The 288,358-nt window shown below is 37.9% G+C and overlaps 1 protein-coding gene, 4 long non-coding RNA genes and 1 pseudogene across 7 annotated transcripts; 3 read left to right on the top strand and 3 right to left on the bottom strand.

Moving 5' to 3' along the window:
- Window positions 1-14,626: 14,626 nt before the first annotated feature.
- Window positions 14,627-31,172, bottom strand: LOC144291536 (uncharacterized). The gene is made up of 2 exons (XR_013358863.1): window positions 30,977-31,172; window positions 14,627-15,134 (listed from the first exon to the last, which is right to left on the bottom strand). It is a non-coding gene; the product is annotated as an uncharacterized LOC144291536 (long non-coding RNA).
- Window positions 30,926-63,622, top strand: LOC144291537 (uncharacterized). 3 transcript variants are annotated; one of them, XR_013358866.1, is made up of 5 exons: window positions 30,926-31,399; window positions 31,536-31,606; window positions 31,769-31,988; window positions 53,208-53,462; window positions 58,105-63,622. It is a non-coding gene; the product is annotated as an uncharacterized LOC144291537 (long non-coding RNA). The 3 variants fall into 3 exon arrangements; XR_013358865.1 differs by having other exon boundaries at window positions 30,926-31,606; window positions 31,769-31,862; XR_013358864.1 differs by having other exon boundaries at window positions 30,926-31,606.
- On the top strand, window positions 33,833-42,037 carry LOC144291535 (uncharacterized). The gene is made up of 3 exons (XR_013358862.1): window positions 33,833-34,289; window positions 34,599-34,669; window positions 41,199-42,037. It is a non-coding gene; the product is annotated as an uncharacterized LOC144291535 (long non-coding RNA).
- Window positions 63,623-67,815: 4,193 nt separating the features above from the next.
- Window positions 67,816-68,333, bottom strand: LOC144291919 (protein CEBPZOS). Its single transcript, XM_077861773.1, has one exon. The coding sequence runs from the start codon at window positions 68,309-68,311 to the stop codon at window positions 68,069-68,071; it is 243 nt and encodes an 80-aa protein (XP_077717899.1). The 5' UTR covers window positions 68,312-68,333; the 3' UTR covers window positions 67,816-68,068.
- An 18,716-nt stretch (window positions 68,334-87,049) lies between these two features.
- On the top strand, window positions 87,050-246,490 carry LOC144291538 (uncharacterized). The gene is made up of 8 exons (XR_013358867.1): window positions 87,050-87,356; window positions 89,552-89,677; window positions 100,902-101,098; window positions 153,549-153,722; window positions 173,505-173,620; window positions 244,387-244,463; window positions 245,303-245,443; window positions 246,361-246,490. It is a non-coding gene; the product is annotated as an uncharacterized LOC144291538 (long non-coding RNA).
- LOC144291918 (dihydrofolate reductase pseudogene) lies at window positions 149,858-150,358 on the bottom strand (annotated as a pseudogene).
- Window positions 246,491-288,358: the final 41,868 nt, after the last annotated feature.

Genomic DNA, 288,358 nt, shown 5'->3' with positions numbered 1-288,358 from the left:
GGCTCGCGCGGCCATTGTCTGGCCGGCCGGGCTTAAGCCGCCGAGGGACTATGTAATCTGAAAGGTGCACTTGAATCCCTCGCAAATCCGCTCGGCGTGGAGCAGGGGGCGCCCAGACGGGGACAGATGGTGCAGAACCCCTTTTGTCTGAAAATATGGAAATGCGCCGTTCCCTTTACTCAAGGTGCTGCGCGCTCCTAACTGTTGCCATTTCCCCCTTTCGCGGCGCCGTCCGTGGGGGACCCGGAGCTGCCGCGGGGCTCAGCCCTGCCTCTGCGCCCCCCACACCCGCCTTTACAGGTCAGCCCTGGAAGGGAGCCTGCCTCGCTTGGTAAGCCCCTTCCAGGGCGCACCCCTTGTGCCCTTGTGTCCTCTGAGCTTAGGCAGAGAGCAGCCGCAGGAGACCTGTTCAAGGGTAGTAGTTGTTGTTGTTTTAAAGATTTTATTTATTCATGAGAGAGAGACACACACACACAGGGGAGACACAGGCGGAGGGAGAAGCAGGCGCCATGCAGGGAGCCCGACGTGGGACTCGATCCCAGGACTCCTCCAGGATCACGCCCTGGGCTGCAGGCAGATGCTCAGCCACCGAGCGTCCCTGTACAAGAGGGTTTTTTTTTTTTTTTTTAAGATTTTATTTATTCACGACACACACACACACACACACACACACACACACACAGCCACACAGGCAGGCAGAGGGAGAAGCAGGCACCATGCAGGGAACCCGACATGGGACTCGATCCTGGGACTCCAGGGTCACGCCCTGGGCCGAAGGCAGGTGCTCAACCACCGAGCTCCCCTGTTCAAGAGTTTTTTTTTTTTTTTTTTAAGATTTTATTTATTCATGAGAGACACACACACACAGAGACACAGGCAGAGGGAGAAGCAGGCTCCATGCGAGGAGCCCGACGTGGGACTCGATCCCGGCACCCCTGGGTCACGCCCTGGGCCGAAGGCAGGAGCTCAACGACTGAGCTCCCCTGTTGAACAGTTTGTGCAAGACCTCGTTTTCAGAGGCCCCTGGCTTTTCCTTTTCCCCCGCTGAAGGTCAGATTCCGGGGGGGTCAGGACGCCTCGCCTTCAGCGCGGTTTCCCTGGGGAGGGGGGACGATTGACGGTCTGCGGGGGCTCCTGACGCTTTGCGGAGACCTCTAGGCCCCGGGAGCCCGGGCAAGGACGGCCCCTCGGCTTCCCGGGGCTGTAAGGCCGCTGCCGCCGCACGAGGCCGCGCACGTGTTTGTGCTTCCACAGCTGTGGCTTAGAGTGTGCGCAACGCCGGGCTGTGCAGATGTGCACGTACACTTGCAGAGTTTCAGAGGCGCGGACGACTCTGCCCCATAGAGCCTCTGCGCGTGTTGACATTTCACGGGATGGATTTTTCTGATTATCCTGTTGGGCTTGAGGCCTGCATATATTCGGGGGGGCCAGGGGTGCATTTAGTAACTTCTGAACACCCCCCCCCACCCCAAGCCGGTCTGGAATGAGGTCAACCAGCTGTCCACCCACATGACCTTATTATTATTATTTTTTTAATTGTCCCAGCTTTTGTTTAAAACATGGCAGTCAAGGGTCCTGCTGGACTGTTCTAGCTACAGTAATTAATACAAGGCAGTTAGAGGAAAAAGCTGAATGGATACCTGCGCGGTGAAAAGCAGACGATTTCCCATTTTGAACACAGATTACACAGGAAACAGTTGATTGTGGTTTTGAAGGTATAAAGCTGACACATTGGAAAAGAGATTGTTGAGGTATTATCATCTTGAGGTGTTTAAATCTTGGGCATGTTAATACATTTATGCGAAGAGACGGATGTCTGGTCTCTAATTCTCATGCAAACATTTGGGTGAAATGCTCATAGTCCACTTCTAGTTTTCTTAGAAGACACTCATCCCTGCCATGTGGGTGCAGACTCCTGCTCTTAGGTTGTCCTGACATGCTCTAAGAACATACATAACATACATGAAACACCTGGATGTGAATTAATTACTCTGTAGGCTACCGCTGAGAAGCTTTCGGAGCAACTGCAAGGATCTTCTGTTTCTTATCCAAGTAGTTTCTTCCATCTCAGCCCTGAGTCCATGAGTTGACCCTTAACTATGAATTCTTGCTACATTTCCCTTTAAGTCAGCCATTTCAGGGCAGGGAAGAGCCAGGAGCAGGTGTCAGCCAGCAGGTCTGGCTTATAATTCATATTTTTTGCAGATAAATCTCTCTAAGCGGTTTTCAAGTTATCTTGTTAGAAATTAAAAATGTGGGAGTGGGAGGATCAGTATTTTTACATGCTTAAGCATTGTTCTGTAAACAAATTTGTTCAGAAATTCAAAAGTTAAGGGAAAGAGAGCTTTGCTTGCAGTTCTAAAATTTTATGGGGTTTTCTTCCAAATGATAAATGGAATACAGTATTATTATTATCATATTCCATGGGCAGGTGTGAGCTTGGGGATATTAAAGTTCTTGGCTTTCTTTTGATTTTATATAATGAGCCTTTTCTATGGCTATGGTCTCCCTTTCTGATTCTAATTAAGCGTGAAAACCCACACACTCACTGATATTTGTCATTTGGTTTTGGTTGGTAAGTGGATTTTGATGATGTAACTGTAAAGCCACAACTTCCCTAAAGCATTGGAGTGCAGTAAAAGGTGCACAACACCTAGCAGAGTATTGATGTTAGTTGACTCTGCAGCTTCATGCTCACTCATAGTTAACAAATGATGGTCATTTATCTAACCCAGGGGGATAAGATTGGGGTTGGGGAAAGCATTCTCAGGATGCTTCTAAAGCCAGTGTGTTACAAGAGACCCACCTGGGCCTCTACTAAAGATCAGGAAATAAGACTATGGATTCCCATAGGGAAAGGCGACTTTGACAACTGACCCCGCTTATGGGAGAGGATTTTGGCTAGTTGGGACATGAATTTAGATCCTTTGGTTTTGAATCAGTTCCTATAATACTATCACATCTGGGTTGAAGTTACTCAGATTGAACAGTTATTATTAATTTGGCATTGCTTGGATTTGTCCAAAATGAAAATAATTATGGTGACCTTCAAAACCAGAAAGTGGTTATTTAGAAGTGTGTACCGTAATTTCTCTTCTGGTGTGGACTTGGTTTAGGAAAGTTCTGCGAGTCAGTCAGCAATTGCTTTCCTCAAAGGCAGGACAAATTCCTTGTTGCCAACAGTAAAATATTTTTGTTGCTTCTTAGCTGATCTCTGAAGTGTTAGGGCACATTCCTGTTTTTTCTTTCACTGCTCTGGCCTCTCCTTAGTTTTTTTTTTTTTTTTTTTTTTACACAGGCTTTTTGCCTCCCTTATCTTTGCTTACCCCTTATTGTGCTCTTTTAGGGCTTCTATCTTTGGTTCTCATCTCCTCTGTACATTGTCCCATAGTGAGATTTCTGGGAGATCTTTCTCGAACATACTAGGTACCCTCTTGCATCAAGACCTTTGCACACACCATTTTCTCTGCTTAGAATGTTCTTTCCCCAGGTATGGGGATACCTGGCTTGTTTCTTTTCTTAGTTATGTAGCCAGATGTCACATTTTGAATAAATATTTTTGTGGTTATCCATAAAAAAAAGCAGACAGATATCCAATTAGGGCTGGGACTAGGGTGAGGCAAGCAAGATATGCAGGACAGAAAATTTAAGAAGGCAAGTTCAGAGTCAGTACCCTAAGCACCTCACTTGCCTTACCTGTCGTAGTCCAACCTGTCCTAGCCCAGTACCTGTATTCAGTCACTCCCTAGTCTCTTAATTTATTTTTCTTTACAGATATTATCACAACTAACATATATAACTGATTATTGTGTGTCTCCCCATCGTTGACCCCCTCACACCATTAGAATGTGGGACCTGTGGGAGCAGGGCTCTTGCCTGTTTAGGTTTTTGCTGTACCCCTGGAGTCTAGACCAGAGCTCAGAACATAGTAGGTATTCATTATAATACTTATATTTAAATGAATAGAGTGTATTCATCTACCACTCATATTACTGATGACTCTCAAATGCACAAAAATAAGCTTTGTAAATGGACCCTTCACCTTGGATGTCTGTCCCACAAGCTTTCCAACCTCAGCATGCCCCAAATTGCATTTATCACTTTTCACTCCACCAAACTACCTCCCACGTGAATTCTCCTTTCTGATGAATTGTACCACCATCTAGCTCAGACCAAAATGCGAGAGATGTGGTAATTCAGGCTTATCAAGTTTACTCCCTAAATAACTTTGGGCTTCTCTTTCTCCCTCCCTGCTGCCTGGCCTTAATTCACACTCTCCTCTTTTCCCCCTTTACCATCACCTTCCAACTGACCTTGTGGCAAATAGCTTGTCCTCTGCTGCAAATTTCTGCCATGAGCCGCGAAGTGAGCTCTCTAAACCACGTATCTGATCGCGCCACTTTCTTTTGTTTTTTTGTTTGTTTGTTTGTTTTTTGATTTTTTAAAGACTTTATTTATTTGACAGAGAGACAGCACAAGCTGGAGGAGCTGCAGGCAGAGGGAGAGGGAGGAGCCGGCTCCCCGTGGAGCAGAGAGCCCCATAGCAGGCCCCAGCCCAGGACCTTGGGATCAGCCAAAGGCAGATGTTAAACCGACTGAGCCACCCAGGCGCCCCTTTCATGCCACTTTGTTATCTTAAAATCCTTACATGCAGCCCCATACGTTTGAAGATATAATTAAAGACCCATGGTGATCTGTCTGTGGATTCCCTCCTTGGCTTCAGTTTCCTGCTGTGCCCCCTCCTCTCTTCCTGCTCCTCTTATCTATCCTTCTCAACTTGCAGAGGACTTGGAATTTTGGAATCATCTAGCTTCTTGAATGTTGCTTTACTATTGCCTGGCTAATCGCTATTTATCCTTCCAATCTCAGCAGAATGGGCAATTTGAACTTTCCTCTACCTACCATGCTATTTTGTAATGTTCTGTTTATAGTTATCTGTCTCCATTATACTGTGAGCACCTTAAGAATAGGAACTGGATGTTTCCTTTTTGCATATCCACTATAGAGTTGGGCCTCCAAGTTTGTTGAATGAATGTATAAATTCATTTTTTTTTTTTAAATGTTGGCTAAGGTATGGATCTAAATGACTTTTTTAAGGTACCTGGGTGGCTCAGTCAGTTGAGCATCTGCTTTCAGCTCAGGTCATAATCCCAGGGTCCTGGGATCAAGGCCTGCATCAGGCTCTCTGCTCAGCCTGTTTCTCCGTGCCACTCTGCCTACTTGTGCTCTCTCTGTCAAATAAATAAATAATTAAATAAATAAACAAACAAATAAGTAAATAAATAAAAAATAAAGTCTTTTTTAAAAATGACTTTTTTCTTGGGTGCCTGGATGGCTCAGTTGGTTAAGCCTCTGCCTTTAGCTCAGGTCATGATCCCAGGGTTCTGGGATTTAGCTCTGCAGCAGGGCTTTCTGTTCAGAGGGGAGTCTGTTTCTCTCCCCTCTGCCTGCCACTTCCTCTGCTTGCGGGCTCTATAAAAAAAAAAAAAAAAAAGACCTTTTCCTTACTTGCTATCTATTTATCTATTTATTACAACGCTATTTAAAAAAATCCTTCCTTTCTCCCTTCTGTGAGTTTACTTTGCCATATATTAGATTCTTACAGATAGTTGGGTATAGTTATAGTTTTTCATTTGTCATCTTGGTTTATATATCCATTCCTGTATCAGTAATATACCAATCTAGTCTCCCACAGCTGCTTTCTTCCCAAAGCATTTTTTGGGCTGTGCGTATGTTTATTTCCTAAATGTATTTAGTATTAAATGTACTTGGTATCAAATGTTTTATCAGTTTTAATAGAAAAAAAATAGAGTTTTAATTGGAGTAATTATCTGAAAATTAACTTGAAACGAAAAAGCAGAGCTCTAATTTTTGTTTTCTCCTGAAGTTGTTTGGTTGCCAGTTTAAGAGTAACCAGATAATAGAAAACCACATCAAAAACTGGCATCGGGCAGCCCGGGTGGCTCAGCGGTTTAGCACTGCCTTCAGCCCGGGGTGTAATCCTGGAGACATGAGATCGAGTCCCATGTCGGGCTCCCTGCATGGAGCCTGCTTCTCCCTCTGCCTGTGTCTCTGCCTTTCTCTCTCTCTGTATCTCTCATGAATAAATAAATAAAATCTTAAAAAAAGAAACTGGCATCAAGTGATAGCCACTTTTCAGTGAATCACTACTTTATACACTCTTCCTTTCTGAGATGATCCACCCAGCAACCTAAGGTATTTGTCTTTTTAAGACTTTTTAATGGAAAGAGGCAATGTCTTTTATGGATGTACCCTTTTGGTGTTAGATGGCGTATTATGGATGGAAAGTTCTTCTTCTTCTTCTTCTTTTTTTTTTTTTTGGTCAAATCCTAGTATTTAAAAACAAATTCAGCCTATTTTCTTGGTGGAGATGAAAAACAGCTGGCCGCCATCCCCTATCCACACACTCTTCTTATACTTTCAACTGGTAACAAGGAAATGCGTCTTTAGCTCAGTTTGTCTGAAAATTTATTTTGTGGACCTTCCAAACATCCATAAATTTTACACAAACCATTCGAGCATCTTACATGATTAATCCTCTATTGTTTATCTAATGCAAGATGCTGCATACTATCTGAAACTGCAGTTATAAGAGAGGGCCATGACCTTGGGGGAGTCTGGGCTTCATGTTCACTGCATCATCGGTCTATCCCATCCCCTTGTTTGTATTTTGGGATTAAAATCACAGTTGTTTTGTTTTTTACCCTCCTTATTTTAACTCCCAACATGTAATTTTTTTTTTTTCTTCTGGGAATAGAGTCTAAACTTTCTAATTTAGGCAAATGAGTTTATGAGCCCCTGGGGCAAAGATTTCATTCCATAGCCCTGGAGGTTGGAAGCCGGGAGATGATTTGGTTCACTGGTTTTTCTTTTGAGTCCATTTCTTTCCAGTTCTCTAGACCCTGATCCCTATCTACCATGGGAGTAGTTAATAATTTTTTTTCTCATATCCTCTGGTTTTCAATTAATACGTGCTCAGATGATTTGATGTAATGTATGCCTTAAGTTTGTACAAGCCACATTCATGAGCCCATAGATAAAATTTATTTAAGGTAAAGTTATTGATACTGGGTAAGGATGACAAACATGGTTTACTGGATAAGGTTTTCAAAACATGAAATCATTTAATTTTTAAGCCTGGTTTTACAACAATATAGTTTTAAATATTATCTAGAACCATAGCAAAGGACATCCACTCCCACTCCATGTTTACTTCCATGCAGTATGTTTTTTTGAAATTGCTTGCTTGAGACAGCTGAGTTATAAGCCACTGCCAATCAAAAACAAAAAGAAATCCAGCTTACCCACTGGACCACTGTTTACTGGCTTTTCCTCCTCTTTTCTGACTTTGCAGATACTATGAACGAGGCAGGTCAGATTTTAAAGCAACTTCATAAAGCAGTGGGTACATTCAGGATGTACTGCATAGGTCTGGCCCACCATATATGCAGGGCTCGTAGGAAACAAAGCAGAACAGAATGTGTTCTTCCACAGTAATAACTTTGGAAAGCTCTGTACTTATTTCAGGGATGCTGCTATTACTGAAGATTCTTTTTTGTGTGTGTTTTGTTTTTGGAACTCTCCTGTAGGAAATGCCTTTAGACTTTCTAACCCAAAATATTTCCTAAATCTGTCCATTTATTGTCATCCCTACAGCCCATGTCCTAATTTAGCTGCTTACCATCTCTTAATCTTGGCTGTGGAAACATCTTCTCACTAGTTTTATGCCCAGTTTTTATATTCCCTCAGTTAATTCTCCATGCTGTTGCCAGAGTTGTCTTTTTTCCCCTGACGATATCCCTTAGCATGACTTTCAGAGTTTTCCACAATCAGACCTTGTATTACTTTTCTAGCCTTCCTTCTCTTTATCCCCTTCGTATATTCTGTTTTCAGGCAGTTATTAAAAGCTAGACAGAGCCTACATCCCCATTTTGTCTGTACAGTCTAGGTTAACACCTGTTATCCTGAGGCCCTGGCTGGTTCAACATATTTAGCACTTTCAAAAGTGTACTTGTTTGGATGGTAAGTTATAGGGTCATTCCTTTGTATTTTTTAAAAGCTTTATTGTGACATACTTACGCATCATTAAGTTCATCCATTGAATGTGGAGAATTCAGTGATTTATAGAATATGTAGAGTTGTGAAACCATCACCATAATGCAATTTTAGAACATTTCCATCACTCCCAAGAGAAACTTTGTACCCATTAGCAGTTACTTCCCGTCTCCCTCCTACTTCCTTCCATCCTAATTCTTAGCCTTAGGCAACCACTAATTTACTTTTTTTTCTCTACAAACTTGCCTATTCTGAACGTTTAAAATAAAAGATAGTGGGCAGCCCCAGTGGCGCAGTGATTTAGCACCGCCTGCAGCCCAGGGCGTGATCCTGGAGACCCCAGATGGAGTCCCGCGTCGGGCTCCCTGCATGGAGCCTGCTTCTCCCTCTGCCTGTGTCTCTGCCTCTCTCTCTCTCTCTGAATGAATAAATAAATACATCTTTGAAAAAAATAAAAAATAAAAGATATTATATAACATGTGGTATTGTGCGTATGTTTCTGGCTTCCTTCACTCTGTATGATGTTTTTTGATACAACATGTATCGTGCATCCTTACTTCATTCCTTTCTATGACCAAATAATGTTCCCCTGTATGGAGATATCAATTTTATTTATCCATTCATCAACTGAAGAACATTTGGATTATTTCCATTTTTTGGCTGTTATGAAAAATACTGCTATGAACATTAGTGTACAAGTCTTTTGTGGATATATGTTTTGATATATGGATATATGTTTTGATTTCTCTTGATTATATACTTGGGGGTAGAATTGCTTGGTCATATAGTAACTCTGTGTATAACATTCTGAGGAATTGCCAAACTGTTTTCCAAAGCAGTTGTACCATTTTATATTCATACTAGTAACATATAAGAGTTCCAATTTTTCCATGTCTTCACCAACACTTGTTATTGTCTGTTTTTTTAAAAATTATAGCCATCTTACATGTAAAGTCATATCTCACTATGGTTTTGATTTGCATTTTCCCAATAAGTATTGATGTTGAGCATCTTTTCACATGCTCATTAGTCATTCACTTATCTCCTTTAGAGAAATGCTATTTAAATCCTTTGCTTATTTTTAAATTGGTTGTCTTGTCTTTAAATTGTTGAGTTGTAAGAGTTCTTTATATATTCCAAGTGTAAGTCCTTTATCAGGTATAGGAGTTGCAAATATTTTTCTCCCTTGTCTGTGGGTTGCCTTCTCTCTTTCTTCATGGTGTCCTTTGAAAAACAAATGTTTTTCATTTTGACTTAGTCTGACTTGCTAGTCTTCTATTTGATGGCTTATGCTTCTTGGTCATATGTAAGAAATCATTGCCTAACCTGAGATCACAAAGATTTGCTTATGAATTTTCTTCTAAGAGTTTTATGATTTTAGATCTTTCATTTAGGTATTTAATCCACTTTGAGTTAGTTTTTGTGTGCAGTGTGGAGTTTGAGGCTGAAGTCATATTTTGCTTGTGAATTTTCAGTTCTAACACCGTATGTTGAAAAGACTATTCTTCCCCCATGAAATTTTCTTGGACTCTTCCTACCTCTGTACATTTTTATGGTTTAATTATTTATATTATTACTTCAACCTCGAATTGTTTTGTTATCATTCTTTTCTTCCTGTTGAATCTCACAAATTAATTCCTTCAAGATTATACTCAGATTTACCATCTCAGTGAATGGTCCCTAACCACCCAAGCTGAATTATTGCTCCCTCTTTTGTGTTACTGTAAATAACATTCATTTTATATCTTGAATATGGCACGTATCTTCCTTTTTTAAAATTTTTATTTATTTATGATAGTCACAGAGAGAGAGAGAGGCAGAGACATAGGCAGAGGGAGAAGCAGGCTCCATGCACCGGGAGCCCGACGTGGGATTCGATCCCGGGTCTCCAGGATCGTGACCTGGGCCAAAGGCAGGCGCTAAACTGCTGCGCCACCCAGGGATCCCTGGCACGTATCTTCCTATATTTTAATTCACTGCATGTACTTCTGTCTTTCCTACTGCACTGTGTGCTTGTTATGGGAGGACTTTCTCGTGTATGCGTGGTCAGTACAATGTGTGGTGACTGGTAGACACTCAGTACATAGTTGCTGATTAAAGAAATGAATGAACAAATAATTCAGTGAAGGAACGAATATCCTAAATGAGAATACATTTCTATCCTATGTTAATGGATTTTGTTTTTAAAAACAACAAAGAATATTCAGTAAGTGAGGGTTGTCTGGTTGGATAATACTATTTTGGCCAAAGACAAACTTGAAAGGCCGTTCTAAAGGAGGAGACCCACAATGTTTTGACAGTGGTAGCGTTGGTGAAATAACTTCTCCAGATATGGAGAAGTCTACGAAGGAGGACAGCATTTGAACTTGTAAATAAGGGCTAGTATGTTTACTTAAAAGCCTTGTTATTTAGTTGTTACATTTTCCCCCAAAGACATCTATCCTTGGCCAGGGTAATGTGAGGTATAACCCCAGGGTAGGAATTATGACTGAGGGTTATTACAAACCTCTGCTTAATTCATATTTTCCTCATTCCCTTACTGACTTGTCACTGTGCTTCTCTTTCTTCTCTTTGGCTCAGGAGCCCAATTTTCGTGTCAGTATTCCATAGAAGACACCAGAAACTGAAGCATCATTTCTAGAAGGTCACATTTGGAAAGCCAAGTCACTACTAAGGGAAAGCAAATTCTCTTTGGGCTTTTCCTTGGCTATTAGCAGAGCTAAGTTGATCATACCTGGCTGTCATTAGGTAGGTTATTACATTGGAGGGCAGGAGATAGGTTGACAGAGGCAAGACTTGGTTGTGGCAGAAATCTGAGGTAGCTGGGCTAATAAATAGACTTTGTGTCCTTGGATTTTAGAAAAAAAATACATTGCTCTTTTGCAGGCATCTAGGATCTCCTGGTCCACAGCTGAAAAGGCAAGCCCAAAGAGCTAATGGTCAGGAAAATCAGTTTCAGCTTTAAGCCTGTGCTTAACCAGGACTTGTAGTGTTAAGGCGATTAGTGCTGAGATAGTGAAATCTCATTGTAACCCATTGTCCAGAGATGAGAAAACACCCATATTATTGGCTTCTAGTGTCACAATGAGAGAGCTCACTTTACACCATCACATACTTGGGGGATGTGATTTGATCTGCAATATAACTGAGTCCCTGGAAAGGCCAGGTATGGATCTCATGTGGATTTTTACTGCATTTATTCCAAATTAAAGCAACAAAAATTAATAAGAACCTTTTATTGATTGTCAAAAGACGAGTTAGTTGAGTGTCAGCACTGTATAAGCATGATCTCCTCAATTTATGTATGTGGCTTCTGAACAAAGCAGCATTACAACTAGTGTGTATGGGGGTGGGGAGAGGGGTGCTCCTGTTTTAGAATTAGTGAATGGCAGCCAGAGTGCATAAATGGCAATGAAAACTTTCGGCTAATAGATTCACAGATGGGCTTTCTGCTGAAATGACTAACAACTGTTGTCAGATCAACAAGTAATAACTACAAAACACCTGCACATGTTTCATATGTTTAAATTCACATTCATTAAAATAAATGATTGCTCATTTATATAACAGAAATTTAATTTTCATAATTTTCAAGATTCATACAAGGCTCGCATAGCCAAAGACTATAGTTGAATAACGTAAATCTGTATCAGAATAAAAAATCAAATGCTAACCATTATCCACAGGTGGGAAGGATAATTGAAAAATTATCAAACTGTTTAGCCTTCTATTGGTAGAGTAATTTACATAAGTTGGAATACTCAAATTGATTAAAAGCATATGGCAAATAGAAACCTAAGTGATTTCTTTCTCTTAAGATTTTATTTATTTACTTATTTATTTATTTATTCATGAGAGACACAGAGAGAGAGAGAGGGAGAGAGAGGGGCAGAGACATAGGCAGAGAGAGAAGCAGGCTCCATGCAGGGAGCCCAACGTGGGACACGATCCCGGGACTCCAGGATCACGCCCTGAGCCAAAGGCAGGTACTCAACCACTGAGCCAACTAGGCGTCCCCACAGGCAGACGTCCTGAAACCTAAGTGATTTCATAAACCATGTTATTTATCCAAGTATGGCATGCTTAGCAAATTTAATCAGGAAAGAAGTTATATAACAACAGATTTGCTTTGAAAATAAAAAACTGAAAACAATTTGTACATTTCCTATTTAAGTAACAATTTTCTATTTGTTTAGTCATCACGAAGGGCATATACTGACATTTGGTAGATATATAGCAAGAAAGGCATATTCTGGAGCACCTGGGTGGGTTAGTGGTTGAGTGACTGCCTTTTGCTCAGGTTGTGATCCTGGGGTCCTGGGATTGAGTCCCACATCAGGGTCCCCAAAGGGAGTCTGCTTCTCCCTCTGCCTATGTCTCTGCCTCTGTCTGTGTGTCTCTCATGAATGAATAAATAAAATATTTTTTAAAAATGCATATTCTGCAAAGTAGGGTATTTTGTACACTTCTAGTCTTTACCAGCTGTCTGATTTATTGCACATTATTTGAAGTTGTTTGGTAGAGCCAATGACGAATGGTCTGTCAGTAACTTTATGAAAATGCCTGCAGGAGATAGGAACTGAGACTAGATTCGGTGAATCTCAGATGTTGGGGTGCCACAAAAATTACCTGGGAAGCTTGTTCAAAATACAGATTTCCTGGCCCTGGAGCATCTGTATTTTGACCCATCTCATTGAGGCGATTCTGGTGTGCACCAGAACTTATGAAATACTTAGGTGACCTATAAGATTTGTTTCAACTCTAAAGTTACATGAGCTTAAAACAGGCATATTTGTGTCTTGAAATATCTTAAGATACGGAAGCTCGATCAAAAAAAAACCCACCAAACTTATTTTGAAAGTCTCTTATAAAGGAAACCAATGTTTTTGTCACTTTTCTTTGTTCCCGGTCGTCTGCCCACTGACTTTGTGTCACCCTTCACAGCCTGCGTTTGTCCTGCTTACTTGGGATTCCCAGGCATTACACAAAGTTTGAGGGCATATGAGATAAGCTTTATAGAATGGTTCAGTGTTTGAGGGCTCAACCCCTCTCCCCTCTGTTGTGTCAGCCCACCACCTACAAAGGGATGAGGCTAATCCACTGGCAGCTAATCAGAAAGTTTTTTTTATGAAACAAAGAAAGTCCTCCTTGCTTTTGAAAGCATTGGTTCCCCCTTGCTTAGACCTAGTTACAGACTGCTGGGGATTCGAATCCTAGAGACCTCAGGAGGCTGAGGGGCCAAGTCTGAGCAAATCCAGACTGTCCTGCCAAAGCCCACATGGAATGAGATACAGTCCCTCCATTCGCTCTTTTCCAGAGGGCGAGGGCCAGTTTTCTGTATTAGTGGAACTCAAATCTGTAAGACATGGCAGTGAAAAATCAGATTCCAGGAAGAAGGGTCAAATGCTATTTAAGAAAATGAGCTTTTTCTAGTTTCACCTTCTATTGCCCAGGCAATAAGGATACCACCCCGAGGAAGCTAACCGTGTCAGGAATGAAATTCTTTCATGACTCTTGGAGAGGAGAATATTCCATTTTGTCATGTTGAATGCGTCTTTGCCACACAAGTAAGTTATACAGATTTGCCAGTAAGGAACAATGTTGCTGTTAGTTTTTAAAATTGTTGGTGTACAGTAACTTATGTAGAGTTGGTGGCTTAAAAAGACAAATAGCCAATTCCGAACAGACTCAGCTTTAACATTAAATCGCTCACACTATGTCATCTTCTTTCCTCATTTCCATCACAGTATACTGTTCACCTTTTATGGCCTTTCTCTTAAAGCATTAGGCAATGTCATATGGTGGAAATCTTTTATGCAGAAAGTCAGGTTCCCAGAAAGCAAAATCATGCCTGTCTATGTGTATGCATACATTTCAGAGGGAAGGAGGAAAACAAGGCTGAAGTTTGTTTGCTAAGAGAGGATTATGTTAGCTAAGTTTATTATCTTAATTTCAGCACCTGACTATGTCATCAACGAGTTGGACTGATTAAACTTATAAGAACACTCATTATAGAAAGGAAATAAGTCTAGCCTGTGGTTGCTCAGCTAATGAATAGGGAAAACGGGATAATTTTAAACTGGGGAAAGAAGAATGTATATAACAAGTATGCTAGACTATATAAAAGATCTGAAGTCCCTACCACGGTCAGCCCACGTACCTAAAACATTATTTTATTCTTTAATTGACTTTTGTGGGACATGAAGCCTTAGACTGAATGTGCTAGGATATTAAATGGAGTAAAATTTCATAAATTTAAACTAAGAAAGAATATGAGATAGTAAAATGTATTTTAGAAAAATATTTTAGGGTATATTTAAAAAATAGATAAACCTGGCTGTAAAAAAAAATGTTTTAATGATTCTTAGACGGGAGCCAAAACACGTTGGACTGATTTTATTAACCTGGGAGTCCTCCATCCTCTGCACCTTGTTTAGAATCATTGCCAGGTGAATGGTGGTTCCTAACCGAGGGGGAGCCGACTTACTTACAGTTGGGTGGGGCAGGAAACAAGACTGGGAAACACTGAGCCAGATTGTAAGGCCTTAAGCATCTTCCAGACAATTTTATTTATATCATTCAATTTCTTTATATTTGATACAAAGGTAGGCTTCACTCTGCTGCTGAACTCAAAACAGTTAACGAATGATTGGAATTATAGATAATGAAGTTTTAGTTACAATTTTTTTTTTCTGTTTTAGAAGCACATGTCGATATGAAATAATGTACAAAATGTAGAAAAGTAAAATAGTGGAAGGGACATTTCATCCATAATCCTACCACCGAGAGTCACTGCTGTCATTTTGGGTGTACATTTATTTATGGCAGCTAGTTTGAGATGAAGCACCTGAATTTTCCTGGGCTTCAGGGGAGTTTCCTGGATATGGGACTGTCAGTGCTAAAACCGATGACAAGAAAAAAAAAAAAAAAAAGACAAAAAAAAAAAAAAACCGACGACAAGGTTCTGGGCAAAGTGGGATGAGTTGATCACCCCAAAGTAGTCTCCAAAATGAGATTAACGCAGGAACTGTTTCTTAGCCAGTCATCTCAGGCAACTCCTGGAAAAGAGAGAACAAGCTACTTGTTGTTTGAAGCTGCTAAATTTTGGCATGGTTTGGTTCTATCTATCCATTTATCTGTCTGTATTAAATTATACATAGAATTTTGTGACTAGATTTTAAAAATAACAGTATATTATGGGCATACTGTCATGCTTTAAAATAGTTCTCCACAACACCAGTTTTAATGGCTGCATGGAGTTCACTGAAGGGAGGCAGGGACCACAGTCTAACAACTCTCATATCGTTGGACATTTATGTTGCTTCTCTCTCTCTCTCTCTTTTTTTTTTTTTGGCTTTTCCAAGGAAAGCTACCCCAAATACCCTTATGGCATAATCTTTGCATTCAAACTCGGTGACTATTCTTTAAGACTAATTCTTATAAGTGAGTCAAAAGGTATTATTTTGAAGGCTTTTGCGGAGTATTACCAAATTGTCCTTCTTAAATATTGTGCTAATTTACAGATCCACTGACTCTGTAAGAATGCGCATTTTGCAAACGCTGGTTTTGCCACAATAAAACAAGCTCCCAAACTCTGTCAACTTGACAAGTTAATGACACTTTCTTTTATTGTACAGTTAGTCTCATATACCATAGTGAGATCCCTCTGGTCAATTTAAATTGTGCCATGAGAATATGTTCTGTGCAACAGCTCCTGATGTTTACATAAGTTATTACTTGAGCCTCAACATCATCAAATATTTATTTAACATCCACTATAGGTTAAGAATTGCAACCAGAGGCCCCAGTGCAACTTAGAATCTAAAGGGGAGAACAGAGGCAGCATTCTTTATCTTTGCCTTGGGAGTAATTTTAGTAACTTCCTTCTTTTCTTTCCTCTATATAATCAAATTACAGGAAAACTGTCCTGCAATTTAGAAAACTAAACATTTTACATCATGAAATATAAAATACTTTCGTAAAAGAGAACCATACATATGTAGGTGTGAATAAATGGTTAAAAATGGAATTTCTGTGTAACTACCAACCGATTCAAGAAATAGAACATTACCGACACCTGAAAAGCATCCCCCAGCCCCTTCTCATGTGTCTTTATGGAATTCCGATCCTCTTCCTGCTGCAGAATTGTAACTGTTATAACTCTATGGTAATAATTTTCTTTCTTTTCTCTCTTGTTCTACCATTGTTTAGTTTTGCCGGTTTTTAGCTTTAGCTCAAGAAAGTCATAATGACTTACTCTACTAACTTGCTGTTTTTGTGCAACATATGTAAGATTCATCCATTTTATTGTGGGTAGTTGTATAGTATTCTACACTATAAATATACCATAAATTTTAATGCATTCTACTATTGATAGATTTGGGTTGTTACCAATTTTTGGTCTTCAGGCCAGTTTAAAATTCATGATGTAAGGTAATAGGCTTCAGATGAGATGCACAAACAAATCTACTCTTTAAAAGATTTAGTTCTTTTGTGATGAGTTTTTCCCTTCCAGTGCTTTCAGCTTTGATGATTTGTTTAAATTATAGTTTTGATTGTGAATCTTATTATCTTGAATCTTCTTTAGTTATAGCTGTTTAATGAAGGTTTTTTCCTTCCTACATATGGAATTTTGTAGGAACAGGAAACACTCATAATGATGGCCACCCTGCAACTGCTCGAGCTCTTTCCTCCTGCCACAGTTATTGTTCTCAGTGAAAAACTTGGAGTTTCTGAGAAATTGGTGGGTTCAGAAGTGGGTGGGGTTAAAGGAACTGACCTGGGAGAGAAAGTAGATCCACCAAGTTGGAGATTTATTTAGATTAGAGAACATCATATTTTAAGAAAGCAGTTGTCTTGTGGAAAGTTGGGGAGTCATCACTATGTAGAAAAATGGAATTTTTACCTGATTCAAACTGGGTTCAAATCTGTTTCCACCACTTTATAGTTACATGATGATGAGTGATTTACTCACTCAAGAATCTTTCATCTTTAGCAAAATCAGGATGATAAAACCTTTCCTAAAAAATTAGGGAGTGAATGCAAGTGGTTTAGAGGTATTTATGATTTGCAGTATAGCATGTTGATAATATTCAGCTGTTGGCCTTTAAAAATAACTTAAAGTTTAAGGAATTATAAATATAAAAATGGCATATAAGAAATGATATAAAATATAGATGAAAATAATTTAATTTGGGCTTAAATTCTGATTAAGAATGTGAAAGTATTTTTAAAATCTCTCATGTTGGGGCACCTGCGTGGCTCAGTGGTTGAACATCTGCCTTTGGCTCAGGTCATGATCCTGGGATCCTGGAATTGAGTCCTGCATCAGGCTTCCCTAGGAACATGCTTCTCCTCTGCCTGTGTCTCTGCCTCTCTCTCTCTGTCTCTCATGAATATATAAATAAGATATTTTAAAAAATAAAATCTCTCATGTTGAGAAGACTATTGCTCTGTGTCCTTTTATTTTTGTCTCTTTGGGTTGAATATTGTATTTATCCTGATGTAACTTAATAATTCAGTGGGCAGATTCTTCACGAAATGGTTAAAATGGAAGATTAAAATATAGCATTGAATACAAAATTAGAACTTTGTATATAAAAGATAATATAATCTATCTTGTTATATTTGTTTCTTTCCCTCTCTTGAAAATATACATATTTCAAGATAGCCTTAAAACTTACGTAAAGTTATGATGGTAAGGGAAAAATAATGTGAAATGTCTCAGATGTAAGTAGTTACATACAAGCAAAATCTTTATCCTTCTAATATGTTGGAAGATTACATGTAAGTTGATTATATTTATTTTATATCTTAATCTTTCATGAATGGAGGCAAACTGGAGGTAATATTTATACTTAGAAATTCTTAACAGTTGGAATAAAAGAACCAGTTCCACGCTTAACTTAACAAATATATGCTTTTTGGTAAAAAAAAAAAAAAAAGTGAGAGATAAATATCAATGAGACAATGTAATATCTGGGATTTTGCTTTTGTTTAAGATTTTATTTGGTTATTTTAGGGAGACAGAGCATACATTAGGGGGAAGTGGGGAAGATGGGAGGAGGCGAGAGGGGCAAAGTGGAATCTGCTTGGGATTCTCTCTCTCCCTCTCCCTCTGTCCTTTCCCCTGCTCGTGTATGTGCTCATGCATTCTCTCTCTCTCTCCCAAATGAATAAATAAGTCTTTAAAAATTTTTTCCATAATAAAATGTGAAAATAAGAGGATCAAACAAGATAATGAATTTATAGTATTACTTCCATTTCTAGTACAAAATGGATTTAATAAGTTTAACCTCCTCACTTGAGTGTATCTAGGCGAATGACACATCGGTGTTGAAGAAATGGCAGTTTTGATGGCTGGAGAGTAGAAATAGAAATACATCTTCTTATATGCCAATGACTGTGGTAGGTTTTAGGGATGCCAAGGTGGATAAGACTCGGTTCCTGTTTTTGAGGAGCTCTGGGCTAGTGGGAGAGAGAATGCATCACTGGGAGAGCATGGTAGCTTCAGGCCAGTAATGGGGTGAGGAGGCTTACTGTGGTATTCAGGAAGTGGAACAGGGTTGTGGAAAGAATGATGTATGGCTGTCAAAGCAAGCTTTGCCTGTTTTAGAATTTGCCTTTGAACCAGCTTCGTGTCCAGCAAAGAGGGTGGGGAGATCTCTTTCCCCTTTAAAATTTGTTTTTTCTTGAGTCATGCAGCTTTAATTCTACAAATCAAGAATTCATGCTATTACTCTCAGTTTCCTTGGACAGCTACACTGTGGATTGAGCAGAAATTTTGGAGCTAGACCCCACATCACCCATGTCACTGAAGAGGTTCTTATCTCTGTATGAACTCCCCCCTCCCCAAAAAAAAAAAATCCAGTAAGGGCTAAAAAGAACCAGCCAAACTTCAGAGTAGGTGTCATATCTGGGCAGCATACCACATGCGTGGAGAAGCACAGTGGCTGACTTGATGTGCCACAAATGGACCACACTTTCGAGATGCTGAGTGCTGTTCAGATGCATGGCAAATACAATTGAACGTTGATGTGTTTTTGAGAGGACAAACAATAGAAACTGGGAGACTCAGCGGGTGTTCATTCTGATCCACAAACTACTGGTCTTAGGGCCGTTTTCAAACTGTATGAGCAGGCTCAATAGCTGGGTTGTGGCCCTGTGTTTAATTTAGTTTCCTTTGACTTCTGTTCACCTTTAGCCAGCTGCTTAGGTTCCCAACAGGGGAGTTAGAGGAGGATGGGCCTTTAAATCATGAAGCAGACTGCATCTTCACCACATGGGGTACATTTTTGTGGTTAAGTAGTTTTTTTTTTAACTGTCCCTTCCAAAGTTAGGGATAACAAAGAACAAAGAACAATTTCTAAATTTTATCGGGTTCAGTTTCTAATGGATTCTTGATGGAAAAATCTGTCACGTGGGATCTATGTCCAATGAACTTGGCAGGAAGATTGACTTGAATCAGAGACCATTCCCATGAGACTCACTAAACTTATTTCAGATGGTCTCCATTATGCAGGGTATGCCACTAAGAGGCTTCGTAAACTGAGGATGACAACGTCTGTCTTATTGGAGGCTTACAGGACATATATAGAGAGAACATTCAACACAATGCCTTATGCAAAAGCAACATTTGTTACTAATATATTAGGAAACTGATGTGGTCTTCACTATTGGTAAGGATAGGCAAGGCTTATGAATACCTCTCGGATAAACACCTGATAAAACTAGCCAAAAGGCTAGGGAGAAGGTGTACAGCTGGGCAATTGTGCTGATACTTAGTTGGCTTTCTGATTGAGTTGAATGGACTCAGTCTCGTTGGTGGGTCTCCCAAAATGTGAACCAAAGACTTGGTTTCTGTTCCTTTTTTATCTCTCTCTTTTGGTGCTGTTGCGTGGTGCTGTAGTCCAGTAGGAGTCCTTGATGATTTCAGCTGTTGATGAATATCCGGTGTATGACAGTGTTCATATATGAACTTGGTCTTTGGTGGGTCCTTGTCTCCTCAATAGAGAGCATTGTGCTGATTCTAAAAAAAGTCCAATAATACCTCAACACAGATACCGAGCTTCCACAGGATCCATAATATTTTGGATTTTGCAGGCTACAGTCTCTGTCACATTTTCTTTCTTTCTTTCTTTTTCTTTCTTTCTTTCTTTCTTTCTTTCTTTCTTTCTTTCTTTCTTTCTTTCTTCTTTCTTTCTTTCTTTCTTTCTTTCTTTCTTTCTTTCTTTCTTTTTTCTCTTTCTTTCTTTCTTCTTTCTTTCTTTCTTTCTTTCTTTCTTTCTTTCTTTCTTTCTTTCTTCTGTTTTTAAAGAATGCTTTAAAAATGTAAAAATCATTCTCTGGGGGGTAGGGAGTGGGGAGATACTAGGAAGGAGGTAGTGTATAAAATTGAGGCCAGAGACCCTAGGGCTGTAATTTGCCTACCCCTGTATGACATCACATTGGTACATAATAAAAAAAACATGATCTTGTGATGTGAGCCTTGAGGAATCAGAATGGGCTGACTGATTTCCCATTCCTGAGTCATTCTTTTGGTGATGGGGAGTTGAATTGGTCAAGACACTACCCAATCCCCCTTTGTAGCCATATTATTATGGAGTAAACTTAAGGTGATTATAAATTTCTCTACTAGACTGAACTTCATTAGTAAGTGTCATGAGCCCTGTGGTAACAATTTGTGAAGTCCTTCGAGGTGAAAGGCAAAATCATAAATATTAATTATAGCCATTGTTTTGATGAAAGAAGGATTACGGAGGCACAGAAGCCTCTAAGTCTACCTATTAAACTGTACTCCAGCTCTTAAGTTCTTGAATGTAGGGGCTAAATTATATTAGAAAAAAACTCCATGGGATTCTTCTGTGGTCTGCAGTCTAATAAAAGGCCAACTTTTCATATGACATTATTTTAAAACACTTTCCAAAGCTTTCAGAGTCATTTTCATGAGAAAAAAAAATTCAAGAAAGACACATTTTAAGCTATTAGTGCTTTTCATCAGGAATGCAGTAATAGAGTCAGGTTATTGGTGTAAAGCCACAGACTTCAGTATTAAAATGAACCCTATCTATAAGGTAAAGTTTTAAAGAGGTATAAAATACACTTGAGGCTCTTTGAACTAGTTATGAAAAAGAAGAAAAAAAACCTTCAATAAACATATTTTTCATATTTTATATGTGTTACTATGGAGAAAAATAATTAGAAAGTTACTGAGTGACTTCATTTAGATCAAAATGTTTCTTTTATGCGCTGCTACACTAGCCAAAAAGCCATGAACCCCTGGGGAAGGTGCTGATTATTTACCATCCTTATAAATGTCATCTTTTAAAGTGCCAAGTGCTTGAAAAAGAAAAGGGATGATGTGTCAAGGAAACTTATTTTGAAATAAAGGGTCATGACAAAATTAGAAGTATATCGGTGGGTGATTATGTTTTAATTTGTACATAGACTTGTAAAAAGAGTGGGCCAAAGGTTTGGTTCTCTAGTATTGTTTTCGTATAAAAGTAAAATTATGAAATATGGAAAATTATTTTTAAAAATCACATGTCCCAACACCCAGAAAAAAAGCCATCATTGCAATGTTTTCTCTATACATCTCTTTTTAACACAATTAGTTAGTACATGAATATTGTATTGTAACTAGGTTTTTTTTTTTTCTGCTTAATGTATCAGATCCTCTTTGTGTGCTATCCATTCATTTAATTTTTATTGAAAGTTATACTTTGGTAAGATCATTTTAATGACCACACAATTTTGAGTTTATGAATATACTATAGTTTGCTTAACCAGTATATTTGGCTGTAGTGAAAGAAACCGATTCCAAAAATATTATCCAAAAAAGGGAATTTGGTGGCTCTTGATATACAGAAAGAAGAAGTCCCCGGGATCCAGTATCAGGACTGTCTTTCCATTTCTCTGTCTTAAGTCTTGGCTTCTTTGGTTGTCACTCACTCTCTGTCACTTCAGATGGCTTCTTGAATGCAGATGGCCACAGGCAGCTCCAGAGTTTTAAGGGCAATCCCTAGGGAAAGCTTAGCAATGGCAAAGGAAAGGAGCTCTTTCTTCTACCTTCAGTTTGGGGAATCTCTGAAAAGAGAAGTCTAGAAAGGCTCACCTTTGGGCAGTTACTCATTCCTGGGCCAATTTCTAGAGCCAGCAGGCATTACTCCAATTGCGTGGGTTTTGGTCATGGACCTCCCTGTGGTCAAGGGGACAGCCAGAGACATGAGATGTATAGGAAGGATTCAAATTGGGAGGAGGCACAGTTTTTCTTCTTAGGGACAGAGGGGAGGCTGGTCCCAGAGGATTGGAAAATACGGTGTTAGGCAGTTAAATATAAGCTTGTCCATTATGTGAACTGTTACCAGTTTATGCAATTAAATGTTTATGTTTATAGCTAAATCTTGAGCAAAAGTTTAGAAATAAAGTTAAGTTGGTTTTTCCAGATATCTTTTGCATCTGTTCTAAACTTCAGAGGATTAAAACAAAGTCTTAGAAGGATGGTACAACGTAAAAACTGAAGAGTTATAGCTTCCATGCTATGTAACTCCAAACCTTAAAAACTGAGTGTTCTAGCTTCTAAGTACTTGGCTGTATCTGCTTTTCCTTTTATTTAATAAATTGGTTTCAATTTCACCAGCTCCTATTTCCTGAATTAGGAACTTCCTGCATTAAGAAGTTCATTATCTAAATTACAACTTGCTATAATCATTCCATATACAAGCCAGCAAAACTTTAAGTTGTCCTAGGGTCTGAGAAAAACTCCTTTCATCTGTTCTCTCAATGGAATCAGGTTTGTACGTTGATGAAATGGATAGCCCATTATTGCTCTCATCTTCCCCATATTATTAAGTGAAACGTCTTTTAAGTAGTGGAAAAGCCTAGGAGGAAATTGGGTGAGTCCAAGAAGTCTAGAAGAAGGGTGCTTTAGGAGAAAAGCATCACGTGATAAAGCATGCATTCCTTCCTACTTTCTCTCACCTCCAAAAAGCAACAGTGACCACAGACCAACTACTGCTTTTTGCCACCAAACCTCCCTCAGGCAATTCTTCAAGGAGTAGCCATTCAAAAATAATCATCTTGTTTATTTTATTTTGCTGAGCCTTTTTTTGAACTTTTATGTATCTTTAACATATCACTTCATTGTTTATTTAGGCTAGAGTGAATGTTTATGGCAGTGCAGAAGGAAAAACATAATTCATATCTGATTCTGTACATTATCAAGTACTGCATACAAAGATGCCCACTAATGAGTTCATTAAGTGTTAAATAATTAGGTAATTGGTGTTTTAAGTGTTTTGTAGTATGCAGGAATCCTTGATGCATTGTTATATAGACACCTAAGAGTGTTTCAGTGATGTTTGGGGAAATTGGTTGGGATTTTCAGCCACACAGGGAATACTTTATTATTCCTTCCATCAAAAATAATGGATTTATAGTTCCTGTCATCCAAAAATTAGCCAACCTGTTTTTGGAAAAGGATTAAACTTACTATGCAACATATTTTTTCAGGATGGGATAATGAAGCATTCCTGTATAAACTAAATTTGGATATTATTCTGATTAAACCACAGTGAATGCCTCATAACTGAAATATAGTGCATTTTGGTTACACAACCCTTCCTCCCCTGCCAAGTACCACCATTCTTTCCCCTAGATAATAAAATCTAGGAGAATTTAATGACTTCATTTTGCATAAATTCTTTGAGAGTAAAGTCAGCATGCTATTCACCTTTGCATATGAAGGGGATCACAATATGCCACCCCAAAAATGCCATGTTGGTATAAGGATTATTTTGAGCTAAAGGCAATTAAGAAACAGCAAACATAGGAGGAGCTCCTGCCCTCCCCCTATCTGCCTAAAAGCGGGGTCTAAATTTCTCTCTCTCTCTTTTTTTAAGATTTTATTTACTTATTTGTCAGAGAGAGCACAAACGGAGAGCAGTAGGAAGAGGGAGAAGCAGGCTCCTTACTGAGCAAGGAGCCCAATGTGGGACTCAATCTCAGGACCTTGACAAGAGGCGAAGGCAGATGTTATTAACTTACTGAGCCACCCAGGCATCTCTAAATTTCTCTTTTGTAAAGGAAATTTCCCCTTGTAAAGTTAGTCTTCTCTTCTGTGAGTCTCTTGAGATAGTTCTTATTAACTTGAGACATAGCACACCCTACTAAACAACCCTTATTTACCATGTACTTCCTAATCATCTTCCTAAAATATATCCCCATCCTCACCAGGGCTCCTTTTTTTCTTTGGTCTCTTCATCACCCTTTTTTAAAGTGGTATATAAGAACCGGGGTCTCTCTGGGGTTTTTTCATTTCTCTTCTGTGAAGCCTTGCCCCCTGTCCCATGTACAGAAAAAAAAAATAAAAAAACAACAACAACAACAAAAAAAAAAAACAAAACAAAACAACAAAAAAGCACCTTTCCTATTAATCTGTCTTTTGTCAGTTTAATTCACAGATTCCAGTCACTGAACCTAAATAAAACACTAGAGGAAAGGTTTTTTTTTTTTCTCCCCTACACATAGATTGTGCTCAATGTATTATTTTTAAAGAGATAAAAATTGTTTTATTTAGTTGATCTTGATACCAGTTATGTATGCACTATCCTAAATGGAAATCTGGAAATTTTTATGCTAATTTTATCAAACGAATGGTCAAATTAGATAATTCAAATACTACAAATGGATTAGGTTTTATTTTTATTTATTTATTTATTTTTGCTATATCTGGATTACTACCTCAAACTACAGATACCAATTGGAAATTCAGGAATTAGGCTTTGTTTAAAAATTATGAGGAAATAGAGAGTTACTCCATCCTTGATGAGTAATAAAATGTGATTGATTTTAGAAATGCTACTGTTGGTACTTGGGAGAAGTATAGGGCTTAAAAGAGGTGATTTCCCAAAAGTCAGAAAAAAATGTGAGATTAAAACCTTAGTAAGGTTTTGGAGGGGATTTATGATGGGAAGATAGATGGGGAACAGAGTTGGGTGGGGACTTGGAGCTTGATAGAACATGGTGGGTTTAGAGATGGCATGAGGAAGCCATGGAACAGGGGATTGCTTATGGGGGCTGAGCTGGAGCTCTATCCTCAGAGAAGGAGATAAAGGGGTGGAACTGAGTGGAATCCAAGGAATCCACAGAGTTGTGATTTTGGTGTCTGCAAGGAAGATGATTTCAGTCAGAATCAACAGGTGGACCTGAACGGAGGAACAGTTTTCCTTCACTCCTTCCCTATTCACCCCCAACCCTGAGGCCATGAGTACTGACTGAACTATCAGTCCTTAGGAAGTAGATTTGAAGGTGAACCAGAGTGGGAATTGAACAAAATCCTTAAAATCCTAATCTGTGTCCATCTAGGTCAAGTTTAATAAGCCCAAATTCCTGGAAATTACCCAATTTGTATTTTTTTTTAAAGAATTTTATTTTTTTTGAGAGAGAGAGAGAGAGAGAGAGAGAGAATATGAGGGGAAAAGGGGCAGAAGGAGAAGCAGACTTCTCGCTGAGCAGGGAGCCGGATGTGGGGCTCAATCCCAGGACCCTGGGATCATGACCTGACCTGAAGACAGACAACCTGCCCAGCCACCTAGATGTCCCTGTAGCCTTTGATATTACCTCAGTATTCAGAGTTTACTCTAAGTCAGTGACCACATGTATGTATTCTAGAGCACAGAGGACAGGAGTAACTACTCTATCAGAATAAGAGTATTTCAGGGACTTGGTCTCTGCAGGAGAAACTCCAATTCTTGGGAAACCCCAATTCTTGAGGTAACTAAAAGTAGACATTCAGAAGATCAGGGCTTCTTCACAGAAGCTTTAAGGACTACAAATAACATGGGTTCTGTTTTTCAGGCAACAAGACTATCAACTCTGAGGTTTAAATAAAGGCTGAATTTATCTCGTTTAGCAAGGAATATTGGAACATGGTTTAACTAAGGATTGCTTGATCGAGATTTATATACTTTTCTGGGTGAGTACAGAGGGCTTGTTCTAACAGAAGGGAGAAAACTTTTTATTAGCTCTAACAGGATTGGGGGATAATGTGAATTGGCCCTTGTACCAAAGCTGGGCTGCTTTAGCCTACTCAACTTAAAGCTGTTTCATTTTGGCGTATAATCCCGGATAGGATTTCAAAAATCCCAGTTCCTCAAGGTCCATGATTTAAACAGTAAGATTTCTTAGGACTGTCCCTGATCCTCACCAGCAGAAGCAGTTTTATAGTTTTGGCCATATTCAATCAGGCAAATCAAGAAATAATTTGAATTATGTGGTCTAGCCATGTTAATTGATCAAATTAACTGGAAAATACTTTAATCTCTTATGTATTTATTTTGTATTGTAAAGACTCAACCTTTAGCAAACTAATACTCTTTTGTTAAGAGTATTAAGAAAGGAGAGTCTAAAGGAGGTTGTGTGTCCCAGGAGTATTAACCATGGGTTATGGTGTCTGAGCCAGGGAGATTCCAAAATATGTTAGAACAGTCTGTTCCATTTCACAAACACTTGTTAAGCACATGATAGTGAAATCATATGTACCATTGTTATGTGCCAGTATGCCCATTATTTTATGTAATCTCTAAATCTCAACAATCCTGCAAGAAGGTAAGGGTGTTACTATTACCATTTTACAAATGAGAAATCTGGGGCTTAGTTAACCTGCCCAAGGTCATCCAAATGGTAAATGACTGAATCAGAAATTTAACAGGGTCTTTCTGATTTCAGATTCTGTGGTCAAACCGCTAGACCTTGCCCCTTACCTTTCTTATTCTCTTTGTGAATCTATTACAAGTTAGTGCCAGGACTGCCATAGATTTATTTCAAGTAGTGCATTTTTGCACAGGACAAATGATTACTAAGAAAATATCACTATCCAGTTTAGGACTCCTATAGGATGCATACTGTGTCCTCCATAACTAGTAGTAGCTCATGGGATGAACTCCTTTCAACAAAATCACCAAGCACTACATCACCATCTATCCTTTGGGTAAGAAGGAATAATACTATTCAGGCTCAACCTGTGGACAAGATGAAATATTGGTAAATGCTTTCCCTCCATGGTTTTTATTCTTTATGCTGACTTTTGTTTCCTCTCCTCTACCCATATTTTCAAATCCAATAGTGCTTCCTATCTGGACAAGAATCACCAATTGTAATAATCCATATTCAGGTTGACTAAGTGCATTAATAAATATGTTGTCTTCTTTTCAAAGGACAAACAAAAGCAAGGGACAACAATGGGTAATATAGAGAAAGCAACTATTAGCAGCACAGAGACCGTTAGGCGCTCATTAGTCATAAGTATTTAACTTTTTAATATACTTGATACTGAAGGATAGTAGAATATGCCTCCTGGAAATATGCTGTTTGGGGATATGGATTATTTTGAGCTAAAGGCACTAAAAACCAGCAAGTGCAAGAAGGGCACTCTGATCTCCCCTTTACTTCCTGAAAGCTGGAGATAAAACTCCCCTGGGAAAGATGCCTTCCTAGGACTAGGAGGAAAGGAATATTCTTATCACCAGAGACAGGGAGTGGAGGCTGGGAGAAATCTGTAAAAACAGATCTTGTTAAAGTAACTCCTATCTGGGCAGCCCGGGTGGCTTAGCAGTTTGGTGCCTCCCTCAGCCCAGGGCATGATCCTGGAGACCCGGGATCGAGTCCCATGTCAGGCTCCCTGCATGGAGCCTTCTTCTCCCTTTGCCTGTGTCTCTGCCTCTCTCTGTCTCTGTGTCTCTCATGAATAAATAAATAAAATCTTAAAAAAAAAAAAAAAACCCACAAACTCCTATCTTCCTTTAGTCTCTCCATGGGTTTTTAGTTACTTTTCCACAATTGTATCTCTTTATTCAACCTCATATATATGCACTTGCTACTTCTTTGAGTTTCCATTTCCTTATGATGGCTCCTGTGTCCGGTAAAACTTATATTAAACACATCTGCTTTTCTCCTGTCAATCTTTCTTATGTCCATTTAATTCTCCATTTAATTCTCAGGCCCAGCCAGAGACTCTAAGAGGGTAGAGGTTAAGTTTCTCTTCCCCTACAGTACCTGGAGTACTATGTTCCACCTTGCAAAGTGAAACAATAGAATCCACTTCCCACCCTCAAGAAGCCTATATTTCAATGCAGGAGCCAGGCAAGTCAACAGTGGCATAGCAGGAGCATCACTGGAGTCATGCATGAGTACCCAGAGCACAGAGGGAGGTGATTGGGAATGAGTGTGCAGCAGTGTCCTGGAAGCAGTAGCTTCCTCTTGCCGAGCCATCATATTCTGTGAGGTCGGCATTATTTAAACTGTGAAGTGTGGGGGTCAAATAGCTCTCACAGCTTTTAACTGTTGGGCAACCTCAGTTGAAGTAGGCTGTTGAATCAGCATGTCCATGTGATCTTGCAGGTGTGTGTATGTCCTTGAGCACAGGAGTGGAGATGAGAGTTATTATTCTCCTAAATGTCAAGGGAGTCAACAGCATCACAGTAGAAGTTTCCAGAGATCCTTGCCAGTGCCAGGGTAAGGATGGAAGGGTAGAGTAGTGATTTTAAAGAAACTTCCAATAAATTAGGATTGGGGTTACGGTGAACCTGCTTCTGGCTTCTGAAGAATCACATTAATGACTCCTATGGAATTTGGGGGAAAAGGAAATGGCTTTCATCAGGTTGTCAATTCCACTTTTTGTAGGGGACTGTTTTTTATGGTTCAGGCTATCCATACATTCTGATGATGTTTATTTTTAATTCCTTTGATGGGTGTGTCTCTTGATTATTTAATGGATGGCTTTTAATTTCTTTGAACATAGTCTTATTAGTATGTAATTCTTTGCATTTTGCATAATTAATGCAAAGATTGTAGTGATTCAGGGATCAATCCATGATTAAGATATTGTCACATTCAGGGCCAGAAACTGAATCCGTCCAATTCATATTCTTACTATTCAAGAGTCATTCCTTTGAATGAAGTCTCACCTCTCACCCAGCCATTTCTTGTAAAGGTATGTTTTTGTTATTGGGCCATTACAATATTAGCTCATTAAGACCCATAACTAAATAATATAGGATTATTATTATCATTTTTATTTTATTTTATTTTTTAAAATTTATTTATGATAGTCATACAGAGAGAGAGAGAGAGAGAGGCAGAGACATAGGCAGAGGGAGAAGCAGGCTTCATGCACTGGGAGCCCGACATGGGACTCGATCCCGGGTCTCCAGGATCACGCCCTGGGCCAAAGGCAGGCGCCAAACCGCTGCGCCACCCAGGGATCCCAATTATTATCATTTTTAAAAAGAGTTTATTTATTTATTTATTTATTTATTTATTTATTTATTTATTTATTTGAGAGACAGAGAAAGAGAGTGCAAGCATGCACGTGAGAGAACAGGGGGAGAAGGAGAGTGAGAGAATCTAAAGCAGACTCTGCACTGAACATGGAGCCCAACTTGGGTCTCACTCTCACGAACCTGAGGTGATGACCTGAGACAAAACTGACAACCACACATTCAACTGACTAAGCCACTGAGGTGCTCCTGTTATTATTTTTAAAGAAATCAGAGAGCCAGTGAGAGAAGTCAGAGAGACCATGTAGTAAATGGAAAATTGGGAAAAGGAAGTCTACTGAGGGCTTCTAGAAGGCATTCACTAGCTCTTGACAAGGAACTATGAAAAATAGCCACAACTAGGGGACAGACTGTTTTGTGGTTTTTGCATTGGTTGAGCCTTTTAAGGCTCCTAGGGCAGATGATTTTCTTTGCCTTCTTAGGAAGACGCTAAATTTATAGTAAGTAACCTCAGATTAAATGATGATACAGTCAGCAAGTCAATTTGTATTTGGCATAACATTCAGTCTTAAAACTTTTTTTAATGCCAAAAAATGAAGCATGGTTGACCAATGCACTTAAAATATGTAGAATATATTTAGTTTTCTTCTAAAACTGTTTAGATCAATTTCTTCTAAAGATTTTTTTTTTGAGGAAGAGAGAAAGAGCACATGCATGAGCTGGGGGTGGGGCAAAGGGAGAGGGAGCTTAGGGCAGGGCAAAAGCAGAGGGAGAGAGAAAGGGAGAGAATCCTCAGTCTCCCCGTTGAGCACAGAGCCCAATATGGGGCTGGATCCCAGGACCCTGAGATCGTGACCTGAGCCAAAATCGAGTCTGCCACTTAACCCACTAAGCCAGCCAGATACCCCCTAAAAAACGACTCCTAGCATGGTTTAGAGCAGTGGTTCCCACATTTGGCTGATGACCAGAACACTAGTAAATTTAGTGCAGATTCCAAGGTTCTAGAGCTTCTATACCAATGTCCAGGGGTGGGGCCCCCAAAATCTGTATTTTTAAAAAGCTATCCAGGTGATGCAGATCTTCTGGCGGAATTTAGAACCACTACCATAAAACCAGCAGGGATTTTAAATTCTTAGTTTTATCTCAGCCTCTCGTTGAGTGTGCTCCTGTAATGGTTTAAGGTAATAATGACCTTGTTGTAGGCTATTTCCTGTTGATTAACGATCAGTTGGAAGAGGTTGTCTCTAGGATCTTTCAGTTCAGACTGCCAATAATTACCCAACGAGAGATTCATTCGCCTGCAGTGCAAATGTGTAAAGTTTTCCTCTACAAGGAACATTGCACTCCTAGGTTGTCTTAATTGCATTCCTTTTATAATTCATCTCTCAAATGCCACAGTTGCTCTAAAACAGAAAAGAAAAAAAAAAAAAAAGCCAAACCCAAGAGGATCAAAGTGTATGTCTCTGCCGGAACAAACAGAAGCAAGAGAGGCTGGGGAGAAGAGAAGATTTAGCCCTTGGGTGGATTTTGCTGAAATGTTCTATTTGTGCAGCGGTGATTTGTACCAGGTAATGTGAACTAGGTTGCCCTCGGTCTCTTTATAGATTACACCCCATTTCCTTTACCTCGCTGCTAAGCAGTTCTCGGGGGGATTACTCTCCCTCAAACGGTCTCTCTGCTAACACAGTCATCTGCCACATATGCTTCCACTTTCTGTGCTGCTGGACGGCCGGTGGCTTCCCAAAGCTTGCCTGCCTTTCAAATTGTTCAGGCCGGAGCTGCAATCCTTCCACCCACCCCTTTCCCGTGAGGTAAAGAGAATGTTCATACCTCAGGTCTTGTTACCAAGCAACAGAGTTCCATTTGCCAATTGCCACCATTTCCTTCTCATAGTATTACAGGCCTTATTATTAACATTTAGTTCAGAGAAATTGCTGTCATTATGTGAAGTAACTTCCTTTAGAGGTTATTCATTAACCTTAGGTATTTTACTGTGTAATTATAATTGCCAAGTGCCGCAGGCTTGGAAAACCTTTGAACTCCTCAAGGTATTAGGGGACGGCAGAAAGGATATTATCTGATTTCTCTTCCTTCTCCAGTTCAGTTTTCAGGTTGAAGGTGCCCCATTTCCCCTCCAGAGGGGTCTGCTTCCTAAAGGTACACCGTGCCCTCCCGTTCTTCCAGGTTGCCCACTGTACACTCCGAAGAGAACCGTGACGAACTTGCCCTCTTGGGTCTTGAGTTGCCCAGATGCGGTAGGCCAGCCTGAAGTTGTTCCTCCTTTGTCTTAAGGAAAAATGGGGGTGGGGGGGTGGGGAGGGGTATTCGGGAGCCCACGTGATTGGCGTGCACACTTGTGCACAGGCGGGGCTCCTTGCAGACCTCACACAATACCTGAAATTGTGTATTGTGCACAGTGTTGCTGTCGCTGCAGCGGAAGACCTTCATCCTACTGCTCACTCCTCGGCTCGACAAAAGCAATTTTTCACTCCCGGGCTTTGCAGGGGCCAGGTGTGCATTCCATAATACGCCTATTATACAGCCCTTCTCGGTAGCCATCGCGTATACAATGACCCTTCTGATTTGTCCTATTGCGTGGTTGCCAAGGACTTTGGTCCCCACCCAGTACAACTTGAGGTATGCCTTTCCCATATATTTTCGGGCAAAAAGAAAAAAAAAGAAAAAAAAAAGAGAGAGAGACAAATGCACCCCTGCCTCTTTGTTTTCAGACAGACAAAAGCAATTGGCATATGCCTTCCCCCCAGACCCAGGTGCCTGCAGCTCGGGCGCCCTAAAAGAGGAAACCTGTTCCCCTCCTCCCAGGTTTCTGGTTTCTCCACCCCACCTCCCCGCAGCCCTCCGCTCCCTGCACCCAGGGCTTCCGGCCTCCACCCCGACATTCCAGGTAACCTGACTCCCCCGACGGCAGAGGCGGGGGCCGGTGCCGGGAGGGCGCGGCCACGTGACCTCCCCGCCCGCCGGGAGCGCGCGCCCCACTCGGGGAACCGGGGGAGCCCAGCGCCCTGCTTAGAGACCGAAGTTGAAAAGCATTAGATTTGCCGAAAGGCCGCTTGCTTCTGCATCAGGCAGCGTCCCCTGTGATCATCGCAAGTGCAAGGGCGAGGCGGGCCGCGGGGTTTTCCTGGCGTGAAGCGACCCGCCGGGCGAAGGCGGCGCGAGTCTGACGGCGGAGGCCGGGCGGGGCGCGGGGGCAGCCTGGGCTGGGAAGGGCGCCCCCCGGCGGCTCCCTCGCTCTGCCCCGGCTCTGCCCTCGCAGCTCTCGCCGCTGACCTGTGAAATGGGAGAAAGTATTATGATGTCATATATAATAAATATATAATAAAATGGGAGAAAACATTATAATATCATATGTATAATAAAATGGGAGAAAATAGATCACATATTAATATATAATAAGTATATAATAAAATGGGAGAAAATATTATATCATGTTAATATATAATATAATAAATATATAATAAAATGGGAGAAAACATTATATATAATATATTATATATAAAATATAAAATGTATAATAAAATGGGAGAAAAAATATATAATATATAAAATATATAAAATGGTAGAAAATATTATATTTTATATTATATATAATAAATGTATAATAAAACGGGAGAAAATATTATAGTATCATATATAATAAATATATAATAAAATGGGAGAAAACAATATCATATATTATATGTAATAAATATATAATAAAATGGGAGAAAATATCACATATAAATATATAATAAATATATATAATAAAATGAAAATATATCATGTTAATATGTAATATAATAAATATATAATAAAATGGGAGAAAATTATATTTTATATATAATAAATATATAATAAAATGGGAAATATATATAATAAATGTATAATAAATGGGAGAAAATATATATAATAAATGTATAATAAAACGGGAGAAAATATATTATATATAATATAATAAATGTATAATAAAACGGGAGAAAATATTATAATATATAATATGTATAATAAATATATGATAAAATAGGAGAAAGTCTCCCCCAAGGAGCCGGGCCTCCTCTCCAGCGCCCGCTAGCCAATGAGCCAAGCAGCCTGGAGGCCCGTGGCGTGGGCGCCGGGTGCTGGGCGCTGGGTGCTGGGTGCTGGGCGCTGGGTGCTGGGTGCCGGGCGCCGCGCACACGGGGCCGAGGGAAGCGTGCGCTCCCCGCTCCCAGGGGTTGGGGCCCAGCGAGGAGGGGGCGGGGTGGGAGGCGGGCGTAAGGCGGCCGGACGATCGCTGCTGCGGGCGAGCACTTCCCGCGCCCGGGCACGTGCCACGTTCCTTCGCGCCTCGCGAGGGCCCGTCCAGCGGCCACGGTACCGTCCTCGCCTCCCGCCGGGTGTGGGGCCGCTTGCCCCGGGGCACACGGGGCGGGGCCGGGAGGCTGCGCAGGCGCGAGGCGGCCCGCGGGGTCCGGCCCCAACCTGTGCGCGCCGCAGGCCGGCGAGGGCCCGGTTGCTGTGGGCGCGGGGACGGCCCGGCCCTCTGTCCCGAGGGCAGGGAGGCTGCCCGGGGCGCCCCCGAGGACGCGTCAGCCACCGCTGCCCTTTGATTCCTCGGGGCCCGCCCCCTGGACCCCAGTCCTGACGGTGCCGCGACCCCCCCCCGACCCCCGAGGCAGCGGCACCGCACCGTCAGGGAGAGGGGAAACCGCGCTCCCAGCGGTTAACTGCAGGGAGCCTGTGAAGCAGAACTTGGCCTCAGCCGAGTGGGGCTGGATGGCCTCGAAGTCCTCTCCTCCATTTAATGGTTCGTTTGCCCCCCGCTGACGCCGAGCGCTGACCTTTCTGAAACCTAGTCCGGGGCAGGCAGGGTTTCTCCGGGACCCCAAGGGCAGCACTGACGGTGGACTATCCTCAGCTCGGTTTGCCACCCAGGACGGCAAAAGGACCAAACGGAAGGTGGTTTCCCACAGAAGCCAACATCTTGATATATGTTTTTTAATAACTTGAAATGCCAGCCACTAGGGTTTTCTGAGGATCATGGGGAGATACATCCTCTGACCTGGTGTATAATCCTTTATCTCCGGATGCTGGGCTAATTACTGCAGCTCCCTTGGGCATGGGTCTGAATAGGAAATATTCTGGTGTTTAGCAAATGCCAGATTGATGGGAATTAACCCTGGGTCCACTGTTTTTGGTTTTGTTTTGTTTTTATTTTTTTTGATTTATTTTTATTTTTTATTTTTGTTTTTAATTTTCTATCCCTAGGTGATGGGGATTGAGAAGTCTTGGAAATCCTTGTGTAGTATAATCCCCTCTTCTCTACACTAGAAATACAGGTATCTGAAAGTTTGCTACACTTGGTTTTGATTTTATTGAGTACTAATATTGGCCTCACTCATTGGTAAAAATATTGGGAAGTGTAGGTGTAGGAAAACCTAAGTTCTAGTTTTGGACCTGCTACTAGCCAGCCTTGGGGCAGTTCATACTGATTCTCACCCATAGGGCCTTGGTTTCCTCATCTTTAAGGAACATTAAATAAAAATTGGGGCCAGGCCGGTGGTTTTCAAATCAGAGCAGCTGTGCTTTTGTCTTTTCCATATTGGAGTTATCTGAGTTTTGTATAAGATGTTTAAGAAATGGAAGAGAGAGAGAGAAAAAAAAAAAAAAAGAAACGGAAGAGAGATTCACTGCTAACAACTGTTATAAACCCCCTGTTCCAGGGGCCCACTGAGTTGGTTAGCTCTAACGTTTTACAATTCTTTTTTTTTTTTTTTTAAGTAGGCTCTGTGCCCAATGTGGGGTCATGACCCTGAGATCAAGAGTCACATGCTCTGCTGACTGAGCCAGCCAGGCACCCCTTTACAATTCTCTTAAAGGCACTTGGTGATGGCCGTGCTTCTTGGGAATCACATTTGTTTCCTTTGGCTGGATTATAAATTGCACAAAGCAAAGGAGCAGAAGACAAGGCCAGAAGTGAGGTTTCAGTCCAGATTTGGGCTTGCCATGGATGCTGGGCCAAGGAGCGTGGGCACTGCGTAGTTGGAATTCGGGAGCCATCAGTGGTTTTTGAGAGCAAAATGTTGTCAGTTATGATTTGCAAGGCAGCTGTGAGTAACGGAGACCTGACCAAGAGTGGCCCAAGCCACTCGGTGAGGAAGCAACCGTATTTCCCTATATAAAAAGCCTCCGGAGATGGACAATGTAGGATGGGCTCCAAGCAGTCATTAGGGATCCAGGCCCCCTTCTGGTTTTCTGCTCTTCTGTTCTAGTGAAGCAAGCTTTCGTCCTCCTAGTTCTTTCAGGGTCCCAGTTGGCTCCCGGACCCCACCTGCCACGCTTGCCTTGCTGGCTAGAAGGAGGAAGGGGGAACCGTGCCGGGGTGTGCATCCCAGCTGAGTCAGCTTGCTTTCATCAGCCTTCTCAGCAGTCCCTCACGACCCAGTTTTTTACATCTCTTTGGCCAGAACTTAGTCTCATTGCCACACCTCATTTCGGAGGAGGCTGGGAAGTGTACAATTTGCTCTAGTCAGCAACGTGACTGGCTGAAAGGCCTCTGATACTAAGAGAGAAGGGAGGATGGATGTTGGGAGGCAGCTGGTGTGTAGTCTCTGCTACAGAAAATGATCCAAATTCTGCCCTGGATTCATTTATTTGGTGGCAATAGATGGGAAAGTAGGGCCTGGGGAGAGGAAGTGAGGACCTGATACTAAAGATGGGGAGGGGGATAGGAGGGGCACTAATCAGACAAGGGCCTACAGGGATTTTGTTGGCTGGGCATGAGGGAGTAGGGGGATGTAAAGAAAAGGCCCAGTTTTGGAACCCTGTGAAAGGGACGCTGGTTTTGCCAGGGCCTCAAATAAAAAAGTTGGAGGAGAAGGAGTTTTAGGAAAGGAGGTCATGAATGAGATTTTGGACACCTTGAGTTTCTGGTGCTGGTGGCACACCAGGATTGGAGCTTGGGGAATTTGTGTCAGATATTTCCAAGTCAGTATCAAGTTTACCTAAATTTTTAAATCCTCATATCTAGGATGGCCTAATGTCTGAGATACTCTTCTGGGCTTCATAAGTTGTTACTTAAGGACATTCTGTTACTCTTGATGGAGTAGGACAATGGGGTTGCCTCTTGTCTGCTGAACCTAAGAGCCACAGAGGTTCTCTCCCACCATTGGGCTTAAGGATCCTGATAGTTATGACAGGGATAATGTTTCAGGCAAATAAAGGCACACTTCTTAAAAGGCTTCTGCTCAGATTCCCTATGTGTTTTTCTACCCTAGATAGCTCAAATATGGGCACAATACAAAACCCTTCAATTCTGGTCCAGAGGCATTTCTTAGCAGCAGACTTCCTTATTTCCATTTTGCTCTCAGCTTCCACCTGGCCTCACTTGACCTTCCTTGCCTGAGGCTCATTGTCAGGGTGGCACAGACTAAGGGGTGCTGCCTCTGTATTCAGGAGGGATGTATGTGAGGAGCCATGTCCAACATCTCGAGTCCAGGAGAAAAACTTACAATGAAAATGTGGAGCTGAGATCCCAAGTTGGATGGGGAGTGGCAGCAGTTAAGGAGGTTAACAGTAAAGGTGGTCAAGAGACTAAGGGTTAAGGCAAGGTGTTGTGAGCCAAGGCAGCAGAATTTAAATCCGCTGAGCACAGGGTGTGGCATGGAAAGCCCTAAGCGCATCTTACCTGGATAAAAGCAGCTCCTTAAAGACAACCGAGGTTGAGACAGTCCCAAGTGTGGGGCCTTAAAAAAGACATGCTCAAAAAAAAAAAAAAAAAAAAAAAGACATGCTCAGTGAGAGAAGAAAGAGTAGTCTTCCCCCAGCTTGCCTGTAGTGACTAGTAAGCCTAGTTATATAAACCTAGATTGGACATCTTTTCCTTCAGAATTTTGGAGGCATTGATCCTTTGTCACCTAGCCCAGGATATTGCAGTTGAGGATAGTAATTCTGACTACCAGTCCTCTATTTGTGACCTTTTTTCTCTTTCCAGAAGCTCTTAGTAGCTTTTCAATTTGACATCCAAGTGCTTTGCTGTAAATCTTTTATTATTCAGTGTGTTGTTCCCTTAATGGGCCCTCCCTCAAGCATGAGGAGTTTTCTCATATTATCTCTTTGATAATTTCTTCCATGATTATTATTTCCTGTTTTTTTTTTTTTTTGATTCTTTGTGGAAATCCTATTAGTCACATATGAGATCTCCTAAACATCTTTTTCTCTCTTATTTTTCATCCCTTTGTATTATATTCTGTGGCTCTCAATATTGCCTTCTTTATAGGGCAATGAAAACATTTTTTTTTTTTTCCTATTATCATCCAAAGGGTGGTCATGGGATAGGGCCAGGGAAGGCTTTTTGTCACTGGCACTTTGGTAGGCAGGTGATCTGAAGTTTCCCCTCATTTGTAGCTGGTCACCATCCACATGGCTCTAGTCTTTCCTGTGATTTGACCCAACTGAAGCTCATTGGTCCCTTGGATTTCTAAATGGAAAAGGAGGCCTTCTTTGCAACCTCAGTCCTAGCTTTCTGTGTCTCTTTGTCTTAGAACATATGTTCAGACTTCAGGTTAGTAATATAATTAAGGAATTGAAGAAGTGGATGATTATGAATGAATAACCTATTGTTATTAGTATACATAGAGTGATTTTAGTTCTACACAGATCCTGATGATTTGGTTGTATGGCTTCAAGCAGCCAACCACCTGTATTGCCTGAAGAAGCTGCTTTTTCTGGCAGAACTTGGGATTAACCTTCATTTTAGAATATTTTCTTTTGAACATCATATTGGCATAATACAAATTTAAGAATGCTTGCTTGTTTATTGTTTTTTAATAGAATTTGAGGATTTTAACAAATAGCAAAAATAATCTTTTACTCTACCCTCTATTGAGCCTACCTTTTTTTTTTTTTTTAAGATTTTATTCATTTATTCATGAGAGACACAGAGGAAGAGAGAGAGAGACACAGAGGCAGAGACACAGGCAGAGGGAGAAGCAGGCTCCATGCAAGGAGCCCGATGTGGGATTCGATCCTGGAACTCCAGGATCACACCCGCTGAGCCACCCAGGGATCCCCGAGCCTACCTGTCTTATAGGAAGTCGAGGCCTTGCCAGAGTACTCCCATGTCCTGCCCTGCCCCCCTGCCCCCAGACCTTTAGCAAACTCTCTTCTTTTTTAAAGATTTTTTTTAAATTCCCTTATTCATGAGAGACACACAGAGAGAGGCAGAGACATAGCAGAGAGATAAGCAGGCTCCGAGTGGGAAGGCCAATGTGGAACTCGATCCTGGGACCCTGGGATCATGACCTGAGCCCAAGGCAGATGCTCAACCACTGAGCCACCCAGGCGCCCCAGCAAACTGTCTTCTGTTTACATTCTATGGTGCTGCTACACTATCTTGGCTCTTCCATTTTGGGGCCATCTCTTGCTATCTTGCATGCTTCTCTGCTCTTCCCTTCTTGATTCCTCTTCCTCTCATTCTAAGTTGGTGTTTTTGAGTAGGCGATTTGTGGATGTCCAGCATTAGAATCTCCTGGGGCGGGACCAGATCTCTTGGATCAGCACCTCTGGGGGTCAGATGGGGGTGGCTGAGGGGTCTGCTTGCTGGTCAGGCAATCCTGGGGATTCTCTTGCACATTGGAGTTCAAAATATTCAAATTCCCAATATCTGCCTAGCTCAGTTCCTGACCCTGTGTCATATCTTCAGTCCTTCCTCTTGGGGAGTTCATACACTGGCTGACTTGACTCTCCTCAAAGCACCAGAGGCTCCCCTCCAGCTCTGACTATTTATTTAGCATTGAATCTCCTAATTCCAACTATTCACAGGGACTCTCCTCAATGCTAGATATGACCGCTCATGCTTGCCATCAATTGGCACAACATCCCCAAGAGTTAGGTAATTTTCTCCTAGGTTATTTTATGGATGAGACCACAGAGCCTGGGAGGGATATATATGGTAGGACTTGTTTTGTTAGAATCATAATAAGCATGTATTGAATACATGGATGAGACAATGATTTACCCTGTACACACTATCTTTGTAGACTTTATGTAAAGTCTAGATTTGTTGTTCTTTTTTTGTGATACTTCTGCTAGGGCCGCTGGGAGGTAGCAGAGGGGGAAACTAAGTTAGGTGCAAGAATTCACCATCAAAGTGCAAAAGCCACGGGACCCTCCCGCGAATATGACAGGGTTAGCTAGGAGTGATCTAAAATGAGGCTTTACCCAGTTGTATTTTTTTTTTCTTTTTGGTGGAATTGTGTGGTGCTTGTTGACTGTTGATTATTGCAGAGCTGGGTCAGTCAGAGGTCAGGAAGGCAGGGAAGGGGGAAGCTGTGGCTTACAGATGGAACAAGCAGTTCCACCATCCTGTGCAAGATCTCTGGAAAAAAACGCAGGGTTTAAAAACCCCATTTTGGCACTTTTCTTTGTAAAATTATCTGAAGAACAGATCACTGCACTGTTCACACTCTGCATATGAAACAATACAAATGTCATAGGGAAGAAAATCCCATTGTGAGAAAGCAGTTAGAATAATTGCACGTTAGAAGAATTAGGTCACCGCTGGCCAGATCTGGTGGCGACTGGACTCCGTCTTAGTGCTTGAGAGAGGAATGTTTGATCCAACAGGGAGTGGCCATTGAGTGCACCCCCTCAGCTTCACAGGTTGCTGTTAGATCCCAGGGGGTTGACTGCTTCCTCCGCGGAGCTCCCCCCTACAGCTGGAATTGAGGCTTGTTTCTCCAGCTGTCTAACCTTCAGTTTTATCTGTCTCTCGTTGACCTCTTAGTTTTATAACGAGTCGGTTTATTTGCTTGTGCAAATTGAGTTTTCTTAGAAATAGAACAGAGCTAGAAAGAGGCCAAGGTTTTGATTGTTTCCTCTTACGAAGGAGAAACAGCCATGGGACCAGGCATTGCAGAGACTCTTCCTGCTAGGACAGTCCCTGTTGTTGGTTTATTTTAAGTCTGCCTAGTTAAATCTGGTGGGCTGAGAAATACCGTCTCTCTGGTTGGAGGTGGAACTATCTGCAGGGTTTACAAGCTAATTACTTCTCAATTCCCTGGGAGTTCAGAGAATTTGCTTAGCAACTGGCCTGACCAGTCCCCTTCCCCCACCTGCCCCCCAACGTCACTGTACTCACTGGTGGGGCTGATGGAGCAGTTTTTGAACTAAACCACGATTAGACATTTTGTGAAAATGGTGCCAGTCTTTTCCTCGATGGGACCCGAGCCTGTAACCCAGTCCAACAAAATGACGGAGAACAAGCCAAAAAAAACCTTTTTAAGAAACAACACAGGCAGTAGGAAATCCTACTGGTCAGGGCTTGTTTTCCTGGCTCAGGGCCTCATTCCAACCTGTTGCAATCAGCTCGAGAGTGTCTATAGGGACACCCTGGTGCAGGGGCCCCTCAGAGGAAAGGAGCTTTCACATTTCTGTTTGACTGGGCTCCTTGCCAGAGGCTAGGTTCAAAGTGCAGTTTCCAGTAATTTGCTGGGACTTCTCTGTGGGTTTGATAGGCCAGGACAGAAGCCTGCAAGCCGAAGTAATATTTCCTGATTTCTGTCATTTCTTAAGACAGGAGGGAAGGCTGCAGAGGGACTGGGGGTTGGAGGGCTTTTGTTGGCTCTGAGATCAGAGGGGGCCTTCCCTGCCTCCTGGCTTCCCTGGCCCTTTCTCCTTGTCTCGTCGAGGGCCCTGGGCAGCCTGGCACTGGGCTGGAATGGCGTGAGCTGCCCTCCAGGGCAAAGGTGGGGTGCCCATTCCGTGCGGCCAGCAAAGCCCTCTGTTGATTTACTGCACGCTAGTGCTGTTTGGAGCTATAAAGTTGTCGAGTAATGGCAATATGTTCTTGTTTTCTCCTATCTGTAGGATGAAAGCGAACATTTTTATAATCCTCCCCTCCTCACCACATTTAGTTCCCTGGTGTTGAACATGTGGGCTTGATTAAAGGAGAGAAAGAGCCACGGAGAGGAGTTAGATTCTCCATCCCCTCCTTCCCCTCAGCCACCAAGGCCCCAAGCGTGGAGGGCAGGGCCCGGGCCTCGTCGTCTCATCGTGGTGTGTCTATCAGAGGACTCAACACGTCATGATTCATCGTCGTGATTCTGAATGAATGGTTTACTCAGTGAAGGGGTGGGCAGTCGCAGTGGAATCTCAAGTCAAAGAAGTATTCGGTGGAACAGTGTAACTCCTGTGTGGAGTACAGGCTCCTGGGAGTGGTGCTTTATTGATTTTATTACAACTTATTTGCAACGAGGAGGAACTGTCTTCCAAAAAGGTTTGCTCCAGTGCCTGTATCAGCCACTCACCACTTCAGAGGACCCAGCTGAGCATGGAAGGCAGCGGGGGACAGAGGAGAGAGAAGTGGCAGGAGCCAGGGTTGAATTCATCGAAGTTTTTAGCCACATGCATCAAGTGGCGATCACCTTTCCAGCATCCTTTCACTGCCTCCAACACCCTGAAATCCAGGAAAACAAGACTGGACAAAAACCCAGGAATGTACAAAGGGGAGTTACTTCCTTCTCCCCCCCCCCCCAAGTTCCTTCCTTACATCCTTAGTTCTCCTACAATGCACTTCTTTTCATTTGCTAATTCGCCTCAGAGAGACTGACTATATGTGCTGCTTTTCCTCTAGCTTGGAAACTTGGATTATAGCAATTTAACATTATAACATAATTCCACTGCAATAAAGCAATTTGGGGCTGGCAGTGTGATGGAGTGGATGTCGGTGGAAGTGGGGAGTTTACTACAATGGATTTTTTTTTCTGTGTTCGTTTAAGAAAAGCTAGCATAAAGCCATGTGGGTACGAAATCCGATTTAAATACATTTCAGCAGTCTTTAGTTACCATTAAAGAAACCCCAGAAACCTTGTGGCAAATTGCGGATAGGACCAGGCACCAGGTGGCTCCGAAGGTAAGTCTCAGGGAGGTGGAGAGCAAAGAAGAGATGAACTGAGAAACTCTCCTTGCTCAGTGACTTCTCATACCGTGGTGTAATGAGATTGGGTAATGTATTCTTGAGTGAAGCAAGGACCGCTTTCTCAGCATCCAACAGCTCCCATAAGGAGGGCCAGGGATTTCCCAACATGTACCTGACTATGACACATCTCTGTTTAAAAGAAGACAGGCACCTGCAGGAGACACTAGCTTTAAAGTTGATTTAAAGCACGTGTTCTGCTTCCTCTCAGTTCCTGCATGTGCTAGTGATCGGGGCATGTGATAAACCGCTTCGTGCCTCCTCTATCTGTAATGTTAGGCCTTTGGCATTTATGGAGATAACATCACCAGTTTCATCTACTCATGAGACATCCTAAAAGCCCTCAATATGTATAATTTGTATCTCCGTCAGGCCGAAAGCTCTGAAATTTTATCTTGTGCGTGGAAGCAGGCCTCTTGCCAGGGAATGAAGTGCCCAACTACATCACTAAGATTCTGTTGTTCTTCACATATCTCAGGTGATACGGCCCATAAGTCCTGTCGAGTGGTCTTTTGGTTCCTTGTGAGGAAATGCTGTACAGGAGTCAGTTTGATGGAAATGACCAGTGACGATCTAAGAAAATGAAAGCTCTTAGCCAAGAAAACATTGTATATAGAATTTGTAATCGTTTATTTTTATCCTCATTAACTTATGAAGAAGCTGAAAGAGTTCCTTAGGCTTCTCGAAGGTGCTTTCCTACATGCCACGGTGGATGTTACATGCTACAGTGATTTTTAAGAATTTGAGAATTTGTTTAAAACTTCCAGGGTCATTGATTTCATTTTTTTTTCTTTTTTTCCAAAGAGTTTTTATTTATTTATTCATGAGAGACACAGTGAGAGAGAGAGAGAGGCACAGACAGGAGCCTTGCAAGGAGCCTGATATGGGATTCGATCCCAGATCCTAGGATCATGCCTTGGGCCAAAGGCAGATGCTCAACCGCTGAACCACCCAGGCAGGCATCCCTGATTTGATTTTTCATTTTCACTGTGCTTGGGATATCCTGGAAAAGATTGCCTAGGTTATCAGGCTGTTAAAATTATTTTTATTACTCATTTTGGGACAAGCACTGTCAGAGGCCCTGTGGCAATTAGATGACCAGTATTGAAATGAATGGCATAAACAGTATATTTATAGCATCTCTAAGCTACGGAATGGCTACATAAGTAAATGGGAAAAAAAAAAAAAAAAAGTAAATGGGAATGCCTTGATTAGAAAACCTTAGAAATTAAATGCATTAGGAGGCAATTACTCGTATTGCACAAGAATTCCTCACTGCAAGAGAAGGTTGGCTATAGGTTATGCGTCAGGTATGGGTGGTGTTTCTTTGGTTCTTTAATTGAGGTTGTTCTGCCAATTAAGTACAGACCACTCCCAAGCAGCTCTTCCTTTCCACCCCCATACCCGCCTCCTCTTTTCTTTTGGAATCCTTTCTTCCAATTCAATTATTCCGAAGCCAGCATAACAACTGGGTGGGAAGGAGGAAGGAACTAAAACGTAATGAGTGTCTTCTCTGTTTTACAGACATTATTTCATTTAATTCTCCCAACACCCTCTGAAGTGAGGTACTGATAACACCCCATTTTGCAGATGATGTTCAGAAATGTTATGTAACTTGCTCTAAGGGTACCGCCATCCGGATTTGTGCAGCTGTGAGGACGGAGCTCCTGCAGTGCCTCCCTCCTCATCCTCCACCGGGAGAATGTGGCCTGTTTGTGGGGCCTGTTTGTGGTTGGGTGAAGGGCATTTCTTGGATTTCCTCCTTCTCCCCTCAAGGGCTGATCACTTCATCTCATTTATACTGGGTCTCCCTGATACACTGAAAAATGTAGTTCAGTTAAGGAACACATCTATTGTAGAAAGCAAGGAACATCTGATCCCTTTTTTCCCGTGTCTATGAATGTTAGAGTTCAAGGGTCATGCATGTAGTAAATGCTCTTCCAGAAAAGCCACTCTTTAAACGCATGTCACCTTATTCTTTATTTTCAAAATAATCCCAGACATCTCAGCCGGAAAGCTACACATCTAGGCTGTAATTTTAAATTTATCACTATGCTATCCTTGTGAAAACTTTCGACTCAACTCTTCCCCCCCCCCTCAAATATGTCTAATACCACCATTACCTACTAACCGTGGATTGAAATAGCAAGTCATTATGATGTCTGAATTAACATCCAAAACACACTGGTTTTCTTCCAGGGTTCTCATATCTATTATTGTTAAAACATATAACTTATAAAACTCAAATGGTTTTCCCAAGCCAATTCTCTAATCACAGACATAAATTTCACTCCATTAAGGAAAGGAAACCGGGCAGTATGGCTAAAGTTAGGAATATGATCAAATTTCAAGGGAAGGAAAAAAAAAAAAGATTAGGCGTGGAATTCTTTCCATTGCTTTTGCTTGTGAAACATGGTTAAAATAAAACCCTGCTTTCCTGCACACATAAAGTGTGCAGTCCTTTAAAGTGAGAGGTTAGATCTGGGTAGCGCTCTGATTTGGCGGGGCGCTTTGCAGTATCTGAGTGCTGCCCACTTTTCCTTGGAACGGTAGAAGGGGTCCTGGGACTCGTGAGAGAGCCAGTAAGACAGGTTCTCCTCCTTTCTGGATCTTAGGGTGGTTGGGAATTACTCAGTTGCATTTTCTCCCATGAAATACCTGTTGCATATGTATGAGTCCTCTAAATAATGATGGTCCCCAGCACTTGTGATAACTAGGCAGGCCTATAAATAAGGAACAGGGATGTGGGGGTGGGGGGCAAAGTCCAGCTCCATGTGCTATGGATGGTAGATTTAGTGGTATTCTTTTGATTGCTACTCCTGAAAATACCTCAGCCCCTCAAGGATTGCTTTTTAATGTTAATCAAGATTTTTCTTAATAGAAGTCTCTTTTCAGTCTGTTAGGCCTGCTTTCTTGTGATCTTTAAAAACTCGGTTGTGTTTAACTCTTTCCTAAAAATGTTAACTCTTCTGCTATCTGTATTAAGAACGCTAGTAGGCAAGATAGTCTCTATCTACACCCACCTCACCAACATGCGCATGTTTCCTTTGCATGTTGAGATGCAGATTATCAATTCCATTGGATTAATTTATATATGTTTAAACAATACCCAAGGTGATATAATTTTTTATGTTTACAACTGATAGACATTTATATAGTCTGAATTTGAAATAGCTCAATATAGTTAGCAGAGAAAGAAAACATTTTTAAAGTTCTTCTAGTGAGTTAAAAAGGAAGATAAGAAAAGTTTATTTTTAAAAGCTGCATTATTGGGCAGCCCGGGTGGCTCAGCGGTTGAGTGCCGCCTTCAGCCCAGGGTGAGATCCTGAAGACCCTGGATCGAGTCCCGCGTCGGGCTCCCTGCATGGAGCCTGCTTCTCCCTCTGCCTGTGTCTCTGCCTCTCTCATGAATAAATGAATCTTTAAAAAAATTAATAAAATATGCACTATTGGCAGAAATTAGAATTATTGAAAGTATACCTTTTGGGAAGCGAAGCAGCAACATGTATTAAAATTTAAAGAGAATGACAACGTATCCTTCAACCCAGCAGTCTCACGCTTGGAGATCTGTATCATATTAAAAAAAAAAACTATCTAGGGCAGCCCCAGTGGCTCAGCAGTTTAGCGCCGCCTTCAGCCCAGGGTGTGACCCTGGAATCCCAGGATCCAGTCCCACATCAGGCTCCCTGCATGGAGCCTGCTTCTCCCTCTGCCTGTATCTCTGCCTCTCTCTCTGTGTCTCTCATGAATAAATAAATAAAATCTTAAAAAAAAAAAAAGTTAATGGCATAGCTGTACCATCAGGCTGCCTGGGCTTTAATCCCTATGTAGATCTTAAATGTATCATGAAGAGCCTTGGGAAAGGTGTTGTTTCTATGACTCAGTTTTCTTATGAATGAAATGAGGACAACAACAACAACAAAAATAAATAAAAAAAATAAAAATAAAATGAGGACAACAGCAATACCAATCTTGTAAGGTTTTTGTGAGAAGTAACACAGGCAACTTACATGGGAACAGTCCCTGGTACCTAGGAAGTACTCCATAAATATGAATTATTCTTATTTCATGAACTATTAAAGAAAATGAATTAGATATCACTTAACTTGGAGGAAGTTCCACCATGCACTGTTTAGTGGACAAATTATGATACAAAGAAGTATGTGTAATGGATACTATGTTTATAAATCTAACAATAATAAAATTCCTATATATGTTTAATATGTTTATAAAAGCATAAAATTACGGAATATATATACTAGGTATATAAAGCTGGGTGTGGGAAGAGCAGGATTAGGGTGTGGGAAAGAGGAGAAGGGAAAGCTGAAAGAAAACAAAATGTCTAAGTAATAAGATATTCACATTACCAAGGCATTACCAATACCATGATTAAAATTACGGAATACATGCGCGTATGAATGTGCACGTGATGAAGTGCTTAAAAAGTGACTCTAAATATTAATGGTGGTTGTCTCAGGGACTTCAGATGATTTCTTCCTTTATACTTGGATATATTTGAATTTTTGATAACAATCATGTCTTGTTTATATAATCAGAAAAAATATTGTTTGTATAATCAGAAAAAATGTTTTTACTGTAAGGGAAAAAGAAATAAAGCAGTATTTCTTTATTTCTTAACTCTCTAGGAAGGAAGAGAGACAGCATTTGGTTGGATGTGTCTCTTCTAGAGGCTTCAGAGCCTGAGGAGCTATGGGTACTCAATTTTAAGGATCACTTGGCCACGTGGTCTGAGTACAAGATGGATTTAGTTTTTGGCAAATTACATGCCTGCTACCTCCATCTTCTCCTCTTTTGAAAAGGTGAACTCAAATCTGAGGGATTATGTGAACCAAAGGTGTTGTAAACACAGGCAAATGGACCACAAAATTCTTGAAAAAGGGAGCGAAGGGAATCACAAACGCCCATATCTGCAAATACTTCATCCATAGCAGGCTCTATGGACCCCAAAGCTAGAAATCTTCTTAAAATTCCACTTTCCTCATATCAAAGCTTTGTTCAAAAACCCTATTACCTTTGTGTCACTTATAAAAGTTGAAATTCTCAAGACTGTTGCAGCATCCGATGTCTTTGCTAACTTTCTCTTCCACTATTTATTTATACGGGTTTCTGCTCTCATCAGTGTCAAAATCTCTCCTTCCTTCGTTCATGCCCTTCTCCTGTTTTGCTCTCTTCTGAATCCTACCCAATGTCTCAGCCATGTCTCAAGCCTATCTTCCTGGAAATAATTTTGATGTATTCTGGTGCCCAGGGACATCTCTGCCTGATCTTACACTGGGTCTGTCTTGTCATTACCTTCACTAGCCTGATCACTTAGCACTCAGGGTGTACTTCCTTAGGCAGTCATCCAACCTCATATGTCATTTTTCTCTTCAACTGGGAAACTCCTCGTGATGAGGCTGGTGCCTTTTCCTTTCTTGTATTTCCACAGTTCCTAGTGCATCGACTTGGTTATAATTGGCATGCAGTCAATTTTTGCTGAACGATAGGTGTAATTTATTTCCATATAAGCTTGTCTATGTAGATCAAAATGTCCACTCAAACGTGGAAAGCAACTTGAAGAGCCTTTCAAATCCTCAGATATATGTATGTGTTCAGGGATAGGAATCGGAGTTTGTGATAAGTGGGATGAATGAAAAACGAAACTAAATGAGAGACATGCAATTTTCGAAAACTGGAACCTTAACTGTTAATAAGGGTGTTAGTAGCTAAAGACTTCTAGATTTTATTATGAGCTACTTTGTCCAAATACCTAACATATATTTACTCATTTAATCCTTAAGACAACCCTATGAGGCAGACACATTGCTGTTAGCCCCATTTTACAGAGGATGAAACACAACTGATCTGGTTCCTGTGCGTATTGAGTTTCTTTAAGTTGTTTAACTGAAAAATGAATTTGATGATTTTTGTCTGCAAACTTACCTCTATGACTAAATCTGCACAAAAGATAAAACTCACACACCCAAGTACTTTGTAGATGTTATGACTATGATTCTGTTTAAGACGAGGTTTAAAAGAAATGAATTTGGTTTAAAGAAATAATTAGCAAACACCCCCCCGCCCCAGGAATGTTTTTTAAGGCAGACGTGAAGAAGCTATTTATCTTTAATCTGAGAATTCTGTCCCTGCCTTTCTGAGAGTGGGGGAGGGGGATTTTTAAAAAGTCAGTGTATAATTCCTAAAAGAAATTTAATAGTTACGTCTGGTTTTTAAGCCAAAGACAGCTTTATTGTCTACCTCATTCAAATGATCTTGTCTGTATATGATTATGATTTTACCCCCAAAGGCTGGAGACTTGCTATTAGCAAGAAAGAGGTGCTCAAAAGAATTTTCTAATAGTTTCCAAAGGGAATTTTAAGACAAGAGTTCCAAAGATGATGGCAGTATTTTGTTACTCAAATTCTGGAAAGATCAAGCCATTATTCCAAGGTGTGACAGCTATTCAGGGGCACAGACAAATGAAGATCCAGGGGTTTTGACTCCACTCCATTTTCTCCGGAACTACACTACCACTAGAGGTCTCAGGGAGGACTTCTGGGCTGGCCCTGGAGGTAGCCCATGGGAGAGAAGAGAGAGCAGTCCCTTGGGGAGTTGACATAAAGATGTGGTGTTAAGCCTCTGCTTTGGGAGCACCAGATGGAGTATCAGAATAGTGAAAACGAGAAAGATTAGTCAATCTTTGTTGTCAACTTAGCTACTGTGTGAGGAGTAAGGAGATTGTTGCATTTATGTTATATTCCTCACTAAGAGTAAAGAATAATAATTTCTTATGAGCCAATCTTAAGGGTTTGAAGACCCAGAAGCTCTAAGCCAAGGCTTCATCCAGTTTTGTGGGCCCATTTAAGCATTTACTGTATATCAAGAATTATTCTAGGTACTTTACACATATTGCCTCATTTAATTCTCCCAACAACCCATTGAGATGGCAACGTTTGTGTGGTTCCTATTTTACAGATAGGGAAGCCAAGTTGCAGAGAGATTACACACCTTGCTCTAGTTTGCCAAAGATTACGTTGCTATTAAGTAGTTGAATTGGGATTCAAACACTGGGAATTTGGCTTCAAAACATCAATTAACAAAATCTTTTTATTGAAAATTTCAAACATTCCAGAAGTAGAGAGAATAATGGAAACTCCCTTTACCATCTCCCAGCTACAACAATCATGAAGTTATCGCCAATTTTGTTCCACATGTATCTCTGCCTACATATCAGTCTCAGCCCCCTTCCTAGATTACTTTTAAGAAAGCATAGAAGTCCTATCATATCATCCATAAATATTTCAGTAAGTATTGCTAAACAAATAATGGCTTAAAAAATACACTTTTTTTTTTTAATAAGGTGAACATAGTACCTGTGGTCTTTTTTTTTTTTTTTTTTTGACATTGGCAGCTTTGAAAACCATTGTCTAGATTTATGATATTCTAATTCTATTATTTCTTATTAGTTTACTTGCCAGGATACTATCCGTATACCAACTATTTGATTATCATGTTGTATAATTTGCATAGGGAAGGCCAGATAGATGCTATATTCACAACCACCTCTAACCCTTTTTTTTTTTTTTTTTTTAAATTAGTTTCAATGGGTTGGTTTCTTAACATCAGCCAGACTTGGTTATTTCATTTGCTGAAAGTATTATAATGAACTTATGGATGCTTAAACATATTTCCTCTTTATTTCATGCATTTTCTTATCAATGCTCAAATTGTCCTATTTTGGCCAGTGGGAGCCTCTTCATGTTTGGCTTATGAGTCCTTCAATCATTATCAATAGCTTTCTTATTTGCTGGATGACAAAATGTTCTAGGTTCATCTTGTGTATTTCTATCCCTAAACCTAGAACTGGGCATTTTTTTCAAGAAACCGACATTCTTCTATGGGAAATGGTATTGTTTGGAGACTACAACCTGGATGTGAGGGGTGCTTATTGCTATTGAATTGATGGTTCCCTCTCTCCCTCCCTTATTTCTTCCTCTCTCCCCTTCCCACCTTTTCTCTTTCCTCTTTTTATTTCTTTTTTAAAGAGAAACTAAATAATGGGTTCTTACTGATCCTTATTTGTTTTGTCTTTATAAATTTATATATAAATCAGAATAACAATATAAATTATTATTAAAGCATGATTATCAAAAATAGTTTAAATTTATTTTCCACCTTTTCATCTTTAGAGTATATATCCCTAGGGTTGTAAAACTATTGACTTTTAGTCAGTAGAAGCCAGCTCTGTACAATCTACCAACTTCCTAGGTAGTTAAATTTGTTTCATTTTGCTTTAGAGTTGTACATATCTTAAATTTTATTTTATTTAATTTTGTTTTATTTTATTATTTTATTTTTATCATTATTTTTTATTTTATTATTTTTAGAGATTTCATTTATTTATTCATGAGAGACACAGAGAGAGAGGCAGAGACACAGGCAGAAGGAGAAGCAGGCTCTGTGCGGGGAGCCCAATATGGGACTCCATCCTGGAGCTCCAGGATCATGACCTGAGCTGAAGGCAGATGCTCAACTGCTGAGCCACCCAGGCGTCCCTTAATTTTGTTTTAAAGTCATGTAAAACAACGTGTATTCAGAGAAGTCAGGTGTCCATTGCTGTCTCCTCCTCCTCTGTAAGTAATTTTTTTTTTAAAAGATTTTATTTATTTATTCATGAGAATGCACAGAGAGGAGAGAGAGAGAGGCAGAGACGCAGGCAGAGGGAGAAGCAGGCTCCATGCAGGGAGCCTGACATGGGACTTGATCCCCGGTCTCCAGGATCAGGCCCTGGGCCAGAGGTGGCACTAAACCACTGAGCCACCTGGGCTGCCCTGTTTTTTTGTTTTTGTTTTTGTTTTTGTTTCTTTTAAGATTTATTTGTTAGAGAGTGCATGTGTGTATGTGTGAGCTTGTGGTGGGGGGAGGGGCGGAAGGTGAGAGAGAATCCTTAAGCAGACTCCCCACTATGTACAGAGCTGGTCATGGGGCTTGATCCCAGGACCTGAAGATCATGACCTGAGCAGAAATCAAGAGTCAGAGGCTTAACTAACTGAACCACCCAAGTGCCCCATCTGTCCCTATTTTTTTTAAAGATTTTATTTATTTATTCATAAGGGATGCACAGAGAGAGGCAGAGACAGAGGCAGAGGGAGAAGCTGGCTTTCTTGTGGGGAGCCTGAGGTGGGACTCGATCCCAAGACCCAGGATCACAAGCTGGGCCAAAGACAGACACTCAACCACTGAGCCATCCAGGTGCCAACTGTCCCTATTTTCAATGATGCACTATTCTTCTAGATTTAAAGCCACTGTGGCATATCTCTGTTTAACCTTTGTACTATCTGATGTGACCAAGTCTCCTAGATCAGGTATTGATTTACCTCAGGTCATATGAAAACTTGGACTTGAGAGTCATATCCAAAAGAGACTTCTTAAGAGAAAACTGTATCAGCAACACTTTGTCCTTGATCCCTTCCTGTGGATCAGTGGGTTTAAGTAAAGACATGAAAGCATACTAGTCAGATGTGACTAAATGGAAGAAACACTGAATGTGTAGAATAAAGCACCAGGAATAATGATTCAAGAAGCTGGAATAAAGGAGTTCCAATTAAACAAAAGACACTGATTAAATGCCTCATGCAGTCTTCTTAGGGGAGTGACCTGAAGTGAGAGGGGTTGAAACTGTGTCCCAGCAGAAACACTGAGGTGCTAGGTATAATAGCCAGAAGGAATGAGGTCTGCAGTGAAAAATCATGGCAACCCTCCAGACATCAGCAGGCTCTCCTGTAGCAGGATTAGAATTGTCAATCGTGGAAGGCTCTGGGAAGCAGAACCAGGTCCAGCAGATGATAAAGCTGTATCATACAGGCTTCCACCAGGAAGCGGTGCCAGTTTGAGTGTGGGCTGAGGTATTTATTATAGGAATTAAACTTTACACAATTGTGGGAGGATCAGGGGAAGGAAGGTCCAGAAAAGGGAGTTGGAGGATCAGAGAAGGAGTCATTCCTTTAAGAAATGAGTGAAGCAGTGACCAAGCTGGGCAAGTCAGAGCTTGCCAGGAGATCTGAGAAGACAAGCCCATGGATCTGCTGAAGCGGGACTGTAAAGGGAGAGCTGGTGGACTGTCTTTGGGAAGCTGTTGCCTCTGGATAGCTGCAGAAGATGTGTGACTGAGTGACTGGTTGTGGGACACTGTTGGCCAATGGGGCTCACAACTGGGAAGAAACGCTAAATGTGTAGTAGAGGAGAGTGAGATCACCAGGGACCTTCTAGGCTCTTCTATGTCTTTCTGCCACCACATCTTGCTGAAGACTTCACTCTGCCTCTCGAAATCTTGCCCATGATCATCCTCTGGCAACTCTAACCCAAAATCTTAGGGGGAAGGGAATTCTGGGAAGTGCAATTGCCAGACTAACCACACTCCCTATGACATGCCTGGCACAAAGAGAGGCAGGCTTTTGCTTAACGAGAAGAAGAAATACAGGGGTGGCTTTAAGTCTTCCCAAATGTGAGATACCTCTAGAGGCAGTGAGGAAATGCCCACATGGCAGAGATGTTTTAGATGGAGCCAAGTGCTGGGCATTTTGTTTGTCCAGAGGTTAAAAAGAACTTCCAAATGCTTTCACCATCAAATCTACACTTATATAGAGCTGGACCTGTGCACTCTATTTTTTGTTCCTTTGTCCCTTTCTGTTTTCTACAAATTGGTAGATTTAGAGATTGGTCTAATTCAGTCTAGATTGTCATTATCAATATATATTTTTTAAAGCAAGAATAACTCAAAAGATTAAGACCAATAACTATTGTATACCTTTTGTGATGTTAGTGGTCACTGATGATCATTCCTTCATTTGGAGAAAGACCAGACCTCTTACCTTCTTTGTTGTTGTCTTTTCTATGAACAGTAACTAAACCATCATGATCCTGGCCAGAATGGGTGTGGTCTAGAGAAAAAGGATTACTCGCACACGTTCTCCTGAGCATGTCTGTCTACGTACACCCGCATCCCCACATGTATACCCTTGTCAAGATGAGTTGTTTCTGTGCGATTGAGAAAAGAAGGCCTAGGTGACCTTAATCAGGACCATTGGATGCTGGCCCGAAGAGGAAGAGCAGGATCTGCAGCAAGTGTGCACTGTAAACATTGACACCCCCAGAGAGTGAGCATGTTATCCTGTATACTTTATTTTCATACGGTGTTTTTGTACTCTGCCTCCTGGGGGATCAAACCAAATCCTTCCATTTACACTTCCCAGCAAGGCGGGGAGGGGCAGCAGAAAGGGGAGACTGGGGAGCCGCCTCAGCCCTGCGAATTAAGGGATCAGGGATTGCTTTCATTGGCCCCAGTGCCAGCCCAGCCTGGGGACCTAGGTGAAGCGTCTTTGAAGCTTTCACTTTATGGAAGTCCATAAAGACAATTGGGTGCAGATCATACAGGACCAAACTAGTTTGGGAGCTAAATCACCTATAATGTCTTCACAGAGATTTTCTTCAGCAGAGATGGAACAAACTTCTTTGCTGAGGTAGAGGAGCAGGTATTATAGTGTCTTAAACTGTTTACACTTTGGAACACGTTTTTATTGCCTTCACAAGTTAAAAGGTCCCATTTTTTTTTCCTCATTATTTCCTATGGTTTTGGCATTATCCCCTGAAAGAAGCCTGGATTTTTCTGCTTTATGGTTTCTCCGAAACAAAACTTCCCATGGCAGTTAGGGGATTGACATGTGATGTCTGTGGGGTTGAAAGGCACCTAGAGGCAGCTTGTAGAGAAACACTGAAAGCCCCTAGAGGAAGGAAAGGTTCTGCTTAGAGATGCCTTAGCACACCAGAAACTTGGAATTTTTCATTATATTCACTTGTTCGTTCATTGGTATCTATGAAATTGTTCTTTTTATATGTAAAAATGGTTAACTAATGGCTACGTCATATGGTTCAACCTCTGTAATTTAAAGATATAGTCAGCAGCCATCCTTAGCATTAATGGATCCAAGCTCTTACCAGTGTGAAACTAAGAGGGAATTGCAATTACATAAAAGTGCTACAGGCAGATAAATGTACTCTATTGGAAAAGAAAATTAGAATATACTGATTTAAATCACAACCTGGGAGTCTGACTGGCTCAGTTGGAGGAGCATGCAACTCTTGATTTCAGGGTTGTGAGTTCGAGGACCATGTTGAGTATAGAGATTACTAAACAAATAAATGAATAAACTTAAAAAAAATAAATCACAACCTTAAGATCTCCTAGTACTTATTCCCTCACTGAGAGTGTTGCAAAGCATATGTATTTCTCAGGTTTCTTAAGATATTAAGTAGAAAATGATTTTTTTCCTTTTGGGTGTTCCTGTAACCAGGAGGAGAATTAGATTCCATGGAGTACCTTGAAAATGCTAAGGGAAGCATGAAAGTCAATGCTGGCCCTTTGTCTGGTGGAGGCAGCTATAGTCCTGAGCCTTGGTGAGGGTCAGTATTGAATAGAATTGGATATTTGATTTTATTACTTCATCCAGAGATGATGGAGCAGGAGCATGAGTCTTTTATAATTTTTAAAGAATCGGACATTACTTTTTTAACAGGCCAATTTATGAATTTACAATGCAAAATCTAACTTTTTGATGAATTAGATGTTTGGGTTTGCTGGCCAGGGCATTCCTCTTTGAGGATGTGACTTAGAAACACAGTGAATGTGGTTTGAATAAATTTCAATGGATTGTTTTAAAAGTCTATTTTCTTCCAGCTATGCTACTTTCTAGAATCATTTTTCTCCACTAAAAAGAATTACTTGCCAAGTAGGCCATCTATTTTAATTAGCCCTGGGTGATGTTTGAGAGGGCCACTCTCTTTGTTGGACAGTGTCAGCAAAACACTACTAATTTCCTTCTTTTTTCTTTTTCTCCTTCCATTATATTTAAGATACCGTTCTTCTGCTTATATCATTTCACCACCAAACTGTTTCATTCTAATACACCTTACGTGTTATGATTCTCAAAGCTTCCAGAGTCACCAGATGACACATTCCTTGAGGGAATAAGTTGGGCTTTTCGGATACCCTGCAGGGGGCACGCACTTTGGGGCAGAGAGGCCCAGGTTCAAACTGCGACATTTATGACCGTAATTTGTGTCTGTGACCTGGCAAACTGCTTAATGGCTCTGACTTCAGTTTCTTCATCTGTAGACATATGAATAATAATACCTAACTCAAGGGTTTCATGGGCACTGAGTGAGGTCGGTGTGAGCATACTTGGGGCTGCGTACCTGGTACGAGGTGCTGAATAAAGCTTGACTTCTTTGCCTTGTCTTGCCTTAATCTTTGTAAGGCACTGTACGTAACAGGTAGTCAGTATGCACTGGGTGATCTTCCATGATGATGTAGGGTGAGACCCCTTAATGTTGGTGGCAGATTATCTGCATATCACATCACAGGATGGCTTGCTTTTGGGAAATCATCTTTCTAACCAGAGCCTGTCAATATTTGGTATGTCATAGCTACCCTAAGAAGGGAAAAAAAAGATTATTTATTTTTCTGAGAAAGGCTGCGGTTGTTGTCTTGTCACTCCTGGCAAGTTTTATGGACATGAAATTGTAGTAGTCCTTGCTGGGACTCCTTTTGCTTCCTCAGCAGTTGAGTGGCTCAGCCTTGGATCACTCATTCCAACCATCTTGTGTGGATTTTTGGCTACTTAATCTCAGAGGATGGCCCTTCCTCATGTAGCCTCTGTTTGAGGGTTACTTTTATGGCCTTGTACTTTACACATTGACTTCACCACTCGGAGCTTGCATACTTTTAAATGGTTAGCGCCAATGAAAGCTTTCTGAAATAAATCTGTCTTGGGCAATATATGGCGATTTCTTTGCGAGTAACAGATGGTTTAAAATCTAATTTAACTTTTCTTTTTCTTGCCTATGGATCCTTTGCCCAAACTTTATGAAACTAGAAGGTTTTAAATTTTTTAAAAAGTCCCCGTGCAGATAAAAAACACAAGATAATATGTGCTTGCAATTGCTTTACCAATGTTTCAGAAGAAATCAAAACAAAACAAAACAACTAAGAAGTTTCTTTGTTAAAGGTCTGGAAAATACAACTTTTGGATAGATTTTTGGGAGACCTGTTTTGCATTAAAATACCAAATAAAACAAAATGATGGATTGTTTTGGCACCATTTAGGTTGAGCTTATGTGATGAGAACTGTACATAAAAGACAGCTCGCTATTGTCATAGTTGACAGATTTTTGGGTACTGTCTACTTGTTCAGTATAGTAATGTTCCAAGGGTGAGGAGTTTTTCCAAAATTCTTATGCCAGGAACGATGCAAACTTCTGCTATAACAGAGGCTGACATTATCTTTCCAGTTCTATAGGTGTCTGTAAGTTGTGGTCTTGCCTGGCACATCACATAAGTTCTTGTGACTTTCTATGCACTGTGCTTTCATTATTGACATGCTTCATTTTATTTTTTGCGAGTTTGAAACTTGTCTTAAAGAATGATTGGATTGGTGCAAAGGTTTTCAAGTGGAGCAGACAGCTCAGGCAAGGAGCAAATGATGCAGAACACATCTTAGGAAAAGCAAAATGATGAATTTCATTAGGGTATAGGTAATATCTAGAGATTTTCTGAGGAATAATGCTGGAAAGGTATTTTGGGGACATATTTGGAAGACTTGGAATGCCAGAATAAGGAACTGGTACTTAATTTTATTAATTTTTGGCAATGTGGATCAATTTTAGTCTGATGAAACACATGTTGGAAAAACTCCTAAGGAGGCCAGTGATCTGGAGGAGAGGTGATGGGGTTTGAATTGGATGGAGGTGATGACAGGAAGCACACTGAGACAGATTGCCTTAATTCTGACATATTACACTTAATGCACTTGTATGACAATGTGATATACATCACTAATGGATCATACTGTAAACGTATTAATAGAAATAACAGAGGCCTGACAGTAAATCCAAGGTTAAATAAGGAAAGTATTTGCTCAACCAATACTCATGGAAGGCCATCAAAACCAAATGACATTTTATTCAGCAATTCCGAATTTTTAACATATATTCTGTTTTTAAGCCTCATTTCATCTTTACAACAGTTCTGGAAGGTACCCCCTAGTGTCCTCATTTTGTAGAAACTGAGCAATAAATAGGGTATCTTGCTCAGAGTGTAAAGGTGGCAGAAAGCAGGCCCTGAAGCAGTTTCTAGGGCCCATCCATTTCCCAACATTTTTTCTCTTGCCTCAGCTATATTCAGAGACCCATTAATTTGCAATTTAATGAATTTGTTTGCTAATGTGGCCTTTTCATAATTTTCGTTGAGGGAATGTTAACACTCCCCTCCCTCAGAACTCTGTTTTCTATTTCCCCTTTTAAGGGACAGTATGAGAATTGCCTCACTTGTTGGTTGTCGCTGGCATTGAGTGAAGGAGAGAGAGAACGTAGACATGTTTCGATTAAACATATTTGAACAATCCCCTATAACAGTTCCAACAGCGGGTCAGAACCTTTAAGTGCTGGGTAAATGTGAGCTGATGAGTGTGTTCCTGGGAATAAGAAGGATGCTCAGGAATGTGCCTTTAATGAAACATGAAATGATCCCCTGGTGGCTTGAGATGCACTGTGCTTTTCTCAGTCCCTCATTCATGACAAGGCCTGGAGAGACCATAGCTCCTTGAGCTTTATTGTTGTAATATTTCATATGTTATTTTAAGTAAATTGAAAGCATTCCTTGAAATGCTTCTTTCTAGTCTCTCCCATCTTCTTACTCAAAATATCATTCTCAGTTTAATTTACGGATTAATTTTTGACTTCCAGCTGAGCTCATGGAAACAAGATTTAAGGTTTATCAATGAGTTGCCTATAGGAAGCCCTTGATAAGGACCAGATTTTGGTGACAGGATCCTGTACTTCTAGCCTGAGCCGAAGCCAGAACCTGATGCCATCACAGAGGGATTTGGGAAGAAGTGAATATGCTTTTTCATGCAGGAGGCATGTTAGCCTCCTAGAGGCTAGAGGGAGAACTATGGCTGTTTAAAAACACAGGTTCAAATTCATTGAGAGGTGGGGGCCTGTACCATCCCCTTTGAATCTGGATGGACTTACAACTACTTTGAAGAATAGAGTGTGTCAGAAATGATGCAGTGTGACTTCCCAGGCTGACTGATATAAGATCAGATGGTCTCCTTTGTTCCCTGCCACACCTGCTCTGGAACTCTGAACTGCCAAGCAAGAGGTGACCACTCTGCGGCCACCATCCTGGAGGGATCTCTCGTCAATGTTCTGGTTGACAATTTTTACTGAGTTCAGCCTTCCAGCCATCCCTGCCAAGGTACTGGACATGGAGTTGAAGTTGTTGTGGACCCTTCAGACAAGACCAGCCCTAGTTAAGCACCAACAATTACCTACGTTGATACCTTGTGAAACAAAAGAAGCACCCAGCAGAGCCCTGCCCAAGTTGTAGATCCATAAAATTGTGACAATGGTTGTTCTGAGTCAGTAAGTTTTGAAGTCATTTGTTATATAGAAATGGATAAGTGGGACAGAATTTGGTGCCAGAAGTGGAAAGAATTGAGAGAATGCCTACTTGCCCAAAGGAGTTTTAAGAATTAAGTGGTTTAGGGTTATATGTATGATACATTTTTTGAAAAAAGGAAAATTTTCTGCTCTTCTGAAAATATGTGAAAGAGTGTGTGTGTATGTGGGTGTGTAGCTATATAGTAAAGACCAGTCATAGAGTGAATCCTTATATAGATGATTTCTCTTCCTTATTCTCTGTCCCGTCGGAGATGGTATCCTAAATTCCTGCTACTCCTAGTGTGGTCTGAGGACCAGCAGCATTGGTATTAGTTGGGAGTTTGTTAGAAAAGCAAAATCTTAGTCTTTACCCCAGATTCTGAATCAGAACCTGTTTTTATTTTATTTTTTTATTTTTAATTTAATTTTATTTTTTTCAGAACCTGTTTTTAACAAGATCCCAGGAGATTTTAATGCATATTAAAGTTGAAGGAATACTGATTTACACATTACTGAACACTATTACTGCCACTGCTTCTGTTGCTGTCACTACCATTCAAACACAGAGGAGGGCATCATTTTTTGAACCATGTGCTAGTAAGATAAATGCATTGTTGCGTGGAATTTCATTCCTAGAGTAATGCTGCAACATAAATATTCTCATTCCCATAAATATATGAAAAAAACTGAGGCTTAGAGAGTTCAAGGAATTTGCCCAAAGCTGCACAGCTAGTGAGCACCAGTGACAGGAGTGGGACCAGGGCCTGGCAGTTTGCAAAGCCTGCATGCAACCTCCCACCCACCAGGATTCAAGGACAGTTTATTTGGAGGGGGATCCCAGGCCACTTCTGTAGGAGGGTAGGGAAGTGAAGTGGAGGGAACGAAACTAGGGAGTACGTTATTGAGCTACTTACCATTTTGGGCAATCGGAACTTAATCCCTGGGGACTCTGGAAGAATGACTTAGAACATAAATCCCAGGGTTATTCCACCTGAGTGATATCTATACAGTCAGGGGAAAGGGCTGCTTCTGGAGGTGTTAATTCCCCAGTATTTCTGGGAGCCAAACATGCAAACAAAGTGGCCTCATGAAGTGATGGGAAGCTCTTAGGCAAAGAAAGGCAGGTGCTGTTAGTTGGCAGTCTGGAGCAGATTAAGGCTATAGGAGATGGCTAGGACACAAACAGTATCTACTGCACTCTACTTACCTTACAGAAAGTTTCCTCAGAAATGCATTTTCCTCTTGATTTTTATTTATTTGACCACCTGCTGTTGTAGAATTAAAGGAAATATACACAAAATCCTTATTTTTAAGGTGCTGCCATGTTTTTTCAGACCTGAAAAGAGTATCTGAATAATGAAAAAGATCCCCTCCAATCATTTTACCTTAAGCTTTCATCTCACTGTGTTCTCTAGCAGTGCTCATCCATATACACACATGCTGTTATATTGTTTTTAAAAAATTGATGTATCTTTACCACTTTCTAAGTGGCTACCTTCTTTTTACAAGGGCAATTATGCATGGCTGCAAAACATCCCATTGTGTGGCTACCACAATGGGTAGAAAATGAGTCTCTATTTTTGTGTATTTAGGCTAAGAAAGGTGTCTGAAGTGGCACAAGTATAAGAATAAATACTTTTTCAGCATGTGAATGCAACTCAGTTTATTCCACAGTGATTGAGGTACTTCCACAGGCTTTATTTCATTCAAGAAATATGTATTGTGTAACGTCTACATGCCCAGCTCTGTGTTGGGGATATTGTAGGATACGAAGATACAGACGGTCTTTGTCCTCTAGGAGACAGGTTTATTTGTGAGGCAGCTGGTGAAAAGTTAAGTAGCAAACAAGAAGTGAAATACCATTAGAAGAAATGCAGTGTGCTAACGAGTGCTAAACCTGGGCCGTATTTTAATGAGCTTAGGAGTATGGGTCATATCGGAGGTCACTGAGTTTGTTCTTTATTATCTTATAGTTCTATAACTCACAGGCAGAAAATCTATATTTGGTCCTAAAGACCCTTATGAATGGGAAAGATCTTGGATCCTTAAATGCATATTCAACAAGCACCTATTTACTGGAAATGTCAAGAAAGGTATGAAAGTGTGTGGTGTGGTCATACAGATTGCTGGGGGCCCCAGATTTCACCATAGGTGTGCTTTCACATGGAGTTAGGGTTTGAGCATAGAGTCATCAGACTCTAGACTCCAGAGCCATGCCCTTGACCCCTGCCCTGTGCTACCTGCTGAAAAAAAATGAGGATAGAATGCTAATTGATGCTTTACATGCTTTTTATATAGGGACATGAGAATTGATAAAGAGGTCCTTACAGTATAATATGCATTACTACTCACAGTTGATTTTAGCTGACTTAAGCATAGAAGGAACTTATGAAAAAGATACTGGATAGCTCATAGAGTTTCCAGAAAGATTTTGGGCTCTGGGGTCACGTACCCAGGAACAGTGCCCCAAATCACACTGTGTAATAGAACTAGCGATGACACTTCTGCACTGCTAACCACAGTACTGGCCTCCACACTCCCCACCCCCCACCTCTCTCTGCCTGACATAGATTCTGCTACTTGAGCTTCTGCTTTGACCACTTCTGGAACAAGGATTTGGCTACGCACAGTCCACATGCATGTCATGCCATCTGCTCCCTGCTTCTCCCCAGCACAGCACCAGCTGGCTGGTCCAAGACCGGGACAGGTGATTCCAGTTGGGAGAGCCTATGCTATGTGGTAGTCAGGAAGGCTTGGAGATCAAATACCTGGCAAATAGGCTTCTATGATGGGCAGGGGCATCAGATGTTGGAGACCAAAAACTGACAAATTCCACAAACTGCCTTTTGGTTCCTTCACACCATTCTTCCCTCTCTCCTGTTAAGCAAAATCTATCCATGGTTCAAGATGCAGTGATGTCCCACTTCCTCTGTGGCATTTTCTCTGACTCCCCTAGTCTTTGGTTTTATTCCTCTCCTGAATCTCTACATCACTTAGAGCCAGAATGTGTTGTGAAAACAGTCTTAAGAAGATGACTTCATGTCATGAGACCTGGACCTCATTGCACCAATGAACTGTTGAAAAGGGCCATCAAATATTATTCTAGTGACAACAATTAATAGAGAAATAGCTAATCTGTAAGGTAGAAATGAGTCTTTATTGCCAGCTCTCTTTCCTTTCACCAACCTACTCCCTTTGTTCTGTCTTTGGTCTTTCCCTAATCATCGATGCTGTTGTTGCTAAAAATTTTGTGATATTTTCTGGTCTCCTTAACTAAAAGGAATTCTGTTCCCATCTCTAGTAGTTCTCTGTGATGTCCATAATATCTGCAAACAGTACATGCTTATTAATTGGTTGAGAATAAATATGCCTGAAAAATGCATCATTTTATGGCCTATGTGGATCTTTTGATCCAGTAGGTATTCACTCAATGTAAGAATACCTCATTCGTAGAAACAGTAATAAAATTCTTCCCCTTCCTGTAAAACCCTCCCTTCAAGTAAGGATTAACAATGAAACATTTCATTACAGAACTGAAGATCTTCTTAGGAACTTCAGGTTCACAGCCCTCACAGTAAAGGATCTCCTATACATGTCCACACACAAAAAGTTGACTGCATAATCCTATAATATGCTTTTTAACAGACTGATTTCAGTGAGAGTGAGGAGTAGGATTTCAGGACTGAGTAGTTTATCCCCCAGACTTGTTTTGGTAGAGAAACATATCTATTGTAATAATTACTGATAACTATGATAAAAATTATTTGAAAGAATAATGTCTGATTGCTTAACAAAAAAACATGTAATATATATTTTCTATTATGGTTTTCTTTCAAAGAAAATAGTATTTAAGTGATAATTTTTTTAAAACTGATTAGGGGATGTGCATATCTCTTAGATCAAATCCCCTGTGTGCTACATTTAAATAGTTTCCAAGTAGAAATTTAGATTTACTACGATCAATTTTTTTCTTTATGTTATTCTAAGATCTCGTTGACTCATCTGAAGAGGTAAAGATATAAATAGCTACATCATTTGTAGATTTAAATTTTGTAAGTTCTTTTTGAAAGAACTGTTGTGGTTGTTGTTATTGCTGTTGTTATTGTTTGTATGTGAGATCTCAATTCATTGACATTTTTCAATTCAATATTAAGGATATTTATTAAACAGACTAGGGGAAAATATTTGCAATTCAAATATTTGATAAGAGACTCATATCCAGAGTATTTAAAAAAACTCAAAATTCCATAATAAGAAAACAAATAACTCTTGAAAAATGAACAAAATATTTGAATAGACCTTTCACCAAAGATGTATAGATGACAAAGAAACACATTAAAAGATGATATTCAACATTAGTAGTCTCTAGGGAAATGCAAATTAAAACCACAGTGAGATGCCATTGTATACTTTATTAGGATGGCTGAGACAGAAAAACTGACAATATCAAGTATTGGTGAGGTTGTGGAGAGACTAGAATTCATAGATAGCTGGTGAGAATGTGAAATGAAATGGTCACTTTGGCAAACAGTTGAGCAGTTTTTTTAATAAAGTTACACAGACATTTAACATATGACCCTGCAATCCCATTTCTAGTTATTTATCTGTATGAAACAAAAACTTGTGTTGACACAGAATGTGAGTTTATAGCCATTTCATTCACAATTGCCCCAGGCTAGAAACAACCCAATGTCCCTCAGCTGGCAAATAGATCAACAAACTGGTATATTCACAAATGCCATGTTCCTTAGGAATGTGTCAGGAATGCACTGCCACAGTAATAACATGGAAGAAACTCAAATGTATTATGCTAAGTGAAATAAACCATACTTAAAAGACTACAAACTGTTTGATTTCATTTCTAGGACACGCAAAACCTATCTACAGGAACAGAAAATAGTGGTTTTCAGGGGCTGAGGGTGAGGGGTTTGGGTTGACTACCTGGGGCTTGGGGTAGTATTTGGGGGAATAGAACTGCTCTGTGCTTGATGGTGATCATGGTTACATGCCTATGCATTTGTCAGAACTCGTGGAACTAAAAAGGGAGATGTTTACATGTGTAAATCATATCTTAATACAAAAATTAAAAAAAAAATCCAAAAACGAGGTTCATCCTAGGACTGATAACAGAATACAGAGACCAGTAAGAGAATCAGTCTTGCGGGAGAAGGAAATTAAAGGGACACGCTAAATAAGAGAGAAGCTAGACCATGATATGTTGTAATAGAAATGTAACAAAGTGCTAGAGTAGCATCCAGAAGGTTTCAATAAACTCTAATTGTGTGTGTGTGTGTGTGTGTGTGTGTGTGTGCGCTTATGTGGGGGTGGGAGGTAAGCAACAAGGGCCTCACAGAAGAAGTAACATTTGATGGAGGAAGAAAAGTTCCCCAGTAAATTGACTTGGATGAGGAAGAGGAAGTAGGTACATCCAAATCACAGTGACTAATGCAAACAGAATAAATGAGGAGTTATCCAAAAGGCAAGTGTGAATTTTTAATACAGAACCAGCTAAAAAAAAAAAAAAAAAAAAAAGAACCAGCTAAAATTTGCTTAATTTTAATTTTAATTAAAGGAGAAGGCAAACAAACATCATTGGAAACATGCAAGCTGTGTTTTTTCTTAGCTGCAGCTGCTAACCATGCAGGCTTCCTGGCAGAGAGCAGGTTATCTATCCTGTGACTCGGAGGGCACACCCTATGGTAGCCCCAAGGCAAAGAGATAATAATAGTATGCAAGCCTTGGCAGCCTACACTCTGGAAGAGTTTATGAGGAGGAAGTCCGCAATTACATATTTCTGGGCAAACATTAACCAAGATTGAAACCCAGATTTGAAGAAAAATAACAGGCTGGAATCTTCAGACATATTCTGTAGCTGTTCTGTGGATTGAAAACGGTAGTCAGGGATACTCTGCTGCTTCTAAAAGTGAAGGTAAAATATTGAGAAGACGGTGCATAAAAGTTGGTGGGAAACCTTTTTCACACCTGCCCACAGCATGTGTTCTGGAACACATAGAGCATTGTCCACATCTGAATGGTGGGAAACTATTTACATTCATTACAACAAAGCCAAAGCCACAACATAGGGTCTATTGTTCACCTCACAGCGATGACCGAATCTATTTATCCATGTGGTTTGAGAGCTCGCCACTGTGCATTGAAAGGCCCCTTCTTGGCAACATCACCAAGAGCATCTCAATCACTGTTCCTACCATCTGAACAATTTGGGTTCTGCGGTGTGGTTTTGTAATTTCCATTTTTAAAACTTCTTAGACTGAACCACGATGTGCCCAGTCTAGGTTGGGCATACTTAAAATGAAACTGTTAAGCTAAAATTAGCTTGACATCAAGATGGTGCATGTTCATTTTCCTTATATTTATAGCTGACCACAGTCATTATACGGAAGGCATCTAGTCTTTACCGTGCACTCTAGGGAACAGGAGGGGCAGCGGCAGTAACCAAAAAATAACTAAAAGTTTTTCCAAAGGCAGAAGGTCAGAACAGCCGCCGGAGCCATGCCTGCAACTTCATGAGGTCAGCCAGTGGGAAGGGGTCGGGGGAAGCAGGGAAGGACTTCGCAGCGCACAGCTGTTTACTCTTCAGTTCTTCTGCAGTTAATCAAGAGTGATGGGACCTTTCCTAAAAGTTTGGCTTGGAGGCCCAGAATTTAACTTACGTCACCACAAAGGAAATGTATGTAACAAAACTTCCTCTTGGAGTGTTTTCACCAAGTGACTTACCTATTGACCTACCCAAGAGGTGAAGATAAATTCACCCGCCATGATGTAGAGAAAAGAATTTTTGACCAGAGTCAGAAGACCTGAATTCTAGTTTCTGTCTCAAGCTCCTCGTGTGGTTTGGGTCTCAATTTCATCTGATAACTTTCAGAGGGTTGAATGAAGATTCTTTGGATTCAGAATTCTGATATTTCCCAGCTTTTCTGAGGCAAGAAAGATCACTGCCATCATTCTCATTATATGTCAGATAGAACAACTGCAGAGGGAAGAAGAAAACCTATTTACTAAAATCTCATAAAATCAATATTTTGTTTCTTTTTTAACTCCAGAATATCATGTGGAAAATTGCTATGCATTAGGGATAAGATTTCCTGTGAGACAATGTACATTATCCTTTACTTTGTTTAGCATTTGACTTTGGAATTCTAAGCAATCCAGTTTTTGGCTTTTTTGTGTTATTCTAGTTCCACTATCATTCATTTGGCTGAGACATGTTAGTTAAGGCAGAAGTGCGAGCTTTTTTGATCATACGCTGTACCACATATCGTATTTCTTCTTCTATTTTATTAGTTCAGTTTTTAAAGTAACAGCCTTTAGGTTCGTCACAGAGGGATGCTTAACAGGCTGTGTCAAGTATCACATCTAAAATGAGAAAAAAAGCTTAATTATGGTCCCCAATGTCTACTTCTAATGCATTATTAGAATCTTTTTACCATTGTCTTTCCCTGAATATTCATTAAATTGTGGTTACTAAGGAAGAAAAATCTATGTGGCATAGGTCCCTATTATTTTGCTCATAATCACGGATATGGAGAGGAATCAGATTAAGAAAGAACTCATCAAGGCTCACACACAACGGGGAGGATGAAGCTGAGACTTAGGGATTTACAAGAAAACACCACATTCTGAACATTTTTATGTTGTGACATCTTATACATGAAAACGACTTGCGACAACGACCACTTATACAATGACTCCTAAGGGATCTTTTAGAACTTTTTCTTTAAAGAACCAGAGTGCAAATATACAAAGTCTTGTGGGCCTTGTGATTTCTGTCCCAAATATTCGACTCTGCTCTTGTAGTGTTGAAGCAGCCATAAACAACATGTGGATGGATGAGTGTTCTGTGTTTCAATAATTTTTTTTTTTACAAAAGCAGGCAGGGGCTGGGTTTGGGGGCCATAGTTTTTTGAACCCTGACCAAATTATTGTGAACATCTACATCATTATCAACACAAACACCAAATATCTATTGTACCTTTGTTAAGCAGTTTGTAGTAGAATTAGGGTTAAAGTTAAGCTAATGCTTAGGTTAAGAAGACCAGGAAGCTGAAGCACTTGAGGCTCACAACTCAGGGTCAACTCCCCTATCAGAAGCAGCTCAATTTTTAAAAGAGGAAACTAATAATATATAGAGATGAAGGTCAAGACAGATTCTCGTTTGATTCTGTAAGTGTACTTCTCAGTTGTACGGAAAAATTTTAAGCATCTACCGGGATTGACTTCTTTTTAATTACTAGTCAATGACAGAAAAAAAAATCCTAAATTAAAATCAAACTCCTGAGTACTTCTGAATATTCAGTTACCTTTTGGGGGCAGTTAGTTGGTCCTATAGGATGTTTTAGAAATCCTATAATGTCAGGTGACAAACACATTCTAAGGTAAACCATGACTCTTTTTTTTATGGTTTATGTATGTTTAAATGATTAAATGCTTTCAAAAGAAAGATATGTTTAAACATTTTTATTTTATAAATTTTTAATTTTATTATATATATGTTATATAATAGAATAGATATAATAGAATGAATAAAATAAAATAAAAATTGTATATATAAATATATCCTCTAGCATCACAAGATTGACCCAACCTAAGGTGAAGTAAGACTAATTTTATCAGATCTATTTTTGGTGTTTCTACTTTCAAGTCTGAACATCCAGTTTACCCTGGTGATCATGGATGAAATAAAAATCTCATTGTTTTAGAAAATTGAAGAGATGGGTGGACTTGTAGTCCTATTAAAACTGCTTATTTTTATCTTTGTTTTTGACTCCAATTACCCTTTATAATAGAAAGCTAAACAGAAGTATCATTCATGAATTTGATTATTGCTCCACATTTTAGCTTCTAGCAAAGCTCTAATTTTAGAAGAGATAGACCCACATATAGAGCAAGATTTTAGGGGTGCTGAAATTGCTACGCAGTATATATTTTTTCTTTAGTGTTTGAAAAACTTGCTTCTTGGCTGAAGACCTACTTTGGTGTAAAATACATGTATTTTGTTTTTTTTTTTTTCCTTTCTTATCCTAGTCTTTTATTTGTTAAAACTAATCTTTAACAATAAATGCCAAAGGAAAACAAAAGTAAGGGATTTGTACAGTGGATGGGAAATGACTGTAAGCCATGGCAGACCAGAAGCTCCTGTTTTGTTCTGTGGGGCCAGGAGTCTACCATGTGGTGTGCTCCTCTTTCTTCTCCCCCACAAAGGTCTCAAACAGCTTAGATGGGAGGCTGAACGTGATGATTGGTCCTAATTTTTGCTATTCAGCCATTTTTCTTGATCTTGCTCTCTGACTCCATACATTCCAGACTGTTCAATGGATTTGTAATAAACTTCCAAGATGAAGGGAAATTTCTTGCTCATTGTTTGCCTGAAATCTTGGCTTGTGTTCATCCTATTAAACAAAAAATAGGCTCCAAAAATGCCCAAGAGCTCAACTACTAAAACTCCTTTAAAGATCTTCTTTGCCAGTGGTTCCGTAGTGCGAGCCATCCTGAGGCGCCCGCACACTGGACTGCGCCTATTTTGTTTTTTTAAAGATGTATTTTTATTTTAGAGAGAGAGCAGAGGGAGGGAGGGAGAGAGAGAGAGAGAGAGAGAAAGAGAATCTCTAGCAGATTCTGTGCTGAGCCCTGAGCCTGACACAGAGCTTGATTTCAAGACCCTGAGATCATGACCTGAACTGAAATCAAGAGTCAGAGGCTTAACTGACTGAGCCACCCAGGTGCACCCTAGAGAGTTACTTTTTTTTTTTTTTAAGATTTTATTTATTTATTCATGAGAGACACACAGAGAGAGGCAGAGACATAGGCAGAGAGAGAAGCAGGCTCCCTGTGGGGAGCCTGATGTGGGACTCAGTCCCAGGACCTCAGGATCACTTATCTGAGCCAAAGGCAGATGCTCAACCACTGAGCCACCAGGTGCCTGATAGATACTACTAAAGAGAAGGAAAGAGTGGTGATTTGCTCTCTCTTTTACTATATCATTTTTTCCCTCTATTTCAATAACACTGAAAATGTAAGCCAACTTGCCGCAAACTCAATGTGAGCTCTCTGGAAGATGCTGATCAATAAAAATAATAATCAACTGCCTCATTTTCTTCAATTTTGTGTTCAGCACATGTTATCTTGATGCTGAAGAAACTTCAGCAATGTGAATGGCCTACTTTGTTTGGACTCATTGGATAAAAGCTGTATTCTGATGGCCAATCAGAACATATCAAAAATGATTGGAAAATTTATATGAATTTAATTTGACCTTCTGATGTAGTGCATTTAAGGGTAAAACAATTTTTACAGTAAGAGACTATTCAGTAGTTTCTAGTTCTGATTCATGTTTTTTCTCAGTTCTTATATTTTTCCATACTGAAGAAATTGGTATGACAACAAAGAGGTAGATACTGAGATTGGTTAACTGGTATACCTTAACGTGTGTATTAAGTGTGCAAATTGATATGTCCTCAGAGAGAATTCTATCTATGAGGAGTCTTTGTGGACCACACTAGCTTTCTCCAGAAATCAAGAGAATGTACTCTGGCTAACACTGCGAATGATCAGCTAAGAAAAAGGATGATTTTTTTCAGAGAGGTAGCTCAGGAATTTGCCTCATGCCAGTCCTATGGAAAAGAGTTTATTATCGATTCTGGGTGAGGGACTATAGGAGGCATCATCAAAATCTTAGGAGACATTTTTTAAAATTCCAAAAATTCTTTAGAATAAAGCAATATGGATAAAGATTCTCAAGGAAAGGGATTCAGAGATACTTTTCTGTTGTCAGGAAGGGTTCCTCCTGGAACAAAGGGAGAAAACTACCGATATCCTGTGGACATTATTAGGAAATTGTAGTATAGGCATAACGAAGTTGTTTCATGGAAACTGTGTTGAGAAGGATTCTGGGAATGTTTGGCCTCAGCAAGAAAGAACACCTTGATGAATATTTGATGTCTGGTATAGGTATGTGAGGAGAAAATAATTGTGCATACAGTAAATTTGCTTAGTTCTGGTTGAGGTAAGTTTTTTGATCTTGCAGAGAAGGAAAAATTTTTTTCTCTATCCTGTTAAGTTTAGTGACTAGGGCCTGTGAATTAAGCAATAGAAGAAAAGATTTATTTTGCAAGCTCATGGAAACTTCAGAGAAAAGAACTGGAAACTCAAATGGTTAGGTGTGAGGGCTTATATGCCATTAAACAAAGAACAATAAATTGTGAAGAAGTGAGAAGACAAAGGAGAAGGGATTTGGGCTTCTAGAAGTGTTAAGTTATGGGAAGGAAAATATATGGGGGAAACGAATGGAAGATAAAGGTAATGTTAGTAAGATTTGTTATACAGACTCAAGGGTACTATCTCCAGTGATAAAAGCCATCTCTGGTGATTAAGGGCCATTCTGTTCCTGGTATGGGAGAAGGGAAGGAAGACACTTTCACAAAGGCTTTGCTTTTAGGAAGTAAGGAGGAGGGCAGAGGGTTTCTCCTGTGTCTGCTGTTTCTTAATTTTCTTCAGTCAAAAATTCTTCAATGACATATTTTGGGGTGGCATATTCCAATCCCATTCGATCTCTAATTTTCAATTTCTTTATCTGTTATGAAGATAATGTCACCTCGGGAACTAGTATGAGAATGAAATGAGATGATGTTTGTGAAAGCACTATGAGAGCGATAAAGCATTCTACAAATGTAAGGGTTGAATTCTTATATTTTAGGTTGCATTTTCTTTGTTCAGATTGAAATCTCAGTTCCTTATAAATTTACGATGAAACTGACCCTGTTGGCAAAATGAAGTGGAGATGAGAAACACAAAAATATCTTTCTGTATCTCTCAGAAAATGCACCTTTTACTGTCAATAAACAGCCAAGAAAGATAGGAATGGAACTAATTATCTGCAAATATCCCCTGACTCCTTCACTTCCCATCTGAATTTAATTCTAAAAAAAGGGACCCTGATGGATTCCTGCCTTCAGGTATAATTACCTCAAAATTGACTGACATTTAGAGCACACACGACACTTTTTAGCTTTAATTAGGCTAAATTGGTGGAATTTATTTGACCGGTAGTTTTGGGAATGGTTGGAGGCATGAGAATACACTTAGCATATCATTTCCTGCTGATGTTAAGATTTCGCCCCTATTAGAGAATTCTATATTTAGGATAAAATCACTTAAGAAATGTAGCCTAGAGATTGTTATGACCATGAAGTAATCAGTACAGTCCAGTGAGGGAAGCTCTGAGGAAAAAAACAAAAAATCACTGACAACAGCGGTAACCAAAAATCCATAGAAGTTTTATTTAAATGATCTTGAAGGTTTTTATTTAAGGATGTTAAAATTCTTTTGCTTTGCTATAACATTTATTTTTTTATATTGATAATATGCACACCATAAAGACGTGCAATACATAAGTGTTTTAGACCAATTCCAAAAAGCATGGATAAAATATATTCATCTGAGTTGTCTCTTATGATTGCTTTAAGCTCCTCTGTATTTGTGGCTATTTCTCCTTGTTTGTAGTTTTGTTAATTTTTTTTTTTCTAGGTTGGGCCAGCTGGTGGTTTGTTATTTCATTAATTATTTCAAAGAATCACTTCTTGAATTTACTTATCACTAATACTCTTATTTATTTTGGTATTCTAAATCATTAACTATTTTTATTTTTCTAGTGCATATTTTTTCTTCCTTTTCGTGCTTCCTTAATTTTATTTTGCTGTTTTATTCTAAGTATTGACTTGAGCGCTCAATTGATTTTCATTCTTTCTTATTTAATAATGTGTTTATGATTTTCGATTTAGCTGTAAGAGTTTAGCTTGACCTATAGTTTTAAAATATATAATGTATTTCATTATTATTTTGCAGATATTTTGAAATTTTAGTTTTAATTTTCTCTTTGATTGCAAGTGTTGATTAAAAGTAAATTTCTTGGGATCCCTGGGTGGCGCAGCGGTTTGGCGCCTGCCTTTGGCCCAGGGCGCGATCCTGGAGACCCGGGATCGAATCCCACATCGGGCTCCCGGTGCATGGAGCCTGCTTCTCCCTCTGCCTATGTCTCTGCCTCTCTCTCTCTCTCTCTCTGTGTGACTATCATAAATAAATAAAAATTAAAAAAAAAGTAAATTTCTTAATATTCAGGAGATTGACTTTCTTCCTCTTCTTGTCCTTCTCTCGTCTTCCTCCTTACTTGAAGTTTAATATCACTGGAGGTCACAGTAAGAAAATATGTGTAGTGCTATTTTTAGATTCTTTTTGTTTGATTTATGTTCAGAATTTTATAGATATCCCATGAATACTTGAAAAGCAGGTGCAGTATTTTTATTAGGATAGCACATTCTACCTATCATGTTCATGCTCATCAGTTGTGTAATTGAAATGCAACATTCTGAATTGTTTTTTGTCTAAATTGATTTTCCCTGGACTAATACTGTGATATTAGGTCTCCTATTATTATGTTTTAGTCTACTTTTCATTTCTTATAGTCTATGTGTTATGAGTTTTAATATGACTATTTTGCACATCAGACCATTATAATCTCATTGTGGATTGTATTCTTATCATAGTTTCCTCTTTGATTTGTTTAACACTTTTGCTTGAATTTAATTTTGCAAATTAATTTTAGTATTAATACTTGATCGACATTCATGATAGTATTTTACATGTAATAATTATAAATTAGATGAACATAAAAGATTGTAGCTTTTAACTTTATTATTATTTTTTTATTGTTGAAGTATAATTGACATACAGTGTTATCTTAGCTTCAGGTGTACAACATATTGATCCAACAATTCTATAGATTACTCAGTGCTCACCACGATAAACAGTTATCATCTGTTACCATACCACATTTTTATAGTGCTGTTGACTATATATCTTATGCTGTACTTTTCATCTCCATAACTTGTCGTATAACTGGAAGTTTGTACCTCTCAATTCCCTTTATTTATTTCCTCCCTTACTTTCTCTCTGTAAACCACCAGATTGTCCCATATAAGTCCGTTTGTTTGTTCATTTGTTTTGTTTTGTTTTGTTTTACTTTCCACATGTAAGTGAAATCCTATGGTATTTGTCTTTCTCTGTTTGACTTGTTTCACTTAGTATAATACACTTTAGCTCTATCCATGTTGTCACAATGGCAAGATCTCATTCGTTTTTATGGCTGAATAATAATGATAATATATATAAATATATCACATCTTCTTTATTCATTTATCAATGGACACTTGGATTGTTTCCGTATCTTGGCTGCAGCAAATATAGGGATGACAATATCTTTTTGCATTAGTGTTTACATTTTCTTTGACTAAACACCTAGTAGTGGAATTACTGGGTCATATGGTATTCTATTTTTAATTTTTTGAGGAACTCCATACTGTTTCCAAAGCAGCTGTACCACCTTGCATTCTTGGCAACATTACACGAGGGTTCCTATTTCTCCACATCTGATATTTCTTGTCTTTCTGATACTAGCCATTATGACTGGTGTGAGGTGATAGCTCATGGTGGTTTTTGTTTGCTTGTCCCTGATGATAAGTGATGTCGATCATCTTTTCATATATCTGTTGGCCATCTGTATGTCTTCTTTGGGAAAATGTCTAATCAGGTTGTAGCTTCTTTGTTTTTCATATTTGAACTAATTTTCTTCATAATCCTTTATTCTGCTAGCAAGGAAGAAAACTGGAACTTCCCCATTAATGGTATCTCAGTTTCCTTAGGGTTACTTATGGTCTTTGGGGGTAAATGCTCAGGTGTGTTGGATGCCCCTCTCTTCTCCCTGCATCTCCCTGAGATGGCATCTTGGAATGTGAGGTGGGATTGCATAACATGGATAATGGTGACATGGATTTGTCACTGTTCTCTGTGTCCTTATTGGTCTCTTTTGCAAGGATCTGTTGAGGTAGGACCAATCCTGTCTGGGCTTTGGGGAGTGTGGGCATTGAACTGGGTAATATTCACATACTGTGGTCTCTGCTTTCTTTGAAATTGGGTCTCTGTTGCTGCAACAGCTTGTCTAGCTCTTCTGGGCCCTTCACTAAGGCCCATGGGACCTTATAGACCTCCCTGTCATTCTACACACAGGTTCACCCACTACCCGAGGTTCAGGAGCCCAGCCCCCTTCTCTATCAATCAGTATTGCCTGTTTTTTCCCCATAATATCGGTAAGATGCTATGCAGTGAGGAAGTTTCCCCAGAGACTTTCAGTCTTCTGCAGGTCATGCTGGGGGAAGAGGACCACCTGCCCTGATGTTTTCAGCTTTCCTCCATACTTACTGGAATGTTCTTATAGCTTTATCTCTTTTTATGTCCACTTTTTTGACTTATCTGAGTTGTTTTGTTCTTTAGAGATAAACCTAAAGCACAGTTTTAGGAAAGTCCAATGTAATCTGAACATCTTGTTCCTTTAATAAGTATATTTACCTTAGTGACCTGTATTGTTGATCCATCAGCACATCCTGTTAATTTTATCTTCAACTCCATCTACTTTTCATCTCCACCACTACCAGCCTAATATAAGCTACCTTCCTTTTGTTGTTTTGTTTTGGTCTGCATTAGGGTAAGAGCCTCCAAACTTTTCCCCCTGATTCGAAATCCACAGAGCAGCCAGAGTGATTATTTAAAAATATGAATGAGATCTTAAGTTTGGAAGACTTGACAAAGGCATCTTGCCACACTTGAGATAAAATTCAAATTCTACACCAACTGTATTCTCTTTTTTTTTTAATTTTTTAAATTTTTATTTATTTATGATAGTCACAGAGAGAGAAAGAGAGAGAGGCAGAGACATAGGCAGAGGGAGAAGCAGGCTCCATGCACCGGGAGCCCGACGTGGGATTCGATCCCGGGTCTCCAGGATCGTGCCCTGGGCCAAAGGCAGGCGCCAAACCTCTGCGCCACCCAGGGATCCCCCGACTGTATTCTCTAGCTCATGCCCACCTCTGTAGCATCATCTCCTATTTCTTTCTTCCTTGCTGACTACACTCTGGCCAAACCACACTGACATTCTTTCTGCTCTGGAACTAGACAAGCTCCTTCCTGCTTACGCTCTGGGGCTCGTCTCTCCTGTCTGTGGAATGTTCTTTCTCCATAGCTCCTTAAACCTGGCTTCTTCCTGATATTACTTTGAATTGTCACATCCTTACAAGAGGTGTTCTCTGACCATCTATTCTAAATAGTTTTCCAATTGTATTTTACACATTTCATTTTTTTGTATTCATCATAGCCCACATGGCTACCTGGTTACTCTTACTGGTGTTTGTTTATCTGTCTCAAGAAATAATATGTGAGCTGTACACAAGTAGGAACATGTCTGTCAGTTATCACTAATAATGATAATAGTAGTAGTGAAAGAGTATAGCATCTACTATGAATCTTTAAACTGCTCCTGTTCTAAACCCTTTCCATGGACTAAGTCTTTAGTCTTCATTGCAATCTCATGAAACTGATACTATTATTACCCTGATTTTATAGTTGTAAGAACTGAGGCACAGAGAATTTCAGTGACTTATACAGGATCACATGGCTATTAAATGGTAAAGTTGGGATTTGAATCCAGGCAAAGTGGCTTCTGGTGCCACACTGCTGTGTGCTAGTCACAGGAGGTGCAGATCCAAATGAGGCAGACACTCATCTCAAATCCTCGATAGGAAGTTTGGGAAAATGAAAGAAATCACAACAAAGCATGATAAATTTTATATTACAGGTATGTAGGGCAACTAGGAAAGCATATAAATGAGGCATCTTATTTATTTTATACATATTTTTTTTGTAGTAAAATGTATCAGAAAAACCTTAAGTGTCTTCATCAGTATCTAGTAGTCCCCTTACCTAACATCCTGCTTTCTGTGGTTTCAGTTACCCACGGTCAGCCAGGTCAGAAGCAGATGACCTTGTTTCAGACCTATCATCAGAAAGTCAGGGGCACCTGGCTGGCTCAGTCGGTGGAGCATGTAACTCTTGATCTCAGGGTTGTGAGGTCGAGCACCACGCTGGTATAAAGGTTACTTAAAAACAAAATCTAAAAAAAAAAAAAAAAAAGTCAATAGTAACCTCACTGGCTACATCAGCACTCCTTTATTCACCTCACTTCATCTTATCACATAGGCATTTTGTCATGTCACATCATCCCAAGAAAGCTGAGTACAGAATAACAAGATATTTTAAGAGAGAGAGATCACATTCACCTAACTTTTATTGCAGTGTATTGTTATAATTGTTCTATTTTGTTAAGAGTTAGTGTTAATCTCTTACTATGCCTAATTTATAAATTAGATTTTATCATAGGTATGTATGTGTAGGAAAAAAACCAGTACATACAGGGTTTGGTATTACCTGTGGTTTCAGGCATCTGCTGGGAGTCTTGGATTATATCCCACTGCAGATAAGGTGGAAAGACTGTATTTACTGAACCATCCACATTGGCATCATGCTTGTGGAAATGTGGAGGTAGCCAGATGAAACCTTTTCAATATCAAACATACTGAGAAACTGAAACCTGTAAGATTCGATTCTTTTCCTAAAATGATTCTGATATTGGTTTTCTATTCCTTTGCTCTGGTTAAGAGAGAGATTGTTTCACAGATGAAAGAGGATATGAGAGAAGTAGACGAAGGTGAACCCAATCATCAAGAGAAAACCATTATTTGCCTACTTTGACGAAATCATTTTGAAATAATGAGGCATAATTAATGTCAGTGCTTAGGATTATATGTGAGTTTGCCAAGATACCCAGTGCAGTTCTAATGGCCAGAAATGGCAGTTTGATCACAGGTATGCCAACTAGGCTATCCCATGCCTCACTGAATTTAGCAGTAAAATGAGATTAACTGTATACATCAAGTAATAAATGAGACTACGATTACCACCAGTAATGGCTAGTCTACTTTTAGTGCCAGAAGCTAATTTAAGGGCACTGCAGTTTATTTAATCTTCACAGCAAACCTGGTGAGGGAGGTATTATCCCTGGTTTACTGATAAGAAAATCAATAAAAAATTAAGTAATTTGCCTAATATCTCACAGCTACAAAGTATGAATTTGAACCCAACTACAGGGTTGTGTAAATTAAACCAATCATTGTCACTCTTGAGTGACTTCTACGTGCCTGGCACTGGGCTAGGCACTTTAATGTGTTGTCTCATTTACTTCCCATAACCATGTGAAGTAAATGCTATACTCATATGACAGGTGAATAACTGAGACTTGGATTATGGAATATTCTCAAGGTTATGTAATGTCAGGCCTGCCTGACTCCAAAGTCTATACAAACTAGTAATTCATTAAACTCTTTAAACTGGCAAGTGGTGTTCTTCTTTCTTCTCTATGATTTCCTCTCCCACTCTTATTCTCCTCTGGCACTTTCCTCATTCTTTGCGCTTTTATGATACATCCATCGCTCAATAATGTACATGACGTAAAACCTGCTAACATTTTCTGAGCCCAGGCTAAGTGCTGGGTATGGTGCTAAATTGTTTGCTATTCATTACCTCATTTAATCCTCCTAGCGATCAAGGATCACAGGTACCCACTATTAGCACTATTTTATATATGAGGTTGATAGTGATACTCTTGGCAGCATTTTGCCGAAGTGTCTGGTGATGCAATATTCCTTCGAGAACATGGAGCATTTTAAAGCCTCGTGGTATTTGCTTGCGTTGAGAATAAATGAGCCAGAATAAAAATTCTTTTACTTTTTGGACATTAAAAAACATGCAATCCTATTTAAAAGAATTTTTTCCCCCCTTGAAGCAGGGTCATGGAGCTGTGTCCTTTGCGGTATGTTTCTTGAGAAGTTTTATTGGGCTCATCTGGCTAATTCTGGATGCTTCCTCGTGCCCTGGTCTTTCTGTGGCTCTCTGCTCCGTTCTCAGGACAGCCACCATTAGCTTCTGTGTCTACTGAAGGAACCAGTGTGTGTGGGGGGCAGGGTGTTGGGTCTCTGGGAAACTCATTTGCATACTTCTTGTTACAAAGGCCGACCACATCCTGGTTAAGACAATGTGCTGTCTGATAAACAGACTGCATCCCCCAGTGTCTGCCTGGAGCTCGGCCAGCCTGTGGTCCGCCTTTGTCACAAGGTGCTGTTTTTTCTGCCTGGAAGTCCAAGGACAGGACAAACCAGCTAAATGAACCTTTTATTTCTCCCATTCTCTGGCAGAGATTCCTTGGGTCAAAAACATTTATTAATATTAGATTAAGGGGGAGGCATCAGAATTCCCCAAAGAAGCTTCCCCAAGTCTGCAGAAAACCTACACAAGGTTTTTACCTTCCTTTCTAGCTATGAATTCTTTGGGGATTGGAGAAACTCAAAAACTTGGAAAATACAGCGTGAGGGCAATATAAAGATCAAGGTTTGCCAAGATTTTGTGTTGATAAATATTTATTTCCACATCTGTTTTCTATGTGTTCCCTTTCTCTTTTCCTCCTCCCTTCCAACCCAACACACAGACAAAAGGAAGTGGAGGCTTAAACAATTAACTGGTGACTGCAGGACAAGTTGTTTAGGAATCAGGATAATTGACTTCTAATTTCTCCATTCTTTCTACAATTGGGTAAATTAAAAAAATAATTTTTGTGATGCAGTCTCTTGATGGCAGTTAAGGTAAGAAATCTGTGCTCTGTGTGTAAGTGTGTGTGTGTGTGTGTGTGTAACTGCTTTTTCTTCTTAACTGCCGTCAAAACAATTCAACATTTCCTGCTCTGCTGCAAGTGTTTTCAAATGTAAATATGGTACCTATTTTAAGATCTATTTTAACCACAGCTTTTATTGGTGACTATAATCATTGAAAGGAAGGCACCTAGCAGTATGGGAGTTGTTTTAATATTTTTAATCAATAATCCCTATAAACAGACTTTGTCTTGAGGGAATAGAGTATACAATGATTTCCTTTCCACATTCACAGAGACCTCTTAAATATATTACAGTCTCTCATCTGTAGCTAATCCCACACGTGTAGGGAAGACTTCCAGTCCAGGACTGACTGGACTCCTCCCGGAGGCATTTGTGGAGGATGGGGGAGAGATGATGTTACAGAACAGTTTGAGAATGATGCCAGTCGGCATTTTGAAGGATTACTAATATTTCCAATGAGGCCTCTGAAGAGATTTCTGGCAGCCGAAGAACAATAATATGATAGAGATTGATTATTTTGAGGTTTTGAAGCTAAATACTAGCACATGGTGAATATTGAGGTTTATTGTGAAAATGAAAATTAGACCACTGCGGAAAACCCTGTGAAGTATACCGTAAGGGGAGAAGTTATCTGAGCAATCTTAGCTTTTTTAGACTAGGAAAGATCACAAATCCTTAGTGACTGTGTTTTCCTTTTTTTTTTTTTTTTTACATCACACCAGCCCTTGAGATTCAGAGTCATCAGCATTTAAGAGCTTACTAAGGAGGTTGAGCCCCACTTCTGTTCCAAAGAGGCAGTTGTAAAAAGAGCAGCCTTGATGAAGGGGGCTGTGAGAGCAATGTGAGGCGTTGAATGAACGTGCTTTCCTCTTTATTAGCTGTGTGGCTTTAGGCAAGTCGCTTAACCTATCTGAGCCTCAATTTCCTATCTGTAAAATAGAGGCAATAATACCTACCTTGCTGCATTTTGCTGTAAGCATTAGAGGCCTATAGCCTAACAATAATGTCTAAAATAATCAGCCCTCAGCAAATAATATTTGTTCCCCTTCCTGTGTCCCTCCTTTGACCTCCTCCTTACTTTGCACTTGATGTATTAATAGGCACTTGGGATTGGGTATGCCACTTTACTTCTCTGAGCCTCATTTCTAAAACAAGGAGTCAAGTTTCTAGGTTCCTCCTGGGTTCTGAAGTAGTATAATATCATGAAGAATGAAAGGAAATAGTTGTAGTCAACCATTATGTTAATCAACAAACCATGGTTTTTGTAACAAACTATAGAAATGATCCCTGAAAGTATAGTCTTCAAACCATGGTTTTTGTATGCTGAGATGTGCCACTGTGTTACGACAGTGCCTCTTCTGTCCCGTTCACAAACATTTTCATATTTGAATTTCACACAATCTTGGAGTTTGGCCATTTTTATATTCTTACTATGTTTCTGGCATAGTTTTGCCCTGGAGGACCTTAATCATCATGGGGCAGTCTTTCTCCCCTTCGGAAAGGCAAGAAATAGGTTAATCCTGGGGTCCAGCAGACTCCCTGGCAGATGGTAGGTTTTCAGTCAGAGTTGTGGGAGGAATAAATCTGGTTGATACCATTTATTGACTGTCTACTTAAGCTAAGGGCTCTGTTAGAGCTTTATTGACATGATTGTATTTATTATGACAGAAGGCAAGTACAAATCAAGCAACAATTTTCTTCGTATATGTTGGAAAAGTAAATGTAAAACATTGTCCATTACTAAATTTCTTTACTGTACTTCTCTAGCCTTCTACTTTCCTGTATCCTCTGCCCCAGGGTACTTTGATAAAATGTGTCCCACCGTGCTTTATGATCTAAAAGGACAATAGGTGTTAAAAAAATAAATACAGGGACGATAGGCATTTAGAATGCATGTATCTTATTGGCCATCCAGTACTACAACCTGATCTCCTCCTCAAAGTGTTTTGCCTCCTGCTATAGCTGTCGCTCAGCTGTTCTTATAGGATCCTATGTGTTTTATGTTTTGGGCTTCCTCCAGGAGCCACAGCTATCTCTTGGTTATCTAAAGGAGATCATCCAGCATGGCTTATGGTTTTCATCTGGCTCCCTGCCTCTTGGAGATTTTACTGTTCATTCACATCTCTACCAGAGGATAGGGAGAGGAAAAGAAAAAAAAAAAAAAAAAAAGCTGGAACTCAAACCAGTGCATTTTGCTACTTGGTTACAGTTCTGGTAAATGACGGGACCAGAAGGGAAGGAAATTGAACTTGTAGGGTTTCCATAGCCATTTGGCCCACTTCCCAAAGGTTTTGCTGGCCAGTGTGTCTGAGGATAGGAAGTGGCTTGGGTGTGGTTTCAGACCTGGGCCTCCACTCTCTCATCAGAAAAGATGGGATAAAGCCTATAGGTCATTCCTCTGTTTGAAAAAGTGGTTGACCGGACTTATACATGTGATTATTGCTGGAACACTGCGTGGAGGGTTGTATGCCAACAGCATGGCTGTGTAAGGTAGAAGGTGGCATGATGGTTACTTGTGGTTGTTTTTATCCCAAGTTCTTTGGCATTCAGGGCATGGGACAAAAGTATATAGTTTTGGTTTGGCATTCTATGACTATCCAGCTGGGTTATTTTCTTTCCTCCTCTTTTATGGGGTAGTTTAAGGTTTAGATTTTCTTTTTACCGCAGAATCTAATTTAGTTGCAGCATTTTAAAAATTATTCTTTTGTATATGTGCCCAGAGCTTTTTAGGTTATTGGTAAACTTTAAAAAATACCACAGTGCTTGTAAACATATATAATTTAAGAACCAGTCAAGACAGAAGTCTATGATATCCCTTGGAAAATTCTTACTTGGAAGTAATTCTAATTAAGAAGATATTTTCTGGTTTCCTTCTTGCATGCCTTATTAGTAATAATGCTATTAGTTGGATAGAATCATTTTTCTCCCTAGGATTTAATTTTTCCCTATTCCTTTTCTTAGTTATTATAGAATAATCAATTTTATTGTAGTTACCTTTTATGAAAAACATGTCACACTTGTGATAACAAACAATTAATATGACAGAGATGAGAACAGCTGGATTCTTGAAAGTCAGCGTTTTACAGATGTTCTTTTATAACAAGCTCAGTGAAAATGAACTACAGGGAAACCTCATTAAACCACAATTGATTTATTCAAAAGAATCTTACAATTTAAAGAACATGTTCTTCCCCCAGTTACTATATACCCTATTTTTTTTAAAAACAAGGATATGGATAACTTGCTTGACTCTTCAGAACTATTTTGTTTTTCCTGTCATTTGAATTCCAAGTTAGGACAGTTTAATTCTTTTTTTTTTTTTTTTTTTTTTTTAGTTTAATTCTTTTAGGTAGTAAAGAGACTAATGTCTACTGAATGAAACACCAAAAGAATATACCACCGATTTCTGACTGTGTGTTGGGCCACAGTGAACAAAAATGGTTAGACTATGAAATTTTGGTATTCAGAAAATACGGTGACCTGATTTTTCCTTCTGGAACATGTCAAGGTCTAGTGAAGACAACATTGTTCTGCTTAGGAAAGATGAGATTGTACCTTAGTTCTACTCTGTAAGATGTACATGATGAATCACTTAAGTAAATGCACCATAGCCACTGATTGCCTTTTTTCACTTCTGGCATGGGGATTTATTTGAGGAATTTATTTAATTTACCCAGCATGGGAATTTATGTTAATAAAATAATGTTTATTTACCCAGTTATTTGCTTCGATGTTAGTCGATGGCTCAAAAATGAATTAAGCTTGTAATATTTCTTGGAGCTACTTTATGCCATTGCCCCAGAAACTGAGAACTTCCCAAGCCTTTAAGGAAGTCATACTTGATACAACAATGCAACATAAAACACCAGCATCACCATACTTTCTGAAATTCCTTCGTACAATGCCAAAGAATTTAAAAATAAGTTTATTTTGTAGGGACTAAAATTAGTCTAAATCTATTTATGATGGTATTATGGGAATTAATAAAATGCACAGGAACACAACATATTTACAATGTGCATTTGCTTAGTATTTGGTATATGTAAACCTGGACATGAGCTTCAGTATCTTTGGCACATGAACTTCAGTATCTGCCAGGGGTATCTTTCTCCTATTAAAAGACTGCTTTTCCCAAGTACTGCTTTCTTGGAAAGAGACTTTGTTGGTGACTATGTGGCTGTTGGATCAGAATGTGAATCATGTTTGATATACTGTGACCACCATTCTTTTAAATGCTTCTCTGCCTAAGCTTATGTATCTAGATTGGGTAAGGAGGTAGCAGTAACAGATTATCATAACTTACAACAGACATTATCTATTTTCCACAATTGACTGTTGTTATCTTGGGCGAATAGCTGAAGGGAGCTGTAGTAGGTCTAGCCTTTTCTCTTTGATCCTCATTCTGCTCATGATGGTTAATATTTGTTATGAGACATCTTCTAAAATGTGCAAAGGCTTGATGACCTTTCATGGTTTTTAATTCAACTCTTTCTATGTTGCTAAGTGGCCAAGGAACAACTTTACTGTGTTGTCTAAAATTTTGAATTTTTATTTTATTATTATTATTTTTTTAATTTTTATTTATTTATGATAGTCACAGAGAGAGAGAGAGAGGCAGAGACACAGGCAGAGGTAGAAGCAGGCTCCATGCACCCGGAGCCCGATGTGGGATTCGATCCTGGGTCTCCAGGATCGTGCCCTGGGTCAAAGGCAGGCACCAAACCGCTGCACCACCCAGGGATCCCCTTGAATTTTTAAAGTACTGCTATTAATACTAAGTTGGTAGTAAGTGATTTTAGAAAAAATACGTTGGGAAAAATGAGTAGAGGTATTTGCAGGTATTTGCAGTAATTTGTATTACTTTCACCAATTCAAGATTTATAAATCTACATTGCACGTTCTTGGGGAGTATTAAACAACATCACATAATAATATGTAGCTCCATCTAGTTTGGAATGCTAATGGAAGAAACTGGTATTAATGGGGTACCTGCTATGAACTAGGTACCTTGTAAGGTCCTTATATATACTAGCATATTGATCCACTGAGGTAGTATTACTAGCTCTGTTTTATTTTTTTTTTATTTATTTTTATTTATTTATTTATTTTACTAGCTCTGTTTTAAAGGTTAAACCAAATGTCCCAAGGTCAATTAAGTAGTAAGTGCAAGCTAATCTTTTATGAAAACACATGCCTTCCTGACTATATCACTAGTCTATTTTTCTAGAATTTCTGGGTCTTTGCTTCTAGTAAAATAGCTAATATTTGTTAAATCTGTAGTATCAGATTTTGCAGATTCTTCATAGGCACAATTATAAAGCAGCCTATACCTAACATAGGTATTTGCATACCCATCACCACCTGCCTGTCTTCTACCAATCAGTTAACCTAATTCTAGAATTCTTCCTTCATGTGATGTATACATGATCTTCTCCTGTCTATTGCAAAGGTTTAAAATGCTATTCAAGCCCTTAAAACTTATCACTGGAATGGCTAATTGGTCCCTGTTGGCTCTGGTCAACACTGAGCGATGTAACTAAGTTAATATACTGAACCACCATTTTCATTAAGTCATTTGATGTCTCCCAGTTGCCTACAGATAAAACTCCTTTATTTATTTATTTATTTATTTTTATTTTATCATTTCATTTATTGGTGTTCAATTTGCCAACATACAGAATAACACCCAGTGCTCATCCCGTCAAGTGCCCCCCTCAGTGCCGATCACCCATTCACCCCCACTGCCCACCCTCCTCCCCTTCCACCACCCCTAGTTCGTTTCCCAGAGTTAGGAGTCTTTATGTTCTGTCTCCCTTTCTGATATTTCCCACACATTTCTTCTCCCTTCCCTTCCATTCCCTTTCACTATTATTTATATTCCCCAAATGAATGAGAACATACAAACATTTATATAAATTGTCCCTAGTCTGACTTTTCTGAATCCCCTCCCACTACCCCTCTAACTGGACCTGGATCCAGTGTTGCCAAATGGTCTTCCTACACCTCCACCTGTGTATAATGCTGTTTTTCCAGCCCTTTCATTCTTAACAAACTTGACCATTCTGAGCCCACGGCAGATCCTGGTTCTTCCCTGAAAGCTTCCACTGTTGGCTCTGAGGGGGACCGATCTTCTCTACTCAGGCCACCCCTTGCTAAACCACTTACTGCAAGGTGTTATGAAAAGAGAGCAGGTTTGACTACTGAGTCTTTTACTTACTCTCTGTGGGCTTAGGAGGTCCTTTCATATAAGGAGGTCACTATCATAAGATTCAGTTTTCTTACATATAAAATGAGTATAGGTGTGACAACCCCCATGTGACCTACCATGGATGAGCTGCTTTTCTTGTGACTCAGTGCCTTTAGTTGTAAAATGGAGATAATAAGAATAATTGATGTAGAATGGAACATGTGAGAATTTCCTGTGTATGAGGATGAGTTAGGTTATGTTGCAGGAAAAGTCAAGCCCAAGTCTTACTGCCTTAAAACCACAACATTTTATTTCTTTATCATACGACACATCCATCTCAGGCCAGCAGAATTCTGTTTCACACTGTTCACAGTCAAGGTTGCCAGAGCCTTCACTAACTTGGAACAACAGTAGGAGGAAGGGGATGTAGTGAATTGTGTGTGTTGGTTCTTTTATCTCTTTTCTCTTCTTTCTTTCTTTGTTTCTTTCTTTCTTTTGAGTGAGATATCACAGTGGAGAGGAGAGGCAGGGGAGAAGGAAAGAGAGAGAGAATATCTTTTCTTTATGGTGAAAAAATTTAAATTTAGATTTATAGCCAGCTGGACTCAGTTTAGATGGTCCCAATTTTGTTGGCAACATCCAAAGCATCATAGTCAGGAGCCAGTCGAACATATACTTTCTTCTCTCCATCAGGCCTGATCAAGGTGTTGACCTTGGCCACATCAATGTCATAGAGCTTCTTCACAGCCTGTTTGATCTGGTGCTTATTGGCCTTGACATCCAGAATGAACACAAATGTGTTGCTGTCTTCTATTTTCTTCATGGCTGACTCAGTAATAAGGGGGAACTTGATGATGGCATAGTGATCAAGCTTGTTTCTCCTGGGGGTGCTCTTTTGAGGATATTTGGCCTGCCTTTGGAGACGCAGGGTCTTGAGTCATCGGAATGTAGGTGACGTGCGGATCTTCTTTTTTTTTGTGACTGTGCATGCCTTTCAGCACCGCTTTCTTAGCTTTCAAAGCCTTTGCCTTGGCTTTGGCTTTGGGAGGGACAGGGGCTTCCTTCTTCTCCTTCGGCACCATCTTTGTGAAGGGGCAAGAGAGAGAGAATCTTAAGCAGCTTCCTCCATCCAGCTCAGGGCCCAACACAGGGCTTGATCCCATGACTCTGAGATCATGACCTGAGCCAAAATCAAGAGTTGGACACTTAACCAACTGAGCCACCCAGGTGCCCTAATTGTGTGTTGGTTCCTAAAGCTTCTATTGGAGGTGATACCCATTACTTCTTCTCACATTTCATTAGCTAAAGCAAATCACATGACCACAGCTAACTTCAAAGGGACAAGGAAGAATAATCCTACCAAATGCTCAGAAGATCATAGCCCAGAAACATTAGGGAATGGCACCAATGATGGCCATACCAGGCTTGTGTCATTGAACTATTTTCTTATGGTAAGGTGTGTTTCAAGATTTATCTGTCCTTCTATGGCTTAAGCTCTTTGGAGTCACAGTGGGGATCTATTCTCTGCCTTCCTTTCTCCACAGTGATCAGGATAGATCTTCAGTAATGTTTTACTGAGTAGGTGATTAGAATACTACTCCAAGTGGCTTTTCCTCTGATCTTAGGGAGCAACATAGGTTTCAAATCCCCAGATTTGCTTTGTGCTAAGGAAAATCTTAGGTAGAATTTATGTAACACAAAACCAAGGTAAGGTCTCTGAAAGGACCTGCTGTCTTTTTAGCTGATCTCTTATGGGACTATGAACTTGGTGGCATTTAGAAAAGTGCTCCTTTAAAGCTTCACCTTTCCTTTTCTGAAGGACCAGAGTCAAAGGTTGGGATTAATTTCTGATTAGTCTCAAGCAGCAATATGCTAAATGGATCAGAAAGAGGTGAGTGTATCATATCAGAACTTGGGCTTGCTCAGCTTCAGGAACACACCGGAAATCACCTTTCTAGATCTGTGGGAAAGGCTAGAAAAGACCTGTGGTGTTGAGAGATGAAGTTTTCAGCTGAAAATCACTTACTCAATGGTCTGAAGTCATATAATTTGATTTTTCATTTATAGTCATAGAAGACATTTATATTTGTTACTGTAAAGTTAGTAAATATAGATGGATAAAACAGAAAAAAACCACCATAAAAGGGAAAATTACCCAAATGAAAAACATCTTATTTCTCATCTTGAATTAATGTATTTTAAACAAAACACCATATACTCTTTCATTGCTGTAGTGAATGTTTCTTACAACACTGGTCAATTAACATACTGTGTTATAGTTTCTGTCACTACACTGTAAATTTACAGACAGTAAATTTACATCATAAACTTGGCCTGATGTTTTCAAAGAAATTCCTTTTTATTAAACAAATTTTAAACAATACATAACAACTGTCTTTCTCTGACTTAGAATTACAAATCCCAGATGCAAGCATGGCTTTCTAAAAGTCACGAAAACAATCTTTAAGTAAACAAAATGAAGTGGGTCACAAGTAAGCGGTTCCATGAGTCTATGGCTTGATGTGCAACAGAGATGAGAGAGGCATTACTAAAAAATCGGGATGCTCTGAAAGAAATGGGCAAAGGGACTCTTCTGTATTGTGGAGCTTTTGACAGTGTGCCAAAGTTGGAAAGTGAGTCACTTCTGCTGCTGCCAAAACTATTCTAGAAGCCTGTGAAACTGGAGTCCATGTTCCAGGCACTCCACTACCTTTGATGCATTTGATTGGGAACCTCAAACAGTAAGTCAGAGGGCTGTCTGACTGTGGGGGGAAGAAGGTGCTGGTGGGCGTACCCTCTAATCTGACCCCATGACCCTTTTCTCTTCTTGGCCACCCTTGGATGAGAACATCAGTGGAAAATTGTGTGATCTCTTCAGGAGACTGACTCAATTTGGACATAGCCCTATGTCCAAAGAGGCAGGGCCTCTTCCTTCCTACTAGGCAGTGGGAGAATTTATTGGCTTCCACTTCTCAGTTGATTTTTCCCCTCTTCCTCTTAGTTATCTTTTAAAAAGAATGTGGCTATGACTGGTTTGGCGGTATCTGGTCTTACCAAATGAATGTCACAACTTGAGACTGAATAAATCATCACAGAAATGGAATTAATAGAATTAATTAGAATTCTAGAACTAATTAATTCCAGAATTCTGATTAATAGAATTAATCATCATATTAAATGAAATTAAATTATAAACTGGGGCCCTGGATAACATGACAACTTATATCCATTTAATGCATTGTATGTTGGTGTCATTATTACTATATTATCATCTTCATTTTATAGGCAAGAAAATTGAGACAAGCAGAGGTTGAATCTTGCCCCAGATCACATGAAAATTATGCTTAGGTTTCTTTGTATCTCCCCATTGCACGCTGAATGTTTATATTTTCTTTCCTATAAATCTAAACAATACCATTTCCTGCCTTTCTCTCCTCCAGCCTTTCTCTCCTTCAAGCCTGCTGTGTTCACCTCCAAACACTTCATTTACCCACAGCACTATGAACATGCTGTGGGTGATAGCATCTGAACCCTTTTGGTTTTGGCATCTCCCTTCTCAATCTCCTTTCTCTCTATTTGCTTAAATTCTATCTGTTTTCTCAGGATAGTCTCCATTCCTGCTCCTCTGTGAAGCCTTCCCTGGACTGTCCAGCCCACAGAGATCTCTTTTATCCAAAAAATTCCCTTGGCCTTTGTTACCTGTAGTACTTCTTCACTGCTTCCGGAGTCCCTAGTAGTAGTAGTTCTCTTTGTAGAAGTTTATGTGTTAAACCCTAGTCTAGACTGTGAGTTCCTTCAAGGAGGAACAGCAAGCTTCAGTGAGTACTGGTACTTTATCTCATACCTTGTTGTGTACTGTTCCTCCTGTAGAAATATACATAGCATACTGTCTATTTTGTAACCTCTAAATTGAAGAGGTGTATGATTACCATCATTATTCATATTGACATAGTTCATGCAGGAAGCAGTTAGAGGAGATGCTAAATTGAGAACTTGAAGCTTGGGAAGTATTTATCCTAGCTTGATTTTATTCAGTATTTTTTTAATAACTGAAAAGGATTTGTAGATTTAATGACACATACCAAGCTTTATAACTCCCGTATACTTCATTTTGTGCCGTGTACTTAAGCATCAGTAAATTGAAATCACAGACCAGAAAACCAAGCAAGATACACTGTTTCTTTTTTTATTTTATTTTATTTTATTTTATTTATGATAGTCACAGAGAGAGAGAGAGAGAGAGAGGCAGAGACACAGGCAGAGGGAGAAGCAGGCTCCATGCACCGGGAGCCCGACGTGGGACTCGATCTGGGGTCTCCAGGATCGCGCCCTGGGCCAAAGGCAGGCGCCAAACCGCTGCGCCACCCAGGGATCCCAGATACACTGTTTCTTGAAGACAGGCTTCTCCCCTGGAGTTGAGCTCCTATTGAATGCTAACACTATGTCCATTTCATCAAAGACTTCTTCAATCCTGGGGATCCCTGGGTGGCGCAGCGGTTTGGCGCCTGCCTTTGGCCCAGGGCGTGATCCTGGAGACCCGGGATCGAATCCCACATCGGGCTCCCGGTGCATGGAGCCTGCTTCTCCCTCTGCCTGTGTCTCTGCCTCTCTCTCTCTCTGTGACTATCATAAATAAATAAAAATTAAAAAAAAAAAAAGACTTCTTCAATTCTTTTTTAGAGTCAAAATAAAGATCCGGATAAGACCAACTATCTGCAACTTAATCCTGTTGATTTCAAAACCCTTAGTACAAAAGGAAAATAAGGCTGACTAACTTTAAGGCCCATGCATTCTGGGTATGTTTTCTCCGAAGATACAGGGTACTAGGTCTTAAAGGACTTAAGCCTGAAGTCTGTAACTTTGATAATAAAAGATGTTTTGTGTTTCAATGGCATCTGATGTTTAAGGATTAATCTATCTCTAAATCCATCTGCAGGAGACCCAGATGTGGTATATAGAGATGATTTGACCGACTTTATGGCGGAGGACTGGAATTTTGCCTTAAATGGTACTCTGCAGAGATAAGAATCTTGAGTTTGGCAACATACATTGATAAAAATAAGTGAGTAATTTCTAAATCTCCACTCTCCTTCGGTCTGTGAAGACAGCCTTAATATTAGAGAATTGCCAAGCAGGCACATGATTAAAAGATGCTGTGAGGATTTGAATTAACTGATGAGGGCAGCAAGAAGTAGGAACAGAGCCCGAAGAGACAGGACGGATAGAAGACATTTTTCTGAAGAATACAGAGTTAACTTTTTTTGGCTTTCTTTCTTCAAACATACCAGTTCACAGGATAATCATAATCCCAGCAGTTTACATTTACATAATGCTTTACCACTTGCTTTCACAGATTTTATTCCCACTTGATCAGAGGGAGCCTGCTTTGTGCAGAGCACCTAATCTTGAAATAAATCATTTACTATATGAGGATTTAAACAGGTCTTTTGGATAAAAAGTGCATTACATATTTATGAGCACTGATTTCAAGAATCACTTTGAAAGAACTATTGATGTTGCTCTATATTAGAGATCCCAACTAAATTCCATTTGATTCATCCTTGTTTTTTTTTTTTTTTCTTTTTTCCGGAGGTTCCAAATCACGTTTTTAAATGCTTGAGGGCCCATTTATTTCCTCCTATAAGAAGGAAAACATTTAGGTGCAAGTCAGGAACTTATGAACCTTCTGCCTCTGTTCTCAGTACATCGGGAAGACCAGTTTTCTGAAATTAAAATGGCAGTCTATTTTGTGAGGCAATAATAATGGTGATGGTAATGATGATAATAAAATGTAGGGATTCTAATTCAGGACAGCAGGAGAGAGGAGATTATAGTCTATTAAAACAAAGTCCTTTGATGTCTGCTCTGAGGAGGGATCCCCAAAATGGTTATTATTCGCTTTTAAAATGAGTTATTGCTTGAGTGTCCCTGCTTTATTTTGTTATTTAGAGGTTGTTTATAAAGGTTATTGCCATTAAACCAGTTGCTTCCTGCGTAATCAGATCCCGAACATACTAGGAGAAAACAAAAGACAATCGCATGTAACTGAAATTATTTTGGGGGCTCCTGAGAAGAGAAAGAAAAAAATAGAATAAACATTGTTTACCGATTGCCACAGTTCAACTCCCATCAAAGATATTGCTTTCTTTAAATTAAAAATGAAATTCCTAGGGGAAGAGCTTTCTTCCCCTCTCTTTAAAAAAACAAAAGGGGGTAAAAACCGAAAGCAGGGGCAGCTTTGCAGGGCTACTGGTGCCTGAGTAGAATTGCTAACTGGTTCCTCTCTCTTTGCTGGGCTGTCTGTATTCACTGTATCACAAGCTTGAAGCCAGACCTCATTTGACTGAGCCAAAAAATGGTCCTTTTGTTGCTGTTTTTTTCCCTAGTGTCATCTCTCATGGTTGCCCGGGCAACCAGTGTGTATCCTTTCAGCATAGGTTACTGGGCCCCAGGAAGGAAGTGCTCCCGCGCTGGCCTGCTATTTTTATAGAACCGTTACATAATACAATCTATTAAAGCTTCCTCTTGGTGTTTTATTGCACAAAGGGGAAATTAAGTTTGATGACTCCTAAATGTTGGATGGAGGATGTCAGGTGACTCGGATTGTTTGGCTCAGGCCACATAGCAACAATATTCCTATATGCAATTCAAGGAGAACCGATATACAATCGTGCCCTTGGCAGTGTTCGCCTGCCTGCAGATCACTGGAGGAAACTGAGCTCTCGGCTGCTCTGCTCAAGGGTGCAAGTTTTGTCCAACTGTGCAAAGCTCCCTCTCTGGTAGGATGACAGCAGACAATGAAACACACTATTCACAGTTGAGGGCAGAGGGAATTTTAAAGGTGTAGCACATATGCTTTTAATAGGTGGCATGATCTCTAAAAAAGAGAATTGGATTGAAAGGCAGGGGACCAGGATTCTATTCCCAGGACGGCCCCTGAAGCATTACACGAATGCTGTGCACTCTGCTTTCCCACTGTGGTCAGTGGTCAGGGAACTGGACCTGGGTAACTCTGCAGCGGTGGGGGAAGGGGAGCATCGGGAGAGAGAGGGCATCATAGCTAAAAGGCTTTTTAGTGGAGACCACTAGAGGCCACAGAGTCTTTTCACACTTGCCACATGACTCCAGTGATTCTCTGCTTGCTGCAGGAACCAACAGGGAATGCCAGTTCTTAGCACCTTTTATTCTCACCTTGCTCACCAGTTACAATTTGCCACCCATCTGACTGAAAGAAGGTGCAAATGTACAATGGGGTCAGAAGCCCTGTCCTGGAACAGAAATGAATCCTTCTACCCTCAGGGGAGATTTACTGCCACAAGTGACCTGAGGTCGGCGTTCCCTGGACTGGAGAGGATCTGAGCTGGCCACTCTCTCCTGTCTGTTCACAATCTCCCTCTGCTATTTTATCAACTCCCATCACTTCAACTACACCTTGAGGCCCCTGACTCTCTCAAATCTGCTTTTCTTTGAGGTTCAGCTGTTCTGTATGCTCAGTGCCTGCCGGAGATCTTTCTCTGGTTGTCTGACTTTATCTCCAACTCAATATACTCAACAGGAAACACATTCTTTTGTTTGCCAAACCCATGACCCTTGCTGATTCCCTGGTTTCCGTGAATAGCCGAATTCAGAGAATGCTAGATGTTGCTGGTCATCTGGTCCAATCTTTCCGTTTTGTAGATGAAGATGAGACTGAAAAGGTTAAGTGATCTGTTCAAGGTCATCCAGAAGGTTGAGAACAGAGGGAAGCCCTCTTGACGATGGACCCCACTCCATTACACCTGGGCTTGATTATCTCTAAGAATTTTGAACCCTTTTCCCTACCCAGTCTTATCAAATCTTCTTTCTTGATCTCATAATCTAGTCTTTCCTGTTTCCACTCCTGTTGTAATAATTGAGATCTTACTTGCATCAAAACTAGACAATTTTAGTTTCTGGATTGGATGCTGCCTTTCTACCCTTTGAATCAATATTGCATTTTACCTCTGGAATAATCTCACAACTTCATCATGTCACTTTATTATGCAAATGATTTTGACTGTTTATAATATATTAAAGTCTGAATTTAACTTTTCCTAATTTGGCCCTCTCACCCCCAGTTGGCCTTTCTAGCTTTATCATCCATCCCAATCAATGACCTCTATTTGGCAAGGTTTACTTTGCTTGCCATTCTTTCTTGGTAGGTCAGAGATTCATGGACTGGTTGCCTTTTTTTAATGTGATGGCTTCGGATAGGATGACTTCTCATGAAATATTCCCAGTCCCATTCTCTAGGGTTCCCGGAAAATAAAAAATGATATGGATAGAATAGTAAGGAATATTTCGTGCCAACCTTTAGTCACTCATTCAGAACAGTTCATTGAGTATTTACATTATGCACAAGCAGTGAGAAAGATATGGCCCCTGCTGTGTCAGAGTTTATTAACTGCAGAAGACAGGCATTACATAAAAATTACATAGCCATTAAATATATGATTACACAGAGAACTAATTTATCACAAATGTCTTAAGGGCTATGAAACATAAGGGTATGAGAGCAAATAATGGTGAGGAGCGGGGGCGAGGGCAGCAAGAGGATGAGATTTAATGCGGACTGGGAATTCAGAGAAGAATTTCCTGAGGAAGTGACATTTACACCAAAACAAGAAAAACAAGATAGGGTTGGAGAAGCAAAGGGAATGGGTAAGGGAGGAGGAAAGGCCTATCCCAGCTGAGGGAAGAGAGTGATGAAAGCCTCCAGGAAGCAAGGATCTGGAAGTTTTGCAGCAATTCAGGGAAGGCTGAGACTGGGGGCAGGGCATGGCAAGCGAGTTCAAGTGTGTATACAAAAGGTTAAAAAAAACAACAACCCTATGACAGCACGTCATCTCTTTGCAGGCTTTACAGGCTGTAATTCAGGTTCTTTTGATTTTAGGGGAACCCTTATATCTGGTAAAATTCCTTCTCAGAGAAGTACACAAATAATTGTGCACCAAAAACAGTGTTTACTTTCTTTGTTTTAAAAAGATGTAATGATTTAGGAGACTGGGGATTGGGTTTGAGCTTTCCTCAAACCACTGGCTTCTGCAGTTAAGTTAAATTTATTATGGTTTCTTATCCTAGGAATTTGACCTTATTTTCCCTGTGGGAAGAAGGTTTTTTTTTTTTTTTTTTTTTTTTTTTTTTTTTTTTTAATGTGTAAACTGAATCTCAATAAATAGCTGATTCACTCTGGAATATCAGGCTAAGGGAACTTCCAGTTGTTTAACTTCTGTCCATTAAAATAAGAAAACATGCCTCTTAGATAAGATGATTGAAACAGTCTTTTATTTCCATAAATTAAGTAATAGAAGAAAGTATAAGATATATAAAAGATAGGAGTATAAAACTTGAAGATACAATTTAAAATTCTTTTTCTTAGAAACTTTGACCTAAAAAAAACTACTCTATGTAAAAGGGGAAAATAATAGAGTTGGAATGATGTACGTGACTGTGTTCTATTAATGTAAACAGGAAGGATGGAGAACATTTTTATTTTTTCTTTCCCTTTGGCAAGCTCTCAGCCCAGCTTCCTATGGGTGGAAATGGGCAATAAATAGTAGGGTATCCAGTGGCCTCTTTCTAGGCCTCCTGGCTACTAGCATTGGCAAGGACATTACTCCCCTTTTCTTCTTATTTTTAGTGTTGATTTTTTTTTCTTTCTCAGGGTTGAGGTTAAGGCAGGGGCCTGTCATTATCAGGCGGTGAGGTGAACCACAGAGACTGGTTTCCCAAGAATCTGCACCCAACTGCCAACCTGGTGGGTCAGAGTCATCATCTTTACTACCGCGGGTGGTTTTCCTGTGAAAGTGAGACTTCCTTTAAATTAACACACACACACACACACATACACACACCCCACACACCACACAGAGGAGTAGTGTGCGCCCTCCCTGCCTCCCATCTGTTAACTTGAGATAATATATCCTTGTTCTTATTCTCTTCTGCAAATAATTCCCTATATGTTGAACTGTAAGCAAAGTGCTAAGTAATTTCTGAGGATGAGAAGTCATTACATATTTTCTGGTGTTTTATGGTGATTCACCAAATACTTTTCTGTGGCTTTGACTAAAGGACAAGATTTCCTTCTATTAATGAGCAGAAAAAGTAATCTATATTTTAAAAAGGCTTTGCAATTCCTGAAAGAGAAATTTTTGCAATCCTGGAGGTTTGGGCCAGACTAGGTTCTTTGTGGGGAGCCAAAAAGAGAAACAAGGATAATAGTTTCTTAGTTGATGACAACTTACCTTAATACACTTTAGATATAATCAGTATATAGGGAGTTGCTATAAAAAAACACCAAATCCATGGTAGAGTTAAAATTTTTGATTCTCGTTAGGAGCAAAGAACTTTGTCTTTGTCTTTGTTTTCTCATTCAGGTATAAACAAGATCATTGTATATTTAGGGGATAGCATATTGTGCTTCTGCCTTCTAATGGCTGGGGGAATGTTGTTGAATGGGTGTTTGGTGTTATGGCTTAGAATACCATTGTTGGAGCAGCTGGGTGGCTCGTTTGGTTAAGCATCAGACTCTTGGTTTCGGCTCAGGTCATGACCTCAGGGTCCTGGGATCAAGCCCTACGTCAGGCTCCATGCTGAGCACAGAGTCTGCTTGGGATTCTCTCTCTCCCTCTACTGTTACCCTGCTCACATGCTCTCTCTCTTTAAAATAAGAAAATAAATAAATATTTAAAAATAATATGAATAAAATACCCTTGTTATTTGAGTCCCTCATATTTAAAAAATATATGTGTTCTTGTAAATGAAACTGTAAAGTTGGATCACTGAATCCATAGAGTGATTGGGGGAGAAGGTGCTCATACTTTCTATCAGAACACTCAGTTTTATTCAATTTGTGATTGCCTCATTCTTGAGAGTATGGTAATAATGACATCATATGCTATCTTACCTGGCTACTTCTATTGTATGTTGCTAGTTAAGACAAATGAAAAAAAAAGAAAATGTTATAGAGTTTTTGCTTTATTGTCTCTTGGTAACATAAATAGTTGCCCGAGATTGAAGACAAATTCCAAGACCAGCAATTAACTTTCCAAATCCTTTTACACTTTTATAAACCCCTTTCAGTTTTACAAATACTATGATTATCAGTCCTTTCAGGTATTAGCCAACTAAAAGGATGCACCTTTAATTCTAAGCACCTTTAATTCAGTTACTAAGAATAATTCTAAAGCTATAGATGACCAGACCTGGAAGGTACTTTAAGGATCTTGTCCAATTTCTTATTACTTAGTTAATGAAGTAGAAAGGTGGTGTCTCAGAGAAAGCCATGTGGTTGTTACATATGCCAGGTTGCAGGCTGGCTGTTATATACCCTATAGTGTCTGCTTCCATGTACAATCTCACAGAAGCCTGGCATTAGGGCAGGCATTTTATATACATGATGGTTTTGAGAAAACATCAAGTTTAGACCCTTATACTACTGTGAATCTCTTGAAGCCTTGTTTCTCTCATCTGTAAAATGGCAATAATGGTAGTCTCTAGCTTTTACGATTATTATGGAAATTAAATTAGATAATATGTGTAAAAATAGAGCCCATAGTAAGTACTCTATAAATGTTAGCTTTTATTATTCTCATTTTCAAAAGTCATTTACAGTATCTTTAAACTATTATGTTCTAAATTCTAACTCTCAAAGATAGTAATCTATTAGAAGCTCACCCCATTCCGCTAACATGCTTATTAAATGTCTACCATGTGCAAGACACTGTACTGGGTCTTTTGAGAAACAGGAGTATGAATAAGAAATCCTTGCCCTATATGGGTCTGTGTGTGTGTGTGCGTGTGTGTATGTGCACACATGTGTGTGTGTGTATGTATGTATGTATGATAGAGTGTAAGTAGCATGGGGTAGGGATAAGAAATGGTAGAAATAAAGTTTGGTGATATGATACATTATCTTCTTCAGTGTCTGTCTTTCCGGGTCCTGGCACATCATTTACTCTCTGACCTTTATGAGGTTCTCTTGAAGCAACTTCATTGAATTTTTACAACTTCCAAAGGCTTCTTAAACTCTAGATCTTCTCCTAACAGAGGCTAATCCCACTACATTCAGGAAGACTGTTAAGACTTTATTCCCTCCGCCCTGCATCTGAACAGCTTGCAGTTGTTCACATGCACACAGGAGCAAGACTTCCTAGTGGACATTAACAAATTCATGTTTCTGAGAACATGATTGCCTGCAGATAAGGGCAGATTTTTCTTACTAAATACTTCTCTCAGAATTTTTCCTTAAAGTTTCTGAAACATGAAGCTACAGTGAGCAGAAATTGTCCACTTCCTGTGGAACCTTAGTCATATATTACTATTTCCACCCATTGCAGGGCTGTGATTTCTCATTAGGTGAGGCTCTCTTGTCTCATGTAAATAGATCCTGTTGTCTCACCCTTTGCTCTTGGGTGCTCTTGGGTGCTGTTATCTATTTGATTTTCTTGCTGGTAAAATACCTGGGTCTCTTTTGGAAAACACCCAGGGGTGCTTTTTATTTTGATGTCATTGTATTAAGAAAGAAAAAAAGCATCTTTATCTTTCTCTCTCATGAGTATGCTGATGGAATGTGTATATACATTTTATAGCCATATTTCTTTACTATCCATCCTCTGTAGTCTCAGCCCCTGCAATCTGCCATTTCACAGAAATCATTTATACTATGGTCATCTTTTGTCTGTACCCACAGTTTTTGCTTCTGATTTTGACTCCAAAAACATAAATTATTTCTGGTGTAACATTTTCAATGTAACATATTGTTATCAGAAGCCCCACTACCTGAATATCTCAAAACTTTAGGCTGCACCAATGACCAAGTTAATAGATAAAAAAAAGGTCGAAAACTATTTTATTTTACTTTTTAAAGATTTATTTGCTTGTTTATTTATTTATTTATTTATTTATTTATTTATTTGGAGGGATGGAAAAGGCAGAGGGGGAGAGACAGAATCTTAAGCTCTGGGAGTGGAGCCCAACCCAGGGCTCAATCTCATGACCCTGAGCTCATGACCAGAGCCAAAACCAAGAGTTAACCACTTAACCAACTGAGCCACCCAAACACCACTCAAAAACTGTTTTTGTATGATTCAACCTAAAAGTTGCCTCCTCAAACTGAAGTTATTGCTTTCTCCAAACCTTCATTTTTCCTACCATCGACAGTTCTGACCATTTGGTTGCCAGGTTTGTTAGATTGGGGTCATCTGCAATAGATCCCTCTCCCATCCACTTCTCCATTTCTCCTCCATTTCCTCTGCAAGTGGGAAGGCTTATAGCCATTTTCTTTTTTTTTTCTTCTTCCTAACCGTGTTATCCCTGGAGTGCCATAATGAAGCTTGAATCCCCCCTTTATAATCTGGTTTATGCCCAGGATTCTTAGGTGCTATGGGCTTGTTTATTGTTCTTTCTCTGGAGGGTCCTTTGTATCTCTTGTTTGAAGTTAAAGATGCTTGTGATTAGAAACAAGGTTCTTAGCTCAATTTTCCAGCATGTATCTATACTCTCCCCTGGGTCTATTATTCTAGTTTAATAAACCACAGTTTAATTTCAGTAAGCTTCGGTTTTCTAATCTGTAAATTGGGACTAATAATATTAGCAGTCTTATAAGGTTGTGGTTGGAATTAATTTAATACGTACAAATCACTTAGAACAGTGACTGGGACATAGTAAGCCCTTATTATGTTAATTATCTGAAAAAAAATCAGAGGATTCATTATCGTGTTGTGATGAGGTCAAATTTCTTTTGTTGTTTTCTCTATTTTTGCAAAAACAAAACCACACCATACTCAAAATCCACAACTTTTAAAAGGTTCATGTTTAATTCCAGGTCTGAAAGAGCTTTTGGTTAATTCTTACTTGTCTTGATTCAATTTCATCCTCCTTAATTATGGAGCTCTTTAATGATGATTTAAAAAAAAAAAAAAACCAGCATCTAAAAACCACGTAGTCTTTAGCAGGTATTTAATATCAACTCTTCTAATAAAGGGTTGCTATGAAGAAAATCTTTTGGTAAAGGTGATTCTCAAACTTTAGTTTGCTGAAATGGCCCAAGAAATATAGTAAGGGATTTGCGCTGCGGTAATGTCTTTGAAGTCTAGTCGCCTGCCTTTAATTTTGCAGTAAGCGCCTAATCTCATTAGATTTCATACACTCAGTGTTTGCACTTGCACAAAAGCTGTCCAAACAAAGCCAAAATGTTGACACCACCGTCCTCTGATGGCATTTAGAATGAATATATTAAACACACTTGCACTAGCATTGCATTAAGCTAAGAAATAAATTTTGAACTTTGAACTCAGCAGGATAAAAAAGCTTTACTTGATAGCCGAGCAATTGTGTTGTGGTATGGTAGAGGGAATCCATTGTGTTGTTCAGAGGATCCAAACTTGCAAACGTTCTCTGCATACAGTAGGCATTGCACTACTAAAGAATTGGAGTGAGGAACAGTCCTCAAATCCTGTTGTTAGGGACCTAAATGGAAGGTAAAGTGAGCTGGTGGCTTTGCTTTGAAATTCACTGAATAAACTTTGATTAAATTCACTTCAGAGAAGGCTCATAATGAAAGAGTATCTCCAAGTTAGTGTGTGAATTAGAGTAGGTCTTTATTCAATTCACTTTGCTAATTTACAGATTTAGAAATTTCCGTTAAAAATGAGGCAATCTTATCTTTTTATTGAAGGTTTGAAAGCTGAAGATTATAAAGAGCGCACAAATGATAAGATTTCTTTGTCTTTTCTCATAAAATAATGATAGCAACTAGGTCAGAATGGAGAACTAACTAAATCTAATGACCAGCAGCATATAATGGTTTCTAAAGAGGTAGTCCCTAAAAGAAATAGATTTCCCCAGAAAGTATGTAGAAATGCTTGTAAACCTACATATATGGAACATGTCCAACAGTGAGGAAGTATGCGCCAGCAACCTATGGTCAAGGAAAATAGTTATCACAAACTTCATATATTAAAGTGTTTGTATGTGACTAACTCAGAGTTGCTCAGTCCTATTGCTTTCACTCTTCCTTTACATATTTATTTTACTTAGATATTTGTTTTTGGCTTCTACTAAGGGATTTTTAAAGAAAGTATTTGACATGTAGTACACTGGCTATTGTCAGAATTCCACAGAAGCTGCTATGTATTCAATCTTGTATCATTCTTTTTCTTTTTTTAAAGATTTTATTTATTCATAGGAGACACAGAGAGAGAGGCAGAGACACAGGTAGAGGAAGAAGCAGGCTCCCTGTGGGGAGCCCAAAGAGGGACTGGATCCCAGGACCCAGGGATCATGCCCTGAGCCAAAGACAGATGCTCAATCACTGAGCCACCCAGGCATCCCTTGTATCATCCTTTTCATGAACATCACATACACACACACACACAATTCAATTCTCTTTGGTCTTCATGTTGGAGGTAGTAGTGATTTTTCTGAGTAGCTGGCCTGTTTTTACTTTCTGAGCATCGTGAACTGGTAATTCACTGATCACCTTTTCATCTTTGTTATGACTTCCAAGAAGCTTATAGCTCTATCTGTTTCCTAGTTCAGTGATTATGCAGGGCTACATGGAATGTAGTCTGTATGTGTTACTACTCCTGGCTTTGTTATTTACTTATTCTTATTTTCCTTTTATTCCAATTCTCTGAAAAATCATTATCTTTTAAATTGTATGATTTAAAAAAGCTGTCAGAAATCTTTTGTGGAAAGGGGTATGTATATGTACATTCATAAATTCATAAATTCATACATTCATAGAGAGACTCATGTATCATAGATTCATTGTGGCATGAACGGTTACATGGTTTCCAAAACCACAGCAGATTTGAAACTGAAAATTACAAGGAGTTGAATGATTGCTAGAGAAAGACAGTAAGAATAGCAACTGATAGGACAACTGATAAACTCCATCCAGGATGCCAGAAAACCATCATCAGAGATAGGCGTGAGAATTTAAAAAGTACAGCTGCCCAAGAGCATGCAATGTAGAACTGAAGGACCTGCCTGTCTCATAACCTAAGGGCTCATAAAATGCTGTAGTTCCACACAGGCTGTTACAAGATGACCTTTACAGTGAGATAAGTTTGTGTTCTATTCCATATACTTCGTCTGACACGGCAGTTTCTGCTTATTATTGGTTAGACAGATGTACTTAAAAAATAACGTCTTTTTAGAAGACTAAACTTCAGGGATTGGGAAAATTAGCAGGAAAAAAACTCTTACTTTTCAGTGACACTGAATTAAGGCACCACATGTAAAAATAGTTATTGCTTGACCAGGTGTAAAATTGATACTTCGTTTCTGAACAAACCCCGGCAACCAGCATTTTTGAGAAGACGGTCTGCTTGCTGCATCATGTGAACTGACTGCCATCAGTGACAATTTAGGCTCATCGAGGTTGAGAATATGAGGACGACTCATCGTCTGTGAAGAGGAGGTTTCATTCCCAAGGATTGAGTGGGAATTCGGTTTGGATGTAAGTTAGAGAATAGCAAGCTAATGTCCCTTTCTTTGACTCAGCTACCTTTTCTTTTCATAAGGTGCTGGAAGGTCCTTAGCTCCCTGGGCTGCAGGAGGAGGGGTGCGTTTTTCAGTGAGAGACAAAGATATTTGATTCTCACTTGTCAATGAACAAAGGCAATAGAGATTATTACCTAAGCTAGCATGTCAGAGTGCTTAAAGGATGGATGGACTTGGGAGCAGAATTCCTGGGTTTAAAATCTTGGCTCCACTATTTACCAGCTATGCGGTCTTAAAGTTACTTCACTTCTCTTTGTCTTAATTTTACCAGCTTCAAAATGGGGACAGTAGTATCTCAAACCACTTACTGTAAGGAAAGTGCTTAAAACAGTGCCTGACTATATTAAATATGTGTTGTATAAATGGCAAATATTCAACATTAGCACCAATCAATTATAAATATTAACCATTGCCATTGAAATAAGAAGAAAAGAGAGATTTATTTACCTTCTAAGGTAATATAAATTACCCCCTTTTCTACATGTTACATTAAAGTTTCTCTTCACATTACATTTGCAAATTTGTGAATATCCTTATTCAATTCTACCCACGTGCCTCTGAAAACCTTGAAAGCCAGTAGTATGTGCAGAAATAGATTTGTGTCTTGGCAATAAAAGTTGTTGGGGTCTATTAAGAATGATTCTAATATACCAAACCTTGTCTCACATTTTAAAAAGTTTATTTTAAATGTGATTTTAAGGGGTGCCTGGGTGGCTCAGTCAGTTAAGCATCTGCCTTTGGCTTGGATCATGAGCTTGAGGTTGGGGGATGGAGCCCCAGGTCGGGGAGTCTGCTTCTCCTTCTCCCTCTACATCTCCCCTTGCTTGTGCACATGTGCTCTCTCTCTCAAATAAATAAATAAATAAATAAATAAATAAATAAATAAATAAACAAACAAATCTTTGAAAAAAAGTGTGTTTTTTTAAAATGTGGTTTTAATCTCAATTTAAAAGTAACATAACCAAATTACAAAAAATTTTCTATTCTTTTTTAGTTTAACCATATGAACAAAATCATCATTATGGAATAAATTCTCTGGTATGTTCCCATCCAGTATCTTTGTATATGGACATGGAGGGTATGTGCATGTGTTAGTTAATAACAGTGATTCTCAAACTATTTGTTTTGCTTCCAAACTTCATGGATATTTACTTAAACGTGCTGAAAATGTTCCTATAAGCATTTCTTAGCATGTTGACTGTGTTCTATATCTTCACGGAAGTGTAAGTAAAATCATTTGCAAATGTGAACATCTTACTAGATTACTTATAACTCAGTATCAAACTTTAGCTTATTACTAGTTCAATGGTGTAGTACTGAACTCTACCTTTGAAACTAATAATACATTATCTGCTAATTTTTTTTTAAGATTTTTTTAAAATATTTTTTTATTCATGAGAGAGAGAGAGAGAGAGAGAGAGAGAGAGAGAGAGAGGCAGAGACACAGGCAGAGAGAGAAGCAGGCTCTTCGCAGGACCCCGATGTGGGACTCAATCCCGGATCCTGGGATCATGACCTGAGCCGAAGGCAGACTGCTGAGCCACCCGGGGCATCCCTAAAGATTTTATTTATTTATTCATGAGGGACACACAGAGAGAGGCAGAGACATAAGCAGAGGGAGAAGCAGGCTCCCTATGGGAAGCCTAATGCTGGACTTGGTCCCAGAATCCCAGGATCATGCCCTGAGCAGCGGAAGGCAGATGCTCAACCACTGAGCCACCCAGACATCCCACATTATATGTTAATTAATTAAATTTAAATAAAAAAAAAGAAATCCCCAATACAAAAAAAAAAAAAAAAAAAAAAAGAAAGAAAAGACAAAGAGCAATTTCTTCCTCCCTTTTAGTAACAAGCAATAAAAACACAGGGAGGTATCTTAAATGTGTATTACTAAGTGAAGGTAGGCAGTCTGTACACACTGCATACTACATGCATACTACATGGTTCCAACTATAGGACATTCTGGGAGAGGGAAAACTATGGAGACAGTTAAAAGATCATGAGCTGCCAGGGGTTGGGGGCAGGGAGGAATAAATAGGTGGAGAACAGAGGATTTTTAGGGCAGAGCAACTCCTTGGTATGACACTGTAATAGCAGATACATGTTTTTCTGCATTTATCTAAACCCACAGACTGTCCAAGTGTGAACCCTAATGTAAGCTATGGACTTTGGCTGATGATGTGTCAGTGTAGGTTCATTGATTGTAACAAGGGTATCATTCGGGTGCAGATACTGATAATGGGGAAATCATGCAAGTGTAGGGGCAAAGGGTATATTGGAACTCTGCCTTCTGCTCAATTTTTGCTGTGAACGTAACTGATTTTAAAAAATAAAATCTAGGAGATCCCTGGGTGGCTCAGGGTTTAGCGCCACCTTCAGCCCGGAGCACGATCCTGGAGTTCTGGGATGGAGTCCCACTTCCGGCTCCCTGCGTGGAGCCTGCTTCTGCCTCTGCCTGTGTCTCTGCCTCCCTCTCTCTCTCTCTCTGTGTCTGTCATAAATAAATAAATAAAATCTTAAAAAAAAAAGAAACAAAATAAGATCTATTCAAAAAGTTAAAAAAAAAAAGGTAACGCTGAAGGTGAAGGGGCAAGTTTATATTCTGCATTTCTGTTTAATATTATTTACAAGCATTTTCTATGTAATTATGAATTTAGAAATTGTTACTATGAAAATCTTTCAAGCAGAACACACACACGTATACACACAGAAAAGAGGAAAATGTAATGAACCCTACTTACGCCTCACCCAGATTAAGCAATTATCCACATGCTGTCACCCTTGCTTCATCTCTCTTTCTCTTCTTTGCTGGAAGTATTTATTTATTTATTTATTTATTTATTTATTTATTTATTTATCTATTCATGAGAGACACAGAGACGCAGGCAGAGGGAGAAGCAGGCTCCATGCAGGGAGCCCGAGGTGGGACTCCATCCTGGGTCTCCAGGGTTACGCCCTGGGCTGAAGGCATTGCTAAACCTCTGAGCCACTGGGGATCCCTGCTGGAAGCCTTTAAAGCAAATCCCACATTGTAACATTCCGCCATTTCACCCTTAAACACTTCAGCATGGGTCTCTAAAATAAGTAAGTTTTCACATGACCACTATACCTTTATCACAATTAACAAAATTAACATCTAACTCAGGAAATATTCTCATTTCCCCCAAAGACCCAGGTCATCTTATATCCGTTTGTTTGCTTTAGGATCCAACAAGATCTACACATTGGCTATGATTGTGTGTCTCTTACATCTTTTTGATCTAAAACGGTGTTATCCAACATGGTATCCACTAGCCACAAGAGACTTTTTAAATTTAAGTTAGGGATGCCTGGGTGGCTCAGCGATTTAGCACTGCCTTCAGCCTAGGGCCTGATCTTGGAGACCTGGGATCGAGTCCGTCGGGCTCCCTGCATGGAGCCTGCTTCTCCCTCTGCCTGTGTCTCTGCCTCTCTTTCTCTCTCTCTGTGTGTGTCTCTCATGAACAAATAAATAAAGTCTTTAAAATAGTAAGTAAATTTAAGTTAAAGTTAAGTGAGGTCAAGAAATTGATATGAGAAGTCACACTAGCCACATTTCAAGTGCTCAACAGTTCACATGTCTAATGATGACCATGCTGGACAGTGTAGATACAGAACATTTCCATCATTTCAAAAAGTTCTATTAGATAGCAGGCTAGACTGTTAACATCTTCCCTGCTTGCTCCCAAGTCATTGAATCATTGAAGAAATTAGGTCAATTGTCCATAATTCTGTACTGCTTATTTATGAAGAATTTAACTTGTTCATCTTAACCTGGTATTTCCTATAAATTGAAAGTTTTATCTAAAAGCTTCATTAGATTCCAGTTTAACTATATTTGTATATATTTGACAGGAATACTTCATAGATGGTGCTGTGTACTCAATAATCATTTCAATAATCATGATTCCTATGATTTTTATTTCATTGAGTGTATAGACAGTATTGAATTTAAATTGTCTTTTATTCTTGGGTATTATTTCTTGTTTTTTTCCCCTTATGTATAGTACTATCTTGAGTATTTCTGTGGATAGAGATTTTTCTATATTTTCTATATTTTATTTCTGTATTTTTGTATCCCAAGGTATTTCTTTAGGATAAATGACCTAAAAAGAAAATTCTTTATTAAAGCTAACAGCAGTTTTATGGCTCTCAATACATATTATTTAGCTATTTTTCAAAGGGATTATATCAACTGATGCTGCCCCCAGTAATATGTGGATACTAGTTTTACCACATGTTCACCAGCATTGAGTATTATCATGAAAATGATCACAATTTTTTTTTAATTTAATAGTGCCCTGCAATTTGAATACATATTTCTCTAGTCCTTTCTTATTCTCTCATGTCTTGGGCAGGCTCACACCAATGAGGCCCTTCCTCCAAAGGAGTACAGTTTTCCACATCTTAGACGCAAAGGCAGGATGCACCAGGAGGCTTTGCCCTGGGCCCTTCCTGCCTAGATTCTTTGGGCTAATAATCCCTTTTCTCTCTTTATGATTCATTCTGAGCAGGCTTAGTGGTTAATCTTCTATTTCCAGTTTTATGCTCTGTTCCTCCCCCTTGCCTAGATCTGAAACATCCTTTCCTTCAACAATTCAAATGTCTTGGCTATTCATTTTCCCCTTTGGTTCAGAAAGCTTTAGTTGTCAATTCTATTCCCTTGTCAGCAACAATTTTTATTCTTACTGGCTTAGTCAGGCTGTCTGCCCTGGCTTTCTTTATAAGTGTTTTTGTGTAGAATTTTTGCCTCCTAGGAAGCCCACTGTAGCATAACATAATTAAGTGACAATATATGAGGTGCCAGGGCTTTACAAGCAGTTAATGACTGGTCGGAAGATTTATAAGCAAGAGGTGAAATCAAAGAGAACCAAACGCTCTAGTTCTATGTAAATAAAAAAAATAAATAAATAAATTAATGTGGTTCAAACTGTTGTTTAACAGATATTTGAAAAGAAGTACACGAAAACTTGCATATTAAGAAATCCTGAAATACAATTGCACATTCACTAACAGAAGTCCATCTGCGCTTGTGTTTCCTTTCCAGTCTCCATATTTGCGTGCGTCCCATAACCTTGTCCCTCAGCATTTGCTTTCCAGCCTACTGACCTCTGGCCCTACTTTGATTCTTCATTGCTCCCTCTTACATTTTCAGTAAAAATAAAGCTAGTGTGACTGAGGTCAGAATCTGGCTCTTCCTACAAAGCTACACGTGCTAGATGCTAACTAGTACAGAAAATGTGTATCATGGGAAAGTTAAAATTACAATGAGAAGCTTAAGTCTGGAATTTCCTGTCCGATCTGTCTCTTCAGTTAATGTTTCAATCTGATGTCCTTATTTGGCTTTAAATGAAAAGTTGGAGCTGAGGTAGAAAAGAACAAATCAACAAACAAACAAAAATACCTATGTGCAACTTAGAACAGCTGTGATGAAGTAAGACCACACAACAGCACATAACTCTCAGATGGTTGTACAGAATGTGTTTACAGAACCTCATGACATCCAGCAGACTATATGACTGGATACTTACAAGGATGGTGCTACTTAAGTATAGAGTACTGTTTGGATTCCTGATAGCTGTATCAGAGCTCCAAATCTTATTTTCTATTTTTTCAGGAGCTCAGACATAAGCATATGGGAAGTTATATATGTATTTTTAATGTTCAGCCAAATTGGTACTCTATTCACAGAACTCTCTCAAGAAAATGTCAATCTAAGTAAATATCCCCACCCCACCCCACCCCAAATAAGCTGAAAGGGGTTGAATATCTTATACTAGGTTAGAAAAAGAGTTTAGCGATTGCATATGAACTCTTTCCTTAAAGGCATCATCTGACACAAAATTATTAATTGTAAATATGAGGTGAGTGAAAATGCAATCAGGGTCACCAGGAGATGTGTAACTCTTGGCTACTATTCTTGCATTCGTCCTTTTTTGTTTTTGACAGCGAGATTTTAGAGTAATCAACTGTTATTCTTCAGAAATGAAACTAAAATTTTGAGAACTTTTCCTCTTTTCTTTCAGAAGGTTATGAGAGCCAAGTCTTTGAATTGCTGGGTGAGGGAATTAGGGTCCATGGCTTTCGAACTTGTAATTGTGTTTAGTCTTTAGGCCTGTTATTGGCATAACTTCCAGGGCTTTTACTGCTCTAAAGCTGTTTTCAAGATGGTGTTCCAGAAGGCTCCATTTACCTTTCCTTTCCTTTCCAAAAACTTCTAAAGAAAAAAGATCCGTTGTGAAGTACCAGTAAGCTTGACTGCTGAGACAGATGTGGATCGTTCGGGTATTCATCTTTGCAGATGTTTCTGACTCTAGGGGATTTGTTCATAGTCACTAACTTTATTAGGGATTTACTATAAAATCAAAATCCCACTTTTCTAATGTATAAGTGGAGACGCATCTGACCTTGGGGTAAGGGCTTGCCTCATACTATGTTAGCATTGAGCCAAAGCCAACACGTTTGTGTCTCTTTAGGGGAAATTTCTGTTAACCCATAATAGCTTAAAGATTATGCTTTTCACCATGGACATTCCATATAGAGAAGTAGGAAAAATTCTCTAGAAGCAGAAGAACTTTTTAGTGTTGAGGATGTTGACACTTTCTATACTAAGAATCAATTTATTTTTTTCAAATGTTGAGTCTGGAAAATTTCCTTCTATTAAAATATTGCCTTACCAATAGCACATGTACAGTTGAGCGCTGACACTGCCCTCCTGAGAGTAGATTGGATGGGTCAAGCAAGGGCAAGGGGAGGGGAGGGCAGTATGGTGACAGTAGCAGCCATGGCCCAGGCCTCTACTTGTGAAGTCCGAAAGACTCAGCATGGACATGGGCTCAAATTTTACCATCCAGAATCACAACTATTGATCCAGAAGAATTAGAGGGTTATTTATTTATTATTTTGCCTCCACTCACCAGCTTTATTGAGGTATAGATGACAAATGGAATTATAAGATATTTAAAGTGTACAATGTGATGCTTTGATATATGTATGCATTGTGAAAGGAGTCCCCTCCACTGAGTTAACGAACACATTTATCAACTCATATATTTCCCTCCCTCCACTTTTTTTGTTTTTATGTGAACATTTAAGTTCTTAACAAATTTCAGTTTACAATACAGTGTTATCAACTATGGTCACCACATTCTATATTAGATCCTCAGACCTTATCTTAAAACTTAAAATTTGTGGCCTTTTACTAATCTCTTCCTATTTCCCTCACCTGGCAGCCCCTGGCAACCACTTTTCTACTCTCTGTTTCTATGAGAAACATATAAAGATTTCACATATAAATGAGGCCATGCAGTATTTTCTTTCTCAGTCTGCCTTATTTCACTTATAATGGCCTCCAGGTTTATCCATGTTGTTAAATTTCCTTCCTTTTTTAAGATTTTTTTAAATTAAATATTTTTTTTAGTTTTATTTATTTGAGAGAGACAGAGATAGTGACAATGATTGCAAGAGAGCAAATAGAAGGCAACGCAGGCTCCTTGCTGAGCGAGAACCCGACTTAGGGCTCCATCCCAGGACCCCAGGATCATGACCTGTGTCAAAACCACGAGTTGGATCTTTACCTGACTGAGTCACCCCTGCACTGCTAATTTCCTTCTTTTTAAAGATTGAATAATATTCCATTGTGTGTGTGTGTATAAATATATGTTATATATATACATTTTTTGGGTCTGATTCAACTCTTGATGGACATTTAGGTTGTTTCCATACCATGGGATTCGTGAATAATGCTGTAATAAACATGGGAGTACAGATACTTGAGGTAATGGTTTCATTTCCTATGGATATATACTCAGAAGTGGGATTGCTGGATCACATGGTAGCTTTATTTTTAATTTCTTGAAGAGCCTTCATACTGTTTTCCATAGAGGAAACATTCCCACCAACAGTGCACAAGGATTCTCCTTTCTCCACATCCTCGCCAATATTCGTTATCTCTTGTTGTTAGCAGTGAATCCTGTTCCCCAGCTTTGGTTCTTGAGTTTGGCCAAGAAAGAATTCAGAGCCAAACTCTTAAGCAAGCGAGCATTTAATAGTGGCCCAAGCGAAAAATACACCCCCAGGGTGGGAGAGCGGGCAGGTGCAGAGGTGACGACTGCACAGGGGTCAGGGCTGTCTTTTCACGTTTGTGTAGGTTACGCGTCACGGCTGAGGCAGTTTCTGACTGAGCTTGCTTCCAGTAATCTAAGGAGGAGGAGTTTTTGGCGCTATATGGTCTTTGTAGGAACTGTCATGGTAAACTTCCCCCACAGTGGCGGGAGGGGCTCAAAACCACAATGTAAACGTGTTATAATGAAGCTGTAGGTTACTGTAGGGCAGCAGTTATAGGAAGAACACATGCATATCCTCTGGGGTCTTTCCCAGCTGTTTAAAACTCGGTTTCTACCCTTTTCATTGGTGGGAAAGCACCTGTTCCATGCTCATATCTAGCTAACTGCCTACTCTACCATTATCTTAGGGGCTAATTGTTAAACAGGTCTCTTTTGGGATCCACAAGCTAGAGCATCTAGAGGATATTTGGATTCTATATCTTGGCTATGGATTTATCAGCCTCAAACTCAGGCATGCGAAAAAAAGAAAGAAAGGAAAGAAGGAAGGAAGGGAAGAAGGAAAAGGAGTAATATTAATTTTCTATAACTCAACCTAGACTCTTGGGCTTTTGTTTTGAATGGTAGATCTGGTTTATTTCTGGTAAACTGTCAATTCAGTAATATTCAAGCATTCCCGGGGTGAACACAGTTCAGGTTTCCTCCTATCTATCTTTATTTTTGTGTTGAATCCTGAGGTGCTGGGAGGGCTTACACTTATGCCATGACACTAGTGAGGAGCAGACTTCTGGTCTACAGCCTTCCTTGTTGGTGCCTGCTGGCCTCTACTGCACTCTTTTCCATTTTTGTTTCATGACTCTCCAGCCATGGTGCCCAATCATCAGGCCCTCCTAAGTTACTGTATCCCTCTTTTATCCACCTCCAGATGCCTTTGGGTCCCTTGCTCATCCCCAGGCACTCATCTCTGGTGGCACTTGGACTTGAGCATGGTCTTGGAGTGGATACTTTTACTCCCATCCCCTGATTACACAGGCCTGCTGCCTTTCTCTGGTGCTGGCAGGGTTCCTTATGAGCTTTTTTCTTCTGGCTCCAATGGGGAGTTAGGTACATATTTCCTCTTTCTTTAGACCTCCTCAGACTTGTCTAGGTTTTTTTTTTATTGCCTCTCATCTCCTGGGCACACAGCACAGGGTGGGACAAAGTGATATTTTCTGACTTAGAGACTCACTAGTACTACTCACTCAGTTGTTCAGGCCAAAACTATTTGATTTACCCTTTAATCCTTTCCTACATTTCAAATCAGTTGCATCAACCCTTTTGCTTTCTTTATAAATTATATAGTGTTAATAATTGTTTTCCGGACTTAAACGTAAGCTCCATGAAAGGAAATTACTTTAAAAAAAATTCACTACTATACACCCACAAGAATGACAAATATGCAAAAAAAAATTATCAAATGAATGCCCGAACAAATCTCCTATTGTTGAACTTATAAATTGTTTCCTTCTTCTTTTTTTTAAGTAAGCTCTATGCCCAACATGGGGCTTGAACTCACAACCCTGAGATCAAGAATCACATGTTCTACTGACTGAGCCAACCAGGTGCCCTCTAAGTTGTTTCCTTTTATTGTTGTAAACTATTTTGTATGACCATCTTTGCAACTATTTCACAGTAATAACTCAATTTTGCTAAGTGTAAATCCCTAGAAATAGAATGTCTAGATTAAATTGTGCTTATTTGAAACAGTTTGATGTATATTGACAAATTTCTTCCAAAAATTTTATATCTAATCACACTTCTGTTAATAGTACATGGGATTGCTGATCTTTCTGGTTCTTCAGCAACACTGGGCATGATACTTCAAAAATCTTTATTTGTTAGTTGAGAAAAAGAGAATCTGATTATTTTAATTCAGGTTTACTTTTTTTTTTTTTTTGTAAATTCTACCTACAATGTGGCTCAAATTCATGACTCCAAGATCAAGAGTTGCATGCTCTTCTGACTGAACCAGCCAGGTGCACCAGGTTTACACATTTTTGACGTTCTGTTTTTTTTTTTTTTTTTCTTGTGGTGAAGATTTTCAGGATTTACTCCTTTGGCAACTTTCAAGTATGTACTGCAGTATTATTGATTATAGTCACTGTGCTATGTGGACATTTTTAATTTAGAGTAAAATGTCCTCTTTCTGGTGTTAGATTCTGGGTGGATAGGAATCATACCACTTACTACAGAATATAAGGAAGACCTCATTATTGCCTGATATTTAAAAATTTAAAAAAAGTGAAACAATTATTCCTCCCCAAATTAAGCTTCATCACAATCATTTTTTGGAGACTGCCTCCAAATGCCTCCATACTTCTGTACATCTGTTAGTTTTAGGAAAACTTTTGTAGAAGTAACTGAGCTTTACTCACTCCCTAGTGCTTTTTTTAAAAAACTGCCAATAAATAATAAAGATGTATGTATTTCATTGTAAGAAAGTTCCATATGAGAGTCTAAGTGGTTAAATATTGGAGAAAGGGAATAATTAACTTACATAGAATTCTTGCACATAGTATCATACATTTTAGGGAAAAAAATAGACCCTTTCCATTCTCTGCTCCTTGTTACTCCTGAAGAGATGACCTCTGTCTCTAGCTCTACAAGCCCTAAAACCTTTGAAGCTAATGATGATATACCACTTTCTTCTGAGTGCCTTATTTCTCTCTCTAAAAATATGAAAAGTAGCAACTTAAGCTAGAAGGTATGTGTGTGTATATGCATGTGTTTGTAAGCTTTCGGTTGGAAAGGCTAAAGATCTCAAGCAAAAAAAATATAGCATTTCAATTACATTATATGGATTATAAGCCTTCTATTATTTAGAGTACTAGAAATATCTAATCTTTATCATTTTGATTGCCTACATTCACATATTTTCCTGGTTATATTTGACCACAGAATATTTCAGCATTAAACTAAGTTGCACCAGCACCTGTTCATATATTGTCAAATTAATAGTTCTTGAAAGAAAGATCAGGTCATATAGCTCCCATTTACCTTTTTTGGCTTGTACATGGATTTTCATAGACTGCAATGGAAATACTGTGAACAAGGATTATCTCTCCAGGCTTAGGTGTAAACACTAGAGCTTACTATAATAACTTGGATCATGCACCATTCTAGGAGCTAGGGTTATTTCCTTGAGACACTTGAGTGGATGGATCAGTTGCCAAGCAACTTGCATTCTTACGGGGCCAGGCTGGGGAACAAAAGGGCGCCAGGTGGTAATACATAGAAGGAAAATGACAAAGACACATGGAAAAATAAAGCCTCCATCTGGGAACTCTAATGCATAATTGTTCAGAAATTTGGAATATGTTCTCCCTTAATAATTCATTTCAACAGCTAACAGTCCATGATTATACCTCCAATATCTATGCTATCTGTCCATTCATCTACCACCCATTCATTCATTTACCCTGGCAGACTGACTTTGAGGTTAGAAATCAAAAGTAGCAAGCTAGAACTGTATATCTTATATTAACTACTCTGCCAATAATTATTGTTCACCAGTTTCTAATCCAGTCACATAATTCCTCTGTTCCTACCCCACCCCCCCGCCCCCTCTTTATGTCTTCTACATTTTTACTTATCTTCTCCTCATCATATGCGCTCTCTCTTTTTTCTCTCAGGACTAATTTTATAGAAGGGACCATTGCTCCAATGCTAACCGTTGCTTAGCAACTCAACTTAGGTGGACATATAATGATTCCTATGTAAGAGTGTCAGAGCAAGCCTCATGTCTCTATACTGCATGAGAACTCTCTCCTGGACACCTATGTGATGAAAGTTAGCATCCTGATGTCCAAGTGGTAAACCATGGTGATAGCCCAAAGTTAGAAGTCACAGTACCCAATCATACATAAAATCAACTTCATATATTATACAACAGAAATCAATTCTATTTTTCAAATACACTATGAATATAAACTTTTTCTCACTACAGAAACTAAAGCTAAAGGAAAACTATGAATTCCTTCTTTTTGAAAGATATGCTGACATTACATCAGATTGCACTCCTCAGGCTTCCGGTTTTTTAATAGGCTGCCCGAGGACCATGTAACTACAGGAATCCAGTTGGGTCTCAAGAATTTCAGGAAAAAAAAAAAAGAAGTACAGTCTCATTTAGAGACCTGTCTAAAAGAACAAGGAAAGTATTATTTAGTACTTACTACATGCCTGACACTGTGCCAGTCTTTTTGACAGATTTTATTTTATTTTTTCTTCATAGATTTTTAAAACATAATCTTCAAAAGTCCTTGTACTGTAGGTATTATTATTCACATTTAAAAATATGAAACTAAAGCTAGAAGAAGTTAAATAACTTGCACAAGGCCACTCAGCTTCTGAAAACCAGGGTTTTTGCCCCTCATATATTTAATTCTACTAAGCTATTGTATTGAGGAAGTATTTCTTCTTGAGATGCAAGTAAACCAATAAAAAACAAGTTTAATAGAATGATACAATGTGGGTGTCTGTTTTATTCATAATTTTTCTGAGAGTGTGTGCGTAGGAGAAAGGTGGGAGGGGCATATCAGCAAACATTGGAAAGAGGGAAGAGGGGAGAGGGGAGAGGGGAGAGGTGAATGCTTGCACTATTGGGATCCTATCTTACTTCTTTGATCTCAGACCATCCAGTTATACTGACCTTTGCTCTCCCTATTTAAATGTCCCTCTTTGCCTGTTTTTTTTTTTTTTTTTTTTGTCCTTTTATGCATTCTACTTTTGTCACCTTTTGGCCATTGTCTGCCCATTTAACTACTCTAGTGGATATAGTTGATGCTTCACCAGAATCCCTTGGGTCCCTTTTTTCTTTTTAATCTTCATTCCTGACCTCCATGTGCTTTTGCTGCTAACAACCCATACCTGTGACTCCTCTTCAGAGACTTCCACTGGTCTCCTACTTCAAGAGAGACAGAAGCACCTAAAAGTTGACATTGACCTTCCTACTCCTGCCCCCCAGTGGCATTTAACCAATGACTGACTTCATAGAAGTATGAAAGACCAGTTCCCTTGTCTCTGATCTGGACAACTCATTCTTAGTTTTAATTTTCCACTTGAGAGTTCACTTGCTAGATTACTCCAAGCCTGGGATTTGGCCCGAAATTACACACTTCTTCCACTTATTCTCCTTCTTTGTTCAGCTCCTTCCAGTTCCTTTGCAATTCTGCTGAGGACACTTTCTTAACAGATCATTTGCTTATGAATTCTTGTATTGGATTCTGGGGATTTTAAAAGAGTGATAGAAGACCTGAGAGGACAGTACTACTTGGGAACCCAAAGCACTCTCATGGCTCCTCTGTTAGAATGAAGGAGAATGGAAGTTGGATGATATATGAAGTTCTGGCTTAGGACCATCTCAAATTGGGTCCAGTTGGTCTCTGGACCCATCTGGTAGTCATTTTCCAATTTCCTGACTGAATAATCAGGTGAACATATTTAGCATCTGGAAGCATACTCATGTTCATTCCCTAACCTGTGGAATAAGAGCTATTTTATAGGAGAGACCAAGTGGAAATTACCCAGGCCAAGATGGTAAATAAAAAATAATCTGTCCCCCAACCCCTGTGTAGATGGCAGAGATTAGTACCATCCTCAACACAGATGGTTGACTTGATTTTATTCTCATTTAATACATCATTCTATTTCCGGCAGAAATGAGATGAATCTTAGCAGGTGACAGTAGACTACCAGAAACTTTAGTGGACTACCAGAAGCTTAACCAAGCAGTAGCCCTAATGCAGCTGCTGTGCTGCATGTAGTATCTTTATAAGAACAGATTAACACTCCTTCTCATTCGGCTATTGAGTTGGCATATGCGTTCTTTTCAATATCTGTTATGAGTGAAGATCAGAAGCAGTTCACCAGGGTTAATAACAGTATGCATTTATAGACTTTTCCTAGGCCTTGGTTAACTCTCCTGCTCCCTGTCACAGTATATTTTGAAGGAATCTTTATCATCTGGATGTTCTACAAAATATCACTTCAGTTCATTGTTTTGGTGGTAGCATGTTCGTCACACATAAGCAGGAAATGGCAAGTACTTTGGACGGCCTGGTAAGATACATGTACTCCAGAGATTGAGAGAAACTCTATAAGGAGTTAGGAGTCTACCATATTAGTAAAGCTCTTAAAGCTCTATTAGTTTGGGACCATGCTAGGACTTCACAGCAAAAGAAGTGCATGCAGCAATGGGCCCATGTTCATGGAACTCACTGTCTTACCATATTCTCTACAGTCCTGTAGCAGCTGGTTTGATAGAGTGATGAAATGGCCTTTTGAAGACAAACACCAGCTGGGTGGCAATATCTTTCAAGGTTAAGGCAAGATTCTCCAGAAGCCTATGTATACTTTGAGTCAGTGCCCAATATATGATGCTATTTCTCTAATAGCCAGGATTCATGGGTTCAGGAATAAAGGGGTGGAAATGGGAGTGGCACCACTTAACTTAACTATTACACCTAGTGATCCACTAGGAAAATTTTTGCTTCCTCTTTTTGCAATTTTATGCTTTTCTGACCTAGAGGTTTTAGTTCCAGAGGGAAGAATGCTTCCACCAGGAGACGCAACAATGATTTCACTGAACTGTAAGTTAAGACTCCTGCCCAGGCACTTCGGGCTTTTGATGCCTTTGAATCAACAGACAAAGAAGGGAGTTAGTATGCTGGCTAGGATGAATGATCCTTACTATGAAGGGGAAATTGGACTGCTACTCCATAATGGAAGTAAGGAAGAATAGTATGTCTGGGATATAGGAGATCCCTAAGGGCATCCCTTAATATTACCATGTTTTGTGATTAAGGTTAATAGAAAACTACAAAAACCCAATCTATGCAGGGCTATACTAATAGTTCAGAACCTTCAGGTCTACCCCACCAGGTGAAGAACCATGATCAACTGACATGTTTGCAGAAGGCAAAGGGAATACAGAATGAGTAGTGGAAGAAGGTAATTATAAATATCAGCTATAACTTTTTTCTTTCTTTTCTTATTTCCTTATTATATAATATAAAATTATTGATGTTATATCATAGTATTTAAGTATTGTTAATTTTACATCATGGTATTTAAGTTATAAGACATCAAGGGAAGAGTAAATATCAAAGAATTACCTCCTCTTCTAGGGAAAAGGTTAGTGTGTTTTTCTTTGCATGTACAATAGTTTATGACCTTGTTAGTGTCTTTATTTGGAGATTAGGTATGGTTTAAGGAGATGTATATGGGTGCCAAGCTGACAAGGGATAGACTTGTGATGGTTAATTTTATGTGTTGATTGGCCATGAGGTGCCTACATTAAACATTGTTTCTGAGTGTTTTTGTGAGAATGTTTCCAGATGAGATTAGCATTAGAATCAGTGGGCTCACTAAAGTAGATTGTCCTCCTCACTGTAGGAGCGCATCATCTAATCCTTTGAGGGCCTAAATAGAACAAAAGTTTTAAGAAATTTGTCCCTTTTTTCCCCTGCCTCATTTACTTGAGCTGGGCCATCTCACCTCCTTTCTGGCCCTTGGACTGGGATTTGCACCATCAGCTCACCTGGTTCTCAGGTCTTCAGACTAGGAGTGCATTACATCATCAGCTTTCCTAGATTTCCAGTTTGTAGCCAAAAGAACATGGGACTTCTCAGCCTCCATAATCATATGAGCCAATTCTTCATAATAAGTATTCTTTCTATAAAAAATATACTTTTAACAAGTGTCATATATATATATGTGTGTGTCATATATGTATGTCACATATATATATGTCATATATATATATGAAGAACCTTTGACTAATATCCTCTAAATACATCCTAAATAACATGTTTTGGCACCTTCAATTTCCTACCACTTAAAAAATAGGCACAATATTTGTTAAACCTCTTTGTATTTTAGTAGCAGCATATACCACACTTGGAAATATTTCTCTGATTCATTTATTGGATAGCATGGAAGACTTCCAATTTTGAGTGGGGCACAGAAAAATTAAGGGCTGTAGAGTAGTTTCAGGCTATAGTAGAAGTCCTTAATTTTTTTTAAGACTTCATTTATTTATTCTACAGCCCTTACAGCCCTTAATTTTTTTTTAAGACTTCATTTATTTATTCATGAGAGACACATACAGAGAGAGGCAGAGACATAGGCAGAGGGAGACGCAGGCTCCCTGCAGGGAAGCCTGATGTGGGACTCAATCCCTGGACCCCAAGATCATGACTGAGCCAAAGGCAGACACTCAACCACTGAGCCACCCAGGTGCCCCGGTGCCAAAAGACCCTGCTTCCTGGGTCTTTTGACTGAGTAGATCCCATTGTTCTAGAGGAATAGGTGGTAAGATACTACATGGCATCTCTGGCAGATCAAAAGGAGAATCCTAGATTAGTGTAGAACCCAAGTTTCTGGAACAGCCATATACAGCTGAGTACTGCATCATTTACAAAGCAGCTCCTGATCTGCTACTGGTTCTGGTAGATGTTGGTCATATGAAGATGGAACACCAAGTGATTACATGACCAGAGCTGCCCAACATGAGGTGGGTGTTTTCAGATCCACTAGGTGATAAGTTTTGGTGGGCCCAGCAGCAATCCATAAATACAGTGGAAGTGGTAGGTCCAGAAGCAGTTACCAGCAGGTTCTAAGGGCACATATAATTCTGACAAATAGGTGACTCAAATCCTCATGTCACCTATCTCTATGGTATTAATGCTTCTTCCTCAGTTTACACCTAGAGCTTTATGACTAGCTGCTGGAGGAAGAAAAAGTCCTGAGCTTAGTTCACAGATAGGTCTGCTTAGTAGGTTGTTTTGGTAAAGATCATTCATGAGTGGCCCAGAAGAACAGTGGTAGAAAGAAATTCTTTCAGTAGGCAAGGCTTTGGGCAGTGTAGTTGGTTATCTACTTTGTCTGGAGAGAAAGGTGGACCAATGTTAAGGGTATATACCAACTCCAGGGTGGTGGAGACTGGCTTATCTGTTTAGTCAGAGATGTGAAAGCAGCACGATTGGAAGATTGAGGTTAAGAGGATGGGTTAGAGGCAGCTGGATGGACTTATAGGAGTGGGCAAAAGGTGTTGGAATTTTTCTTTTTCTTTTTTTTTTTTTGTTTTTGAATTTTTCTGTTGCATGTTAATGCCCACCAGATATCAGCTAGTCGTAGATCAGGTGAACAGGATGACTTAACCAGTAGATGCCAGCCATCCTTTGTTTTTGGCTACCCTAGTATGTTGTCTTTGGTTCCCCAAATGAACTGGGTATAACATCGTGGCAGAGACAAAAGGCATATGTTCTTCTAGCTATTGTTGCTGAATGTGCAACTTGTCAGCAGCATAGCCCCCTGCTACAGTGTGATGCTGAACACCTAATGTACTACTATTTCTCAAAGAGACCAACAAATCACTTAGTGACAAATTATTTACGTTGGACACCTTCTGTAGTGGAGAGAGCAGTGATTTATCATGACTAGGATTTACATGTATTTCTTGAGATGGATTTTCTTTCCTTCCTGACTGCAGTTCTCAGCTTCCCTGCTATCCAAGGGCTCATGGAGTATCTGATTTATCTGCATGAGATCTGACATAACATTTCTTTGAACCAAGCAACCTACCTAACTGCAAAGGAGGTATAGTAGTGGGTAAATGATCATGGGATCCTAGTGTATCACAAGTTCCAGAAGCTGTGGCCTGATAAAACTTTGTAATAGTCTTTTGTAAGCAGAGCTAAGGCATCAGCTTGGAAATTATACCCTGTGAGTCTGGCCACTGTCCTTCAGGATGCAGTATATACTTTGTGATGGTTAATATTATATGTCAGTTTGTTTAGGCCATGGTGTCCAGATATTTGGTCAAACATTATTTTGGGATGTTTCTGTGAGGGTATTATTATGAGATTAAAATTTAAATTGGTGAATTTTGAGTAAAAACAGATTGTCCTCCATAATGTAGGTGAGCCTCATCCAATCAATTGAAGGCCTGAATAGAACAAGTCAGCTCTTTGAAAGATTTTAGAGCAAAAAACCATGTTGACTATTCTGTCTGAGTGGTTGTACCCTTTTTTGGGGTCACAGAGCCCTTTAAAAATCTGATAAAAGAAAAAAAAACTGATAAAAGTGCTAGATGTTCTCACTAGTAAATTGTATATATGAATCATACACAGTTTATTTTGCGTATAAATTCAGGATGGATACTACGAGAAATCCCTTATTAATCTGCCAGGTTAAGAACTCTTTTCTGTATCTTCAGTGAAGGAAGGTCCTAGTTTTGTTATGAAAGCCAAGATATCCACAAGAAGTCAACAGATGGAATCAGTTAACACTGTAGTATCAAGGTTTGGACTAAGACATAAGTCTCCCTCCCAGATCATCCTACTTAATCTTCCAGAAGACAGAGATTTAAAAGGTGTAAAAAATATTTTATTTGACTTTATAAGTAGTCACTAAGAGGCCTAAACAGCATTGGGTTTACCATCAGTGGAATGCTTCCAGTCTGTTTAGTTTCAGAGCTCTTTTCTTCTCCTTCTCCTTCTCCTTCTCCTTCTCCTTCTCCTTCTCCTTCTTCCTCTTCTTCTTCTTCTTCTTCTTTTCTTCTTCTTCTTTTCTTCTTCTTTTCTTTTTCTTTTCTTTTCTTTTCTTTTTTTTTCTTTTCTTCTTTTCTTTTCTTTTTTTCTTTTCTTTTCTTTTTTTTCTTTTCTTTCTTTTTTTTTTAAGAGAGGGAAAAAGGGAGAAAGAGAGCATGAGCAGGAAGGGGCAGAGGAAGAGAGAATCTTAAGTGGAGCTCGAACCCATGACCCTGAGATCATGACCTGAACTGAAATCAAGAGTGGGTCGCTTAATCAACTGAGCTACCTAGGAACCCCTCAGAACTGTTTTCTTACCCAACAAGTTTCTTCCTAAATGTTCTTCAGGGAAGAAGTGCTTATGCATCCAACATCTGAAGATATTCCATATTGGCTATTATAATATTCTCTTAATTTTCTTTTTACCATATTTGACACTAGCAATTATATTACTTGTTGATTCACCTGTGTCTGTTGACTGTCTTGCCATAGAATTTAAGCTCGATCAACAGGAAGACCTTGTTTACCTTACATAATCGTGCATCCCTAGAGTATTGTACAGTGCCATACATAAGTTAGAAGCTAAAAATATGTGTCGAATGAGTAACACATTTGCAGAGTTCACGGTAAGATTCAAGGTTATATAATTTTCTTGAATGAGTACTTAGGAAAGCTCTCTGGGTCATTAATTGTGTTTGAAATAAATTCTTTTCTTGATGATGATGAAGATGTTAATGTCAGCTGCCTCGGCAGCTGCTGGGTAGTAAGCTGAAGTGAGTTGACCAGAAGAAAGAAAAGGACACACTAAAGCACAGCTTCAAACAGTATCCTTTAATCTCTGACTATTGGGAAGACCTGCCACGGATAAATTAGTCTATGTGCCAGGATCCCAAGGGAGCTGGTGAACTATGAGCAAAGTTAGCTTTGGCAGAAAGAAAGGCAAAGTCATGGATAGCAACAGATACTGAAAACCCTGGTCATAGTTGCTATTGAGAGGATGGGCTGATGTGGATATAGAACACAAAGCTCTATTCTTTTCTCACAGGTTTCCAACTAGTCTTTCCAACTAGTCTTTCCAACTAGTCTTGGGAAACAGCCATGTCAACACTATTAACTTCCAAAGGGAAAGACCATGATGTCATACTTACTCATTTCTATCTATTTTTTATACAACTCTAATTTATCCAGAAATACGTGGAGGTACATTTATTGCAATTATTATTAATACCTTTCCCCCTAATACTTTAACATTTATTTTATATGAGTGGAAAGTCCATACCATGTAAACAAAACTTTTTTTCACATGTCTTATGTTACATGGTAAGTCACAGTTTATTATTTGTTGGAATGTTCATCTTAAGCATTAGGACACATGCATATTTCTTGCTGTTTACAATTTTAAACAGAACAAAACCTCAAATTAAAAAAAAAATTAAACACATGCTTGTAAAGCCCATCCTACACTTTTGTAACCAAATAAATACCCATAATCTTATGAACACACATACACAAAGAAAAGAAAAAGAGAAAGAAAGAGACTTGGCTTAGCATTTCTTGTTCCATTTTGCTCTGACTTGATTGTTTCCCTGGCCCACATCTAGGTCTGGAAAGTGGTGGCTTATTGTATCTGAGGTTAAGCTGATGGTTTTTATTTCCTGCTTCAACCATAAGCAAGATATCCAATGAGTATGTTTGGGAAGACTTGTTTTTTAACTCCATGGCTTGTTTTTAGCCCTATGGCTCAGTCCCATGGAGTATGGAGGAGTCTGAGCAAACTCTAGAAGACAGCTTCAGAGAACCTCTGACCATGAGGTCACATGTACACACAATTATTCTCATGGAATAGGTGGTAAATCCTCAAGATGATCTTGTTTGTGAGATACAAGTATCTCTAGGACATTTTCAAAGCCAGCTTCATACTATAATTAGCCCCAGAGTCGAAGTATACTGGAAATTACTAAGTTATGGGCAAAAGAATTAGTTAGGTGTGAAGGTAAGCTGGGCTGCTCTCTACTGTGTAGTTAAAAACAAAAAAGTGGGCACAGAGAGAGTACTTGTTCAGCCCTTTCTTCACCCACTGCATTTTCATTTCCCCTTCCACCACCCCAGAGGTCTAATAATGGAGTCTAACATCCTATATTCAGTGGAGCTTTAAAAATCCACAGAGTACAAAACTGTAGCAGGAATTTGGGGTTTGCTTTTCTTTCGGGTTTAATGTGACTTCCTAGGCTCAGGATCCATTATAATATATTCCTGAAACCTTGGGATCACGGAGGCAAATTCCCGTGGGGGAGCGTGGCTCTGCGAGTTGATTAGCACCATTTGCATGCTTCCTCCGTCTCTTCTGCTCAGGTATTAGTTGTTCAGACAGCTGCGCTGGTGCTCTGCTCCCCAAGTCCCTCGCTCCATTTTAATGTGAGCCAGTGATGCAAAGTCCCCAGCTTGGCCTGTCAGAACTTGATAGCTCTGTAAACATTGAAATCTTTGTTGCCATAACACCAGGAAAAATAATATGGGATCCTGCATATAAATATAGTGGAGGCCTTGGGAAATGGGAGCATTTCTAAATGACTTGAAGCTCTGTCATAGCATAATCTCTTATAAATAAATGTCAACCCAGTCGCTGAATGCAGACTGGATTTTTGCCTGCCTATGGTGCTCAGCCTTCTAGACAATAGTTATGCTAAGGGATTATCTTTTAACATAGTGCAGTTATCTCCTTTGTTTGTTTTCTTTTTTCATTATTCACATAAGCCAAGGGAAATGAAAAGCATCTTATTTCAGGCAATAGGGCCTGTGAATGATTAACTCTGATTCCATGCGTTGGGACTTTGCATAGCAACCCCTTGGCTTATAACTAGAGAAAGACTCAAGGCAGCAACAGCAGCCCAGGGACCTGAGACTAACATTCTCCAACCAAGGTGGCGAGGAACAGATTAAGTCTAAGGACTGTGTTTATGAGTAGAATTCTCTGTAGCCGGCTCATTTAATTTTGCATTGCTTCTATTGCACTTTTTTTTGGTGAAGGTACATTTTGCTGACCTTTACTCTTATATTTACTCTTGCTTTTGGTGTACACTTGAAGGTCTGAGTGAAACTTGGCTATGATTAGGGCTTAATCTGGTTCATGCCACCATATTGTATGTTTTCTCCCTAATACTATCCAAAACTAGACTAACGCTGGCAAAATTTTACATGAAGAAGTGGAGTTAATGTAATGGCCTTAAGTTTTAATTTTAGCTCAACGAAATTTTTGTTGGTAAATTTTGACAGTCTTGTGATGATCTATATAGTACAAAGCATTATATGAATGGAAGAGAAGCAAATGGTGTGATTATATGGCTTCAATTAAAAAAATATGAGTCTGTAAAGGACCCAGATTATGCAATATGAGAGATGAAATCAAGACCAATTCCATATCTTTTATGGACATTTGGTGCTTAAGCATTTATATAACAAGGTCCATTTTCAAAGAAAACAAGATCTGAGTTAAAAGACTCAAGAAGAAAATGAAATGTAGGGTAAGGACAGAAGAAACAGTGGAGAATTTTGGAAAATGCATACAGTTATAATGGAGCCAAAATATTTAGGACACTTAAATTTAGACTGCAAGTCAATCCAGATGTTTATTTATTAACGTTAATAATGTTTCCAGTCTTGTTATAGAATACCAAATCCCGGGGGGCTCCACTTCTGAGTTTAAAGACAAATGCATGGTCTTTATTCTTTTCCAGTTCTGTTTTAATTTTAGAGGTTTTCTATAGCCATGATTTTCCTGTAAAAGTGTTTGCAAAATCTTGAGCAGCTCCCGATGCCTAGCAGAAATTCTGAGCGAAACATTGGGTCTAGCAAAGCTTTCCCCTCTCTGCATTTCTCTTCTTGCTTCCATGGCAATAAAGAAAGAAACTTGGCATAAGAATATAATCTGTTCCTGCCTGTTTCTCATCTGAAGTTGTAAACCTCTGCCATCCCACCCAAGACTAGAATTTCAGCTGGCATGGAACAGCTGTCTGCTTACAGGTTTATTCCGGTAGTAACCAAAGACAAAACTATTTTAATTGAAGGCCCTAGGCTGTTCTCCAAACCCTCACAATCTTTGGGTCATTCCCAAGAGGAAACCATTGAGGAAAAGGTACACATTACACCCTTTCTTATAGTTTTGACACACTGTATGTTTATGAAGTTCAGAACATTTTACCTTCTAATTTTTCTAGATGGGATGCCATTGAGAAAAGGAAGAAAAGAAAGAGGTGACAAGTACAAGAGCTCAGGCACACCAGCTATGTCAGTGGAAAGTAGGCTGTGGTGTATGGGAGAGGGAGTGTCTTAACCAAAGGAGCATCTGTTGCTCAGCTTCCCTCATAGTTATCATGTGGGAATGTGGAACCCTGGTGTGGCCAGATATGCTGGTTTGCCAGTAGAAGTTCTTGATCCTGATTTTATTTTTTAAAGATTTTATTTCTTTATTCATGAGAGATGCAGAGAGGGGCAGAGACATAGGCAGAGGGAGAAGCAGGCTCCCTGCGGGGAGACCGATGTGGGACTCAACCCTAGGACCCTGGGATCACAACCTGAGCCAAAGGCAGATGCTCAACCACTGAGCCACCCAGGTGCTCCCCTAATCCTGATTTTATGTGAATTCTGTATATTTTTAAATGGTGGAAATTAACTTGAAGTGAAGCCAAACATTGTGAAGGTCAATGGAAACATGGCCCTTAAATGGCTAGGGCTGCCAGTATCTAACTAACCCCCAGGCTTTGCTCCTGATTCACTGCAGGTAGATTTTGCATTTCTCAGCTCCTTAGGTTCTAAAACTGTCAGGTGAAATAATTTATTTACACATTTCACTTTTTATTCTAGGCAGTACAGCATAAAGAAAAGAACACAAGTTTTGGAGTTAGGGAGATGTAGATTTTACTAGTTCCAGATTTTTACCAAATTGTAACCTGCATCACCTTAATCTCTTGAAGCCTCTCTTACAACGTGTGGAAATGAAAATCTAGTTTACAGGGTCTCTGAAGGATTAAATTAACTGCTATCCATATATAAAATGTTTTGGCTGGCCCATAGGTGCTCTTTGCATGGGTGTTACTTTTCTGATCATTACCAGCAGGTGATCCACTTTGGAAAGACACAAGGCCTCCATCCAAATGAGTTTCTCTCAGAATAGGGAGAAGGTTGTCTTTGAAGGTCTACTAGGGTATGCAATACAAATAAAGTATATCAAGAATCACCTCTAAGGCCTTAAAGAATTTGAGAATTTTAGAAGAAGAAAAGACCTTGAGGAAACAGACATGTCAACAGCTGAAAGTGAATGGAATCATCAGTTTTATTGTAGACATTAATATCTGAAACCATGGCAAGTGAATGCTTTTCCTGAATTGCAGTATGACATGTAAAAAAAATGACTTGTTATGAAAATAAAATCAAAGACTGTATCTGGAACTATGTTGTAAAGTAAAAGAATGTAGGTTAATAATTTTCCTCCTAATTTCTGTGGGACTATTTACTCAGAAATGTATGGATAAATGTCACTAGAATATTCCCTTCTTTTGTATCCAGGCGGGTCTACTATTAGGAAGATTTCTTCTCTCTTAGCTATCAGTCCATGATCTATGCACAATGGTGCCACGGGTCTACTCAACCAATTGCGGTGCATAAAAATTGAGTTCAAGAAGATGACTGATATTTTCTCCTCCTTACTTTCTGTTCAAAATTAGGTGCAAGTTAGAACTTCAGCATTCAAAGGAAGAAGCTTCCTTCCTTCCTTTTCTTGGAACAGCTGCAAGTAATAACAAAACAAAACAAAACATTCAGTCTTACACAGTTCAGCGGTAAAAACAAAACAGAGTAGTCATGTATTATGGTTCAATATATCTGGTGTTTTTCACATGACATATCCTCTTGCTTGATAAGGTCTCTTTGGCAGCGTGATAGGGAGTGGTGTGGTTGTGTGATGGATTATTTGAAGTGTTTGTCTATGAGCCCTTGATGTATTTACTGACAAAACTCTCTTATTCCTAAAACTTAATGGCAGGTGGTCCTGGTCATACAGGAATCTCAAAGATTCTCACTGACGTTTAAGAGTTGTAAATAATAATAATAATAATATTGACATCTACCATGAGAGAGGAATTATGCTAGATGCTTAAGTGGACGTTGTTTATAATCCTCATCACTCTTTATATAGATCTTTATCTCCATTTTACAGAGGGATCGGTTGAGTCTCAGGCATAAAGGGCTTCCTCTGGCCACAAAGATGGTTAGATGAAGTTATGATTAAACCGGGTTTGTTGCTTTAGGCTGTCTACTCCGTACTTTCTCAAATATTTTAGGGAATAACTTGCCCCATTTCTGGGAATTCTAAGATACCTAGAAATCGTCAGAAAAGTCAGAACTCTCAACAATCTAACAGCCAAGCCAGAAATAGAACAAGCTCACTTGACATATAGTATAGGCACACTTATTTAAGATCCCTTGCTATTTCTTAGAAAGGAAGGAAATTCTCTTTTACTTCATTAACAACAAAGACAGAAATTGAAAAAAAATGGGGGTAATAAGGAGTAGAATAATGAAAGATTGTGCCTGAGGAAAGTATAAAGAAACTAGCCTTTCTTTCCCCCTTTTTCCTCATAAGCTCCATCTTCTAAAATGAGTGAAGAGCTAGTAAGATAGACTAGAAAATGTCAAGAACTAACAGTATCTGACATTCTATAAACAACAGTGGTTGTTTAGTAAATATTGCATGAGCAAGTGAGGTCTTTGTTAATTTTCTTTGCTTTCATTTTTTCTGGAGACCCTTTTCTCCAAATATTTTTTTCAATCCTGATTCAATCCTAATGAATAATATGTAGGAAGTTTATCACAGAGATATAAGACAGGAGCAGAAGCACAATTTGGACAGTGTTATTACTATAGTTTGAACATACATTTAGATTGGAAAATAGATTGTTACGATGCAGAGTGAACAATTTCTCTCCTGGAAATGACAGCTGACTTACTTAGATTTTAAGTAAGTCCAAGGGCCATTCTGGATGTAGAAAGAAATCCTCACACATCCCAGGAAATAAATTAGCGCGACAAACCACAATGTAAAAATTGAGCATGATGACCCTTTCTTTTCCTTCGGCAAAGAACATTTTGTTTATTCATATGTCCATCAGAAAACAAGTTTACTTTAGAACATTGGGATAGGAATCCTTAGCAGTGGGAAAAAACATGTGAAGTGCAGTTCTTTGGAGAGAGGCAACATGAAGGCAAGGCAAAATCACAGAAGGCCAATCTTATCACTTAACATTGTTTACAGAGATGAGATTCCAGGCTCCTTACCTTCTCTGTGGCTATTGATATCACCATCTCAAAAATCATTTAGATTAGTGGTTCTGAGTTCCCCAAGGAATTTCCGAATCTGAGCCCCTGGAGAGAAGGAAAGGCAGAGGTAGAGCTTTTTCATTTTATATGATCCACAGATAGTTCTGATGTGCAAACTATATTAGATAGCAGGTTTAGACACTTTAGGTAACACTCCAGAGTTGCAGGGTTGGTTTTTTTGTTATTTACTCCAAATGAAAATGTATGACTAACGCTATGTTTACAACAGGTACCCAGTTTACAATAATGAAAGTACAGCAAAGAGATCCCTCCTTCAAAAGTATGAAAATATACTTTCCTTCAACACCCTATGATTTGTGAACTAGGTATGATAATATAGAAATAGAATCTTTAAAAAGCACATGTAATTAAGATAAAAAATATTAGCATAGTGAGATCCCTGATCAGAATCCAGGGGTGGTAGTTGGTTGAAAGTTCACTATGCCAATGTGCCTGGTTTGATCGTGATGATTTTTCATCCAAAAGGCTAGAGACACTGATGGCAGGATTATGAACAAGCCTGAAGCTTTTAGAGAAAATAAAACTTTGAGAGAGAGGGAGGGAGAGAGAAGAGAAGGCGCAGATCCAGTATGAATGGATATAAAGTGAATATACCTCTTTTGAAAATAAGAGGAAAGAAAGTCAGAAGGAACTAGAAATGAACCAGTAAATGTGGGATGCCCCTAAACTCAATGTTGAGGGCATATGATTGGAGAAGGACAATTAGGACCAAGGGTTGAGAAGTGACCTTAAAGACAAAGTAGAAAAGGACCCAATAATTCCAGTGAGGCATGATCTGCAGCAGAAAGTGAAACTGGCAGAAACCAGTGAGGATACGGACCCTCAGAATCAGGAGTGGAAAGGTTGCCTGTGGCAAGAAATGGTGTAAACCACACAGAGGGCTTGGGCAAGACTAATGTTGAAAACCTCTGCCAAGCCAAAGAAGATGGAACTATATATTTGTAACTTCACTCTTGTAGTTATCATTTGTATCCTAACGGTCTTTTTAATTGTAGGAAAAGTAGTTGTACACTTGAAAGGACTGTGTGGGCTAGATCCCGTAGACATGCTGGGTGTGATGAATGGCCAGAGTTGAAGGAAAGGGCAAAGTTCAGAGGCATGGTCTTCAGAAGAGAAAACCACTCCCCTTAAAAAGTTGTCTGATGGCTGTGGGAAGCTATGCAACAGGAGTATCTGGAAACCTGACTAAGAGAACCATGTATTGGAGCAGGCAACCTTGCAGAGCAACAAATTCAAGAGCTTAGAGGAAATAAGAGGGCATATTAGTGAAATTTTGAGAAAGAAGCTTTAGAGAACTTGATGGAGATAATTCATAACAGCAGCTGAATAACTCAAGCGCAAGGGCAGGTTATCAACAGAAGTCAGGAAGAGGAGCATGAAGGAAACAGAGTTCAGAAAGCACTTTGGAGAAGGGAAAGCAGAGTGTGGGACTTAATATCTAGAAACACTCAAAAGGCTACGCAGAGACTTCTTGAAAGGACAACTCAGGGACATGCTGGCTGAGATGGTGATCCTGAGCTCTTCAGACCTGAAGTGAAATGGAAGGCCTGGAGCCAAATGGGTAAAGACCCCATGGTACTCCCTCTGGAATCTCAGAGTGAAATACTGGCTTGGATCTAGGAAAGGAAGGAGGTGAGACAAGATGGAAATCTACAAAGAGGAGCCTTTTGGCGACATAAAAGTAGTGCAAGAGAGCCCCTTGTGGAACTTGCTGAATACTCAAATAGTTGGTATTCAAATATTGTTGGCCAAATAGACTATTCTACAACTCAAATTTAGTAACAAAATAGAAAGGTTATGTGCAGGTTTAGTTATCTGTCTTTGTTGGACTGTGGTAGAGGAGGGGATAATGCTTAGGAATGCCAGAGAGTGGTAAAAGGCTATAACCCAAGGGATGCAATTCTTGGAAGAGAAACCTTCCTACTGAGCATGAGATGATCATGTTAATTAACTAAGTTTAGTGCAGCGGGGGAACCATGATAGAGAAGTCTTCTCTGTGAAGTTATAGTCTTGACAATAAGAATACTTTAAGTGAATTAGGTAAAGAGCATAAGACATTGCATAATCATTAAAGAAAGAGAATCTGTTTAATTTCATAAAAGCATATAACATAAAATCTTTTTAAAAAAAGTTAGTATGAAATACCCAGAAGTAATATTTGAATAACTGGGGTTTTCCAGTGGAAGGAAGAATTTATATTGAAAATGTCAACATCACAAAGTGAAGAAAAATTGTTTAGAACTATTCATTGTTGCAAGCAGGCACAGTCTGGCAAAGATTATATATCCTGAGCAAGAAGAATTTTTGGTGATTTGAATCAAGAGGACACTGTGACTTGTTTATAAGAGGTGCTCAGTATGTATTTGTTGAATGGATAAAATAAAAATATGTTAAGTAACTAAACGAACTGGTGAATAAATGAAAGACATGGTTGTATATTCCATTTGGTAAGTCTTTCTCCAAGATGGATTAGTTGCCTTTCCGCAGGCTCCCATACTATCATGTACATGCACCTATCTTATCTAATGGTATTCTGTGCTCTTCTACTAAACCATAAGCTACTTAAGGGTAGGAACTAATTATTCTTCTTCATGATAACTCCAGTACTGACCATGGAAGCTTGAACATAGTAGACATTCAAGAACTGGTTGTGTAAATGAATGGCATTACTTGAAGGAGTACTAGCTTAACACAAATGTTAACATTATACATGCAAGAGTTAAAGAAGTACTTTTAAAGAAATACTTGAATAACATGTAGGAAGTTTATCACAGAGATATAGGACCGAGCAGAAGCACAATTTGGACACTTTTATTACTATAGTTTGAGCATACATTTAGATCGGAACATAGATTGTTACGATGCAGAGTGAACAATTCCTCTCCTGGAAATGACAGCTAGAGAATTGAGGATGGAGACAGGCTTTTTACTGAAATCACAGTAGGATAGTGTCCTTCCCACCACCCAACTCCCAAATTGTCCAGACTCTCAGATTAAACATGGATTATTTCTTCAAAAATTTTTTTCCCAGAGGAAAGCCAGCATCTATCTCCCCCTACTGGTGTCATGTTAAGAGTGATGTTTGACTTTTTTTTTTTTTTTTCTTTTAACTGAGAAATGTTTTAATTAAGATGAATATTTTCATTTGTTATTTAGAAAAAAAAGTTCTTACGCTTAATGAAGTTTAGGCGTCCTGCAGTGGAGGTTTGTGTTGCAATGAGCTTTACCAAGATCTAGAGTATAAATTGTTTTATCACAGATGAGGAGTAAATATAGTTGCTAGTGCATCTGCAATGAACAGATTTATATGATAGCAGATTATAATTGGCTGACACAATAAAGAGTTAAAAAACTTTTTATTATAGGAAAATTCAAACATGCACAAAAGAGAGAAAAACAGAATGAACTCCCAGGTACCCATTATCTAGTTCCAACAAACAAGTCATAACCAAGCTTGTTTCATTCTTTTACTTCTCCAAGGTCCTACATCCAGATCATTTTGAAGGACAGTCCAAGCAATCACTTCATCTGTAAATACTTTAGTATGTACCTAGAAGGTAAAGATGCATAAAATAGCCTCATATTACCATTTTTATGTCTATCCAAAATAAGCAATAGTTAAACCAGCAAAAATCCAGTGTACAAATTTCCACAATTGTTTTAAAATTGTAATTATTCATTTCATAGTTTTTTTGAAACAGGCTTTTAAAAAAGGCTATAGATTATAATTATTGGATATATTCCTTAAATCTCATGGGATTGATGAGATTTAAGTTTCTTCCTCTATCAATTTTTTTGGGTAATATTTTTGTTAACAAAACTATGTCATTTTTTTTCTGAATAGTGTTCCACAACCTGGAATTTGCTGACTGGATCCCCGTGGTGTTGTGTAACACATTCCTCTGTCCCCTGTATTTCCTGTAAATTGGTAGTTAGATCCAGAGGCTTAATTTTATTCAGGTTTGATTTATTTTTTTTGGTGAGGTGCTGTTGTGTACTTCTATCACACAATGTCTGGCAGCAAACGAAGTTCATTGTCTAGAGTAGACTTTCTAGAGCAGCACTTTCCAATAGAAATTTCTGTGGTGATAGACATGCTCTATGTTAGGACTGTGTATGGTCTATATCTGTACTTAATATCTATTCTATATCTACATATGGTAGCCAGTGGGCACTTGTGGCTCTTAAATGTGGCTAGGGTGATTGAGAAGCTATATTTTTAGTTATTAAACTTTTAATTACTTTACATTTAAATGTAAATAGCCCTGTGTGACCGGTAGCTACCCTATTGGGTAGTATAGCTGTAGACCCATTAGTTCATTAAAGGCTGCCAAATAATAATATGATTATTCTATTATTTTTAAAAGTATATTTGTCGTAATATTTATTTTTATTTTTTTGTTGTAATATTTTTGTAAAGAGAAATTTCCTCTTATGTTGCTATCATGAGGTTTATTTATTTATTTTTTAAAAAAGATTTTATTTATTTATTCATGAGAGACACAGACAGAGAAAGAGTAAGGCAGAGACACAGGCAGAGGGAGAAGCAGACTCCATGCAGAAGCCTGATGTGGGACTAGATCCCGGGACTCCAGGATCATGCCTTGGACCGAAGGCAGGCACTAAACCGCTGAGCCACCCAGGGATCCCCTATCATGAGGTTTAGATCCTACAGAAAAGGTTGAAAAGTTGCTTAATTCTTCTTTTGTGTTTATCAGTTGTGAAAATACTGAGTTTTAATAAGTGAATAGTAATTTGAACTGCTCTCTGTAACCTTGGGCTGTATATTAGGGGAGTTATACCTGTGGTAGAGCTATCAGTTGGGGCCTTGCTTATAGACAGGTGGAGTGAAGAGAGTGTTCTCAAAAGTTTTAAATCTCAAACTCCTTGCAACCCCACACTTCTGCCACCTGCAGTTCAAACCTCTGCTATGTGAGGCCTCAGAGCTCATGCCTGCTGCTTTCTGTGTGGACCAGTTTCACAGGAATGGCCCATGGGGCAGTGCTTCTGCAGGGCAAGAAAAGCTGGCTCTGGACAGAAGCAAAACCAGGTCAGCAAACTCTTCTGAGTCAAGAAAGGACTTGCCTTTTAGAAAGGCTAAAAATTCAACTTAACATGTACTTGAAGCTGTTTTTACTTTTCTAAGCAGGCTACTCTTAGAGTACTAAGCTGTAGGTGGAAACTGAGGTGTCCCAGGCTACACTGTCTAACACTCAAAGATTTGGCTATGAAAAAGAATGGCCAGACTAAACACAGCCCAGTCATACCAAGAGGGCAAGAAGACTAAAAATTAGCTGCTGATTTGTCAGTCTTTTATTAATGAAAGATTTTGCTTTTGTTTTTCGTGTATTACCACCCTACCTAGGGAGGTGGCTTTCTTGCTTTGGGTTTTTATTGTATGAAGTTGCTTGTGAAATTTGTATATTTAAACAAAATGTAATATCTGTTGGATGCTAAAGCCCCTTGCTGGATAATAAGTTGTTTATTATGTAGGCATTACATATTTTCCTAGTGTCTTATTTTTAGTTTTTCTTAGAGTCTTGAAGGGTTGGGTTTAAGATGAGTGAGGCACTCAACTCGGGGACAAAATTTAAGGGGGTTTCAAAAACTTCAGTAATGGACATAAATGCTATTTTAATGCAATGTTAAAAAAATCAAGATTAATGCAAAAAACTTCTGCACGATAAACACTGTATGAAAATTTTATATAAAGGTGGGTGTGATCCCACACTTGAACAACTCTGCCTCACTTGCCTCACCCTAATCCTGGCCCTTCAATAAGACTTTATTTAAAAATCAGGCAGCTAGCCAATGAGGCATAGTTTGTTCATTTCTAAAAATATATTAAACTATTACTGCAATTAAGGCATTTTTTGGCACCCCCTTACATTTTGGCATTCTATTCTTGGCCCTGTTTTGGAGCTAAACTTAGAGATGGTTAAATCCCACTATATCACTTCTCCAGGTAAGGCTTATGTAAAAGCTCATGGTTGAACAGATAAGAAATAATAGGGTTGAGATTTGTAATGGTTTTGTGTCCTCTACCTCCCCAGTTACATTTTTGAGGATAAGACTCTTGACTCATTATTTTTCAGTGATACAATGGTATGTGTAGAGTAGACTCCTTGATACTTCTACTTGCTATTGTCCTGCTATCTGAATTTCATTAGTTATCTGTGTGACCTTAAAGAAGATATTTTTTATTATTTTAATCTGGGTCTACATGACACTCAATTTTGGGTCAATTCAATGAGAACAAGAAGAGAGAGAGGATTGAAATGAAGAGAAAAGAAAACAAAATCCTGAAGCCAAAAACTAGTTGTGTGCCACTACACGGGCAAAAATAGTTGATTAAACATTTGAATTTTTATTTTTATTTATTTTTTATTAACTGGTTTGTGGTGTTGTATAGATAACAGACAGAGATTGCCAATGTTCAAGAAAAAGTAATCTGCCTAGTAGGAGTTTGTAGAATTAATCAACAAAAACTGAATGAGATCTGCAAAGGATATTCTGTTTTGGATTTGGTAATTATTATACCATCTGGTTAATGTTTCCTCATTTTCTTAAGAGGTGGCAAAAGGGGGATGCCTGGGTGGCTCAGCGGTTGAGCATCTGCTTTCCGCCCAGGGTATGATCCTGAAGACCCGGGATCGAGTCCCATATCGGGCTCCCTGCGTGGAGCCTGCTTCTCCCTCTGCCTGTGTCTCTGCCTCTCTCTCTCTCCCTCCTTCTCTCTCTCTCTCTCTCTCCCTGTGTGTCTCTCATGAATAAATAAATAAAATCTTTAAAAAAATTAAAAAAATAAACTTGTAAAAAAAAGAGGTGGCAAAAGGTAAAAACTTTCAGTCTAGTAACATCTACATAAAATAGGAAAAAGGTACGGGTGGAGGTGGTAGGGGACAGGGAAGGGAGGAGCTGGAGGAGAGGAAAGCACAGTCATCTTATATGGTTTTTTGGTTAAAACTGGGAAAGATTTGTGGGTTTCACATCAGTCAACTTTCATTATTCTTGTTCTCATCTTCTTTGATTCACATGGTTTCAGTTTCTTTCCAAACATCTTTGGTTCAAAACTTTATGGTCTTGAAACAGAGCAGTTGAAAAATGTTGACAAAAAGTTTTGGAAGCAAACACTGAATTTTGTACAACTTTACTAGCACTTATTTCTAGTGTGAAAGATGGTGCTACTATGCAATAAATGTGGGTTAGGAATGTTTATGTCATTGTTATGTAGCTACTTAAGCAGAGAAATAAGACCATGATGTTAGTATGTTTGCAGAAGATGAACTTATTGGAGAGCAATGAAATAGAGATTTTCTACATATTCCTTAAGGGACAGAGGCATATTTTATTGTGTGGAAAATAGGATTTCCCTGAACTGGAGGAGAGGTAGCTGTATTGCATACCACTGGCTCGCATTTTATATTGGATTTTAAAAATAGTAACTTAAAAAAGTTTAGGCTATCTTTTGAAGCTCTAGTGAGATGAAATAGGATGAAAGAGGAAAATTACTGAGAGATAGTGTTGGCCTTAAAAAAATAAAAGTGTATTTCCTTGTGGAATCATCATTAGATGGATAGCATCTAATCTAATCATTTGGCTTACTTGTCTACTAACCCTATGATAGAGAATGAACTCATAAGCCAATTCATTGCATGCATTATATATACTAACACACCGAAGGAAAATGAACTATTGTTAACATCCAGAGGTCTTTATGGGGTGACTAAGGCGCTGGCTTTATAATGTCAGTAAGCAGATTTCCTATTTCTAGGAGCTGAGAACTAAAATGAAAAGAAAAGGACATCTGAAAAAGAGTAAGCAGACAAAAAGTAATCATGCTAGGTGCATACAGGATACAATAGAAATGACATCATCACTCATTCAGAGTTCATTAATAAGTGTCTACTGAGGAGAGAGAAAGGAAAGAAAATGTATTTATCCCCAGACACTGTAATAAATACTTTCCCTATATTCTCTCAATTATAGTCAAATGGAGAGCATAACGCCGAGGCATCTGATAGAAATATGTACAGATGAAGGAGGAGACTGGCTTTCATTCAGGAAGGAATGGCACGAGAAATAGGGAATAGGTCAGTGGGACAGAAGTGGAAGATTTTCAAAATGTAATTTTGGAAGGTTGGCTAAGCTGGAACTGTACTGTGAAGGACATCTTAGGGCAAGCAAAGGCATGCTCGCTTTTTAATGTAGATAAAGGAAACCTGAGAAGATTCTGAGCAGACAGCGAGCTACCCAGGAGCTGTGAATGGCAGAGCAGAATGAGTGTGGGACATACTGGGGTCACTTTGCCACACAGGGAGAGGCAGAGCAGGCTCAGCTTGGAGTGTGGCACTCTTTTAAGGCTCTTTTGGAGTAAACTTTCCTAGAATAGGCTTGCCTAGTAGTGATTTATTTTATTGATTTAATTATTAACAATTCAGGTTCACAATCATTTTCTCTGGTTTGCAGTCCATCTAAAAGCATCTGATTATGTGAAATACGTGTTGAATAAATAAGACATTAAGCATTTAGAATATGCTAACATTTAGTGATAGTTTGTGGTGAGGTTTGAGGAAAAGCAAACAGGAGTATTGTTCTCTTCCTCGTATTAAAAACAATTTCTTGAAAGGAATAGGATTTCGGGAGGTCCTTGAAGTGAGGAGGGATGACCTCTATGACACTTTTGAAAGAGCAAAGGTATTTATTTGCTTCCTCCATTTCCAGTCCACTGGAGCCCTGCTGTCCCTTATAGCCAGACCACCCTCCATTCCACTCCAACCACTCTCTTGAAGATTTGTAATAAAATCATCTTTCCCCTTTCCTTGTTCTTCTTAAACCTCTTGCAGCATTTTGAACCACTGTTCACCTCCTCTCTTCTCTCTAGCCACATTTCTCTGTATCTCTGGATCAGATTCCTCATTTTACTTCCTGACAGGCTTCTCAGGCATCAGCCCTCAGCGATTCTCCTATTATTAACATTCTCAAGGGATAAACAGTTCTAGAAGCTTTAGAATCTTCAAATTTGCAAGAACTTCTAAGAGATATCCTTTTCTCCACAAAATATGATTTTTGGACCTGCTGAGGCATTTGCCAAAATAAGTTAAGGGCTCGCTCTTATTTTCACATAAAGTACAGGTGTTGGCTTCAGCGTCCCCCATTCAGGGAAGGTATTCTCTGTGGGACAATGTCAGGCTCCAGGGTGATATGTTCCTGAGGTACCTCATACTCCTCTTTTATGACAGACATCTTGTCTGAAACTGGTTATTTGTAACTCACTGAGGACATGAAGTGTGTCATAGGAATTCACAGCTGTACCCCTAAGACTTAGCCCAGGCATGCATTAGGAACTCGAAGACCATTTTTTTTGTTGGTTAATTGATTGAGTGATTGTATTCAGCGGTATATGTGTTTTACCTAATATTTCATTGAAGAGACATCATTTCCTTAGATATCCTTGCTTTTGTGTTATTTCCTCATTCACACATCTAATTCAGTTTCTCTTCGGGACTATTTTTCTGTATAAGAAATTTTTTTGAAAAATCATTCTATGAGCATTACTTTGTGCAGATAGAGGAGAAACCTGGAACAAAATCTCAAAAAAAAAAAAAAAAATCTCTGCAGAAGTGTGCATGCAAGGCTTGAGGCCAGGCTCACAGACCCGTTAATCTTCCAATTTTAGCAAAATCTCAAATCACTGTGTGTCTTGGGCCTTCAGGTTTACTCCCAAGTGCTCAAAATCACAAATTTTAAGTCTACTCTTTTTTTTTTTTATTAAATATATCCATACAATTCACATTTTCTCTCGGGAAAGTCAATGGCTGCAACCCTCGTTTGTGTATCTCTAACTCAATCCTTTCATGTGAATCCACCATGTATCTGATTACAAAACGATGTATACTTTGGCTTGTGAAGTTCAGCACCTAAGGATTGTAGTTGAATGTTGTCGTGGTGCAGGGAGGCGTGAGAACTGGGTTCTACACTTGGCACTAAAGAAGCAGTGACTGGGTTTCTTTGGGGGAAAGGGAAGGTCAGTCTCCGACGTGCTCAGAGGCTGGGTGAGTTTAGGGGTAGCGAGGGGCTGAAGTAGTCACTTAAGGGATTTTCTTTCAAAATGTGGCTTGAGCTTACTTAAGCATCACATAGAGGAATGAACTACCCAAGAGAGTTTGGAACACAAAGGTGATGATAGTACCACACCAGGCGACGGAATATCTATTTTCTTGGTGAAATACACAAAACAGAGAGATTTATACTCTGGTCAAATTTCTTCCTCTCAAGCTTGGAGGGAAAAATATTCCATATTCATGGTCTCTGATATAACATTTTACTCGGGTGGTCAAAAGGGATTTATATCATTTGTTGCAAAATATCACAGTGTTATTTTTATAAGAACAAGGCAGAGTAGGGATGGGATTCTTAGGTGCCACCTGGTTTTCACACTTTGGCTGAAGTAAAATTTAATTGAGTTTTCAAAGGCAGGAAAATATTCTGTTGCTGGGAAATATAGCATAAAGGATTTCTGCAAGCTTCCTCTGGGTTTTTCTTGCAAGTTTTAAATGAGGATTTTCTGCCAATTTTCTAGCAGAAGCAGAGGAGACATAGCAGTTTTGCTGGTGGTTTTGATTATGGATTGTCTATATGGCATCAATAAAAATAACTAGACCTAGGTCTGATGGGCACTGAACTTGCTTAAAATGCTAATAAAAATTACAAGAGAAGGGAATAAATCTTAAATTTTAAATATTTTTTCTTATAATACATATGGAAAGACTATTTCTCAGTATTTTAGTGTTAAAAGTACAATAACTGGAGAAGAATATGTTCTCTTCAAAGTGCCAATAAAAATGCAAAATGTCATTTTCCAGTGCAATTCGGCCTGAAATCAACCTGTTTTATGGTAATTATGGGCTCTGGCACCAGAACATAGCAGAGCTTTAGAAAGATTGAATGAGTGATTGAGTCCAATCTCCTTAAATGTGAAACATATGAAATGATTTGTGTAAAGTAAAAACCAGAAAGCATTGTCACCCTCCCCACCCCAACCTATGCATAAAACTTCATTAATGCCTGTGGTAGTCATACCAGCATGAGGCAGTGGGTGAGAAAAACATTTTCAGGATAATAGAAGTAGTGTAGGAAAAATCTCTCATGTGGTGGAAGGGAAGTTTCTTATATAGGTAGAAATTGTGAGAAAGAGATAATGATGCTCAAAGTGGGTGAAAAGTGCCTTTCATTGGCAAGATTCTAGTATATCACTATGAAAGGAAAACCATATATATTTCTCATAACCACTATGGTGTCAGGCATAAGGACCTAATAATGTATCATCATATGCCATATGGCAGCTTATCATGAGGTGGCTACTCAAGCCAAGAGAAACGTGGCAACACTTCTCACTTTCCTCCCTGTTTCCAGTGTAACCTGAGCTCCTCATGATCCAGGTGTCCTGGCATAGGCATTGCCTTAGATCGATTTTTGTCTATATAATGGGAGAAATATCAAAATATTTAAATCATTTAAATCATTTAAATCATGGTGTTCAGGTGCCCCATTTTGTAGACCCAAATATAGTAGTGTCCGAATCTTCATAGGTTTCTTTTTAAAATCAAAATTATATATGTTTAAAGAATCAATTTTTCTGTGAATTTTGTTACACAAACCCATCAGCCCCTATACTCCCCTTTGATTTTTCCTCCTTCTCAGAGGTCATTGTTTTCAACAAAGCCAGCCCATCCTCTGTACTAATGTCAACATCTTCAAATGACAGGTTCCTATTACTGCTTCTTAATATTTCATGTTTTGACATTGATTATTACTTGCCTCTGAAAGGAAGGAGAATTTAGCTCTCACAATCCCCTATCACGTGCACACATCCCTTGTGATCCTACATTTTTAGAATATATAATTTTTGCTTGGTTAAGTATTGGGAATTTATATTTTTATGATTAGGTAAATACTATTTAAACTGAGCCATGCAGTTTTTTTTTTTTTCAAGTGATTCCTTTTTCTTTCTTACACAACTTACTATTTTCCTTGGAATTAATAATTGTCTTGGTTTTCTGATTGATTGTGTATTTGTTTTTTTTAAATTTTAATTAAAAAAATTTTTTTTAAACAGTGGGTTTATTTATTTTTTTAATTTTTATTTATTTATGATAGTCACACAGAAAGAGAGAGGCAGAGACACAGGCAGAGGGAGAAGCAGGCTCCATGCACCAGGAGCCCGATGTGGGATTCGATCCCAGGTCTCCAGGATCGCGCCCTGGGCCAAAGGCAGGCGCCAAACCGCTGCGCCACCCAGGGATCCCTAATTTAAATTTTTTAAGTGGAAATTTTGTTAGTTAACTTACAGTGCAATATTGGTTTCTGGAGTAGAGTTCAGTGATTCATCACTTACATATAACATCCGGTGCTTATTACAAGCGCCTTCCTTAATGCCCATCACCCATCTAGCCCATCCCCCACCCATCTGCCTCTATCAACCTTCAGTTTGTTCTCTATCCTTAAGAGTCACTTATGGCTTGTTTCCCTTTCCTTTTTTTCTTTCTCTCCTTCCCATATGTTTATATTTTTTTTCTTAAATTCCACAGGTGAGTGAAGTCATATGGTATTTGTCTTTCTTTGACTGACTTATTTTACTTAGCATAATACACTCTAGCTCCATCCACGGCATTACAAATGCAAAGATTTCATTCTTTTTGATGGCTGAATGGTATATATATATGTATATCACACATATATACCACATCTTTTTTTATCCATTTTGATTGATTGTGTATTTGATTGGTGTTCTGTATTCTTTTTTTTTTTTTTTAAAGATTTGATTGGTGTTCTGTATTCTTACCAACGGCAAACTCTAGGTCATTTTCCTAATTCTCCTTTCAGTACATTGTAACATATGAAATATTCTTGGAGAATCTCTCTGGGCTTGAGACACTGCACTTTTCTTTTGATTATTCACCATCATAATGTGACTTCTCTTTGTTTCTCTTGGATATTAGTCTTCTTGTTTCCTGAAACCACATCTTCCTCTTTTTTGGTTTGTTTTCTTGTTTTGGTTAACACAGTTTCCAGTGCTTGTTTGAAAAAGAGTGCATGAAATATACATATTTTGAGACCTTGTGCAAAAAATATTTGTTTGTATTGAGCTATAGTTGACATACAACATTATATTAATCTCAGATGCGTAACCTAAAGATTCAGTATTTGTATACCTTAAGAAGTGAGTCAAGAAGTCTAGTTAACATCTAGTCACTATACATAGTTATAAGAATTTTTTTCTTGTGACAAAAACTTTCAAGATTTGCTTTCCTAGTAACTTTCAAATATGCAATATAGCATTATTAACTATAGTTGCCATAATATACATTACATCCCTATGAGTTATTTATTTTATAATTGGAAGTTTGTACTTTTTGACTCCTCCTTCACACATTTCACCTACTCTGCAACCACTGCTTTTGGTAACCACCGATCTGTTCTCTGTACCTATGAGCCTTTTTTTCTTCTTTTTTTTAGATTCCACATGTATAAGTGAGATCGTAAATTGTCTTTCTCTGTCTGACTTACTTAGCATAATGCTTACAAGGTCCACCCATATTGTTGCCAATGGCAAGATTTCATTCTTTTTTTATGGCTGAATAATAGTGCATTGTGTACCACATTTTTTTATCCAGTCATCCATCAATGGACTCTTAGGTTGTCATCCATTATGTGCATTATTATTCTGGTAAATAATGCTGCAATGAACATGGGGATGCATTTATCTTTTCAAGTTAATGTTTTTTATTTTCTTCAGATAAATATCTACAAGTGGAATTGCTGGGTCATATAGTAGTTCTATTTTTAAATTTTTTTGAGGAATCTCCATATTGCTTATCATAGCAGCTGAACAAATATAATTCCTACCAGTAGTGCATAAGGGTTCTCTTTTTCCACATCCTTGCCAGCTTGTTGCCACTTGTTATTTTTTGTCTTTTTGATAATAGCCACCCTAACAAGCGTGAGGTGATATCTCATTGTAGTTTTAATCTCCATATCTTTGATGATCAGTGATATGGAGCATCTTTTACATATTGTTGGCCATCTGTATGTCTTAAATATTTTTATTTTATCCTTTTGCTTTCCTGGGAGTTTGACACAGAACTCTTGGTTGAAAATAATGGTCTTTCAGAAATTTAGGTCATTGTTCCATTTTCTTTTTGCTTCTAATGTTTATAGTAGATAATTCTGATGCTATTAAAACTCCCAGTTCTTTGTTTTTGACACATTCCTTTCTCCTCACTGCTCTGAATCTTTGTCCTTAATATGGTAAAACTTTATGAGAATATGCAGTAATGTATACCTGTTTGTGTGTTTGATTTTAATCTGAAAAATCATATCCTTTATTTTTGGTAAATTTTCTTTGTTCTTCATTTCTAAAACTACTATTAGTTGGATGATGGTTCTCTTGGACTACTTCTTTGATTTTCTTATTTTTTTCCCCTTATTCTCTCAGAGTCTATCTCTCGTCTTTATTTTTAAATTTATTATTCTGGGAGTTTTCTTAGCTTTATACTCTAATACATCTATTGATTTTCATTTCTACTAAAAGACTTTTAAAAATTTCCAGAGTTCTTTTAGTTTCTATTGATGTATCTATTTAAACTATTTTTGTTTCAGAGATACAAAACCTTTTCTTATGTTTCTGAGGATATTAATGGTTTTGTAGTTTTCTTTTGCTGCTTGTATGGTTATTTGTTTTTCCAAGCTTCTTGCCCCCCCTCCCAATTGTATCTGTTTCTTTCTTTCTTTCTTTCTTTCTTTCTTTCTTTCTTTCTTTCTTTTTTATTTATTTATTCATGAGAGACACACAGAGAGAGGCAGAGATAGGGGCAGAGGGAGAAGCAGGCTCCATGCAGGGAGCCCGATGTGGGACATGATCCTGGGTCTCTAGGACTATGCCCCAGGCTGAAGGCAGTGCTAAACTGCTGAGGCACCCGGGCTGCCCTGCATCTTTCATAATAGAGATATTCCTCAAAAGTCTGATGATCTCAGGCACCTGGGTGACTCAGTCAGTTAAGCATTCAACTCCTGTTTTTGGCTCAAGTCATGATCTCAGGGTTGTGAGATCGAGCCTCTTGATGAGCTCTGTGCTGGGGTGTGGAGCCTGCTTAGGAGTCTCTCTCCCTCTGCCCCTTCCCACTCCCCCCCCTCCCTCTCTCTCTCAAAAATACAGAACAAGGGCAGTCCGGGTGGCTCAGTGGTTTAGCGCCACCTTCAGTCCAGGGCCTGATTCTGGAGACCTGGGATGGAGTCCCAGGTCAGGCTCCCTGCATAGAGCCTGCTTCTCCCTCTGCCTGTGTCTCTGCCTCTCTCTCTCTTTTTGTGTCTCTCATGAATAAATAAATAAAATCTTTTTTTAAAAAAAGGAAAAGTAAACAAAACAAAACCGATGATCTTTGGTTGTCTGTTCATATTATAAGTGGAGTACTAAAAACTGGAAATAATTTTGTTTTCTCTAACATGATATTCTAGGGACAAGAATAAACCTTTCCTCTGAAAGTAATCTAAAATGTTGGATAAAAATAATCTGGAATGCAATCATGTACTAATACCATAAGAGGGTATTCAGAGTAGGTACTGAGTAAAAGGAGGCACTCAGAGGTAAGCATAGCAGTGAAGATGGCTTTCACCTTGAAGATGATTACTGAACCTGAGCTCAGATGATGAAGGTCAAAGCCCAGGGCCTACCCAAGTTTCCTATGAGGAGGTATCCTTAAAGTTGGGATTATAAGGACTATCCCATCTGAATAAGGTTGGATACAGCCTTCCTTTTTTCTCCACTTCCAAGTGAAAACTTCAAGAAAATCTGTCTCAGACATTGATACTGGTAAAGAGGAAAAAATCTCTAAGAATTTATAATCATAGTCAACTCTTATGTGGATATGCAGCTTGAATAATACTAGCTAGGTGAAATACTATTTTCTGAGAAAATAACTGTCAACCTAGAATTCTCTATCCAGTGAAAATTATCATTCAAAAGTGAAGATAAAATAAAGACATTTTTTAAAGAAAACTGATAAGAATCTCTTTATAAGCAGTATGCAGTTAAATGAAAACATCAAACATTTATAAAAACTAGCTACATATTGAGCTATAAAACAAGTTCCAATAAATTTTAAAACTGGATGTTACACAGATCCCATTCTGTGATAACCAACCAATACTTAGAAAAACTCCCTATTTTTAAAAATAAAGAAAAAAATACTTCTAAATACTTCATGAGTCAAATTAAAAGTCATGATTGATTTTTAATAATTAAAAAGAACTAAACATTATAAAAAATAGAACTAAACATTATAAAAAATACAACATACAAATTTACAGTCTTAAGTGCTTGCATTATAAAAGGAAGGATAAAAATTAATAAAGTTCCATCTTAAGAAATTAGAGAAGTAACCGCAAAATAGCCCCAAAGAAAACAGGAGAAAGGAAGTAATACAACAGAAATATTCATGGAAGAGTAAGTAAAATTCAATGGTAATATTTTTTTAAAATTTTTATTTATTTATGATAGTCACACAGAGAGAGAGAGAGAGAGAGAGGCAGAGACATAGGCAGAGGGAGAAGCAGGCTCCATGCACCGGGAGCCTGACATGGGATTCGATCCCAGGTCTCCAGGATCGTGCCCTGGGCCAAAGGAAGGCGCCAAACCACTGTGCCACCCAGGGATCCCTCAATGGTAATATTAATAAAGTAGTTGTCTTACTTTTTTCAGAGACTAAATTGACAAATATCTGGTTAGGTTAATCAAGGCAAAAAGGACAGAATGCACAAGTATCCAATAATAGGCATAGAAAGGGCAATGGATTTATGGTGCTATAAATAACAACAAATAATAAAAAGCTGTTCTCAAGAACTTTATGCCAAAAATGTTGAAAACTTAGATGAAATGACCAAGTACACTGAAAAAACTGACTCAAGAAGAGATAGAAAACTGGAGTAATATGATAACCTTTAAAGATGTCAAACTAGTAGCTAAAAAAATTTTCCTACAAAGAAATCACAAAGACCAGACACTTTATTTATTTTTAATTTTTTTAAATTTATTTTTTTAAGATTTTATTTATTCATTCATTAGAGACACACAGAGAGAGATGCAGAGATATAGGCAGAGGGAGAAGCAGGCTCCATGCAGGGAGCTAGATGCAGGACTCGATCCCAGGACTCCAGGATCATGCCCTGGGCTGAAGGCAGGTGCCAAACTGCTGAGCCACCTAGACATTTTATATTAAAGAGTTATTGCAATCACTTAAAGCATTAGTAATTCCAATATTGTGCAAATTTTTCCAAGGCACATAAAAATCAGGAAATCAGTTACTTATTTGGTTGGTCTAGCATAACCCTGGCAACAAAAACTCAACAAAGAGAGAATAAAGAATATAAATGATCAGACTCATTCAAAAACATACATACCAGATTCTTAAGCAAAACATTAGTAAAGCCAAATCCAACAATGTATTAGAATTGACCATGAGTATAAATTTGGTTTAGCATTAGAGAATAAATTGATCTTGGGAGTGTCTGGGTGGCTCAGTCGGTTAAGCATCTGACTTTTGATTTTGGCTCAGGTCATGAAATTGAGCCTTGTGTTGGGCTCTGCACTCAGCAGTAAGTCTGCTTCAGATTCTCTCCCTCTCCTTTCCCCTCTCCCTCTACCCTTCCTCCCACTTGTGGTTTCTCTCTAAAATAAATAATAATAAACAAATATAATCTTAAGAAAATAAAACCCATTAATGTCTTACAGTTTGAAGAAAAAAGTCATACAATCATTTCAATAAGAAAGAAAAGGCATTTGATAAAACTCAACATCCAATTATGGTAAAAAACTTAGCAAAGTGGGAATTAAAGGCATACTTCTGGTAAAAGGTGGCAAAACCCCCCTATACTAAATATAATGGTAAATTGTGAAATATTGAATACATCCTCAATACTACTAGGAATAAAACAAGAATGTTTTAACATTGTATTTGTAACCTTAGTTCAATAAGGCAAGAAAAAGAAATACATTTCATAAAGATAGGAAGAAGGAAAGAAAACTATTATTTGAAGATGATCTAATTTGTATGCCTAGACAATTCCCAAGAGTCCACAGTTAAATTGTCAGTTTTATAAGAAAGCATCTCAAAATTGTTTTTCTATAAATGAACAACAAACATTTAACAAATGAAATTTTTAATTGTCACTTACAGTAGTGTGAAAGGATCAAGTACCTAGAAATAAATATAAACTTTATGTGAGAGCTTTATGGAAAAAATGATAAATTGAAAGACAAAAGATCTCAAATAAAAGAGACATTTCATGCTCAAGGGTTGGAAGAATCAAACTTCCAGTAAGTTTCTTTTTTTTGAAAACTGACAAGCTGATTTTAGTATTTTTATACAAGTGTTAAGATCTGGAAAAGCTAAGACATTTTTGATAAGAATAATGTGCAGTGATTTAGTACCAAATGTACTATAGTAGTAAAATTAGTTTGGTATGATCACAGAAATAAGCAGGACAGTGGAACAACAAAAAACCCCTCAGAAATCTATCAATACCTGGATACTTGATTTATGATAGCAGTGGAATACCCTTAGTGGGAAAGGGTATATTTTTCATAATTTTCTGAAATGATTGGCTATCAAAATGAAAATTATAGAATTGGAATATGGCCTCACACCATTCAACGAAAATCAATTCCAGATAGATTAAACATCTCAGTCTTTAAAACTTTTAGAAGAAAATATAGGAAAACTATTTCTCTTTTATTTTTTTTCTCTTCCTCTTCTTTCTGATATGATACTTTCTATGAGTATAGAATTCTGGGTTGGTGGTCTTTTCTTTCATAATTTTGAACATATTCCATTGTTTCTGTTGAGAATTTAGTTTTCATTCTAATTGTTACTTGAAGGTACTGTTTTTTGTTTTTTTTTTCCTTTGCTTTCAAGTTTTCTAGGCTTAGGATAATGCTGTCTTTTTCCTGAAAGTGCTTTGTAGTTTCTTCTAGTTTCTTCTTCTGTGGCCACTAGCATTCTAGATCACCTCGATTCAGTTTTGGAAATTGAAATTGACTACAGGTTAACTTTAGTTCCTATGATACCTTCTTTACTTTTGACCATCTTACTTAAGACACATTCTTTCAGCAATACAATCACCAAGAAGGAGATTCACTGGAATCCATACTCCTTTGATCACCAAGAGTTTGAATATCTGTCTTCTTAGCCCTTCTGTACTTTCAGACATAGTCCTATCTCAATATTCTGATCACTTGAGTGTATCTTAATAAAGCTTTGTTGCTTATTGCTGTATACCTCACACACTAGTTTTTTTTCTTCAAATTTTTATTTAAATTCCAGTTAACACCATAATTAGTCTTTAAAGCATTTCTTTCTGAATTATGACACTTAAGCATATTATTGTGTGATTTTCTTTCTGTCTGCATATTATATCATTTAGTATCTCATTCACTATTCCCTGATAGGCATTTGCAGTTTTGGTTCTTCATTTTTTTTACTAAAATAAAGAATACTACATTAAACTTACAATTAAAGAGATCATATATCTCTTCACTCTTTTTCTTGGGTAGACTCTGAGAAGTATAATTACGGAATATTATGGACATCATGACACACACAGTCAGTTTGCTTTGTAGAAGGCTTTACTAATTGGCAGGTCTGACCAGCAGAAACAAAGTTGTCAGTCCCACCATACACAAACCAGCATTGAAAAAGTTTTGGTCAATCTAAATGGCAAATCTTTTTTAAAAAATATTTTATTAAAAAAATAAAAAATATTGTATTCATTTATTCATGAGAGACACAGAGGTAGACAGAGACAGAGACACAGGCAGAAGGAGAAGCAGGCTCCATGCAGGGAGCCCATCGTGGGACTCGATCCCAGGTCTCCAGGATCATGTCCTGGGCTGGAGGTGGTGCTAAACCACTGAGCCACCAAGGCTGTCCCTAAATGGCAAATCTAAGAGACCCAAAAGCCTCTTATTTCTCTATAATTTTCTTTTCTTTTTTTTAAGGTTTTATTTATTTATTCATGAGAGACACAGAGAAAGAGGCAGAGAAAGAAGCAGGTTCCCTGTGGGGAGTCTGATGTGGGACTCCATCCTAGGACCTGGGGATCACGACCTGGGCCAGAGGCAGACACTCAACCACTGAGCCACCCACGTGGCCCCCAATTTGCTTTTCTTTGATTATTAATGAGATTGAATACCTTTTTATAAGTTTATACACTATTTGAGTTTTCTCTTATGTGAAAATCCTTTTTGTGTCCTTTGCTCTTTTTGTTTTGTTTTGTTTCTATTATGATGTTTGTGTTTTTCATGTTCTGATTTTCTAATGGGGAATATAGCTACCAGATGGTTTCTTAATAGTACACTTTCCTTCCTCTACTGGATAGACATATTTCACTAAGGCAGCACATCAGCTATAGGGGAAAACAAGTGCTTTTTCTACTTCCACTGTGATTGGTCATAGGACAGTTTTTTTGTGTAATTTTCTAATTATGCTTGTGTATTACCTAGGTGACAGTAAGGAGTTTGGATTTCAAGTTTGAGAAGAACTACAGAAATTATTATTTAGACATTAGTTATACCCAGGTTTCCCCATCATTAAAAACCTTCAATTGTTATTCATGTTCTTTGAATATCCTCTAAACCACTTAGTACAACCTGAACAGCCTGATACCAGCCCGCTCTCTCCAACTCCATCTGGAGTCATCCTCTTCTTTGTTTACATGACTCAATAGTATAGGTTTCATTCAGCTCTTAAATCACACTTCTTTTTGGGCTCACAGCCTTTGTACATGCAATTCCTGCCACCTGGTGTGTCCTTTTAACTTACCTTTTGCTGAGCGAACTCCTCATATTAAGTCTCAAATTAAGCATCACTTCCCCTCCTACTTTTTTTCTCCCTCTTGACTCTTTCTTCTTTTTTTCTTTCAAGGATTTTATTTTTTATTTTAGAGAGAGAGAGAGAGAGAGAGAGAGAGAGAGAGCATGAGCAGGTGGAAGGGGCAGAGGGAGAGGGAGAGGGAGAGGGAGAAGCAGGCTCCCTGCTCAGCAGGAAGCTTCATGCAGGGCTTGATTCCAGGATCCTGGGATCATGACCTGAGTCCAAGGCAAACAATCAACTGACTGAACCACCCAGGCACCCCTCAGGGTCTATCTTTTAGCACACCTTTGACATGTGGTCTCCAGGAAGTCTGCTCTGCCTCTGGAATTTTGCTCAATAGAATTCTGGAAGCCAACCAGATTTTGCTAGTTAGATGCACTTTTGTGATATTTGGAAGAGAGGAAGTGAGGCAGAAGTGATTTTGCTACCTCTGATGGTAATCAAGGTCATGGAGACATGAATGCTAGGAGGAATTTTAAGTGGCTGGAATCAGTTTTCCTGGGTCTACTGGTTTCTGAGATTAAAGTAGTTGGTAAGCCTATTGACACTCTACTTGATCTGTGTAATTTAAAGGTTGAAGTTGCAATAGTTGTAGAGCTGCATTCAGTGTCCTAGCGTTTGATCACCCATTTCATGAGTTATTTATTTTTTTATTTTTTAAAAAAGATTGTATTTATTTATTTATGAGAGACAGAGAGAGAGAGGCAGAGACATAGGCAGAGGGAGAAGCAGGCTCCATGTAGGGACTCGATCCCAGGACTCCAGGATCACGCTCTAGGCTGAAGGCAGATGTTCAACCACTGAGCCACCAAGGTGCCCTGGGTCCATCTCTTTATTTAGGATTAATTTCTAGAAGTGGAAGCCCTGGGTCCAAACCCAGAATATTGTGAATTTTAATTGATATTGCTAACTTAAACTCTAAAAAGTTTATATTAATTTACAAGGCAAAAAAGCGCTATTTCTTTGGATACCTAACAATCCACATCTTTGCTAACATGATGGGTAAAATGTGTTTTAATTTTCATTTTTTTTAATTCAGCGAAGTTTAATTTAGTTTCCATCTTCATAATTTTGGTTTCTAGCATTATCCATTTCCAATTCATTACCTTCTTAATTTCTAATTTTAGCCATGTGCTGTTATTACTCTTTTTTATAAGGAACAGCCTATTCTTCTTACATCATAACATCCCATGGAATCTCACTGAAGATCTAAAACAGTTTTTAGAGGTCTCAGACATTTCTTTTTAATCTTTAAAAAGGTAGTGTCCTACCTGCCTTTTTACTATCCCTATGGAATTATTAGAGTTCTCAACTTACTGATTTCCTGAGTGAACAGAACTTTTTCAGAAGTGTGATATAGATAGAGAAATCAAAGTTCCTATTTTGATCTAATTTTCTTTTAGTATTTGAGCCATCGCTTTTCTGTTTTTAACCCATTTCTGAGTTTTGGACAAATCTGTCTAGTCCTATCTTTGTAAGTCCTGGTTTCAATTCATGCTCTCAGGGATTGTCTCTCTTTGGCTCTTGGTAGATATGCTACCCTAGGCAGGTACTGGTCCTTGATGGGCAACACACAGTTATAGCAAGAAATGTTTCACAAATGATGTCTGATATGGTCTAGTTAAGATTAATAAAATCACACTGCTTAGAAAGAATTATCCATTGACTTAGAGTCAACAAAAGTTTTTTTTTTTTCTAATATTAAAATATAGATAGAATTGTTTGGTCGGGGGGAACTAACTTGAAATAAATCAAAAAATATCTTCACATTAATCGTTCTTCTCATATACTTCAAATTTGTACTTAATGCCTTTCTCCTCCTGGACATCAGAAAGAACACCTGGGTATTCTGGCAGAAGTTTATATTTCTCCAAATCAATTTCTGGGAAAAATGTGTCACCTTCAAATTCATGCATAATCCTTGTCACAAATAGTCTAAGATGGCCTGGTTTGTTCATGGCTTCCTTATAAACAGAACTGCCTCCCACTATCCAAACCATGTCCACTTTATTTGCTAATTCTGGTTGCTCAGTAAGTTTTAAAGCATCATCCAGACTTTTGGCAAGAAAATGAGCTCCTTGTGGAGGTTCCTTGAGGTCTCTGCTGAGAACTATATTAATTCTGTCCTTTAAAGGTCGATTCTTCTCAGGAATAGAGAACCATGTCTTCCTACCCATAATCACCAAATTCTGTTTACCTTCCACGGAGGAGTTCGTGGTCATTCTTTGGAAACACTTGAATTCATTCCTGAGCGGGGGCCAGGGCAGGTCCCCGTTCCTGCCAATGCCCAGGTTCTGGGACACAGCGACGATGCAGTTCAGCGTGCACCATGGCTGCGGCCCCATTTCATGTTATTGAGAGGCAGGCAGTTGCTGAGGCTTTCTGATTTCTATAGTACAGCCACTGTGATATGTTTTTGAATTCAATATGTCCAGAGGCAGACTCCTAACTCCTGATGTTCTAGACATTCCAATTATTTCAAAAGCAGTTTATTCCCTGAATTAACTATTTTATTGCTTACAATAGCTAGAACATTTTTGTTTCTTGGGTTGAAACCCCATGGATACAATATTTAATAGTAGGAGTGGGGTTATGGAAATAGGCCTTTAAAGACAGGAAATTGGTATTTGTTGTCTGACCCTTGGATTTGAATGCTGTTACTATCTGGTTACCACTGGAAAACGAAATACTAGTAGTTCATGGCATGTAGTTGCAAAAAAACAAAAAACAAAAAACAAAACAAAAAACAAAACAAAAACAAAAAAAACCTACTTAAAATGTCATTGTGATACCCTCAAATTGGGTATTCTATTAAATGTGCTTTGTTTGACCAATTATCTATTATTATGTGAGACCATTAGAATACTATTGAAAAATTCAAGATGTAGTAGGATAGCTGCTTCTGGCTGTGCTAGAGAATTTTTTTTTTTATTTATGATAGTCACACACAGAGAGAGAGAGAGAGAGAGAGAGAGAGGCAGAGACACAGGCAGAGGGAGAAGCAGGCTCCATGCACCGGGAGCCCGATGTGGGATTCGATCCTGGGTCTCCAGGATCACGCCCCGGGCCAAAGACAGGCGCTAAACCGCTGCGCCACCCAGGGATCCCTGTGCTAGAGAATTTTGAAGAAAATAGTGGCAAGTTCTAGGTTCCAAATTCTTGGCTCAAGAAACTGGGTCCAAGGATCTACATCGACTGCTCTAAATGAATCTGTTATCTTGCAGTTGAAAGGCTAACATAGCTGAGAAAAGGGACATGAGTCTGTGGTTCCAATATGAGATGAGTTCACATTCTTGCCAGATCTCTTATAAGAACATAAAATATTAATAGGGAGAAAGTAAGCCTGAGACTTGAAATACAGCCTTTTGTAGATTTGGGTGAATCTTAATACCTTGAACCACCAAATCAGTCTGTGCTGCCCTAACTAGCAGTGGCATTCCTCCTTATCCTGTCTGGTAAGGTTAGTGGTGCCTCATTTGAGTCAGTTAGCTCACGAAGGGTTGTCTGTTGCCCACGCACTCTACCTCTGTCACCATTTGGTCTCTATATACCTACAAATCCCAATATGCCTTAGGGCGATAAGTACAGATGTGACCAGGTATGAGGTATTTAGGTAACAAAATCATTCCAAGATTTAGGTAACGTCTGTCAGAGGAAATCTGGGGGAAAGACATGTAACAGAATATAATGATGCTAGAGCAGAAAGGAAAGCACATAATTTTCAGGCTTATTGCATTGATATGGGTTCACTTACTAGACGTTCTGAATGCAATACAAGCTTCAGAATTTGAGGGCTGGTTCTCACTGTCTCAGTTAGTTGGCTTGAAACCAGAGTGTCCTTCTAAAGTAAATGAATTCAAGATGCCAGAAATTCCTTGATAAAAATTGATGAAGGGATCCAAAGATTTAGGAGTAGATTTATCATATGTGACCCACTCACTTACTTCTTCACTACATATCCTAAAAAGGTCCAGCATATACTCTCTCTATGAGGCAATTGAGAAGTAGTGTGGTGAGGGCTCATCATTGGAGCAGTGGCAGCAGCAGCTTTGTAGTGGTTGCTGTCCAGGAGGTAAGGTGTGAGATGGTGCTATTGAAACGGTCCACTCAATTTAAAGGCAGAATGCATGAAGGAATAGGGTGGAAGAGGCCATCAGTCACTGTAGTTGGGTGGGAGAGGCCATCAGTCACTGTAGTTACCAAACTTGGCAGCAAGTTTGGAAGAGTTCATGGGATGGTTTGATATGCAAGGATCTTTGGCAGTGGTTTGTTGATCCTGGATCCTACAGTATTGGAACAGATGAGCAGCATACTAAAGACCAGTTTGGTTTATATAACTGTATGTATCTTAGGACTGGTGGACAGTCACTGGTTCACCATACTTCATCATAATTCAAACTCATGGCTCCTTATTCATTTCCATACCTGAAACAACCTGCCCTGAACCACTTTGTCCAGAGTCTTCTTGAATGAAAAGGGGTTAGATATTCCTGAGGAATATTTCTTGTTTTTTTGCATGTGCAGATTTATCTGTTGTCTTTATACTTGATTGATGGTCTGAGTGAAAAATCATAGGCTCACTTTCTCTGTGATGATTTTCTGTATGTAGCTACTCTGTCTTCTAGAGGTGGCATCTTTACTATCTTCTACTATAGATGAGTTTCACTATTGTTTAGCCCTATCTTGCTTTTGCAAAGTATGTCTTTTTCTCTTTTGTAAGTCACTTGGTATTTTTGCCTGAATTTCCAATGCCTACTTTTTTTTTCTTTAGATTTTATTAGTTGCTATCCACTTATTGATACTTTTGAGCCAGTTTTTTTTTTTAAAGATTTTATTTATTTATTCATGATAGTCACAGAGAGAGAGAGAGAGAGAGGCAGAGACACAGGCAGAGGGAGAAGCGGGCTCCAGGACGTGGGATTCGATCCCCGGTCTCCAGGATCGCGCCCTGGGCCAAAGGCAGGCGCCAAACCGCTGCGCCACCCAGGGATCCCTGAGCCAGTTTTTCTTGGGACACATTGTACTCCTTAGCATGGAGATTGAAATTCTCTTTCATTTCAGAAAGAGAATTTTATTTTTATATATTTCTTGAATATATATTTCTTGAATGTATATTTCTTGAATTATATTTAAGAGCCTGCATGGTTCCATGCTTTTAGTTTTCTTCCTTGGGATGTGAAAAAATTTTGTTCACTACTTTCCCTATGTATCATTTTCTTTTCTAATCCTGTCAATCTCTTCATTTCTACGATAATCTCATTTTCCCTCTATTCCTTCCTTGCACTGTATGTTCATGTTTCATTTCCCCACTGCTTTTGAAAATCCTTTCACGTTTTGTGATTTGGGCTTTAGATATCTGCTTGTGGTGCTAAAGTGGATTTTGTATTCAGAATCTCATTTTCTAAAAGTCAGCTTTGTGTCTTTTTATTTTTTTAAAGGTTTTATTTACTTATTTGAGAGAGATGATGAACAGAAGGAAGAGGGAGAGAGAATCTGAAGCTGACTCTATGCTGAGCTCGGAGCCGGATGTGGTGCTCTATCCCATGACTGTCATGAGATCATGACCTGAGCCAAAACCAAGAGTCGGATACTTAACCAACTGAGCCATCCAGGTGCCCCTCATCTTTGAGTCTTAATTTAAGTAGTGATCTCCAAGCATTTGCTATGTGCCAGGGACTGGACATTTAGGAACTCTAAAGACAAATACCTTGCTTTTGAGGGCTTTTTAACATGGTAGGACATGAAAAATAAATAACAACAAGGAAACAAACAAAAAGCCCCAAACACCAAAAAGGACAGAATGTGTTAAGTGTCAAAACATTCAAAGTGGCAGTTTAGAACAAACCTGTGGTTCAGGAAAGTGCGGCAGTTAAGAACACCTTGATGTTGGGAGCATAGTACTCAGAATATGGTAGGAACTCAAGACATAATGAATAGATCCAGAAGAAAACTTATTTTCAGCTGAGAGAAGAGAGATTGATAATAATCTTGCTCCTGGTACAATTTTAGGAAGAAGTCCCTAAGCTTATATTTTTAAGATATTCTAGTTTATGTAATTATTGTTTACTCTTTATCTAGATTTCTTTCTGGATCAGTTTATCTGTCTCAGAGCTTAAATGTTTTTCATATAACTCTGCTGCCTTTGAATAGACTTTGGAGAATGAGTCTAATATTAGCAGATGGATATAGAAGGGAGAGCATTGTGCATAAAACAAAGGACAGAACAAAACCACATGAATGCAAAATCGGGGCACCATAGGAAATAAGTCTGGAAATTCTGTGTAGGGCTACATTATTAAGGGCCAACCCAAAATATCATTTACTTTCTGGATAGAGGATTAAAAAAAACTAGATGAATTTCTGATAAATTCCCCATTTTCTGCATTTATCTTGAAAGATAAAAAGACACCAATTGTATTGATTGATATATTTGTCAAAAAGTTGACAGCACAACATTTAGTTTTATAAAGTGCAAACTTTCTAATTGACGGAGGCAGAATATTTAGTTATTAATTGTTGGTAATTGGTGTCATTTATCCTTTTATTCTTTTAGTTTTCATGATGGCCTATCATTGATTGAATATATTATTTGATTTTGTTATGCTTCGGTAGATAATTTTCCTTTCTTAGTTACTCTCACTTCTTCATCCCTCCCCTTCCCTCTTCTTTACACATCTTCCCTCATTTTTTTTTCTCTACTCAGTTGATTATCAGCCAATTAGTTAGTTATGGAGGCATATACTAGATGAAACATGCATTTTGTTTTTTTCTTAATGAGGTGCCTGGATCTTTACCTTTTTGGACACAACGCAGTATTTTTCATACCATATGGTCTTTGAAGTGTTTATAATGCTATTTTTTTGGTAAAAAGGAATTGTTTATTCATGTCATAAAATCAAACATTACTCTTGACTTATATAATCATAATCACCACCAGTACCACCATAATAACAGTAACCTTTGGGTTGACTAGACCAATCAATTTTATAATGTTACAGTTGTCTTCTGATCGTGGTTTTTATGCATTCATGAAAAAAGCAGAGAATAAAAGCTTAGTAGTTTACATGCTGTAAAAATTAAGAGGACATGACTTAGGATTAAAGGAGGTAATGATTTAATTTTGGAGTTGCTGAGCTGAGCTCTGGTGGTCTGGGAAGCTCTGGGGAGAATCCAGATATTGCAGTGACAGATTTGGGTTGGAATATTTTGTGAATGCAATAGCAGATGCACTTATGGAAGGCTTTTCAAATCAAGATGTTGCCTTACATGACCTTAGGATATGGTGGTTCTCCCAAGGCTCTAGATTTGAGGAGATGCTTTCTGTTTAGCCAAAACCTGAAAATTATTCCCCTTCGCACATTACTTAGTCATTTAAAATTACATGGTTTGCAGAAACCATTAACAGGATGTGTGTGTGTGTGTGTGTGTGTGTGTGTGTATGTCTTTAAGCCAGTAAACTCTGTTTACACTCTTTAGACAGCTTAAATTAAGGTAAATATACTTTATGGCAATTTTCCTGGGCTGTAAATATGACTTATATGTTTCTATATCGTTGCTTCCACTATGAACTTGAAATTGCAGTAATCGGGTCTGTTTGAAACTCTCTGGGACTTTGTGTCTTCTTTCAGTTTCTTAAGAGTATATACCTTGGACATTTTCAAAGATTTACTGAGGGATTAATAGAGTTAATATTAAAACTTTGAAAATCTGTACTTGTGGTCTTTGATCTCTTGAATTCTTGATATTGAGGCACCATTGATTATCTTTGCACACTGAACATTTGTTTGTAATTTTTTTCACTTTTAGGTACTGTTAATAAATAATAATATCTAGCATATTCATGACCAGGTGTTAATTGGCCCAATTCAGAATTAACCTCTAGGAAGTCTGCTATATGATAATCAAATACCATGAAATATCCTGTATAATCTTTAAAAGTATGCAATAAATTATATCACTTGTAGAGATTTTATATCTCATCCTATGATATTGCTTAAATCTCTATGCAAAGATGGATTCAAAAAGCATGAGAACTCTTCAAGTTATAAGCTTAAGTAGAAATTTTGATTATTTGTTGAATAACGGGAGCTGCACATTGACAATAACTATTCAAACTCTGAACCAAGATCTTAATTTGACATGATGGTATGTTTTAGCTTTGTTTGGATTTGCTGTCAAACCCTAAAAACATTAGCAAATGGTACCCGCGCTTTTAAATCATAAAAAGAAACCTAGATTTGTTTGCAGTTTTTTTAATCTGTTGTTAATAAACTTGAAAGAACACAGCCCTGTCTAATAAACACATCAAACTAATGGGTACCAGCGCAGTTCAGAAGAGTGTTTGTTGTTTGGTGTTTAGATTTCAGTCAGAATTAATCAACAATGGATGGGGCCTGCTGTATTTATTAGCAGCTCAAATCCCTGTGATTTAATGCCAGGTCCCTTTGACTCATTCCAGTGAACGCTGGCAAGGTTACAGCACTGATACATACTTACATCCTCGGGTCTTAAAAAGAAAGAGAAAAATAGAGCCTAAAATCAGACCACAGGATTGGCAAGAATTTCCCGAGAGCCATTTTGAATTTAGCCCTATACAGAGAGCCTGTGAATAGGAAGCAATTGATTCAGGAACAGAGGAGCCTTTTTTGCTGGAAGAAGCCTTCAGCTGTGCAGATGGCTCGCTGGCATAATCCAGTCTGCCTTTGTCTTTCATTTTATATATTAGGCTACTTTCTTCTCACACTCTATATTGCTTTTATTTTCTCCTTTTACTCCAAGCCTCCAAATTTTGGGGGCAAGGAGAAGTTGCAGGGGTTTGGCGAGGGCGGCTGCACTCTATATGCACTATCTCCCACAGATTATGAGTCGCTGGTACATTGCTGGAAATGCTGCTTGCTTGTCACAGTCACCGCTAGGCTGTTCTTTGTACAAAAGTGTCAACTTTTGAATGAAGCCTCTGGAAACAGATGTAAAGATTAATCTTGAGAATGCATTTTTCTGAGGCTCCAAAAACGTGCCTTACTTGTGCAATAGCCCCGGTTCTTGACATTTATTTTTTTCAAAGTGATCTCATTTCTCAATTACAAAGACTGACATTCTTTGCTGTTCATGTTCAGAAAATTCCACAGCCTTTACCCATTCTTTCTGCTTCCCATGTCTGGGGGCTGCCTTTCGAGAGCAAATTATTTGTGGAAAGATGTTATTTATCTGGAAACTCTTCAGTGAAAAGTTGATGGAGTCATTTTTACTCCAGGGACCATCTATCTCCCTTCCAAGATAAGATTTGCCCGGGCTCCCCTCCTACACCTTCCTATGGGAAGATAGCCCACTTTGGGCCTGATAAGTAGTTTCACGTTGAATGCCTTGTGGCTGTCTCACAGATCCTTTCACATCCTTCCCAGATTTTTCTTTCTTGCTCTAGGTCATATTGTCTTTTTTTCTCTCATTTGGAGGCAAATTTTGAAGAACAAACATACGCCAAAATGGGCATTTGTTCAAGTATTTCCATGTTAAATATTAGGCTATATCTCAAAATGTTCTGAAGCAAATCTGAATTTAAAAAAGAAAGAAACACTGAGAATGTTAATCACATACCTCTGTTTTTCTTCTGGAGCTCTTTGGTCCAATGACATGTTTCCTTTCAGCAAATAGGCTTTGTGGGAATGATGTGGGCTATCTTTTTTTTTTTAATTTTATTTTTTATTTTTTTTAATTGTAAATGTTCCACACACAGAGAATAAATACCACAGACTCCACCACTTTGGAATGACTTGATTGTGAGTCAATGTCCTTGTTTTCCCTCCTCAAAAATTGTCTTTTCCATTTATATGGGAAACACATGTACATAGTTCCTCCTTTCTTATCGTTAAACAATGTGTGTAATGCATTTCAGCTGGGGATTAAAAAGATCTGGTTCTTTAAACATTTGTATACGATCGGCAAATGTCCTAACATATAGACCTTTTTTCACTGTTGTAATCATTGCCTATATACTCAGCACTTTCTTTTGTGAGGCACATTTATTTTGGTACTGACATACTTAATTTTCTTATGGTACCTCTTTTAGGTTGTGTATCTCAAGGGCATTGCTTATAAAGAGGAACTTGACTCTCAAGTGAAAATGTTTAAGTTTAAAGACCGAATGCAGATTTTTGGCTAAAGATGGCAGAAGAAATGTGTTTGCATCCCAGTTTATTCCTTGAAGTAATAAAAAATAACAATGGTGTAAAACAAATAAGAAAGGCCATCCTCAATGAAACCGGGCACATGCAAGCCATGCCAGCAAAGTGTAGGTGCCAGAAACAGTGACGTTGGGACCAAGCTGAGATGACCTCAGTCTGCTGGCACATATATCTCTGATTCCTGGTAATGACCAGAGAGCGCTTTACAAGTTGGGTGCCCTGTCCTGAAAGGCCCCAACCAAGGATCTTTCTCTGGAATGACAAGAGTCTGAGGGTTTGGATTTGCTACAGGAAGTTATTGAATTCAGGTTTATGTAGCCAAGGAGGAGCAGGGTCAGGGTGTAAACAGAATTACTCAGATATCTCTTTTTATCACAAAAGGCTGACCACTGGGAAGAGGGAAGATGTTAGAAGGCAGATAGATTTGTTAGGGAATCACAGGCTGCTGGAGACTTACATAGTATGTTGGAGCCAGCTCATGGTCTACCGTCTAGAGCTGATTTGTAAATTTTTGATCAAAAAGTTGATCATTAAACACAGTCATTCAAAATTAAATTACAAAATTACAATAATGTTAAAAACAAAGGTAATAAGTACTCGAAACTCAACACTCCATATTTCCATATTTTATTATTACCTAATGTTCTTGAGGCATTTACATCGATTGTATTTGATTGGTGAAAATGTTATATTAAAGTGCCCTTCTGTGCATTTACTCCCAACCCTGTGATCAGTGATGTCACATTGGTAGTTTGAAATTAGCCATGGTGGAAATATTATATTATGAAAATCTGCAAATGCTGTAGATCAGCACTTCGCTTATTGCTTATTATTTGGACTTAGAGTGATAGAGAAAACATTAATGCTTATTAAAACGAACAATGTCACATCCGCAGCACAAAAAGTTGAGGAGGTATCCTTTTAGTGTTTGAATTTATAATTTGGTTCAGTGAGTAAGCTGCTCAAGTCACCAATGAAAGTATGATGTTCCCACATGTGTGTCTTTGCTGTTTCACTTTCATCTTACTTATTAGCTAACTGGAAATATCATCCAGCGTTTGCGTCAGAACCACATTTGCTTGTCAGTTGCAATCATAGGCTGGGTACGAATTTGTTAAAACTCAATAAAGCATTCTGGGAGAATCAATCGGCTGTACAGACTTTACAATTGTCTTTTGTGATTATTTTGTAAATTGTGTGCTATCCATCCTTTATATCAGTAAAGCAGTAAACTTATTATGTACATGTAAAATGCAAATATGTAAAAACATATGTGCATGTAAAAATGCACTGTTTTTAGGATAGTCTGTGAAGGAGTTATACACACCTACAGGTGCTTTGCGATGCTCCAGCAAGATAGCCTTCTCACTCTTTGTTGGGCACGGGAACAGAAAAAATGGAGGTTTAGTAACTTGAATGCAGGGACCATTGTAACTGGTGACATACCTAGGCCTGAAAATTAGTGAAAAGGTATTTTGAGACAATATATTTAAATTCTAGATACTCGCTGTCTTAGTTTTTCTTCCTGGCTCCTCCCACCAATCTCTGCTGGTGGTGAAAGAACTGTCTTCATTCAAGGATGTCATTTTCTGAAAAGAATGAACATGGGATCTATACACAGATACTGAACACAAAAGAAAGAGGAATAAGAGCTAATCCATGCAAACTGGCATGTAGAGAGTCCTTGAGTTATTATTCTTATTTTTATGATGTAAGGCCAATGACTAATTCACATCAGAGTAGGAATTATGCCCACAAGTAGAAAAAAACCATCTCAAACATAGAATTCTCCACATTATCAAATAAATTAAAGACAATATTACTTTTCTGAAATGAGACCTCACAGAAGGGAAACAATGAATCAAAGAAGGAAAAGTTGTGGAGGGATGGAAAGTATTGCCAGACAATCTGAGAAATTTGGACCCAGCTGAGCTGTTTGAGTATATAGGACACAGACAGATCACCTCAGACATGAAAGAATTCAGGGAACAGAATACCCAAGCATCTTTCTTTAAAAAAGGTCCATGATGATGAGATCTAAAGTGTATATATATATATATATATACACACACACACACACACACACTATATATATATATATATATATATTCCTTGACTTGAAATCAGAGAACAGGATCTCATTTCTAATGCTCTTGGAATATTATTATTATTTTTAAAACTTTTACTTATTTATTCATGAGAGACACAGAGAGAGAGGCAGAGACATAGGCAGAGGAAGCAGGCTCCATGCAGGGAACCCGATGTGGGACTTGATCCCGGGACTCCAGAATCATGCCCTGAGCTGAAGGCAGGCGCTCAACCACCCAGGGATCCCTGCTCTTGGAATATTAAAAACAAACAGACAAACTTATGTCTGGGAACTAAGAAAACCTCAGTAAATTGTGCAAACTAGAAAAAGAGGGCATAACGTAGTCACAGATCACAATACACTGAAACTAGAAATTTATTACAGAAAGAAAATAAATCCCAACCATCTAGAATCAAAAGCAACAACAAGAAAGATGATTCTCAAATAAGTTTTAGGCTCAAGAGAAAATTCAGAACTGAAGTTAAAGAGCAGGTAGAGAAAATACCAATGATAAAACACTATATACTAGAATGTACATTCTAGAGCTGAAGCCATGCTCAGGAGAAGATTCATGGCCTTAAGCTCAAATGACATGATCTTTTCACCGAATAAGTTAAGGGGAGAAAAACCCCAGCAAAACTATTTTTAAAGAAAGAGGAAGAAGTTTCATAAAATTACAGCAAATATTAAGAAATTAGAATACAGAAAGTAGAGCTAATACATAAATCAATCTCCTAATAACACAGATAAATCACTAGTTAACCTCAGAGAAAGAAAAAGGAGACAGTGCAAACCCACAAAATTAGAAACCGAAGGAAAAATAACCAGATACAGAGGAAATTACAAGAAATGTTTAAGTTTTTTTTTTTTTACAGATATTGAAAAATCTGGGTACATGGATGATTTTCTAGGCAAGTACATATTACCAAAATTGATATCAGATGACAAGGAAAACTCAAACTGAACAATTGCAAGGAAGAAAATCCGTTAAAAAAATTATTAAAATGTTGTCCCTTTGAAGAAGGTCAAGGCTCATGGTGTTTAAAGCTCCACACACACTTCTCTGAAACTGAGTGGAGAGAGCCTTCCATTTTATTTTTGCAAAACTATACTGAAACCAGATTCTGAAAAAAAGGAAATTTCACACTTAGCTTCCTAAACTGGAAGTAACCCAAGGTAAAGTTAAATGATGGAAGTAATATGTAGCCATTAAAAAGAAAAATATACAGCTGTCCTTAGGTGGATATAGATATATATTGAAATATAATATTCAAATAAAAAGGAAAGGTTCAGAACAATGTATATGTGTCCATTTGAGTAAAAATATGTATAGATTTGTTAATGGAGCATTTTTTAAATTGAAGTATAATTGACATACAGTATCTTACTCATTTCAAGTGTGCGTAATAGTGATTTGATATTTTTGTATTATACAAAATGATCCCCAGATGAGACATTTATTTAACAATGTGTTTTCACAAGATAGCTTATTAAATGAGATTTTTTTCTCTCTCATCCTTTATTATTTGGAATTCCCAAGTGCAATCACAACTCAATATTCCATGGAAAACGTAACCCTTCAATCAGACCGTGAGAAGTGAAGTGCACTGATCCAGCTTTCTCAGAAATCTCCATTAATTTAAAGGGGTAATAGTCAATTCATTTTCATCATATATTTCCAGTTTTCTTTTTAGCTACTTATGGAAAGTAAGTGCCATACTGCAGTTTTGAACAAAATAGCATCAAGAGATCTCACTCTTTTCTCCCCTTAGTAAGTTAGGATTCTTGATCTTTCTTGCACATTCAAATAACATAAAATTTCTTAAAATCTTAGTTCTATCTGGCAAATGTACAGTTTATGTTAGGTTGGTGTGTTTGACTGTTCAGTCTGATGGGCACTATGTGGACTGCATCTGGGAAAATTTATAGAAGGGGGTCCAGTTCTCTTACAGGATGCTGTGGAAGCAGATTCCATGTGCTAATAATAGAATCTTCAGGGAGATGATTTTGCTTTTTGTGAGGAAAGAATGTTTTGAACTGCTGTATGAGAATTTTGGTGTCCGCAATATCCCAGATGTTGTACTATGAATTGTCGAGGCAAATGGTCTACAGGCAGCCAGAATTGGAGTATACAGAAAGCAGGAAAGACCAAGAAGTTATTGTAAAAATCTCAAATACGTTGAAGGCGTATTTCAGTATTAGGTAAAGATTTTGGAGATGCTTGTTGCCAAAGTGTTTCTAGACCTGGTGATTATTTATGGTGTATTTTTAAAGGAATATTTGGATATATGATACTGATTGTTAAAATTTGCCCTACTTTGTCACATATGTCTCGCTGACACCAACTCTAGAACTCAGATATGTATTATTTGAGGGGGATGGATGAGTACCGGATCATTTATAAAAGTGGTAAGAAAAATGGAGGAGTCTCTTAGTTGCAGTCTAGGGATGCTTCCTAGGTCCAGGACTCTTTTCCAGCATTCTTGAGCCCAGGCTAATGAAGTGCTAATGGGGTGTTAGTACTGGCTACTAGACCAAGGCATCCAAGAGACAGGAGGGTAAACACTCTTTGAAGTATGTGCCTAATCCTTTGAAGTGTGCTTCTACTGGGAAGATAAGCACTTTTCCTGTCTCAGAGATCTCTGGTTTGATGTCCTACACCCTATGGCATAGATTCTGGGCCAACACATTTGCTCTTTTCAGGTGCTACTTAGGGAAGTAACTGCATTAGAGGAGTGATTCCAAGGTTTGGCCATCTCATGTTCGATCTGGCTAACAGAGCCTCATATAGGAAACCCTTATGTAATTGCAAACTGGCTTAGGTGACTTTTCTTATACCTCACCCCTAAAAGAAATGAAAAATATAAAATAGGTCAAACCAGGGTATTATTAACCAGATCCCACTCTACACTTTTCTCCTCTTAGACTTCTCTCCTTTTCCCTCTTCAATACCCCAATTAAATAAAGTCAGAACTGTCTTTTACTGGTCTTTTTATCCTCAGTTCCCAGCATAGTCCTTTGTATACCTTGAGCACTGAATCCATTTAATTAATGCACATGAACGAATCGCTTCATTATGTGGACTAAAACCCTGAAGAAAATGCTCTGCTACATGATTCTTATAACTTTTAAAAAGGTTCTCAATGTAGCATAAAACCACATAAATAGGGCAATACAGTACTTTCTAATCTTTAAGTGTTTAGATCTTGTCCATCTTTTGTTAGGTTTATGCCTAAGTGCTTTATTTCTTTTGGGTAAATGGTATTTTTCTTTAAAGATTATATTTATTTATTCATGAGAGACACACACACACAGAGGCAGAGACATAGGCAGAGGGAGAAGCAAGTTCCTCTCAGGGAACCCGATGTGGGACTTGATCCCTGGACCCCAGGCATGTCCTGAGCCAAAGGCAGATGCTCAACCGCTGAGCCACCCAGGCATCCCAGAGAAATAGTATTTTGTCTTAAATTTCAAATATTGTTTACATAAGTATATAAGAAAATGATTGGCTTTACTATATTAACTTTGTATTCTGCAACCTTGCTATGGTGGCTTATTAGTTCCAGTAGATTTTTGCGAATTTTTTAAAACTTTCTACATACACAGTCATATCATCTAATAACAGAGACAGTTTTCTTCTTTCCTAATCAGGATACCTTTAATCCTCTTCTTGTTGTATTGCATTATCTAGACTTCCCTGATGATAATAAAAAGGAGTGGCAAGAGGGGATATCTTTGCCTTGTTCCTGATCATAGTGGGAAAGCTTCTAGTTTCTCTCCATTAAATATCATGTTAGCTGTAGATGTACATGTTCTTTATATCAACTTGAGGATGTGCCCTTCTGTTTCTAGTTCACTGAGAGTTTTATGAGTGATTGCTGCTTTTTGTCACATGCTTTTCTGCTTCTATAGATATGTTTATGTGATTTTTCATATTAAGCCTGTTGATATCATGAATTCCATTACTTGATTTTTGAATGCTGAATCAATGTTGCATACCTGGGGTGAATCCCACTTAATCATAGTCTATAATCCTTTTTATGCATTCTTGGATTTTTTAAAAATTTATTTTTATTTTTTTATTGGAGTTCAATTTGCCAACATATAGCATAACACCCAGTGCTCATCCCATCAAGTGCGCCGCTCAGTGCCCGTCACCCAGTCACCCCCACCCCCTACCCACCTCCCTTTCCACCACCCCTTGTTCGTTTCCCAGAGTTCAGCATAATCCCCTCCAATTCCATCCACGTCGAAGCAAATGGTGGATATTTGTCGTTTCTAATGGCTGAGGAATATTCCATTGTATACATATACCACATCTTCTTTTATTGGATTTTTTAAAAAGATTTTATTTATTTATTCATAAGAGACAGCCATACAGAAGCAGGGACATAGGCAGAGGGAGATGCAGGCTTGCTGCGGGTAGCCTGATGCTGGACTCGATCCCAAGATCCTGGGATCACACCCTGAACCGAAGGCAGATACTCAACCACTGAACTACCCAGATGTCTCCCATTCTTGGATTCTATTTGCTAATATTTTGTTGAGGATTTTGCATCTATGTTCATAAGAGATATTGGTATGTAGTTTTCATGTAATGTCCTTTTTTTTTTTTTTTTTTTTTGGTATTAGGGCAACGATGGCCTCATTGAATGAATTAGAAGTATTCTTTTTGCTTTTAATTTCTAGAAGGGATTGTAGAGAATTTGTGTAATTTCCTCCTTAACTATTTGGTAGAATTCACCGGTGACCCCATCTGGGCCTGGTACTTTCTCTTTTGAATGTTATTTATTTTTTTAAAGATTTTTTATTTATCTGACACAGAGAGAGAGAGAGGACAAGTATGCAGAGTGGCAGGTAGAAGAGGGAGGGAGAGGGAGAAGCAGGCTCCCTGCTAAACAGAGAGCCCAATTTGGGGCTCGATTCCAGGACCCTGAGATCATGACCTGAGCCAAAAGCAGACACTTCGCTGACTGAGCCACCCAGGTACCCTTCTTTTGAAAGTTATTAATTATTGATTCAATTTCTTTAAAAGATAGAGACATCTTTTGATTGTCTATTTCTTATGTGAGTTTTGGCAGATTGTGTCTTTCAAGGATGATCCATTTTATCTAGGCTTTCAGATTTATGGGGATAGGGTTGTTCATACTGTTCTGTTATTCTTTTAATATCCATGACCTGTAGTGATGTCCCCTTTTTCATTTCTGTTATCAGTAATTTCGGTTTTCTCTCCCTTTTTTTAGTTATACTGACTAGAGGCTTATCAATTTTATTGATCTTTTCAAAGAACCAACATTTGGTCTCATTGATTTTCTCTATTTCTTGTTTTCAATTCCATTGATTTCTGTTCTAATTTTTATGATTTCATCTACTTTGGATTTAGTTTTACTTTCTTTTCCTAGTTTTCTTTTTTTTTTTTTTTATTTATTTATGATAGTCACAGAGAGAGAGAGAGAGAGAGAGGCAGAGACACAGGCAGAGGGAGAAGCAGGCTCCATGCACTGGGAGCCTGATGTGGGATTCGATCCCGGGTCTCCAGGATCACGCCCTGGGCCAAAGGCAGGCGCCAAACCGCTGCGCCACCCAGGGATCCTTTTCCTAGTTTTCTAAAGTGGAAGTTTGGTGTATTGATTTTAGATCTTTCTACTGTTCTTCAGCCTCTCTATAAGCACTGTTTTCACTGTATCCCACAACTTTTACTATGTTGTATTTTCATTTTTATTTAGTTTAAAACATTTTTCAACTTCTCTTGAGATTTCTTCTTTGATTCATGTTGTTTAGAAATGTGTTGTTTAATCTCCAAGTATTTTTTAATTCTCTGGCTACTTTTATGTTGAATGTTTATTTTTAGTCCAAGACATAATCAGTCTGGATTCTTTCCTCCATTTTCTCCATGTACCTTTGAATGGAGAGCAGGGTGTTGTCATAAATTTTTCCAGTATCTTCTGGATGAATCCTTTTAAATGACCCATGAGTACCTCATAGTTAACAAGCTTCAATCAACTTCTTTTCTTCTATCCCAAACAGTTCTACTTCTATGATGCTCAATATACCTTACTGGTAATTCTGCACCCACCCTTTCTGCAAGTCAGAAACCTGGAGATCTTCCTAGATTTTTAGTTTCTCAGCCTTACATATGTAGTTGGAAATCAAGATTTACCAGTTATACATTTGAAGCCTTTTTTCTGTTCCCTTCTCACAATTCCCATTTTCATTAAGTTCAAATCCTCATCTCTAACTTGAACTTCTGGAATAGTTTCTTAATTCATCTTCCTGCTTTTAGTTTTATTTCTCCCATCTACCTTGCATCACTTTGCCAGAGTTATTACATATATATGTAATTACACATTAATTGTAACCTTATAACATTAGTATTAGATATAGATAACAAATATGCATTCATTATATTTTGATTTGTTTAAAATTATTTTTATTTAAAATTCTTCAGGACACCTGGGTGGCTCAGTGGTTGAGTGTCTGCCTTTGGCTTGGGTCATGATCCCGGGGGTCCTGGGATCTAGTCCTGCATTGGGCTCCCTGCTGTGAACCTGATTCTCCCTCTGCCTATGTCCCTGCTTCTCTCTGTGTGTCTCTCATGAATAAATAAATAAAATCTTAAAAAAAAATTCTACAATAGCTTAAGATTCTTCCTAATGCCTAGAGAATAAAGTATAAATCCCTTTATAGAGCATATTTAATTATTTTAATTTGACCTTTGACCCTTGACCCTTTATTGGTTCTTGCCTTCATTCTTAGAAATTTGGTTACTGTTCTGTAAGAAAAGGGCAAGCATACTTGTAGCTGCTCCTCAGAGGTCACCTTCCTGTGAGGTCTCTTGGAAATATTTTTTTCCCCTCCTCCATTTAAGTGCTCCTCCTTTGTTTGTCCACAGGTCCTTTCCTTACTCTTTCAATGCCTCGCCCATTTTGTTTCAGGTAACTGTTTACAGGTAGACTCTCCAGCTGTGAGCATCTTAACTGTAAGGACTGTATTTTGTTCATCTTTCTTTACTCTTTTAGCCCAGAGCCTTGCCTGTTGTGCATTCCCAGCAAATGTTTGTTGAATGAGGTTGAATGTGCAGAGCTTTGTAAGATTATGGTGAAGGCCTGGTTGTAGCTTCATTAAACCTGAGCCATTCAGACCACCAAAGGAGCTTTGTCTGAAGGGAGAGTGGCACCAATTAGTGTAGATTGTTGCAAGTAGAATGGAAATAAGCTAGAGAAAAGCTCCAGTCTCATTGAGGTCCTGGGGGAACATACTTGATGCCTTTGAGTGAATATGGCTTAAAACTTGATTCATATGAATTTTTATTGTAATTTTCAGTGATCTTTCCTAGAGCTATAAACACTTAGATATTGTTAGTCAGATCCTTATTCCAAAAAAGAACGCCAATTTGTATTTTAGTTGTCTGGAATTGTAGTCCCTCTTTATTTCAGTCTTTTTTGTGCTTTTTGATCTTCCAGTTAGCTGGATCTCAAAATATCAATGAAATCTTTCCCTGGCAATGTCAACAACTCCTACTCTCTTCCTGACCCTCTCATTCCCTCTGTTTTTTGTTTTTCTTCTGTTCTAGTACTTTAGTAGTGTTTCCTGTAGTAGATCTATGTAGGCTTGCATCAGCCTGTAACCATGAGTTCTGAGAGGATAGTCACAGCATCTGTCATTACATTAAATTTTTTCCTGCAGGGCCTAGTAAAGTTAACTTGCATTATATAGGTGCTCAGTAAGTATTGGGTGAATATATAATTTAATAATGGCAGTGGCCTAATAAAGCCTGTGTAGATGAACAAATAATGACCTCAAAAGCAATTCAGAGATGTTCTTGTTTGAAAAGAATTGAGTAGGTGATATGGTTTAGACATTATATCATCTAAAGACTCGATTTCCTATGGCAACTAATGTGGGGTTAAGAGGACATTCTGTGTAGTTCAGCAATTTGAGGGAAGCCACAGCTGGATAGAGGAAAGAAATGAGTGTTTGGAAGGGCCAGGGGAACAAGATAGGAAATCCTCAAAGGCAGCTGTTCACTTGTACTCCTGGAAAGAGTGGGGGATTGGAGGGAGGAGAAGTCTACTGTTGTAAATAACTCAACTTGCCAACCACTCATTGAGCTAGCCACAGTGTCTGTGTGGGAAGAGTAATTTCTGATAAAAATAGAGGAGAACTTTCTCTTCTTTTTCTTTTCTTTCTCTTTCTTTCTCTCTTTTTTTTAAGTTCAAGTACTTTAAAAGAAATTGTGGGAAGATTTAATCATAGGGTAGTTCTTTCTTTTCTGAAAGAAGGAAAAGACATTTCAATTTTAAATTCAGGGGGTTGAAATGATTATGTCATTTCAGCTAGAGTAGAGCATGTCAACAAGTGGACATGTTTTCATTGTGGAAAGTATGACTTGAAGATGTAACATTTTAAATTAAAAAAAGCAAATGATTTCTGTTGTGGGTTTTCTTTCCTCCACAGGGACACTTAGAACTTAGCTGCATTTAGAAATATAAACTAAAAATATCAGGCATTCATTCCTGTCTTAGAAATAGAAATCTTATTATGTGGGTTGGATTTCTTAATATGGTTAAGATATACTGAAAACAGAACAAAGGTTGTCCCTTCAGAGACAAACTTTGCTTAGAGGTATTCTGAAAGATTAGCCTGCTGATTTATTTAAATATTTATGTTTTAATTATGGGAGTTAGTAAATAAAAAGACGTGTTGACTACTACTAAGGTTCTTGATTTCTTTCTTTCTTTTTTTTTTGGTTCTTGATTTCTAGTTCAGTGCCTTATTTATCATGAAAATATCCTTTATAGTTCTTTATACCTAATAAACATTTGATAGAGATGTGCTGAATAAATGAATTTTAAAATATTTGGAGTGAAAGTGTTCATTAATTACTTAATGATGATATTAGCCACCAATAAGTACTAAATAATGATAATAAAGGTGTTGTTTATTAATTATATTAATATAGAAATTAAAAGTATAAAAATAATGATATATACTGGTCTTTTTAAACCCAACATTATTCCATTGTTTAATTAAACTGTAGTTTGTATAATATAACAATATTCAGAACAGTGTCATCCATAGAGAAATCAGACAGATTAACTCTGCCCAAATATGAATAAACATTCAGAACCATGAAGCTGTAGAGGTTATTAGCTCTGAATAAAAAGTGTTGAATAAACAAACTTCTGGTCAGAGTAATTGGTTGCTTTCTTTATTTAACTAATTAAAAGATACAGCTAAGTAGAAATTTACTTTGCTAACAAGGGACATTTTCCAAAGTGATTTTGCCACTTGCTCCGTCATGACTTTAGGCAAATTCTTTTCTTTTGCAGCCAAGCCTTTCATGCATGTCATTATTATTTTTTTTCTTTAGATGTAAGGACATGTGTATGCACATAAAGTAACATGTTGATTGTAGCTTCCTTCTAGATGTGCAAAGTTATTTTTTCCTATAACAGAATTTTCCTTTATAAACCAAGATGCTTTGTTATTAGTAACAAGTTATTTAGGCCTCATAGCCAATGGTACTTACTACCCTTGCAACATGTTGGAAAACAGCACAGATTTCAATGTTTCTAACATAGACATTTCAGGAGAATTAAAATCAATTTTCTTTCTTTTTTCCATGATATTTGTTTTCAGGGAAGCCATTTTGTTTTTTTGTTGAGGGGTGTGTGTGTCGGATTGCTTCACTTAATACATGGTTTCAATTCAGAGTTGTTCCCTTGAGTAATCTTGATCTTCCCACTCAGGGAGGCTGGATTCTGACCCCCTGGATTCCAATTCCTGTTGTGCCATTTATTACCGGCGTGGCTTCAGGATAGCAGTTCTGTTATTCAACCTCAGTGAGCCTCAGTTTCCTTATGTGTAAAATGGGCAAAACAATAGTAGGGCTATTGTAGGATTGAATGAGATAGCATTAAGGCCCTTCAGATGGTACCTAGAGTAGAACATTGTAAGCATTCACTGAAGGTTGTTGATTATTACAGCTGGACTTTGTATTTCTTCTCCTTTGTTCAGCCTTACTTTTTATGTTTTTCTTCTTCTCAGGTCAACTCTTTCACTTAACTTTTCCCAATGTATTTGTTTTTCCTCTTTTGGTGAATTTATTTTATATACATGAACATAGTTTATAAAATAATGGGACTGGTTCCCAGGAGATATTTTTTGAATAGAACTCAGTATTATTATGTTTCCTACCTTATGTATGGAAATCACTTATTTAAGCATGAAAACAATATTTTACATGTGAAATACACCTAGATATTTTTACAATGATTCCTCTTTTAATGATTCCTGTGTTGCTGTATGTGTTTCTGGATATTCATTACCTTGCCTTTGCAAATTTCATGTATACCCCTACATGTACCTGCTTCTTTGCTCCTGCAGAGTCTTCTTTCTCTGGTTTCTACCTACCCGTATATTCCCCCTTGCCCTGTATTAGAATGCATTTTCTTCTAATATTGCTTCTATGTGACACTCATTAGCTTTCTATTCTGTATCCCAGATATCCTATGTTCAATCCAATGAGGCCGATAAAAGAGCAGAGTTAACATTTATTCAAATATGGCAGCAGAAAGAGAAAGAACAAGTTGATACTTCTCCTCAATGTACCCCCACCCCCCCACCTCCACTTCCCCAGTGTTTTCCGAAGCAATAGATTCACAACTGTCTTGTATGCTGGTGACAAGAGAGGAACAGTGAAGGGACTGGAGAAATTTTGCTTTCTAGGTACTTCCCAGTACTCATTGGATAGCATCCAAGCTCCCAACAGGGTGCACGTGTTTTCGGAGGCTGGGCCCATATAGCCTCTTTGACTTTAGCTTTTAAAATGTATACCCTCATATAATTTAAAATTTATATCCTGGTAATACTAAATGGCTTGCAGTTGCAAAGACACATGTGTCTTTGTTCACACCCTTTTGTAATTTGGAATGTTCCTTTGCCCATCTTCACCCGGCTGACTGCAAGACTCCAACCCATCTTTCAAAGCTCAGGCCAGGGACTGTCTCTGCTGGGAAGCCTTCCAGGACAGCCTTTCCATTCTTCATATGGTACCAAATGCCCTCTTTCCCTCGGATGCCATTGCACGCTGTGAATAGCTCTGTCATTATGTCCTTTCTTAATTTGGAATGATCTGTTTATGGGTCTGTTTTCTCTGCTGAATTAAATTCCATGACAGCAAGGGCCAGATAGTATTCAATTCTGTATCCCCACCATGGAGCATGGTGTGTGGTGCAGTGTATGCAAGCTAGAGTTATTTGTAGAACTCTTAAACTGACCTCACCGGGATCCACAGAGACAGTGATGAAGTAATTCTTACTTCCTTTCATGGGGCTTGCCTAATAATGGCCTCAGCATTGGAATTCCTTCCAGACAACTTAACCAGCCGGATAATCTAACCCGTCTCCGATTTGTGGTCTTATTCCAGAAGTGACTGTGTTTTCTAACTTGGGATTCGTAGCTTTACATTATTTGTAGACTTTTTTCTTATGTTGTAATATAGCTTGTTTGCCAACAGCATGTATTTCCCATTTAGTCATTTGTTCTACAGATCACTTATTAAGATGATGGACTTTCTAAACACATGAGACAAATGCCTATGAAATGCCTGAAACAAAATGGGCCATGTGGCAGATTTTCTCATAGAAGAAACCCGTAGGCACGTAATAGGATGCCTCTCACTACAAAACAAACAAGCAATTACCTGAGCCGCTTCCTGTGAGAAACTCAGCATCCTACCACCCATGGTGATGACTCCTGTGAGTTTTTTGGAGGGGTTGCATCATTCTAAGGAAATTCATTCATATGTTTTTCAACAAGAGCACATTTTATTTTCTTGGACAGAAAACAAACTATATGTCTTTGTTCAAGTTTACTTTCCTCTTTCTATTTTGCCTCTTGTTTTTTAAAAATGAATATTGAAAATGCAATTTTGAAAGGTAGTAGGAAAGACTGAATGGTGGTTGTCATAGGCTGATAAGTTGGGAGCAAACTGGGCTCAAGAAACATCTGGAATGTTTGTGATGTGGTAGTTGCTTACATTGTCTTCTTCTTGGCCTCAACATTAATCAGTGACTTCTAGAATTAAATTGGGGATATATTTAAATCACAGATGCTTATTAAGTCTGATACCAATCATATTTGATGAATCTGCTCTTGGATTTTCTCTCTGCATTACAATGACCTCTTCCTTTCTTATATTAATTTAAAGTTTTCAAAAATACTATGAAAATGGAACCTTAGAATAATTTATATTTGGAAATATTACTGAGAATAGATTTTACAAATACATCAAGTGAGATGATAGGTATATTTAGCTCTAGTAGATAAAAATCTATTGTGTGAAATGATAAGTCAATGTAATTTTTAGAGTGTCAGGAGTTCTGATTTTGCTTTATTTATTTATTTATTTATTTATTTATTTATACTTTATATTAGATGAAATACTAGTCATTTTGTAGTTTGTATCTACTGGAACTTCAGGCTCAACTTTCTAGCATCAGCTTCTTCATGTAAATTTATCAATTCATCTTGAACTCTTTGTAGAAAATCATTTATTTGAATTTAAATGCTCGAGTTTTAGTTTTCACTGAAAACTGATGTGTTTATTATGTTAGCAAGTTTAACTTAAATAGTTTCATGAAATTTGAGGTTGTAAAAGAAATACAGATTAGAGACAAATTGTGGGGTATTATGCACTTTCCATTTGGAAATTACTATAAGATTTTGATAGGAAGTCTTTAAAGTTTCATTTCATAAATAATAGTTTTTCAAGTAGTTATAGAAAACTACCTTATTAATGCTAAGAAGAAAACGCCTTCAGGGGTCTGTGATTATTAGTTATTATTCTCTATTACATGGCTTATTTCTCATAGTCTTGACGTTCAGTGGTAGAAATAAAATGAGATCCCTTAGCTGTGAGGTTAGATACCAACAAAGACTCATTTTCTGCCCACTGCTCATAGAGATTAAGAGGCAAAATTTTACTTCGAAAGCTGTGGTCTGATGGCAATGGGGTGTTTAGAAATCGCAACTTTGAATTTAAAGTTGGAGATGGTTGAGTTGGCATTTCTGTCCGATGTGGTTGAGTATCTGAAAGCAGTTCCACATTTCTTTATCAGGAAGCCAGGCTGACTTGTGATGAAAGATGATGAAGACAAATCCTAAACAGGGCTTCCTGTTTGCTTAAACCTCCAACCCAAGAGAAAATCGCTTCCAGTTTCCCTGGACAATCATGGTAATATATTTTCTTTTCAGATTGTTAACAGACTGTTCGGCTTGTACTTGGCATTTCAATCATAGGGAAAAAGGTGAAGCCCAAAAGACTGAATTTTCATTAGGAATCTGAAATTGGATGACCTTTGAAATTAACCTCTGCTTCTCCTCCTCTTCTCTTTAGTAAATATATTATTCGATAATTCATATTAATTGATTTTCTGCTCCATGGACAGGATTAAGATGGTTACTGTGATGGATATAAAAGAAGAAAATGTAGCTCCTTCCTCAGAGCTCAGAGCTCACTGTTACTAAAAAAAAAAAAAAAAAAAAAAAAAAAAAAAATCAGGTCAGAATACAGATGTTTCAATTGAAAGATGGTAACTACTCTGAAAAAATGATTAGATTGTCCCTTTTAAGATGAATACTGTTCAAAATGGGATTTTTAATTTTGTGAATGATTTTTGGGATATAAAAAGGAGGAAAGAGAAGAAGTGGAGTTGGGGAAGAGAGCAAACTTTGTGGAAAGACTTAGAATTTTCCTAGAATTCTGGGATATCCAAACCATGTTTGGGCAGGGGATGAAAAACATAAGAAATTGATCTCAGCTTTATTTATGCAAGAAAAATTTGTTTTAAAGAGTTTGGCTGCAGATCACTATTATACTTTATGAACTGGTTTGACTGTTACTAATTTCTTCCCGGTATTCCTTATTTTAGAATATTAACCTTATGACCAGTGTTAAACATAAACCTTATGACCAGTTTTAACATTTTTTTTTTAAAAAGGAAGAATGGCAAAATTTGATACTTAGAATAACTGATATTTAGAAAGATGAAATTATGTTAAAATAGTAAAGTAAGTTCTATAAACAATACAAGTAATTATAGTACCTTCCTGTTACACTAACTCATGTTAGCAAACATGGATTGAACATTTACTTCACTGACTGCCTTGCTAATTGCTGTACCTGCATTTCCTCATTTACCTCTGGGAATAGGGGTAAATACGTGGGATACATTTTATAGAAGAAGAAATTGGGACAAAGGTGAAGCAGTTTTTCCATAATCAACCTCAGTGTCCATACTTTACATTTCTACTCAAGTCTTTGCTTCTAAAGAACATTTTGACCTTTTTCTTGCTTTCTAAGCTTTTATCTGCTTTCATTTCTTTTTTCTTTTCTCATTCCTATCGTCTAATTTTCTCCCTTTATGTCTTAATCCCTCTTCCATTTTCTTATAGCATATCCCTGGTCTGTCATGGATTCTTTTTGTTTGACAGCCCACTGAATACCTCTTGTTGCTGTTGTGCTCGAAATCAAATGTGCGGATGATAGCCTTTTTTTTTTTACTTTTACAGTCTGATGTAGATATGAATATGCCAGATACATACATGTGTTTTGTTTGATTAGAAGTTGAAGTACATGCCAACAGAGGCCTGATGTAATTCTTTTTCATGAAAGGGGCAGAAAGGATTAGAAAGAATAAGAGATTTATCGTTTAACACATTCATCTATACACACATATACGCACACAGTTGTTTTTCTTGGGAAGCAAATGATAGAGACTCTGCCCATAAAACATGAGCAGCATGTTTGGTCATCCTGTAAGGAAGCCCAGCAAATTCTTCCTACCACAAGTTAATTGTCTATTAGAATACAAGGGTTTCACGTTCTTTCCATCAACTCGCATCAATCCCTGACATCTACTGTGGCAGAAATCTGAATTCTTAGCCTGTTGAAATGTACAGATAGTCTTTCAGAAAATTCAATTTAGAATATGGCACTATCTTTACAATTTGGAGTGCCAGTGGAATTTGGTCATAATCAATTAGATAGGCCCTTTAACTAAGATGTTCTTGTAGAGTACCCGTTGTCCTGTACGATGCTTGTTATTTTCAGATGGAGCTATGATCAGGATAAAGGCCAGGCTGCCACTGGAGAGAAGCAATTTTATTGGATAGTTATGTTTTGAGTGGCCATACAGGTAATTGAAAGATGGATTGCCCTGATCAGATAAAACCAAAATAATCTCAAATTGCTCTGTCTTCTCAGTGCTTTCAAACCTTGTTATTTCAATGATTACAAAACAGTTTGGCACGCATGAATTCTTTGACAATGTTTGGAATCTCAAATTATAAAAATAAATGTTTTTACATCATGCCTGACCCTTGCTAGTTAGTCATTAATGGTTTTGCCCAATATGGAATTCTGAGTCTCATCTACATAATGAGTTAAAGAGGCTAAAAAATGTATAAGAATATATTTTAATTGAATAGTAAGCAATATGTAATGCCATATATTCATAAGAGATGATGCAACAGAAGTGGTTATTTTTTTTTTTGACTTATGTTCTGTTGTCTTCCCTGAGCAGTTTATGAGTCAAGGGGCAGGGTTAGGGCCCATAGGTGGGGTTATAAGCCATCACCATCATGTTTTTTTAATATAGCTAAGCTTCTATCAATGTTTTTGCATATCAAGGTCCATACACAATTTTACTGAAAAACAAAAAACAAAAAAACAAAAACCCTGGGGCAGCCCAGGTGGCTCAGCGGTTGAGCGCCACCTTTAGCCCAGCGCATGACCCTGGAGACCTGGGATTGAGTCCCGCATCAGGCTCCCTGCATGGAGCCTGCTTCTCCCTCTGCCTGTGTCTCTGCCTCTCTCTCTCTCTCTGTGTCTCATGAATAAATAAATAAAATCTTAAAAAAAAATCCTGCGCTAAAATTGTTTAAAAATTCACGGTAGTAAATTAATATTTGATACTATGAAAAATGTCCACTTTATATGACCTGGAAAAAAAAAAGCTGATTATAAATCTGGAAGATGGAAGCAGTACTGGAAAAAAAAAAAAAGGCAGGGGGTGGCAGCTGGGGGAGTGAAGCAAATCAAAACAAAGAAAACTCAAAAAACCCCCAAAGGCTGAATATATTTACAAGATTGTTTTGTGTAATCTACAAACTGAAAGAAAAAGACACAAAAAATGTGAATAACATGTTTGTACTGCTTCATTTGGCCAAGCTATTAAGGATTACAGGAAGAGAATGTGCTATTGCTTAAGATGATGAGAAATTTATATTAAAAAAGAAATACTGCCCATAGCAGGAAGGGGAAATTGTCCCATTAATTACCTGGTTATCTTATCAGGGCTCTAATTTTGGGGGTTTCTTGGAATGCAGGGCTGACTTCAGGAGAGAGCTCCGAGCTGCTGGGGCAGTGTATCCGAGCTGAGTGGTTTGCGGTATTTGTGTTCACTCTGCGTTCAGGCTTCAGAGAAGGAGCATTGGCCCCCGGGCAGGTTGGGCGCCCTTGAGGGTGAGAGGGCCCTGCTTGTGGCACAGGGGGTGGGAGGGTAAGAGTGGGGATGTGTGTGGGGGGGCAGGGGGTTGAAGGGGTTGGGGAGTGCCCCCAGCACACTCGGGCCAGGGAAGGGGTCCTGTGTCCATCCTCTGGGTCAGGGCGGTGTCTGACTGGACAGCCCTTCAATAGAGCAAGTCCTCAAATCCAGAATCACCCGAAGGCAACAGGGCAGAAATGAGACTGGCTGAAGCCACTTCCTTCGCAGGTAGTTTTGAATGATGCTGGTTCTAAGTGTTTGAGGGCCTTTGCTTCAGTCCGTGAGATTACAGGGTGGTTACCTCTCAGGCGGTAGAGGTTATTCTCTTTATCTTTCTTTTGTAGAAATAAGCATGTAGAAATTTTGTAGTTCTAGTAAAGCATCCATATAGTCTCTGCTCAAAAAGAAAATCAAAGAATGCTAAAATGCAACATGGTATATGTAATTCAAAATATTTATGTTCCTTTGGACCTCCAGAAAACAAATTATTGTGTGGAGAATATTTATCTTCCCAATTTGAGTGCAAGTTTGAACTTTAATCCCATTATTCTTGGCCCTCGAATCGCGGGGCTCAAAATCGAATTTCTATTTCTTTTTTCCCCCCAAACTATGGTATTTGTGGATTTAATTTATACAACTTCTGAATGATGCAACTGGTTGCCCAAATTGATACAATTAATTACAACAATTTTTAAATATCTCATAAACCTTCTGATCTTAGAGGATGAGGCTTTAAGAGTATCTAGGTAAATGGCTAGCAAGGAAATTAACCCATATATCACAATAATAATGAGCATGTAAATAAAAATAGTAATACCAAAATAATAATAAAAATACAATAAATTTTATTTATTTATTTATTTTCTTTCTTTTTTTTTAATAAATTTATTTTTTATTGGTGTTCAATTTGCCAACATATAGAATAACACCCAGTGCTCATCCCGTCAAGTGCCCACCTCAGTGCCCGTCACCCAGTCACCCCCACCCCCTGTCTACCTCCCCTTCCACCACCCCTAGTTCGTTTCCCAGACTTAGGAGTCTTTCATGTTCTGTCTCCCTTTCTGATATTTCCCACTCATTTTTTCTCCTTTCTCCTTTATTCCTTTTCACTATTTTTTATATTCCCTGAATGAATGAGACCATATAATGTTTGTCCTTCTCTGATTGACTTATTTCACTCAACATAATACCCTCCAGGTCCATCCACCTCAAAGCAAATAGTGGGTATTTGTCATTTCTGATAGCTGAGTAATATTCCATTGTATACATAAAACCACATCTTTATCCATTCATCTTTCGATGGACACCGAGGCTCCTCCCACAGTTTGGCTTACAATAAATTTTATAATCTTGCAAATACTACCCCTTTTTGAGTTCACAAAAACATATATATGAAATATGATGCTGACACAGCCTTTCTGTGCCAATATTTCAACACCAATAAAAATTGCAATCAAATTTTCCCCACAACCATTGTACAGGATCACCTGCCTTTTCTTAGATGTTTATGTTTTAGAAAACCGACATAAAATTGGTATCAAGCAATCCTGGTAAGCAGGATTTGTGATCCATTTAACAAAATCTATACTGGAAGAACTGTTTACACTGGATGACTCCTTCATGTTGCTGGCCGCTGAAGTGGGCGTGACTGCCAGCTGATAGTAAATGTGATACATTTTATATGAATTTTATATGATTTCACACACATTCCCTCATTTCAGTCACATGTAAACCCTGTGAGATAGATGGGGCCGAAATTAGACATTTTTACACATGTGAGGAAAATGAGATCTGACCAAGTTAGGCAATTTGACCCCGGTCAACATGTCCAAGAGTCATGTAGAGTTAGGAGAGGACCAGGTTATCGGGCTCGTCTCGCACGCATACTGCCACTCAAGCTTCCTCTTCTCGAGCTCTTGCCCTCCTGTCCTTGCTCTTAGCAGCGATGCTGTGCCCTGCAGCCCAGGGCCAGCTCTGCATCCTTCTCCTTTAGTCCCAAGTCAGGTGGGCAGTAATGCGAACTCCTCTTCATAGACGAAGTTAAGAATCCTTTCTTTCCTGAGCTGCTTGTCTTCAGACAGGGAAGCTGAGTTCCAGGTGCAAAAGCAGAGCTGGGCTGTGGGCTGAGCATTCCTTCTGCTTCACGTTGGTTGACATCAGTGTGGCAAAGGGAAAATGCTACTTAAAAACGCAGCTGATTATTGCTACATCTGCCCCCAAACGAGGGGAACACTAGCTAACTGGAAGTGGTGGCTTTATATTTAGAAAACTCCTTTTTGTGCCCTTTGCATGAAAAGGCCAGCCCTCCGTTCCCCTCCTTGGACTGCGGTGGTGCCATAAGGTCTGAGCAGCAAGAGAGCTGGGATCAGAATGACCTGTGGGCTAAGGTGGCCGAGTGCTTCTAATGGGAGGGTGTGTTGTGATGGCTATTAAAAGTTTTGGGAGACCTCCACCATTTTTAAGTGAAGTTTCACAACTCTGCTAAAGAGATCCTCCCGTGAGGATCTTTGAGTGGTGTCTGTAGTGTCTGCAGGGAGAAGAACTGAAGAGAGGGGTTGGTGGCTCACATCTGAATCTGCATTGGAAAAATGGAAATAACAGCTGCTAGAAGTTAGAGTGAATTCTAGATTTCGGTGGGAACGAGAAAATTGATGTAGTGCATAGGGCATAAGCCACAGCAGATCTGTAGGGATCTTGGGCAGGGCAACAGACTGACCATTTGATGCCAATCTGCCAATTTGATGGGCATCTCAAAGGTTATGCTGACTTCGATTGACTTCTTGCTTACACACAAAAAAAACCTGAAAAGTCATTACTGATTACTCTTGAGAAACCTGAGAAGAGGACATGGCCGGTGAAGTATCCTGAGAAGGTTCTTAGATTTATTTTACTGTGGAAACCAAGAAACTGTAAACATCAGTTGGGTCAGCCTTCCTTTTTTCTTTCTCCTTCCCTCCCTTTTTTGCATTAAGGGAATCTAAGCCTAGATCATTGTCCAATGTAGCCAAGGCCAGATGGCCTGTGAGTGCTCACAGATGTAGGACTAGAATGCCACTGTGGATTCAGAATCAGAAGCCCTGGTTCTGGATTATACTTTTTTCTTGTCTTCCTTACCTTCATGAACTTCAGTGGCCTCTCTGGTAAAATGGGGAAAGCAAAATCATATTTGGGTATGATTTGGGGGTATTTGGGGGACCAGATAAGATTTGAAAACTGTCAAGGAATGTTAAAATGTTTTACTGGTTTATTTAGGAGGTTATTTATGGTGTTATTATATGGAGAGGATTCTTCTGGCTTTTTTGAAAAAGTCTGAAAACTGTAGCAGTGGTATAATGGAAGTGACTTCATTGTTCCTTGTGCGTGCGAGGATGCAGATCGAGGCAATGGGGCAGGTAGTGAACTTTATAGAGTGTCTTCTGGGACAGTGATCTTCTTGTGTTCTTGGTAGGCCTTCTGAATGATATTGCTTTGGCTTTTACACTTTCTTATCTTTCTTTTTTTTTTTTCCTTGAAAGAATTAGAATGAAATGTAAAAATTCTCATTTTCCCTTAAGGAAGTTAAGGGTATTTCTTATAAATCAAGAAGTTCAGACACACCATCCATGGCAGCTTGAGGTAAACTCCTATTGTGTTTAATTGTGCCTTTTGAAAGTCAAATTCCGGAGGATTCTTGGTACAGTGAGTCATGAGGAATGTTAGGGACATTGCATGCTCCTAGGCTGGAAGGGCTGTCATGGCCACTTACTACCTCATCTCCCCTTGTCTCCCATTATGGCTGCACAGTACTCGTGGGAGAAAGTTCTAGGGGTTGGAGGGAAGGAGAAAGAGATTAAGGAATATAAATCGATATGGTATCATTCCTATAAGAAAAATAATCAGCTTCACTTTCATCTTCCTGTAGCACTTTTGTATTTGGTGGGAAAAAATGAGCAAGTGAAAGACATTATTTATAATGAATGGTCTTCAAATTTATCTTCACTTAGATTACTCTTTGTGATAATGTCTTAAAACTTCTAATCTTTTTAAACCTGAGTATTTTAATAGAAGCAAGTTTCTTCTGTGAGAGGAATACTCCATAGACGTGTTTGCCTCTAGGGCCTGGAAAGAAAGGAATCTGTTTTACATCTTGAAGCAGAACTCCTCTGCCTCCCTTCTGTTCAGCCAGTTGTAGGGAAGGATCTACCCCTTTAATCACAGAGGCAAGAAAATACCAGAGCAGATGACTTTGGCAGGTTTGCTAGAGGCTGGCGGCAGGTTGGCCAGGCCAACAATCAGTGGCTTCCAGAGTTCAGCATGACAGGAAGCTGGGGGCTGCCACTCAGTCTGGTCATTAGTTAGGAACTACTGAGACTGTTGATTAGTCCTTGCAGCACTGGAGAATGTGTGCATATCTGGCTCAGGGGACAGCGAGGTCCCAGAACATCCCAGACATTTGGTCGTCAGCCCTTTCATTCCCCCATCACTCAGGAAGTTAGAAAGAAAATGAAAACAAATTAAAAAAATTAAAAAAAAAAAAGCATACAAGTTGTTTCTTTCATTTTCCATTTCCTTTTACAACACGATTTTTCAACATTCTAATGAAATGCTAAGTCATAGATATAAGGATGTCAAGAAGTATAATTGCACATTCCACATAAACTAAGCCTCCTCTGAGCATGAGGAAACTAGGAAATAAATTACATTCTGATTCAACTTTCACAATAAAATTAATACTATTTAAAAAATATCAATGAATTTGTGAACTTCTCTGAAAGGTGAAGAACAGTTGTGACAACATTATCTTGAGAGGATAGGGAGAAAGGTTGGTGGGAGGGCGAGAGATCATTGGGACTGGGGAAGTAACAACAGCACACCAACACAGAAATAAGGGTTGGAAACTGGCCTCCTGCAGTGGCGGCCACTTCCTTCTTCTGTCTACTTAGCTGTACTCTGCAGACACACAATAATCACCCCAGCGGGTCTAGGGATCAAATGACGGCACTGCTGAAGGATTAAGAGCAATTCTATCCTCTTGGCTTGGACTTTGGAATTTTCATTAAAATGACCTTGGGTGTGGTGAGAAAGGAATTCAGGCAACAGGGATCAAGTCTTAAACATCTTACCTGGGAAAACAACCAAAGGGCCCCTTTTAGAAAGAGCCTTCTTTCTGGGCCTCAAGCAGAGCTGTCACACTTGTTTTTCTAAGTGTTTCTCACATGGGATTAGTCTCCAGATATGTGAAAAGTGAGGAGTTTAAGGGTCTTAGGTAGGCAGAATGAGGGGAAAAAATAAACTGCAATAAGCTAGTGGTAGACCAGACCTCTTATATTTTCTAGGCTCTGTAGTCTTGACTTATCTGGAGACTGACCTCCTTCTTCCTCTTCTGATCCTTTTGCCTTCAACAGAAGAGCTGGTACTCCATCTGCTCTTCATATCTGGTTATTGGGAAGAATACTGTCTACATGCAGAGACCATGTTGGTCTTGCAGAGGCAGGAACTTACCTCTACAATTGTGGACAGATTGGTTGCAGGGCTGGAGAATGCAGGCCTTGGAATGGTAAGCTGGAGAAGGCAGTGGCCTCAAGAATTTAATGATTCCCCAAGTGGGGAATCTGGAGGCAGACAATCTGATGATGACTAACAAAAGTTTATAAAAAGAATGGATTTATCAGAGTGGTTCTGTGTCTATGAGCTTGTGGGGTGCAAGATACCATTTTCCTTATAATAATATTTTCTTGAAGCAACTTAAAGTTATGATACTTGCAATAAAGGAGACTGAGCTAACATATATTAAGTCAACTGTTTTGTAAAGGAAGAGCCACAAAGAATAAAGTGATTGTAAAAAGCATTAATAATAAGAGAATATGTAAAAAAAGGGTTCATCATTCCATTCTTGCAGAGCTTCCCAACCTGTTCTGGGTTGAGATAATATTATCACTAATTGCAAACCAAATTAGAAAGACCATATATCACTACCTAAAGGATTATTCCCCAAATGTCTCTGATTAGGAATGTTAAATGGGTATGTATATTTGTATTATAATATATATTATACTATATAATATACTGTACTACACTATGCCATATATTATTATATATTATATTCTTATACCAATATCCAATATTGTAATAGGCCTGCTTGTTTTTCTGGAACTTGTGAATGTCTATACCTATCTTTCTTCTCCATTTTTCTAAGTATAGAAGAGAAAATATTTAGTTTTTTTTTTTGTATTTCACACTGTATTTATGTAGTAATAGAAAATTATAGCTTGATGAAATCACTATATTAATTTACATCCTGGGGGAAGGAGTTCAATATTTCTATTAAGAAGATAGTCAATAGCCATATGAGTCTGTCCTTAGAAACTCTGGGAGAATATGCAAATACACTATCATAAGTCATTTTAGCAAGGTCATTGGATATAATATCAATATGTAAAAATCAATTGTCCTCCTATGTACCAGCCAAAACCAAACAGTAAATAAAATTTTAAAAGACATATGTAGAAAAGAGTTAACACAGAAGACCTGAGAATGCTTATCTCTAGAATGGTCTACTTGCGAGGTAGTCTTTTAGCTGCTGTCTGGGAACCTGAATTTCCGGAGGGGTCCAATGACCCTAACTGATGAGAATTGTCCACTGTGCCTAAACTGTGCAAATAATGTAGTTTATTCTGAACATCTGCTTTCCTTCTGGGAGTCTGGAATTTTGATACAGTGGACACTGAGTATTTAATGAGCTTTCCCAGTAGACAACATTTTGCATGTATTATCAAACTTATTGCCAGAGACAAATATGATAAAAGATATGTAATATCTCTGCATTGAGAACTTAAAAATATTATTGAGGACAATCAAATAAGGTCTAAATAAATGACATGTCCACAGATTAGAAGATCCAATAAACTGTTAATACTTAAATTCTTCCCAAATTAATATATAAAGTCAACGTACTATCAAAAAATTTCAGTAAGTTTTTTAAGGAGGTTAAATTTCATAAGCTAACCCTAAAATTTACATGAAAAGACAAAAGCCTAAGAATAGCTAGGGTAAACTTGAAATGAAATAAAGCTAGAGCATTTATATCATCTGATGTAAGGATATAATAAGTAACTGAGACAGTATGATACTGATATAAGAATAGGCCACCGGAATGGAATAGAGTCCAAAAATAAACCCACACCCATATATGGGCAAATGGTCTATGACAAAGGTAACACTGGAACACAGTGGGGAAAATATGATTTTTTTGATAAAAGGTACTGCATTAATTGGATATCTATTTGACAAAAAATGCATCACATACTATATATATATATATATATATATATATATATATATATATATATATCAATTCCAGATAGACTGCAGATTAAATGTAAAAGATAAAATAACACTTAGAGAAAAATATAGGTGAATATCTTTCTGACTTTGGAGTAGATAAAACAATTGAATGAAACAGGAGTCAAATACCATAATACAGAAGAAAATGGTGCTGCTGCACTAGAATATAGTAATAAAAGCAAGAACTGCTTATATAAAGACATGATTAGAGACTGAAAGAGCACTTTAGTACATGGAGCTGACAAAGGACTTATATTTGTAATATCGAAGGAAATATCACAAATTAGCAAGAAAAATCAGCAACACAATAAGAGAGTGGGCAAAAGTTTTACCAAAGAGAATATGTAAACATGCAGTAAACAGAAGAAAGGATGCTCTATTGTATTAAGTATAGGAAAAGGCAAACAAACCACAAGTGATACCAAGATGGCTAAATGAAAACGATGGAAAATACCAAGAGTTGATGAGGGAATTGAATCCTTCATATGCTTTAAGTTGGAGAATAAATATGGTACAAACTGCTTAGCAGTATCTCTTAAAGGTGAGCATATGCATATTTCATGATCTGGTAATTCTACTCCTACCTGTCTACCCAGAAAATATGCGTTCATATGATCACCACAAGATAATGTGGTAAAATGACATTATAGTCTATTCATCTAGGCAAAAATTAGAAAATAACCAATATCTATCAATAGGAGAAAGGATAAATAACTTTTACTGTTTTTTTTTTCATTTTTATACTTTTACTGTTATTCGACTAATAGGTTATCATATAGCAATAATAATGGATGGTCTACAGGATATGCAGCAATAAAGATGAGTCTCACATTCAGTGTAAAAGAATACATACTTGATGGTGCCTTTTATAAAGTAGGAAAATAGGTAAAACCAGTTTGTGGTGTTAGAAGTCAGGATAGTGGTACTTTGGGGATGAATAGTCACTGTAATAGGCCCTGGAAAGGGAGCAGGGGGAGATTTTGTGATGGAGACTCTTGTGTGGTTGTTTTTAATTTGTGAAAATGTGGCAAGCTGTACACATATGATATATGAACTTTTCCTCCTTTGTTTTTTCTTCAATGAAAAGTTAAAAAACTGGCTTAGGGCTCCTTTTGTTTATCACTAATATATTCATTCTTCATTAACATAATTCTTTCCACATGTAAGGTATGGTACTAGTTGATAGAAATTAAAAAAATAAATACATATGTTCTTTGACATAATGGAGTTTTTAATTCTTTGTCACTGAAGTATACTTACATATAAATCATTACAAACTCCAAGGAGATCTGTTACAAGGGCTTTAGGAGTATTGAAAGTGGAATAATTGTGCAGGGGTGGGAGCAGGGAGTTAGGGAGCACTCATGGAGTATACAGTGTTTAAGAAGAGCTTTGAGGGATGAGAATTTCTTATAACCTAGTACTTTTCTGCTTTGCCCTTTGATATCATGAACTTCTAACCTAGGCTGCACATTAAGATTATCTAGGCAACTTTCCAAAAATCAATAATAGAAATCCGTTCCCAGGAATTCTGATTTTCATTGATCTGGAGTTATAATCTGGCCATCAGTATTTCTTAAGTTTTCAAATAATTTTAATGTGCAACCAAGGATGAGAATTTCTGATATAGGCAGGCAATGTGAGAAAGATATTCCAGAAGAAAAGAGAGGAATGAGACACAGTGGCAGGAAACTAAATGACTTAGCAAGGGTGTACCACTGGGTTCAAATGGAGAGGTAGGAAGAAATAGTTAGGAAGGATCCAAATAAAGGACTTAGGAATCCGTCTATGGAAGCTGGATCTTCTTCAGTAAACACAGGGGACACGTTGGCGTTTTGTAAGCTGATGGCTAAAATGATCAAATTTGCAATGAGTTCTTTGGAAAGATCACAACTGGCTGCAGTCTGGAGAATGAACTGGAAGGGACAAGACAGCTGGCAGGGAGATCAGACTTCAATTAGCCTAACATCATTTTGCAAGTTTTTGCATCCTTATATTTGTCCTTACTTATGAGTCCATTTTCTTTTCCTTTTGTGACTTGGAACATGCATTCCCCTCAGCTTGGAATGCTTCCAGCATGCCCTTTTGTTACAGCAAACTACTAATTTGTCTTCTAATCTCAGTTTAAACATTACCTTCTTTGGGAAACTTTTCTTACCCTCTGTAAGAAAATTGTCCAAAACATAGAAATAAGGCAAAAGAGGGGCAACATCCATCAATGGCATTGTTTAGCTGTTCACCAAAGGACGATTTAATTCTCTAGGATAGTACACTTGTGTCAATTTTGTTATTGTTTGATTAAAGCTTAAGCACTGTGAAATTACATATTAACTTGTATATTTCTGTGTATACATCTTTCTAAATTTATGACAGGATACAGACAAACCCATTATAAGTTGACAATAGGGTAAGTAAAAAATGCACTTAATATACCTAACCTACCAAATATCATAGCTTAGCCTAGCTTGCCATAAATGTGTTCAGAACACTGACATTAGCCTCCAGTTGGCTAAAATCATATAACACAAAGCCTATAATCAGGTGTTGAAGATCTCTTGTGATTTATTGAATACTGTACTACAAGTGAAAAAACAAGAATGGTTGTATGTGTACAGAAAGATTGTAAGTGTGTTGATTGTTCACTCTCAGAATGGGGGGTTGCTCCCTATCACTGCCCAGCATCACGACAGTGTTTGGTACCTCATGTGGCTAGCCTGGGAAAGGATCAAAATCCAAAATTTGAAGTACAGTTTTTACTGGATGTGTATCATTTTCATGCATTGTAAAGTAATAAAATCATAAAGTTGAACCATCATAAGTTGGAGGTGTTCGTAATAGAAATGATAATCCAAAAATTATGGTTTTATTGCCTTCTAGAACATTGACCTGTTTTGTACCTAACTAGTAATCTTATTCTAAATTTTTCTTTTTTTCTTTTCTCTTTCTTCCCCTCCCTTCCTTCCTTCCTCCTGTCCTTCCTCCCTCCCTCCCTTCCATCCATCCTTCCTCCATCCTTCCTTCCCAATATAGTTGACATACAGTGTTATATTAGTTTCAGGTATAAATATAGTGATTCAACAATTCTATACATTACTCAGTGCTTATCATGGTAAGTGTACTCTTAATTCTCCTGTTTCACAGCCTAACCCCCCTCACTGTCTCCCCACCTCCCCTCTGGTAGCCATCAGTTTGTTCTCTATAGTTAAGAGTCCATCTTCTGGTTTGTCTTTTTTTGGTCTTCATTTGTTTTGTTTCTTAAATTCCACAAATGAGTGAAATCATACAGTATTTCTCTCTCTCTGACTGACTTTTTTCACTTAGCATTATACTCTCTAGGTCCACTCATATTGCAAGTGGCAAGATTTCATTCTTTTTTTTATGGCTTTTTCATCTTTTTTATATATACATATATATGTAATGGGATATTACATATTACATTATGTAATATCCACATATATATATGATATATATACATATATATGTAATAGGATATAATATATATATTATATTCCATTATACATACACATATACACATGCATACATTCCACAGCTTTTTAATCCATTCATCTATCAATGGACATTTAGGCTGCTTCCATAATTTGGCTACTATAAATAATGCTGCAATAAACATGGGGGTGCATATTTCTTTTCAAATTGTTTTTTCATATTCTGTGGGTAAATATTCAGTAGTGGAATTCTCTGGGTCATATGGTAATTCTATTTTTAATTTTTTGAGGAATCCTCCATACTGTTTTTTACAGTGACTACACCAGTTTGCATTCCCACCAATAGTGCACAAGTGTTCCTTTTTCTCCACATCCTCCCCACCAGTACTTGTTGTTTCTTGTGATTCTGATTTTAGCCATCTGATAGATCTAAATTTATTTTACAAAATGTTTGTGAATACTTAATTCTTCAAATGCTCTTTGAACCAGCTTTTCTTCTTACTGGTCCCCTTACTAATGAGTTAAAGAAAAATGAATTAACCATAGTTCTGCTACTCAACAAAAACCATTGATTAAAATTTAAATGTTAATTAAATTTTTTTATGCCAAATTTTCAAAAAATATTTGTAAGCATATTTGCAAATATAATTTTATATCAAATATATTTTCCATTTAATATTACATATGACCCTTTCCCATACTATATTGTTATAAATGTGAATATAACTTTTAAATAGCAGAACTCATGACCCTCAATGGAATTAAACAAGGTTCTTACTTATTGTCTTTTCTTGAATTTGTTTTATTTTGATTAATTGTTTGATTTTAGTTACTTATAAAACTAGAAAATTTTCAATCCAAAGCACAGTGAAGGGACGCCTGGGTGGCTCAGCAGTTGAATGTCTGCCTTTGGCTCAGAGCATGATCCCTGGGTCCCAGGATCGAGTCCCACATCCAGCTTCCTGCATGGAGCCTGTGTCTTCCTCTGCTTCTGCCTCTGCCTCTCTCTCTCTGTGTCTCTCATGAATAAATAAATAAAATCTTAAAAAAAAACAGTGAAAAAAGTCTTCAGTCTATGTAAAATATTTAATTGCTTAATTATAAATTCTATGCTACTAAAAAAAAAAGGAAAAAAGAAAAGAAATACTGGGCATCTTCTGCGAAACTTCATTATGATATCCTTACTATTCTGGATGAGTATACTAACTCCTTCCTTTCATCTGGTCTCAGACACTGCAGGGATTAAGGAAGAGTTATAACCATTATAATTCTGAATAGATGGATATTATGTCATATTTCCAATAATTTTCCTCTTCATACTGGTCCCCTTACTAGTGAGTTAAAGAAAAATGAGTGAGTTAAAGAAAAATTTCTTTTTTTTCTTCCTGAAATCTCAATACCCAAATTCATTATGATTCTTGTCTTCACTGTCACCCAGGGTTGGGACTAGAGTTGAGCCAGAGAGGTGCTGAGGGTGCAAAACTTAAGGAGGCATTCACTTTCCTGCGAGTGCAGGGTCAACACCCAAGACTGAGTGCTTCTTTAAAATTTGTGGCCTAGATACCTCTGCTCTAATCTCCTCTATTTAGAGAAGTGAAATCCCTTGGAAGCAGGGCATAATGTTCTACCGAACATGAGTGACTACTCTGTTCTGTTCGGTTCTGACTACCGAACATGAGTGATTGACTGTCTGGACTCTATTGTTTCTGTTCTGTACTCTGTTCGGTTCTGACTACCGAACATGAGTGATTGACTGTCTGGACTCTATAGTTTTCCTACTGTGAGTGTGGATTGTGGACCAGCATTACCATCTGGGAGCTTGTTAGAAATACAAAATCTGGAGCCCCATTTCAAAGTCACCAAATAAATATCTGAATTTTAAGAAGATCTTTGGTCATTCTTATACATGTTACATTTTGAAAAGTATTGCTCTAGACACTTGTCATTGTGATAGATGTTGCTCCTCTGGGAACATCTTGCGTGTGTGACTATCACTGACCCCTTTTGGGAAGTAGCAATTGTGATGGAAGGGAGGTTCGAAGAGTTTAGAGTATTTGTATATTTTACTATGGATTCCTATACGATCTTCATGGCAAAAACTTCACATAGTAGGCAACTCTTCAACATGAAAAAAGTTCTAGCTTTGGAAATGTCTCTGTTGACCAAGATGTTTTCTTTTTCTTTTTCCTGACTTAACTATTGGCTTCAGTAGCTGCAGTGTTAGTTTTCAAATACATTTTAGTTTTCTGCTCCCACATAGTTGACAATGATATGTAATTGTGATTGTCAGCCAAGATGAAGATTGTTAGACTTCCTTCTGTCACCAGAATTGACTATGTATTTTTTTTGCACTTATGTATGAGAATACACACACAGACACACACACACAGACACACACACACACACACACACGAATTCTGGCTTTGTTATGCCTATAAGAGTCACAGCACCAAGGTAAACAGGATGAAGTAATGTTGTTGTTTTCCAAATAACATTTACTAGCGCTAATGCTAATGATTTTATCTTTCGTTTTTCTTGTTCTCAGGAAGATTTCTAATAAAATACATATTATAGCTTTAGTTATAGTAGTAATCTCATCTTTTGCAATGTTGATTATATTGGGTTGGTTGCTTCACCTGTTTTATAGAGGGCAGATGGGAAAACTTTCTCTTCCTTGGATCACTTTTTATTTTGATTTATTTATGATGCAGATGCTTTATTTTTTGGATTTACTGTCCTATAGATAACAACCATAAATTTTGCAAAAAACATAAAAGAAAAAAAAAGTTTCTCACTTGCAAGCACTGGAGAGCAAGCTGAGAATGAAGAGAATTTATCCACTGAAAGATGAGCAATTCTCTCGGTGAGATCTACATTTTTCTGTCTTGTTGTTGTTCCTAAGTATACCACCCAGACTACAGTGTTGTCTAGGCAACTAGTTGCCTAGCAGAAAGTTGCAGTCTTATTGGTTTGAAGTGTAAGAAGGATAGTGTGGGACTGGAAAGTGACTAGAAATTTAGGGGGGAAATCTTAATAAAAGAGGGAGCGCTAAATTCTATGTATAAAGTATATTATCAAATCCTTTTCTGATCCTCGATCTTAATATGCATTGGCTTCAAGGAATCTATTAGAAAGCAACAGCTGAAAGCCCGTAAGGTATGAACAGATATTTCAACAGATGCCCACCAGAAGAGAGACAGTTTGGAGTTTGAGCCCTGTTTAGTTCCTACTGTATTTACCTTTTGATTAAAAACCAGAAAGGGCCACACTTTAGCAGCAAAGACTGAGTTCTTTTACAAATTTGCCTTAGTACAAAGGGCTGACTTTGAAAAGACATGCCCCAGCAAAGTTGCTGCATTTATGGAAATTCCATAAAAGAAGCCTCCTAAAATTTAGGGTGGTCAACCAGTAATTTAACTGCAAGCAAGAACAAAAATCAATACTCTTTGGAGAAATATAATAGAATCCAGTGTCTTTTGAATGTATAATTTACAATGTATCATAAGCAATAAACATTTCTTTTACATGCAAACAAACAGGAAAATATGACCTTTAGTCATAGGAAAAGGCAGCTAATACAAATGGATTGAGTTGACATAACTATTGGAATTAGTAAACAAAGACTTTGAAGCAGCCATATATGTTCAAGGATCTAATGGAAATTATGTTTATAATGAGGGAACAAATGCAGAGGAATGGAACCTATAAAAAAGACCAAATGTAAATTCTAAAATGGAGAAATTCAGTAACTGAAAAGAAGTTTTCAATGATTGGGCTTAACAGCAGATTGGAGACAGCAGAAAAGTGTTGGGCCAATGGCTTGGATATAGATCAATGGAAACAATTAATTTTGAAGAGCACAAGAAAAGGTACTGAAAAATAAATGAATGGAGTTTTACAAAAAATATTTTATTTATTTATCTATTTGAAAGAGAAAGAGAGTGAGAGAGAGATCATGAGCAGAGGAGAGGGACAGAGGGGGAAGCAGGCTTCCTGCAGGGCTCGATCCCAGGACCCCAGAATCATGACTTGAGTAGAAGGCAGACACTTAACCAACTGAGCCACCCAGGTACTCTTAAATGAAGGGACTCCTAATGACTATGGGACAAAGGTCAGGTAGGCTTCCTGCTGATTAGAAAAGATTCCAGTTCTCTAAGTTTGGGGTTTCTCTCCCATATCACAACTTGTCCTATGTTTGGGTATCACCTGACCCTCTTTTTATCACTCTGTGGGAATAAGAGCTCAGGGAACTGGTGTGAATGATGAACTCTGGCTACTGTTATTATTGTGACTAATGAAGTTCTTTTTCTCTGACCTAGGGGTCTTGCATGTTCTGCCAGCAACCATAAATTTGTGGCAGGTTAACTTGTTAGCTTTCAAGTGGGATAAATTCTCAGACTCTTTACAGTCCTTGACCATTCTCTGACCACAGTAGAATTAAATTAGAATCAATAGCAATAATATAACCAGAAGAATTTCTGAACACTTGAAACTTAAAACAGTTCTAAATAACTCATGGGCTGAAGAAGTCACAAGGTAAATTAGACAATGTGATTAGCTAATGAATATATGTCAAAATATTTGGGGGTATAGTCAAAACATTGTAAAGAGGGAAATTGATAGTTCTTATGCTTACATTATGAAATAAAAAAGGTTAAAATCAATGATCCATGTTTCCATGTTAAGCTAAAAAAATAAAATTAAAGCCAAAGTACTTAGAATAAAAGAAACATGGAAGGTAAGACTAGAGACCAGCAAAATATAGAACAAAATAGCAAAGAAACTTGGCAGATGCACTTAAATTAAGGATTTTGAGAAGGGGAGACACTTCTGGATTGTCTGGATGGATCCTAAATATAATCATAAGGATCCTTGTAAGAGGGAGGGTGTTTGACGTCAGGAGACAAGGAGAAAAACTGACAGGGGAAGCAGAAATTGTAGTGATGTGGTCATAAGCTGAAGAATACCAGCACCCAGCAGAAACAGGAAGAGGCAAGGAATGGATCCCCCTTTGGAGCTTCCAGAAACAGCCATCTCCACTGACACACTAATTTTAGGCTTGTACAACTTATTTCAGATTTATGGCTTCCAGAAGTTAGAGGATAAATTTCTGTTGTTTTAAGCCATTGCATTTGTGGTAATTTGTTACAGCAGCAATGGGAACTAACACAACCTCCTAGTAAGCCTGATAAGAAAGAAAGAAGAAAGAAAGAAAAAAGAAAGAAAGAAAGAAGAAAGAAAGAGAGAAAGAAAGAAAGAAAGAAAAGAAAGAGAAAGAACACCTAAGTTACCAGTAGCAGAATTAAAAGAGAGTATATGACTGCAGAATCTGTAGACATTGAAAGAAGGATAAAGGAATATTGGAAATAATGTAAAGTAAAATGAAATGACAAATTCCTTGAAAATTTCAAATATCAAAATTGATTTTAAAAAGAGTAATGGAAAAGCCAAGTAGCTCTTTATTTATTGTAGAAATTGAAATATCCATTTAAAACTTTCTTGCCAATAAAAATAAGGCCAAGATGGCTTCACTGATAAGTTCTATCAGACATGTAAGAAAAAAATAGTACCAATTTTATGAAAATTTTCAGAAAAGAGGGAGAAAGATATTTCAACTCATTTTGTGAGTTTAATATTAGGTTGATAAAGAAAACAGAAAAATACTACAGCAAAACTAAAGGTTAATATCTCTTTTGAATATAAAAATATATTCTCAATAAAATATTGGCAAATTAAATCCAGCAATAGATAAAAAGTTTAAGACATTGTAATCAATTGGGATTTATCTTTGTCATAGAAGGTTGGTTAACATTTGGAAAAAATTAGGGCAACCCACTAAATTGACAAAATAGAAGGTAAAAAAATATGATCACCTCAATAATTATAGCAAAACCATTTGTCAAAATTCAACCTCCATTAATGTTAAAAGCTTTTAACAACTAGCAACAGAAGGGAACTTCCTCAATTTGAAAATGAATATCTAATAAAAAGCCTATAGATAGTATCTCACTTAACATCCTATGAACATTTGGAATGCTTCTTTCCCAAGAGTGAGAATAGGGAAAAAAAAATCACTGCTTGACACTTCTATTTAATATTGCTCTTGAAGTCTAGCTTGCAAAAATGCAAGAAAAAAATGACCAACTGATAAGAAAGGCAGAAGTGCAACTGTGTTTATTTGCAAGTAACAAGTCATTTACACAGGAAATTCAAAGACATCTACAGAATTACCACTAGAAGTAAGATGTGAATTTGTCAAGGTTGCCATATATTTAAAAAAAAATCCATGATATTTCTTTATGGTTGTAGCAAACAAATGGAGAATGATTTTTAAAAAATTATAACATTAAAAACATGTTTTAAAAACTTTGATCCTTAACTTCCATCAAACATAAATAATTCTTCAATATGGATCATAGATTTACATGTAAATGATAAGACTGTAAAACCTAAAGAGAAGAAAAGTACTAGAGAGTTATCTTCAGGAAGTATACATGCACAAAATTGTAGAGTCTTACAATACACTAAACAACACCCTTTGCCAAAATTAAAAACTTCTATTGAGGTTGGTTGGGTATCTGACTCTTAGTTTTGGCTCAGGTCCTGATGTTAGTGTCATGAGATTAAGCCCTACATCAGGCTCCACATTCAGTGTGGAGCCTGCTTAAAGATTCTCTGTCCCTCTCCCTGTGCCCCCTCCAAATAAATAATCTTTAAAAAAAACCCAACTTCTGTTGATTAAAAAAAATCCTAAGACTTAAAAGTCAAGTGATGGACTGACCCTCTCTCTCTATGTATATAAATTACAAAGGATTTATAACCAGTATGTCTGAAATCGTCACAAAAATAATATATTAAATAATAATAATAAACAGACAATTCCATTAAAAATAGACTAAAGACTTGAACAGAAACTTCATAAAAGACACATATATGTCCAAAATGGTGCTCAACATTAGGAATGTGCAAATTAACTCACAATAAGGTTGCAAAATGATATGGCTGGCATTTTACTCTTGGTAAAATGGACAAAATTTAAAACAAAGCCAACTTATTTGCAAGGATGTGGAGTAATTGGAACTCTAACATACTACTGGAAAGTGTGTAAAATTGTACAATAACTTTATAAACTGTCTTGCAATTTCTTATAAAGTTGAACATACATAAACATAACAAAGTTAAACATCTGCTTAAGGTAGCAATTTCACTGCTAGGTATTTATGCACGAGAAATGAAAATATTTGTCCACAAAATATGTCAACATAATGTTTATAGCTGCTTTATATTTTTAATATACGTATTGTGGTATAGTCATACAATGGAATATTATTCAGTAATATCAAATAATAAACTACAGACACATGCAACATATATTTTTATTTATATCCTTAGATTCCATTGATAAGAAGTTTCAGACCAGGCAGATCTAATCTATGGTGATCAGATGAGAAGGATTTGCCTCTAAGAGATGTAGATTGATTAGAAGAGAGCATGAGAATATTTTCTGGGAGTAGAGAAATATTCCTGGGAGTAGAGAAATACACTCCATGTAAATTTTATCTCAATTTAAAAAATAAATGAAGAAATGGAACACTCTTTAAAGACAAAAATATTTTTTAAGTTTATTTTATTTAGTTTTAAATATTTTATTTATTTATTCATAAGGGACACAGACAGAGAGGCAGAGACCTAGGCAGAGGGAGAAGCAGGCTGTCTCCGGGGAGCCTGATGTGGGACTCAATCTCAGGACCCTGGTATAACAACCTGAGCCAAAGGCAGATGCTCAACACTGACCCACCAGATGCCCTCTTTTTAAGTTTAAATTGCATTATTATCATTAAAAAATACATTAAGCTCTAAATGAGCTTTTTTTAAGTGCCACTGTCATATCAAGAAAATAAGTTGTCTTTATTTTAAAAATATGCTCCATCTTCACACTTGAGTATACACACTTGAGTCAAATTTTGACTTGAAGTTAATCACTTTTATAAAACACTAGAAACTAGAAGTAGAAAATATAATCTATTAAGAGTCTAATTTGTATCTGATCTTATAAATCTTATATATTTATAAGTCTTATAAAAATTACTGATATGTAAAGATGTGGTATATATATATATACATATATGTAATATATATATATATACAATGGAATATTACTCAGCCATCAAAAATGAAATATTACCACTTGCAATGACTTGGATGGTACTAAAGGGTATTATGCTAAGTGAAAAAAGTCAATCCTAGAAAGACAATTATTATATGATTTCACTCATATGTGGAATTTAAGAAACAAACAGAGGATTGCAAGGGAAATGAGGAAAAGAATAAAAATAAAGTAAAATCAGAGAGGGAGACAAACTATAAGAGACCCTTAACTATAGGAAACAAACTGAGGGTTGTTGGAAGGGGGCGGCTGGGATGACTGGATGATGGGCATTAAGAAGAGCATGTGATGTAATGAGCACTGGATGTTATTGCAACCAATGAATCACTGAACTCTACCTCTGAAACTAATAATACACTATATGTTAATTAATTGAATTATTTTATTTTATTTTATTTATTCATGAGAGACAGAGAGAGAGAGGCAGAGACACAGGCAGAGGGAGAAGCATGCTGTCTCTGGGGAGCCTGATATGGGACTCAATCCCAGGACCCCAGGATCATGACCTGAGCCAAGGGCAGATAGATGCTCAACCACTGAGCATTATTTTTTAATAATAAAAAAATTATTGATATCTATTCTGTTCTACCCCAGATAACTCTGTCTCAGGTTATATATTTCTTTTCTTGCTGTGTGTTCCTTAATATTTCCAAGACTCTATTTGCTTTAGCATCAGCCTTCATTTCATCTGTTACAATCAGTGTGTTCTGTACATTTGCTAATTCACTAGTTAGAAAATATCTCAGGTTCCTAGGCTAATTTTGGAATATTAGTTCATTGAGTTCATTGAGCCAAATTCAGTGTATAAGAGGTAGGATGTGAAGTTCAGAAGAAGGCAAGAATAAAAACAATCAAATTCAACTATAGAAAGGATTCTCTTTTTTTCAAGTTAGTATTAAGAGAAAACAACCTTTTCTTTTCCTTTACGAGCTTTCCAGGTTTTTTTTTTCTTGTCTTGAAGAAGCCAGATAATGTTGAACAAGTTTCTAAGCCTTTTTCAGCTGCATTCTCATCTCTAAAATCAGTACCAGATTACTACGTATTTAAAAAGTATGGTATGATGATGATGATGAAATAAATCCAAAATATTTGTGAAATCATAGGGTTAATTTTAAAATATTGCAAATTGTGAAAATAATAGGTGATTCTTTGCTCTTATTTTAGGAAGAATTTGGATAGTTAACCCAGTTGAGATTTCTATATCCACCAGGAAAAGGACTGATTTGTTGCATTGGTAATTTTGGGATTTAGAACTCCTGAAGGAATTAATTGTCTTAGTCTCTAAAATTATAAACTTTAGGATAATGTGGGAATCTTGGAAAGGTCTATGATCCTTTGGTCTTATGAGAGAACAGTGGGGCTTGCTATGATAAATAGTTCCTGATGAGTTTATTTAAGCAGCCTTAATTTTATAATGACAGATTTTAATATCAGTTTTGGTCACATTGTCTTCTGGTCACCTTGCATGTAAAAAATAGTAATATATTTGTAGAATTTTTAAAAAGAAAACATTCCGCGAGTATTATTGATTCCAAATTCCTAATACCACACACAGCTCAGAGGTGAAGTTATGGCTGATGTGTACTAATGCTGTGTTGCCCTCCAAGGGTAGTGAGAAGTCACATTGACAATTACAATGAGGAAAGAGGTATTGAAATAAAAGAGAAGCAGAGTTTTAAGGGAGCACATGCAAGTAGTTCAACTCTGCTAAGAGTTTGGGGCATTTTTATCAGAAGCCTTACTATATGTGATGTCTTGAAGTTAACCAGATGAAGGGAAGAGAGGAAGGAGAGTGCTTTAGTTAAAGGAACCAGTGTGGCCTTGGGTGGGCAAAAGTCCTCTCTCTCTCAGGTTTACCGCCCTTCTGTTCTTTATTATTATTATTTTAAAATATGTTTTGTTGTGGCAGGAGCATGTGACGTGAGATCTGTCCTCTACAAAATTTTAAGTGTATGATAGATACAGTATTGTTAATTATAGGGACAATGTTGTGCGACAGATTTTCAGAACTTGTTCAACACACATAATTGAGTATGCTTTCTATTTTTAACCTCAATTCTTCACTCCCCAATATGCCCTAGATTCTATGTGTAGGTACCCATAACCACCTCTTCCATTCTTCGATTCGAAATGCTGGTGGGGAGGTCTCTGACCCTTAACACCTTCTATCTTGGGCTGTGATTTGCAACTTGCCCTCTGGCTCCTTGTACTTGCTAACCATTTCCGTGTAGAGGTGCTGACTCCAAGAGTAGCCTGCCTCTGGAGGGCCAGGGAGTGAGGCTGGAGAAATAGTCACCACATGGTTCATAAAGTCCCTTAGATACTGTGATAAGGTATTCAAAGTTTATCCACAAGGTTCTGGGAGCCACTGAAATATTTTAATTTCAGGAGAAAGATTTTTACATTTATGATAAATATCATTGTAGGAAGGTTGGATTGGAGGGGTCCAGGATGATGGCAGGAAGAACAAGTATGAGTCTGTTCTAATTATCCAGACAAGAGGTATTGAGGGCCTGAACTTAGGTGACACCAGTTGACAATAGAGGGAAGAGGAAGGATATTAGATTATATAGAAAGAATAGAGGAATTCTAGTGACTGATTATTATTAACAAAGGAAACTTGACATTTGATGAGTTCAGAGTGACCATTTTGTTTCTCTTCTTTCATTTTTGGTTAAAGAACGTAAGATTCAGATTCTAAGTCTCTAACAGCAATGTAGTTAAAAGAGCTGCACATACCTTGGTGTACCCTTTTGTAAACGTTAGCTCTGCAGCTGAAGAAGTAAAAGATTCTGGATATTCTTATCACAAACTAGACTTTCTTTGGGAATAATCCCATCTTCAGTCAATTGCAGCAGAAGATTGTCTGGTTTTTAAAATTCCAGAGAACCCAGATTCTGTTTTATGTAGCTCTTTTTATGAGTAAATGAAAGATCAGAATTTCTCTTCGAGAACCACTGAAGCTGGAAGAGCTGTTCTGAATCTTTCTCGTCTATGTTCCTTTCAAAAATAGTGGAGTAGGTTGTTACAATTGCTTCCTAGCCTTTCTGGAGGGTGAAGAGGCAGGATGCTTGATTAGTACAAGGGGAATTTACTCATTTGTCCAAGGTGAACTTGGGAATTGACACAGGGCTCTTACTTCTTAGCTCTTTGTTCTGTTTTATCTGTGTTAAAAATGTTTTGAGGCTCTATTCAGAAATGTTTAGTACATGTTTTATAGGACGCATTTTCATTAGGGAGAGTAGTTTTAAAAATAAAATACTGAGCTCCTGTAGTTGTCCCAATGTAATTTTTATTATGTTATAAGTGGTAAAAAAAAAAAAAAAAAAAAAAGAGGCTAACCCAAATCTTCCTAGTGGTAATGCTAAAAACAATTCTCCTTTATAGACACATTTTTAAAAGAGAAGTATATATTTTAAAAGATGGATTTTAGTTTTATGGTCAGGCACATTGCTGAAAGCAAAGCTGAAAAAATCCCATAGGCATAAAGCCAATTTTGAAAGTGGGAACCTACTGAGTTTCAACCAAACCCACTGACAACGCACCGCAGGTGGACGCCACATGGGAGACTGAAAAAAATGTGATTGTGAGGGTCATGTTGACAGTTCCATATCCATAATCTATTCCTCTTAAATTTGAGCTGTGCATCTGGTACATATTTATGCATGTATTTTTGCTGCGGGAGCTTAGAGTTCTTTAAGTAGGTCAAGAGTGTCTGTGCTACAAAACCTCCTGTGGGGGAGAGATGAGGAGGCGGTGTGAGTGGGCTGGCAAGTACGAGTGGCCGAGGATGCTGCAGGGCTCTAGGAGAGTCTTTGAGGTTGCTTGAGGGCCCTCCCCTTCGAGAATAGGATTATTAGGAACTATACTTCAAAAAAGAGGCATGTCCTGGCTCCTATAAGTTATAGAAGCCAAAGAACATTTCACTGATGTAGACTCAGTTTGGGGCAGGAGTTGAAAACCACAGTTTTAGTACCGGGCCAGTGGTCCTCTGCTTACTGCCATAATGAGCTGAGAATAAACAATTTGATGATGGAGGGTCTGGAGACATGTCAACTGGTTAACTGTTGAGGCTTGTAGCAAAGAATCAGCTCTACTCAAGGGCACATTTCAGGGCTAGTGTCTTAGCCTGTTTAAATCACTTCTCAACAAGTGTCTCGGCATAGTAACTTCCCAGAGCGTGATTAACATCCGTATCTGTTCATGTTTTCATCCTTGTCAACAGAGAAGGAACCCTTTAGGGAGAGCTGCTGCGTGGCTTCTATTTTCCCGTGGAAGGTTTGGGTTAGAGTCTTACATCAAGAGAGGTGGTTTGGGTTTAGAAAGTGGGACTCAAGGCAAGAGGAGTTCAGTGGGGTTCTTCAGCTCAGACAGGAGCACCATCTGAAGTCCAGGGAGCAGCTGACTGGACTGTTTGGGCCACAGCAGAGCCTCTTCCTCAGGCTGCACCTTGCCCGGTCCTGCCGCCACCACTCCCTCACATCCCAGGGTTGGGGGGGGGGGGGGCTGCTTTGTGTTGAAATGCATCATGTGTCTTTTTCTTAGTCTTTTCTTTTTCTATCAGTGATGAGATTTTTGTAAAATTGTAGCATAGCCTTCTTTAGACACTTCTGTCATTTTGTAGTTGTTAACTTTGGGCAATTTATTAACCTCTTTGAGCTTCAGTTTTCTCATCTGAATCACCAGAACAGAAATGCCCCTGCAATGTTGTTTTGAGGATCACATGAGCAAATCTATTTTAGAATAACGCCTAACACATAGCAAGTGCCGTATGGGTATTGGCCCTCATTCCTCCTCATATTGCACTGAAAATCTCTGCTGGAACTTTGTGTCAACAAATCTGTTATGGCACTTCTATAACTTCACCAATGTTTTTGGTTTTACTACCTTGGGACAACCAGGCCCAAGAGCAGATATAATCTTAAGCTATTAATCTATTGATAAGAGATTTTAATAAATAATAGGCTTTTGTTAATCATCTGCAGTCTGTGTTGTAGAATTACGAGCTACTGAGGGCTATCTTGAGATAAAATTTACATCTGTGTTCCCAGTGGTCCCAGGTGGGCATACGAAGAGGAATGTGTTGATGTAGCTGAGTGTCCTGATTTTTGAAACTTGAAAGATACCTGGCAGTAGCGATTGGTGATTTGCTCTGTCTTGCCTTAAGGAGTGTGAGCCTCATTCACACCTGGGATGAATCGGTGCGCTGTGAGCACCACCACAACCAAGCCATGGGGTAGGTGAAATTGGGAGTGGAGAGCATGTATCTGACATTGCGAGATAGACCTACAGCCCTGGTGTCACCCCAGAGGCCAGGAGCAAGCACCTCTACAGAGTCAGCTAGTCCCTGAGATGCCACTAGAGGGCGCAGTATAGACATGACTATGAATTGCATTTAGGATAGGTGACTGATTCTTAGGTATTGGAAAGCTGGATTTTGAAGCTTTCCGAGGAAGTGTGGGAACTACTGAAAAGCAGAATGACTGGGGAACCTAGGATGGAAAACTCTTTGAGAGATATAATAGCGATAGCAGCTACCGTTTATTGAGCACTTACTAAGAGGCGGGAATGATTTAAGTGCATTTATCTCCTTGAATTCTTATAGTCACCCAATAGAGGGCTTTACTGTTGTCTTCGGATGACAGACACAGACACAGAGGACACGAAGTCTTCAGGCTCACGCAGACTCTACATGGAGGAGCTGGTGTTTAGTTCAGGACTATCTGAATCTACAGACCTCTTCACTTGCATTCTTAAGCCTTAACCCTGGTATGCTCAGAGAGGAAGGGCTAAGGTTATCCCTGAAGGAGAGCAGCAAATAATAACAGCCTGGCTGCTGGGAAAGGTTTCAAAAGTCATGCAACTCTGAAATGTGTCTGAGCCCCGCTCTTGGTGGTAATTCAAAGAAAGGCATAAGTTACAAACTCCCATGCTGTGTCTGTGGTCAGAGAATGGGTTTCTTTGCAACCTCATCCATCTGGAGAAGAGATCTTTGCTGGGAGAAAGACTTAAAACAGCATCCTAAGAGAATGTGACTGTGATTAGAAAATCAGAGGGTTCTTATCACAGGGTTTTCTTAGATTCTGGCAGCATGGAGAGTGCGTATGTCAGTGAGTAAACCTCTAGACTTGAAACATTCGAAGTTGTACTATACACATTCACCTGAGGGCCCATCCTGGAGGGCAGCATCTCAGGTCCAGGTCTCAGAAGGCTTCCCCTGTGGTTGTTGAGAGTTCTGTGGTTGGGAACACCAGAGCCGTCTCACTGTGTTACCTACTGTGGAGCCTCTTGATGGCTTGGTGGCTGGAAGAGGGCATCGGTCAGAGACAAAGAATTCCTGGCTCAATTTCTGGGGCAGACAACAGTGTTGTACTGCAGAGGTTTGTTTTCTCCTTTCGGTCAAATTTGTATCAAGACAGTTATCCTTTTTGACTGAAACCACTGGGCTCAGTTAGGACTACTAGCAACCTCTCTCTCAGTTATCACCTCCCCTACCCCCCAATACACACGAATTCGGTAATAACAATATGCTAAAGCAACTTAAGGTAAAACAAAACAAAACAAGACAAAATGAAAAAGACAACTTAAAGTATAAGACCTACAAAGGACATGGATAAACACTTTACAAAGCTAAAATGAAATTTTTCTTTTTTATCAATTAACAGTAACACCCAATGCTTATAGAAGTGTGGGGAAGGGATCCCTGGGTGGCACAGCGGTTTAGCGCCTGCCTTTGGCCCAGGGCGCGATACTGGAGACCCCGGATCGAATCCCACGTCGGGCTCCCAGTGCATGGAGCCTGCTTCTCCCTCTGCCTATGTCTCTGCCTCTCTCTCTCTCTCTCTGTGTGACTATCATAAATAAATAAAAATATAAAAAAAAAAAAGTGTGGGGAAATGGGCATGCGTATATTGACAGAGTTGTAATAGCAAAAACTTTTGGGAGGTCATTTAACAGAATCTATTAAAAATATTCATTTCCTATGGCTCAGTTACTCCTCTTCTAGGAATTAACTCCTTCATTTTTTTTTTTTTTCCTTTACTTGTTCCTGATCTGAGTGGGAATACTTCTAATGTTTCACCGTTAAATATAACTTTTGCTGAAATTTTCTTTTCTTTTTTCTATTCTTTTCTTAATCTTTTTAAAAGATTTTATTTATTTATTAGAGATGGGGAGAGAGAGAGAGGGAGGGAGAGAGAGAGAGAGAGAGAGGCAGAGACACAGGCAGAGGGAGAAGCAGGCTCCATGTAGGGAACCTGACGTGGGACTTGATCCCTAGTCTCAAGGATCACTCCCTGGGCTAAAAGCAGCACTAAACTGCTGAGCCACTAGGGCTGCTCTACTTTTCTATTCTTTTCTTTCCTTTTCTTCTTTCTTCCTTCCTTTCTTTCTTTCTTTCTTTCTTTCTTTCTTTCTTTCTTTCTTTCTTTCTCTTTCTTTCTTTCTTTCTTTCTTTCTTTCTTTCTTTCTTTTCTTTTCTTTCTTTCTTTCTTTCTTTCTTTCTTTCTTTCTTTCTTTCTTTCTTCTTTTCTTCTTTCTATCACCATCTCTTTAAGGAAATATCCTTCTATTCTTGGTTTCTATTATGAATCAAATTTGTGTTTTATTGAATGCTTTTCCTGTATCTATTGTGATGGTCACATCTTTATCTACCTTAAATCTGTTAAAGTAATGAGTTTTATTAATAGAATTTCTAGTGACAAATCATTCTAGAGCTTCTGGGGTAAACTGAAACTTTATTCCAGCTTACTGAATTTGGCTTGCCAATACTTGGTTCAGCATTTTGCATCAATATTTAGACATTAGATTAGCCTATAATGTTCCTTCTTTTTATGTCCCCTCCTTAGTTTTGGAATCAAGAGTGTAACAGTGTCATAAAATGAATTGAAAATTTCTGTTTAGGGCAGTCTGGGTGGCTCAGCGGTTTAGTACTGCCTTCAGCCCAGGGTGTGATACTGGAGTCCTGGGATCGAGTCCCGCATTGGGCTCCCTGCATGGAGCCTGCTTCTCCCTCTGCCTATGTCTCTGCTTCTCTCTCTCTGTGTCTCTTATGAATAAATAAATAAAATCTTAAAAAAAAAGAAAATTTCTGTTTATTTTTTCTGAAAAAGTTTAACATTGGTATACAATATACAATTGATATACAATATACAACAATAACATTGGTATTGTCTGTTTCTTGAATGTTTTAGTAGAGCTTTTAAAACTATTTGATCCCGGTTGTTTTTTTACTTGATAAATTTTTACTTATTCTTTTATTTTTTTGCTCAATTTATCTAATGATAAAGGACTATTTGAGCTTTCTCTTTAAACATACGACAGCTTTGATAAAGTATGATTTTCTATGAAGTTGCCTATTTTGTCTAAGTAACAGACTTTTTTCTTAGTATCTCTTTAATTTCTGTTCTATTTAATAATGTCCACTTTTCATTCTTAATGTTGTTTATTTGTGATTCTTTTTCCTTTTTTTGTTCTTTCATTCTCTCTCTTTTAACTTGTTTAGTCTTACTAAATAATTTGTACATTTCAGGGCTCCCCTAACATGTGGGGCCCAGTATAAAAATATGAATGGAGGTCTACATGTCATATGTTTAAATATTTTAAAATTATATTTTATAAATGAATAAAATGTTAAATTTTGTAAATTATGTTCTGGTCTTCTACTTTCATATATATGTACTTTCATAATAACTAGGAAATTACCTTTGAATTTAGAATTCTTAGAATCCTTAAAATTCCATTCAGGAACATGGCAGTATCAGGAGCTTTGGCCCCTGGCTATGAGCTATTCTACTTCTTTTTCCACCAACTTCTATTAAAAAGTCTCTATAAACTAAAGGTCATCAATAAATAATGTTTAAATTTATAATACATTCATACCATGGAGATTTATTAGTTTTCCTTTAAAAGATGAGTCAAAGGGTGGCTTAGTCCAACTCTTGATTTTTTTGGCTCAGGTCATAACCTCAGGGTAGTGAGATGGAACCCCACCTCTGGCTCTGTGCTCAGTAGGGAGTCTACTTGAAGATATTTTCTCCCTCTGCCTCTTGTCCCCTTTCTTCTCCAAAATCAATCAATCAATCAATCAATCAATCTTAAAAAATTAAAAAAATGAATCGAATCTGTAAATATTGACCTGGTAATATATGCATGGTATGTTAAATGAAAAACCATGTTGAAGTCCTATAGGTATAGCCTAATCCCATTTTTGTGAAAAAAAAAAAAAGAAAAGAAAAATAGAAATCTATATGGGAAGTATGACTATGAAGATTCAAAATAGATGAACACTGGGGAAAACATTGCATTATTAATATTACACTATTAATATTAGTTTTGTTTGGAGAGTAGATTTTAAAGGATAAAAGGGACTTGTATTTCTTTTTTTTTTTTTTTAAATCAAAGAATTCTGGGTGGGGAAAATAGGAGAAATACCAATCTATTAAGTGATTCAAACATTTGGAGTTTTTGCAGTGAGCACACACTACTAATGTAATCATAAGGAAACCCAACATTTTATACATACATTTCATACATACATATATATGTGCATATGTATATATATATGTGTATTTCTGTTGTATGTGCATATATAGTGTATATGTGAATAGTATTAGTATCTTATTTTAGCTAGTTTACTAAACTCCTTCAAAAGAGACAAGATTTACATATCAGGTCCTAGGATTGGTAAAGATGGGAAATGATGTTAGTAACTAAAATACAACTCATATGCACTTGTACAGTAACAAGTGTTTTCTGGTTTATACATCTCCTATGTCCAAGGAAATGCAACATTTCAATTTAGATGAAAAGCAGAGATATTCTAAGTTGATTACAAGAATGTTCTAGAAGGAGTTCTCTCTAGAGAGGCAAGGCTATGTAACACTGGATGCAGATTATTAACAAGATAGGTTCTTTGGGGAAAAAGAATGAAAAGAAGACACCCTAAGGCACTCATGAAAAATGTCCACCTATCAAATGTACAGTTGCTTGTACAAACTTGTATAAGAATAGCAAAGTCCATTGTCTGTCAATTTTCTTCCCTTTTTTATTTTATGATATTTAAATTTGTTTCAAATTTCCAGAAACAATCTTTATTTTGATTTTTTTTTTTACCAAAACAATGTTTGACACATACTGTAGACCATGAGTGTTGCTATGTGTTTCCACGTGTAGACAAATATATGGTGCTGCCTGCAGGGAATTCATCTAGAGAGGTCACAGAAAACCAGCAGGGATGATACAGTGATGTGAGCACTCTGATAGATGTGGGCCCCATGGAAACACTGTTGTGGAAGGTCTACACCATAACTGGGGGTAGGGCTGAATTCCTGCATAGTTCTGAGTGGACACCATTCACCCTGAATTCTCTGCCAGTGGCACCTCCCAGAATCCATGTGAATATTGCTTTCTAGAGTTAGGTAGTTAGATGTCCTGGATGGAAAATAATCTTAGAATGAGTACAAAATGAATACTATAAAATGGTTGAAAAACAATTAGATAAAGGGATTAGAAAGACAATCCACTTGAGAGACCATGCAAACACAAAGATCATTAAGGCCCTTATGTGCCATTTTGAGTGGGTTTAGATTTTGATCTCATGATGAAAGGAAGATATCCAGCAATATTTAGTGTGGGAGTGACAGGGATAAGCTTTACATTTTAGGAGAATGGATGCTGTAATTGGTGAGAGAGAAATATTTATGGGGCATCTGTGAGACTCAGTAGGTTAAGTATCAGGCTCTTGGTTTCCAATCAGATCATGATCCCAGGTCAAGAGATGGAGCTCCACTTGGTGATCCCTGCTTGGTGGGGAGTCTGCTCTCCCTCTCCCTCTGCCCCTGGTCTCACTGACACCCCCTCTCTCCCTCTGAAATAAATAATTAGACCTTCAAAAAAGAGAAATATTTATGCTATTGCTTAACCCAGAAGGAATTGTGAGGATTCAAATGAATATACATGTGTTGTCGAGGAGATGAAATTGATGAGGAGAACCAGGAGGACTTATTCTACTCATCCTTAGACTTAGCTTGAGGTGACTCCCTCAAAGCCCAAAGTAGATTCTTGTGCTTACACTCTTATGGCATACTATACTTTTACTTGATTAAGCATATAATAGTCTGTAACACTAATCCATTTATGTGATAGTTTATTTAACTTGTGTTCTGCCAATAATCTATAAACTCTATAGGGGTAGGGATGTTATTTGATTTGTTCACTATTCTATCCCAAGTATGTTGTACAGTACTGAAGTAGTGGAGATCCAAATATGGAGGGTTGTTGAGTGAATGAATGTGTGCATTCAAAAAGGGGCAAGAATGACTCTTAGATTTCTAGCCTGAGAATCTGGGTAAATGTTGTGCTATTCACTTCATAGATAATAGAGGAGGACTTTACAGGCTTGAGAAGGAGAGGTTTGAACATGTTGAGATTGAAATATTTGCAGGTGCAATTTCTAGCAGGCATTGTGTAAAAGGAACTGGAACTTATGAGAGAGATAGCAAAACTGAAGACATTGGTCTAACACCCACTGGCAAATAGGTGTTACTCAAGTTGTGAGAATGGCCCAGGGACAGCAGGTATGGTGAGAAGAGGCTGTGGTGCCTGGACTAGAATCATGGGGTTAATCAACATTTAAAAGACAAACAAGGGGGAACCTTGAACTTAGGTGCTTCTTGAGAAGTAGAACAAGAAGTGATGCTGCCAAGGCAGAAGAAAGTATGTTGTCAAACACCGCCAAAAGTTTAAAGTATGAACCAAAAAATCGCCATTGGATTTGTCAACTCAGATCCTGGCAAGAACAATTTTAATTGTGTGAGCAAAGTCAGATTATCCTGAGTTTAGGTGTAAGGTAGGGAGAGGAAATTGAGCATGGATGACTTTTCGGGACACTCCTTTGTGTGCTAATAGAAACTGAATGTGTAGTGTGAGGATATATATGTTGAAGACAAAGCATTTTTCAAAAGTTTCACAGCGAAATTGTGGCTCAAATAATCTTGGTTAAGGAAATTATGAAGTGCTTCTCTTGATTATTACATCCAGTTTAGGAGTTCCCAATTTATGAAGAAGAATTTGGAAATGGTTTTGAGGAGCATCACACAGATGGTTATTTGATCATAAAGTAAACCTTGAAGATATTAAGTGGGAGAACTATCTTCAAGAATGAAGAATGCTATTACTCAGAAGAGAGTGACTATTTGTACTTTATCTCCCCCCAAAAGAGAATATGGAAAAGGATTTTGGTTGAAACATGAAGGATTTAATCTAGAAATCAAGATTTCCTGATTGAATGCTCAAGCAGGTTGCAGAAATTGCTATAAAATCCCTTCTTAGAGGTCTCAGAAACTTAACATTAATAGTTTTGAAATAAGACCTTGAGGAGTAAACATTGGTGAATTTGATTAATCCTTTCTGAGAGAGAATAGTTGGCTGATGGCTACGGTAGCTAAGGGACTGTCCGTGTACCTCCCTACAGCTGCATGGTGAGTCTTTTGCCAACTAAATCAAGCTGATTTGACACAAAGTGGTTGTTTGTAAGCCCCTGAGAGCCCTTTCGGCATCTCAACCCCCGAGGCTGCTCACAGTATTTCCTGTGGGCTTCGAGTTTAGACCTCAGTAAACTTGAAAAATCCATCTGGTGTTGGCTGAGTCTAGAATTCAGGAATGTAAGACAAAAGCAGAAGCAAAGTGAAAATCTCAGAGTACTATATGTCCTTGTGAAGTTCGGAGGCCTGAAACCCTCCTTATTTTTCTCTCACATTAAAGTAAATGGATGAACAGCTCATGGGTGGGTGGTTTATGTGGTTTATGTATTATTAGTCACCTTGCAGCATTGTGAGACTCAGGCCACTCCTACCACCAATTATATATATATTTTTCAGTGGGAAAGAATATAAGCCAACTGGACTATCTTCATTCAGTCTCCCTTTTATGCTCTTACAAATTTATCTTCGTGTAGGAAACATTTTGTTACTTTTGAAAGGAATGATATCATGAAATGTATTTACAAGGACATTTGTACCATAAGCTTTCATTGGTATTACAGTTATCGTGATTATAAAGATCTCTGTGAAAATGTACTGACATAGATGTTAAATTCCGAAGAGGAAGAAAGAGAAAATTTTACTTAACATATGCTTTGAGGGTGATGGTCCCTAAGTTTAACCTTGTGGTAAGCTTAGAAAGGATGTTGACTTTTTCTTTTACCTAATATAAATTGTTATTTGACCAGTAATAAACAAGATAAGTAGCTATTTCCATAGCTAATTATGTTTATGTGTTTATCTTTGTATATGTTTTCTATTCCATCTTCCTTTTTAGATGGTTATGTGCCTAAATTTGTTACCTTAGGACCCAAAACAGTGACAATGCACCAGTTATGGTCAGAGTAAAAACATAGGTTGCTTTTAAATAGAGTAATTAGCTATTAGTCTAGATTCATTAATTCATGGTATGCTCACTTAACTCATTCACTGTCTCATTTATTTATTCATCTGGTGGCTACTCTGTACCATGAGTCATGCTTAGCACTGGGGATGAATAACACATGTCCCATGCATTCCAGAGGCTTGCAATCTCTTGAAGGGAAACAGGCATATGAAAAAAAAAGGGGGGGGGGGATATATAGCTAAAACTCTTTGGGTTGCACGTGACAGAGACTCAACTTAAACTATTTTAATAAAAATGGGAAATTTATTAGCCTACAGAATCCAGTGAAGTTAACAACAAACAAAGCATGAAAAGACAGGGATGCAGCCAAGCCTTGGGGACAGTTGGCAGCAGTAATTTATCCTAGGACTGAGTTTCTCTCCTTCGTCTCTGTGGTTTCTCTAGCGTGACACCTTCGTTGTCCCTCATTGAAGGTCAGATTTATTCTCCGTGGTGGTGAACTCCCTTTTGCAACTCTTAGCTATCAAGTCTATGATTTCCACAAAGGAGAGGGATTCATTAACTTTCGAAGTTTCAGTTACCAATGTGGGGCTTGAACTTATAACCCTGAGATTAAGAGCTGAACTGAGATCAAGAGTTGGTCACTCAACCAACTGAGTGACCCAGGTGCCTCTTGAAGCATCAGTTTAAAAAACTCTTGAGATGTTCTCTGCTTATCCTGGTTTAGACCAGGAGTCCAATTCTAGATCAGTCAAGTGTGGCCTTTGGGAGAGGGTCATGTAAGAATTTGGTTTCTCTTAAAATAGCTGCATGGATAGAGATGGGAAGAGTAATTCTGGAAGAGTTCCAGACTGCCATACTATATGTATTCTGCTCTAATAGGTGTCATGATAGAAGTCTGACCAGATATCAGTGAGGGTGAAAAATGGGGCTTACTCCACTTGGGGGAATCAGTTGATTCTACAAGGAAAAGGTGATATTTATGCTTGGCTTTAAAACACAGGGCACTGGGGTGGCTCAGTGGTTGAGTGTCTGCCTTTGGCTCAGGTTGTGATGCCAGTGACCTGGGATTGAGTTCCACACTGGGCTCTTCATGGGGAGCCTGCTTCTCCCTCTGCCTATGTCTCTGCCTCTCTCCTTGTCTTTAATGAACAAATAAATAAAATCTTTAAAAAAAATATAGTTATTCTTCAATTAGATTATGAGGTTGGATTGGGAGAGTGGGAAAGGGTATAGGATTCATGAAAAAGGAAGTCTGGAGAGGCATCTTGGGCCAAAAGACTGAAGATCTTATATTTCATGTGTTGTCCTATAGACAAATACTAAAAAGGTATTTTTTTTTTAAAGCACCTAAAAGTTCCTTTAGAATGTTTTGTTTTGTTTTGTTTTTTTTAATGCCCAGAAATGTTTTATTCATCAATGCAGTATGGATCTAAGGAACCACATGGTTGCTTCCAACAGCTTGAGGAGGGGAAGTAGAGCAAAGTACCAAGCCCTCCCGGGGACCAGGCATGCCAGCTGCCTTTTGGGCTGGGTGCTGAGCCTCAGACCCTATGACCAGCAGACCCAAGGCTGTGTTGAAGAGGTTGATGGGAGTGGAGCCATCTGTGATGAGGGCTATACACTTTTTGTTTTTCTTCTCTAAAAAGTAAAATATGTATCTTTTGTCAAAGTTTCGCATTTTGGAGGGTTTATTCATGAGGCTTTAAAAGAAATATATGTGAATTTGTATAGTTTTTATAAGATATATTTGCAGATAAACTTTGTAATGTTGGTATCTGCTGTTAAAGATGTTAGAAATGTGGCCTTGAGGGACACCTGGGTGGGTCAGATGGTTAAGTGTCTGCCTTTGGCTCAGGGTCCTGGGATAGAGCCCCACATCAGGCTCCCTGCTTGATGGGGAGCCTGTTTCTCTTTCTCCTTCTGCCCTTCCTCCTGCTGTGTGCTCTCCTGTCAAATAAATAAATAAAATCTTAAAAAAATATGTCCTTGATACTAGTTTCTACCTTTGAAGAGGAATGGAGGAAGAACTCAAAGAATGGAATAGAAATTTGGTAAAGTGGGAAGGGCAAGAGCCAGACCAAAATGGGGGCTAGAGAAAACATGGGCTAGAGATAAAAATCCAGCTTTAAATTGGAAATGGAAGCCACTTCCAGGAAGAAGTGGTTCTAGGAACAGAAAAAATGGTTCTACATGTAGGCAGAAATTTTGAGTGGTGGTAATAAGGCTTGGGGATATTTCTAAGTATATGTTAATTTCAGAATTATATTATTTGAATCAGTTGAACTTGGCAACTGAAAGTGACAGTCAATGATATTAAATTATTGCATTCTTTTTTTTTTTTAGATTTTATTTATTTATTAGGCAGAGGGAAGCAGGCTCCATGCAGGGAGCCCAAAGTGGGACTCAATCCCGGCTCTCCAGGATCACGCCCTGGGCTGAAGGCAGTGCTAAACTGCTGAGCCACCAGGGCTGCCCAAATTATTGCATTCTTACTAAGCTTTTTGACTTAGGTTTTAGAAATATTTATAACTGCTCAATTAATTAGGCAGCAGTTATGAAGATAGAAGGTTTGTGTTTTCATGTCTTTCAATATGGCTGCCTCAGTGTTGAGTATGTAAAAAGATCATCTTATTGATTTCTATAATTTGGCAACTATGTCTTCTTATAGGATATAGTGGATATGTGCTTAGCTCAGATATATTTCATTGATTAATTTATCAACTACAAACTAAATTTAATTAACCAAGATTTTCTCTAAATAGTGTACTGTTCTTTACCTTTACAATCAGTGCAGCGACCAAGACCAATAACAAAGTATGTGATTAGATATTTGTTTTTGATTTGGGAAGATTTGCTTAAAGTGGAGCAGATTTCAGAATGATACAACAAGTTTCCCTGGCAAGTTTGGTATCAAGCTTTTGTTTTGTTATACTTGATTATGTACTTTGGCTGCATAAACCAAACATATGTTCCAATCCAATTTTGTCTCTGTTCAGAGTGATTCTCCTTATTTGTCCAAAAGTTTCAGAACTAATTTTTTTTTGCACTTACTCTGAGCATTCAGCCTTCATGTATTTCAGGGACAACAGGCACCCCAGGGATTTGGGTTTGACTCACGACTTTTATAGTTAAGAAGCAAGCCATGCTATTTTCGGCGGTTTTAGTGGTGGCAAGTTGGATGCCAGATGTTTCAAAGGATAAAGTATCCTACTTTTATGGAACCATGTACAATGTAATTTGTTTTCTGACACAGATAGAAAAGTCGCTTAAGTTTCTATAAGCCATAGTTTAAGCACAATGTTTTCTGTTCACGGTCTATGCTTCCAATAATCTCATGCCTTTAATGTAAAAGTCTTTAGCATATTCTACACTTCCCCTAAGAACAAAATACTTTTAGAATCTCAGGTTGTATACTCATTGAAATGGAAAAATGACACAGTTCTTCTCCACTGTGATTCTCTTCCCTGTCTGTCTCCTTTATTACTCATACAGAAAACTTCATTTCTGACCTCTCTGGTCACTCAATGTGTAGAGGTTTTTCCCCTATAGCAGTGAGCAATTTTTTTGTGACACTAGCTGTGTTTCTTATAATTTAACACAACTCTAACATTATCTATGCAGAGATAATGTTAGCACCTTTGCTTCGGACCAACCCACTATAAATCGCAGGTTCCAATGACCCCTCCTTGGGTTTGATTAATCTGCTAAAGTATCTTACAGAATTCAGGGAAAGACTTACTTATATTTACCAGTTTATTAAAGGACATAACAATAGGTACAGATGAATAGTCAGATGAAGAGATGTACAGGACAGGGTCTGGAAGGGTCGCAAGTGCAGGAGCTTCTGTGCCTGGGGAGTTGGGACGTGGCACTTTCTTAGTGTGGATGTCCACTAACCTGGAAGCTCTCTGAGCCCTGTACTTTTGGGATTTTATGGAGGATTTATCATATCATTAGCTCAATTTTCAGTTTTTCTCCCTCCTCAAAAGAATGGAGGGTAGGTCTAAAAGTTCCAAGCTTCTAATCATGGCTTGGTCTTTCTGGTGAGCAGCCCTCATCCAGGAGGCATCCAAGAGCCCAGCCAGAGATGCCTCATTAGAACAAAAGATACTCCTGTCACCCAGAAAATTACTTGGGTTTCAGGAGTCCGATGTCAGGAAGCAGTATTAAAAACCAAATATTAGAACAAAAAATGCTCCTTGTCACTTGTCACTTAGGAAATTACAAGAGTTTTAGTAGCTCTGTGCCATGGATGGGGGACAGAGATGAACATATATATTTTCTGTTATTTCACAGTTATTTCATATAGCCCCATGGATTCAAATGTTTGACATAGATAGTGATGAATCTTAGGTCAAAAATAATTTTCACAAGAGAATTATATTATAGGTTAAATTAATAAAATGATTTCAGACAGTAATATAATTTTGACAATAAGTTCAATGTTTTTTGCACGAATTCCTTCTGCATTTGTTAAATGGTTTTCTCAATACCCTTGTTGGTTATGTGAATCATAGGATTCCCAATTATTTGATAAATGTGGAGTACGAAGTTTAATATATTTAGACTTGACAAAAGTTATCCAACAAGTGAGTCACGGTGAGAAATATCCAATACAAATATGCTGTTCCCCTAAATTCAGATTAAGAAAAGAGAAATGTGTGTTTAATATCTTTCTCAATTATTTTAACAAAGAGTCATAATAGCATACTAATCACATGTTAGAGTTAGACAGACAGTTCCTAGAAATGATCTGGTCCAAGTCTTTAATTTTCAGATGAAGGAGGAAGACCTCAAGAGTTGACATTATATGGGCCTATTCATCCATCCAGAGGCATCAGCCAGGCATATCCCAGAGAAACCCTGTGACAGCTACCACAAGAAATCATAACCACAACCACCATCATTATTGCTATGTTGGTTGTTGCCATGTGACACACACTGTCCTACTGTTTTATTTAACCCTTGCAATCATTTAGTGGGTTACTAAACATTATCATCTCTGTTTATCAGGAAGAAAAAAGAGGGAGAGAATTAATTAGAGGGAGAATTCACTTTTCAGGTAAGTGATGAAAGAACATTGACCCCACATCTCCTGACTTCAAAACCCAGTCCCTTTTCAACTATTCTACCATTAAACAATTGTGCCATGGTGAGCCAGTTACCAAATACAGAAGGCTTAAAGCAAGTCTGTGACAAGATCAATGGGGGAATTTTTGATGGGATAATAAAACTGGGTGTGTGATTATAGCAGATGAGAGACTATTTCATATCTGGTAGATTTCCTTTGAATGGAAGATGTAGATCTCAGCTTTATTGAGTGGACCTCTCTACTTTAATTACCCCAACACTTGTCTTCAGAGTCTTTCTCCTTTTTCTTCCTGCCATCAACCCAGATTTAGAAGGAAGTTGGAAGAGATACATGAAAGAATAAAAGTAACAGTCCGGAAAGCTTTGCACTGATTTAAAAACATTTTTTTGAACTGATTTGCAAATATTTATTGAGTAAATTATTCTCTTTCTGATCTCATAAAGCTCACATTCACATGTGTGTATGTGTGTGTAAGATGCACATAAGCAAGGAACTTTATTTTACTCTAAATAACTTTTTCACAGCAATAGCTTCTCACATGAATGAACACATTTGGAGAGTATGGACTACTATTTAGATTTTTTTTTTTTAATTCAATAAGTTCCTACTAAGTTCAATGTCTGAGAGTTTGATCCCAGAAATTGATCAAAGGCCCTGTAGTACTAAAATGGCTGTTCTCAGAAAAGTGTTTTCAAAGGTCTCTAAAGCTCCATAAACACTTCATTTTTGTACATGTTATAACTGTCTGCTGAAGAGTTCATCCTGTAGATGGCTTAAATCTCTAGGGTATACACTGGGTGAGAAAAGTGAAATAGGATGTGGTATGAGAATAAATGGCCAAACGAGGGAGAGGAAAAAAAAAACTCCCTAGTTTTCTGCTGCTTGGAAATAAATATGCAGGAAACTCTTAAATGACAGCCTTAGCTCCCTTCCCCTTCCCCTTCCCCTTCCCCTTCCCCTTCCCCTTCCCCTTCCCCTTCCCCTTCCCCTTCCCCTTCCCCTTCCCCTCCCCCTTCCCCTTCCCCTTCCCCTCCCCCTCCCCCTCCCCCTTCCCCTTCCCCTCTCTTCCCTTCCCTTCCCTTCCCTTCCCTTCCCTTCCCTTCCCTTCCCTTCCCTTCCCTTCCCTTCCCTCTTTTACCCTTTCTTTCCAATCCCTTCCTTTTCCTTTTTCCTTTATAATCTATGGAGGTATTTAGAAAAAACAAAACCAAACTGCATCTGGAAACATTTTGAGCTAAGGCTCTGTAAAAATGTGTTGGACAATATCTTGGGAAAAGAGTTCGTTTAAAGTAACATTAAAACTCAAAACAAGATAGTTTATGTCTCTATTGTGCATCTGGAGGAGAAAAATCCACTGTCATTAGTGAGGCTGTGCTCCACAAAGCTCTCAGGGATCTAGTGCGCCCCCTAGGTTGGTGACCTCTCTTCTCAGGGTCACACCCTGTGGTCCAAAAAGGCTGCTTCAGCTCCAGCCATCATGTTACTTTTCAGGTAGCAGGAAGAAGGAGAAAGAAGGAGATGCCTCTACTCTCTCCCTTCAAGATTATTTACCATAAATTGCCCATACATATCACCTCTATTTATACTTCTCAGACTTCAGAATTTAGACAAATGGCTACACCTAAATGAAAAGAGGCTGGGGAAAAAAAAAAGTCTTTATTTATTCCAGGTGGCCAAATACCAAACTGGCTCAGGAATCCTATGATCATAGGAAGGAAAAAAAATAGATAGTGAGGGACAGCTATAGCAGTTTCTGCCACAGATGACTCTCACTCTGTTCTCAGCTCCAAGTCCCACATGTTGATAATTTTAAATCCAGAATGAGCATGCCTTCAGTGAAACCTATTCTTTCCAGCTTGTTTCTGAGATGCACATCTCTTAATGCCCAGAGATACATGGTGGGCAGAGGCTGGTATTAGAAAAAGAGGAATGCAAATTGATTTACAGTTTCCTCTGGGTCCTGATAAAATTTCACAGGAACAGTAGCATCATCTCTGCATGACCCGTTGCCTTCATAAAGATGCTCTTAAAGTTGCAAAACAATTCAGGCTCTTTCAGGCACCTGGAATGCTGTTGCGCCATCGCCTGACTCACTTTAAATTGAGAAACAGTTGGGACCTGGGATGGCAACCCCTGCTGCCTGACCTCCGGAGGATTTTCCTTTCTGGAGTTTTACTAGGTGTCATCAGCCTAGTAGGGGACACTCTTGGCAAACCCGAGGATTTCTCCTTCCAGAAGCTCACTGATCCTGCCTTTGTGAAAGGGCCAAATTTGTCAGTGGGAAAAGAATTTTAAGAAGTATCATGAAGTAAACTGTTTTGCCATGGTCTGAATATTGACCCTCAGTAATAAAAAACTCTTACGTTTTCAACCATGGCATTGAATCACCTCTTTAAGTAATTAGCAAATAGAGAGACAAGATGTAGGCACTCACTTAGCTCTTTGAAAAGGAAAACTTTATTAGACATGGGTACACTGGGAAAGAGTGAATCAAATTGAGGCGCATTCAACTTTTCATAGTTGGATACCGAGCGTATTTTTCAAAGACCTTATATGTGAACGAAATAGCAGTGCTACAGTTGCACGTCTGTCCATATAGCTGAGATTTATTGTTAGGCGCTCCTCAAGTCAAATATTTATTACTACTCGAGAGTAATCTTGTTCTTCAGTTATTTCTATTTCTCAGTCTCTTCCCTCACCCACTTTAAAAATGATCCAAATGTTCCACTCGCGGAGTGTGGGAAGACAGAGCAGCAGGAGGGAAAGAATGGCAGAAACCAGTGAAGACCATCAGAAACCTCTGCCAAGAAGTGTTTCAAAGAGGTTAATAATGCTTAAATGGTACTGCTCTTAAGTTGCCTTTACGTTGAAAACATCCAGCTACTCTGTGGAGTTTAAATTCTCTACCTAATAAGAACAATTCAAATTTTAATTCGGTTGGACCAAGTGAGTTCTCAAATGTTGGTCCGTTTTCTGAGTTTTAAGAGGTGTTACTCATTATACCACGTGGAGCCTCTGTTCTTTGTCCTTTCTGGCCATAGCTACGTTGGTTTCCAAATTCAGAACTGTGACAACATTCCAATAGAGTATCCAAAGTTGTTTTTACAGTCTGACAGAGAAGAAAAGAAAATGCACTGGGTAAAGTATGAGAGAGTTTGCCCTTCTCCCAAACTTCCTCTCACCAGAAAGAAACAAAATTAAAAACAAAGGAACCAGAAAATAAATGCGTGTCTGGGAATCCAGGGATTAATTTCCTCATAATATACCTGTTTCGGCAAATACTTGCAGGGGAAGTGTTTGGCTGTTCCTCAAATGTCATAGCTTTCTTTGGTCTCTCTTGATAGATCCAGTTTCTCAGCAGTATGATGTATTCCTTGTTGTTTCTAGTATTTTCAGTGGACAAGAATCATCTGGTGCATAATCCATGACTGGGCTGGAGGCTGAGTGCAGCTGGCCACAGCTGTGCTGGAGTAGCCTGAGAACTGAACTGTTCATATAAGGTGGTTTAGGAAGGTATTTGCAAGTGGAGCAGAAAACGGGCTCTGTGCCAAGCTCAGCTGGTAAATGGGGGTTAGCCTCTCAAGGAATTACACTGGTCGTTGGTGGTCACGAAGACGCAGCTGAACAGAGTGGAGAATTCGCTCCTCCTAAGCCTGTTGCGTGGCTGACTTGCAACCTCTCTTTGGTCAAGTAGTTGTGCCGAAGACAGTGAAAGGCCGTGTCTTTTTCTTTCTTGCCTCCTAAGGCTTTTCACCACAAACCCCTCTTTGGAGAAATTTTAGCGTGGACTCCATATTTTCATCAGTATCAGATGTCTATATATGTACTCTTAAAGCATGTAAGGTCTTTTGTTTGGGGAGCACCAGTCCTCACTGATGCCAAATTGTCACTCTGGGGCAGCAGTAGACCAGGAATAATTAAGGTGAACAGGATGGAGAGTATGATTGGGAGGAGGGCCCTGGTTTGCTTTGGTGTTAGACAGACTAAGAGAAAGGGTTTAATTCACAGAGGAAGGTAGTACTGGTTGTCATAGGTTAGAATGTAAAATGGTGAGGTCTAGAGAATAGGCATCATTAGCTAGACACTTGTAATACTGAGATAGCAAAATAGGCGGGCTCAGGCTCTAGAAAACATGGTGATGCCAGCACAGAGGAAACACTGAGACAAGCTTTTGGCAAAACGGAGGATGTTTTCACTTTTTCCTTTTATGTACTTCTGACTACATGGAGGTGCTCAGTGCCAAAAGGAGACTTGTGGGCTCTCCCCTCCTGATTTAGCAATGCCAGAGGTAGTCAACCTTCTGGGAAGAACTTACACATATCTATCTGAAGTTGATCATGGCTCTACAATCATGGCTTATTTTGAAAATTCACTGCCAAATGAAATTACTTTAGAACTTTACTTAAAAATTTTCCCCAATATAAGCAGAGGATAATTTTAAATCATTCCCCAAATTCAAAGAAGTGGTTAAAGTAAACGTTGTTACCTTACCCACTGCTTCTTTTGGAATTGCATAAGAAAGCTTAATAGTGAAAATGAATGGCCAAAATGTTGGAGGACTCTCTACTAAGTTTAATGTCTTCTGTGGTATTGTAACATAGCATTTTCCTGAGACAGCTAAGTAAATCATGCAGAATTGGCATGTAAAATAAAATAGTAACAGGATATTATAGTTAAGGAAAAAGCCATGAAGATAAAGGCTGCCTAAGGCTGAAATTTCTTGATGGCATTAATGAGGACAATGCAGCTTCAGCTAAATCTCTTAAACCAAATTGGTAGATCTGGGCTACATTGGATGTGTGTTGATGGATGTGGTCCAGTCCCTCTCCCTCTCTTTCCCTCTCTCTCTCTTTCTTTCTATCTTTTCATCTTTTCCCTATCCCACCTGTCTTTATCCAAATTTTTCAGGGTTGTTCACAAATGAATATAGTGAATATAATGAATATGAGAGGAAGCTTGCCTGTGGTTCTGGGGGGCCCAAGAAAAGGATTAGCAATCCAGGCCTGACTTTCAGCATCTTCTCTGGCCAGGTAAAAGCCAACAAGGGTAAGGACGAAGGCCACCTCTCCCTTTTCCATGACTGCCAGTGGGGTCCAGGGCCTGAGGTAGCTTAGGCCAAGAATTTCCTCTCAGTATGCCTCATGTACATGCTTATAGTTAAATTATATGAACTGAGCATGCTGTTCATTGGGCAACAACATTTTTATTGCTTTACCATACTTAACCCTCTGTCTCCACCCAAGGAACTGTTTAACTTTCCTTTTTGCCTCAAAAAGTTTTAAGAGTTTCATTTATTTTTAGAAAATGAGTACTCATTCAGTGCTTTTGTGTGCACTGTACCAAACTCTGAACTGTGGCAACAGGAACAATTTAAAAGACATAATCCTTTCCCAGTGAATGTCCTTACACATACAGTAACATCAAAGTATGTATACTAGTTTAAGAGCTGTGCAGGAAGTAATTGCAATAGAGCTAGACTTAGGGAAATTAGAGGTTTTCATGAAAATGAAGCATTTATACAGACCAAGTTTTCATGAACTCTTATATCTGATTTTTAAAAATATACCTTTCTTGATATTATTGCAAGCCTTAGGGACATAGGCATGGGTTGATGTATGCTCTTGTGGTAGATATACACACTTATTTCTTTACCACGGTTGTCTTCTCTTAATTTCATGAGGACACCAAAACTAGTGGGAAAAGGCCAATGAGAAAATTCTTGGGGAAAAAACTCACATATAATATTTTCATTTCTAATGAGAAAACCCAAAGGGGAAAAAGGTACTCAATACACAGAGGATGCTGGCAAAATATTTTACTAGGATGTGGTTTTGATCAGGTTACTATATCTGCTGGGATAGAATGTGTTTTGTTTTACTTCTTAAATCATTTTTGATCTTCCTTATACATTCTCTATTATGGGCCCTTTCCTACTCATTGAAAACTTATGCAGAGATGCATAGTACATGCTATTCTGTATTCACATTAGGCTAGCTTGGAGAGATTTAGCTTGAGAGTTTCCACTAGACTTAGCTGTTGAAGTCACAGAAAGTATTTTTCCTCGTCCCTAAATGTAGGTCTGGAGGCTAGAATCCTGTCTGTTGGCATGTCACCAGCTTTCATGGCTTATATCGTCCTTAGAAATGAAAGAAGTACATTTTCATAGACACATGAATCAAACATAAGACTTGGTTTTATTCTTTATTTTGGGAGCACTTGATGGTTGTTCATTCTAGGTGATGTGGCTGGCTTATATGTATTGCCAATACACTCATTTTTTATCTCTTACCCTCACTTTTTTGTCTTCCAAAATATAAAATGAACACGACAAAATTATCTGACAGTTGCTATGGATAACAAGATTCTCTATCTTTGCAATAGAAAGGTCCATTAAAGCATCATGTCTAGGTACTTTTGTCATTTGGAGCAATTATGTTGAATGTCCTTTAGCTTTGATTTTGGCTTTGTAACATAATGCATAGCTGTGGTGTCAATACAGGGCCTATGTGGAGTCCAGATATCATTCTGCCATAATGACTATAACATGGTATGAATGTTGAAACCAGAAAGTTCATTTCTGAAGTCTGAAAGCAGCTGAGAACAGATGAGGGTAACAGAGCAAAGCTTGCTTCCAGCCTTGGCTATTTCTACTGCCAGGACATTTTTCTCCCATTACTTCATATGGACTAGATAGGAACAAAGGTGCTCTGCAGATATCCCCATGATTCTTGCTAATAAAAAGAGCAGGAGATCAGCTTACACACTTAACACAGCCATGTATCACCTGTTAAAAACTTGCTGGGGATGTTCAGCTCTCTAAATTACAGCAGCTTTCTCAAACTTTACTGTGTCTGCAAATCCTTGGAAATTTAGTGGGTCTAAGATGGAGCCCAGATAATCTGCACATTTCAGAAGCTCCCAGGAGATGTTGATGTCGCTGGTCTGTGGACCACACTTGGGTAACATGAACTAGGGCATGATACTCAAGTGGCCTAGATATCAGGTCTAATAACAATATCACCAAGTTTATCTCTGATCCATGGAATCAACTGCATTTTTAATCTTAGTTTACCTCCTTTTAAATATTTCTTGTTGGTCAAGAGATGGATCTTGATGGAGGAGGTATTGATAGAGGAGTGACAGGATGATGGCAAGAGGGTATGTGGAATGATCTCATACTGGGACAAGCCTTCATAATCCTATAATTCTGTAAACCCTATTGGTTAAAGAGCCAATTGTATTAACAAATAGTCCTTTTAAAATATTAGATCTTAGTTTAAATAAGTTTCATTAGCTGGTCTCCTCCTAACCAGAAACTGGGAGAGGTGAGTTATTGAGGAAAGCCTGGGGTAAGACTAAGAGTTTAGGGACTTCTATAGGAGAAACAATCCTGCATGTTTCCTTTACTCTCGCACTACTACATTTCACTTCAGACATTTCTAGTTACCAAATGTGTGGAGATTTCCCTACCCAGCAATTCTCTCATAACAGTGAGTGTCCTATAATTCAACTCAATTCTGACACCATCTACTCAGAGATAGTGTCAGATCATGACCTAAGCCGAAGGCAGACACAACTGGCTGAGTCACCCAGGCACCCCTGTCATGGAGTATCTTGACTGTGAATCAAAATGCCTCTACTTGTGGGGTGAAGAGGAAAGTGAAGATCGCATTCCCTTTCCTTTCTCTCAAATTACAGCTGTGAAGAGTGAGGCAGAGGTGTCTGTGTGGGGCCACTGGGCTAAAGATTCTCATCAATGGCATAGGCCATATGAACCAATGTTTGTATATTTCCTTCAACATTTTCCCCCATTTCTATTTTGCTTATAGACTTAAGTTTTTCCCTTCCATATTATACTTTATTTCATTTTGTCTTTTAAATTTTTTCAAGTCATGTTGGTTTAGATCCTCTAGTAGTTGACTTATTCTTAACACTGACTTTGGCCAACATTCAAAAACTCTTCTAATACTGAAGACAAATGCAGTTACAACTTAGATGATTGATTAATGGTAGCATGTTTCATATAAGTAGGCCTGGTAGATATCTGTTATTGAGAATTTAATAAAATTATCTGTAATCATATTGGCAAAGTAGTTTCTTAGGGCCATCTGCTTATTTATTAAAATGATTTTTAAAGATATATTGAACCAGATGGTTTTCAAATAGGATCTGACAAGCATTGGCCTACTTTTTCAACTCTAAAGTATATTTTATTTTATTTTTTTTTAAAGTATATTTTATATTACTTGTATACCTCATCATCCTATCATCTTAGGATAGGATCCTCCAAAGTAAAGGTATCTCCTTTACAAATCACTTTGCCTATTTTTCTATTTGTTACAAGAAAATATCACCATTTTTATTAGAATATTAAATGAGTAATCACTTTATACCTGCCTGCATAGATGATGTTTAGGTGTGGGCAGGAATCAAAGAAAAGAAATACACCTGTGTTCACAGTGACTAATGTCATTCATGATATTTTATTTTCTAAAAATTGTATTTTCTCCAAAACAAACCAACATGGATACTGTTATGGTGACATGAAGAGGAAAATAACAACACATATGTTCCCTACTCTGGGCAGATGGAGGTCTCTAGGGAGGCACAAAGGCAAGAAAACCAACTTAAGATGTAGTGTGTCCTGATTTCTTCTTTAACAGGCCAACTTGAACAGGGCATTGGATAAATGTGTACCATCATTCCTGGTCCGTGGTTTCTTTGATGTCAACCACTTATTAAAATAGACAAGGTGATTTGGATAGGCAGCTACATGATTTATTGCTATGCTCACCTGATCAAGGACTGCAGGAAAAGCAAGAGTTGTGAAGTGTCCCAGAAGTTCTCAGACATGAATGGATTTTGATGGTTGACTTTACATATTTATGCATAACCATAAAACATTTCTTCCTTTGTTTCTACTCCGGATTCCACCCAAATTCTTGCCCCTTACTTTCCTTGGGGCTATCTTAGGGAACAGCTTATTCAGGAACCTGGGGGATCACCTTGCAGGGTCTTCTTCTTATTATGTAATTAAGAATGGGAGGCCAGGTGATCCCTTTCCATTACACCTATGATGACATTTGGTGTTGAGTTCAACTGTGTGTTTCTCATCATACTTGTGCCTTTGGTTTGGGTTTTTGACAGAGACACGTATTTCTTAGAATATTTTTAATTTTTATTTTCTTGTTTCTAAAGTACTATGAGATCTACTTTTTATTATACTTTATTCTCCATCAGTGTCACTTCACAATAAATCTGAAAAATTAATGTATGCTTTATATATTTAACTTCAGTGTCTTTTCCCCTCCTTTTATATATATTAGTAGAAAAGATAAGTGAACCAAGACTCGAGCTAGGAAATAACCATAGGACATAGAGAATTTTTAAGATGAGGAGTTTATTTATTTATTTATTTATTTATTTTTAAGATTTTATTTATTTATTTGAGAGAATGCGATAGCACATGAGCAGCTGAGGTGCAGAAGGAGAGGGAGAAGCAGATTCCCTGCTGAGCAGGGAGCCCAATGAGGGGCTGGACGAGGGGTTCATGGAGGGGCTCCACCAGGCACTTGATCCCAGGACCCTGAGACCATGACCTGATATGAAGGCAGACACTTAACTGACTGAACCACCTAGGCACCCCAAGATGAGAGGCATTTTATACAGAAAAATGGTAAAGCATCCCTTGGACCCATGGTTAGGTTGCCTAAGGGAGTTTCCTTTTATTGTCATCTTCAGATGGATAACTTTATCCTAATGCCTTTTCTATAGCAAAACAGTAGTAAGGACTTGAATAAAAAGAAGTGAAAATGATTCTGAAGAAAGAGTCTACATGTTTACTAAAACAGATGGAAGGACATTGTTTGATGGTAATGGAGAGCTTAGTGTCAGAAAATACATTCTTTAGAAAATTGTTTCTGTTCTCATATATACCATGTCCCAGACCAGCACAAAAACAGAATAGTAATGTACATATCTAGTGAAAATTCCTTTAAAAAACACACTAAGGATATTGGTGAAAGAATAGATGTGTATTCAATGGGACAGAATAGAAAAGTAGACCCACATGTAAATGATCAATTGATTTTTTGACGAATACGCATGAACAATTCAATGTAGAACAAGTGGATATAGTAGATAAATATATATAGGTATATCTGCATATGCTGGAGCAATTGCACATTCATATATGAAAATGAATCTTGATTTATATTTTGTACCATATATGAAAAATTAAATAAAAATGGATCATAGGGATGCCTAGGTGGCTCAGAGGTTGAGCGTCTGCCTTTGGCCCAGGGTGTGATCCTGGGATCCCAGATCGAGTCCCACATTGGGCTCCTTGCAGGGAGCCTACTTCTCCCTGGGCCTGTGTCTCTGCCTCTCTCTCTCTCGTTGTGTCTCTCGTGAATAAATAAATAAAAATCTTAAAGAAAAATGGATCATAGAACTTAAATTGAAAACTATACATTTTAAAGAACATAGAAGAAAATCTTTGTGACATTGAGTTACACAAAGTTTTCTTAGATAAAACATTAAAAGCAAGATCCCTGAAAAAAAAATTGATAGTTGTCTTCATCAAAATGAAATACTTCCACTCTTCAAAAACAGACTTTTAAAAGGATGAAAAAAATATTGAAAACAATATTTGTAAAATATATATTTGATAAAGAACTTGTATCCAGAATGCATAAAAACCTCTCAAACTCAATAATATATTATAAATATGTTAATTTTTTCCTTCAGTAGTATCTTGATAAAGTTTAATCCTAACTAAAACCTCAAAATGGTGGTATTTGGGGAGGATGGTAGATAATTCTAAAATTTAAATAGAAATACAAAAATCCAAGAATAGCTAAAGTCATTTTGAAAAACAAGGACAAAATTGAAGGACTTATATTATTAGGGGTCAAGGTAGAATAATTAAGAGAATATAATACTGGCTCAAGGATTGACACGTAGAACAGGTGAAGAGTAAGCACTCAGAATAGATTGCCATATATATGATCAAATGATTTATTACAAAGATAACACTGCATTTCAATGGGGGGGAAATGTTCTTTTCAACAAATGAGGTGATCAATTGAAAATGCTGTATTTTTAAAAAGGGGAGGAAAAATTTAAGCTCTACTTCATACTATACAGAAGCATAATCTCAGGTTTCAGATCTAAATATGGAAGATAAGATAATAAAGCTGGATAATATCTTCTTGACCATAGGCTAAGTAAATATCTATTAAACCAGATTTAAAGGAAAAATAATTAGATCATTAAAATTAAGACCCATTCTTTCAAATACACTATTATGATGAAGACAAGCTCTAGACTAAGATATAATGCATTTTAGTGACCAAGGACATTTTTCCAGAATGTGTAGAGAACTGCTAAAAATTTCAAAGACAGTCTCATAGATCTGTCCAACATGCAAAAGACTTGAACAGATAATTAATAAAAGTGAGTATTAGACAAACAGCTAATAAACCATATAAAAGTATACTCAACATCATTGTTCATTAGGGAATTTAAATTAAACCACAATGCAGTGCTATTACACCTCCACTGGAGTGACTAAAATTAAAAGACAATGTCAAATATTGGCAAAGATGGAACAGGTATGAGTTTCATGTACTGTTAGTCAGAATGTGAACTCGTATAATCACTTTGAAAAAATATTTCATAGGACCTATTGAAGTTGAATTATGTGCATAATTTATGAACCAGCAATTCTACTCATGGGTATATATTTGATGAAATATGTACTCACTAGAAGATATGCACAAGAGTTCATAGCAGCATTATTTATAATAGACCCAAACTGGAAACAAGTCAAATATATATAGAAGATAATGAATTATTAGACAACTCTCAAGCCAGCATGAAAAATCAGAATGGATCCAACAGGAAGGCATCTGTCACACAATTCTGTGTGAATTTGGTCATAATGTTCGTGCTAGAAGCTTGGGTCCCACCTGAGAGTGGGGGGCTAAGTACTATGAGTTACATTTCCACACATAGAAGTGGGGTAGCACTGCTTATGTGCTCTCTGTCTTTGTGAGATGTCTGAACTTCTTTCAGAAATTTTTCCTATATTTTTCTCCTCAAGAGGACAAGACCAAGAATCACAAGCATCCTGGCATGCTAATAATCTGGTGCCACTTACGCCAATTATATGTCACTTCAGATTCTGCTTTAATAAAAATTGTACTAAATGGTATATGGTATCCTGGAGATCTGGGAATAGTAAAAGGGCATTAGTGGAAAAACTGGTAATTCAGATAGTCCGTGGTTTAGTTAATAGTGCTGTATTAATGTCTGTTTCAGAGTTTTGACAAACGCACCATGATGGTTCTGTCAATATTAACATTAGGAGAACTTAGGTGAAGACTATCAAGGAATTCTCTATGCGACTTTTCTGGAAGTCTAGAATTATTCAAACTAAAATAAAATATTAAAAAAAACCCAACCCCCAAATCGTGGGGCTTATTCTTTATCTTCAAAATAAGAAATGCATTATATGTTTTGAATACAATATAGAATTTTAACATCTTTGGAATTTGATTTCCGTTTTTCTGTCATCCATTAGTAGAGAATATTTACCAATCACACTACTAAATATAGGAGTAGCTTACATAGATGCGATGACAAAGTCTTGCAGAAATAACTACCCATAACAGTTTCTACTTCAAACCTGGATTATGTCAGCTAAACATTTGCAACATTTTGGGTTTCTTTACTCTAATTTTCTTTTGTGAGACGTTCCAAGTTCCTCAAAAAACATTGTAAAAAAATGAATACAGATAAAAGATAAAAAGTTTAAGATATGAGTTATATACGGAGGAAATTTTAGACAGTATTACCAAATGTTCTTTCTAGAGGATGAACATTAGTAAATGGGGTCCTAGTGATTGACAATAGTACAGGTTTAGAAATGACCTCTCAGCATCTACATCACCGGTACTCACTGAGAGGTTAGGAAGTTTTGCAACCGTGTAAGTTGGAATTCACTAACTTTATTGTGCTCTCTTACAAAAAATTTGTGTCCGGCTTGGCTCAAGATGTTAATTATGGAACCTGAGATTTTAACTCACTCAAGTGAATCAGATAGATATTTTGGTGCAGGAAATGTTGAGGGCCTGAAAGCACAGCCCTGGGGCAGTGTCTGCTCTGCTGCTCTCACTGCAGACAGAGGCTCTGACGGAAACCCTGAGTTGACAGGTACAGAGAGATCCAGTGCTGGTTTTTGTCAGTGAGAGAGAAATCTCTTCCTACGATGTGAAGAGGTGTGACTAGGAAAACTCTTCCTAGTTTATTAGGATATTAAGATAAACTAGGATCTTCCTAGTTTATTAGGAAAGCTCCTAATATCCTCAGATGTAACCAATCATAGCATAGTCACTAAGAGAAGAATATTCTACAGCAAGACTGTCCTGAGTGTAGCTGTCACTGTGTTAAAAATGTGACTCAATGCAGCTACATGTGTTTAATCTTTACTGCCACATATTTTATTTCATGACCAAGAATATAAACTAGAATGAACTCACAGAGAAATTATGAAATTCTTAGTTAGCATTAGTCATTCTACTGTGAGCAAAGATCTTTGAGTCAAAAACAACTGGATTTTTATCTTATTCCTGCCATTTGCTATCTCTACGACCTTGGGCAAGTTACTTACCCATCTGAGCCCCAGTTTCCTTGCTTGTAAATTGGAGATAGCAATAATGCCTTATTTCATAGGATTGTTTTTTTGTGGGCTGAGAATAAAGTGTCAAGGCCAGGACATGGCACATAATCAGAACCCATGAAAGCCCATTATCTGTTCATTTCCCAGGCTTTGGCCACGATGGAGTTTCCATTCCATTTCTGATTTTCTCTGAGACTGTTTCCTCTTTACGTCCTCCTCCCTTTGCCAATAACTTCCTTTTCTCCTCCTTCTCCCTTTCCCTTCCTCTCACCTCCTTCTCCTCCAAGACATTTTCCTTCCTCCTCCTCTCCTCCTCCCTTTTTCCTCCTATTTTTCTTCCCACAACAGGATGGGGAATGTACACACACACACACACACACACACACACACAGAAGTAACTAGGATTAAAACTCAATGCTTAACTCATTGTTTGAAAACTCCAGATCTTTCTTCGCTATAAAAGCTGTTTAATGCTGCATTAGAAGCAAATATAGTCTTAAACCAGTCCACCGACTAGAAGTAACTCAAGAGCAAACAGCAAACAGAACTCTCCTCCCTTCCAGCCAAAGTGGCCATTCAAAGGAGGATGATGTCATGTCATTACTATCTGTGGAAAGACCCAAACCACCACTTGTGTGGCCACATGCTGGACTATTTTCAGAAACAGCATGGTAGTTGATTACTTTGATCAGGTTTTTATTTTTATTTTTATTTTTCCACATAGCTAATGATATCATAGTCTCAATTTTAGGAGAATGGGGCAAGTTTTCTGAAATATTCTTGCCCTCTGATTATTCTGAAGGCTTCCATGATCTTTATTTCATTCTTTTAATTTTTTTATTAAAAAACAAACACCTGTCCTTTTCAAACCCCAAAACTAAACTAGAAGGGTGATTACAGGGTTAGTGTGAATTCATTAAAGGAGAAAGCCCCACATTTAGAAGGAGAGAGGGCTCACGTACAGGGTTCTCATTTATGCGTGGCCAGCTGACCCATGTCTGAAGTGGCAACACATCCCAAGCACCCTTAGAACCATGCAGTCTTAACTTCTGCAGGGTTTTTAAAATCCCTGATATATCCTAAGTTTTCAAAACTCTGATATTTAGTTATAAGAAAAATTTGTAGTTCAGAAGAGCTCAATATATGCTCTGTTTTCCGAAACTGATTGCACTGTGAACTCTGGTTGGAAGTTGTGGTGCATGTGTAGATTTCACTTAGGTCTTCAAGGAGTGTGTACTGGATGTTTGATGAGGGCTGCTGTGATGGTGCCTGCCTCTTGGTGCATATGCTAATATTTTAAGATGTTATCAAGTGTTAGAGGCAATCTTGCTCTTTAAGATCCCCAAGGATAATACAAATAGAGAAATTAAGATCATTCAGATGAGCAAAAATATGAGCGCTTGTGAAACAATTGACCTTATATCCAAGAAAAGATTTTAGTGCTTTCAGGAAGTTGGTAGGCACAGAGGGAGAAAGTGATGTTTACCGGAGGTAGAGAAAGTAGTAAGTGTTCAGGGAGGGTGTGCTTCCAATGCTAAAAAGCTGAGAAGTAGATAAACTTCTCTGAGAATCGAGAGCATGGTAGCATGGATTGTGACTTGGGAGAAGGCTCAAAAGAATGGGTAGTTTGTCTAGATTGAAGGGGTTCTGATGACTAGAGGGAAGGGAAAGAAACGGAACTACCTTTGGTTTTTCTGATATTTACCAAGCCCATTGTGATGAATATCGAGTTGGGTGCTCAGATCTTCTGCAGATGAAAGTCCATTGTCCAGCCAGTAGAGAGCTGTTCACTGGTGGCCTTCCACTGCTGTCAGCCCCCTTCAAAGATTTCCTTAGCTGCACAGAGCCACTTTGCTTATGGTCACACCCTTCCCAGGGTGGCCCATGTCCAATGACTGGTTAAGGGGCAAGTATAAAAGTATAGCCACTTTGGCCTTGCCCGGGAAAATTTTGATGGCCCGTTTCAGCTCTATAAGGTCAGCGGAAGTGGTTATCAGGTCCACATCAAAGGTCAGTTTTTCCTGTGTCCAGTCCTGCTTTTTTCCCTACCCTCCTACAAGTGTTGATCCTAAGAGCATTCTAATAAACATTCTATACTCCAACTCCATTTTAGGATCTAGTTCTTGAAAAACTCACCTGTGGCACCTTCTTAGTTTATTATTTTATTTTCATAATAACTCCCTGAGGTTGGTATTATTAGCTTTATTAAACAGGTGAGAGATTCAGACTTAGGTTAAATAACTTGCCAGAAGTCATGCACGTTGGCATCCACACTTAATTAATTGCAACATCTGTGCTCTTTTCAGTATATGGTATTGCCTGCTAAAAGGATCAGCAGGAGACACATACCTCCATGCATGTGCAGTAAAGATTGGATACTTACTTGTGTGCCCTCATTCAGGTAACAGTTATTTACCAAAAACTAGTGTTCCAGAAATTTTACAGCTATGGAAGGAAGAAACATGAAATGGGAGATAGATTTGCTATCCACATAAAGGCTTTGTGGACACCAGAAAGGATCCCTTTTCTGCTCTATGATGACACTCTACATGTCTAAGTCCAACTTCGATAGTGTCTTTGAAGATTATTAACCTTTATCAGTTATATTTTCTTTTCTAATTTAATCACAGATTAAAGAAATTAATGAGATTTGAATGTAAAACAAACAAAAACGTTTTGCTTTGAATGATGCAATAAAGACAGATACTAAAAAATTGCTGCCAAACTAGTTGTGACCCAGACAACTGTGAAATATTGGAAGGTGTTGTAAACATCTAGGGAAGATATATACTTATATATATACTTAAGTATATATATTACTTTTCAAGTATTTTTAAGCTTTTACTTTAAAGAGCACAAATGGAAATCTTTGATGATGTATTTTGAGTATGGTTCATGCTGGAAAGGAAAAGGATGGATTCAAACTAAAAAAAAAAAAAAAAAAAGGAAAAAATTGGCCCAACATCAGAAGATTTGCAAATGAATATACATTTATATGTTTTGAGTTAGAACAAAATATTTAAGGTATGTATGCATCATTTTTTTTATGATTCCCTGCTTTAACCAACTTTTCTGTTGGCCACAGTTGCTGTTAAACTGAGGTTCTCCACCATACTTATTAAGATCATGTATTTCCAAAATTGTATCTCTCATAAAGAATATATTCAGTAGAAGTTTATTATATGGATGAATAACCCTGAAATATATGAGATGAAAGATATTTAAGATATCATGTAGCTTATGTGCAAGTGCCAAATGTAGATTTCTGTACAATTTCTAGTTTGCTTCATTGGGGACAATATTCAACCTTTCTTCTTCTGGAAGAGAGATCATATTCAATCTTCCTTTGTTAGTGTTCTAGTGAAGTGTTTTTGCTTTTTTACCTTCTTGTACTAATTTGCAGTGAAACATTAAAACTGGTTATATGATGAGGTGACACATTTGGAAAGGCAAATTTAGCTAAAATAACAGCAGAAACTTCCTGTTTATAAGCTAAGGATCAGAACTAAAACAAAAGATTCTTGATCCCATAAACCTATAATATTTAACTTTTCCTATAAATATATTGATCATTAATCTATAGTTAACTACCACTTCACTTTCTTATATCCTTGACCTTTCTCCCCAATATCTGAATAGTAACAATCTTCATTTCCATTGTGGGCTCATCATACTTTTCCACAAATGTAATATCTACTTTTAGAACTGCTCCATTTTTGACATGCAACTACATAAATACAAAATGCAATCTTGGCTTTTTCTAGGTTTATATTCATTTTCCACATGTAGTAGAGTGAAAAAGCAAATATGAAGCCACAGAACTCTGTCTTAGTGACTAAATGGTTTATGTTAAGATCATTGGTTGGAATTCCCTTGCTGGATCTAAAATTCTGGAGTTTAAAAAAAAAAAAAATTCTGGAGTTTTGCCATGTTTGGGGAGAAAAAGCAAGGATGACACTGGTAGTAGGTAGTATTTCTATTCTAGAGAGGCAGAGTTTTAAAATTTATAGTATAAATAATGTAAATTTTGACTATAATACTTCGCTTTGTAATTTAAGCCAAGATAAAAATGAATCAAATTTAAAGAAATAAAATCATTTAGGTATATATTGTTACTAATCTTACTGATATCAATATTTGATATTATTATTATTTAAAGATTTTATTTATTTATTCATGAGAGACAGAGAGAGAGGCAGAGACACAGGCAGAGAGAGAAGCAGGCTCCATGCAGGGAGCCCAATGTGGGATTTGATCCCGGGACCCCAGGATCATGCCCTGGGCTGAAGGCAGATGCTCAACCTCTGAGCCACTCAGGCAACCCAATATTGGCTATTATTATTTATCATTGTAAAGTTAAATAAAAAACCATCTTCGTTTATCCTGAATAAACTTTCACTTTCCATCAAAACGGAGTCATTCAGTTTCTTTTCAAACCTTTCCAACCCAGTTTTTGAATCTTTGTGTTATTTTACTATAGTTACTACAGAACACTAAAAATATGTGATTTCATGCGGTAGCAAAAACTCCTACACACATATTTGCATTATTAAAGAGAAGACAATTTCGTTAAAGCAAATCTGCAGGTAATTTTTTGAGTTAATATTATGTATTAGGTACTGTGTTAGATACTGTAATGTTTATGAAGAGATGAAGGCATGATTAAGGAGTTAATAGTTTGGGAGAAGAGATAGAAAGCATCAAATCACTCACATTGTAAATAACAAAGGAGTACTTATTTAAAAGTCAAATTAAATGTTCTACAAGAATAGAAGGAGAAGGTCCTTCAGACCACAGTGGTTAAGGAGGGTCAGGTTTAGCTGACTCCCAGGGGCTGGACAGGATTTGAATTAGTGGAGGGGGTGTTGGCTTTCCAGGATTGGCTGGGGAAGGAGCTAGAAAAAGTTGAAAAGCTGTAGGAAATGTAGAATCTATTCAGAAAATAATAAGGTTTGGTAGAGGTTTTATAGAGGAAAGTAGATAAGATGATGCACTAAAGTATACTTTGGCCATATTAGAGGGTTGAGGTAAAAAATATTGGGATGCAGCTTAAGTAGCTTTGGCTTTAGTAGGTCCACCTGTTTTTTTTTTTCAAATTTATTTCATAGAACATAAATTTTAAAAGTTCTAAAGAGATGTACCACTGAAAATAAAAAAATTCCAATTTCATTGGCAAATATTGAGTTAAATGAAATTTATTTTTCCTTTAGGATGTATTAGTTTTAACATATTAGTATGCATTGTAGATTTCCAAGAAAGTGAGGAATATAGCATAGAGCTTTTATAAACCCATGGAGGTAAAAAGGAAGGCTCATAGAATATATATCTTGAAGGCTAAATTGATGCAGCTCATGACTGATTAAATATGTGAAGTAAGAAAGAGTGCAAACAAAGATAAAGGATGTTAAAGTTGAGAGATTGTAAAAAATCATTTTATAATCATTGCTATTATTTGTCAAGCTGTTATTCCATGCCAGGTAGTGCAGATGAAAGATTGGGACTCGGAAGTTTAAGCAATTTGTCTAGGGTCATATAGATAATACGTGGTTGTCACAATAGTGTAATCATAGTATAGTGAAATGATTGATGGAGAGACACCAAAGACATAAGTGAAAGGATATGAAGTTCCTTTAATCACAAAGGACGTAGAAGCTTATGGTACCAATTATAAAGAGCGGGAGGCAACACGGTGCTCACCCAGATGGAGGTACAGGTGCAGGCAATACACACTTCACAGTGTGATGCTTCTACCAGATGAGTTTCCTTTCCTTTTTCTTTTTTCTTTTTTTAATCTATGGGACCATCTGCAAATCACTGTTACAAAATAACCCAGCGGATTCTTGAGTGCTTATTGTGGAACCAGGTGAATCAAAGGGTAATTTTCCTAGAATCACATCTCTTAGATGGTTTAGGCTATAGGCTTACAGAAGTCCATTCTTAAACACAGTAACTGGTAGAGCTAGGATTTAAATCTAGGTTTTACTTTGTTTCAAAGCCCCAATTTTCCCCTCTATAGCTGACTGTTGATTCTGTGTACCGATGGAAGACTCGTGAGACCACCAGGGCACTGTTACCTATTGATATTTCCTATCCAGGTCTACTGAAGAATTTGGCTTCCTTTACTTCATAGCTTGAGCATCAAAGTGCCCCTGTGGCTTAACTTACTTTTTCTAAGTCCTCCATGCAAAAGAAAATCAGTACATGTTTTAAGAGATTTACTGGGTATCAAATGCCTGGTTGGTTTGCTTAAAGCAGAGGTTACTCTGTGGTTGTGCATCTTTGTCTCATGTTCCTAAGACCATGGTGTTATAACATGTACAGCCTATACTTTGCTGGGGCGGGGCCTGCGAAGGGAAGGTCATCCAGATAACTTCTGGCAGGCACTATTCTGAGTCCTGACATGTACATCCTCATTTATCCTCACAACGATTGGATAGGGGGTAATGGGATAATGCTATCAGTATCCTCATTTTTTAACTAAGTAACACAGAGGATAAGTCATTTTCCTAAGTTCGTATATTTGATAAATGGTAGGACTCAAACTTGGGGCTCAGACTTTAGACCTACTCTGCAAGGTGATGACCGTGAAAATCACACTGCAACCTTCGTGTCTGTTCTGTTTCCATCTCCTGGCCATGGTCTGTTGCTGCCGCTGTTACTTTCTCTGCCTCTTAGAAATCTAATGAGGCTAATCCTGCTGTCACTTCTGTCTTCATCTAGAGACTCCTTTTTTCTTCTTTTTTAATGATGTTTAATTTTAATGTCCTTCATTCAAAGACACAGCCTGTCTTCAGGATTCCTTTCTTTGATCAACACCATTATAAGTATGAGGGAGTGTCCACCCTTATAGTGTTATGATGCTTTTGCCTCCCCCCCTTTTTGTAAATTCTTAAGAGTGCCCATGCTATTACATTTGAAAACAGATATTCTCTTACCTCTCTTGAGAAACTTAGACATGTTCTGTTGGATGGTGGAGGGATTTGGTAGACAGTCAAATGGTGTAAAATCCTCTCTGAGGGTGCCTATGTGGCTCAGTTGGTTAAGTGTCTGCTTTCAGCTCAGGTTATGATCTTGCAGTTCTGGGATGGAGCCCTGAGTCGGGCTCTCTGCTCAGTGGGGAGTTGGCATCTTCCTCTCTCTTTGCTCCTCCTCGCTGCTCATGCTTTCTCTTTGTCTCAAATGAATAATAACATTTTAAAAATAATCCTCTCCCCATTAATAATTTTTATTATGAATATTTTCCCAATTCTCTAAATTTTATCCTGTCTTTTCCACATAATACAAGGTCTATTGAACTGCCACAGTATGCTAGGCACCATGCTAGCAACATAAAGATAAATAAGAAAATGTCCTGATCGTGAGGTGTTCAGTGTCTCGAAGGACAGACATATGCAAATGAATAATAGGTACAATATGAAAAATGCAATGTTAAAAGAATGTTAAAAGTACCTGGGGAGGAGCTCCACTGTGGCTCAGTGGTTGAGCATCTGCCTTTGGCTCAGGTGGTGATCCTGGGGTCCTGGGATCCAGTCCTGAGTTGGACTCCCCTCAGGAAGCCTGCTTCTCCCTCTGCCTGTGTCTCTGCCTCTTTCTCTGTGTCTCTCATGAATAAATAAATACAATCTTTAAAATAATAAAAAAAAGTACCTGGGGAAGAAGGAAGGACTAGAGAGACGACATGGTAGTCAATCTGTGGCCTTGGGTGAGGAGCAGGAATTCACTGGTTGGAAACAGAAGCAAAGAGCAAAGCAGGCGGTGTGAACTGTATACATAAATGTGTGGTGTTGTGAATGCACATGGTGCCTTGGAGGACAAAATTGATGTCCTATAGGCAGAACCTATGGAATGTATGTAGGAGAATGGAAGGAAGTCATAATTGGCTAGCCTCATATGTCCTGCTAAAGAGTGTGGGCTTAAGTCTGTAGACAGTGGTGCCCCCTTCTCCCAGGTTCAATCTTTGTACTGATACCTTCACCTGTCACAGATCCTCCTTTACTTCCTGCTCAGGAATAAAACTTGGAGTTGAAGCTGGACAGGCTCAGGGGCCAAGGCAGTTTCTGATTTTAAGAGAAAAAAATTGATGCCCTTTCAATATTAGAAAATTTCTCAGCCTTTACCAAACAAGCCAGTAGCGGTTGTGGCAACATTTTTAGGCAGGATGAGTATTTCTCCCAGTTATTCTGCACAGTTTTCAGAAACAGTATGACTTGCATTCATGGAATACTGGTTTGGTGAAGATAAGGGCTTATTAATGAAAGACTTTTTCTTTTCATTACTTAAGAAGATTTGTTTATTCATTTTAGAGAGAGAGAAAGCACTCGAGAGTGAGGGGAGGGGCAGAGGGAGAGTGGGAGAGAGAGCAAGAGCAGCAGACTCCACACGGAGCACAGAGCTGGATGCAGGGCTCTGTCCCACGACCCTGCAATCACAACTGAGGCTGAAATCGAGAGTCGGATGCTTAACCGACTGAGCCACCTGGGTGCCCCAGTTAAAGGCTTTTTTGGAGTGAGGGCCTCTCTAGGTGACATGTGGAGACAGTTCACTCATGTGTGTTTGAGTTGCTGGAATAATCCAAGTCATCAAATACCTGGTATTAAACTGCTCCTATGCAGAAGCTTTGTACATTTCCTAGAAAGGTAATCATTTTCTTTCCAAATTTATGTGTAAACATTTCTGCCATTTTTCCCCCTAATTTGATCTTGATAATGTTTTTTATAAATCCATCTCACTGCCTGCTCTGCTCACATATTTTTTTAGGAAAACTTCTCATACCACAGTCCTGGGAAAGCAACGTGACCCCAGGACCTCCCCCAACTTCCCAGTCATTGGACGAACATCAGACCTAAGGACAACCAATCCCCTTGCTGATCAATGATAAAGCAAACCTCTTTTTTCAGATTGTTTTTAAAATTAGGAGAGCTAGAATCTGTAGACAGTAAGTTAGACATTGATTCTTCTTGTCTATTCTCACATTGGAATCATCTTTTTAAAATGTCCTCCATCCTAGCTCTTTTGGATTTAGCTGGAATCTGAATTACACGCACACACACACACACACACACACACACACTGTTGTGTCTCTCTGATGTCTATTTATTAATTTAACAGTTATTTTATATTTCCAGTGTGCATAGAGCAGAATTTATTGTCATAAGCCCTAATCCTCTGTGGAATGGTGTGAGTAATTTCTAAACAACCTTTATAAAATGTCTGTACCCATTTTTTTCCAGTGTGGTGGCACGAGAACATGTTAAATACTTCCCATATCAATTTTTATTTACCCTGCTATTAATATGTTGATTCTCTATTGTCTGTCTTAAACGAGGCATGATTTGTTAGTTTTGTGTCATGACCAAATACAGTGTATCATGAAGTGGGCTTTTTGCCAGGTAGAAGGGTTGTAGGCAACACACACTTGCATACACGTGCACTCACTGTACACTTACACTCTGATCTTTTTAAAGGACAAAATACGGGATCCCTGGGTGGCGCAGCGGTTTGGCGCCTGCCTTTGGCCCAGGGCGCGATCCTGGAGACCCGGGATCGAATCCCACGTCGGGCTCCCGGTGCATGGAGCCTGCTTCTCCCTCTGCCTGTGTCTCTGCCTCTCTCTCTCTCTCTCTCTGTGACTATCATAAATAAATAAAAATTAAAAAAAAAAAAAAGGACAAAATAGTAATGATTGATGGCAGTTGAAATGAGCATAGCTTGGAGGTGTTGCTTAATTTATTTTTCTTACATCATATGTATATTTACATAATTCCAAGAAATTAAGTGAACACACAGAGTTGCTAATGCCTTCAGGCCCTTTGTAAAAACAAGGAACCACATAGTAGGGAGTCAATTTATGCCTTTTCTTGGCATTCAAATATACTGATCATTGTAGCTGGAATGATACAGTAATTTACTCCAGTTGTGCTGACGATGATTTCTCATTTCTTGTCCATGGACAGCTATAGCTTGTTCTTTGTATAATTTGAAGGAGAAGCATAGGGTGCCGTGTCATACATTTGAGTGCTCTTTATTTTTACTTTTGCTAAATGGAAGCAAAAGCCAGACGGTTTCACTGAGCAACAACTTAAATGTAGTTGTTTCTGTTTTTTCCTGAGAATGCAGTTGGTGCATTCTTAACTTCAACTTTCCAAAACCTGTTTTTCCTTTGGATTTATGAGTTCTTTTCTTATACTTCAGAGATTTGTCTAATAGAAACATGCCAGGCCTTCAAGGTCCCATTGGGTTAGGTTGTGAGGTCAGTAGACAGCTCTGTCACCTACCCCTGCCTCATGGTGAGCTTGCAGTATAGACTGCACCAGTTGCGTGAGACGGCATACAAGACCACATAATAGAGAGGATTAGATGAGAACAAAAATTTCTTTGCTTTATTTATAGTATCATTGTGGAAGGATGAAAAGCTATAAGTCAGCTTTGCCTGGGTGTGGACTTGCAATAATCCACTGAAAACTTTGATTGTTCCCTTGACTTTGCCTTGTAAAAGCTTCTGTGGCTCCTGTGGATTATTACTTCATAATGCTTGGACAAACATCAATTAACATACATCAAAACGTTTCCATTTGTGCCCCTCTATGAATGGAGGAGACCCAAAAAGCACAACGGGGTTGAAAACACTCACATGGAGATTATAGGAGGCCAGGCTCTGCAGAGGACACAGGTGTGTTGCTTGATATGTGTTGGAAATGTTGCATTTCTTATGGAGTTTGGAGTAATTATCAAACCAGACCATTAAATGACAGCTTATTGGAAACCGTAGCTATTATAAGGACTATTTTTTTTAAACCTAGGAAATTAGTTGTTCAGAATCAAGTGAAACTTGTGAATCTGGCTGTTAACATTGGGGACACAGAGGAAGTTATATTAATTTCATAAGTCACTTGAGAACATTTTAATCTTCTTCAAAATTTCTCAGAGTTTACGATAGGACTTCTTTCAAACAATGTGAATAAGAGAAATATACTTAACATAAATGTTTCAGAATATTTATATATAAAAGTCAATGTCCACGAAAATATTTTATATTTTGGAGTTTTAAATATATTCCATTTTTTTGCCGTGTGGTTTACTTTTGTATAGTTATTTCCCATCCATAATATTGATACTATATGCAGCTGGAACAAATTCAATAGCCAAATAAATTATGGTCTTTACTGTCACTTATAAAAAAATTGGCAACAGATTTTTGTTCAGTGTGAGAGGATTACACTTATGTTAGCTCCAAATGTCTCTCAATGGGAGTGTGTATATGATAATAACAAGTGTATTCACCTGGCAAGTCCTCAGACCATATTAATGTTGCTATTAAACACAGTGAATGATTTAAAAAATACTGTGGAATAAATCAAGAAAAACCTCGTTTTTAAGATTATTCTATGTATTATATGATACCAAGGCCCAGTACCTGGGGAATTTCATTAATAAACCTCAGTAATTGGGCCAGTTTGCTGTAATCTGTAAATCCATATGGTTAGAGTAGTACTAAAGCATACTCATTTTCCTAGATTGTCTTAGAAATCAAACTGAAAGGTTGCCTTTTGCATTAATTTCTTTTGCGAATATTTGTTTTAGCAAAAATTGTAAGAATAGTCTAATGTTCAGAAAGTTAATACTAGTATCCAGTTTCTGCTCAATAGAAAATAAGAAAACTCTCCTTTTATATATAAGCAGAAATTTTTGAAAGGCAAGAATCGTTTATTTGATCTATTAAGCTAGATAATTGTCCGATGGTGTATGTAGAGCACAGGGAGAAATCTTGGTACCCTGGAGAGACAGAGCCATGGATAAAAGTACCAGTGGTTTATGTTAACAGAAAGGTGGATCTGATCTTGAAGGCACTAGATTGTGAGGTGGGATGACATAACACATTCACATTCAGCTGACACTCTTTAGCCCCTAGAATGGGTATAGGTGACACTGTGCCCTTCCTCTGTCCTTCTTTGGCCACTTGAGAGACAAGGTTCAGGCAAGGGCCTGACACAGGGCTGCTTGTGCACATTTGCTTTGCTCTCTCCACATTTAAGCATCCTGAGACTTAGAGTTCTACTTTTCTGTTGTGTATATAGCTGCAACCAAGGTGCTCTCTTTCCATATGACCCTGTAACTCAATTAGCTCCTATTATCTGTGCGTATGGGATCTTACTCTGTAAAATCATTGGATTGTCTTTGTGTTGAGTACAACTGACCTTTAAGAGAAATGCTTCCAAATAGGCAAGAAATTGTCTTCTGCTTTTGGCTCTGTGGACTGTGCACACCTATTTTGCTGACTCATTAATTCAGTTGGAACATTGGGACTCTGTACCTTTTTGGAGCTCCAGCACGGGTCTCACAGTGAGGAAATCTGGCAGGGTGGGAAAAAATGTGGCCTTTGAAGATGAGAGGACCTGGTTTCTGATTTTGGTTCGACTGTGTCTATCACAAGTTTGTAGTGACAAGAAGAATTAGTGACAATGTGTGATGTGTCCAGCACCTTTTTTTTTTTTTTTTTTGGCACGTGGTGGAAGCCCATTGGAGGTAGCTATTATGAAAAATAGTCTCCCTAATTTGGCAAGTTTAGCTCCATTTATTCAGAAGTAGTAGGTGGCTTGATCATCTCCCATTTACCTTATTTGTGGATGTAGAAGAAGCAGAGCCAGAAGAGAGTAACAAGGGTGAGAAAAACTGTGGAGGAATTTATTTTTAAGTGACATTCTTCAAAGGCTTCTCACATAGGGAAGATCATTTAGTCTTACCCGGCAGGCAGTTGTGTTCCTTGTACATTATTACTCTTATCACATGGATAAAGGATCACCTTGATTATCGTGAGCTTGGGTGAAACTTTCCAATGCTGCTTTGAAGAAGAAGCCTTGACCTGGTTAAATTTAATCGATTTCCATAAATAAAAACATTTATTAGAAAAGATACTCTACTTCCAAGGCACTTTTCCATCAACTTTCTTTTTTTTTTCTTTTCTTTTCTTTTTTTTTTTTTTGGTTGCCTATCACATGGCTGTATCATTCTTAGACACTAAATGAAAAGCATGTGTAACAGAACACAGATCTGCACTTCTGGTCCATGTTACCACGGGTAACGTCCGATATGAAAAATGGGCTTTCTTGCAGTAGAACACACTACTTTAATTATTACATGCAGTATGGAAACATGAATATTTATACAATTAGAAACTTGGAAGCATTGCACAAATTCTTTCTAGTTGGACTGTAACATAGGCACTTTCCCCCCAATCTGCTCTATAAATGCAGACCAAAAGATGAAATATTGTGGCAGCCCTAAATTCACTGATTCTAGAAAGAAATGCTATAAAATTGGTCACATGAAATAACATTGTTAGCACTGAGCCTCAAAGTTGCTTGGATTGTTTAAGTATTTACTTATTATTTATTGGTGTCTAGTTTCATTTGAGCAGTGGTAGGTGCTCTTGTTATTTATAACTTTTGTTCTGTTCAGTTTTGTGTGATGAAATTAAAATCACACAAAGCAAATATGTGGCTTATTAGAATATTTGAACAGTTCACTTAAGGTTGTAAATCAGGTCTTACTATAACCCCATCTTAATTAATTTTTTTCATACTTTCCCCTTTGGGTTCTAATTTTTGAATGCAAATATAGATCTTATGTATTTTCAAAACTTAATTTGACTTGTGGAAACACGTAAAACCTACTCTCTTTACTTAAAATACACGTGCATATACATACATAAGCCCCCATGCAATTAAAATTCAAGACATAAATCATTCTTAAAATTTTAGAACATGGGATACCTCTAGCTTGTTCTCATAAAGAATTGTGACTCTGCTAAGGGTTTCATTTAGGAATTTCATAGATTAAAGTAGCCAAGAGTTTGGTTTTCTGATAGTTTCATGTTATTTATTTATTTATTGATATTAAATAAATTTACTTGAGTTCTTATCATGTAAGTTTCTGGACTTTGTATAAACTGTTGCACTAGACTTTAAGATTGATAATGAATTTAAATTAATAGTGATTAATTAATAGTAATTCTGTATCTAATTAAGTACTAGATTTGTTGTATTATTTAATAGGAAAAAGAACCCATACAAGACCATGAATTTTTTTTAAGGCCATGAAATTAATGCAGTTTATTAATCACTCTTTAGTACACTATACCAATAAAGCCCTAAGTGACCAATTCTCAATGATAGTTTGGGATATTGAATTAGCAAAGGAAAAGAATCATTCTGCTTGAAAATATCCTTCAATGTCTATCAGCGCTTACAAATACTGAAGCCAGATAAGATGTTCTGAATATCATTCACCCTCATTTGCTCTGAACTCTCTGTTGTCATTTTGGTACTTGCCAGTCCCAGCAAGGGGAAGAGAAGCCCAGGATTGGGGAGAAATGATAATGCAGTAAGTTGGTTATCGTATACAGCTCAGTAAATGCTGATGACCCTCTGCTATTTCAAGGACGTGCTATTTTAAGTCCATAAGGGATGTTGTAACTTCATCCTCTCCATCTTCACTAACTGGGCCTCTAATCAGGACTGCAACTGATGGAGAGCTTAAAAAGATACTGTTGAGCCAATAGGCAACAACACCACCTGGCATCTGTCTCCTTAGAAATCTTGTCTTCCCCAGTATGTACCCCGTATTATGGAGAATTTGTGTGTTTCATCTATGCCAATCCATTTTTCATTTTGACTGAAGATATTAAAGAAATCTGAGACCTTTGAGGCTTTTTGTCTTAAGCAAATGTTTTGAAAAGGTTTCAGTGGCAATAAGTTCAAATAATCGCTGCAGAATTTTCACCAACTTTTGGAATCAGAGGAAGTTTTTTATGAGAAGGACTTTTAAGGAGAGCCATGAGTAAAGAGATAGAAGAGGCTTAGCACTGAGAAGTAAGAGGTCACCTGAGACAAGTGGCCGTGGGCTGGAGGGTATATTGGACTGGAACAGGAGGGACAATGAGTCCTTCCTTATCCTGAGCTGGAATCCTTTCCTCCCTTACCTGTCCTCCTTGGGAATGAAGAACAGCTGCTCACCATCCATACCATTCCATTATTTAATTTGCCAACTTTTGCTGGGAACGAAATAATCCTGATTCCTTCAGGTTTTCATCATGGTGTCTGTTTCCTGGCTCTTGATTCATTTCCACTGATTTCCCTCCAACTCTGCTCATCACAGTAATGACTGGGAGCTCCAGAGGGGTACACCACTGCTGCTTGCAATGGGAACATGACTAAAACCACCTCTCAAAGCATCCTCTGTTGGCACAGCTAATTACTGTATTGTCTTACTCTGTTTACTTTGTAATCTGGTTTCAGTAACTGGGTTTACGAAAAGCATTGCCTGAAGAGAGGAGAGTTGCCAAACTTAACGGATTTTTTTTTCTTTTGAAGGTGGAAATTTCAGTACTAGTCTGTATTTGACTCTTCATTTCCCTCTGATTTTTTTCTGTGCTACTTCTATTCATCCAATTCATTGAGATGTGAAAATATTCATTTTCTGTGCTACTTCTATTCATCCAATCTTTTCAGACAAATGGATTGTATTTTACTTGTTTTCATTGGAGTTAAAAATATAGCTTCTGTTGGTGATGACGTTGACTCATTTGTGTACTCAGGAAATATTTCTCAGTTCTTAGGATGTGAAAAGCTGTATTCTAGGTGGAGTTAAAATACTGAACAAACTCTAGGTAGAGTTAAATTACTGAACAAAGATAGACATAGTCTCTATAGTCTTGTGTGTGTGTGGGATGCCTGGGTGGCTCAGTGGTTAAGTGTCTGCCTTCAGCCCAGGGCATGATCTTGGAGTCTCAGGATTGAGTCCCACATCGGGCTCCCGGCATGGAGCCTGCTTCTCTCTCTGCCTGTGTCTCTGCCTCTCTCTCTCTCTCTCTCTCTTTGTGTCAACATGAATAAATAAATAAAATCTTTGAAAAAAATATAGTCTTGTGGGGGGGAGAAAGACATTAATACATAGTTGTATAAAGGATTATGTAGGTAAAAATGGACAGAAAAAGGACACTCACTTGGAATGAGATAAGCCTTCCCTGGGGAAAAGAAAGGCACTTGAGCTGAAATTTGAAAGGCAAGTGAGATGAATTAATTGCACAAAGGGGCAAGTGTGTCAAGAACTATATCCCATGCAGAGGAAATACCATGTTTAAAATGTTGTATATTTACCACATGGTCAACAGAATTGAATTTCCTTAAATTTATGCTGTCAACTCAAACTCTTTGAGTTGCCCATTTCCCTTCACCTAATTAGAAGGACTCCCTCAGTTAAGAGTTCCTGTCATATGCTGATCCCATTAAAGGATTTGAATTTTTCCTGATTAAATAACAAAATTTTGTATTGTGTTATGTCATCTTTACTTTCAGAGCTGAGTGAGTTGATTTATAAGAGGAAATGCAGAATTCAAGATGAGCCTGTATAACAGGCAATCTAGCTATCTCCGGTGAGTATACATGTGGCTTAAACCAACTTTGGAGTATTCATTTGTGTGTGTGTGTGTGTGTGAGTGTGTGTGTGTGTGTATGTCTGTGTCTTTTAATAGATATTCCTTGGACTTTGACATATTTAGCTAATCAAAAGAATTACTTTTTAAAATTCATTCTAATTCCATAGAGCTCTGCTTTTGGTATTCTTTTTAAAAAATATTTTATTTATTTATTTATTTATTTATTTATTTATTTATTTGAGACACAGATAGAGAGGCAGAGGCATAGGGAGAAGGAGAGAGGTAGAGGGAGAAGCAGGCTTTCTGCAAGGAGCTGGATTATTCAGTAGAGTAGCTGGGATTATGCCCTGAGCCGAAGGCAGATGCGCAACTGCTAAGCCACCAGACGTCCCCTTTGGTATTCTTAAACTAAAAAATAGCACTAGCTTTCACCTTCAATCCTAGATTTCACTTAATGTTTCACTTACTGAACTCGCTATATCTGTGTAGACATACATTGCTATAGATACACACTGCTCTTTTTCCTGTTTGTGGAGAACAGATGATAAGGTTCCTCATGTTCTCCAAATTCAAGAAAAATTTCATTGCAGAGAACAGCCTCCTTAGAAAATGGTGATAATTCTATACGTTCTCTAGCCAGATTTCCTGATTCTGGTCCTCCTGCATATCCCAGTGGATTCTTAGTTCTGCTTTGATATCTAGTATCTACTTGATTAATCAAGATTCTGCAAATTCCTCATCTTTCCTTGAATTCTATGGGTCCTAAGATTTGACTTATTCACTCTGACTATAACTATGGACTATTGCTTAAATATCTAATTCACCATCCTTCACAGCTATCTTTTAAGTACTGAGTGCATATTGCAATATCATGTGCCTTCGAACCATGGTGACTGATGTATGTGAAGTCATCAGTAGAGGTGATATGCAAGAGACATAATGGAAGCAAGAAAGTCCTTGAAACTGCTGTTTTTGAGGTAACATTAATTCAAAATAATAAATATGCCAAAGTGGCATAATTTGGAATGGCATATTCTTGTTTCCCTCAATCTCTCTCCCTCTTCCCCTTCTTTCTCTCCCTCTCTTCTTGTCTCTCTCTCTCTCTCTCTCTCACACACCCTTCCCCACACAAATGTTAATGCTTTGAGCTTTGATGCTTTGGATTATAAATTCTTAAATTCTTAATGGTATTTCCTTCTGAGAAAATTTTTTATACAGTTATTGGACAAAGTGAGGCAAATCACCTTCAGAGGTATATATATATGTTGGCAAACTTACCTTAACTTCATTATGTGACAAAATGCCCCTAAGTCTTTATTTATGAATACTTTACAATTTAACACTTATTTGTTGAGAATCTAGGTTGTGTCAGGCAATGCACTATAATTTTGTATTGAAAATAGCATGGTTTCTGAGGAGTTACTATTCCATTGTGGGCGACAGTAAGAAAAAGTATGCTATAATACTATAAATGTTATAATAGTTGTGAACCAGGCACTGTGGGAACTAAGTGTGAGCACTTTCATTGAATTCACGTGTCAGAAGTGGCATCCTGGAAACAAGTTTCTTATGTTTATCACATCATATGTGCAATTGTGGATAGATTCCAAAGTTAAAAATAAAAATTTAATTGTATGAGTTGGCATAAAGTTCTCTTTTGTATAGCCAACAAAATAGAAATTGCTAGTACATTTTCAGCTCCTTTCAAAATCGTTGAACGATTTTATGTAACCAAAAAAAAACCATTATATTTTTTCATCAGCTGTCAACAAAGACCTCTGCTTATATCATATTTCCAAGGAAGTTCATGTTGTAACTAAGTCTGTTTTGAAGACAAATTATGTGAATGGAATTCATCAAGCCCTAATTTTGTTTTTTCTATGTTCTACTCAAGCAAAATCAAGATGCCTTCCTGGTCATTTTGGAATCGAGTATCTCATCAGCTTTGTAATCCTGTCTCATTAACTTCCTGCAGCACGGGAAAATTCTCCAAGAAACACATAAGACCTAGGGTAGAAGGGAATCACATATTTTGGCAGTTCCTAAAATGTAGTTAACAGTTATTAGGTGATATTTTATTCTTTTCCTTAGCAATACAATAAAGATCTTGAAATTTTACGTGAGTTCATATACACAGTAGCTACTCAGATGTTATTGAATGCAGGAATACAAATGTATTTTATTGAAATATATCCTCCTAGAAGATTTTCCACACAAATTATATCAGCCTAATGTAAGATAATGGGAGAATATTGGAGGAGGTGCTCCTCTAAGAGCTCTGCATATGTTAACTTATTTAATTCTCCTTAACAATGAGGTAAAGATTAGTCTTATAAATTCTTTCTTTACATGATCTCTAAGCTACAGGTATCTAAACTTCTCTCTGTTCTTAACTTGAATATCAAATATTAAGGAAACATTATTTAAAACTCGAAAGTCAGGCAAAAAGATAACTGCACGAATTTTGCTGTTGAACTATGGCATTTTGTAACAAGCTCACCTAAAGATCATCAGCTTTAAGAATGTTAACTTTCTCGACTGGATGTTTACTGGTGTCCATGAGAACATTTGCAACTTGGCAACCATAGATATTAACTTACAGAAAAGTGAGAAATTGCACATATTAATTTTTTTGGTTGTAATGCAAATGGTTTCCTCCTGGTGAAGAGGATAAACAAAATTTATGTTTCTGGCCATTAAGGAAAATAATCTGTTCTTCTTGTTGTTGTTACTCTAATTCAGCAATCTCATTTCAGATTCCTTTTTGTTGTTTCACTGACTCTATATACGTTGGGCAGTATATCTCGATATAATGAACTAGCAAGATAAACTAGCTTTGCTTCTTGCTTATTTCCTTAATAGTTCAGTAAATCTTTAGTATGTATCTGTATGAGAATTCTGTTGTTTTAAGATTTTGAAAATTAGCCATTTGACAACACTCCTATGGCCTCTTTCTTAAATTATTACAATAACTCACTATCAGATTTCCTTCCCTATAATCCCTCCCCTAACTCTCTATCAGCCTTTTATTTTACTTTTAAACCACTCCAGCTCCAGAAAAACAAAAATAATTGCCCATCAGAGCAAGACTAGAATCAGTGAGGAAGCACAAGGCCCTCTATCATTTCCTAGGGAGACAAACTACCACAACCTGGTGGCTTAAAACAACAGAATTCTATTTCACAGTTCTGGAAGGCAGAATTCCCAAATCAAGGTGTCAGTAAGGCCGGCCATGCTTTCTCTGAAGGCTCTGGTGGAGGATCTGTTCTTTGCCTCTCTCGGTTTCTGGTAGCTGTTGGCATTTCTTGACTCATGGCTGCAAAATCCCAATTTCTGCATCCATCTTCATAACTTTCTCTTCTCGGGGCTTTCTCCTCTGTGTCAAATATTCTTCTGCCTCTCTCTTATACGGAGAGTTGTCATTGGTTTTGGGGTCCACCCAGATAATCCAGAATGATTTTATCTCAAGATCCTTAATTATAATTATAGATTTGCAAAGACCATTTTCTGATATAAGGTACCTTGGCAGGTCCTGGGGATTAAGACATGGACATACCTTGAGGGGAGCTACCACTCAACCCAAAACACAGTCCAGATCCAGCCCCACCTTAGCTATCCATCCTTACCTCCCAGTGCTTCTCAACAGTATTTCTGTTTATTTCTTGATCCCTACCCTGCCTCTAGACCCCAAAATCTGCTCATTGAAACACACTGTTTCTGTTGTTCATATTCTTTCTCCTCCTAGCACGGCCTCCCTTTCCTTTTTATGAGGCTAGTGTCCAAGCTTCCTTCAAGCAGACCCCCTCACCCACTCCCATGCTGGTGCCTGTTGGTGCCTTCATTCTGTGCTCTCATTGGACCTTGAACATACTACTACTGCTTCCTGAGTTCTATCATCTTTTCTCCCTCTGTATACACTGGTGTCTCCCATTGATCTTTTACGTACAGGGTTTGAATTCTGTCATTGACTTTCTACAACCTCACACAGTGTCTGTAAGTAGTAGTCATTTATTGAGAGTAGAATATGAGTCAATGAGTCTCTGACTCAGGACCTATTTGTTACTAAAATTTAGCTACTGTGTGTGTGTGTGTCTGTGTTCTGTTTTGCTTTTTACATTATCTAAAACCTTATTCTATTCTGTTCCATCTAGCATTCGGAATATGGATTACTTTCTGTTCTGGTAGTCCCTTATCTATTTGGGCTTTCTTGATTAACTTAAACTATACATTTTGAGGGACAGAAATTCATGTCTCCTGTGGTAAATATGTTGGCAACATGGAAACAGCTTGCTATATAGATTTGTTAACTTAATCCCAGGTGGAAATATCTAGAATGTAAGTATATCTTGGGAGGAGGATAGCCTGGCTTAAATTTGTCTTTTACTATTTTCACCCTGATAGGGAATCAAGCTCTAGTTCTCAGTAATTTAGTAATGCTTTAGAACTAAGATAAATTATGTTCCTGTTGGAATGTCTAGTCCATTAGCTTTCATGAAGTCAGTTTATAGAATTTCGTTTTACTTCTCCACCTTATGTCTTAATCACAACCAAAGTATAAATAATCTGTTGCTTCAAAACCTCCATTCACTCATACATTTTATTCTTATTGACCTTGGCTTATGAAATTTGGATGGAAGAAATCACTAACTAGGAAAGGAATATTTGAACTTTGATTCTATGTTTCAAAGCCTTAACTGAGACCTCAGCCCCATGGAAGCATGTAATTATTATATGCCTACTTTGGGGAAACCACCAGTTTTAAGAACAAAGGAATTGTTCTGTATGATAGCTTACTCTAAGAAATTTTATTTTGTGTCTTTAAATATCATCAAGTCAATATTTGGGCAATGGACAGTTTTTATTTTTGATAGCCTTATGAAATTTAGCATCAAAATCATTAAAAAAATCACCTAGAAAAAAAAATCACCTAGTCTTAGGTGTCATTAAAAACTCTATTTTTGTGCCAGATTAACTGAAAAATTTGGCTCCAGATATAGTGGAGGAATTAGGGCCAAGCTTTAGGCAAACTTGGATATTTCTTTATTTTAGATGAAAAGTACATAAAATTCAATGGATTCTTGCCCTCTGACCTAAAACCAACTAAAACTCAACAATTTGGCTATGATTTCCTTTGGGGTTTTATGTATTTTTTTCAGCTATAAAATGTGAACCCAGGTCAAGAGGCATATACTGAAGCCTCAATTTTAGCAAGAAAAATATTTATGAACTAGAAGAAAAATATTTATGAGAATTCTACAGAAACTTGGTGACTGAACAGAAAACTTTAAAACTTAAACAACCAACTTAGAATATTTGGGAGAAGTGAACATTTCATGAAATTTGCTCTTACTTCTTCTCTTCTTTCCATTGTACTAGCTATTAAATTCCACACAGGTTTTCTTAAATGCTGTGTTACAATTTTTTGATAGGTTCTACAGAGGAACTTCTCTTAATTTTTTCCTTTGCCTTCAATGTCATAACTTTCATTTGAATCACTCTCATTTTTTTTTCTTTTCTTCAAAGCTCTTCTTCCCTGGGGAACTTAGCAGAGTTCCTCTGAGGACTGAATCAGAGGGCTCAGTGAATGGATCCAGCAATACTGCACTCCAAAGCACTCTTCCTGTAAACACTGTTTGACCACTATCTCTGTGAAGGACACAGTTTGGTGACATATCCCCACTGAAGGATGAGTTTCTTATGTTCTATGGAAACACATCCCAGGAGGTGAAGAGGTGGCCTCTATTTCTCTCCTTTTGTTTAGACATCCCAATCTTGGAGCCCGCAGTCACTTCCAGAGCATTTTCTCACTGTTTCTTACTGTTCAGCAGAGAAGTGTGTTGAGTTCTTATACACATAAAACCTTCAGAGGTCTGTCTAGACTTACTCCAAAGTCTCCTGAAGATCCTTCATATGTGGTGTTTCCTTCTTCCTTTTCCTCTCTTCTCCTTTCCTCAATAATCTCTTTACTCCATTCAATAAAAACTTCCATGCCCCAGAACATTTTTCTCTTCTTGCAGAGATGATAGAGGGGAGAGGATATCTGTCGATCTCTATTATAAAACAATCCCTGTTTTCTGATGCATTAAATAAAACACCATTTGAACTATCTTCTAACTCCCACCATCTGTTACTTTAAGGCTTATATCCCAATATTCTATTTTTTTTAAAAGATTTATTTATTTGAGAGAGAGAGAGAGAGAGACCACAAGTGGGGGTGGGGAGGGGCAGAGGAAGAGGTAGAGAGGACCTCAAACAGACTCTGTGCTGAGTGCAGAGCCCGATGTGGGGCTCTGTCCCAGGACCCTGAAGTCATGACCTGAGCTGGAGCCAATAGTTGGCCACTTAACCGACTGAGCCACCTAGGTGCCCCTCTACTTTATATACCTCATATTTTAGTCAAATTAGTTTCTTTGCTACCATTCATTCACTTCTTCATTCAACAAATATTTATAATGTCTTCTATGTGCTGGACACTGTTCAAGTCACCAAAGACATATCAATAAACAAAACAGACATATTCTGTGCTCTCATGAACCTGGTATTCTAGTGTATCCCAGGTGTCCTTGGCTGTGCATGTTTGTTCATCTTTGGTGGTACCCTCTTAAATGTTTGCCAAATCCCAACTTTTTTTGGCATTTCCTCAACTAGTACTTATATTTCAAACCTAATTTGAATTGTCCTTAACTCATAAAGTGCCTTCTTTTTTTAAAAAAGATTTTATTTATTTATTCGTGAGAGACGCAGAGAGAGATGCAGAGACACAGGCACAGGGAGAAGCAGATTCCATTCAGGGAGCCTGATGTGGGACTTGGTTCCAGGACTCCAGGATCATGCCCCTGAGCCAAAGGCATATGCCCAACTGCTGAGCCACCCAGGCATCCCCATAAAGTGCCTTCAGAAGCAGATTTGCTATTAACATTTGCAAGGCCTAGGGCTGAAGTATGAATGAGATTTATAAACTATTTGTCTAAATATTTAAAAGCTATAAGTCTAGCTAAAGCCTCAAGAGCTAGATAATGTCAAAATTGAAAAATGTGTAAGAGTATAGTGATGATATATCTGAAAGTTAGCAAAATATCCAATATTGCTAAATTTACTATTATTGTGCATATCTGGATATTCTGTGTTGATCAACTGGCATTACTTGGAGGATTAATACAATCAAAACTTAGTTAATGAATTATTATATATATATATATTTCTTTTTTTCTTGTCTTCATTTCAGCAAAATCAGTAATGTTATAATCAAGATTTTTTTTGCATAATTATGTTATATTGGCAGGTGATGCCAATTTAGACAGCCCTTCTTAGACACCATAGTGCTTAGACTTCTGGTTTCTTCGTGTTGTTTTTTTAAAAATTTGTTTTTAGAGAGAGAGTGTGTGCAAGTGGGAAGAGTAGAGGGAGAGAAAGAGAGAGAGAGAAAGAGAGAGAGAGAGAGAATCTCCAGCAGATTCCATGCTGTGCACAGAGTCCCACAACTCTGAGATCATGACCTGAGCTGAAACTAAGAGTCAGTTGCTGAACTGACTGTGCCACAAGGCACCCCTAGACTTTTGTTTTTTTAATTTGCAACTTAAAGAATCCTATTGAAGCTATCATTATTGGAACTATTGATAAAATTCTTAAAGCAGTGTTTGATTCTAAATTATCATTAATTTTACACATGATGTTCAAGTTTTTTAATAGAGAGATTAATGACAAAATATCATTATAGAAATTATTGTAAGTCTTTTAACTTCCTTGAATAAAGTAGTATTAATAGTATATCGGTTTTACCATCTTTTAAAGCAATATCTAAATCCATATGATAGTATAAATAACAAGCATCACAGGCCATGCATATAACTTCTAGACTTACATATATTTAAATTAAAAAATTTATATGTTTAATATTGCAAACTGTTCCTCGGCTTCCATGTTCACATATTGCAAACATGCTAATTTGCTAAAGTAGAAATATGTCCAGATGCCATACCTGAAACATAAGAAAAAGAAAATGATGCTCAGCAATAGCTGAAGAAAGATACTTTATTATGTAAGAATCTTTCAATCCATGCTGAGAAGGACATGACAAGTTCAGTAATTTGTGTTTTTTTCTTAGCTAAGTGATTCTGCTGCTTAGATTTTTCCCACATAATGAGGTAGTATCAGTGACAGACTTCATGCCAGTTCATGGCATGAAGATGTAGTCATCTTTTGTTCCAGGGGCAAACAGCAAAATGATTGAAGAAATGATTATTTGGGAACTGAGAGGTTTGACCTGAGAGCCAACTTGTTTAAAATTACAAGTTGGACTGGATCAGTTCTGTCTATTGGATTCCAGGTGACAGGGCATTCATGTATTCCTTCATAAATTTGGTTTGTTGTTTATAACGGGTAAGGCTTTCTAAAGTGTGAGGCCCAAGGAAGGTATCATTTTTACCCAAATAAAATACTCTCTAGAAGAAAATGTACTTAGTTTAGGAATGATTTATAATTCTGAAACCCCTAAAAACTGCATTTTCCCCCCTAATGTCTGGAAAAACGTGATAAATACAATAGTTTGCCCTCATAGAGAAAACAACTTCTTGTTTGTTTTTTTAAAGCACCACCTATGGCTTGCACAGTAGATACAAGATTGTAGTCTCAAATTTACTTTGAAAAATACTGAATAGCTAACTAATTAAAGGAAAAATACAAATAACTATAATTCATAACCTTGGGTTTTTTTTTTTTTTTAGTTTTATTTAAGAATAAATGATACATATGTGAAACAGGGTAATTAACAAAACTGATACTAGGCCAAGGTCTGAGTCTGGGTGACTAAGGATAATAATGGTGTCACCAACTGAATTGTGAATGTTAATGCCAGGGTGGGTGGGAGAGGAGTGATAGAAAGAAGAGCAGCAATCAGTTTAGTTTGAAGTGAACTTGGTAAACATTAATGGGAAGGCTTAGAAGGAAATAAGAGATGTAGGATTAGAATGCAAGACAGAGTGGAGTCAAAGAAAGATTTCTGTCTTGTGGTTCAGAAAGTATAGTGATAATAGTTGCCTGTGTGATGATAATCAATGTATTTTATAAGTATTTACAGCATGTCAAACATCCTATCAAATGCTCTATATAAACCAGCTTATTTATTCCTAGAATCACATGATATTGATATTACCATGGTCTTTTTTTTTATAGTAATACATATGAGATTTTGAGATGGTTACTTGCCAATATTTTGTTGCTGGTATGTAACTGAACCAGAAAGTAAACCCGGGTATGTCTAACTGCACAGCTTGCTCTGATCACCAAGAGCATTTTTAAAAAATATTTTATTTATTTATTCATGAGAGACACAGAGAGAGGGAGAGAGGCAGAGACACAGGCAGAGGGAGAAGCAGGCTCCATGCAGGGAGCCTGACATGGGACTCAATCCCAGGTCTCCAGGATCAGGCCCTGGGCTGAAGCCGGCGCTAAACCGCTGAGCCACCCAGGCTGCCCAACCAAGAGCATTTGAAGCCATAGATTGGATTCCAGCTCCTTGGCAGAAGGTAGAGAGAAATAAGAGAAGAAAGTAACACAGGGCATGGTAACATCTGGGAGAAGGGGAGACGCTTTATTAGTTCGTCTATTTAAATTTTTAGTGAGAGAAATCCTACTTGAATTGGTTTAAACAAAATGGGGGATTTTAACAGAAGTATAAACTATGAAATAACTAGACAATCATAATTATAGAAGGCCATAATCTCTGATGACATCAGGAATCAGGCCCCAGAAGACTAGGCTTCTTCTCTTGATGTAGCCTTGCTTCTTCCCATGTATCAAGCTCTCTCTTTCTTTTTAAAATTTTTGTTTTTTTTATTTATTCATGATAGACAGAGAGAGAGAGAGGCAGAGGCATAGGCAGAGGGAGAAGCAGGCCCCATGCAAGGAGCCCGACACGGGACTCGATCCCAGGTCCCCAGGATCATGCCCTGGGCTAAAGGCAGGCGCCAAATCGCTGAGCCACCCAAGGATCCCCCAAGCTCTCTCTTTCTATAGAATGGTTTTATCTGTGTGACAAGAATGCAGGTAACCTATTGTTCCATTTTGTAGCTCATGACTTCAGCCAACAGAGGGACACTGACAACACTTTCTGAGTCTTCAGTACAAAAATTTAAGGCAAGGCTCTAGCCAGCCTCGCCTGGGTCAAATGTTATATCAAGATACTTTTTGCTGTATGATAGATACTTTTTGCTGTATAATAGAGAAAACCTTCCTTGGATGTTTTTCTCACATAACAAGAAATGTGCAGGGAGATGGCTCCAGGGCTGGTTCAATGCTAAATGATGCCAAAGGCCAGAATATCTAGGATTTTTTTTCAGCCTTTCATTTATGATAAAAAGATGGCTACTGTTACTATAATACTCCTTATGGCAACACCTGAGGCAGGAAACAAAGGAGGCAGAAAATAAAATTCTCAGGGTGACATTTTCTTTTGGTCAAGAGGGAAACCATTGCATTTCAGTTGACTCGAGCCTGAGCAGTTTGGGGGATTCTTTTTAAGACAAAAAAGAACAATATTAAAAATACAAAATTAGGCTCAGGGTCTTGACTTGGGTCATTGTGAGTATGAGGCCCTAAGCTTAATAAGCTTTATTAACTTCCTTGTAAATCCAGTCTGTATTATATTTTCCTCTTCTGTCTCAGTGGTTGGACTGAATCACCTGGTCATTCCTGGCTGCAAGGTGCTCTGAAATGCAAGTATCTGGCTCTTTTAGCAGTTAACTCTGGAGATAGGTATTTAAGACTAGAGAAAAAGAGGAGAAGGCAGTTGAGTGATGACCAATTTGTTCTCAGAGATGTCTATCATTGGAATATTTATGTACAGCCAGAGGTACCAGAACCATACTATACAATGTGGCTGATTTGGAGGTAACTATGTGGATGGACGTAATGGGATCAATAGTGTGCCCTCCAAATTTTGTCCACCTACAATCTCAGAACTTATTTGGGAACAGGGTCCTTGAAGATGTCATTAGGTAAAGGTCTTGAGATGAATCATACTGGATCTAAATTGAATGACTGAGGCCCTTATAAGAAGAGAAGAGACACACAGATGCACAGAGAAGGCCAGAGAAGGTGGAGGCAGAGATTAGTATTCTTCTACTGCAAGCCAGAATAACTTCTGGTGCCTGGGGTCACTATAAACTGAAAGAGGCAAGGGAGGATTCTCTCCTACAGTGCTTCGGAGCGAGCATGGCCTGCTGACACCTTGATTTCTGACCTCTAGTTCCAGAATTTGAAGAGAATACATTTCTGTTGTATTAAACCACCCAGTTTGTGGTTTTCAGGGCAGCACTAGAAAAGTAATACAGTGGGATAAAGGGTATATCAGAGGAAGGGGGTGTAGTGCTGGTGTCCATTGTAGACTTTATAAAAGGAGTTTAGAAGCAGGTAGAGCCATAGATACAGGATGAGAGCCAGGTCAGTGTACTGCTTTGATGGTTGTGACAAGGCATGGGAATTTCAATGCTAGACAGGGTCACCAGTGCAAAATCCAGGCTAGAGAGTAGAGATGATGAAACAGGAGGACAAAATTCCTAAGCATTTCTACCACTTGTTCAACTCTGCACTACATGCTCTATATTTGAAATTCCCCATCCCCCCACTCTTGCCTAATTCTCTGCCCTTCCCTCTGTGACACTGACACGGAAGGCACACTCCTATCAGTCCTTCATATTGTTGGTGTGAGGGTGCACAGGCACACACCGATTTGTATACAATGATATATTCATAATTTTCTATTTTTAGATATTAAGTAAGAGAAGCATTATCTCTGTCTCTTTAGCTTTCTTTTCGTTGTAGAATATTCTTGAAGTAATTTAGGAAGTGCTTAAATTAAGTGGATGGCATGTAATGTGTATCTTGTGGAGTTGAGAGACACCGGTATTAAATTCTCATTTATAAGCCTTCTCGATTTAAATACAGTCATTTTTTTTTTTTAACATTTCAAAATGTTATTTGGGGACAGTGAAGTATTCCACGTTTATGGAGTTTAGACACAAAGGAAGACATACTCCTCTAAAGTATGAAAATCTCTACTTCTATATTGTTTTGATGGGAATACTTCCATGAATTCTTGTGTAGGCTATCTTTTCCTTAATATTCAGGATCAATATTATGCACATACTGCATATCCATTACTGTTCTGTGCAATATTGTGATGTTCTGGGACCTCTTTCTGAAATGCCCTGGGCAATTATATTGCTGAACCCATACGCTTTTCTCTTGCTGTGAGCTGGCCAGCTGAGCTTCTGCTTGTTGCCAGCACACTCTCCTCTACCAGAACCCTGTCTTTCTTTAATGCACTGTTTCTAATCCATTGTGGTCTGGGATTCCAAATAACACAGCTTGTTAGAATTGATCTAACTATAAGAGTAAATGCCCTCAAGTGAGCATCTGCATCCCCCAAGTGAGTTTCCTTGAAGATTTATTCTTTGGGTTAGGTGTTATAAGTTTTAGTGTGTGGATGGCCAGAGTAATTTTTTCTTTGCTTCTGAACACTCGAATAGATCCAGCTGGCTGATGAGGTGCTTGACAGCATCCAGTGAATTCTCAGAAGGAATTGTACCCCCCCATTTACATTGTTTTCCATGCCCCAAGTTATTTTTAAATATATGTGTGTTTTTGTTCAATTTGCAGTATCGGATAATATTAGCCTCACGTTTAGAGTCTCCATCTTGAGGAGTTACCCTGGCCAAACTTTGGATAATGATAATATAAGGCTTATTTTAGGCAAGTTAAGAGTCTCCGTTGTTAACAACTGACACACAGCCATCATATGTGTTGAAGCTGGAATTAGCTGGAAAGGAAAATCTCTGCTAGAGCAACCTGATTGTGCCCAGAGGTAATATTTTAAATACACAGAGCAGTAGCCAAAGTCACAGGTGGGGAGCCAGTGTTTTCCAGGATCTCATTTATGAATCAGGTTGCAGAATGTCTTTGAAATCTTGAGATGACATTAAAGTCCAAATGTTAGGAGTCGAAATTCTGAGGTCAGAATCAAAAAGGTATTTGGATATTTGTCATTTGGTTTAAGAAAACGAAGTCTTCAAGCGGACCCCATTTGGCTCAGCTCCTTTTCTCAATCAGCCTGCTCCTCTCCAAAGCATGACACACAAACTAGGCATGGAGAGAGGAAATGGTGAGGGGCATAGAATACATATAAAAGTTGCAAGAGCTAAGTGTAAATAGTCACAGCCCTTAAAAGTAATTCAGGTTTAAGAAAATGAGCACCTCTATAAATCACTAGAAAACTCGATGATGATTCCAACTGCAGATGGGCTTTTAAACAAGTGTGTGCGATTGCTGCTGCTTCTCAACTCCCAGTTGGATACTTAAAAAAAAGGCTCTTTCTCAATTTCCTGTTCTTGTGCCTTATTAAAATCATTCTGTTGCTCTGACCCCCGCCCCTGCTTCTTTCTTCTCCTCACATCTGTGTTTGTGTGTGGAGGATGTTACCCACAGTTCCTGGCCATGAAGAATGCATGAAGGTCCTGAGGAGGAGATTGTGACCCAGCTAGTGTGTGTGAAATGAGTGATGGGAAGAGAGAGGGTGAGTGAGCAGTGGTGCAGGGTTGTGATTTGTATAGTTATTTCTAGCTTTGAATCGTTTCCAAATCTCATACATTCACAGACAGCCTCGCCAAAGCCCACAGCTGTCATGCATTTTCAACAGATTCCACAGGGCCTAGATGAGGTTTGAAGGCATTCCTTTGCTCTTACACATTAGCTAAAAGGAATTACCGTAACATCTGATATTGTGGAAGTGGGATATTTGCCATCCTGACCTTGCCCAAAGCAGTCCGGAAATGGAGTCCAAGAATGTATTATCTCATGTGGCCTCTAAAGGTCACTGGGGGCCCCTTGGTGGCATTCCAGCAAAACCCAAGCACCCAACATGCTCTACTTTTGGAGAAACCATGGTGCTGTGGATGGACACAGTGGGTAGACACGTGTTCCCCTTGCTCTTTGAATGTTTGTCATAGGAAAGGCATGTTCCACTGGAGGAATTCCCAGCTGTCAGTAATGTGCTGATACACCACAGCCAATCATCAGAGGACGAGCCAAATAAACAGGATGTTCCCCATGTGTGTGATTGCATGAGTGTGTAACAAAACTTCTGCCCATTTCACAGCCTCATAATGGGATTGACATGCATTGCTTAATCTGCATTGGTCTGTTTAGGGCAGAAACACATAAACACCATGGAAACAATGTGTAAGAAAGCCCTTTCTTTGGCTATATGGGCTGTTGATAGTGATGGGATGAAATCTGGCATAAACTGGGAGTGAACATTGCTTTAATGTTACGAGTTTACTTGCTGGGAAGTGCTGTCACGGCATCCAAAGACAGAGGAGAGGAAATGATCAGATCATCAGTGGCTATTGGGAGCTGACACAGGGGGGCTGAGTCTATATGAGTATTTTTACATACCAGTGGAGTCATCTTCATTCTTTCTTCTTGTAAGACACTCATTGGCTGAGTTATTAATATAAATGTACGGAAACAAGTCAAAGTTATGTCATTGCCTTCTTTGTTTGTATGTTTGTTTGGAAATACTGCTTCTGATAACTATTAGTGTCTAAACATATTCCTGAAGCAGCATTTTGGGAAAGAAAAGAGAGAGGTGATTCCTTCAACATTCGCATGTAGAATGGGTTCTTGAAAAATAACATTAAATATCCTGTTAGATGTCAGATCTCTTGCTGCTCTGAATATGCAAATCCCTTTTGCTCCAGTTGGTACATTTATTCATGATAATAACAGTCGGTGTCATTTATTGTATATTTCCCATATGCCAGTCTCGTGTTGTCTTCAACATACATGAACTCTTGGAACTCTGGTAATTTCACATAACATATAAGGTTGATATTATTATTATTATTCCTCTTTTAAGGATAAAAGATCTAGGGTTCACAGAAGTGAGTAGGCTTGCTCAAGAAGATGGAGCTAGTGAGAGAGTGTGAAGCCATGTCTATGTGAATACAAAACTCATGTGCTTCACCACCCCTTCACAGTATTACCCTCTGCTTTATGAGAAATCCGATTCTATTTCAGCCTCTGATGTTATGTTCCATAGAAAAGTGACTCACTGTATCTTCTTGAATAGGCTTCATGTTCAAAGGCGATTCTGGTGTTCTAGCTTTCTATCCATTTAGCAGGGTTGAAGGTTGAAGACCATGACATGGAGCCTTGGCATTAATTTCTCTCTCTGCTACTCAAGTTTGATCTGACTTTGGTTGTTACAGGCTGCTTCTGAAACTTAATGCCCAAGTTACACTGATTTAAGCCAAACTCATGTGCCAAATTTTGATGCTCTTTCGATAGTTTTTGAGAAACATAGTGGGAAAAAGAAAAAAATGTAAATGCACAGATTATGTGTGCCTATTTTTGTTTATGAAATCATTAAAGACTCATACTCTGATACCAGAAGACAGTACTGCATAGCGGTTAGGGCACAGGCTCAGGAGTTTCATTACTTATTATCTCTGTGACCCTGGGAAATTTAATTGATGTCTCTGTGCTTATTTTTTCCCCATGTGTATGATAAGCATAAAGAAATAATATTTATAGGACTGTTGCCAGGAGGAATTGAGAGTACATGTAAAATGTGTGCACCCTAATAAGTATTCAATATATGCACCGAAATGCCTTTGGTGCTTCTAATCTTTGTATTATTTTTCTCCGAGGTTCTCATCAAAATCAGACACACTGTATTATATTTGTTCAATATTGTCTCCCTAACCATAGAATGTAAGCTCTCTGAAACCAGATATTTCTTTTTTCCTCTGTTGTATTTTCATTGCTTGGAATAGCACCTTACACATGGTAGGTTTTCACAAATATCTGTTAAATAAGTGAATGCTAGGTATTATTACCATTACTAGTATTATCATCTGCTTCAGACTCAGGTACTATGCTTAAAAAATCCTAGAAATATAGTGTAAATATGAATAGTTACCAAGGCTTGAGATGTATTTGACTCCTAATTATAGAATTTAACAGCTTGTTAGAACACCAAAGGATATTGAGTTGAACCTCTTCAATTTATAAAATTAAGAGAACTTAAAACACCCTGAGGCTCTGTGATTTTAAGTGATGTTCTTTTAGTCAAGAATGACCTCTTACCAAATAAGAATTAGCATTGAGGCCTCTGAGCCCTAAATCTAGTGCTCTTTCTTTTGTGCCCCCCTTACTTCTAACTTGGGTATTAACAGGGGTCCTCAACCCTTAGTGGATCAGGCCTCAATCCAGGTAGAAATGCTAACCTATGTCATCACTGTGCTTTATTCCAAATTTCTCATTGTCTGTGGGTGATTTGTCATTGCTATCTTCCAGGATTTTCACTGTGATTTAATTTCTATTTTGGATGACAAAATAAGTTCTTGTTACAAGTTATATACAGAGATGGCTAAGAATTGCAAGGTGCCGGGGAAAGCTATTCCTATCTAGATACCTCAATCACCAGATGTGTACCTTTTATCTCTGCTAAATGGAATCCTTCTCTGGATTTTGAGATCTCTAGGAAAACTTCCATCTGGGGAGAAAATCAGAACAAATAAGAGCTAGTACGTTATTGCCTCTCTGACTCCAGAGCTGTCTAGAGGAAAAGAAGGTATCAATTCATCCAACAAACATTTATGAAGTGACTATAACATGGTAAGCAATGTGTAGGTGTTGTATGGAGTTGACAAGTATTTTTAAGTCCCATTCTTTTCGTTCAAGGAATTTACTGTATCGCTGAAAAACAAATTATCCAAAATAAATCTTGCAATGCATAACACATAGTTAGAAATGAAGAGTAGATATGAAAATGAAATTTTGAGGGAATTTGGAGAAAAAAATCACGTACAGAGGATGAATTGGGATGTTCATGGAAGAGGGAGCATGTTAACTAGACTTTCAGGGATTACTTGTCATCTTCACATTCCATGCACCTAGCATGAAATATATTCTAGAATTGATTTCTTAAGGTTTGTTTACTTCATGGCATTTTATATTCTCATGCAAGCCATATGACTGACACATATGTATGCAACTCAATTCAACCACCACAGTTTATTTCTCAAAAGAGGCTTTTATTAGAGGTATTATTATGTATTTTGTGAATAGTCATAATTATGAACTTACTTGAGCTTATAAATGGAAGTATACTCCTAAAATACAAAAATTTGTATCTTGCGCATACCCAGGTACAGTATTTGGAGTATCTACAAATAGCTAAGAATGAAATAGCAGATGGTTTTTGGACATTGCTATTGCAATTCACATAGCTGATTATGGTTAAAACCCGAAAGGTTTCCAAACAAAAGTCCATTATGAGGTAGTGTGGAGTTTTAAAGGGACCCATGAGCTGAAACCATGATTTTTATATCAGTCTCCCAAAATATTTACAATTGCTTTCACAGACTTTTCCCCCCTTGTAAGGATACCTTTTGACTTAAAATAATTTGCTGCACCTATTTTAATAGTTGATCTCTTTCCTTATTTTTATTTTCAAGGGTAAATATAATGCTGGTTAAATTACCCTAAACATTGTACTAAATATTTAACAATGCATTATGGACTACATAGTAACTAGAAAATTGAAAGTTTCTCTTTTTATTGAGGTATAATTGACATATAACATTATATTAGCTTCAGGTGTATAACAATGACTTGACATTTATATATATTGATCACCACACTAAGTCTTGCAAGTTTTGATTAATTTTATTAAACCATATGTTCTATTTTCTATTTACCAAGCCAAAGTTAAGGAAATAAATACAAATTATAGGGGAATAAATAGCAAGGAACGGGATTTGTGTCAGTTAAGAGCAGTGAAGTGTTTTCCAGTCTTTCCCCCTCATTTTGACTTTGCTATCTCTTGTCAGCTGAGGGGTTGTCTGCTGTGGCACTTTCTCTCCTTAGGGCTTATTCCATTCACTTGTTGGTTTTGTGACTTTGGCCTATTGTAGATACTCATTTTGCTTGCTGGCTCCTAGGGCTATGACTGCGGCCGTAGTTTTTTGTGTCTCATGTGGAACACACCAACAGATGTGCGCACTGAACATTTTAACCAGCACACTAACTTGGGCTACTTCTGAAGCTGCTGGAATTACCAAAGCAATTCTGTGCTCTTCGGAAGAACAAAAGGGAGGCAAAGCCAGAAAGATGGATCAAACAGAACCACTCTGGAAGACGTGTTAGAACTATAACAGAGCATGGGAACAATGATGTTCAGTAGTTTTTAGCTTGCCACCTTTTCTCACAGAATTTAACAGGAATAGCTTATTCAAAGTCTGTGTACTGTGTCTTGCTGTAATTAGTTTTTCTACCAGTACTGGGTCTTAGACCAGTTCATGTAGACAAGTCAATTGACTTTTGGAAATATCTTGGGACAAGTATCCTAAAGTCATGAAAATATAAGTATAGAAAGAAGAATGAAAAAATAAATAAATAAATAAATAAATAAATAAATAAATAAAAAATAAAGAAAGAAGAACGATTTATTACCAAATATTTAATGAGCTGTTATTATGTGAAGGAGACTTAAAGGTAAGTATTTATGCAAGACGTAGTCTCTCCCCAGAGGACCATGTACACAACTGCTGAAACTGGCATGGGGCCTCCAGCTACAGATGAAAGAGGTCAAGATTATAATCTAAATTAAATAAATCCAAATTAAATAAATCCTAAATCTTCCAGAAGTTGATAGAATACGATACCTGAAAGTGCTTTCAAACATCATCCACTCCTCCCATCTTATTCTATGAATTTAACTGTAATTGTGAGTTGCTCAAGATCACCCAGAAAGTTAGTAGAAAGTCAGATATTAACATAGTTATCTTTCCTCTAAACCTGATGATTTTTAAAATACAATATGACATATATATTTATTCTGATTTCAGTAGGTCAAAGGCAATTTAATTTTACTTGTGTTAGTTTAGTGCTTATTGTTGTTTTAATTCTAAATGTGCTTAATCTGGTTTTCTCTGCATTGTATGTTTTAAGTTATTTATTTAAGTTACAGGAGAGAGAGCAAGAGGAGGACTTCTCTATTTTGTAGTTTAACTTTTTCACTTTCTGTTGGTACTAATTTAGAACTTTTTATTACACAAATAATAGATATTAATTGAATAAAACTAGCAAATGTAGATAAGGAAAAATGAAAATTAAATGCAACTATAATCCAATCCCCCAGAAAGACTTTTTTTTTACATATAGTATATATTTTTAAATTATATTTATTATATATAATATATATATACATATTTTTAAATTTTATTTATTTATTCAAGATAGAGAGAGAGAGAGAGACAGAGACAGAGACAGAGACAGACAGAGGGAGAAGCAGGCTCCATGCAGGGAGCCTGACATGGGACTCGGTCCTGGGACTCCAGGATCACGCCCAAAGGCAGGCGCTAAACCGCTGAGCCACCCAGGGATCCCCTATAATATGTTTTTAAATTTAATATATTAGATTAACATTTAATCTTATATAACATATTGTGAAATTATAAAATATAAAACATATTGCATATATAAAAATAATTATATTATGTGTATATTCTTTGCAATAAAAAATGGGGTCACATTTAAACTACTATTTATACTTTATTTTGTCATGTAACTATTAAATGGGTATTTTCCATGTGCCAAATATGTTTAGAGTATCATTTATTGGGGCTACAAAATAGTCTTGTATTTCTTATATTTTTGGACATTTTATTTATCATTTTTGGACACTTTGAAAACAAATTTTCTTCGTTGTAAATATTCTGCAGTAAATATCCACATAATTACATGCTTTTACTTAATTATTTTCTTCATATTTTTAGAAATGGAACTCCTGGATCAAAGGATATAAATATATGCAAGACTTTTGATACACAGCAGGCCTACCATCAACACTTGCTTTTTGTTCCAGGATTCAAAATTTGTAGTTTATTTATTTTATTTTTTATTTTTATTTATTTTTTTAAATTTGTAGTTTATATTCAATGGCATGGACTTTAAAACTGGCAAGAGTAAATGAGTCTATAAAAAAACAAAAACACAAAAAACAACTCTTGCAAGAAATAGGGTCACAATGGCTTAGCATCCAAACAGAAGGCTTTTTATTTCCTGAGTAGAGTTGTATTAAATAAGTGTTTGAGATAGATGTTGTCTCATTTCTATCCTGCAGCGCAAGAGCATGATGATTCTAAATTTAGCAACGGTATCAAGAGGTGGACTTTTTCACATCTTCATATCTCCTTCCCAGATATCTCTGATTCATATTTGCTAAATCTGGGGTGGTTATAAAATGGATATATGGTTCTATAAGAACTTGGAAGTCTTCAGATGTCAGAGAACATATTGTCACGTACTAGAGGACATTGTGGTTCTTCTACTTCTTTTTAAAGATTTCTTTCTATGGGTAGTTATGAACATGAGAATAAGTAATAGTTTTTTTGTAAACTTGCCTTACTAAAAGCTGCTAGATGTGTATAATGCTAAATTCAGTGAGGTTTGCATGCATCTTTTTAAAAGTAAGAATATGCATTCTAATGTAAAAATATTTTTAAAGAAAAAATGCACATATGTTTTTTTTTGCAACTATAACCTTTCATATTTTGGTGCCCTATAGAGTACACCTTGGATACATGATAGTTGTAGCTAGTTTAAAGCATGTTGTTTTGAGGTAATGATTCTTTGTGATAATAGTTGTAGACAATTTCTAGCATGATATTTGAGTATAGACACTGAGAAATAGAAATTAATTATATTAAGTAATTTATACCTCTGTTTCTGAAGCGTTCTAAAAATCTGAGGGGAAATACTATTGCATTTTGTTATTAATACCATCTGTGATTTGAATTGCTTACATTATAAATTATTGTAAACTATCTCCAAAGGTAAGATTTTTTTTGCAGTTAAGTATTTGGTTATCTAAATAAATGTTTGTATAACTTTAGATTATACTACAACTCAATTAATAATATTTTATTTATTAAAGATTTTATTTTTAAGTAATCTCTATATCCAATGTGGGCTTGAACTCACAACTCCAAGAACAAGAGTCTCATGCTCTGCCAACTGAGCCAGCCAGGTGCCCCAATAATGTTTTAAATAAATATATTTGCAATTATTTTGTCATCTTTACCATATATTCCAAGTGTGTGTTAGTCTATTGTTTGGGATGGAAAATGTCAGTTTTCAATTTTTAATTTTTGCTTATATGTTATTTTTGTTCTGATTAGTGGATCTTGAGATATCTCTAGGAAAACTTGTTGAAATTTTTAGTGCTATTTCTTTTGGACCACGTGGATTTTGTACTTCATAAATACACTCACCTTGTATCAGTAAATATTATATCAGATGAGCTTAGTCTACTTTAAAAACAGAGAAGAGGGTATTGCTGTACTTGAATACGGGACAGACACAACTTGATGGAATAGAGAGAAGTAAGGGAAATGAAAAGCTTGTAGCGTTCAGTGATAATGTCCAGCTCCAGGAAGACTCCCATGTTGACTGCTGGGAGTTCTAGATAATCATCAGCTAGAATGAAAGTCTTAAGCACATGCAACTGAGACCGTGTCTTGTCTTGATTGGGTTTCCTGAAACACTAAACAAAATATATATGTATCTGAGCATTTTTAAAAAATATTTATTTGAGAGAGAGAGAGAGAGGGAGAGAGAATGCACATGCACGTACACACAAGAATGTGGGAGGGGCACAGGGAGAGGGAGCCTCCCAAGCAGGCTCCAGCTAAGTGCAGAGCCAGATATGGAGCTCCATCTCATGACCCTGAGCTCATGACCTGGGCTGAAACCCAGAATCTGCTGCCTAACTGACTGTGCCACCCAGGTATCATTATCTGAGCATTTTTAAATGTAGCCGCAATGAGATTGTTATACTAATTTCTTAACTAGTAACATTGAAAATAATTTTATTAGTTGGATTAAAAGGAAGGAAAGAAAAAAAGGGTAAGTCTGAGCATTGAGATAGCCGTTGAAGATTTGCTTCATGCTGGACATTATACTGAACCTTTTTACACATTACCTCATATAATTCTCACTACCACCCACGTGGAAGATTCTATTAGAACTCATTTCAGAGAGAAGGACATGGAGAGATCTTCTTTGATGAGGCTCAGAGAGTTCAGAGACTTGGTTTGGTCTAGGGCATGTAATTAGTAAGTGGAAGCACTGGGAGAAGAACCCAAAATGTACGACAGGAAACATTAGTGCCCTCAGCTAATTCTAATAGCTTCATATCTATTTGCTATTGCACTAATTCTAAAGAAGTAAAGTAGTGCTTTGAAACTTCTTTTTTATTTTAAACTTTCCAAGCTCTGACATTGAAGGTTGCTATTTTCTTTAATGATCTTACTGTATGGATTGAATGGATCATTCAAATTAGGTTCATTACTCACCTGATCTATAAATACAGGATTGTTGACCTTTTAATCCAGAAAGGAGTCAATATGAAGGAATCAGTTCACTCTGTAAGGTCATTATAATGCTTCTCACAAAAATATCCAATTAAAAACTGTTGTGAAAATAAGAGGAATCAAATGTCTTTCACCCCAGTGTAGGGCTGAAAATATCACTCTGTTAATATTAATATTATATTGTCTTTATAGGCATGCTAGTTGACACAATTACTTGGTCATTTTATCTTATATGAGGTAATAATGATTATTAGAATTTATATTCTTTTCCTTTTACTAGGTGCCACATTAGTTTTCAAATGAAATATGACCCAGCCTATTCTAATTAAGTAATACCTAAATTATAATATTTGACAAGAATTTTTTTAAAGATTTTATTTATTTATTTTTTTTATGAGAGATGCAGAGAGAGAGGCAGAGATAGGAGAAGCAGGTTCAGTGCAAGGGTCCCAATATATGACTCAATCCAGGGACTCCAGGATCACATTCAGAGCCGAAGGCAGATGCTCAACTGCTGAGCCACCCAGGTGTCCCATGTTTGACAAAATTAAACATAACTTTATACCACCATGGTATAGAATATAATATCAAACAATTTTGAAGTATAACCCATGGAGAAAAATGTTGATGTTGCAGAAAGATGTCACCAGAGATCAGGCCAAATTAACCAATATAATAATTTCCTACCAAATGTAACCATCTCTAGCTTAAAACAATGATCTACTTCATAATATGAACATATCCTTCCCTGGAGCAGTATTAATAATTAATGCCACATATTCAAGATGAGAAATGTATATGAGTTTGGTCATAAATGTTCTCATGCATTTTAAATGTCAATAAAATGAATAGCCTTTATTATTTCAGAATGATAACTTGTTCCCAGACACTGCTACTTTGCAGGGGATGATGACTGCTTTGGCACATAATGAATCATTATGGGAACATGCCTTAAGCATTTGTAAGACACACCCTTAGCTCTGAATCAATGTGGCAAGGGCAGCACATAAGGGCACAAGGAATATGCTTGAGGAAATCCAATCCCTGCTCTTGCTTCCACTTCCACGCTCATAAATCAGTCTAGGTGAATATCTTAAACTTATTTAGGAAAAAAAAAAGTGGAAAAAGGGACAATACTATTCTTTCTTTGGCTTGTGGGCCCAATGCTTTGTACATGGTCATCTCTGCTTTCTAGACACAGCTTTTTGTTTTTTAGAAAATCTCCAAAGGCTTCACTCATGTAGGTAATTTTGTTTCACATTAAGAGAAAAGGATGTGTATGTATTCTTACTCTGCGGCACATTAAAAACATGTGAGGCTGGCACATAGGCAATGGAGAAGAGGAGTTAGTACCTAGGTTGGAAAGAATTATCAATTGAATAGAAACTAAAAATAGGTTGTCTGATTTCCATTCCAACATATCAAGAGCTTGAAATGTCCTTAACAACTCCTGTCCTTACAACTAGGAAGCTAAGTACACTTAAGATTGATTAATTTTCTTGGATCCAGCAGAGAACAAAGTTTGCAGGTCAAACTCTCACCACAAAATTTGGTGCGATGGGCAAATCCAGAGTCACAATAGAGATCTACTTATCTGAAGCTGCTGGTGCTATAATCTGCTATGGATAGTTAAATGATAATTTTGAGGAAATGCTACAGGTTGAGTATGGACTAGCAGGAGAGTGGGAAAACTTGTGGAGGTTTCAGTTTTATGGGGCCCCATGAGCTTTAAACTCCAGGAATTGTACCGGATTCTCACAGTGAAGATCCAAGAAATATCCTTTTGTGGCTTTGGCATAGACAGGCAAAGAGTAATCATTGCGAAATATTCCCAGGGAGTTCTCAATAACAGAGACACATGCTTGAGGACAAAAAAGTACCAGAGCCTCACCCCAACTGAAGGAAGGGCATTCTCATTCTAGCAGCCTTCTGGTATAACCTAAGGGGGAAAAAGATATACTATGGAGAAGCACTTGTGACGGTCACAGCCCAGGGACCCAGGCTTACTAAAAACTGAGATGTAATCTTAGATTACAGAATGCTTCCCCTTTCCCACACTTTGTCACCTCACCAACAAGGCTCCAATGTAATGACAGTGTATTAGAATGGAAGGGGCTGTAAAATGCAGACTATCTCTGAAGAGGAGTACTTAAGGAAACTCGAAGTCAACAGGTAAGATAAAAACAAGAAGACTATAGGAAATTGAATACTGTGGCACTACATTTATAGCAAATACTAGTACTACATATCTGGCTTTAAAAAAAATTACAAAACTAAATAGGTGATGGGCATTAAGGAGGGCACTTGTTGTGATGAACACTGAATGTTATATGTAAGTGATGAATCACAAATTTCTACCCCTGAGACTAATATTATGCGATATGTTAACTAAGTAAAATATAAATAAAAACTTGAAATAAACAAAAAACGAAATAAAAAATCGCCAGAATATCTGAAATATCTGAGAACTGAGACTAATGCATAAAAAAAAAGTAACGTGTTATCGGAACACCAAGGAGATGAAAGAGGAAACAGAGCAGAAGAAATATATGAAGTAAACACGATTGAGAACTTTACAAAATTAACCACAGACACTAAACCACAGATCTGGAACACTTAAAAAACATCAAGAAAGATAGATTACAACCTCATTTAACAACAATAACAACCAAGAACTACACCTAGCTATATCATATTCAAGCTGCAGAAAATCAAAAAGAGAAAATCTTGAAAAAAGGCAGAGAAAAAAAAATACACCTTACTTATAGAGGACAGGTTAAGAGTTATAGTGATTTTCTGACCAGAAACCATGCAAATAAGAAGAGAATGGAGGGAAATTTTTATAGTTTTGAAAGAAAAAGACCACCAACATATAATTCTATTTCCAGTAAAATTATTCCTCAAAATTAAAGAAGTGAAGACTTTCTCAGACAAACAGAAGTTTGAGGGACTTTATCACCAGCAAACATGCCCTGAAAGAATGTTAAGAGAGGTATTTCAAGGGAAAAGAAAAATGATATAGGTCAGAAATTCAGACCTACATTAAGAAAGGAAGTATGTTGGAGAAGTAATAAATCAAGGTAAAATGAAATATTTTTTTTCATTTTTAAGATAACCGTTTAAAGCAATATTGGTTACAATATACCAGGTTATTATAGGGCATGGGTAAGTAAAATAAATGAGTGTGAGGAAAAAGGGACAGGAGAGAGGAATGGAAAATACTCTAATGTAAGATACCTGCATTATGTACATATGGAGCATTGTAGTTGCTTGAAGGTGAACTTAGATTGGTTAAAAATGCATACTTGAAATTCCAAGTCAACTACTAAGAATATTTTTTAAGGAAGTATAATTGATATGGTAAAAGAGGACATAGAATAGAATGATAGAATGTATAAAATGCTCACTTGAAAGTGGAGAAAGGGGCAGCCTGGGTGGCTCAGCGGTTTAGCGCCACCTTCAGCCCAGGGCGTGATCCTGGAGTCCCTGGATGGAATCCCATGTCGGACTCCCTGCATGGAGCCTGCTTCTCCCTCTGCCTGTGCCTGTGCCTGTGCCACCCACCCCCTTTTTCTGTGTGTGTCTCTCATGAATAAATAAATAAATAAATATATATTTTTTTTAAAGTGGAAAAGGCAGAAAAAGAGAAATAAGATCAAATAGAGAACAAATATAATATTTAGGACAGTTAAACATGGTAGATGTTAATTCAGCTATGTTTAATAATCCCTCGGTTTATTACATCAAATTAAAAGACATATTGTCAATGAATTAAAAAATAAGTATCAGTAAGATCATGGTAGCTGCTGTAACAAATAGTCTTCACAATTTTAATGGCTTAACACAATACAAAGTTTTCTTCTTGCTCACATAAAAGTTGATGAGGTAGTCGTGGGTAGTTTTAGGGATCAAGGTCTTCTACATTGTGTCAGTGCCCAAAGTCTTCTACTGAATGGCCTTGTCTCCCTTCATACTACATAAATTTTGCATCCAGATGGTGCAAAGGGGAAAGATACCCCAAAGAATAAAAATTTATAGATGTATAATTCATAAATTTTTCTCAAAAATGTCCTTTAGAATGACAACTTAATTAAAAGGTATTTATTCATGTTAAAAAAAAAAGGTATAAACTGCTAGGGTTTAGAGAAAGGTATTTTTATGAACATCAATCCAGGATACTTCGTTACATAAAGAGTAAGCTCCAAAGTGAAAAATGTAGTATTTTAGATAAATTTGCCAAAGAAAACTTGAGATTCAGAAAAATGTGAAAGAAAAACTGAATTGTTTTAAAAAATTACATGGACAATTTCTGAAAACTAGTTTTAATAATTTTTTTTCATTTTGGCACAATTTTTTATTTTAAATGTTAAAAAAATGGTCCAATCTGGTGAATGTCCAAACCTAAATTGGTTTATTTTTTATTTTTTTAAATATTTTATTTAATTATTCACAATAGACATAGAGAGAGACAGAGAGACAGAGAGGCAGAGACGTAGGCAGAGGGAGAAACAGGCCCCATGCAGGGAGCCTGACACGGGACTCGATCCCAGGACTTCAGGATCGCACCCTGGGCCAAAGGCAGGCGCCAAACCGCTGAGCCACCCAGGGGTCTCCCCCTAAATTGGTTTAAATAAAAAATGCTGGTTTAAAATATTTACCTCTCTCTTAAGTTTATGACCGTTGTCTCCATTCAGTTACCACATATTTCCATGTGAATGGTAGAGCAAATAATAAGGTTTATATCAGAATTTAAAAACAAAATAAAACACAAGGGTCTCCACTGAAAGAACTTCCAATATTGGAAAGAGAGAATAAAGACATTTCAATCAATTTATTAGATATCAGAAAAATGATGCAACACAAAGTAGTAGAAAGGAATCCCAAAAGACAAAATATTATGGTAAACACCAACTGATTAAACATAGGACAGTTAAAGCAAAGAGATTTTTATTGTTTATTTTTAAAAATGTGTGTACTTATTTGTGAGAAACAGAGCAAAGCACTGACACAGAAATGTTGAACGTAAACAAATGGGAAAATATATTAGACAAATAGACTTGAAGCCAACCATCCTTTACTGAAGATAAAGAGGAGCATTTTATAATAATAAATCTACTATTTCCCAAGAATATGAGGCAGTTTGAACCTGTGTGCAATCAACAGCATATCCTCAAACATGTGAGGAAAAATGGAAATAACTTCAAGAATAAATTAGCAAACCCAGGGGATCCCTGGTGGCTCAGCGGTTTAGCGCCTGCCTTTGGCCCAGGGTGTGATCCTGGAGTCCCGGGATCAAATCTCATGTCGGGGTCCCGGCATGGAGCCTGCTTCTCCCTCCTCCTGTGTCTCTGCCTCTCTCTCTCTATGTCTATCATGAATAAATAAATAAATTTTTTTAAAAAATTAGCAAACCCACATAGAATATTTTAACACAATTCTGGGAAGTATTGGTATCAAGCATATAAATTGTATTACATATATAGACAAATTAAATAGCACAATTAACACTTTTTGCCCTATGCGTGTATAAAATATCCTTCACCCAACAATTACAGAATATAGAGATTATTTTTCAAACACATGAAATTCTACAAAAATTGGTCATCACAACAAATATCAATAAATGAAGCTGATTTTGTCTGATTACGGGTAATAACGTTACATAACAATGTATTTTGAATATATAAATATTACCCATATATTTTGAATTTTAAAGCAACCTCTCCAATATAAGTTCATGGATTTAGTAATGATGATGTTTAGATGACCATGATGGTGGCAGCCAATTTCAGTAGAATGCTTAGCATGAATCGTGTGTTGCGCCATGTGCATAGATATACTTTATAAAACCCTAGAGGTAGTTCCCACTGCTATTCTTGTTATTTTGGTGATGGGGAAAATGCAGATCTGATAAAGAATGGAGCTAAGATTGAAAGTCCTGACAGGGCAGCCCCGGTGACCCAGCGGTTTGGCGCCGCCCTCGGCCCGGGGTGTGATCCTGGAGTCCCGGGATCGAGTCCCGTGTCAGGCTCCCTGCGTGGAGCCTGCTTATGTCTCTGTTTCTCTCTCTCTCTCTGTCATGAATAAGTAAATAAAATCTTAAAAAAAAAAAAAAAAACATTTTGAAAGTCCTGACAATTTGACCTCCAATTCTGTGCTTTCAGCCACGACAATGGAAAGCTTAAAAATCAAAGTCAGAATTTAGCAGTGATGAAACACTGCATATCAAAACTGATGGAAGGCAGTTGAAGTGGTTTGTAGGGAGTTTTATCTGCAATTCATATAGTAGTGTAGAAGATACAGTAAAAATTCACGTTCTATGAGCTCACCAAAAACTCAGAGAAAGAGAAACTTTCTAGCAAAGTAAACTCAACAAAGTAAACTCAGAGAATAAAGAAGATAGAACAAAAATTAATTAAAAGTATAACAAAGAAGCACAGGCCTAAAATCTGTTTCTTTAGAAAGAAGTTTCTCTGACAGAACTGATTTTTCAAAAGGACAATAGAAAATATGAAAAAAAATCATGACTACATGTAGAACAGAAATATTACAAATGAGTGGTAAGTTCCATAAGAAAATTTTATGCCAGTACTTGGGTGAACTGGCTGATTTTCTAGAAGACTATATTACTAAAATTAACAGTGAGAAATTAAAAAACCTAATTAATCTAAAGCCTTTATAGTCAACAACAGTTAAGAACCTACCCACAAAATTGGCATAAAACCACACAATTTTTAAGTACAGGTTTTACTAAGTCTTCAAAGGATAGGTAATAGTTATTTGGGGACACACTTTCAAAAACTGAGGAAGAGAGGAGTCTGAACTTACCAAAGGCAGAGAGGGAGGGAGGGAAGGAGGGAGGGAGAGAGAGAGAGAGAGAGAGAGAGAGAGAGAAGTGGCATATAGGCCAATGTCTTTTATAAGCTTAAATGCAAAAATTCTAAAGCATTAGTACAAATTAACAAATATTTTATATTTCTATAAAATATATAACATTTAATTTTCAAAGTATGCAGATGGGTGTTTTATAATTGACACACTTAAATTGTTTTCAGTAACAAAGTTGCATAATGATGAAAACATTGCCAAACATCTGTTTTCAAAATTCTGTCTTGATAGCAGGAATTATTTTCCAAACCAATCATTTTCTCACTTCTTATTAAAAATGCCTCTTTTACATTGGGACATATTAAGGGTGTGTGTGTGTTTAAATACTGCTAAGCAGGCATTTTTAATCATAGAAAAGTTCAGAAATTTGGAACAGTTTTTTTTTTTTCTAAGAGAAAAACATGTAACTCATCTTCAAATTCCCCATTTTTTTAAGGTCTTTTCTATGAGAAAGCCAGTCTCTTTATGGTACTCAGGATTTTCATGTCACCTCCTCATTTCAGCACAAATTATTGTAAATATTTTTCTACTCAATGTAATGCAATCCTGAAATTTACTATACTATAATTCCTAAACCCTTTTGACCTATAATCATAATGATGCAACCGGTTTCAATCTGGATATTAAATATTAGTAGATTTAGTTGCTTTCTTATTTTTTAAATTAAAAATTAATGTAAAGGAACCATCTTGTGTATCCTCTGGAATGCAAGAGCTCCACATTAGAAACCATTGCTCTGGTGGAATAGGACATCAGAAATCTTTCCATAATGGTTATGTCTCAGTGGCTGCCTCTCAAGTAAGGTTTTAGGATGACTCCCCAAAGGCGGGAGTAAGACATTCTCTCTATTTTGAGGAGTCACAGTTTCAGCAAGAAAGGTCTGCATAGGTATTATCTATTCCATATAGGCAGGTAGACAACACTACTTCAGTGTTCTGGATTAATGATAAATACTTAAAATATATTTTGTGTTAGATTTTGAGGCTTGAAATATTTCTAGACTGAAAAATATATTATGCTAATTCCAACTATATTATATACCAACCATACATTCGTTATGAAAGCTATAATACACTGCATTAATTGAGAGATGACAAAGAAAGGCTGAAATACGACTTAAGGAAATTGCCTTATTTAAGTTTCAGAGATCTAGCTCACTACTAGAAATTTCAACTGCTCTAATATCAAGCCTCTGATAGCACTCTTAAGAAAACATCTTTTTCTATTTTAACAGTGAAGTCAGATTCCCTGAAAGCAAATTATGTTAGAATGTCAATTTTATTTGCATCCATTTGTGCTGGTATTGCAAACAATTTGTCCAAGGGGAAGAAAAGTAGAGACTGGAGTCCTTCAGTAACCCCTCTCATTAATTCTTTGTGCAAACAAACTCTAGTTTGGTATAAAGCAAGATAACCTAATGGATGTTTTGTAGAGGATGTGCAGCCACATTGTTTACCAGTCAAGTTTTATCAAACAAAATGGACCAAGAAAAGCCAAGAAAAGTTTGCAGCTCTATAAATCTCAAGCTATATTTTGAACATTCCTGAAAACCCAATCTCCAGACTTCAGCTTTGAATAGATTTATAAGAGTCAAAGGTCACAGTTCTTGCAAACAGAGGAAACAGCACATAGAGTTTTTGTTTATTTTCTGTCTCTTAAAAAAATCGAATATGGCCATCAAGGACATAAAATACCAATACTCAACTACTGGTAGCAGAAGGAGGAGGGTCTGGGGTGTTATTTTCTCCTTGGTTATCACATGTAAAAAATGGATACAGAATAATTTTGGATTTACTCTATCTTGCTTTAACCAAGTTTGCAAGACATTTGTTTGAAATAATAGAGGGATTCTGTGAAACAGGGGCAAGGAGAAGGCCAATACGTTCAGTTACTCATGAAATTAAGAATATGAACAAGATAGCATGTGGTTGGCTATAGAAGAAAGATTTCTTTGACTTTAGGTTGAAGGACAATAGTTTTAGTCCTAAGATTTCTATTTATTGGGTTTTGGAGCTTTGAACAAGTTGTGCAAGTTTATGGAGCTCTCTATGCCTCTTCTATAAAACAACTGGTATCCTCTGTCTCATAATGCTACTGAGGGAATTCTGAGAAATTATTAGTAAGGAAACTTACTCTTTCATTTCATTTATTTTCATTTTTTAAAGTTAAAGGGCAATGCAAATTTGAGGTCTCATAATGATATTTTGTAGCTGTGAGTTCCTATCTGGGGTCACTTACCTGCTTTGGTTGGGTGACATGGGGAAAGCCCAGGACAGTGACATCAAGATGAGCTACTATTGTTATTTTTTTTAAAGATTTTATTTATTTATTAATGAGAAACAGAGAGAGAGAGAGAGAGAGAGAGAGAGAGAGAGAGAGAGACAGGCAAAGACACAGGCAGAGGGAGAAGCAGGCGCCATGCAAGGAGCCCGATATGGGACTCAATCCCGGGACTCTGGGATCACACCCTGAGCTGAAGGCAGACGCTTAACCTCTGAGCCACCCAGGCATCCTGAGCTACTATTGTTCTATTAGCAATATTTACCAGAATTAAATTTCTATATTCTTTAAATTTCATTTTAGAAGATCCTATAGTGGTGGTGGCAATGACTCTTAATAGCCTTATTTAGTGGATATACTTTATTATGGCAGTTGCAATGCTACCAAGAATTAGACTTTTCAAATGAATCAAAAGTAGGAAACGAAAAGATCATCTCTTTTCCCTACCCATAATGGATATAAATAGTTTAATTTCTCTGGATTCCTAAAGGTATCCATTTTGCTTTTTAACTTGAAACTCTAAGCCCATTGGGCAAATAAATACCTTTCTAATTCTTCCTAGTAAATTGTTGATTCACTAATATTGCCTGTTAATAATATTTAGATATAACTAAAATATTCATGCATTTTAGGAAGATTAATCAACTTTAAGCTTAAGTAGCTAAGTTTTTAAAAATATTTATTTATTTTAGAGAGAGAGCATGCAAGAGAGCACAAGGGAGTGTGCAAGTGGTGGGAGGGCCAGAAGGGGGGGGTTTCAGGCAGACTCTCACTGAGCATGGACCTCAATGTGGGGCTCATCCTAGGACCCTGAGATCATAACCTGAGCCAAAATCAAGAGTCGGATGCTTAACTGACTGAGCCTGCTAATTTTTTAGCACCCTGCTAATTTTTTTTTTTAAAGTTAGATGTTAGTATTTGCCAAAGCTTCCATCTAGAGTTAATACAACTTTTGGTTATAGATGATTCCTAGGGAAATGTCCCACTTTATTTTTAGTTTCCAATTGCCCTGTCCTCTTTTTAAGCTTAGCATATAAAAATCTTCTGTTGTTGGTAGCCTTAATTAACCTTTAGTCTATTTTCTTTGGATTCCAGTTGATTGTCAGCCAGACTGGGAGATAGAGGTTTGAGAAAAGACTGGCCCCTGATTGCAAGACTGTTTCAGGTTGCAAAAGTCCAGTGTACTCTACTTAGACCTATGAACTGCTCTAGGAATGAGGTCCTAGAGCAGATTTCTAAGACTGCAGCCAAATGCTTAAAGCATTGAGTGAATCCTAGAATGACTTTAAGTCTTTCTGAACTAAGAGCTTCCCAGGGTTAGACAGGCTCTTACCTGAAATGTATAGCACAAAGTCCATTGATGATTGAGTTCTCCAGGATTATCTCCTATACTATTTTAGTTAGACAACTTTGCACAATTACATCCTGATTACAGGCCACCTTGGTTGATACTGTCTTTTGCCTATCATCCTCTCAGTAACACCTTAATATTGTAACATCTTAATATCAATGCTCTTGAATTCCTGTAGCTTGAATAGTAAAAATTAAAATGTTTCTGTAAAATTGAATCCAACATTTAACCGGATTTAAGTAATTTAATGGCATAAATCATAACCGTATCCTTGTAGGGCATTAAGAAAATGGATGTTAATTTTGGAGAAAGTCCTAAGTTTTTCAAAATGATTAAATTTTACAAAAAAATAAGGGGCCAACAGAGGTGAGGACTATTTTATACATTAAAAAAACACAAATTGTTGTCAGGATACCTTAATCCCAGAGAGGAAAAGTCCTCCTAAAACAACATTTGTTCCCCAAAGGCCAGAGGTAGTTCTGACTGGTGAGGATTAGCTTTTGGATTTAGGAGGATCTGCCATAAAACTAGGGGAATTCTAGTTTCTGATGAAGAGACCAGCTCTTTAACTGGTTTACAATTTTTGTTTTATGTACCAAGAATACAAAGGTGTATAAAAAACCAATTCCTGCTCTAAGTTGTTTTTAAACTGTGTGGAGGCAGCAAAGCGTTAATCTTTCCTTTAGAAATTCTTTCTAGATACCCAAATAATCATGGCAATGATGGAATGTGTGGGCCAGTTTTCCCCTATCATTTGGATAATTGTTGTCGTGGCACTCTCAGCCACATATTTGGTTATATTTTTAGAATCTTCATTCAAAAGTCTGCATACTAATTCTCATTCAAGGAATGAAAAGAATTTTTTTTTTCATCTGGCTCAAGTCATCTTTCTAGGTCTAGGCAATATTTCACTCTACTATGAATTCCTCTTCATCCCTTGGACTCTCTTCTCCAGAAGCTTTAAAACATCTTTGTTATAGTGTTCATCAGTTAACATTACAATCATTTATGCATGTGCTCTTTCTTCCATTAGACTCCGTACTCTTTAGCCTTACAGACCACGTGTTGTCTCTGTTTTATTTTGATGGTTTCATTATATGTCAAATATACTTACCGAGTTGAATATTTGTAATAAATTTTAAAAGTTTGATTTTATTTCTGTTGAGAAAAAATTATAAGAGGAAACTGTAATTTGTTACTCTTTATTCACACATCTAGTTATTTTTTAAAAATATTTATTTATTTATTATTTATGATAGACATAGAGAGAGAGGCAGAGACACAGGAGGAGGGAGAAGCAGGCTCCATGGCAGGAGCCCGACGCGGGACTCGATCCCTGGACTCCAGGATGGCGCCCTGGGCCAAAGGCAGGCGCCAAACCACTGAGCCACCCAGGGATCCCCTACACATCTAGTTATTGATAGTTCATAGGTAAATTAGCATTTTCTTCATGGGGGCAGGAACGGCTTTTGTCTTTTAAGACTCTCTTTAATGTTTTTATAATGTAAGCACATGCTCTTCTGAATCTTCCTAAATCAAGCAACTTTCTTTTGAATTCTTGGTTTGGATAGTAAAAGCTTAATGTGCAACTTCCTATATGCATTTTATGTTGCAATCTTGATTTCCTTGGTAGTTTTTAGTGAGCGTGACCATGAATAATACATGAGAGTGATTATTGGGTACCAATCACTGCTTTGCATAGATTACTTTATTGACTTTATGACGTAGCTAGTTTTACTCCTAATTTTATGGGTGAGGAAACTTGAGAGATTAAATAATGCTGGTAATGTAGCTGGTAAGTGGTCTAGCTGGATGGCAACCCAGCCCATTCTTTTTAAACAATCAGCTTCACTTCCCTTAGCCCTTATCCATTTGTGCTTCTCTCATTGCTCCCTGCACCCCCCAAAGTATTGACCTCAAGTGTTAGTCTACCTTGCTGCAGAGTGGAGCAAATGTCTTAGAAGATCTTGGTGTACATGGAGTGCACCCGGGGTTATCATTACAGACCGTGTTTATTGCTTCACTCAGCCAGGAGTTTTTGGCAGTTTTCAAGATCATGGAGGCCTCCTCTCAACACAGAAGCCAGTGTAAATACACAACAAAGGGACCACACCTGAGGAGAGTTTTCTGTCTGTATAAGTGACCTTGTTCATGGCTCTGGGCCACTGGTGATCCTTCTCATCAGTCAAATATTAAATCTCCCTTTCTGAAACTTCCTGTAGACCTGTTTGAAGTCCCCTCCCCCACCTGTGTTTTATGGAGTGATAAAAATTTCAGGCTTTTCAAAGCAAAGCTAATATGTATTTTTTAGATGACACTGTCATCATAATTATATTTGTTGTGCTAACTAGAATTTTCTTTTAAAGAATTAGTTACCACTGCTGTTCCTACCCTACCTGCCAATTGTCAGAGGACAAGATAAATTCAGTGTTTAGGCTTTGACATTCACAATCTATTTAACAAGCAGCTAGTCAGGAATTAGATTTCTGGTACATGATGAGAACTGTATGGTAGGGCCAGGTTATGTCAGACTGAACAAAGAATTTCCTTTCTCATTCTAGTATTGTGGGAATATCAATCGGTAAGTATTTTGGGGGGCCCATGCTTTGAAGAATATAATTGAATGAATGACAAGATCCATGTACACAGGAATTTGTTATGAAGAAAGGATTCTGACAAACTCTGGTCATCAACAGTAAGGAGGCACATTTTTGCTTTTGTAAACTGAATGTGAAAAGATGACAGGAAATAATAGACAGTTGAAATTTGTAATGAGTGGTGGTGTTTGAAAGATGAAAGCTTGAAGCGTTTTTACTTTGGTGGACCTACAAAATGCTGAAGGGCCTAGCAGAATTGCAAAAATCAAATCTGCAATTTGGTTCTCAGTGAAACACACTGCAGGGGCTTGAGGATCTGAGATAATTAACAGAAATTAATCTTAAAGTTGCTGTCAAGGAGTTTCCAAGGAGGCTGATAACATTTCTTGGTGCCGTGGAAGACAAAGTTGACAAGTAATAAAACTGAAGCTAATTTTACCTGCCAAACATTAGAAAAGGATGCTTATTCAACAGAAACAATTACTAAAGTATATATATATAAAAATACCTGCCCTGGATTTTTACAAAGACTAGAAGCAAACCAAACAATGGAAATCTCACAAGTGCCCCTTTAAAAGTACTGTCAAGATATAGATGAAATTGCTTTGCACGCTTTTCTTTTTTAAGTATTTAATTTGGAGATTTATCTACCTCATTGTGTAATGCGATTTTACACTTGATATTAAAGAAGGTGGGTCAGCTTTTCTGTAGTACAACATTTTTTTTTTTTTTGGTTAAATTTTCAACATGTAATTTCAGTTTAGGTAATTTATAATTACGGTTTTATTACTTTATTGCAGTGTTTTATTTCTAATATAATGTGCTGCTATATTAAAGGGTGATATGGTGCACAAAAGGTGTTAAATATATAAACTGATGGCATAATTTACTCTTGACCTTGGAACTTGGTAGTTAGTTGCTGGAAGACTGAGGAAAGAGCTTTTTTTTGGGGGGGGGGGGGGGGCACTTGGGAGACTACCAAAGACATTAATTTTAAAACTAGACTGGAGTAATTACCATTACATTTATGTTAGAGGTCAACATTTGTGTTATTTCCTCTTATTGCCTGGCTTTACAGAATGTTATGCCCCACTGCTTTTATTAAATCCAGGTAATAGAGGAAATAACAGTGTTATTAACCTCTAACACTGATGAAAAATTAGTTTTAAGTAAAACATGGTTTAAAATCAGAGCAATTGTGTTAGTCGGCTCGCTGGTTCCCCGATGGAACACAGTAAGGCTTTGTGTACTCATTGTGTTCATATTTATTATTATAGAAGTAAAAACAAAGCATAATATGAAATAAATCTCTGGGGGGAAGAGGGATTAGATGTTTAATACATACTGTACTCTTACAAATCAGTGTTATAGATTTTCATGAGATTACATGAATAAGTACTGATTTTAAAAAACACTACTTTTCTATGATTGGAAAGGGAATTAGTTTTGATAACTTGGCTACTTTCACAGAAAAGCACTTAGAAATTGAATATGTAATAATTGACCCTATCAGAAGTCTCCAATGGGATGTTTCTAAACATAAACGTTTTTATAGTGGGTATGGCTATAGAAAAATGCTGTTTTCCATGCTTGTTGAATTTAAAACATTAACCTCTAATGTGATTTTTGATACTGAGGCCGAGTGACAGCTTGCCTCCTTGGTTATACAATATACATGGTTTCCATTGGGATGTTTATTTAAGGGAGAATAAGAAGAAACTGTATTAATTTTATAAATAAGGAAATAATTTACTATTGGCAAATATTCTTTGTAGAAGAGTTGTGGTTTCTTAGTCTATTGATTAGTTATAGCCAAAATGTAATTTATATTTTTTGAGTCATAAATATTTTATTTAAATTAAATATGAAAGCAAAATATATACTTATCAAGTAAAGGCATATATGTATCTAAGTAACTTTAAATGATTTTTTGATTATTTGATTTTTAAATAAGTCTTTCTGCCCTAATTTTTACTAGTAAATTGTCAAATTATTTGAAGGTAATTTTTCCCTTTTGGCATAAAACATACTTTTTCATTGTAAGTACACTGTCTTCCTAACTACTCAGTATATTTGCTACTATGATTTTGAAAATAATGAAGTAGTAAGAGATTTATTTTTAATCTACTACTTTTAGTCTAAATATAGAACTAAGATAATTGATTAGAACAGGTATCATTATTGAGGGAGAACATTTTGTTTTTTTCAAATCTATTCAAAGGATGATGTGGGAGAACATTAATATATTCAAAACCTTTTTTTGTGAATTAAATGAAATCATATATATGAAAGTGTTTTGTAGCTGCGCAAATATGAAATATATAATAATATTATTCTCAAGACTTAGAGTGGAAATATATATAAACATCATAGTATTCATAAGGTTTCTACAATATGTATTTTTCTGATAGAAAACAATTTTAAAAAGTAAGCACTGTACCTCTTAATCTTTAGGTAAATATACATTCCAGTTGCATGAGCAATCCCATGTAAAGGCTCAACAACCCGTTTACCTTTTAAATTAACAACCACTTCAACGGTTAATTGAGTATTTCTAAGCCAATAAATTACCCTTCAACATTACTGACTGGAAGCTTAGTTAGTGTCCACAACAAGCCTGCCATTAATGAACTCATTCTCCAACAAAAAGAAAAGGGGGCATCAAATCCGAACTGTGGATGTGTTCAGTTCCCTCATTCTAAACACATTAGTACACTGTATTTTCCCACTTAGAGAAGCTTTTGTACACTGAGCATGTGGCTGTTTAAATGCCCCAGCGGGGCATCCAGAGGCTGCGAGAAAAGGAAAAATTATTTGGAACAATTTGCATTCGTTCAAGGGCAACGTTACGCATTTTACAGCTGGTTTATTGCTATTCTTGTGCTGTTTAAGCTGTCTTTCATGTCAAAAGTCCTTTCCTGCTTACAGATCATCCGGAAGCATTCTGCTGCGTGCTGTTTGCTCCAGTTCCTCCAGGGCTCTGGGCCTTTGATCACGGATACCACTTGCAATCTGGTTCAAAATAGGAGGCTGCTGAGATAAGCCCGAGTCCTGACAGTGAGGAAAGGCTCTTTTCTTTCCCTTTTTCAACTTTGTTCTCTTGTTTTTTAGGATGGAAAACACATGATCCCAATACAGAGGGATAGTGTTCAGGAATTAGAACACGCTTAGAGGTGTAAGAACTTTAAGGGTGAAGAAAGTCTGTTAAAGGGTTCAACTTCATGAAACCAGGCTCACCATTTCAGGAAGTTAAAGTTTTAAAAGAAATGAGGGTGTTTTACTTTGGGTATAACGCAAGTGGCACTCGCCTCTCTTACATTTGAGATAACACTACTTGTTGCACAGTTTTCTAGGTTCTACTCCCAAGGATGGCTTTTAAACCAGGGAAAAAGTTTTTTAGTGGAAAAAAAAAATTACAATGATGATTGCTGTGAGCAAATCTAACATTAAAGAGCAGCAATATAATTGAAATTGCAATCTGATTATGATCATTGCAAGGGAAAAGCCAGAGTAAAAATGACTCATATTTTAATTTTTTATATTATTGGTCATTTATTTACCAATACCGTCTTAGCTTTGTCTACATACTGAAAACAAAAGTTCGAGGTTTTTTTTATTCATGGTATTTTGTTTAGTTTCTCTAAGAATTTCGATTAACATAATTTTATCAATTTTACGATATAGGCAGATGATGACTTTCATTACTGTTTGTTTAAGCAACAAATCAAATATGCCACAAGCCATGAAATTAGAGACTTATTTGGAAATGAAACATAATCTAGATGGTAAAAGTGCAATAACTTTGAGTACTAGAATGTCCATATGATACTCGGTGTGGAATATTTAGTATGAAATGAAATGTGCTAGAAGGGGGTCTTGGGAGTTTAATGAGTTTCTCTGCCAGCAGGCGGGACCAGTTATTTGTTAATTTACCCAAATAAAGATCTGCGCAAAGCCAAATCCTGTGATATAAAGCAGGATATGAGCTTGCCATCAAAGAGGCTAAAAAGATGTTTGTTTTAATGCCACATCTATTCTTGGCAGTTTTGGAGTCTGTGGGACAAAGAAAAACTTGTCAAAGAAAGAAATATGGGAATATATTTGGAGCATGGGGGTAGGGGTGAGATTTAAGGTGGAGAAGTCAGTTTATAGGAATATCAGGACAAAAGAGGTTTTGGAGTGTTCCTGAGGCTGCAAGTGAGGCAGGTTCTTTGGGGCTGATGGGAAGAGGGTGGGGGTGGGGGTGGAGTGGCCTGGAATTCACAGAACTAGACAGGGGGTGGGGTGGGGGGATGGGGGATGGGGAGGGTGTCAGACCATGGGCTGTGTACATGGAGTTCAGTCCATATTTTTTCTTTTAATCATAATGTAATAACTTTTGCTGCCGGGTTTGCTGTATTCATTCATATTTTAAAACATTCTATTTGCCTAAGTTGCAAAAGAAAGCAGGAGATTTTATAAGTCGTTCTTGGGTTTGTGTTTAAACAACACCAAATGTGGTGGGTTACACTCCAGCAGACACAATACTGTGGTTTGGTCAGACCAAATTTTACCTTCAAACAGTTTTAAGTGTAACAATCTTTAGAATGGAGACAGTCTTCTCTCAAAGGGGCTCCTTCTTCCTGAAAGTCTAACTCAGAGATGTTTTGAGCTTGCTAACGTGATTTCCGCTGCTCTGAGTACCTCCACCTGCAGTGTAGTTGACACTGCCTCTCGGCAATATCCTAAAATGGGCATTTTGTGTCTCTGTCGAAAGTTATTTATACCAGGCAAAATGATCAGGATTTCATTGAAAAATGGAACATGCATTTGTATTAATGTCTGGAAAATCAACTTGCTCCTGAGTTTTAAAGGACTCTAGGAAGAATCAGTGAAACTTCTGCAATACCCCTTTACAATATATCCTGTTAAAGTCATTGGGCCCCTAACTTTTGAAAAGTTAATTGGGTCTCTTGTAATGAGTGACTGCACCCAGTCACATGTGGTTTGGGAATTTATTTACTAATTTCAAAATTGTTGTTGTTCAGATGATAACAGTGGGGCACTCAATTCAACTTTCTTTTATTGAGTGGGATTGTTCTAAATTCACTAGTTTTATGGCTCTTGTAATGAAAATTATTATTATTTAAAAATTTTTTTTTGTAATGAAAATTATTAAAAATGAGCACTGAGAGCCAACTTATTTTTAAAAACTAATCTATGTTGTTCAAATGTGTTTTTCATCTGTAGGTCTAGCCAATAGCTTCTAGGTAAATTTAAACCTGCTTTGAGCTCTTTGGGATAAATATAATAGCACTAAATCAGGTATTTGCCATGTACCAGAGGTGGGCCACTGAGTGCAATTTTGTTGGTCTAAGGAGTCACTCTTAATAACAAGGAAGCTGTCAGAAAAGGGATGGGGGAATGGCTTGATACCATGTGATTAAGGACAAGAGAAAAAAATATTTTGTGAATGCAGATGTGTATTTCATTTGCTTCCCCTCCTTTTCCTTTTTTTGTCCTCCAGTTTTGCATTTTTTCTCTTGTCCTCTTTTGCTTTAAAAATATATTTATTGCTTATTTTAAAGCTTAATAGGTGTCACATAGATATACATCTAACTTTACTTATGGACTAGCTTATTACCTCTTTGAATTATTCATCTATGAAGGAAAATTTCTTCCAAATGGGCCCATTACACAGATGTGTCAGTTATTCATGATATCTTAAGTGGCATCTTCCCCAGGAAGAGAGAGGAAGATACTAATTATCAGTACTAGCATATCCACATACTAAAACAGGAATTAAATCTTCTGCAAAAAGATGTGGAAGGAATCTTAAAAGTGGCTGCTGTATTGGATCCCATCATTAGAGAAAAATAATTTAAAAGGATTTCTTTTGCTTTAATCATCTTGTCTCTGAGATTTTTCTCTTATTTTAGGATATTCTCTATCTTAATGTTATTTGAATTCTCAGATTTTGGCTCACCACATTTTCGGGGAATGAAGAAGTGCAGAGAAAATGAAATAATTCTAATAAGCGCTACAAAATTGCTATGGGAGACATTATAAGAAGGTGATCTCATCTCTGGAAGATGAAGAACTTTCATGTGTCTCAGGTATTTGGGACCATATCTGAAGACCATCCCAGAGATCTAGACGACCGGGATATGAAATACTATCAGGGATAGGAGAACTTCATGTACACTTCTAGATGTAGACCCTGTATGACTTTGAGGGCAAGGGCCTAAGACTTAAAATACCCAAATTTACAAGTACACAGTCCCTAGAAGTGGTCAGCATTCAGACAGTTCTCTAAGGAAAAAGTCCATGATGGCATCAGCAAGGAGTCAGATCTCTTTAAAAAAACATGCCAAACCAAAAAAATCTTAAGTGAATCTCGATCCTGAGGGAAAAATGATATGTACGCAGAATTTTCCAAGGGAAACAAAGGTACAAAGAAACTCTGGTGGCTGAGTAATTCCCTTTGAAATAGCCATGTGAGAGAAACCTCTCGCTTCTGAAAACTTTGCAATTATAAAGCACAGGACCTCATTAGAAATATACTGTGTGTAAGACTGCTGTAGATATTCAATGTATAGAATTCCTACTCCTTAGATATCCATAGATACCAGAGAATTCTTATATGAGGGAAATCTTATAAATGTGATAAGTAAAAGCCTGCAGTAAAGCTCAGATACTGGAAATCATGCTAGTCGACCCGGGGAAGAAACCGTACGTCTGTGATGGATTGTGTTAAGAACTTCAAAATGCAATGATTCTTGTTTGCTAGTTAAAAATTTCGTTGCTTTACGACTTAGGGAAGGCTCTGAGATGTTAATCTGTCTGAAGAGAAGATAGATCCATCATGTGGAATTGGTGGACACGGGGGAGTTGTAGGTTGGCGGTGTCTACCGGAAAGAGTGCGGAGCGTGAGGGGGATGGTTCCACTCAGAGAATACCATACTTATGGAAGGAGATGCTTGTTGCCACAAACATGAAAACCATATAACTAACTTTATTTTGGTTCTATGGTCATCTTCAGATTATAATTTGACTTCTATGCACTTGCTAATTAAAAAAAGAAAAACTGCAGAAGACATTGGTAGATAGTCTTTTATTGCAATTTTACTTTTTACTGGATGCTACTACAGTAAGGAGTGTAGATCATATGGTTTCTTGAATTATATTAGTCTGAGCTTACTTGATGGGATGAGCACTGGGTGTTATTCTATATGTTGGCAAATTGAACACCAATAAAAAATAAATTTATAAAAATAAAATAAGATAAAATAGAATGAATAAATAAATAAAAATAAGTAAAATGAAGCTATGATTAAAGAAATGTTCAAAGATTAAGAATGGGCACTATCAGTTGAATCTCCTTTTCGTGTGAAGTAGTAATTCAAAATACACATTCTTTCTGTATTGGGTGTAATTAGAAATACTATGAAACTTTGGTTGTTTTACTGGGTGTTCAACACATTGAAGTAAATAATGCTACATTAAACAATCCCAAATGTGACTGATCAATTAAAATTAATTGCACATGATCAAATTATAGCATAAAAAACACTTCACTTCCTTTGCCCTCAAGTAGCTATATGCAAATAAGAATGCTTCCCCAGAATTATCCATAGTGATTTTGTATGCTGAGTATGGTTATGTTTTTTTACTTTTTTGTGGACTCGTGCTACTATTTCATTGTTCTTGAGTAAAATACACAAGTTGATATTAAAAAAAATATATTAGCTTGTGGTTTAATCTGTAGTTCAGACAGCTTTTGACGGTGGCATGATCAGTACACATGACATTATGAGCTAGAGCCAGGATTTTGATGATTACTCTATGAAACCTCATCTAGGGCTAATGACACATTTGTGCAAGGTGAAAAGTGTTGACCTTTGCTTTAACTAGACATGACCTTGCACCAGGGAAGATGACCTGGTGAGCGATAGATGGATTGGATCTTGCCTCCTACTTTCCCCTTGATTGGTGCCCTTACTCATTGAACAGCCCATGCAGCCATGCCAGTGGCCCTGATTACACTAAACTTCCTAGCAGTTAGCAGGCCTCATGACATTCTCCCTGGTTTCGCTCACATTTTCTCAAAGTACACTGTATGTATCTTTTGGATTTGTATTCAGCATCCTAAAATGATAAATAAAGGATGGGTATTTTCATTTTGGAAGTTTATTCACTTTACAATAGGGCATGAGATCATTTATTTAAATAATCTCTCCCATTATTTCATTTACAGAATGGTTTAAGAATGTGTGTATTAATTAAAGTATATTTTACTTTAAAAAAGTTTTTGTGTTAAGTCCTACAAAAGGTAATGTAGATGAGTTGCCTTTGCCA

The sequence above is a fragment of the Canis aureus genome, chromosome 20, assembly GCF_053574225.1.
Source record: "Canis aureus isolate CA01 chromosome 20, VMU_Caureus_v.1.0, whole genome shotgun sequence".
NCBI classification, from domain to species: Eukaryota; Metazoa; Chordata; class Mammalia; order Carnivora; family Canidae; genus Canis; species Canis aureus.
This window is presented reverse-complemented; position numbering and strand designations above follow the sequence as displayed.

What these genes read in the sequence shown, in the direction of transcription:
- LOC144291919 (XM_077861773.1), bottom strand. Translation starts at nt 68,311, where the DNA reads ATGGCTCGCACTACGGAACCACTGGCAAAGAAGATCTTTAAAGGAGTT.